Raw genomic sequence first — 288,358 nt, forward strand, 5'->3', positions numbered from 1 at the left:
ACGCACCGCTGTTGGTGGCTAGCTGGCATTGTTCCAGATGTCGGCTGAATTGGTACAGCCGTGTAAAGTATCACAGTGCAACCGAATTGGGCAAAATCATATCGACATATCGGTTATCGACGTTGCTAACAGTTTAACCAAAATTGATTTGCATTTTTTTCCAACTCTATTTGAAATAATTGATATTTCCCAGTATGATAGACATACCAGTACGATTGGTCTGCGGTTAGAACAGAGCTTTACGCATAAATTGTACTCACCCATATCCATTGAGTGGATCTGGTCCATTTTCAATTCTAGCCGATGGGGGTGGGAGGAATATCAAAGGAAAATGAAAGCTTTAACAGTGTGTGGCACCCTTGCGCAAATTGAGTTGAGCTGTTGAGAGAGATATTGACAAACTAGGAGCAAGAATGAGAGAAAACCGGAAAAGCTTTTCAGGATCCAGCTGGAAAAAAGAGGTCTTGCTCCTGGACAAATTTTATCGATGGGTTTTCTGTAGCCCATGAGCTGCTACGAAGCAAAGCGGTGAGCCTGTTTGCGTGCGATTCTGCTGGCAGCAAGTTTTGTCGCTGCTGCCTAGCAAGGTGGAAGCTTTCGCCACTATTCCGTTGTACCAATCGGCAGTTCGTGCGCGTCCATTGCGACAACAATACCTCGGTTATCCCTGTACATAAATTCACTAGTACGGTTTTTTAACAATAACAAATTTTCTGGCTGGATAAGTAAAAAGGAAGCTGATTTATGAAGGAAATTTGGGCTGGCTGAAAAAATCAACGTGTTATAATTAGAAAATTCAGTGGAAGAAGGTTGTTGTGTTCCGGGTTTTTGGTGGTACAAAGTTGATGTAGAAAAGTGCAGTACCTTTGGTGTACGATCGTAAAGTGCAAGTGAATAAATTAAATAATAACCCAACAAGGAAGAAATTTCGATTAGAATAGAACTTTATTAGGACCCTTGCGGATAGGTATAAGTGAAAAAGAAAGCCAGCTAGCTCGGGCAAGCAGGAGCGCCCCAATAGACGCAAGAGAGCGAAAAAAAATGTCATCCAGACGTTATCCTTGATAGGAGAAACCGCTCCTTTTTTTAAAAGGTGACTTTTTAAAAAAAGGACGCGTGATGAAGCCATCGCAGCCAGCAACTTTTAGGGAGTCCTGCTGCCGCAACACAATTACCACCACTACGAAAGGCAGTACCATGGCCAGCACCGCCAGGGTAGTAGCTAAAAACGGCGGCAGTCTTAGCGGTTGCAGCCGAGTTGCAAATATCGGCTCCAGGCCCAGCCGGATGCTCCCATTTGCATTGATGGGGCTCTTGATCGCCACCATTTGGCTGCCATCGAACCTAGTTAACGCTAACGATTCATTGGATGCTTCATACTATGACCAAAACTCTACCGGATCATCTTTACTGTCGATAAATGGTAAATGTCTCTTAATACAAGATGAATTTCAGATAAATTAATGGTCTGCTTTTGCTATACCTTTGAAATTGAATATTGGCTAGAATTTTTTCATGACACTAATTTGACTGGATTAAACTTGACAATATATTTGATATTTATTAGTGGACCATACAGTTAGAAGTGACGCTATGAAAAATGTACTCCTAGTGACCGGTAGCAATGGCAAGAGGTGAAGAAATTTCAAAAAGTGCCTTTGTAGTGTTAGTTAATCAATATTTTTTTTTGCTGAAATTCGATTGAGAAAGCTTCTAAATTGTGTTTGTGAAAAGGATTTTCCGATAAATTAAGCTGGTGGCTCACTGGCGGAGCTGTACATCTAAATCTGGGCCGTTTCTGGACTGGCAAAGTCAATGTGTAAATGTGTTCACTTACCTCCATCATTCATCAAAACGTCAGTATTAGCCAGCTAGCTGAGTGGGTGGGGAGTAATTGGCAGCCTGAATTGGAAATAGCGCTGAACTTGTTTTCAATTTGGGATTTTGATAGTAGTAGTGCGTGAAATGTGGGCCCTTGCCTTTTTATGGGTTTTTCAACCGAGAATGGTTATCGGGGCTACCATCTGATTAGACTGTTCAGGTTTTGGTTTTTCATACCACTTAATACTTGAAACAGTTCGCTTATATAACCTAAACATACTTGATAGAAATCAGTAAGTGAAATATTTGATAAAGAAGCTTCTGAGCAAGAGCGAGATTGTTCGCTACAAGATGACAAAAAAGGACAAAATCAAGGCCATGACAGGCAACCGTAACAAGGAAAATACTAACAGGAGAGCTAAACGTGTCCACAGTTTTGCGCGTCCGTCTTCAGCGGTCATTGGACTCTTCTATCAAATGGCCGGAGGCAATAGAAAACTATAACGGAAAAGCGTTAACTATTACGACGTCTGATGTTAGTTTAACGAAGTCATTTAATATCCATTTCTTTTAAATATTGATTACAGCAACGACTGTTTTCGTGCATACGGTCCATAAGATAGGATTTTTTTCACCAGCTTAGATAGCCAAACGTCTATCTATCACATGAAAAACTTTGACATTGAGGAAATATCGCCAGGGCGACTATCATATTCCTTTTTGCTTCATCAAGAAGCAAACGGTAGAAGTGGGTGGCATTGATTTTTCTATCATGTGCAACACGATGGAATTGAACAGAATGCTAAGCAGGTAGACTGGTTCGAATAAAAACTTACGAGGAGTTTTGAAATTAGACGATTAGAACATATAGAAACACGTAATCAAGTCTGAAATGAGACTTGTTTAGTGATTTTTCATGGTTTTTGTTCATTTTGCTCTGGGTTTGACACGGGCAGCTATCAGTGACCCAGGGCACCCACACAGACGAGTAACGTTGCGAGGTCGACTATATCTCCTGATACGATTCGCACTCACGACTCATTTTCTGCTCCTCTCTCATTCGCCTTCTCGTGATTTCCAGTAGGGTTATCCCTTTGCCGTTGTTCGTCCTGATGGCCATATAGTAAGCGGCATCGCAAGCCGCAATAATTTTACTCGTTTGGGATTGGAGAATCCGCCGGAGAATCCTATTTCGTTCGGTGGCACTACTGACCCGAACGTAGGATGTTGTGGAAATTTTCTGGTTGAACCGGTGCTTCGTAACTTACTAACATGTGAAGCGGTAGAGAAAATTATCGCTTGTCGTAGGGTGGGTGTGGTGAAGATTTGCTCTGCCATTATATAATGATATTTAAAATAATTGAGTATACTTGAGTTTCTTCTGTTGTTTAATTACACTACACAAAAGTAAGAGTAGCCTCTCGTGTAAGGATGACTAAGTAAGCGAGATTTGCTGGACCTAGAAATATATGCATTATTGCAACGAAAAATTAGCTTTTGTTCTTTTCTAATCTCTCTATGGATGAATAAGATATAAGGATAAAGACCTGCTATGGTATTTTAATTAAGGATTTCACTCTTGGCATGCAAAAGTTCTAAGTCTCAGGTGGTTACTACTTACTGTTATGCTTGTTTTATCTGGTAAATTCTGCTTACGTCGTTGAAGACTTGAACTTGGTATTCGAATAAGACTTCGGCTTGAACTTTAATTTACACTTAGACCTGGAGATAGCCTTGGCTATGCGTTGACTAACCGATATCCATCTTTCTTGGCACATCACATAGTATAATATGGATCCATCCACATACCACGTGTACAGTTTAGAGGGCGGTGAGAGAGGGATATGGAAATGATCACGCTTGTTCACGGAAGGGAGGGAGGGGTATAGAAAATATCCACGTGGGCAAGTTGTTTTGTTTTTTTCAAAAAGAAATATCCGTTTTATTTCCGCTTGTTTAACTAACCATAAATAAGCAGCATAAACCATACTGTATAGCCTGTAGCCTGTTTGTGTAGTACTTAAAGTTGTTGATTGACTAGCCTAAATGTCGAAGCAATGCAATTTATTGCTCTTTTCATCCTTTGGTAAATGACTAAACCAGCGAAAGTATCTATGCCAGAAATATTTGATCCCACTTTAAGAGGTGTCATACATAACGAAAATATCCATGGAGAATCAAATAAACGAACATTGGCTCATTCATCATTTATGTTGCGATTGTCCAGAATCTAGAATCTGTATTTAGCCTCAAAATCAAATGCAGCTCGCCGCAGAAAGGACAACCATAGACAACGTATTTCTAAAAGGGCTCGCCGTCTTAATTTTTTTGTATGATGTGTTGAAGTTAGCAACCAAGCTGAGGTATTCTGGTTGAACAGAAGTCGTGTTGAAGGCGACGAATCTACCAGCGAAGGTCAAGCTGAAACGGGCTTCCATGTAATCGATAATATTTTTCAGTGAACCAGAATATCACAGACAGATGTACCAAACTAGATTAAATGCTTAGTTCAGCATCTTTTTACGTAAGCTGGTTTGTCAGCGACAGCTTACACGAGACGTTATCGTATTTACATATGTTTCTTTGGCTTTCTGTTGACCTCGAGGTACGACACTGGTCTAACAAGCCAGTTGTTGTATGTATCCATTTTCACTATATATCAATCCATTTTGCAGAAGAGTTTCTGATCGATTGATACTAAAATCTTATTAATCCTGCTTGTTAAACGCAGAAGGTCCAGGGAGGAGAAGTTGAGTTCAAATCAGGTTATGATTGGCTCTCATTATAGCTTGGTTCTCCCAAGTTGGGTAAAAAGTAACGTAACGGGTAAAAAGTAAAAAGTAATTTGTCCCACTCTGTTGGGATACTTTAAATATCTTTATTTCATTACTTTTTTTTACCGTCCACTCGGTCGATTGTAAAAACTACGTTTATAAAAAAATACATTATAAAGGCCAAGATAAAAACACGAGCTTAGTCTCATCCAAATTTGTTGAAAAGGGCACCAGATCACAGATCCGAACAGCCAACAGAACAAACAGATCTTACAAGTGAATAGTACAATAATCGACTATAGTATGGGTCAAGGAGCTCCTTAGCAATTTTAAAGTTCAATGCAGTCGGAGCCAATTTTAATTACCTTAAAGAAAGATCGTCGGCATAAAAATACAGATAGCCAGACAGGAGAGCTGTCATTGATTTACAAAAAGAGAAAATAGTAGTGATCTAGGGTTGCTCCCCTGTGTTACGCCAGAGAGGCAATTAGCAATGCATAATGTTTATAACTATGATGAATCTTTTCTTTTTTAACGACTAAAAAAACGAAAACCTTGGATTTACACGACTTTAAGACTTGACCCTTCTATATAGACTAGACAGACTTCGCAACCGGCTTTTAGAGTACAGGACAATTACGGGGCTAGTATAAAGATCCTATTAAAACTCTATTTAGTAGCACCACCCAGCCGAGATTCGAACACATAACGGCTGGCTTGTTAGTCCATCATCGTACCTCGAAACTAAGTTCGAGCTGTTGTTTTTCAGAACTGTGCGCACCTGATAAAAAGTCTCACACACACAGTGTAAATAATGAACATTGAAATTTCACCATTTAAAGTTTCAATTAATTTTACCTAACGCTCAGTGGCGCCAGTCAGAACAAAACAGAGACATAACTAAAGATGTTCATAACGTAGCATGGAACTAACATTACTTATTACTCTGAACAAAATTGACTATTAAAACTATGTTTTCAAATACAAAACAAGAAATCAATAATTAAGGTGCCTTTAAAATAATTTTCTAAAAAATGTTTTAGAACTACCCTCGAGTCTTTTTTTACACGGTTTGTTTTTTTCGATTACTCAAGAACGGTGCAATTTAGGGACCATTTACAAAATACGTGACGAATGTCGGGCCTCTCCCAAACGTATTGAGAAATAAATGAATGGTCACCAAATAGCCCCGTTCTCAATATACGGAAAAACAAACCGTGTAAAAAAAGTACTTGAATGTACTTGAAATATTTTCTATTTTATATTTTTTTAATTGGAACTAGCTGATTGCCTGATCTTACTCGGGGCCCTTTGCCTCTCAGTCACTTGTACATCTATTATTCTAATGAAAATTCTCATAATGCGAGAAACAAAGGTCTTTTTTCATTTGAATGTGTCTACTCCCTTTGTCAGTTTCCCTCATGTTGTCCCTCAGTCACTTTTAAATCTGACTTCTTCCCGGTAATCCCAATAAATCGGCAAAAAACGTTTTTTTACGTTTCTGAACCTCCTCTTTGTTAATGGCCACCAAATTCTCCCTTTCAAACATCCAGCAACTTGTACAACTGCTATCGTTCCAAATGCACGATGTGCGTTCCTATACCCATTTCATCCTTTCTCTCCCCTTGTAAGAGACCATCTCCCTCTTTTGTCATCCCCCTGCGCTGGTTCTTTTATGCCGAAATACATGTGTTTGGCAAACGACGTTTAATGAAGAACAGTTCAGAAGTTCCGGAACTATGGCGAAACATACATTTGGCAACTTCCCAGTGCTGATACCCTTATGTCAAAGAACATGTGTGCCAAGTTTGATGAAGAACGGTCAAGGCGTTATGGAGTTATGGTGGAAAATACAAACAAACATACTCACGCTCACTTTTATCTATATACTAGCTGATCTGACAATCTTCGTATTGCCACAAATTAAACTGTGTTGTACATAAATCGTAAATCTCGGATGACTTTTGTCACAATCTCGAGTTTTGCAAGTTTCTGGGGAGTTCATGGGTGTTTTAATATACAAATTTTTCTCACAGTAAAGTAGAAAACAACTCCCCCTGATAAAATAAAGTCTTGACTTTGAGACTTGATGATTTAACATTCAATAATCCATAACACGTGGCTCAAAATTAAAAATGAATCTGAAAATAAAAAAATTGCTCTTTTTCTAGCGAATAATCATTTTATTTATTAACTAAAATTCGAATATCATCGAATCACTACGTTTTCGCTGACATGTTACTAACCTTTATCTGCTAAATACTCAAAAATTTACTTGAAATATCTATAAAAAACTATCTAGTACTACCTAAAAAAGCAAAGCCTTGGGCATAAACCGTCTTTAGACATTACCCTTCTTCATCGACAGACTTCGCAGCCGGCTGTTAGAGTACAGGACAGTTACGGGGCTAGTGCAACAATCCTACTGACTCTAACTAGCAAGCACCGCCTAGCCGAGATTCGAACATACGACGACTGGTTTGTTAGACCAGCATCGTACCTCGAAGCCAACTGGGCGGCATACTACTATCTACTAAAATCTATAATCTAAAAATATCTATAACAGTATTGATATAAGTATTTACAAAGCGAAATTGCCTAAAAACAGGTGGTTCTATAATATTTAACATTTTAGATCTGCGCAAAATGCAGATATAGTTTTTGGACAGTACTCTAAATTCTACTTAGAATATGAAAAAATGACCTAAAAGTCCCTAAAAGAAGATGCTCAATTTTAAAAATGCGAAATCACATGTAAATACATCTGTTTTCGTTCCTGAAATTCCCATAACGCAAAAAAAAACAGGTTTCCTAAATTCGACGTTCCTCCCCGCCTTATCAGTTCGCCCCTCCCTTTTTGTCACCCATGATAGACATGACAGAAGATAGACTCGTTGTAAAAATTGCCCACCATGTGGTAGTTTGGAGTTATCAAAAAGCAAAGCCATGGGTTTATACCGACTTTAGACATTACCGGGGCCAGTGCAACGATCCTATTGACTCTAACTAGCAAGCACCGCCTAGCCGAGATTCGAACATACGACGACTAGCTTGGTAACCAAGTTACTCGAACACTTATCTTCAAATTTACGAAAAGAGGAAAGAGCACTACACAGTGGTTCAAAATGGGAAAAACGCAAACATCAGCATTTTCAAAGGGAAAACACGAAGAAAGCTAAGTTGTTGTATTTTATCAATGCCAATATTTGACAGGAATAATTTTTTTTTGTTTTAGGTCACACTTTTAGGTCATTTGTGACTTCTGCGGGGTTGGGATTTGAACCCGGGTCCTCGGCGTGAGAGGCGTGAATGCTAACCAATACACCGGGACTGACCCCAATAGAATAAATTTTTGATTATTCCACCTTAACGGGAAACAAAAAAAAATCTCTTTAATTACTCAAAAAAAGGTGTTCTTCGGCAAACTTATAGAAAATAAAATTTAAAGAAACTTTGTCGAAGATACTTTGGCTCTATCTCTTCAAACAAATGAAATACAGTATTTTCGTATGAATAACACCTAAAAACTAATTGCTACTGTGCAAGAAAGAGAAATATGCTACTTGTTCACTCTTTTGCGCACATACTTTTGCAGAACACTTGAATATTCATGGTGAAAAAGAGAGCTAGCACGGTAGTTAACTCCAAGGCAATACGAAGTTTATCGGGTCAGCTAGTAACGTATAAATTTTTACAACCCAGCTCAACTCCATCAATGGGTATGAGCAATCCGTAAACTGTGTACAGCAATCGGGGCCAGCTACAAAAGACAATCTCCGCGACTATCGCAGTGGCATTTTTGAGCCCATTTTTTTCTGGCATACAAAAAAAAACCTGATTTAATCCACCTAGTGGTGAAAGGAACCTTTTTTATACGGTCTTGCTTGCTATTTGAGATAGAAATCGACACGTCTTCGGAAAATAATTCATCTATTGGTTAACGTTGCATTGTGCGTTGATTTACATAAAATTTTTGAGAATACAATTTGAACAAAATAGAAGCACTTATAAATTTTGATAGTTCCTTTTCTCATGAAATTGCTGAGTAAGTTGTTACTAATGTGAGTAAGTGCAAGGAAAATTAAGTTGTAAGAAGAAATATTATTCTTTAACATATACATTGCGTAGTAAAGGTCTAGTTTATAGGTTTTTAAACTATGCATAATTTTCTGTAATGCCATTCTATTTGGTGCACATCAATGAAGTTTTCTTAAATAAATTTCATCAATTTTTATTAACCTTCGGTTACTCACGCTGCTGTATTTTGTACAACATGTGTAGGTTTTTGAATGCCTTATTGTTATAAAGTTACAAATCGTTGTTTAACTAACGTATATTCTTCAATAAACCTGTTATGAGCAGAATGTCAGAATTATTCGATGCATTAATACTTTAAATTGTTAAGAAAACAGATCAGCATAAACCGACAGAAAATCACAGAAACGAAGCAAGCAGCATTTGAGGTGTACCGCAATTGGCCCCAACTGGCATTTTATCTCGTTTCTTCATATAGAAAAATGGTGTCTGTGTGCAGCAAAACTATCAGCAAATGTAAAATGTTTAAAATGCTTCCGTCTGTTGGTAGTCGAATAATTCGGAGTCAAAATTAGGGTGTTTTTTATAATCAAAGTTTTACAGATCCTAAACAAGCAGACATAGAGGTATACTACATTCAGCAAAGTTGTGTATTTTTACTATTTGTACAACTTTGTATTACATGTAAAAGTCATACAACAATTACAAAAAGAGCCGAAATAGAAAAACTAATTTTACAAGTGCATTTACAATAAATAAGATTTCTCTATCTTCGCTGAAGAGATAGAAGGTTACAGTCTTCAGCAAAATTTCTTGTAATAATATGCTCTAAAACTTTGCAGAACACATTATTGTGTTATATTGAAACTGAAGAAAAATATTTGTTTTATTTTACTCTTAGGGGGATTAGTCAAAATTTAAATGCTACCAGACGATAGAGCATTCAATTTCAAAACACTCTTCCAAAGGTTTGATAAACTTAAAACCAAGTTTTCCTAGTCAAAAATCTAGCGTGCACGTTTTCTTTGGTTTTGGGCTATTGTGCGCGCGAATAACTGTGTTACAAAAGTTAGCGCGAGTGTTCGAGGGTTAATATCTTTTGACCGGAAAAACCAATTCTTGTGAAATTTTGCATATATATTCGTAGTGTCAAAACCTCTCGTTTGACATTAAAACAATTGAAATTAGGCAAATTAACTTGGTTAAAATCATTATAAATTATAGTTACTTTTGGTGTGGTGTATACGGTTGCTCATAACTTTCAAACTAAACGTCCAATCAAAAAACAATTCAATAGTGATCTATCCGGCTATATTACCTTTCAAATGAAACTAATAGCGCATAAATCGGTTTGGCCATCTCTGAGAAACAGGCGATCATTTGGACCTTGTCAAAACTAGTTTTTTAAGCGTAACTTTTAAACTGCATATTTGTTTTCGATGAAACCTGGTAGAAAGTTTGGCGATAGCAAGAGCTTTCATTTGGTACTAAGATCATTAAAATTGGTTGTGTAGTTCCGGAAAAAACCGTGTCACGTAGTTTTCACATTTTTGCCTATAACTTTTAAACGAAACGTCGTACCACGAAACAACTGAATGGTGATATACTAGGCATAAATACCTTTCAAACAAAAGTAATAGCAGATGAATCGATTCAGCCATCTCCGAGAAACAGGCGATAGAAAATGAGCTGCACACACATACATACACACACACACACACACACACACACACACACACACACACACACACACACACACACACACACACACACACACACACACACACACACACACACACACACACACACACACACACACACACACACACACACACACACACACACACACACACACACACACACACACACACACACACACATATACAGACATTGCTCAATTCGTCGAACCCTATCGATTGGTATATGACACTTGGCCCTCCGGGCCTTGGTTCTATTTCGCGTTTTTCGACCAATTTCTAAACCTTTGTTATATAGTATAATAAAGGTAAAAACGTATAAATCTGACCGGGTTTTTGAATCGGTCCTATCTACAAATGAGAAATTCTCTTCGTATCTCCTCTCTTACGACAACAATTCAAATGCACTTAACGGCATCTTTTTCGTATGATGGCTACATTAAGAAAAAATGCTTGAAAAAAATTCTAGAACAGCATGAGTTTTTTTTGTATGGACTTTACCACCGCAACCAATACTTTGATCTATTGTGATATCATCCAGGTGTCTTTTTTTTGTATTCCGCACTTTGTTCTTTTGCAGTATCGCTAATAAGTGCGCGATTATTTGTGCTTGAATGTCGGTATTTTCACCGTTTTCGCCTACTTGTTTTACTATTTTTCAACCAATCACGCTCTCTAGAGCAAGGAAGTGCAGAGATTAGTTATAATTTGTCCATGGATAACAGACTTCATTACGCACCTCGAAGCCATATTACTCTTATTACTTAGACTAATCTCAAGTTTTTAGTCTTGACCTTGAAATGCGGTCATACATATATATTAATATTTTTTTGAAACGATGGTTCTACAATTGATGAAGGGACGGTAGGGGAAAGAAATGGAAAATTTTTTGGTGAAGGAGGAGGGGGAAGAGCGGAAAGGAAGGGGGGGGGGGTATTGGTAGCTATGCTTGATAAGTAGTCATTTGCCCTGCCAAGAGACTTCGTTGTTTTATTAATGAATGCAAATTTCAATATGAAGAACGGATTTGAAGAGACCTGCGAATAAAGCCATGCTAAAGTCACCTCACATCTAATAGCCTGATTCTACTAAGACTCGAATCCACGATCACCCACTTGTCAAAGCAGACTCGATAAATTTAAGCTACGAAACACCACACCAGTTTGAGGTTGATTTTCCTTGACTAACCTTGGTTAACTCTTAGAATTAAAAAATATCGATGAAATATTGAAAATAATAATTTTCGAGGGATGAACTTTCCGAAATATTGTGGTGGGAAAAACCTCAATTTTTCATCAATAAATTCAAGATATCTCGCGTAACTTTTCAAAAGGACCTAAGTAACATTGAGAGACTCTCTTTGGCGTCCCTCTCTTCTGTTTATTGCGACGACATGAATGCATTCCAACAAAAAATTTCACGTTTAGCTAGATAATGACGCTAGCAACTGATTCATGCAAAGCTGGTGTTTTAAAGTGCATTTGCATTACCGTGGGAGGTGAAAGAGAAGAGGCACGAAGTGAATCTCTCATTGTTACTCAGGTCCTTTTGAAAAATTACGCGAGATATTATTATGGTACCTTAAGCAAAATGGTGTGTTTTTAAAATGTAAGCAACTTTTCATAACATACTGCGTCTTTAAAATACCGTCAAAAAGAGTTTTTTTTAGTTTTTAGATGTTGTTCATACAAAAAACATTGTATTGTTTGAAGGGATAGAACCAAAGTATCTTCAAAAAAGTTTCTCTAAATTTTATTTTCTACAAGTTTGCCGAAGAACGCATTTTGTTTTCTCGAATAATTACTAAAATAATTTTTATATTTCTCTTTAAGGTGAATCCAAAATTATTGCATGTCAAAAGTTGACATTAATGACATGACAACGTTGCTAATAATAGTGTAGCTTTTTCTACGTTTTCCATTTGAAAATGCTGATTTTCGCGTTTTTCGCATTTTATACCACTGTGCACTGGTCCAAGGTCTGTCAGTTTTTCAAAAATTGTAAAAAATGGCGTCATCCGAAAAGGAACATCGCGAATCAATTTTGCGCAATCACCTGGAAAATCCCCAATCTAGAGCAACATGTGAAAAGGGCTTATGTGCAAATGGAAGATTCTCTTCGCGTCTTCGCATGAAACGGTTTTTTGCGTTATTAGCTAGCACTTGGCTAAGAAAAATTGCCATTAAAATGCATTTATTTCGCCGTGATAAACGTAAGACAGGAAACACAAAGAGAATCTCTCATTTGCTCAACGGGAGAGACTGCATACGTATAAAGTGCAGAAGGCTCCAAATCAAGACGAAAGGTAAAATACGGTGGGAAAGTCACGGGCCCGGAGACTGTACACCCAGACGCTGACGCAGCCTCATTGTCTCATCATTGATGATAAGACTTAGGTCAAGGCGGACTTCCGGCAGCTTACGGGGCTACTGTTCTTCACCGCCTAGCACAGGCTAACTTTCAAAGTTTGCCAAGAAATACATTATTTGGCAAGCGATCTGCTCATGTGGCAAATGGAGTGCGCCGTTCGTGACTACCGGGACTGTAAACGGGCAGATCTACCTCAAGGAGTGTCTTCAGAAGCGTCAGCTTCCTCTGTTGAAGTAACACAAGGGCTCTACGATCTCCTGGCCGGATCTAGCTTCGTGTTATTATTTAAAGGATGTCTTAGAGTGGTACCAAGCCAACGAGGTCACTTTCGTACCTGATGACATGACCCCCCCCCCACGCACTGGAACTAAGGCTCATCGAAAAATACTGGGCTATTATGAAGTAGACACTCTGGCAGCATCCCATGGTGGTCAAATCTGAGGAAGAAATGAAGAAAAAGTCGGTTTCCTTACAGAAGAAGCTGCAGCCAGCTATTGTACAAAACCTTATGAGTGTAGTTAAGCGTAAGGTGCGAGCATACGGTTATGGTATTGATGTTGAATGAAATAAATATTCCAAAAGCTTACTAATGGATTATATTTTATTGCCTGAAAATTTGAAAAGGATCGGTCAATTACGTCATCTTCTACAGCAACGGTCGATCGAAGTGAGCGTTGCGACGCACGAAAGTTTAAGGCAGACAGGATTGTCGGTGAATCGATCTCGCCATTTACCTAATATCTTCGCCACACACACTGCTTGCTGAACTTTCCTGCGATGCTCGAGTGTTTGGAGACCCAGGAGACGACATCTATCGGGGTACGGCGGTAGATTTGCTGGATCACGCCAAGGTAAATCTCTCAACGCAAGCCTCACAAAACGTTTTTGAACTCGTTCGATGCGTAGATTCCATGCCAGCTGGTAAGGGCACCATACCAAGCAAGCATTTTCAATGAGTGGACGTACTAATGAACAATATAGTGCCTTCAGACATTGAAGATTATTGGAATCCCGAGCGACTTTAGCGATGAAACCTAGTTGTCGAGAAGCTTTTGCTATTGCAGTGGTGCGATGCAAGTTGAAGGTGAGTTTGGCGTCAAGCAGTACCCCCAGGTTGGTAACTTCATCAACTCTAGTGAGTACATGCTCATTTATTTGATAATTGTAGACGATTGGACTGGCAATGCGGTGGAAAGTCAGTACTTGGCATTTCGGGATGCTGATCACAAGCCAGTTTTTCCTGCACCAATCTACTAACAAATCTAAAAGCCTCTGCAGCCGGACACAGTCATCTATAGAACGAATCACCGAATATAATTTCAGATCATCTGCATACATTAGTTTACATCCCGCTCCAAGCTGCGTCGCAATATCGTTGAAAAACAACACAAACAGGGGAGGTCCCATGTTGCTGCTTTGAGGGACACCAGAGCAGTTGGTGAACTGGGAAGAGAAACATGTGATGTGTGAGATGAGAAATATCAAACCGGTGCAAATAAGATACGAATTAGTATGGAGTCATCGGCAGAATTTTCGGCACTAGTAATTCCTCTTATAAACACATGGATTGGTGGTGCCTTTGTGGGTCTTCGAAATGTTTGACGATCAAATCAGAGCCTACATCGCTGATGTCATTAGCGCCAAATCAAGCAGGAATTCGGGTGCATAGAAGGGAGTAGATCGGGCATACCTCGAAAAGGACAGAGCACAAAATTGATTGAGCTCTCTTGTGACAGCTCACTCTTTGAAGAAATTAAGCAGATGTAAGCAGTTGGTTATATTTCAACCCAAGCAGGAGCGAAGAACAAAATAATATCAAAATATGTTATGGAAATCGAATAATCATATCAAAATTTGGTCTTGTTTTGGCTGACATAGTTAGTAAAATAACAAAAAACAATATCAAAATTTTGCTCGTTTAACGCCAAAAAATAACTACTTGTGTTGTTTGAATAACAATGCACTGTATTCAGAGTTTGGAATAACATATTTTAGTATTATTAAGATATTGAATAACAAATCCAGTAGCATATGAGATATTAAAAAATCATTTTATAAAATATTTATAATCTAAAATCTCTTTATTCAATAAAATAAAATTTAGAGAAATATATCGAACGTCATTTTAAGGTCATAATATGATAACAAAATCAGTTATTAAACTCATCTTACAACCACTGTTTTAAATATCTACTCAATAACAATGTTGTGTCAATGTATCACCATATCTATTCAATAACAAAATATAGCATTATGACACTGTTTGATATTGTTGTTATATTATTTTGCTCTTCGCTCCTGCTCGGGAAGTAAAAAACAGTAAGCTTTTGCTGTGCGAGAAGGCACAGAGATAGCGGAGACATTAAAAATAAATATTGAAAATAGCTGTTAGTTGGGTTTTCACGTGGTTTATCATAAAGATTGGTCAAACATTTGAATAGGAACGGACCAAATTTGTACCATCCGACAATACTTCCAGAAATGTCTGTAGTACAACGTGCCCAAGTATTCAAAGCAGCATACGATACAGCCGATTGAGAGCTTCTATGGCAGATACACGGATTATCGTGGTTGATCTGAGCTACAACATTGGATTGAGTGATATGTTTCGTTCGCATCTCGGGGCCACTCTACAGTCCCTCCTAGATGCGACGAAGGTTGAGACAAGATGGCGGCTTACTCTGAGTGCTTTTGAACATCACTCTTGATGGTGTGATCCGAAGAGCGGGCATCGAAACTAGAGGCACGATTTTTGGCAAGAGTAGCCCACTTCAAGGCTTCGCAGATGACTTTGATGTTATAGCCAGGAACTTTGTGACGGTGGAGGCAATCTACACCTCACTGTGAGCGGAGTTTAAAGGGTTGAACAAAAATTAAATTACATAGTCGAATGATGCCGAACGTCAGTGCGAAGAAAAAAGTTCTCTCCAACAACTCAACCGGCACCTGTAACAGAGAGACCCAGCGTGCAGGATAGCTTGACCAAATCGAAAGCGATTTGCGACGACGAGACTAGGCGACCTTTGGATGATGGTCTCCAAACCTACAGTGAGTCTCATAGGAAATTCGTGACGAATGAAGTCTCTTAACTCTTTTATTCATACGGCCTATAGTCTCAAAATCTAATGGCGAAAGGTAACGTTGATTTTTGAAAAGATAATAAATAATAAATTTTCCTGGGTTCGCAAAATCGTTTGTAGTTGTGTGTTGTGAAGTAAATCGGAAGTCTTTTAGTTTCGGGCATTACCAGAAGAGCCGTTATTTCTGGAGCTAGCAGGCGTCGTGGGCTGCGTTAATTGCTGTCATCGTGAGACCATCACTATCATTACTAATCGGTGAGATCTATTAGGTTCATACTTTGCGCTGTCCTTTTTCATGCGTGATTTTTTTCTTGCTCTGTTCAAAAAGTTCAATACAGATAAAGGTGAAATATCAAACTTTATTTCAGAAACACAGTTATGTGGAAAATAATGAGACAGTTTAAAAAACTAGATAATTTTTGAAAGAGGAATTAGAAGCAAATGCCTCGAGAATAATGTTGTATTTTTGGTCATTTACTTTACGTGTATGTGCTTAAAAAAATGTCGATTTATCTTTTAGATTTCTCTGTAATATTTTCTCTTGGTTATGTTTTTATCTTGCAGGATGCAAAAGTTTTTCAGTTCAGTTTTTTTTTGCGCTTTACAACTTTCAACTGAAAAGTTATGTTTCTGTTGCTATCGGAACTTACGTATGATTTAGTATAGCTTTTTTACTAGTCGTAATGGTTGCATGAAATTGAGCATTCCCAGGCGGAGCTTCGCCAGAGCGTGTTGTTCAACCAATACATTAGTGGGCGTACAAAATAGTTTAACATCGCAACATTGCAGTGCACTTCCATAATGATGGAGCCTTGCAGCAGAAGGTTCGTCCGGAAAGGAGCAGAAAAGTTTGTCATGTTTTGAAGGCAATGCAATAAATTATATCTGCAAAACAGCATCGACATTGTGTTCCAAAACCGTGTGTGTATGTGTGTGTACAGATATGTATGAGTGTACGATATATACGTGATGCTGCAGTCTGGAACAGATGACCAAGAAAATGTTATAGAAAACTTTTATTTCGTTGTTAATTATTATTTGCAACTTCCGTTCAGAAAATTTCCTGGTTTGAACAACGGTCATCTAATTTCGATTCCAAAAATTGCATTCTGTGGTTCTGTGCGAAACTATTTGGGACTGCCAACGAGCAAGACAAAGTCTGAGCCATGAAATAAATTTTAACAGCATAAGCAGGAAACGAGAAAATGATTGCAAAGCAGCTCGTATGTACTTGTTTTTAGTAGTACGGTGACCTTCAGGCGTATGTAATGGATGAAATTTTGCAGTTCGTTTGCACTCAGAATGTGAAATCGTTCCACGAATGTATTCTATAGATGCATTGGAAGTTCCCCTGGCTGTTTCTGGGTCAAGTGAAATGAACTTTGCTATTCAAGCAAATAAACTAGCGTAAGTTTACAATGATTTGCAGTCAGGTTTGCTGCGCTTTACAAACGTAGTTTACCTATTCAGAATAGATTGCTGTGAAAAAAGAGAAATATTTCCACGGATGTTGCGCAGTGGGTGAATGGCAGCGTACACATTCTTTGAAATGAAAAGAAAACAAAAAAAAATCTTGCAGAGCTCTAAAATTTGCGAATACATGTATTGTTATCGAAATGAAAGACCATCTTTCCAATGTTGTGTTGAACGCTCAAATCTATAGAGTGAATTTGTTATCATTCAGTACCTATATTAAATGTTAGTTAATCTCCTCACAACGTTTTGCATTTTAACCCCCGAAAAAGCCACTTTGGGCTAACGTGCAGCTTCGACGGTTGAAAAGATTATGAGCCTAGTTTCTGCGAGAATATTCCAAAAACCGATGTGTGTTGCTGAAGCGTAAGTTTGTCGTTGCGAGTAACACATATCGAAACTACAATAAGTTTCTGGACAATCGATACGTGTGGCGATTACAACGAAATATCTGAAGGAATCCTAAGCACTTCTGGACGTTTGTTATTACCAAGCGGAAAGAAACTGAGCTCCCGTCCGTAGATCAACTTGATGGAGCATCCGCGCTAAAATGCCTCATGAAAAATGCAATTTATATGCACTGTATTTTGCAAGTGTCTTCAATAATATTACGATCGCTGATCACGATCACTATACGCTATTAGAAGCGTCAAGTCGTATTTTTCACCTGGACCAAGTATAATTTCTACAGCTATTTTAAAACAGTGCCCTGAATATCCGATCTTGCCATGCACTTGCATCTTCAATTTATCGCTGCAGCAACAATCAGAATCAAATCTGTTGAACTTTGTATCGTTCTGCGTAAATAATACATATGAGCGTCAAAGCGCAAGTTGATACAATTTATACTTTTGACATTGTTAATCATGCTATTCTTCTAAGCAAGCTGGAGAAACTTGGGTGTACCACAAGATTTTGTAGATAATTGGAAACATACCTTATGGATGGATAACGTGTCGAGCAACTTGATAACTGCCGCGTTTACAAATAGTTCCGTTGTACCACAGGGTAGCAATGTGGGGCCACAGTTAATATGTATCTACATAAACGACGCAGCGTTACTACTCCATGGAGGAAGAATCAATTGTTGCGTTATCAGCTTTCATCTCACTAAAAACGCAATAGAATTTGATTACGAAATTTCAGGAGCCAAACTTAATAGGGTGGAACAGATGAAGGATCTTGGAATAATACCTAACGAAAAACTCATTATGAAGTCCCACATTTCTGCTATAATTGACAAGTGCAATTATCTTTGATTCAAAGCAGACTATTGTTCTATTGTTCGGTGAATGCAAGAGTTTGCCAGTACCGTTTCGAACCCGCTCGAGATTATCTGGGTCGCTAGACTAGAGTACCCAGCAAACATTTTCGTACGATTATCAGAGTAACAAATGTACCTATATATACCATGAAAAATCGTATCTGATGCACAAAACTAGCATATGCGTACTAATTTGGAGGCCATATTCTTCTTCTTCTTCAGCAACATAGAGCCGGGGTGGCTCGTGCTGTTTCAAGCACTCGTCTCCATTCAACTCGGTCTTGGGCCACCCGTCGCCAATTTCCTAGTCGTCTTAGAAGTCGCAAATCGCTTTCGACCTGGTCGAGCCATCGTGCACGCTGGGCCCCCTGTTCCTGGTGCCGGTAGGGTTGTTGAAGATGACTATTTTCGTCGCACTGTCGTCCGGCATCCTTACGACGTGTCCGGCCAACCGTAGCCTGCTAACTTTCGCTAGATGTACGATGGGAGTCTCCCCAAGCAGTGCTTGTAGCTCGTGATTCATACGCCTCCGCCACTGTCCGCTTTCAGTTTGTACTCCGCTAAATATCGTACGCAGCATTTTCCGCTCGAACACAGCAAGGGCGCGTATGTCCTCCGTGAGCAGCGTCACGGCTTCAAGTCCATAAAGAACTGCCGGTCTAATAAGAGTTTTGTACATTGTTAGCTTCGTGCGGCGGCGTACGCTTCCTGATCGTAGCGTTTTACGAAGGGCAAAGTAGGCCCAATTTCCCGCTTGGATGCGCCGCTGAATCTCCTAATTAGTGTTGTTGTCCGCGGTCACCAGTGATCCCAAATACACGAACTCTTCTACCACTTCTAGTTCGTCGCCGTTAACGGTTACCGTCCGTGGGAGGCGCGCGTTTGTTTCCTTTGAGCCTCTTCCTTTCATGTATTTGGTCTTCGACGCCTTTATTTTTAGCCCAATTCTCCTAGACTTCGCTTTCAGTCTGGCGTAGATTGCCTCCGCCCGCCGTCGCAAAGTTCCTGGCTATGATATCGAAGTCATCTGCAAAGCCTAGAAGTTGGCTACCCTTGGTAAAAATCGTGCGTCTCGTTTCGATGTCCGCTCGTCGGATCACCCCCTCAAGAGCGATGTTGAACAGGATGCAGTATAAACCGTTACCTTGTCTCAACCCTAGCCGCGTCTCGAAGGGACTCGAGAGTGTCCCAGAGATGCGTACGAAACACATCACTCGATCCAATATAGCTCTGAACAGTCGCGTCAGTTTGTCCGGAAAACCGTGTTCGTGCATTATCTGCCATAGCTTGTCTCGATCGACTTACGATGCTGCTTTGAAATCAATAAAGATGTGATGCGAGGGCACGTTGTACTTCCGACATTTCTGCAAGATCTGTCGGATAGTAAAAATTTGGTCCGTGGTTGCGCGAGCTCCCATGAAACCCGCCTGATAATTACCTACGAAACCTTGTGCTATCGGTGACAGCCGGCGTAACAGGATCTGGTAGCTTTTCCTCCTTCCAAATCCTCGAAACAACTCAGTGCAAAGCCTTTGCTAGCGTTTCTCCACCATGTTTATAAAGCTCTGCCGGTTCTTCCCAGCGGTTTTATTGGTCTTCAGCAGCCCGATTTCTCGTTTGACTTCTTGCAGATCAGGTGCTAGGACATTACTATCTTCCATCGGCGCTCCTAGGTTAATTTCCGTTCGCCATTGAAGTGTTCATCGAAGAACTGCTTCCATCTGTCGACCACCTCGCGCTCGTTTGTAATTAGATTCCCTCCCTCGTCTCTACACATGTCAGGTTTCGGTGTGTAGCCCTTCCGAGTTTGGTTCACCTTCTCATAAAACTTGCGCGTGTCATTAGCTCGCAATAGTTGCTCTAATTCTTCACGATCTCTATCCTCCTTCTGGCGCTTTTAACTCCTCAGGATCGTGGTCAACTGGTTCCTAGCTCGTCGGTATTTGGCCAGGTTCTCTGAGGCCATGACCATTTTAATTTTGACGAAGCATCACGTATCTACCGCCAAAGAATTCTGGCACTTGACAATGTAAAGGTTAATAGTTAAGTAATTTTCAAGTGTTCATTTAGACCAAAATTGTCCGATGGATTAAAGAAATAAATAACTAAATAGCTAAATGCATGCCTTCGTCCTCTTCTAGCATAACTCCTGTCGCACTACGATGTCTAACTTGCGGGTTTTCACTTCTCTATCACCTAGGTCTTTGCAGATTGTTGCGATCCGATTTCTGACTTCTTCTGATCTGACTTCTTATGTCAATCATTCTTACCTGTAGACCAACCTCGTGTTTTTAGTCTTGACCTTGAAATGCGGTCAAACATATAATTAATATTTTTTGAAACGGTGGTTCTAGAACTGATGAAGGGACGGTAGGGAAAAGTAACGAAAATTTTTTTGGAATGGAGGCGAAAGAGTGGAAAGGTGAGGGGGGGGTAATTGGTACCTACGCTTAACAAGTAGTCGTTGTGACTCCTACCTTTGGTCCAATGCTGGAAGGTGCATGGGTCGAACCAAGCTATAATCTGAGATTATAACCGGATTCGAACCCACAACACTCGCCAGGGCATGTGACTCGCTGGTACCCATGTACCTTTGAACCGCAGACTGTCAAAAAATATTCTTACTTATGTCATTTGTTGCTTAAGTTTTTAGTGGTGCCGGTGTACTAGGGTGTACGGATTCGAAGACCAATGTTCGCTAAGAGGAAATTGTATTGTTCTTTGAATTCAGTCATTTAACATTGTGAATATGATGAACACAGTGCACGTAATTGAATAAACACACCTAAGAAATCAATAGATACGTATATTACTGACCTTGTTTAACTTTTGATTTTAATTTCGTTTAATTAAGAAATATTTTAAGTAAAACAGAGAAAACAGTTGCGATCAATGAGCAAAAATGGGAAAAGAAAATAATTATTTTAAAAATCGTTTGGGGTCAATGCCGGTGTAGTGATTAGAGTTCACGCCTTTCACGTTGAGGTTCACCCCCGCGGAAATCACGAACAGGGATGAAAACAATTGCTTCTGGCAATCAAGAATATAGGAGCGATCAGAACAAAATATATGTTTTGGATTCCACGTTTGCTTGTATATTCCACTTGGAACAAAAGGAACAAATTGATGTGATCTATACAGATTTAAAGGCAGCATTCGACCGTATAGACCATAAAATACTGCTGCAGAACATTTCGCAACGCGGTGAATCTCGGAATTTTACGAGTTGGCTCAGTTTCTATCTATCTGACAGAGTTCTTCGGATGCAGCTTGAGTCCTGCTTCTCTTCCTGGTTTACCCACCTCTCGGGTGTTCCTCAAGGCAGCAACATAGGACCTCTTCTGTTTGTGCTGTTTATCAAAGATATTGTTTCGCTGCTAAGAGTTGGATGCAAGTTGTTATATGCTAATGATTCGACAGTGCGCTCCATAGTAGATTGTATTTGGCTTCAGAGGCTCTTGGACGTATTAGTGAGGATTTGTGAGGAAAAATTTTCTTACTATCGGCATTGCGAAGCGTCAAGTAATGACTTTCCACTGCATCGCCAGCTCGCTTGTTTTAAATCTATACCTATAAAGAAGGATTTCTGTCTGTCTGTCTGTCTGTCTGTCTGTCTGTCTGTCTGTCTGTCTGTCTGTCTGTCTGTCTGTCTGTCTGTCTGTCTGTCTGTCCTGTGTTCCTTATAGAATCAAAAACTACTGAACCAATCGGCGTGAAAATTTGCATGTAGAGGTTTTTGGGGCCAGGAAAGGTTTTAGTGATGGTTAGAGACCCCTCCCCCCACTAAGAGGGGGGGCTCCTGTACAAATGAAATACCAATTTCCTCATAACTCGAGAACTAATCATGCAAATGGAACCAAATTTGGCATGTGTGTGTTTTTGAAGACAAAATTTTTTTCTATGATGAATTGGGACCCCTCCCCACTTTAAGAGGGGGGGGGGCTCCTATACAAACGAAATACAAATTTCCTTATAACTCGAGAGCTAATCCAGCAAATGCAACCAAATTTGGCATGTAGGTGTTTTTGGAGGCAAGAATGTTTTCTATGATGAATAAGAACCTCTCCCCACTTTAGGAGGGGGGGCTCCTATACAAATGAAATACAAATTTCCTCATAACTCGAGAACTAATCAAGCAAATAGAACCAAATTTGGCATGTGGGTGTTTTCGGTGACAAGAATTTATTCTATGGTAAATTGAGACCCCACCCTCTTTATAAGGGGAATTGTAACTCCTCTCCCCTTTAAGAGGGGGGGCTTCCATACAAATTTCCTCATAACTCGAGAACTAATCAAGCAAATGGAACCAACTTTGGCATGTGAAGGTTTTCGAGGGCAAGAAAATTTTCTACGGTGAATTAGGACCCCTCCCCACTCTAAGAGGGGGGGCTCCTGTACAAATGAAATACAAATTTCCTCCTAACTCGAGAACTAATCAAGCAAATAGAACCAAATTTGGCATGTGGGTGTTTTCGGTGACAAGAATTTATTCTATGGTAAATTGAGACCCCTCCCTCTTTATAAGGGGAATTGTACCTCCTCTTCCCTTTAAGAGGGGGGGCTTCCATACAAATTTCCTCATAACTCGAGAACTAATCAAGCAAATGGAACCAACTTTGGCATGTGAAGGTTTTCGAGAGCAAGAAAATTTTCTATGGTGAATTAGGACCCCTCCCCACTTTAAGAAGAGGGGCTCCTGTACAAATGAAATACAAATTTCCTCATAACTCGAGAACTAATCAAGCGAATTGAACCAAATTTGGCATGTGTGTGTTTTTGGAGACAATTTTTTTTTCAATGATGAATTGGGACCCCTCCCCACTTTAGGAGGGGGGGTCCTATACAAACGAAATACAAATTTCCTCATAACTCGAGAACTAATCCAGCAAATGGAACCAAATTTGGCGTGTAGGTGTTTTTGGAGGCAAGAATTTTTTCTGTGATGAATTAGGACCTCTTCCCACATTAGGAGGGGGGCTCCAATACAAATGAAATACAAATTTCCCCATAACTCGAGAACTAATCAAGCAAATAGAACCAAATTCGGCATGTGGAGGTTTTTGGAGGCAAAAATATTTTCTACGGTAAATTAGGATCCTTCCACACTTCAAGAGGGGGGGCTTCTACACAAATGAAATACAAATTTCCTCATAATTCGAGAACTAATCAAGCAAATGGAACCATATTTGGCATGTGGGTGTTTTTGGAGGCAACCATTTTTCCCATGATGAATTAGGACTTCTTACCTTTTTAGGAGGGGGGGGGGCTCCCATTCAAACGAAATACAAATTTGCTCGTAACTTTAGAACTAATCAAGCAAATGGAACCAAATTTGGCATGTGAGAGTTTTAGATGGCAGAATTTTTTTTCTGTGGTGTATTACGACCCCTTTCCCTTTTAAGAGGGTGGGCTCCCATACAAATGAAATACAAATTTCCTTATAATTTGAGTACTAATCAAGCAAATGGAACCAAATTTAGCATGTAGGAGATTTTTGAGTCTTGAATTTATTTTATGATAGTTAGAGACCTCTCACCCCTGTGGTAGGGGGATATGGACTCTCATACAAATAAAACAGAAATTTTTGCGAAACTCAAAAACTAATCCAACTCGAGAATTTCGAGACTCTTCCATAAAACATTAATCAATAACAAGACCACAAAAACTATCTATAGTAACACTAGATCATTCAGGACGAGCCGGTCGCGAGTGTTGCCGGTGACCCGCCGTCGGAAGCACCGCCCACTGGGGGGCTTGCAAAACTCGAGAAGTGACAAAGATCATCCGAGATTCATGATTTATGTACAACACAGGTTAATTTGTGGCAATACGAAGTTTGTCGGGTCAGCTAGTTACCAAATAAAAAAGCATGTACTCACAAGAGTCGATCAACTCACCTTCAACTTACATCGTACCATGGTAATACCCAAAGCCTTCGGACCGCTCGGTTTCATCGCTCCAATTGCACGTGATTTCAGTGACCCTCACTAGGCGCTATACCTTTGGAATTTACATTTGTATGTCAACTCTTTCAGTAAATTTGTTTGTCAACTCTTTCAGTAAAGCAGTATTTCGTTTAAAAATCAGGATTTTTCGCTGTAACGCGAAATTTCATTTCAAACGCGATTTTCCATTAATTAGTAAAATCAACGTTTCCTCTTTGTTGTATCCTTATCTAGGGTTCTTCTATTTTGGAGTGCTGTCTTAAAAGATTAACCCGCCGAATCACCAAAAACTTCACTCTTTCGCAAACTTTTTGAGCTATCATTAAGTCAACATTTCGTAAGCGTCCAGCATTATTTAAAAGCAGTTGATGATGAAAGAAGTTTTAATTGTTGCGATAAAAATAATCAGTGGTACGACTCTTAATCGGTTGAGTGTAAAGTGCAGGCACTCGGAATAGGGAAAGAAGTTGAATGGAATAAATTACGCAAATTATAATAAATTAGTTCGCCATCTTGGTGAGCAATCATATGGCGGCTATTTTTTTAAATTTTGACTGTTAATTTCCCGTGGCATGACTCATATGTATTTCTCTATTGCTCTCGAAGCTGAAAGGCGATTACCTTGAGTTGCCTGTCGCTTGCGACTTCGCCTACGAATGGCCTATGAACTATATTGTTGCTTTTGTTAAAAATCAGGATAAGCCTTTTGTGACATAAAGATCATTTATTCAAAACTAAGCCATTCATTGTTTTCGGAACTTAGTCAAAAGGTTGATTGTTTTGGGCTCCTTAATTAAAATGTTATTTTTTGAAGCGAAATTAATGTCTTTCTTCAGTGGGGGAGGTAAAACAGCAACAACTACTCTTTAAGCATCCATTGGATGATGGTAGTAGTTTATCTTATCTCAAGCATCTTTCTTGAAGTATTCCAATGGTGTTGTCGCTCGCCAAGTGTAAGACACAAATGCGCATCTCGCATCGGCGCTCGGTAATCTTTTTCTTATGTAGTTAGGATCGTTTAATGTTCGCGCACTTTTTCCAGTGTACGACGGAAAAGAAGATTCCACTCGACAGCAGCAGTGCTATATAATATCATAAAAACACCCAAGGCTAAGAGGCCAGTCGGCATCATTAAAAGAGAAAATGAAAACAATGAGCGAAACAAAGGGGATGATGAAAATCTGCTCTTATCTCGCTCGAGCTATTTCGGGATTATTGCAATGCGGTTAGCATAAATGATATTATTCTTAATATAAAATGATAGGCTCTGGCTTGTTTTCGTTGTATTGCGCAAACTTGTCAGGGGTTCTGAAAACTGCCTCAATAATAAAATTGTTGACATAAAGCTCGGTTCTCTAAGAGGGGCTTCCTTTTAGTTTCTAAGCAGTTGCATGCTATTTTTATAAATTTAATGTGCTGTGATTGTTCATTTTTATTTAATACATTTTATTTAATATTTTTATTTCATTATTATAAGATACAGTTTTCAAAGTAAACAATAATAGTCATCAGCTAACCTCCCGATTTAAATTGAAAATATTGAAAATTTGCATTTTTGCTGTTTGAATGATGTGCAATCATTAGAGATCATTCCATATTTTTGGAAAATTCCGGAAATTCATATAATTGTTATCAGTGAATATTGCAAATATGGAAGTGCGTAGTCGAAAAAATCCAAATATATGCCGACTCACTTATTATTTAACTTTCATGCACCTCAAATTTTTCTTCTGTTAGTTTTGGTCATAACAATCAATTTAAAGAAGGTCTTAAAATATTCTATCTTGGATTAAAAAATCAATTTTGAAGTTTATCTGGGGGTCATCCCCTCTCAAGTGATCTTACCCATTGTAGTCGACCACCTCCGATTTCAACCAAATTTGGTATAATTGCTCATTCCGACATCACATCCAATTTCCCTAAGTTTTGTACAGATTGATCAATCCCCCTTGCAGTGACGCTGCTCCATTTTTCTCAGATTTTTGGAAAAACTCATTTTTCACTGCTTGTCACTGCAAGATTTTTCGTCGACTACAACGGGTAAGATCACTTTAGAGGGGATGACCCCCAGATAGGCTTAAAAATTGATTTTTAATCCAAGATAGAATATTTTAAGACCTTTAAATTGATTGTTATGACCAAAACTAACATCCTGTGAAGAAAAATTTGAGGTGCTCGAAAGTATAATAAATAATAAGTGCCTTCGGACATAGCGTGCGACTGGATTTTCAAATAATTTTGTAAAAAAATCTTGTTAACAAAAAAGTTTTTCGCATCCTATACGTTTTTGAAGTTGATGGACCAAATTTTAGCATAATTGAAATATGAAGCTATAAGAGTGTCACAATTGCAAAAAAATCAATATTATCATTTGTTGCATAAAAGTTTTGTGTAATTTAGCTATTGTAATTTGGATTCAAACAGTTCAAATTACAATCATTACGATATCACCAGCAAAATATCAAATCATTTCAGAATATAATATTTTCTCTTCGTGATGGTGGTTTTGCTGGAAAATGTTTAGATTCAGTAACCAAAAGCGGCTTGAAATTTATTTCAAAGTAAGCAAAAACGTTCTTCCAGCTAAATGTGGGAGTTGGTCGTTTGGACAATTTTAGTCTTTCAAATTATAACTAAAGAGCCCTGTCAGAAGAAACTTTTCTTTACCTAGCAAATTATTGTAGACAGTAAGGAAACTTCTGGTCTGTTCTCTATTCGCATGCAAGCTAAAATTATTCCGCTCCTGCAGCAGTGCCTGAGAGGAAAAAATATTGGCTGCGCATTCCAGCACTGGAAGCAGCAGCAGCGGTAGCAGTCGAGCAGGAATAACGCCAAAATAAGGTTGTAAAATGGTTCTGAGAGGCGAGGGCGTGTTCGGCAGCGCTAGTATGGCCTAGTTAAAATTTACCGCAGTTATGCTCTGATCCAATTGCCAAAAGCTTTGTCTTCGGTATGGCGAACTGTGTAGAATTGCCTCCTCGGCCCCCACGCAGGGTCCTTCAGAAGCATCATTGGTTCAAAATAATAAATGTTGCCAACGTTGCTTTCACCACTCGGTATAAAATTCTTAGCACCGGCATTTACAGGCTTATTCTCATTCAAGACAGGGCAGTCTCCACTGGATAAAAATTTATGTCGGTGCTCTAAAGCAGAAACATTGCTTTTGACATAGATAAATTCAGCAAAAAAATTAACGTAAAACCCACATCAATCAATAAATTCATAAAACGTCACGGCATGAATTATATGATTAGGCCCTAAGAATAAGGCAACTGTATAAAATTACGATTTGTTAAGTTAGTAAAAAAGTCTCTTCCGAAGCAGCAATTTGAAACACAGTTTCTGGATGTAATTTGAGGGCCGAAACTTAGAGTGTGGCCTGCTGCAGACCGAATACAAATATTCTTGATCCACTTGCCAACGGCACCAGTCCACTGGATGAATGCAAAATACACCTCCCAGTACGAAATCAAATGGGGAGAAAGTATCTCTCACAGATTCACCAGCCGGGCCTCATGTCTAATTTGCATTTTATTTAGGAATTTGCATTTCAAATGGTGAAGGACGGATGCAAGGAGCAAAAAATGTGCTATGAGAAAAACTACTGGGTCTACAGTCCCAGCGGGTGTCCGAAATGGTGCCGTAGGACTACACTACGTAATGCATCTTATTTTGATGGGTTTTAGACATCCTTGTTTTGTTTTCGATACGTGAGTATCAAAGTTTTACGCTGCAAACATGTTTAATTTATAAGAACAATCCCAATATATCCTAGAGTGAATGTAGGCCTTCCTCACGTGAACCTGTACGGCATCGAATTAGGTTACGTATAGGTACTACAATCAATAATGTGAAATGTGATTATTTGGAGCGTGAATTGGTGGCGAGGAGACTTGCGGTATTTTCCAACATTAACACAGTTTATAATTAAGTAGGAGTGTTCATGGTGCATGTTTTACAAATCGAATTGTATTATCCGGATAATTAAAAAAAATACTTCGGATGAAAAATGATTTCGCTTATTTCTGTTAAACACAGATTAAAACGTCTACTGTCTAACGAAGTATTTTGATACGATAATTTAAAAAATACCTATACATGCTGTAGAGCGCATGGTAATTGAGGATATTGGAAAAGGAGACACATGATCATTTATTTCTTTCAGAAACAGGTTTATTGCGACGAAAACAAACATCATATTTGCGCTCAATTTATGACAGAAAATTTGTTAAAGTTAAACCACCCAATTGTACTTTTATTAACGAATAACTTTTCTATTACCTCTCTCCTGTAGGCACCAACACATCACTACCAACGCACAAGGATCCCCTGTTTCCTGAAGACTTATTTACGCTTGAACAACGTCGTAATGGTGCTGTCGTATTACACATTCTTGGCGTAATATACATGTTTGTCGCACTGGCGATCGTATGCGACGAATTCTTTGTGCCTTCTTTGGACGTGATCATTGAGAAACTGGGCATCACGGATGACGTAGCCGGGGCGACCTTCATGGCCGCCGGTGGCAGTGCCCCGGAACTGTTCACCAGCGTGATCGGTGTGTTCGTTTCGTTCGACGACGTCGGTATCGGTACAATTGTCGGTTCAGCCGTGTTCAACATCCTGTTTGTAATCGGCATGTGTGCGTTGTTCTCTCGAACCATTCTAACACTTACCTGGTGGCCGCTGTTCCGAGATTGCACGTTCTACAGTGTTAGTTTACTTACGTTGATCTATTTTTTTCGTGATAACGAAATCTACTGGTGGGAGGCGCTAGTGCTGTTCATAATCTATATCGCGTACGCTGTGTTTATGAAATTTAATCAACAAGTGGAGAGATGTGTGAAGAAGATTATCTATAAAAATAAGGTGACCAGAGTTCGAAGCACTGATCAACTTATGCCTGCAGTAAGTAGTTGAGAATGCATGTAATTAGAGGACACCTAATTTCCGTTTCTTTCCGTTGTGTTCAGTCTTATGTTGGCGTAATTTCATTATTTCACTCATTATAACATCAGCCCATCCCATCACTAAACCGAGTTGTATATGAAATTCAAATTCAATTATATTTATTAAACCATCAACGTTTTAATTTCACTAACACACCTTGTGCAAACGTGACGAGGTGGTAACGACCGAGATGGCGATGATGTGATTGAATCAACATTTGGATGGAAGCGCTCTAGAGGATGCACCAGTGCTAGTTTAGTGGTAAAATCTGGCAATAAATACTCGCTATGCGATAAAGTCCAATAAAAAGTATAATAACTAAGAGTATCTTTCAGTTATTCATTTGAATTGATGTTCAAATGATACAAATATACTTTTTTATGGGTTGTTTTTACCGATTTTGCAACCAACGTCAAATCATTTTTCAAGTTTAGGATACAAACGTAAGATGTTCCCTGCGGTATGTTTTATTCCGGTTTACCTCTTTGAGTGGACTGTTCAGGATAGCAACTAGCTACTAACGAGCGAATAGTTCTCGTTCATCTGCCGTACAACACCCATTCGAAGCGACGGTCATCCAGGCGGAGATTTAATTTTCATTATTAAATATCCATGCTAGGAGTCACACGCACCTGACCTACGGGTAACATTTTGCTGATGAGTTGATGTGTTGATCCGCGATTGTAATGGAAATTTCTTGTAACATACTAATGGATCGTATCCTCCTCTGCTCGATACAGGCGCCACTCTCTGAGGAAGCCGCGGAAGGTGCACAAACACATTATACCGAGCTGTCAAGTAGCATGATATCCGCTAGCAGGACTCAATAGCATTCAATGAAAATTGATGGGATTATGCATATCAGTTCGATCTGCAAGTCAAATGAATTGGATGGAATTCTGGTTTTACAAACAAGGTGTCATTGCTATGGGATGATTTACAAGATTAATTTTTTAAACAAATTCGGAGAATATTTTCGATTTTGGCATGTATTACAAAACGATTGAAGACTTAATTGAAATTCACTGTAGCATCAATATTTTTAATATGGCAATTTTGAATAAATTTACGGGCAAAGTACTCACAAATGAATCAAACTAGTTACATGGTAAAATTGGTTGGTACTTCATTAGTGACCAGTATTTCCTATGACTATATTTTTTGGTATTGCACATGACTATTAAATCAAATTTTACAAAATGACGATTACTGTACTGAAATTCAACCAGCTCATACCTTAAAAATTTACAGATTACGTTTTTAAAACGTTTATCAGGAACCAAATAGATGAATCAAATCGCCGAAGCCGATGTAATTGCACGGAGTTTCCTAACCTACGTTAGGACACAATGTTCAAAAACGACCGGTGTTTTCTATTCCCTGTCGCAAGGTCACAACATTCTGTTGCGATGCAACTTCGTCAATATTTCTTTGGTACCATAATCCGTCCCTAGCGTCAGTGAACCTGTGGGACCAAGGAGAAACGTTACTCAAAGAAGGTAAACAAGGAAAAGCGTTTTGTGAGCTATCGAAAATTGAATCTATAAACTAATGACTAGCTGATTTCTTTACTTGAAAACTGTACAAATTTATACTTGGCTTGCCCTGCGTTAATGAAGTATTCCACCACGCACACATCTAAAGATTTTTTGACATTAGCTGGGCCTCGCTGAAACTGTTTGCAGTAAGAATAATATCAACAACATCATAAACATCATCGATAGGTTTTAACGTCGATGATATCCGAGAAGTACCTTCCTTTTATCAATTAATACGTAGTCGGTTTGCGAGTTGGTCTCAATGGCGTAGGTCGTTTTTGCTCGTGAGCGGGCGTGTTTTGAGTTTTCCAATAACCGGTCTGAGTTCCTCCTCCTGGCCAGCCTGGGTGTTACTCCTGACTTCTTGGGTGTGGGATATGCATGTTGATAACTCGAACATTGAAGAAACGGCCTCTAATCCTTAACTCGCACATACGGTTACTGATTGACTGCCACCCAATTACGCGCTTCTGCGTGTCGTCTCAAGATACAATCCATCTGGCAAAAAACCGTATCAGTGTACAAAAATTTACAATCGGAAAATACCCACGCGACGAAAAAGGACTATGGATTGGAAACTCGGGACGTGGAACTGCCGATCTCTCAACTTCCAAGGGAGCACTCGAGTGCTCTCCGACGTATTAAAGAGCCGCAAGTGCGACGTCGCCGTCGTAGCGCTGCAGGAGGTGTGGTGGAAGAGCTCAACGGTACGTACGTTCAGAGATGGACATACCATCTGCCAGAGCTGCGGCAACACACACGAGCTAGGTACAGCTTTCATAGTAATGGGCGAGATGCGAAAACGGGTGATTAGTGATGCAGGTTGAGAATTAAGGGCCGATTCTCAATATAAGCATCATCAACGTGTACAGTCCTCACCTAAGAAGTGCCGATGACGACAAGGATGAATTCTACGTGTAGTTGGAGAGTGAATACAACCGCTGCTCAAAACATGATATCAAGATCGTCATCGGGGATTTCAATGCTCAGTTCGGCCAGGAGGAAGAATATAAATCGGTGATTGGAAGGTTCAGCGCACACCAGCAGATCATTGAAATAGGCCTAAGACCTATCGACTTTGCCGCCTCCAAGAACATGGCCATACGTAGTACCTTTTTCCAGCACAAAATTCATCACAAGTACACCTGGTGGTCACCAAATCAGACAGAATCGCAGATCGACCACGTTTTGATCGACAGTCGGCACTTCTCAGACATTATCGACGTCAGATCCTATCGAAGCGCTAACGCTGACTCGAACCACTACCTAGTGATGGTTAAGATGTGCCCAAGACTCTCCGTCTCCGAACAACATTCGGTACCGACGCCAACCTCGCTTAGATCTCGCGCGACTGAAGCAGCCAGACGTCGCCGCAAACTACGCGCATTAACTCGAAGCTACGCTGCCGGAAGAGAACGAGCTGGACGAAACCACTCTCGAGGCCTGTTGGAACAACATAAAAACAGCCATCAGCAGTGTAGCGGAGAGCTCCATCGGGTATGTGGCCCGGAATTAGCGGAACGATTGGTTTGACGATAAATGTAGGAGGATGATGGATGAGGAGAAGGCTGCGCGGTCGGCTAAGATGCACAGTGCCACATGTCAGAACATGGAAAGACACAAATAGAAGAAGATGCAGCGAATCCAAATCTTTCGGGAGAAAAAGCGCTACCTGGAAGAGTAGGAATATACAGAGTTGGAGCGGCTGCATCGGTCTCAGGAAACGCGAAAGTTCTACCAGAAACTAAACGGATCTCGCAAAGGCTTTGTACCGCGAGCCGAAATGTGTCTGGATAAAACTGGCAATTTTCTGACGGACGATCGTGAGGTGACCGATAGGTGGAAGCAGCATTTCGACGAACACCTGAATGGCGCCCAGGCGGAGAGCCATGGCGGCGGGGAAAGCGATTTCGACAATGCAAAAACCGGGAAGAGGTACCTCGATAGGTGAAGGCGAAGTTAAGGAGGCCATCATGCAGCTAAAGAACAACAAGTCAGCTGGGAAAGATGGCATCGGAGCGGAGCTTATTAAAATGGGACCAGAAAAGCTGGCCGTTCGTATGCACCGGCTAATTGTTAGAATTTGGGATACGGAACAGCTACCGGGGCTACCTATAAAAAGGGCGACAAGTTGGACTGTGAGAACAATCGAGCGATCGCCGTTCTCAATGCAGCCTCTAAAGTGCTGTCCTAAATCATTTTTCGCCGACTATCACCAATTGCGAACAAATTTTGGGAACTTTTCAAGCCGGCTTCGTCGAAGGTCGGTCTACAATGGTTCAAATATTTACACTGCGGCAAATCCTCAAAAATGGCCTTGAATACAGGGTTCCCACGCATCATTTGTTCGTTGACTTCAAAGCCGCATATGATACCATCGACCGGAAAAAGTTATGGAAAATCATGGACGAGAACAGTTTCCCCAGGAAGCTCATCAAACTGATTAAATCTGCGATGGATGGTACAAAGTGCTGTGTTCGGATTTCGGATAGATTGTCAAGTTCATTCGAATCACACTCATTCGGGCTTCGTCAAGGTGACGGTCTTTCATGCCTGTTGTTCAACATAGCGCTACAAGGTGTTATGAACCGAGTGGATATCAACACGCGGGCCACGATATTCAACAAATCTTGTCAATTCGTCTGCTTTGCTGATGACATGGATATTATCGGCAGAACATCTGTGGCGGTGGCTGAACAGTACACCAGAGTAAAGCTCGAAGCAGAAAAGATTGGGTTTCAGGTAAATACGTCTGAAACAAAGTACATGCTGACCAGCGGAACTGAGGCCGAACGAAGTCGCTTGGACAGTAGTATATTGATCGACGGCGATGAGTTTGAGATAGTCGACGAATTAGTCTACCTTGGCTCACTGGTAACGGCGGACAATGATACCAGCCGTGAGATTCGGAGGCGTATTATTAGCGGAAGCCGTGCTTACTGTGGGCTCCACAAGCAATTGCAGTCGAGCAGACTAAGTCCCCGTACAAACTGCACCCTGTATAAGACGCTTATTAGACCGGTTGTTCTCTACGGGTATGAAACATGGACAGTGCTCGAGGATGACCTGGGAGTGCTCGGAGTTTTCGAACGACGAGTGCTAAGAACGATCTTCGGCGGCGTACAGGAGAACGCAGTATGGAGGCAGAAGATGAATCATGAACTCGCACAGCTCTATGTCAAACCCAGTATCCAGAAGGTGGCTAAAGCTGGACGGATACAATGGGCAGGGATGTTTCAAGAATGCCGGACAGCTACCCTGTAAAGATGGTGTTCGCCTCAAATCCGGTAAGAAGAAGATGACCAGGAGTGGCCAAATAGGTATTTTTCACTTCATTTCAAATCTTACCAAACCATGTCGTAGCTGGTCATTTTGTTTCTTCTTTTTCTCTCTGCCGCAATTGATAGATTTTTTCTCTGTCAATTTTGTGTTTTACGATGATACCAAGCTGCGAACCAACGTCCATGCTATCGCTAGAAACCCAGTGCTTTGTGTAGGTAAGTGTAAGCTATAAGTAGCAAGTACACATTGACAAATTATCGGAGCAACCAAAAGAAGAACTATCATACTGCCCTAGAAATGTTTATGGTACAATTATGTATTAGACCAACCTCGTTGTTTTTATGTCTTGACCTTGAATGAGATCAGGCATACAATTAGGTTTTTTCACGCCTGGTCTCAATCTGTTTGATCCTATCGACCCCTTGTTTTATTTCTTTCTTCTACCATTACCTCCGTCAATTGTAAAAGCTTATAACGGTAGATTTCACTTAAGTATTACCTATTTTAATAAATTCTTGTTCAAAATAGTCATTTTGCGATGTTGAATGCATGTAATACAATATTTGGCTGCAAACTACAGCCACTTCACACCAATTCAGTCTGATGTTTTTGTTGTCATTATTCTTATCATCACCTTTCCAACAGTTCTAGCGCTGAAGTAATGCCAATATGAGACCTAGCTAGTAATGCAAACCAGCACTAACGCTACTGATGTTTAATCAGCTTCAGAATGCTGATATGTGACTAATATAAAGTTTGCTTAGTGCTGGATGGTTCGAATCGTATCGAATCTGGACCGAATTTAGGAGTCACATCCACGCTACTCAGGCTTGAACATTAGCCACTCTCCAGTCGTCCCTAGCACCCGCGGTTCTAACATCCTCGTCAACAGCGCTCATCCAACGAGTACGAGATCTGCTTCGAAGTCTACGGTCTCTGTCTGAATATTCTCTGCTGAATATTGTTTTCGCTGGTCTTTCATCTGGCATCCTTGCTACGTGGCCAGCTCATTGCAGCCTGCCGTATTTTATCCGCATCTTTGTATGCTTTGTAAATTTCACTCTCTTTCATCGTCCACGCTTCGTGGCCGTAGAGTACCACCGGGAGATTTAGCATCTTATAGAACGCGAGTTTCATACCAAGTTGCAGACAACGGGACCTCATGTGGCTACGTAATCTGTAGAAAGCCCTGTTGGCAGCCGCTATCCCCCTTTTACTTCACGGATCACATCGTTGTCACATGTCACTAACGTACCAAGGTGGATAAATGCGTCGATCACTTCAAAAGTATCACTATTTATCACCACTGCAGTTCCTACGCCCGAAGGGCTACCGCTCTCTACCAGTCATCATGTACTTCGTTATGGCTGAGCTTATGACAAGGCATATCCCCACAGCTTCCTCGTTAAGATGCGTGTACGCATCTTCTATAGCTCTATGATTTACACCGATGATATCGATGTCATCCGCGAAACCTAGGAGCATGTAAGATTTCGTGATTATGGTACCGCTTCTCTGCACGCCTGTCCTGTCGTGTAGCTGATTCGTACGCCACCTTGAAGTCTATAAACAAATGGTGAGTCCGAAAGTTGAAGTCTCGGAATTTATCGAGCATTTGATGCAAGGTGAACATTTGGCCCGTCCTGGAGTGTCCCTCTCAAAAACCGCATTGTTGACGTATTCGTCAACATTCGTATTCGTTCGGCGGAGCTCTTAAGTTGCTTTTTTAACCTCATCCAAAGTTGGTGGATCTACTGCTTGTCCATCGTCCTCGACCATTATCCTGTTTCTGTTGACAGCTTCATCTTATTCACCATTCTACAGTACATCGACATGTTGTTTCCAACGCCTGGCTAAATCCGATTTTTTGGTAATCAGTATCTACTCCTTATCGTTGTCCATAACAGAAGTTGACGCGGTCCGATTCCTGATTCTGGTTTTAAAGAAGCTTCTCGTATCATGCCTCTCAAAGCGATTCTCTGCCTCCGCAAGAACGCGACTCAAGTGCTGGCGTTTCTTACGACGGTTTCTGGGTAGGCACTTTACTAGTTACTTTGACCAAGTAAAAATCAGTATTACGAGAGAACTAATATTTTGCACGACTAGTCATAAATAAATACAATTCCAGTGTGTATAGTCTTGATTACTAATTCCAGCGGGAATATTTAGGTACATGCAAAATGTTCTCCCTACTGCTGCCAGCTAATATCCTTTAACTGCCATGGAAATTAATTTAATTATTCAAGCAATGCAAACTTTAATCTAATCACTGAACATTACATATCTGTTGTGCAGTATGATTGCATTCACGACACGAACAGTGACAATTGCCGTACGGACGTATGTTTGTGTTCGTGGTGGTAATGATAATGATCCCTGGGGGTGCAATGTTACTGCGTCGCTGATGGCGATTGCTTGCACTTCATAAATGCAAGAGAGTTGTTCCAGGCCTGTCTACCAATGCTTATATGTATGTATAGATCTGTTTCCGCAATTATTCAGTTATTTTTCTATCGCGTTAGCTTGAAGTAGGGATACGTACTATTCACCACCGTGGCAACGTTTGCATGCGCCACGATAGTGGTTCGGTTATAAACAAGGTCTCGAATTTTTATTTGCTCCCACCATTTGGTCTGTTTCGACCTGTGCGCTGACACTTTACCAGCCAGCGGTTTATTGCAATTTAAAAATAAAAATAACCATTTCCTTCTAAGCCAACTTCAGCGATTCTGGACACCGCACGGAATGCACACGGGTTTATGGTTCTGTTTCCACTTTGTTCCTATTATCTTGCCATTTGTGTGCATTGTGCAAACAGTATGAGTGCTTTTTCGTTCCGTAGACACATCCGGTCGCCCACATAGTATTGCACTATCGGAGCAATATTTTAGCCACAGCAGAATCATGATGAACAAAGGCGAACCAAACGGCAGGCGGTACACGGGCAGGGGTGCCGTCGTTAGCGATTTGTCATCCATTTATGGTTTTATAATCATCGTTATAGTTAAAATAGCACCGTTCGCTTGGCTGATGGCATGTTTGAAGGTTTTCTTCTGTGCCGGAGCGGTCGGTGGTGGGTTGTTACGGTGAAACGAACAACGGAGATGTCGTATCTCAGTCGTACCTTGTCCTTGGTATCTAGCTTTCAATCCGATAAAGGATTTATATTTCTGGAACCAATTGAATTGTGTTCGATAGTTGTGGTAGATAAACAATAATCATGAAAATCGGAAGATGAATCTGCTCGTAGATCAATGTCGCCCCTCAAAATTGTTGTATGTGTTTGGTTCACATATTTATACATCTATGTCCAACTTTAACAGCATGTTTTTTAGATATGAGCATGAGTATGATCATAACTTCAAAATTTCAGACAAAAGAATCAAAATCTGGCACTTGTGACGACACACCATCTAGAAAAATGACTACAAGTTCCACGCTTTTAATGCTATTTAATTTCTATGACAATACATGATTGTTGTTTATCGAGTTCGATTCAGCTAAATCAACTTAAACACCTTGCCTGAACTTCAACTTCTAACAAATAACTATGCGTCGCCATGGATGGATGGCTTCCTAAGGTGAAAGTTTCAACGCTGCAAACTTTTTCAAGAGGAATCTATTGGAAAAGTGCACCATCTCGTATGTGTATTTGTGAGGAAATCAACCTGCCGCAATTCTTTCATTAAATCGAAAAAGTTTCTTCAATGCCGGTAAGTAGGGCTACGACGAACATTTCGTACGTTAGTCAAATGTTTTGTGCAAAGCCAATGCGTGATGACTATTTCGTTGAAAACTTTTCAGGTCTGTTTTGTGCGATAAAAACTCCATCCTACTAATGAAGTTTTGGAAGAAGCTTTAGCAAAATTGCTACGATTCTTCAATTCACTCACATACACACAGTCAGAGAAAATCCAAAAGATTTCTACTCAGTTCTGAGTACAAATCTGAATCGATTAGGATATGATATATAACATATGATCTACAATCAAGGAGCTCATTTTTGAATAAAATTATAGCATTTCTTCGGTGATGGCGTTAAACACCGTAATATTTATATCAAAATTCAGTGAATTCTTAAATAAGTTCAGCATGTGAAATGAATATGTATCAGAATATTAAGTTTATATCCGCTGTCCTCGCAATGCAACAAAGAATTTGTTGTTAACATAAAATATTTGCAGAATGTTTTGTTGATGTTTATTGGTCATTTCACCGAGAAATATCAACGAAACATACTACAAAAATGGTTACGGTGACTAAAAATAAAATGTAGCTTAAAATATTGTTACGAATTTTTCGCAGTTATTCAATTATACAGATTTATGAGTGCAAACTTTGCTGCACAGACATTCTATTCTAGGTGCCTAGATTTCTCATTCAAATGAGCTCCGACTCGTATTTGCTTTAAGACTTTCTGCGTGAGGATATCGCAGAAAGCAGGATTGGATTGTGGATGGGAGGCTTCCGCGTTCGGCATTCGGAGTGCCAGCGTAAGTATTCTAATTAGAGAAGGAATTAATGACGCGGAAAATTTTCTTCGCTGATTTTGTTTTCACCCTGTTCTGCCCTATGTATGTTTGCCATTGGCAAAGTTTCAGCTCTTTCGTGAAAAATGCAGTTATACATTGCCATTTCTTCTAATTACTCCGGGCAGCTGTACCCGGAGGATGTTCTCTTTTGTCGACTGAATGCGGATAGTGCTCTTTTCGTTATCCTGCGAAGAACGCACACTGACGCTCGTTCACTATATTTCAGAAGATTTCCTCGTACTTGGAATCCTCTTTAATTGAGCAATTAGAAGAGTGCTCAGAACTAAGAATGGAGTAGTTCATAGTGTTCACTGATTATCCAACGTTGATGCTTATTGAGGGAAATTGATTTTAAATGAAACTAGCATTTAGAATACAGAAGAAGTGGAGTACTAACCACGTACAGGTTAAACGATAGTAAGACATACCGATATGTACCCTCATCGTATCAAGTCGTGAAAGTAATAGAACTGTGAAGGTGGCGTGAAATACAGCTCGTCCAACTTTCATTTGACCAATGATTCTGAATACTAATTGCATGATGCTGCTCTTAACTCTTGAAGCAAGCATCAAATTACGAAAGTTTTTTATGCTATTTAATGTAAGCAAAGTTTCTCAGCAATTCAGCAAAAATATAATCTGGTAAGAGCTTTCTACAAAAATTTCTACAGTGCAGTAGTGCAAAACTTCAAAGAAAATTGGAAAAAAGTATGGTAAATTTTCGAAATATTATCCTCTTGTTTGTCAATTTCTAGTATTTTAGTCTACAGTATTTATAATTTGTTAATTTAAAGTTTTTTTTTATTACACGATAGCGGTTTTGAATTCAAGAAAATATTGAAGGTATGCTATCATAAGCGCGTTTTGGTTTTGGCCCAATTTCAACGTTTCGTTTGGGTCAGATTTTGACAATTCTTGCTGGTTTCCATCTTTCTTCTCTACTGTGAGGATTTCTACATGAAACCTATGACTTATGAGTGTCATATCAATTTTCAGTGCTGGCAGGATACCAATAAAAGTGCATTAATTACCGATTCAAACTATCACTAGTGCAAAGCGTCTGAAGAAAACAAGAAATTCGGAGCTAGAAAGGATTGGAAGGAGAAGGACATTATGCATTTGTTTGTAGTGCTTTTGGTAGAAAAATGTTCGTAATTCTGCCAAATTTCATTGTTTTAATTACTGATCGCTTTCAAGGGTATTGGAAAAAATAGTTAAATAGTGGTAGGTGCGCGAGAAGAAAAATTGATTGTTCTGCTCGCTGCCATTAGCCGATTGTAGTGACCTTGTTGTCATAGAGAGTTCTTGGAAATCAAGCCAAACTTGTTAGCATCCCGAGCAGGAGCGAAGAGCAAAATAATATCAAAATGTGTTATTGGAAATCGAATAACTCATATCAAAATTTGGTCTTGTTTTGGTTGACATAGTTGGTAAAATAACAAAAAATAATATCAAAATTTTGCTCCTTTAAGGCCAAAAGAATACTACTTGTGTTATTTAAATAACAATAACATGACTGTATTCAGAGTTTAGAATAACATATTTTAGTATTATTAAGGTATCGAATAACAAATGCAGTAGTAGATTTTAAAAAATCATGTTATAGAATATTTATAATCTAAAATCTCTTTAACCAATAAAAAAATTGTATGAAATATATCGAATGTCATTTTAAGGCCAAAATAAGATATGATAACAAAATCAGTTATTAGACTCATCTTACAACCACTGTTTTCAATATCTACTCAATAACGCAATGTGTTATTAATGTATCTCCATATCTATTCAATAACAAAATATACCATTATAACACAGTTTGATATTGTTTTTATATTATTTTGCTCTTCGCTCCTACTCGAGATATACAGTTTTTTCAAATGATTCTGTTTTTTAGCCCATTTGTTTTCAGTAATTCGTGATATATTTATGTCATATGCCCATTTTTTATATTGACCCAAGCTAAGTTTCACAGCAAAAGTATATTATAATTATGACGTATTCGGTGCTTAAATTATATTTTATTATCATCATTATAACCAGGGTGGTTCGATCAATTTGACTAAATTTTGATTCATTTGAAAATACCGTCTCCGCCGAGCAAAATTTGACAAAGTTATGTATGGGACATTTGTAGAACTAGTTATTATCGACAATTTTGCTGAATAAAGTTTTCCTGTATCTTTTACGGTGCTACAATGCTGGTAGCTCATTAGTAGCTAAGGGAACATTCACTTCAAACTAATTGTTGTCGAGCTCTATTTATTTGCAACCTTGCAAATAGCTAAAGGAATCGGCACACTCAACATTCCCGCGAAAATAATCACACAAAATGATTTTGCCAAGCCCTGTAAATATAAAATTCGACCTACACTATAACTCGTTTAAACACTTTCCCACTCATTCTATAACCTTCGTTCACACAATAGAGGTTAAAAAGAAAATATGCCTGAAACTGTTTCTTCTTGCGCTAGGCATGCACGGGGGAAACTCCGAATAATACCCTTTTATCGTTGTCTTTTTTTCCGATCTCTCCGTTTCGAAGTGACCCATGTTGGAGAGCTACATTCAAATGACAATCGCAAAGTGCGAAGGGCGACCCTTGCCAAAGGAACGCCGAAATGGACCTGATCCTATTTATATACTATCCTCTCAAATCAGGTGGAACGAACGACTGATCTCAATTGAACGTATCGGTAGCACGTGGAGCCGGTTTTGCCATGCTATGCATGTCACGCAAAAATTCAGGATAACAAACGACCATTAAAAAGAAATGTTCATCGTTCCTCTGTTAGCCATAAATATATAAGTACTTCTGCAGAAATTCGCAATACCAGAACCATGGATTGTTATCCAGCATCGGTCATCTCTTAAATCGTATAACTTCCACAAAAACCACATCTACGTAGGTATATGCTGCGCAGCGTTATCTATGGAAATCGTTTTCAAATACCTTAATACGGACACAAACAAATGCACTCTTGGTTACTAGGTTTCAGCCAGGTGAGGAGAAAAATGCTGGGTAGAGAGTAACAACAATATTATCGATTAGAAACTGGGCGCACGCGCATTCCGCGTCGCTGTGTTTCCTTCAATCGGGAGCACTTTTATCGCCACATCGTGGGAACTTGAGAATGAACGAAAGGAGGTATCTTTAGATTAATAACACCAAACACACGCCGCTCACTTTCACCCCACTTGATTTTCAAGGGAACCGAAGAGTGGCGATGTCATTCTTTTTGATTATTACTCCGTCAGATACAGGAGATTGATGCATGTCGGTCGTAACGACAAACGAAGTGTACCTCCTGGAATGCTCCTTTGTGGGCTGCTGATTGTCGTGCGCTCGAAATGGGCTCCTGTAGCTGAAACAATATGAGTTTGTATTTTATTTAGTACCTAAGTTTTACATACAAAACAATATTTGGTCGCAAAAATTAGATTGTTGCTTAAATTTTACAAATTGTACCTACTTTTTTGTACCGTTGATGCCTGCTCCCTTGACATTGTCACATCAATTATTTTACGATATAGATTATATAATCGAATCGTGCGATAGACTGGTTTTGTGTGACGTATCGGAGAGTAGGTTAGGATTTATAAGACCTCATAAGAAAAAGTCATTGTGGATTTTACGTACAAGCTGAGAGATAATGTCGCTAATGATAAGTGTCATTTCCAATATTGATTGATGTCAAATGTGGCCGATGTTGCTGCTGATACTAGAACGACTTCCCTTAATGGTTTTCGTGTTCGGTTAAGGACATGAAAGTGGCATGATAAATCAACTAAACTTTGACTAAGAATTCCGCTTGTTGAAGTTATTTCATATTCACTCGTGCACTTGTGCTTCTGGCTTAGGAACAAATAAAACACTCTATGGTTCAAAGGTACAAGTACCAGCGAATCACATGCCCTGGCGGGTGTTGTAGGTTCGAATCCGGTTATAATCTTAGATTACAGTTTGGTTCGACAAATGCACCTTCCAGTATTGGACAAAAGGTAGGAGTCAAAATGACTACTTGTCAAGCATAGCTACCAATACCCCCATCCCCCCCCTTCCTTTCCGCTCTTCCCCTCCTTCTCCAAAAAAAAAATTTCATTTCTTTCCCCTACCGTCCCTTCATCAATTGCAGAACCATCGTTTCAAAAAAAATATTAATATATATGTATGACCAGAGATGCCAATGTTCCTGATTTTTCAGGATTATCCAGATTTATTGGTGTATTTCCTGATTGCCTGACAAGTCGCTCTTTTATCCTGATTTTGAAAAACATTACATTTGAACTAAAAACCTGTAGAATTAACCCTCATTTCTCTACTCTCCAGCGTTATGCTCTAGAGGAGTCTATCTCTATTTTCTCTATCTCTATCTCTATTTTTTTCTAGTTATACTCTTTACTTTGTGGTCACTTTCGTTTAGCTGCCAAATTTGAACCCTGCGAAGATGAAACTAGAAACGTTAATGCCGTCTTAACCCACGATTACTCGCGATGTTGTATTTTGTACAACACCTGTGGAACGTTAACTTTAACTCGGAATATCTCGGAACTCTGGCAATAAAGAAAATCACTGCTTTCAGCCAGGTTCATCTGCAGACCGAGATCTTTCAATCGGTAGATAAGGTTTCATAAGTTTTTCGCCATGTGGCGTTAGTATTCGGGTGAATTTCATTTTGTTTTACCTTGCCTATGAATCGATGTTGGCGCGAGTAACGAAAGGTTAAGGACGTCCATTTTCATTCCAAATTTCGTGTAAATGCGACTGTGGTAGATAGTCAATGCATAAGCAGCAATGTGAGAGAATTTTTAGTATGAAAATTTGTACATATTGCTTTCCTAAAAAAAATTGAAACAAAAACCCTGAATTATCCTGATTTTTATTTTCTTTGCATCCTGAGTACAAGTACCAGCGAATCACATGCCCTGGCAGGTGTTGTGGGTTCGAATCCGGTTATAATCTTAGACTAGAGCTTGGTTCGACTCATGCACCTTCCAGTATTGGACAAAAGGTAGGAGTCAAAATGACTACTTGTCAAGCATAGCTACCAATACCCCCAGCCCCCCCTTCCTTTCCGCTCTTCCCCTCCTTCTCAAAAAAAAAATTTTTCTTTTCTTTCCCCTACCGTCCCTTCATCAATTGCAGAACCATCGTTTCAAAAAAATCTATACCTATAAAGAAGGATTTCTGTCTGTCTGTCTGTCTGTCTGTCTGTCTGTCTGTCTGTCTGTCTGTCTGTCTGTCTGTCTGTCTGTCTGTCTGTCTGTCCTGTGTTCCTTATAGAATCAAAAACTACTGAACCAATCGGCGTGAAAATTTGCATGTAGAGGTTTTTGGGGCCAGGAAAGGTTTTAGTGATGGTTAGAGACCCCTCCCCCCACTAAGAGGGGGGGCTCCCATACAAATGAAACACAAATTTCTGCATAACTCGAAAACTAATCAAGCAAATAGAACCAAATTTGGCATGTGGGTGTTTTCGGTGACAAGAATTTATTCTAGGGTAATTTGAGACCCCTCCCCTCTTTATAAGGGGAATTATAACTCCTCTCCCCTTTAAGAGGGGGGGTTTCCATACAAATTTCCTCATAACTCGAGAACTAATCAAGCAAATGGAACCAAATTTGGCATGTGAAAGTTTTCGAGGGCAAGAAAATTTTCTATGTTGAATTAGGACCCCTCCTCACTTTAAGAGGGGGGGCTCCTGTACAAATGAAATACCAATTTCCTCATAACTCGAGAACTAATCAAGCAAATGGAACCAAATTTGGCATGTGTGTGTTTTTGGAGACAAATTTTTTTTCTATGATGAATTGGGACCCCTCCCCACTTTAAGTGGGGGGGGCTCCTATACAAACGAAATACAAATTTCCTTATAACTCGAGAGCTAATCCAGCAAATGGAACCAAATTTGGCATGTAGGTGTTTTTGGAGGCAAGAATTTTTTCTATGATGAATAAGAACCTCTCCCCACTTTAGGAGGGGGGGCTCCTATACAAATGAAATACAAATTTCCTCATAACTCGAGAACTAATCAAGCAAATAGAACCAAATTTGGCATGTGGGTGTTTTCGGTGACAAGAATTTATTCTATGGTAAATTGAGACCCCTCCCTCTTTATAAGGGGAATTGTAACTCCTCTCCCCTTTACGAGGGGGGGCTTCCATGCAAATTTCCTCATAATTTGAGAACTAATCAAGCAAATGGAACCAAATTTGGCATGTGAAGGTTTTCGAGGGCAGGAAAATTTTCTACGGTGAATTAGGACCCCTCCCCACTCTAAGAGGGGGGGGGCTCCTGTACAAATGAAATACATATTTCCTCCTAACTCGAGAACTAATCAAGCAAATAGAAAAACATTTGGCATGTGGGTGTTTTTTTTGGTGACAAGAATTTATTCTATGGTGAATTGAGACCCCTCCCCTCTTTATAAGAGGAATTATAACTCCTCTCCCCTTTAAGAGGGGGGGCTTCCATACAAATTTCCTCATAACTCGAGAACTAATCAAGCAAATGCAACCAAATTTGGCATGTGAAGGTTTTCGAGAGCAAAAAAATTTTCTATGGTGAATTAGGACCCCTCCCCACTTTAAGAGGAGGGGCTCCTGTGCAAATGAAATACAAATTTCCTCATAACTCGAGAACTAATCAAGCAAATTGAACCAAATTTGGCATATGTGTGTTTTTGGAGACAATTTTTTTTTCAATGATGAATTGGGACCCCTCCCCACTTTAGGAGGGGGGGTCCTATACAAACGAAACACAAATATCCTCATAACTCGAGAACTAATCCAGCAAATGGAACCAAATTTGGCGTGTAGGTGTTTTTGGAGGCAAGAATTTTTTCTGTGATAAATTAGGACCTCTTTCCACATTAGAAGGGGGGGCTCCAATACAAATGAAATACAAATTTTCCCATAACTCGAGAACTAATCAAGCAAATAGAACCAAATTCGTCATGTGGAGGTTTTTGGAGGCAAAAATATTTTCTACGGTGAATTAGGATCCTTCCACACTTCAAGAGGGGGGGCTTCTACACAAATGAAATACAAATTTCCTCATAATTCGAGAACTAATCAAGCAAATGGAACCATATTTGGCATGTGGGTGTTTTTGGAGGCAACCATTTTTCCCATTATGAATTAGGACTTCTTACCTTTGTAGGAGGGGGGGGGGGCTCCCATGCAAATGAAATACAAATTTGCTCATAACTTTAGAACTAATCAAGCAAATGGAACCAAATTTAGCATGTGAGAGTTTTAGATGGCAGAATTTTTTTTCTGTGGTGTATTACGACCCCTTTCCCTTTTAAGAGGGTGGGCTCCCATACAAATGAAATACAAATTTCCTTATAATTTGAGTACTAATCAAGCAAATGGAACCAAATTTAGCATGTAGGAGATTTTTGAGTCTTGAATTTATTTTATGATAGTTAGAGACCTCTCACCCCTGTGGTAGGGGGATATAGACTCTCATACAAATAAAACAGAAATTTTTGCGAAACTCAAAAACTAATCCAACTCGAGAAATGCGAGACTCTTCCATAAAACATTAATCAATAACAAGACCACAAAAACTATCTATAGTAACACTAGATCATTCAGGACGAGCCGGTCGCGAGTGTTGCCGGTGACCCGCCGTCGGAAGCGCCGCCCACTGGGGGGCTTGCAAAACTCGAGATAGTGACAAAGATCATCCGAGATTCATGATTTATGTACAACACAGGTTAATTTGTGGCAATACGAAGTTTGTCGGGTCAGCTAGTATTAAATAAAACACGATAAAAATATTTTGAACATTTTTCTTAGGATAGACTTTCCGACTTTTCTTCGGACCCTTATACTACAGTGGAAAATTTTGGGAAAGACTTTCAAATACTATTTTTGTAGGTTGGTGCAAAAATTTACTCACATTTCATGAAAATTACCAATTAGTTTATGAGATATGCGTGTGAGAAATTAGCCATATCTGAAAAATAAGAAAAAAAATCTTATAAAGTTTTCTAGGATAACAACCCAAGTAACAATGAAAGTTGTTTTAAACTCTTATGGTGGTTTCCATGATTAAAATTAATCATAAATACCATTATAAGAGTGCAACAAATTGATTGGGTTACAAATCAATGCGTCCGAAATCAACTTACTTACTTACTTACTTACTTTCTTACTTAGTTGGCTTTACGTTTTATGACGAGGCCTGCGTAGCATAATTCCCCCATCTAATTCGGTCCATGGTAGCTGGTCTCTAATCATGCGGGCACCCAGATCTCGCTCACCTGGTTTTAACATCTCGCTTACGGCGCCTCTCTTCATCTTGTTTCTACCGGATTTGATGTGAAATCATTTTTTGCAGGATAGTTGTCCGGCATTCTAGCAACATGTCCTGCTAAACGTATTCGTCCAGCTTTAACCACCTTCTGGATTCCGGGTTGGCTGTAGAGATGCGCGACCTCCTGGTTCATTCTTCGCCTCTATACACCGTTCTCTTGCTTGCCCCCAAAGATTGTTCTTAGCAGCCGCCGTTCGAAAACTCAGAGCAGATCCTCTTCTAGCAGTGTCCACGCTTCATACCCGTAGAGGACAACCGGTCTAAATTGGGTTTTGTACAATGTGCACTTTGTAAGTTTGTACGGAGGCTTAGTTTGTTCGACCGCAAGTGTTTATTGAGTCCATAGCAGGCCCAGCTTCCGCCTACAATACGCTTTTTAATCTCACGGCTGGTTTTGTTGTCCTCTGTTACCAATGAGCCAAGGAATACGAACTCGTCGACTACCTCAAACTCATCCCCGTCGATTACCGCGATACTGCCTAAGCGGGCCCTTACGCGCTCAATCCCGCTCGTCAGCATATACTTCATGTTCGCGACGAGCGCTTCCAGCAGTAAGCCTTCCAGAACGTTCGAAAAACATCTCCACGCTGCACAGTGGGACGGCTTTAAAAATAGGCGGACATCAGCTTTTGCGGCGAAACTATTAAGTTTTCCGCATTAGTGTCTTCGCAAAAGTTTCTTGGTTTTTAATGTATTTTTTTTGTTAGATAAAAAAAAATTACATTAAGGGGGTGGGTCAATATATAGAGAAATTAACTTTTTTATTTTAGGACCAAAATAAACAGTCTCTAAGGAAAAGTGGTAGAGGACGTTATTTAAAGAGTATTTGGTGAAGGAAGAAAGTTTCTATCTCTTAAGGGAAAAAAGATATTGAGCTACACAATAACAAACCCCCTTAATATCAGTTTTCCTAATTTTACTTGCTTATTTTCATTTTTACGTATTTTTGATGTTCAGTAAAGTTTAATATATAGCAAAAATACATCTTTTTGCTGAAGAGAGTGAAGCACTAACCTTATGGGTTTTTGAGCTGTTACAGTTTTCATATAATTTTATAGTGAATTTTAAACTGATTTATTTCAAAAAGGCGCAAGTATGCGCAGCCAACTTCAGCGACTTTAAGTGTTGTAATGTAGTGCCTTTCATTTCATGTATATGCCACGGTGGAACACGGTGGAACATTTGAGCAAACTGCGACTAAAATATTACGTTTTACGTCTTGAAAATTACATAAAATAACATAATAGACCAATACAAATGGTATAAACCCGTTTAAAATAAAAATAAATCTAGTAAGGTATGATTTAAAAATTCAATGATGCTATATTTCTAAATAACTATTCATTTCTTCATCGTTAGCTTCGGAGGAGTCAAGAGTACCGCTTCCCGTTTGCTGTTTCAAAATGTTCAAGGTGCATATTAGTCATCATATATGTTGTATTTTGTTCCTAATTGCATTAGCTTATGTTCACAGAGTATCTAAAAATCAAGATATATTTTACCGGTCTATGCTGTCATTTAATCCGATAATTTCAACAGTGGGTAAGAACACAAAACGGAAGAAAATGTCATTTAGTGAAGCAGCACTGAAGTTATTGCGTGAACCAGACTCTTCCGAAGCTAACGATGAAGAAATGAACAGTTATTTAGAAATATAGCATCATTGCACTTTTAAATCATATATTAATAAATTTATTTTTATTTTAAACGGGTTTATACCATTTGTATTGGTCTGTTATGCTATTTTATGTAATTTTTCAGGCGTAAAACGTGATATTTTAGTCGCAGTTTGCTCAAATGTTCCACCGTGTTCCACTGTGACATATACATGAAATGAAAGGCACTACATCACAACACTTAAAGTTGTTGAGGTTGGCTGCGCATACTTGCGCCTTTTTGAAATAAATCACCTTAAAATTGACTATAAAATTATATGAAAACTGTAACAGCTCAAAATCCCATAAGGTTAGAGCTTCGCTCTCTTCAGCAAAAAGATGTATTTTTGCTATATCTTAAACTTTACTGAACATCAAAACTACGTAAAAATGGAAATAAGCAAGTAAAATTAGGAAAATTGACATTAAGGGGGTTTGTTATTGTGTAGCTCAATATCTTTTTTCCCTTAAGAGATAGAAACTTTCTTCCTTCACCAAATACTCTTTAAATAACGTCCTCTAGCACTTTTCCTTAGAAACTGTTTATTTTGGTCCTAAAATAAAAAAGTTAATTTCTCTATATATTGACCCACTCCCTTAATGTAATTTTTTTTATCTAACAAAAAAATACATTAAAAACCAAGAAACTTTTGCGAAGGCACTAATACGGAAAACTTAATAGTTTCGCCGCAAAAGCTGATGTCCGCCTATTTTTGAAGCCGTCCCACTGTGCGCTGCCTTCATTTGCCTGCAACGTATGCCATCGAATGTTCTAGAAGCATCCACCAGCAACATATAGCTGAAACTTCTCGAAGTTGGTCGTGGCCTCGCATGTAATATAAATACGGGCGTTTTAGCCGAGAGCAAAGGCAGTCTTAATTTGAACATTGTACCGTGAAGATCAAATAAAAGTAAATAACAGCAGTAGAGAAGGAAACCACTGGGTTTTTCATTTCCATCATACTTCCTTGGAGTGGAATAAAGGCAATACCACCGGTTCTTTTAAGAACTATTTTTGAAGAGTGAAGTTTTTCTTCCGATTGCCAAATCCGCTGCCATACCTTCGGCGTTTACAGTCCACCGCAAGCCGTCCCCAGTTCCCAGTGCGGACATAAAACACATCGTTTTAGCCGTATTTATATTCACCCCAATCTTCTCTGCTTCGTGTTGTAGTCCAGTGTACTGACCTCCCTCCGCTTCAAATGCTCTGCCGACAGCATCCACGTTTGCGGCAAAATCAATAAATTGGCTGGGTTTATTGAAAATCGTGAGCCGCATCTCGATCGTCGCTCGTCTTATAGCTTTTTCAAGCACAATATTGATTAGCAAGCAAGAAAGACCATCTCCTTATCGGAGTCCCTTGCGAGTTTCGAGTAATTCGGACAATCCACCCGAGATTCTCGCACAACACTGAATCCCATCCATCGTATCCATGATAAGTCAACTCGGTAGTTCTGACAAACCAGCTTATTGCCTTTCTTTTATATGGGGCAAATAACCCCATCTTTCCAATCCTCCAGGAGTCGTTCCATATCCCAAACCTTGATAATCGATTGATGCAAACAGCTGGCCAACTAGTCCAGGCCAATTTTAATAAGTTCCGCTCTAATATCATCCTTTCCTGCTGCTTTGTTGTTCTTCAGCCGCTGGATGGCTTCTTTAACTTCGCTTATCGATTCTGTTTGTATCGCTCCACATTCTGACGGGTGGGTCTACGCATCAATTGCATCCGCGCTGCATTCTTCTCATCCAATATCTGCTGGTACTCCACGTCAAACCATTCGTTGCGTCGATTTGGGGCCACCCGGTCTAAGACGTTCTCCGCGTTGGATTATACCCTGACGGACAGTGATTATTGACGGCGATGAACAGGAGACTGGAATCTGGTAACCGATGACAATAATACGAATAAGGAATATTCGCATTTAAGCTGCATTAAAGTTGGACGTCGAGCCTACTTTACTTTCGCAAGGCGCTTCGATCAGAATCTGGTGACCGATGGCAATATTACGAATAAGGAATATTCGCATTAAAGCTACATTAAAGCTGGACGTCGAGCCTACTTTACTTTCGCAAGGCGCTTCGATCAGGCGCATACACTATCGCACAAAGCTGACGATGTACAAAACGCTAATAAGGCCGGTAGTCCTTTACGGACTTGAGACAGTAACTTTGCTTACGGAAGACATACGTGTACTTGTAGTATTTGAACGAAAGATGTTGTGGACTATTTTTGACGGAGTACAAACGGATAGCGAAGAGTGGCATAGGCGTAAAAACCACGAGCTACAGGCACTGCTTGGAGAGATTCTCATCGTGCACCTGGCAAAAGTTAGTAGACTACGGTAGGTCGACCACGTCACAAGGATGCCGGACGACTGTGCAGTGGAATTCGTTTTCTTAAAGGACTCCAATGGTATCAGAAATACAGGGGCCCAACGTGCTAAATGGCGGGACTAGGATGAACCTGACTTGCATTTGTAGAAACGCTCAACGAATTGGCGACGAACACCCCAGGATTGAGTACAGTGCAGTGGAGAGAAATTCTTGATACAGATCCACCCAGTTCTATACTACTAGAACTGAACTGTATAATTTATAAGAAATATGGTAGGACCATCCATTTGAGTATTTCCAAATAGGTTTTAATGGGTTTGGCAACGTGAAGAAGATCGTTGTCATATTGCAGAATCACTTCTTTGTACCTATGCTCGTATAGTGCGATTAGGCAAGCCTCATAACTTTTTTCTTTGGGCTACTATAATAAATTATTCGCTTTTCTTCACCCTCTGCACGATCTTTTTCAGTTGTTCATAGTTGAAAAACGACGTCCGATGGCTTCGAATCATAAGGAGTTCCTCGCTTTTGTGTCCTCGTCTACGGTTTCAATTGCTTGAAAATATCTTGGTGGGTATCTAATCATACTGAAGTAAACTCTTTTGGCGTTTGAATCGAATCCTCATCGAGCCTAGACTCTAATAAGGCACCTTCCAAAGTTTTTGGGCTTTCTTCATGCCGATTGTCGTCAACATCGAAACGGAAACATTCCGCCATATTTACTTTTGTTTATCTCGATGAAACCAAAGCTAAAAACACTATGGAATCATGTGAGTTATTTTCGAAGTCTTTCGCTTCCGTTTTTGCCGAAAAAAACGCATCTGATACTGAACCGGTCATGATATCTTGTGATGTTTCTATTGATTTAGTAGACATAAGTACATTCGAGATAACTTCAGATATGATTCTGCTAGCTACTAAAAACTTAAACGTTCGTGTTATCCCGGACATGACGGTGTTTCAGCTTTCATCTTCGCCCGTTGTGCAATGGCGCTAGTACCTTATTTTCAATAAATCATTCGAGCATGAAAAATTTTCGGATATCAGGAAGCAAGAATGACTGCTTACTGTTTTTAAAAGTGGCGATCATCGTAATGTTCAGAACTATCGTGGTATTACCAGCCTTTCTGGTGCTCTATTTGACAAAGCAGTAAGTAATTGCATTCTTGCTAGAATAAAATGCTCTCTAACCACCAACACGGGTTTATGCCTGGTCAATCCGTAAGAACGGACCTTATGAATTTCACGTCCACCTGTGTATCGTACATGGAACAAAAAGCACAGATTGACGTGATCTGTACTGATCTGAAAGCACCGTGCGATCGAATTGACCATAAAATACTGCTGCAACAAAATTCGTAACTCGGCACATTTCGGAATTTCGCGAAATGACTCAGTTCCTGTTTGTACGGCAGAGTTCTACGTGTACAGCTCGACTCCTATTCCCAGTTTACCAACTGCTGGATGTTCCTCAAGGCAGCTACATGGGACTTCTCCTGTTTGTGTTGTTTTTCTACGACATTGCTACGCTGGTTGGAGTTGGATGCAAACTAATGTATTCTGATTATCTGAAGTTATATTCGGTGATTCGTTTTATAGTTGACTGTGTCCGGCTGCAGATGCTCATGGATTTGTTTGTCGATTGGTGCAGGAAAAACTGGCTTGTGACCAGCATCCCGAAATGTACAGCAATAACTTTCCACCGCATTTCCAGTCCAGTCATCTATAACTATCAAATAAATGAGCATGTATTCACTAGAATTGATAAAGTTAATGACCGTGGGATACTGGTTGACCCCAAACCCATCTTCAACTTCCATCGCACCATGGTTATATCAAAAGCTTCACGACAACTAGGTTTCATCGCTAAAGTTGCTCGTGATTTCAAGGGTTCTCACTGTCTGAAGGCGCTATATTGTTCCTTATTACGTCCACTTATTGAAAATGCTTGCTTGTTGTGGTGCCCTTACCAGCTGGCATAGAATCTGCGTATCGAACAAGTTCAAAAATGTTTTGTGAGGTGCGCGTTGCGTTGAGAGCTAATCTACCGCCTTACCTCGATAAATATCGTATCTTGGGTCTCCAAATACTCGAGCGTCGTAGGTTTAACAAGCAGAATGTGTGGCGAAGATATTAAATGGTGAGATCGATTCGCCGACATTCCTGTCTTAAACTATTTTGTGCGTCGCAACGCTCACTACGATCGATCGGACTACTGCAGCTAAGTTTTCACCGAACAACTTTTAGATCCCACGAACCAACTGCCTTTATTCGAACCTTCTCCGCCGTTGAAAGTCTTTTTGAGTTTAATGAACCGTCATAAGGGTAAGCGGGGCAAGACCGCCCGCCTAAGCAAAACCACCTGTATAAAAAAAAGTTGTAGCTCAATTTCTAATTTATCTGCTTTAAATGAACAATTGATCTATTACCTACATACAAAAAATAAAAACATAAATATCTATAATGATTTTCTATTTTTTATTGCGATTTGGAAACACGTCCAAAAAATAGAGTATTTTTTCCATGCGGGGTAAAACACGCCCACTAACGGGTAAAACCGCCATAGCGTATAACTTTAACAATATTCAACCGATTTCAATGAAACTGGTGGCATTGGATTCATGAATTTATCTAATTTAAACAAATTGAATCAGTTTGCTATCAAACAATACATAGTTCACCGAGATTCGCAAGTTCGAAAGAGTGTCCGGCAACCACTCGTATTGGAAGAATATCAGTAATATAGGTACCAACAGTCTTGAAATTGATACCGTGTAGATTCCTTAGACAACAAGATGGATCGGGTTAGGCATCCTGGAGTCAATCTTTAAGGACTAGAGAGGATCTAAGATAAAATATAACACTATGGGTATTAAAGTTCCTGCAATTGATCCGGTAGGTAGTTTTTTGACATTTCAAATTGTTCTGATTGATAGAGCAGATACATATTTCTTTTCCATTGCTAAGATAATTTGCTATATTTTCATAAAAAATATGTTTATTCCATGTTATTTGTTCCAAGAGGGAGGAATTATTAAAAAAGCTATATCCGAGAAAACAACAAAATGTCCATAGCGGCCGCAGGGAAAATTTGCGATTTAGATTTTTCCAAACAGTCCACCAGCTATAAACTAAGCACATTTATATTGTTTTATGTAAATCTGAGATTCTTTGGTCCAAACTATGCAATTATTTTAAAAATCTCCTTATCGCACTAGCATTATACACGACGGTCTTGCGCCGTTCATTGTGGGCGGTTTTACCCCCAAATGACCGATTTACACATTTCACTATTTATTTCAACAAAATTGCATGAACAGTTACCTAATTTAGGTACTGTCGGATGAAGACAGGATCAGAGAAGCGATGTGGGTTGGATTTACTGAAAGTTTTAACGTTTTGAATAAAATAAACCCTAAGTTCTGCGGGAACAAAGTTATAAAAAACGAAACGATTATAACGAAAAATCTATTTTTATTTATTTCTCCGATAGTTTATACGATATTGCTGTACAAGGTATTGTAAAATATTGCATACGCATTCAGTAATATGACTGTCATCAACATTTAACACCAATTTGAGCAAGGCCCTGTAAAACCATGGTGGGCGGTTTTACCCCGGCGGGCGTTGTTACCCCGTTTACCCTTACTAGTTTGCACATAAGTTGAATAGTGTAAGGTTTTCATGAACAAGTCTCCAAATATGAACTAAGACATTTTTGTTAGTTTGATTCTTACAGCCTCCCAGTTGGCCTCGAGGTATGATGCTGGTCGTCATATGTTCGAATCCCGATTGGGAGAGGCTGTTAGAGTCAATAGGATCGTAGCCACTGGCCCTGCAATTGTCTTGCACTCTAACAGCTGGCTGCGAAGTCTTTCGTATAAAAAACAGAGGGCCAAGTTTCGATAACGGAATGTAGCACCTAGGCTGAGCTTCGCTTTGATTCTTACAGACTCTCCCACTCGACATTCCAAAATGCGATGGACGGCTTATTACACCAGAGTTGTACCTCAAAGCTGACCGGGATGCTCAGACATGAAATGTTGTTTCACTTACAAACAAGATCTCCGTAAACTTTTTAGAGCTCGCCATGCGCTTCAGCTATCGTTTTCTTCGGATGAAAGAAGACCATAAACAATTCCCGCGAATAACCCAACCAAAAGTAATGACAGAATCAAAATCACTAAGCTCAAAGCTTGATTCATGATATTTTTGATATGTGGAAATTGACCAACACTTACACATGGAGCCATCTGTTGATAAACAGCAGCAACTTAGCTGCGCACCTAATAAGTGTTCAAATTGATTGCAAGTTAAATCGATCTTTCTCTTTGGGCGTCTATTTAGGGGTGTATAAAAACGACCTCTCAGTAGAGTTCAATGCATTTATCACTCCAAAATACTTTGAGACTTGATTAATCCTTGAAAAATAAATCACGTAAACCATACTTTTGGTGTTCTGGACAATCCGGAAGGGGATGTCCATTTATCATGTAATCCATGGTACACATTTTTAACATTCATTTTTATCGTTCTCATCATCGTTTCATCTCCCAGTTGGCTTCGAGGTATGACGCTGATCTAATAAGCCAGTCGGCGTATGTTCGAATCTCGACTGGGAGAGGCTGTTAGAGCCAATAGGATCGTAGCAACTGGCAATAAATAAACTTTAAAATGACGGCAGTAGGAGTGAAACGCATTATGTTAATAGTCAAGGTGGTGTTATGAAAAGAGTATCGAAGGAAAAACGAACATTTTTGAGGTAACAGCTTTGAAAAAATAAGACAAGGATTACCATACCCAAGATTACTCCAGTGTAGTTTTTGTTTGCAACCTTCAGTAAGATTCCACGTGCCAATCTACATTTGTTTATTTTCAATATGCTGATGATAAGGGTCAAAAAATTTCGGGACTGTAGCTTAAGTTATGATTCACATTACTATTTATCATCATGTCCTTAGCTAATTTTAGCAATGAATAGCGCCCAATGTCTAGACAGTTTTGCGATAACGTTTTGCACATGAAAAGAAAATCGGATGAGAAATAGTTTTTCTTTCCCACTTTGATAGATGTGAGGAAAATCAAAATAAAGTGCTGTATATAAATCAATACCAATTTGCCGTATTGGCTTGGTTCTGACAAAAACGGTAACGGTCCTGTCCCTATTCACCAACCTGAAATTCATTTAGTAGCATTCAACTAAACTATAAATCGCTCTAACGGCGCCGCAGTAGGGTCATCTACCTGAGTTTTGAGTTTACGTGAAGCAAGAATAGGGATTTGTCAAAGAATGCGAACGACAGAAATATGTTGAGCAAATTTTTACGCAGATTTACATTAAAAAAAGTTCTGGATAAAATGATAGACATAGCTGTATTGTCAAAAACTTCACAACCCTAAAAAATTACCGTGTTTATTCTGGAAATTACTGAAGAAGTAAAATTCAAACTTTTACCTTATATTTAATTACGACCCTACCACTTAGGCATTCGGTGCATAATCGTTTAAAAAAAGAGAACCAACACAGAGAATACAAAACGTTTATCGCGATTTTATAAGTGCTAAATATATATATAGAGTAACATATTCAGAAAAAGCATCCACTCGACAAAATAAGGACATCCCGTCATCACGACTGCTAGGCATCAAACAGCAGGGAGTTGACATTGCGCAAAAAGCTTCCACGTATGTAGAGGTATGTGGCGTATTTAAATTTCGGCTGAGAACCGTTTGTGCTTTCATCATCCATTCCCAGTGCCGGCGTCGCGCTCATGCTGTGAAAAGAGCAACTTTTATCTCTTCATTTATGCTTTCCACGTGCTAGATTTGCACCGGTATTTTTTCCTGCCGTTCGCTTTGTTTGCTGTGCTGCTGCAGTGCAACTGGGAAGTGCATTTCGCTTGCAGTAGAATGCCCTACTCAGTCCCTGCGAAATTCCGGGCTATAACAGGCAGACTGCAGCAGTAGCTGCCAAACAAGCGAATTAAAGTATTTTTTTCGGCACAGAAACTTTCTACTGTTCGTGGTCGGTCTCCATCTTGGCACCCTACCGAACTATCGTTTCGCTGATAGCACGTTCATGGAATCTTTGTTTCCTGGCTGGCTGGATATGTATGTGTTTGCAAATATGTCTTACACCGTGCCGCATGGAGGGTTGCACAAACAATACCTTCTGCTGATCGAGGTCAGTTTTCCAATCAGCTGGATAGTGTTTTCCGGCTATACCTAGCCTGTTCAAAGCAGCCAACACCATCACACGGCAAGCTTCGAATGCAGTGCCTTCAATGCCGTCTGTAGTCGTGTCTTCCCCTCTTCCCGACAGTAAACACTGCGTTATTCAGTAACTGAATGTTTTATCATCGTTTTGCACCTTTGTGCTCTTTGGCTTCAATCGAGGAAGCGGAAATTCAAGCCGGATGCGCTAAGGTGACAGATGCTGCTGGAAAGTGGCCAAGCAAACGTTGTTTGTGTGAAACTCGCGTTTGTTTTTTCATTCGTCATCGTTCGCCAAATGGTTCAAATTGCTCGGTAGGAAAGGTTCCAATAAATCAGAATCCAGTGCTGTTTTTCGATGACCGAAAAACGTTTAAGATTTCACCTTAAATATGCGATAGGAGGAACGGGTTATTGTGAGGTTATAGATTGGGCAACAGTTCAAAAGATTTGGCTTTTCGTTTTGATGAAAACCACTTATTGGTGAAACTACTCAGACGCAACCGCATATTTTTTATTGCTTTAAAAATAAAATTGCTTGTGGTAAAACAAGAATGGCTGGAAACTAATTAAATTTTCAAATAAAAAACTTAAATTAATATGTTTTTGAAAGTTCAATTAATATAAAAGGCCGAAAAAGTATAGCGTTACGCTTCGAGTTGATTGAATCCGAATTGGCATCACTTCAAATTTCAGAAAAAAATTACATCTGCGTTGAGTAACACATACAAAACATAATATTTTTTGTAACGATGGTTCTACAATTGATGAAGATACGGTAAGAGAAAGTAATGAAGAAGGATTTTTTGAGGAATGAAGGGGAAAGAATGGAAAGGAAGGGGGGAGGGGATAATAGGTAGCTACGCTTAACAAGTTGTCGTTGTGACTTCTACCTTTTGTCCAATGCTGGAAGGTGGATGGGTCGAACGAAGCTATAATGGGGGGCCCTGCAGCCGCAAGGTTACCGAGTCTGCCTTGACAAGCGAGTGGTCGTGGGTTCGAATCTTAGTAGAATCAGACCATTCGATGTTAAGTGACTTTAGCATGGGTTTATTCTCAGGCCCCTCCACATCCTTCCTACTGCATTCTGCATTTACTAACAATGAAAGCCTCTCGCCAGGGCAAGTTATAACAGTGGTTATATTTCCACTTTTTCTCCACCATTCCCCACAAAATCCTTCTTCATTACTTTCTCTTACCGTCCCTTCAGCAAGTATAGAACCATCGTTTCAAAAAATATTATTATATGCCTGAACGCATTTCTAGGTCATGGTACACTTAGTTTGCCGAAGGACGTCAGGTTGCCTTAAACTACTTCTCGATTCCAATAGTTTGTTGACCCGGAAAAAAATAACCATAACACGAATATAAAAATTACTGTAACAGTAGGATACAAAATACATCCGATACCATCCAATGATGGAAATTTGGTTGGGTGCTGGAGTGATGGAACATACACAACCTAGAACTTATCACGGCAATCCGTAGAGGGCGTACTAACAATATCCTTAGACATTTGACAGAATACCCAATCTGTACTCCGTAAAATATCCGTACTTATCCGCACTTAATCTATCCCGTAATCGTTTTGAGCTAAAATAGACTAGGGTAAAGAACCGGTTTTAAGCAGTCTAAGCGGGTCACTGATTGTTTTACCTTATGACATGCGATGGGTTGACAAAGTGGGGATATCAGCATATCAATCTTCTTACTATCTTTAGTTCCTCATACTGTTACCACTGGAAGACACCATTGTCGAGCTAAACTTTTGATTTTTCGCTTTAAAATTTGAAGCGATGGAACTAATTTGGAACAGACCGAACATATTTTCACCCTCAAGGTGCTTTTTTAAGCAGTCCTGAAATCTGAATTTTTATACGCCCCCATAAAAAATTCCTCAAACTTTTCCCCCTATTCAGTAAGTTTGCGATGTGATGTGAAAAATGTGATGAATTGCTTAGTAGCGAGGCGGCGATTGTTTTCAGCATTCATCATATTTCCTGTCAGAAACACAATAAATTGTGTTTGTGAAAATTAAAACTATGGTTAAGTGATTCATGTTGATATCCTTATCAAAAGATTTTGAAAATATGAATAAAGAAGTGTATTTTTGGCTCATTTATTTCCAACTGATTAAAACAGGTGACACTGCTTAACTAGTTCCTTGCCCTATTCACCCCAAAACGTACCAGAATGCAAAAGTGAAAGAATTTGAGACCATTTATCTCTGCCAACATGCCAATCGCATAAATTACTACATAAGACACAAGAACGGGAGAGCTATAGTTTTACAAATCGCATATAAGGGAAACTTTCCAATGCATGGTGAATGCTAGAGAAACTTTTTCACGCTTGAAAGATACAGGCGATGGATCAACATATCGTATTAATTGTTTATTTGGCGATTACGACTCAGTTAGCATGATTTGAAAATAATAAATTTTTTCACACGAAGTGGAATCTCGTTTGATATAAGCGGGAATGCTATATAAAATCCAATAGTGAGAAGTAAGAATCAAGAAACCATAACTCAAATATAAAACTTCCAGGCCAGGGATTCCAGCACGGTTATTTTTCATCGAAAAGGGATAAATGTTTGCACAGCTTATCTTGGGCGCACACACCCTTGCATGAATTGTGGCAAAGATCAATAAACTAGATAGTTGAAAGAAATGGCACGGTTTCACATGTGGTGCTAGAATGAATTTAAGCCTTATAAATTATAGCCAAGCGTCAACTGTAATCAAAAACTTTAATCTAATATTTACCTTTCTGTCGACAAATATTCTACGGCGAGCTTTTGCTCGTTCCCGATTATGGCAAACAGCAATCTGAACAAGGGATTGTGTATTGTAAATATCATTAGAAACACAGTAATTCAAAAACAAATCCAATCAAAAACCGGCATGCAAGCACATTTTGTGCTTCGGCAGAGAGTGCCTTTTCCGTAAAACGTTACCCTACAATTTCCAGGAGACACAATCGGAGAGGTGCGTATGAAAACTGCCGAGAACGGTCCTCTGCGAGCTCGGATCTTTGTTTGTTCATTATATTCAATGCCATGGCACTTGACTCAGGTAGATTATCTGGAGAAAAACCACAAAGTGGAAAGCCACACAGGAACCGGAACCGGAAGCAAACTATTGAGTTGTGTTCAGAGATGGCTAATCAAAACCTGAAACTCACCCTCACATTGATCGTATACGAGCAGCAAAAAGTTAGTTTCAATTTTGCCAAAGGGTTCTACTGTAATTTCAAACACTCACCAATGAGATGTGTATATCGTCAACTTCCAGATATTGAACCTTTGTTTTATACATGCGTCGTCTATATTTAGAGACCCAAACGGTTACCCCACACTCGTTGCTTCGAAGATAAATGACTGTGATGCGAACCAGCAGCAGCGTAGGTAACCATTAAACGTCCCTCCGGTTCGGGGCTGTTTTTGGCAGAAAGTTACTGCCAAGGGAGTTCGCTGGCAAAAGAACACCGTAGAAGTAAAATGAACCATCGCACGGTTGGTATTTAAGTATTCCCAGCGATCAATTATTCTCAACAATGGCTCGTTTCGTGAGTAAACCATGAATTTTGCAACGGAATGAATGAATAACGTTCTGTGCGAGTCTCATTAATGATATTTAATATTTAACAATTCTACCCAATTCGATGTGGAGGTTCTACATTCTCCAAAAACTTGTTTATTTGGTCACTTTTTGGCGGCATCACCTGTGCCCGGAAGTTAACAACTGTTCGAATACGATTCGATTCATTAATCATCGTAATATTACTTATTATGATAATATTTACCGAAAACTAAACATTAAAATTGCACAAATAAATATCTACAGGTCTGCCAGATCGCACTGTACTGGTATCCACGCCATCGCCATCAATTTCGTCAACTTTTGGTAAGAAACATGTCGTGAAATGCGTTCATGTATCTCGACTCATGCGTTGAAATAAATTAGATTTTTATCCTTCCAAATCATTTATTAAATATCCGACAAGATTAGATAGGCTTTACACCCATAAATCATTAGATAGCATTATGTTAGATCAGTGCAGTGGCCTTATAAACAGGTATTCTCAAACAAGGAAATAAGTAATGTAATTAGAGTAACTTTGATTGGTTTCGTGATTCATCAAAAAAAAAATACAGTTTTAATGTTGGGCATTCGATTCAATTTTTCTTAGATAAGCAGAATTTTCGCAATAACCTAGAAAGGAATTGAGTTTCCCTACCATTAAAACTAAGTTTCGCCAAACTTTCGAGAGCATAAAAATGGCACTTACAAGAGTGCATATTAATCAGTTTACTAAATCTCGCATGCCACGGACCGGGAGGAAGTAAACGAAACTTTGCTGTGAGCTCGTATGCTCGTAAAAACTTTACGATCGCTTTCATAATATGCAGTGAAAAGCTACTGCAGTATGTATCTATCTATGTAAGTCCTGTACTTGCATGAATTAGCCATGCAACGGATTGAAATTCGTCAAGCTGTAACTGAAAATGAAAAGCTATGATTAAAAAGAGCACGATACGAAACGTCGCTGTGCAACTCAGCGTCAATCAAACTGCAACCAGTTTTCAGAGTAAGACCAGCAGCTCGGTACCTAGGTACTAGAAGAAACGCTTTTCATGTTTTTCAATCTACTGTGCTTATATCACAAAGCACTGTCGTATTCGTCTTGCTGTTACGAGAATATCTATTGCATAATTTATCTGTACCAAATGATGATTTGAAGATTTGGAAAGGGTTTCATCATACTTTTCATCTCGATGATGATAAGGATGTAGGTTCATCTTCCTTAAGTCCTGTTTTGTCAAATCGTATCTATTCTTCACATAAAGAATAATTTTAATTAGGAAACTGTAAAATGTGAAACTTGGTCACTGACTGAGCCTGTGACAATTTATTCTTTTTTCAACATCAAGAACCTAAATGAATTCAAAATGCTTTACAAAACTTTTAATACTCACAGCGCTCCACACTTTGTAATTTTAGGTTCACCAATGTCAACTCATAAACATTGATGATTTAATACTAGAGTTAATTTTGATGAAAAGTGAACGGAAATGCCAATGCTCACATTGTGCATGTCATTTACATCACTCCAACTTCCTGTTAAAATTAATGGAAGTTCTACTGAAGGTTTGTTCGGAATCAAAACTTTTTTTCAGTATAAAGAAATTCCATTTTTTATATCGTTCGCCTCCAATCCCGTTTCTTAATATCAGATTGAAAAATAGTCATAAATAAAGCATCTAATGCACGCAGCAACGTTCGACACTCGCAAACGTTTTGGTCAACTTTCTTCGAACATTTCATTTACTGTGCGTAAGGAATCGGTTCTGTAGGTGAGCTCCATTTCTCAAACTGATTAATGGCATCATTTTGCGCTGCTCTAGGAGGCTAGGATCGTACAAAGAATGAACATATTTCGCTCCCTAATCGATAAGGCAAACGACGAAGCACCGGGTGCGGCTGTGGCTATGGCTTATGGCGAAACCATGATGATAGGCCATTTCCGAACCGCGCTAGCTCGTGTCATTGACTGGTAGCTTTGGGGTTCTTTTCGGCTATATGTACGTTTCTACACTGTTGGTTACGACATAACTTTCGAGGATAGCAATTTTGTGTTATCCTGATATACGATTAAGGAGAAGAGTTGGAGAGAAAGAAAAAAATCAAATTGCGTGATGATATTATCTAGTTTATGTAAATAGTTCGGCACGCTTCAATAAATATCTACTTTGGCTAACCTAATTGGACAAAATAATAACATGTATATTGAAAATCCTCCGATTACGGTGATAGCAACTAAGATGAAAATTGTGCATTGATCAAATTGTGGAATTATAATGTGTTCGATATTTATGATTCACTTTTGTATCGCTCGGGAGGATAAACTATTGTTCGCATATTAAATTTAATTTATTGCCTTTTTCGTTTAATTGCCTATTAAAAGATATTCTGCTTTCTCTAAAGGGTACTGAACATTAGGCAATAGATAACTCTCTAACAATCGACGCTGGATGCATTGAAATATCTTGCAGTCTTTGTTTGGCAAACCCGAGTTCATTCAAGCGATGGAGCTTGAAGATGCAATTACTCAGTTGTGCAACTATAGATTACGTGATAAACCGTAATCAACTTCTCGCAATAGTCAGAGCCTAAATCTAACACACTGAGTTATAACCAGATATTAATCAAGCTCGCAATAATGGTAATCCGTGTTTTGATAAGTTTTCAATTGTATGTCTTTAGGATTTCTTTCAATCTTAATCATCACACATTCATATAATTAGCCTTCCTAAACCAAAAGGAATATATTCGATTTCTGATGTAAGCGCGTTCATATTTTCGGTAGTCGAGCAATTTTTTTTTAAATGTTTCAAACAAAACTATACAATGCCGTCGTTAAAAGTTTTCATTCTGGTCGAATGGCAGCTCTTAGCTTAACCTACATCCAAATCTAATTTGGTTTGAAACTTCTTTACAAATTTTTGTTCAAATCTTCCGCAGCGTCGGTCGGCATGGTCGCTGTCATTGTCATTCGCAGTGATTGTAGTCGGAACACATTGACGCTGTATCAGCGTCCCAAATTTATGCTTAGTAAAGCGTTAGCGAGTGCGAGTGAGTGGAAGGTGTGGTTTGTACCATCTACAAAAAGGTTGATCGGCTAGATTGCTGTAATTACCGCGGCATTTCCCTGTCAGTGCAGCCTACAAGGTGCTCTCCCAAATTTTGTTGCTTCGTATACCCCCAAGCAAGAGAATTCATAAGGCAGTACCAAGTGGGCTTGAGGCTCGTGCTACTACGGATCAAATTTTTACTCTCCAACAAATCCTCCAGAAATGTTGGCAGTACAACGGCCTTGCATCAATATTTCCGTGGATTTCAGGGCAGCATACGATACAGTCGAGCGCGAACAGCTATAGCAGATAATGCACGAGAACGGTTTCCCGAACAAACTGACGCGGCTGATCAAAGCTACCTTGAAGCGAGTGATGTTTTACGTACGTGTTTCGGGTACACTCTTGAGTGTTTTCAAATTGCACATAGGGATGCGGCAAGGGGATGGACTGTTCTGTATGTTATTTAACGTCGCTATTGAAGGTGTAATCCGACGACTATGCATCGAAACGAGAGGAATGATCTTCAGCAAGAGTAGCCAACTCTTAGCCTTCACAGATGTCTTCGATATCGTTACTAGAAACCTTGGGTTTGCGAAGGCAATCTACGTCACACTGAAAACGGAAGCTACGAGAATTGGATTACTAACGAATACGTTGAAAAACAAATATATGGTGGGAAGAGGCTCTAGAGAAAACAACATTTGCTTCCCATGGACAGTGATTATTAATGACGATGGGGTGGAAGCAGGAACAAGAGGTCAAGGGTTATCACAAGACAAATGACGATGAACCGGAAGTGGTTTATGAGTCCGTATATTTGGGATCTCTGATCCCCGGCAATAATAATAAGAGTAAGGGGATTCAACGACGCATTCAAGCTGGAAGTCGAGCCTACTTTTCCATTCGCAATACGCTTCTCTGAAGGAGCATACGCCGTCGCACAAAGCTGACGATGTACAAAACACAATCATCCTCAACGGACTTGAGACAGTAACTTTGCTTACGGAAGACTTACGTGCACTACGTTGTACTTGAACCAAAGGTGTTGCGGACTATTTTTGGTACAAACGAAGGGTGGCGCAGGCGTCTGAACCGTGAGTTACGTACATTACTTGGAGAGATTTCCTTCGACACTTGGCGAAAGTTGGGAGACAACGGTGGGCCGACCCCGTCATAAGAACTCCGGACGACTGTGCAGTGAAAATCCCGCTGGCACCAGGAATAGAGGGGCCCAACCTGCTAGATGGGTCGACCAGGTTGAAACCGACTTGCGTGTGTCGACACGCTTATCGACTTGGCAATTGGTGACGAGTAGTCCCGGACCGAGTACAGTGAAGAGGAATTCTTGATACGGCAAGTACCACCTCGGCTCTCTGCTGGTAGAAGCAAGAGCTTGAGTGTAATAATATGATCTTTTAGAATTCTAGTAATATGGCCTTTCAGACTTCAACCAGCTCGAAATCCTGTATGATGCAGTCGGGGTGCACATGAATCTTCTCTTTAATTTAATCAAAAATTTGATCGCACAAAACTTTGCAAAAAGAATCTTTACTATTAAAGTCGTTAGTGAGGATCTTGATGTGTTTCTTCATGTGTCCATGACGGAACTAAACTGGTTGTAGTAATTCACCTTTTGCTGCAGCACTGTAGGGCTCTGGCTCTGATTATAATTGCTCAATCCGCTTCCACTTAAGCAACTCTGCCTGGGCCTGTACATTAAGCAGGCAACAAACTCGCCACATGCATCAGAATACAATAACGTCTATCCCGGTATTAGCTTAGACACTCGTATATTTGCATCTAAAAATTTGAGGTTTTCTAAACCCAAACATGTTTTGTAGGGTTGGCGCCCTATCTCTGGGCACACCAGTGCTCAGTGCCAAGACATTCCACGTTCCAATCCGCATTTGGCTGGATTAAGCATCATCGCATTACGCCAAAAAAAACACAAATGTCCCTGAATTCCAATTTGAGCCAATTTGTACCCAAAAACCACAATCCCACAAATCTGCCTCAATGTCACACAATCGAAGATTTCTTCGGAACTTTGAGTTCCTTGGTGTACAAAAATAGTTGGAGAGCCACGAATTGCAAACAGTTGATTGGTAGAATCAAGAGAAGCATTCGGAAAGTTGACATGACGGCCGTACAACGCTCCTGTTCCAACATCCAACGGAAGCTTTGCCGAACAGCCGATTACGGACCGTTTCCAAATGATCACTAATTTATTTTCAACAATGGATATGTATATTTAATTTCAGTAAATCAGATCTTGTTAAAATAGCTTTGTCTTTTTTTGACAACTTGAGAAATAAATTTCAAAATTTTAGTTGCCACCCGTTATTAGTATCTTTGGGTCGAGCAGCACGTTCCTCACAATCGAGTGGAAGATTCATGCCTGGTTCATCTTGCTCGTGTCATCATTTACCAGATGAGGACGGGCAGGAAAACGGGCGGAATAGGACGGAGTGGATAAAGGAATTTGGACAATAGAAACACGTATATACCGAACGAATTCTGTTCAATCTAAATGTGCCAGTTTTATTTGTTGACGTCTCCATTTTACTAAAAAGGAACTTCAACACTAAACATAATAGTCAAACAATCAATTCACAAACTGAGCCATAGTTTTCGCAATCTACATCTATACATCTTCCAGATGTTTTCCAGGTGTCAGTATATTCACGATGAAATACAAAGTAAACTAACACAAAACAAGTTAAAGCTGTCAAAATGGCGCATATAGCAGAAAGTGTTGCCAAATTTATGCTCTATATTTCTTGAAAGAGACCATAAGTGTGTTCCATAAGTGTCAAGGACCGATAATAATATTCTGACTTCCGACTTTAAGTGTGGTGCAGTATGAAGCTCGAGAATTTCAAGCACGCTATAGTCGATTGGTAGCTATGTATGAAACCCTTGTATAGCTATTTATTGTCTACAATACTGCTATTTACAGTGCACCCCAGGCGCTCTCCCATTGGTGCACAGGTGTACTCTTTGGCTTAACCCTCTAACGGGTAAGGCCGTCTGTAGACGGCCTTCGCTTTTGGTGCTCTAGAGTTGCATACGAACTTTGTTTTAAATTGACAATATGCAAAATGTGTTCAGAATAGATTTCTTGACATTTTGATATTAATATCACAACATTCTGACTATGCATTCAAAAGTTATCATCTTTCAAAAACAAAAATTCCAAAAAATTTCGAAAATAATTATCGCGCGAATATTCCCTTTTTTACTTTTGGAGAAAAAGGATATCTAGAACGAAATGATTGACCTTAAAAAATTTTTATGAGTAAATTTCATGCTTTATTTCAATTTTGTAATGTATTTGAATTGAAAAAATATCTGGGTAGAGCGTTAGACATGAAAAACGAAAAAGAGAAATTGGACTTTTTGTAACCTAGCGCTCCTCCAGTTAATTATTTTTGCATGAAAATCAGAACTTAAGGTTCTTTTGAGTGTACTCTCATGATAAAATAGTCATTAGCTTGATTGCATCGTTTTTACGATGTTGCCCGTTAGAGGGTTAAAATAGTTAGAATGACAAAGAAAAATATAGTACAGAGCTTATAAAGGGTGTCCCGCATCAAATTGCTCCACGGAAAAAACGCTGTAGAAAACTACCCAATGGGTATTTTCTCTTGAAAATTTGAGTAGAAGTAGTTTAGAGTGTATTGCGTATACTCTATTTTTATCGCGATCAGTTTTTTGAAAATTGGAAAAAATGGCGTCACCCGAAAAGCAACGTTGCGAATTTATTTTGCGCAAGCACCTGGAAAATCCTCAACTCTCTCATCATGAATGATAAGACTTACGTCAAGGCGGACTTCCGGCAGCTTCCGGAGCTACTGTACTTCTTCACCCAGCACAAGTTTAATGTTCCGGAGAAAGTAAGGATGCAGAAATTTTCATAGTTTGCCAAGAAATACATCATGTGACAAACGGAGTGCGCCGTTTGTGACTACCGAGGCTGTAAACGGGCAGATCTACCTCAAGGAGCATCTGCTTCCTCTGACGAAGCAAAACGAGAGCCCTACGATCTTCTGGGCGGATCTACCTTCGTACCAATATTCAAAAGATGTATTGGAGTGGTACGAAGCCAACAGAGTCACTTTCGTACCCAAGGACAAGAACGCCTCCAACGCACCGGAACTAAGGCCCATCGAAAAATACTAGACTATTATGAAGCAGGCACTACGGAAGCATCCCAAGGAGATCAAGTCTGAGGAAGACATGAAGAAAAAGTGGATTTCCGTACAAATGAAGCTGCAGCTAGGTTGTACAAAGCCTTTTGAGTGGTGCGTAAGCGTAAGGTGCGAGCATACGGTTATGGTATTGAAGTTGAATGAAACAAATATGCTGAAAGCTTACTAATGGGTTATATTTTGTTGTCTGAAAGTATAAACAGGATCGGTCAATTAGGTAATTTTCTACAGCGTTTCTTCCATGGTGCAATTTGATGTGTGACACCCTTTATGTAGTCTTAAAAGGCGATAGACTTTTTTCTGGCGTTGCGTTTTGTTTATAAAGATTCAAAAATATAATAGGCTTCTCCCAACGTCAACAAAACCTTCCTTCTTCCAATACGTTGATTAGTTTGAATCGTGTCGAGCAAATCGTTGGAATACTTAAGTTTATGATTTATTTGCCTCACTGCCCTTTGTCGGACCGTTACCGTTAGAAATTCCTCATTAACAATGAAAAAAGCTTGATAAACATAAGTTCTGTATTGTTTGTCTTATTTATCCCTCTAACGGGCAACATCGTAAAAACGATGCAATCAAGCTAACGACTATTTTACCATGAAAGTATACTCAAAAAAACCTTAAGTTCTGATTTTCATGCAAAAATAATTATCTGGAGGAGCGCTAAGTTACAAAAAGTTCAATTTCTCTTTTTCGTTTTTCATGTCTAACGCTCTACCTAGATATTTTTTCAATTCAAATTCATTACAAAATTGAAATAAAGCATGAAATTCACTCATAGAAAAATTTTAAGGTCAATCATTTTGTTGTAGATATCTTTTTTCTCCAAAAGTAAAAAAGGGAATATTCGCGCATTAATTATTTTCGAAATTTTTCGGAATTTTTATTTTTGAAAGATGATAACTTTTGAATGCATAGTCAGAATGTTGTGATATTAATATCAAAATGTCAAGAAATCTATCCTGAACACATTTTGCATATTGTCAATTCCAAACAAATTTCGTATGCAATTCTGAAGCACCAGAAGCGAAGGCCGTCTACAGACGGCCTTACCCGTTAGAGGGTTATAGTTTGATTTTATTTATAGACACAAAAAAAAATTCCGACTAAACAAGGCGAGTTATTTAGTTTAATATATAATTTTTTCAACTTCTAATTATGTTCAGGTTATATCTAAAGAACATCCACTGCACTGCCTTAACTAACCGACGTGGGTAAATTCTTTTCATCTATATCTATACGCCAATTTATTAAACCCTGAAACCTAGAATGGCATGCAATGTATGTACTACCACCATCAACAATCGCTCTTCAAAGGCGAACAAAGTGAAGGTTATCTATCAGGAAACTTATTGTGCAGTTGGCTGGGTTCTTCAGAATTCACTTCCATAGCTCAGGATTAATCCAGGTCCATTCACGTTCTGCATAACTATACGTACATCGTCACCTGCTCTTGTAGCAAACGCCTAGGAGAAGAATGGAGCACCGATACGACGATGTGTTCAGTAGACAAACAAGCTGATGTTGTTCGTCGAGGTACTACATCACATATCGTGATCGAAGCTAATTAACCATCCTAGCGCCAACTGTTTACCCTACCTTCTTGTCCTGCTGCGAGGGAGGCATAGAGCGATAAAATGTATGTCCGGAACGGTCGAGCATTACCGTAAAAAACTGTAGCACTCATAATGCATAACAAACAACGATTATAATGCCGAATTGATTTTTATTGTTGATCGGATAAAAAAATGCCAGTGTAACACAACACGACAAAAAATTCGTCAAAATTTTTGACATAGGACTACACCTTACTTTAGTAGGGTGGCACCGACACGCTCAAATGAAAGCATTTGAATGATAGGTACATATCTAATAACAAACAATTCTGAATAATTTCGATTTTTGCTATCGCATGGAAGAATCATCATTCGCCTTGAGTGGATCTGTAAACAACACACTTTAAGCATTTTTCAAACCATTTTCATCAGCAGAAAATCTAATAAAATTCTAAAGCTATCTAAAACTACACTCAAATGCAATCTTCCACTTTTTTCCGATAGTTTTTAAAGACGTACAAAGCAAATGAGATGAAGCAAATGTTCTGGTTTGCATCGTGTTTTCAATTGACTCTTTGCAGCTTATTTTGACCTTCCCCAACTAATCGTCATCAACCGTAACCAAGTTTTTTAAGTGGAAAACTTGCGCTCAATTCACCCACCAAGTCACATTCAGACGCAATTGTGTTCTCTTTCAAGGGGGCGCAGAATAACTGTGCGCTGTTGAGTTGTAATTATTTAATGTCAAGAGTTTGTCTTTAGGAATGCGCTTCCAAAGCACAGCAAAAATCTTTTCCGTCGTCTCTGTCTATATCTTCAAAGTGCTAAAGTCGACTAGCTTGCGAACAGTCATGGTGTATTTATCAAAATGATTTATACGAAAGTTTAAGCAAAAGTTTCCGGTAACACTACGATTAAAGACGATATAATAAACTATTCGAAATTCACTTATAACGTCGACTCCCTCCAATCCGGGTAATTCGGCTAATTGTCACAATCGTAAGCTGGCGATATTACTTGTCATTTGATTTCGTTCGTGACTTTTTATCCTACTTGTCGGCTCAAGAAAATTTCATTAGGCACAACAAAATCGATTTACGCTCGCAGCGAGCAAAAGTCATCATCCATCCATAACCGACAGTACCGCCTACCGCTTGATGTAGGTTCTTTGCCAGACGCACACGCACATCGCAGGGACCTTTATCTCTTCGGGGAACCATTTGTCCCAGAACCACCACCCGAGAACGAAAATATCGTTCCCGTTTTACGACGCATGCTGTATCTCCTGGTGCGGAAATAAATACGCGCGTAGTTTCCCAGCCGTATACAGTTTTATTGTCCTGCCATCCGCACTTTTCCTGTAGGCTAAATTGACATCTCGAATACGCTGCTTGGGCTTCGGACGGAATTCGAAGACATTCTTCTACCTTTATTGCAGAATAAAGCAAATTTGGCATCCCTTTGTCACATTGACAAAAGCTTAATTGTATAGAATTAGAGAATAAATTAATATTACTATTCACGAGTTAAGTTAGGAGGGGATTCTTATGTAAAAAAAATCTGCGAAACAAGATGAAGTTGGCCTTTTTGCGATCAAATTGTCTTCATTGAGAGAAGAAAAAGTGTAAAAGTTTTCAAATTGAATTTAAAAATATTTGGCAGCACTGGTTCTCAAAAATAACATCTTTTTTCGAATTCCTTTGGTAATTTCCTTTGAAAATGTGAAAATAGTGTCTTTCTAAACCTAATATTTCCCGAGTTATAAGCAAAAGAAAAGGGATCAGTCTCGGCGTAGCGGTCAGCATTCACACCTCTTACGCCGAGGACCCGGTTCAAATCCCAACCCCGCAGAAGTCACGAATGACCCAAGCTGGTTAAAGTGACTATAATCTAACAAACAAAAGCAAAAGAAAATAAGAGGTTTTGACAAAAACAAGTATTTTTCTTAAAAATGGAGCTGCGCCCATTAATCGATCGGCACCAAATTTTGGATTTTTACTTCCTTACCGAAAATGAACAATCTGGCAAAATTTGGTTTAAATCCGTGAAGGTCGATTACACGTTTGAACTTTTTCTCGGTCACTTGACATGAAATGACCCATTTCTAATATCACTCGGAAAACCGAAAATTGAAAAATAGGCCCAGCGGGCCAAATGTCAGGTACAGTAAAGTCTCGTTTTAGATACACTATTGTGGGGACATAAAAAAAGATCGCTCGTAAAAAAAGAGAACGTCAATTCCAATTTTAGACTTAAAAATAAAGGACGTGGACGTCAATTCAAATTTCGGACGTAAAACGAAAAGGCGTTAGTTCAAATTTTGGACGTAAAACGTGAGGACGTTAATTCAAATGTCAGACGTAAAAAAGTGGCACACATTCGCCTGCTAGTTAGTGGTTAGCTAATTAGCGTTGCCCACCTCTGCAACAATGTAAAAACGGTGTAAAAACGGTTTTGGCAGATATTCTAATTCATTTGCTTTAAATAAACTGTTCGACTTTCATGTTATAAAAGCTGGATGTAAAAATAGAAATATGAAAATTTCTAGCGTTTCTGTAATTCTTTCATTCATTTTCTGCGTCATGAAAACACATTTTTCCCACGCGGGGTGAAACCAAGGTTGCAAATCGAGCAAGAAGCAAACGCTGCCGGCTCATACGTGAGCGAGTATAAAGAGTATAGCATCCAACGCTTACTCCACTGACACAAGCGTACGACTAACAACCGCTAGTGCTGTGCGCATACTTTCTGCTACCGACACACTCGCGAGTACACAATCTCGTAGCGTTGGTCGGCGCAGCTCGCTCATGAAACCAACAGCTCGTGAACTGTTAATAGCCCGCAAGCATGAGTGGAATGTATGGCTGAAAAGTTTGGTTTACTTCTTCTTTTCCTTTTCGTCTTACGCCCTCGTTTTACACGCGCGTAAGAGTGCGGGCTCTCGTGAGTGTTAGATATTAACTGCGCGGCTGGCAATGACGAGTGAGAGCGACGACCGTGGCTGATTGCTGAATACACGCTTGCAAAAGCTCGTCGCAGGGCAAAAAGCAAAGCAAACCCTAGGTGCTACATTCTGTTATCGAAACTTGACCTTCTGTCTTTATACGACAAAGTTATATCACATAGACACATATAGATCAACCACGTGTTTTTGTCTTGACGCTGAAATGAGGTCAGGCGTATATAATTAATATTTGTAGAGATGCTCTGGCGGGTGTTGTGGGTTTGAAACCGGTCAAAATCTCTGATTATAGCTTGGTCGACCCATGCACCTTCCAGCATTGGACAAAACGGTAGGAGTCACAACGACTACTTTGTTAAGCGCAGCTACTAATAACCCCCCCCCTCCTCTTAACCTTTTCCGCTCTTTCTCCTTCACTATAAAAATTTGGATTACTTTATCTACCGTCCCTTCGACAATTGTAAAAGAAGTCCCGTTCCAGAAAATAGCGCGCTTAATTCTGTGTATGGTTCCTAATTTTGCGCACCGCATATTTTAACCCAAGCAACACGCTTCCGGTACTGTTGAATAGCAAGCAACCTGTTTATAACTGCAATTAGTCATATATCGGTTGCCACAATTCATTTGTAACATCTGTGTTAGTTGAGAAATAGAAATTGGAAAATTTACAAAATCAAAAATTATCAACTAAATGTACACACAGTTTGTCAGATGCGTGTTTCTCTCGTGTTATTTTGTCTTGAGAAAAAAAAAATCTTGAGTCTTGAGGTCTAGCACCGGAGAGGAGAAGTTGAGTTCGAATCGGATTATAATTTGTTCCTATTATAGCTTGGTTCGAAGAGGAACGGTAAACATACTTTAAAAGCGTTGCCTCAATGACCCTCCCTTCACTAATTTTTCCGCTCTTTCCCCTTCACGCCTTGTCCTACTCTGTTTGGCTACTATAAACACCTTTGTTTTATTACTTTCTTCTACCGTGCTCTCCGTCGGTAAAAAATTAAATGCGTTAATTTAAATAGGAAATTGCGGGACTTTGGAAATTTTGACTGAAATAAAGGGTGCGTAGAAATAATAACTAATTGTAGAATTGGGCGCGTTATATAAAAACGGGAAAAAAATATAAAAACGTAAAAACGGACTAAGTAAAGGCACAGACAAACAGACATAACTCTTGGAAGAAAAATCAACAAAAATTATCGTACCTCACATTTAGCCTGAACACTAGCACCATCTATGATCGACATTCCCAAATTTCAAATAGCAATATGGGTATCCCTCGCAGTAGCAAGTATTTTTTATGGGGAATTCCCCTTCTTTCGTCAAAAAGCGCCACTTTGACCAAAACGGAGACATTCCCAACTAAGCCCCATTTTGAAATGACGGTTTAATCGGTACGATGAATGGAAAACGAGTGTTATGTCTGTTTGTCTGTGGTAAAGGTTTTGCGTCGCAAGTTTTTGCCACAAAAATGCTTACTCTGCATTCGAGATTGTGCTACATGAAGAAGATCACCCAGCAATCGCAGTCACCGGCCTAACACGGAACAATATATATATGCCAACCTTTTTCTATCAATTTTGCGGCAACTAAAACTAGAGCTAAAGTAATTATTTATTTATTTACTTATTTGTTGAAAAAGTCAACAGATTTCTTGATCCTAATGACTAATAAAAACTACTAGCTAATGTTCTGAAGCGAGATTTCAGCATGTTGCGGCTAACGCCAAAGTCAAAACAGGATACAAAACGGTTAAAATTGCGTTGTAAGCCAATTATAGTATAGGTAAATGTGCTTCTGTGTGGTATACGTAAAAATGAATTGTTCCGTGTTAAGCGAGGCGGAGCTGAAATGTCGATTCTCTCTAATGTCCAAGGGCAGTCGATCCGGGACGTCAAAACATCTGATATAAAAACAGCTTTGATTACGTCGCGACGTCTTTGCAGAGAGCCCAGGTTGATTAGTCTGCAATGCTGTTCGTAGCTTGGTAGTCTGATCGGATCGTCTGATCGCCGGAGCGCAAAGCGAATGAACCTCCACTGTACTGCCTTGATTCGGGTGACGCCGTTTTGGTAATACGGGATCCATACGGGTGCGCAGTATTCAAGATTGGAACGAACTAACGCACAGTAGATCGATTTTGAGCAGTACAGATCATTTAAGTTTTTGGCGAAACACATGATGAATCCCAAATTCCTGCAGGCCTTGTCGACAACGATGGAAACGTGTTGCTTGAAGGTCAGTTTGGAGTCGAGTAGTACCCCGAGATCTTTGACGCAATCTACACGTCATAAAGATATGCTTGATAGTCGATATCGGATTCAGCTTTCTGGAAAACGTAATCACTTCGCATTTATCAGGGTTCAATGTTAGACGATTGTTTTATTTAATGACTAAAGAAGTTTATAAACTCTACTTTATTTTATTCAGTATATTAAAGAATAAAGTATTGCTTTGAAAAATCTATTTCAATAGATGAAAAATATGCTGCTACACATTCTCGGATCACGCCAAAGCATGTGACTAAACTACATCATAATGAAATATGAATGTGTACACGAATTAGCTACCAGCTGTGGTACCGATCGATGCGCATGTTACAAGCAACAACTCTTGTTGCTGTCTTATGGATTATTATACCTAGAGGGGAGGTGGCAATTTCCATTGAATGAAAGGCAGGTACCTCAAACGAATCATACACGTGTCCCGTCGGAACAAGCGGCAGAGCCTCGGCTGTTGTAGGAAAAAGTCCACCAACGCTGTCCATTATGCTTTTCGTCCTGGAAGCGCGCGAAACGAAACACCATTCCACGTTTTCGCTCCTCACGAGTTTTTCTTTTGTTTCACCATAGAATGTTGCTGACAGAGAGCCGGCAAATTCCCGTTCATTCGTAGCTCGTTCTACCTTGAATGAAGATTCTTCTCGAGCACTTGGCACCATGTTGAGGTGAAATTAGATTGTGACAGGTGTGTGCCGGAAGCGAAAGATTGAGGAACAATGATTGCACGTGTGAAGGTCTTTCGCAAGAAACAGTTATTTAAAGAAATTATGTAAGAGCAAAGTTTCTGTTCATTTTACCAACGAAAGATAGCTAACGCCGGGAAATTATATCGATTCCATAATGCCTAGGAAAGCAAGTTTTACATATGGCTTTTATTGCTTCCTGGCGAGATTAACACGTACATCTCAACACTAATGATTTTAGTGAAGTAATGCAACTGCTGTTACGATATACATGTGTAGTTTTTCTTCGATTCTGTTAAAGTGTACTCCTGCTTATGCATGCATGCTATATCTGCAAACAAGGTTTGTTATCGACCATGCACGAAGGCGAAACCTCCACTACAACTGTCCTGTGGTGGGTACATCAGTTCACATTGGAAAAGGACTGCCACCCAAAAGTAGCAATCCACTTTTGCATCAAAGACACGTGTTATTGAATGTGCTATGACAAACGTTGCTTTTATTCTATCCATTTATTCGTGAAACTTTGCGACAGTGATGTAGGTATTGCCTATTTTATTTACCCGATTAGAAAAATTTGCACTTTTAGTAAATCTACAAAATTGTAGAGCTCAACACAAAATAGGGCTGCTGATATTTAATATTGCTTTTACTAAATTAAATTAAATCTAAATTAACATTTAGTGCTAATTCTCGCTTATGTTTTTTCGGTACCCCACGGATAAGCGTAAGAGAAAAGACAAGAAGATAATCGCTCATTGTTGCTGAGGTCCTTTTGAAAAGTTGACAAAAATGAGAATTAATATAGAGATTACACAACCAGAGAAAAAAGAAAAAGAAGACAAAATTTTATTTTTTGACCTTCTTTTCTTTTTCTGTTTCGTTTACAAAGCTCAAAAGTTATAAAAGTCTTTGCCAAGCTACTACCAACAAAAAAAAATTTGTTCCAATACGTCGTGTAGTTGCTGAGAAAAAGGTACATAAAGTTTGAAAATTGTGGTTTTTGAGGAACGGCGTTTTATTCCATCGAGGTTGTTCCACGCCGCACTGGAATGCTTATGTGTATGATCGTTTTTCGGCCACTTCCCGTGATCGGATCATTACCAAATTAGTATCAAAATAAGCGGAAAAGAATGCAGAATCAAAATCTGAAATAAAAAAATTATGAATTTTTCAAAAAATTGAGTCGTTTATGTCCCCTTAAACGCGTTTTTCTCCAAACCAAGTTTTTTTTTCTAGCTGGCGGTACGTGTATCTCAGAATCTGAAGGCCCGATTTGGATGAATATTTTTGCAGCATGTAAAAATGAATTACGGTCATCCGAGGAACCTTGCAACACTTTTGAACTTTAACTTGGTATAACTCTCGAAGTGTAGGGGAGTGTCGTCGTGGTTGGGCCACGTTTTGAAATTCGCCCATAACTTTCGTTTTAAAAGGAATTTTGGAAATCTAAATACATCGTTGCAAAGGTCTAAGAATATGGTATATTTTCGGAAAGTTTTAAACTGATTGCTTGAAAAATAAAAAAGTTATAGGCGTTTACGTGAAGTCAAAAAACGTTGTCATAGTCGGGCCATGTTGTACAGGTTGGACCACCGCAGAAAATCTAAGACATACGTATTGAAATTCTATATAGAGACATGAAAAGAATGAATCCCGCAAACAACGGCTCATATAGGTACGAATACCCTACTTTTAATTGCATTTTTGCGAAATTTTGGCGATCTTGTAAAATCAATATTCCTACAATCGCCTTTTCCGAAGTGTACAACTATAATGAAAAAATAACAAAAATCTAGGTTTTATTGTATAAATTTTGCTTTATTTCAGTTTTGTTGTTTTATTCGTCAAGCATTTGTAGACTACATACAATAATATTATTACAATGTTTACTTATATACTATACATTATTCCTATGGCTAAGTCGTAGTTTAATTTGGATTCTGGACATAGTGATGTCAATTCTTTCGCAATTTTGATTATAAAGACGCATCATGTTATTGACTGGTCCATTTTTCGCATAATTGGTTTTATATGATTTTTCCATAAATATTTTTCTAGTTCTAAGGTTACGACTCGGCGCATAAAAGTTTAATTGAGCAAGCAAATCTGCGGACTGGATGCGTTGAGAAATAATGTCATTGATAAAGTAAAGCATTGCTTGTTCGCGACGTTCTTTAAGTGTTTGTATATGGATAAGCATGCAGCGCGCTTCATAAGATGGTAATGGAAATACTGTCCAGTTAAGTTTTCGAAGCGCGTATAGTAGAAATTGTTTCTGAACAGATTCAATGCGTCCTTCGTGTAACGCAGTCTGTGGGTGCCATACAATATTGCAATATTCCAGAATAGGTCTTACATATGTAATGTATAAAAGTTTTATTGTGTATGGGTCTTTGAAATTATGACTGAAGCGTTTGATAAAGCCCAACATTCTATTTGCTTTGTTAATAATGGTATTGTATCACATTTTACATGACTAACGTTCTCTAGCGATTATTGCGCTTTTACGCTTAAAATTATGGTGGCCCAACCATGACTACTCAAGTGGCCCGACCTTTACAAATAGCGCTTTTCTAGAATTTCACCTTAGCCTTCCTAAACACTTTACTGGAGGGATTTTTCTATAGTCTTCGTGCATTTTTCTATACACTTCGTGCATTTTTAAAATTTATCTCGATAATTGCATTTCATGAATCATTTCTTAAAGAAAAGTTCATTGCGCCTGAAAAACTTTTTTGTAAGATTTAGTAACTGAATTCAATACGGGTGTTTTGAATACACGATTGAAACTCACAATATAGTGAAAAGTTAGCTATCACAGTAAGAAGTTTTACAATGTTTGTATAATAGATATCATGAGTTACTAAAACGTTAAAATCGTGATGGCCCGACCATAACAGTGGCCCGACGATAACGACAATACCCTACCGTTTAGGTCCAAGTGTAAGTAGCCAAAACTTGTATAGTGGTCAGTACTTTTGATTTATGATTATGAGAAAAAATATCAACTAAATGAATCAATACAATGAACCGAAAATAGGGGTGTTGCAAGTACCCCGGTAAACGGAGTTACTTACAACACTTTTTCGATTTTGCGTGTCTAATAATTTTAAATTTGATTTTAAACCGCGAATAATTATTTTTAGATATTTTGAATGTGTTTGCAAACAAGAGATACTGGAGGTATGTTTTGCTTCCTAATTTCGTCTATCGCGACATTCGGTTGGGGCGAACAAACCAACGGTTGAAAGCCCCATCAAATCTATACCTATAAAGAAGGATTTCTGTCTGTCTGTCTGTCTGTCCGTATGTTCCTTATAGAATCGAAAACTACTGAACCAATCAGTATGAAAATATGCATGTAGAGGTTTTTTGGGGCCAGGAAAGGTTTTAGTGATGGTTAGAAACCCCTCCCCCCACTAAGAGGGGGGGCTCCCATACAAATGAAACAAATTTCTGCATAACTCGACAACTAATCAAGCAAATAGAACAAAATTTGGCATGTGGGTGTTTTCGGTGACAAGAATTTATTCTATGGCAAATTGAGACCCCTCCCCTCTTTATAAGGGGAATTATAATTCCTCTCCTCTTTAAAAGGGGGGGCTTTCATACAAATCTCCTCATAACTCGAGAACTAATCAAGCAAATGGAACCAAATTTGGCATGTGAAGGTTTTCAAGGGCAAGAATATTTTCTATAGTAAATTAGGACCCCTCCCCACTTTAAGAGGGGGGGCTCCTGTACCAAAGAAACACAATTTTCCTCATAACTCGAGAAGTAATTAAGCAATTGGAACCAAATTTGGCATGTGGGTGTTTTTGGAGACAAAAATTTTTTCTATGATGAATTGGGACCCCTCCCCGTTTTAGGAGGGGGGGATCCTATACACATGAAATACAAATTTCCTCATAACTGAAGAACTAATCAAGCAAATGGAACAAAATTTGGCACGTGTGTGTTTTTGGAGACAAAATTTTTTTCTATGATGAATTGGGACCCCTCCCCACTTTAGGAAGGGGGGCTCCTATACAAATGAAATGCAAATTTCCTCATAACTCGAGAATTAATCGAGCAAATGGAACCAAATTTGGCATGTGAAAGTTTTCTAGGGCATGAATATTTTCTATGGTGAATTAGAACCCCTCCCCACTTTAAGAGGGGGGGCTCCTATACAAACGAAATACAAATTTCCTCATAGCTCGAGATCTAATCAAGCAAATGGAACCAAATTTGGCATGTGGGAGATTTTGGAGTCTTGAATTTATTTTACGATAGTTAGAGACCTCTCACCCCTGTGGTAGGGGGATATGGACTCTCATACAAATAAAACAGAAATTTTTGCGAAACTCAAAAACTAATCGAACTCGAGAAATTCGAGACTCTTCCATAAAACATTAGTCAATACAAGACCACAAAAACTATCTATAGTAACACTAGATCATTCAGGACGAGACGATCGCGAGTGTTGCCGGTGACCCGCCGTCGGAAGCGCCGCCCACTGGGGGGCTTGCAAAACTCGAGATTGTGACAAAGATCATCCGAGATTCATGATTTATGTACAACACAGGTTAATTTGTGGCAATACGAAGTTTGTCGGGTCAACTAGTAGTAAATAAATAAAGACATTCGGTGAAAATACAGCATGTAGGTTGTAGGCGAACTCAAAATTGCCGTTTCAAGGCACGTGGAATTTTTTACAATTTTAATTTTTCTAGAGATGGCAGTAGACAAAATAACATCGTACGGATGCAAACTTACTTTGTACATACTGTGATTACGATAATTATCTATTTAACAAGTGCTGCAAACTGCGCCATGCTGGAAGCACAGACTAATAGTCGTAACACTTCGAACAAATTTTCTAACCAAGCATCGTTTCAATGACACCCCTAAAAATTGGAAAAAAAAACACTGGCATCACCTGGTGCAGTCTTCGCGCTACGCAAAGCAGCTTGCTATAAATTTAGCAATGCTATAAATAAACTTGTATATTATCTGAGAACAGCGCCAGCGCGAGCGAGCGGCGTTCTCGGGCAGCGACTGTTGTTTGAGTCTTGGCTTAAGTGAACATTTGAAGAGACCGTTTTTATTGGCGATGGAATGAGGCTTAAGAGTTCTGTCTGTTAGTCTGTGTTGGAAGTATCAACATAATTTCATCGTTTCTTCTCCAAGTTCAAAGCATAAACAAAGCACAAAGTTGCTATTTGTTAGCTGATATGATGCACTAATTGTGTACAGGAACCAAGCGATAAAAAATAATTTCATGTCAATGAGCTGACGAAACTTTGCACATCCATTTTTCCTACTATAAAAGTGGAATTACTTTCCAATCGTATAAAAACAACCAAAACAATGATATAATGGATTAAACTTGACCAAACAATAGGTAAACGTCTCTTCTTTAACCCTTTATAAGGCCGTGGCAATTATATTGCCACCAACGAAAAATATTTGTTTTGCGTCTATAATGACATCAATATAATTATAGAAGCAAAATAAAAAATGTTTGTTGGTGGCAATATAGTTGCCACTGCCTTATAATGGGTTAAAACACCTTTCTTTTGGAAAAGTTGCCGCCATTTTGGTAATACGTATCGCCTGGATTGGTTCGTGTTGTTCGTGTTGTGTGCGGTGGAAGTCAGGCCAAAGAAATCCATGGAATCTAAACGGTCGAGGCATAACGTTGATGTTTACCAACGCCAGAAGATTAGGTTCCTTGTAGTGAGAAAGGTTTCGAGGGACCGTCCCGGACAGCACTTGTCTAATAAACCTCCGTTGCACGGCTTCGATTCTGGTTAATCAAGTATTTGTATACGGATACAACAGAAGCCGTGTCCAGAATGGAGCGTACAAGCGAAAAATAAAGAGCACGCAAACAATATGGGCCACGGGAATCATTTGCCATACGCATGATAAAACCCACGTTGCGATTCGCTTTAGAAATGATGTTGAAGTGATGGTTCTGGATGGACCTAGCATACAGTTCAACTCCTAGATCCTTAACAATACTGACGAGTATTGCTGCGAGGGAAGGTGATAATGATAACTGTAGTTGTTCACAGTCTGCAGCGGATCGCTGAATATTTTAGGATCGTTATCGTATAACAACTTGCAGCTAGACGGTGTCACAAAACAGACGTCATTTAACAATATAAGAAATAATAACGAGCGTAGGTTACTTCCCTGTGGAACTCAAAGCTGTTTAGAGTACAAAATCTTGTGTTTTAAAGCTAAAGACTCATTGTTTGTCATGGACTGTACAGATCACGATCTGTGCGTGTGGCGATAACTCGCAGATTTGATCAAAACCACTGATTTTCCATCCTGCTGCAGTTCTATTGATATCACATTGCTCTCAATTTCAAATTTCTTCAGATCACTGACATGCCCGAACCTAAGCAGAAGGTGGCTGAAAAATCAAGTAATCATAGGATAGCGGATTGTACGGGGACTTAGTCTGCTCCCCGTACAAAGTGCACCCTGTACAAGACGCTTATTAGACCGGTTGTTCTCTACGGGCATGAAACATGGACAATGCTCGAGGAGGACCTGCGAGTGCTCGGAGTTTTCGAACGACGAGTGCTAAGAACGATCTTCGCCGGCGTACAGGAGAACGGAGTATGGAGGCGGAGGATGAACCATGAACTTGCACAGCTCTATGGCGAACCCAGTATCCAGAAGGTGGCTAAAGCTGGACGGATGCGATGGGCAGGGCATGTTGCAAGAATGCCGGACAACTACCCTGCAAAGATGGTGTTCGCCTCAAATCCGGTAGGAACAAGACGACCAGGAGCGCAGCAAGCAAGATGGTTAGACCAGGTGGAGCGAGATCTGGCGGAGAGTACTCGGTGTCCGAGGAATTGGAGAGCGGTAGCCCTCAACCGAGTTACATGGAGAAATTTTGTTCAACAGGCTTTGTCTTAGGACGGCAAGCCACCTAAGTAAGTAAGTAAGTAAGGATAGCGGATTTATTTTAATGCAATTATTTTGCTTATCGCAAAAATACTGGCCGATCAAATAAAAAAACTCTTCGCCCCACGAGGTATTGTTTGCATTAAATTCCACAGTGAAGACGGGAGACACACCCCAGGCTAGGTACCACAGTTGTCTTGACTCTAGTATTTAAATTGAACCCAAAATAAAACCTGAATTTTGACTTTAAATTGGTAGGAAATGTAACATAAAATTGTATTTAAATTTGGGCCAATTTAGACGTGAATCTTAACCACAAATTAACCTGTAAATCAGGCTTTGAATGGAACTCAAAACTGGAGTTGAATTGGACCTTCCAATTCGAATTGAAATCAAGTATGAAATAAGACTTAAAGTGCCACACACAACTGGAGTTGAAATTGGAATTCAAATTTAATTACAACACGGACTTAGAACTAATTTTAAAATTGGAACAGAAATTTGGCGTGAAAGGACTTGATAATGGACTATAAATTTAACATGAACATTTAACATGACTTATACTTGGACTAATTCAAACTAGAGGTTTCAAATTAGACATAAAATAGTACCTAAAATTAAACTTGAAACTTTACTTGAAATTGAAGCTAAATCGGACTTAAAATTAGACGTTAAATTGGGTTTGAAATAAGATTTAAAAATAATTTGGAGTTTTTACTTGGCTTTAGAAAAGAAATTGAACTTGAATTTTGATTTGAGACTGAATCTATTTTTACGCAGTTCATTTATCGCAAAAATATCGTCTATTAAATTAATCTCCGTACTTTCTAGGTGAACGTACCGTAGGTCGTTCACACCTTGTGGATTTTTTTTCATGTTAAATTTTATCGAGAAGGTGGGACAGGTGCCCCCGCATGCCCCTACCTGGGCATGCCAGCGCTTAAAACGTAACATTTACTGAACATCTGACTATATATGAGGGGTGTCAGTTGGTTTATATTTTATACATATCCAGTGCTGCCAATATCTCGTCAATATACGTAATTAATTTAGTATGGATTTTTACTCGAAATGCTAGCCGTGTTTTTGGCGCCTTTGTTGTGCGCTTTTGTAGCAGTGTACACAATGCATTCATTTCCGCATTGTTATAAAAGTATTAGGTATTAAACTCGTTACCCGGCAGCGGAACCAAAGTTGATTTTAATAACTTAAAGTAGCTAAAGTGCTGTTCATTGAAACATCAATGTAGTGTACTAAAAATTACTTTGGGTGATGCATATTTATTTTATGAACTTATATAAATGCGCACGAAAATGGTTGAAAGTAAGTCATCGAGGTGGCTTACAGTAGGTAAGTCATTAGGATTAGGTAGGATTAGCTATATGCCAATATTTTTGCTACCCTTCTTTCGCTTACCTATAATATCTTTAAGAAAGTAGGTAGATTTTAACCTATAAACCCTAACGGAGCTCTCCTAGAATAGTGATAAATCATTAGCCCTCGTGATCAGTTAATCAGTGACCAGTGTTAACCATGTCAATTACAGGTAAACAAACCAAAACCACGAACGATCCACCTTTGGATGGAATGGCCCCATTTGGAGGCATAAACATCGATGACCTACTCATGTCAGAGATGGCAGTACAAGACACATCTGGCGGTGGTCCATCAAACGGAAACTTCGGAACTGTATCTGGCCCCAGCACACCGCGTTACAACCAATCACCAGCTCCATCGGGACCGAGCACGCCGGTGCATGCACATAGTGCGCCATTTTCGCCGGCCAACGCATCAATCAATAGTCCACATGCCGTTAACAGCCCAAAAATGCCATTGCCGGCACCATCGCCGTCAGGACCGCAGGACAGTCGACCAGCAAGTAATAGTTCGGTTGTTTGCATTACGCCTGCATCGCCATACGGACAGGCAGTACCAAGTCCTCACATGATGTCCCCGTTGCATCAGCAGTCGTCAGTGGCAGGAGCTTCCAATATGATACCGCCGGTTAATCCAATGTCTGTTATTCACATGCCGCCATTAACACCGCCTGTATCTCAAACTTTGCACATTGGCGCACCAAGCGTAACTATAAGACATATGTCTGGCGATGTAAGGCTCAGAATGGCTAGGCCACCAATGGTAGCAGTTGTCAATCGTCAACCCGTCCCGAATGTTCCGCTAGTAGTAAACGAGCCGCGCATGGCCAATCCAGTGAAACAAAAATCAATCATCCAAAATTCAGTGAAACAAGAAACAATGGAAATAACAGGGCGTCCAATAAATCATGACCACTTAAGACAAGAACCTACAGGAACCGTAACGCCCGTGCTAGGACAGATGAACCACCATTTAAGTCAGCGTAGACATAATCGAACCAAAAGTCCGGCGTATAAATTTTATGAACTAAACAGAAGATTACAGGAACGTCAACAGCAAAATGATATGGCTTGGTGGGAATGCTTTGTGTGTGAGTTTTTCGAAGACGGTGCAACGCTATCGCTGTCACTGTGCCTCGAGGAAGGACTGAAGAACTTCACCTTCGGGCGTACATTGATACCGAGGTTTTTCAAAAGTTTTTTCGACGGAGGTGCCATCGAACTGTCCTTCAACCTGCGCCAGACGCGGGAATGGCAACAAAACAACTCTTTCATGTTGGATTGTGAACAGTGTACATTGGAAACTTCTTACGTCGCTCCAATTTATACCAAAGTTGTTTGTGACGGTCGCCTAGTGGTAGAATTTTCGGTCAATGAAATGATGCGTATCAAATCGTGGAACTTTGCTACACGGTCATGGCAGGAACATATCCCTCGTAACATTTTGTCGATCCATGCCCAGCAGCAGAACCCTGCGATGGTACAAGAGTTATCCAAAAACATCACGCGACACGGATTCCCACTTGCTACCATCAACTATCTTAAGCTATGCTGCGTCTTGCAACCGATGCAGCATCTTATGGCAATGCAACAAGATACCGGAATGGACCCAAGAAATTGTCTCAAAACAGCCCTCGTTAATAAATGGCCACATGCTGAAGTCCATTCTACTTCAGAAACAATTCCGGAAGCGACGACAAAGCCAGCACCGAAACAACGTAAGAAACGTAAAAATGCCGCAGCAAACCCACGGAAAAAGTGTACTCCGATCCCTCCGCCGATTCCGCCAGCAGTTGAAGAGCAGGCCGAAGTTATGGTAGTGGACACACCATCGCTTATGGGTGGTGTATTGGGCAAGGATGACGAGCGGTTCATAACGCGGGCGGAGAATATGCATTTTCCCGCACCCGCCACTATAGCCGGTGCGATTAAACAGACTCGTCCGGATTTCTACAATTCTCAGAACAATCAGCAGCGCGGAATGGCTATGGGCCAATGGCCACAATGAAGTATACCTACTTGTTGTCACTGGATAGCAACAGATTTGGATTTAGCCAAAAAATTATTTCACATATAATTTAGTGTAGGAAAATTGAAGGGCAATTGTATTAATTGAAAGCTTGTGTGAAAATTTTATCAATAAAATCGACTAAATAAAAGTGAGAGGTAAAGCCCAGTTTCTAAAGAAATCATTCCTTCAGTATACTTATAGTAAGGCGTAGTGAACTGCAGTAAGATTTTTAATATTTGACCACTTTGCCTCGAATTTCCCTTGAACCTATTCCAATCATGGCAAGTATCCAAATTTAACGCGTAGTCTAGATTCAGTTTATAAGTGACGTGATCACGTAAAAAGTATGAATAAAATCGGTGTGCGAACATTTTGAGATACATTGGAAAATCTAATCATTAGAGTTATTTCATTCGTCAAGAAAATTAAGGGATTCAGGATGCAAGTTTGATTTCTAAACAACACGCCACATAAGCTTTTTTCTATAAGAACTCAAACAAATTTATTAGGTAACATTTTCAATATGTAAATCAGATAAAGTAAGAGAGCAATTTAACTTTGCTTTGCAGATTCAGTTTTAGATATGTAGGTTTTATAATCTCGATAAATGAATTGGAAACAAAAAACACTTAAGTCAAAATATACCTTACCATCATCCTTAAAAGCCGTACTTTGTTCAATTGAGAAGCAGCCAGCCATAATCAAACAATTTTCTGTGTTTTTGTCCTAAGCCTTTGAATGTGTGAATGTGGAAAGATGATGACATTCTCATAATTAATCATTCGGTAACTCAATCAGTTGACAGTGACGTCTAAATAGGGCAATAAGAAAATTCATCCTTAATTGATAGGAAGCTTGTGAAAGACAGACAAGTTGAACAATATTTGTGGTGTGTATCAGCTATTTTCCTACCAATGCATCAAAACGCTGAGGTACCATCATTGTTGATAATAAATTGCAGTTTGTATTATACTTTTCCTAACAGAATTATATTCTATCTATCTTGAGCAAACTGAAGCAGTCAGGCGGCTCCATCTGTCTATGTTGGGCAATCATACCGTACTTTTCACTGCACAGTAGTAAAAGTAGAAGCCCTGAGTTCTACGTCGGACAAGTTTTCGATAGCGGACATTCTTTCGGATCCATCAATTCGTTTTAGTCGACTTGACAGGGGAAGTAAAAGGAAATTAATTTGCGTTAGCCTTGTTGATTCGGCATCATCGAGTTATGCACATTTTACGACTCCGAAGAATGAAATTGAAAAAGTTTTGCAACCGTCTCTGCAAATAATTTTGTTTGGCCAGAAGAAAATAAAACATGGCAGCATGTGCTGCTTGCCGGTATTGAAATTCTTCATCAAATACCAATATCAGATCATAGTAAATCATTCATATTCATGCGTCATTTATAAAAATTTCGTAATCTTATACGTTTTGCTTAAGATCCTGACCAACCACAGAGCCATATGTATATTGCCATCCGTTATGCAAACATACCCATTTATGTTTATCTCGAACTTTCCCACGCCATCCTGCTCAACCCGTTTTCCATTAGTATCGTATTCCCTATCTTTTGCGTATTTTCCCCGATCACCCCCGGCATTGCTTTGAACCTTTCTTTACATTTACTTCTTCTGTTTTTCTTGTATTTTGCTGTCTATCTTTTCGTTCAGTCTCTTTTTATTGTTGTTTGACAATCAGTGTTAGCGTTCGCTTCGGCGATAAATGTTTGTTCTTTCCAATGTTGATGGATAACGATGATTTCATTTCGTTTGATGTCCTCGATTTTGGGTTCGAATTATTGGACGAAGTTTAACGCGGTTTTGTAGTGAATTCTACTGTTCAATCGTAGCCAATTTAGAAGATTAAATTTGTCTGATTCTTACTTTGGGTTATATGTTACAATAGTTAAATAATTCATGTTTCTACTTAAATTGTTCTACAATGGGTATGTTGTTTAGAATAGTTATGTGTATGTCGCAACAAGGGGTGAAAAATACAGCCTAGCTAAGTGTAGCTTAAAATTCAACAATGGAAGAAAAATAAGCACTAATACGTCAGTACAATTGATTGTAAAACAATCGCTCTTGCATATTTTTCCACAACAACAATATGGATTCTCGTTGTAAATGGTGTATTATGTTTAGCACGGCGCATCGTAAACAAATTATTAGAAGCGAACGTGCACAAATTGGTTATGCTAAATACAAGAGGATGCAATAATCGGTTGCAGTAAACGTAGTCAGAATGGTTAAACAGTAAATTTGATTCTATTTCAGGATCGAAAACCGAACGGTGACGAGTTTATTTCGTTGAATAATATCGTGAGCGCACATAATTTCGAGCACTCAAGCAAACTGGTCAATTTTTAGAAGAATAAATTAAACATCATAGTCAATCAATATAGTCAATGAGCATGCTTTAATTATAAGCTTTATCGCTAACTAGGATGCTTGATTAAATTTTCGAAAAATCGTTGAGTGATTGGAATTACAATCTGAGCGGAATTATGTATGTTCACGGTATGAAGGCAGAAAGCAGAATATGTTTGTTTTTTTGGTTCACTGATGGTTTGTTGTCAACAAATGGAAAGAAAATTTTAAAGTTAATATCCGACAGATAGGCGTCATCGGCCGGCTATACAGTATTTGGAAAGCTGAGATTAAAGCAGAAATTTAAGAAATTAGAAATTTGCAAGTTGATATTTCTCACCCTATACTGGAAATATACCTACTTTAAACTGGTAAAATCTTTTTTGTTTTTTGAAACGGTAGTTCTTTTACAATTGATGAAGGGACGGTAGAAGACAGTATGAAATTTAGAATGAAGAAGAATGAGCGGAAAGGTGAGGGGGGGAGGGATGGAAGGTTCATTGGTCAAACCAAGCTATAATCTGGGATTATAACCGGATTCGATCCTACAACACCCGCCAGGGCATTTGGCTCGCTGGTACTGATGTACCTTTGAACCATACAGGCGCTGGACAAAAGGAGACTTCACAACCACCTTTATTAAGCGTGTGACGTATCTTTCAAACTCCACCATCTGGTGGGTTGGGTTATTTATAGACACACAAATTGTGCCTCTTCCTCGATCAATTGTAATCGAACTACCGAATTGAGAAGTTTCAATCTAACTCATTTTTACTAACCGATACGAAATAACCCGTATAGTAGCTACGCTTAACAAGTAGTCGTTGTGACTCCTACCTTTTGTCTAATGCTGGAAGGTGCATGGGTCGAACCAAGCTATAATTTGGGACTATAACCGGATCCGCGTTGAGAATCGCGGCTAACACGCTAACGGACGAACAACGTCTAGTGAAGTACCTTGCAAGGATGCAAGTTGCAAGTGCCTGTACAGTTTCGTCGTCCCGGTTAGTAAAAACGAGTTAGATTAAAACTTCTCAATTCGGTAGTTCGATTACAATTGCTCGAGGAAGAGGCACAATTTGTGTGTCTATAAATAACCCAACCCACCAGATGGTGGAGTTTGAAAGATACGTCGCACGCTTAATAAAGGGGGTTGTGAAGTCTCCTTTTGTCCAGCGCCTCTATGGTTCAAAGGTACATCAGTACCAGCGAGCCACATGCCATGGCGGGTGTTGTAGGTGCGAATCCGATTTTTTCTTCTTCTTCAGCAGCATAGAGCCGGGGTGGCTCGTGCTGTTTCAAGCACTCGTCTCCATTCAACTCGGTCTTGGGCCACTCGTCGCCAATTTCCTAGTCGTCTCAGAAGTCGCAAATCGCTCTCGACCTGGTCGAGCCATCGTGCACGTTGGGCCCCTTTGTTTCTGGTGCCGGTGGGGTTGTTGAAAAGGACTATTTTCGTCGCACAGTCGTCCGGCATCCTTACGACGTGTCCGGCCCACCGTAGCCTGCTAACTTTCGCTAGATGTACGATGGGAGTCTCCCCAAGCAGTGCCTGTAGCTCGTGATTCATACGCCTCCGCCACTCTCCGCTTTCAGTTTGTACTCCGCCAAATATCGTCCGCAGCACTTTCCGCTCAAACACGGCAAGGGCGCGTATGTCCTCCGTAAGCAGCGTCACGGCTTCAAGTCCATAAAGAACTACCGGTCTAATAATGGTTTTGTACATTGTTAGCTTCGTGCGGCGGCGTATGCTTCCTGATCGTAGCGTTTTACGAAGGGCAAAGTAGGCCCGATTTCCCGCTTGGATGCGCCGCTGGATCTCCTTACTAGTGTTGTTGTCCGCGGTCACCAGCGATCCCAAATACACGAACTCTTCTACCACTTCTAGCTCGTCGCCGTCAACGGTTACCGTCCGTGGGAGGCGCACATTTGTTTCCTTTGAGCCTCTTCCTTTCATGTATTTGGTCTTGGACGCATTTATTTTTAGCCCAATTCTCCTAGACTCCGCTTTCAGTCTGGCGTAGATTGCCTCCGCTGTCGCAAAGTTCCTGGCAATGATATCGAAGTCATCTGCAAAGCCTAGCAGTTGGCTACTCTTGGTAAAAATCGTGCCTCTCGTTTCGATGCCCGCTCGTCGGATCACCCCCTCAAGAGCGATGTTGAACAGCATGCAGGATAGACCGTCACCTTGTCTCAACCCTCGTCGCGTCTCAAAGGGACTCGAGAGTGTCCCAGAGATGCGTACGAAACACATCACTCGTTCCAATGTAGCTCTGATCAGTCGCGTCAGTTTGTCCGGAAAACCGTATTCGTGCATTATCTGTCATAGCTTGTCTCGATCGACTGTATCGTATGCTGCATTGAAATCAATAAAGATGTGATGCGTGGGCACGTTGTACTCCCGACATTTCTTCAAGATCTGTCGGATGGTAAAAATTTGGTCCGCAGTTGCGCGAGCCCCCATGAAACCCGCCTGATAATTCCCTACGAAACCTTGTGCTATCGGTGACAGCCGGCGTAACAGGATCTGGGAGAGTACCTTGTAGGCGGCATTTACCAGCGTAATACCGCGATAGTTGCAGCAGTCTAGCCGATCACCCTTTAGGTAGCTTTTCCTCCTCCCAAATCCTCGAAATAACCCAGTGTAGAGCCTTTGCTAGCGTTTCTCCGCCATGTTTATAAAGCTCTGCCGGTAGGCGGTCCTTCCCAGCGGCTTTATTGGTCTTCAGCAACCTGATTTCTCGTTTGACTTCTTGGAGATCAGGTGCTAGGACATCACTATCTTCCATGGGCGCTCCTAGGTTAATTTCCGTTCCGCCTCCTTCTGCGACTTCGCCATTGAGGTGTTCATCGAAGAACTGCTTCCACCTGTCGACCACCTCGCGCTCGTTTGTAATTAGATTCCCTCCCTCGTCCCTACACATGTCAGGTTTCGGGTTGTAGCCCTTCCGAGTTTGGTTCACCTTCTCATAAAACTTGCGCGTGTTAGCTCGGAATAGTTGCTCCAATTCTTCACGATCTCTGTCCTCCTTTTGGCGCTTTTTTCTCCTCAGGATCGTGGTCAACTTGTTCCTAGCTCGTCGGTACTTGGCCAGGTTCTCTCTAATGGCAATACTTAGATAATTTTTCCAAGCATTTTTATTCTCCTCCACCGCTTGTTGGCATTCCCCATCAAACCAATCATTTTGTGTACTCCGAGGCTCAATACCTAGTGCCGCGGCCTCTCCGATGGCCGAGCGTATTCTGCCCCAACCGTCTTCGAGGTTTGAAGCACCTAACTCCTCGGAAGAAGGCAGTGCCTCATTTAGTACTCGCGCGTAGTTCTCGGCAGCTTGTGGGTTATCTAGCTGCCTGATGTTCAGCCGAGAAGGGCGGCTTTGACGTGTCCGGTATACGGTGGACAGCTTTGAGCGCACATGTACTGCTACTAGGTAATGGTCAGAATCGATATCCGCACCCCGACGGGAGCGTACGTTCGTGATGTTAGAGAAGAACCGGCCCTCTATGAGAACGTGGTCAATTTGGTTCATTGTACGTTGGTCAGGTGATCTCCAGGTGGCTTTGTGGATATCCTTGCGCGGGAAAAAGGTGCATCGGATCACCAGGCCTCGGGAAGCTGCGAAGTTTATACATCGTTGGCCGTTATCGTTTGTGTCGGTGTGCAGGCTATGGGGTCCTACCACCGGTCTATACATTTCTTCCCTACCGACCTGGGCGTTCATATCCCCGATGACGATCTTGATGTCCCGTGACGAGCAGCTGTCGTACGTTGCCTCCAGCCTCGCGTAGAACGCTTCTTTCTCATCGTCGGGTCTACCTTCGTGCGGGCAGTGCACGTTAATGATGCTTTAATTGAAGAAACGGCCCTTTCTCCTCAATACACACATTCTCTCGTTGATCGCCTTCCAATCTATCACGCGATCCTGCATTCCGCCCAGCACTACAAAGCCCGTTCCCAGTTCGTTGGTAGCGCCACCGCTCTGGTAAAACTGGGCCTTTCCGCCACGTATCTTCCATACCTTCTCTCCTTTGCGACAGATTTCCTGCAGAGCTACGATGCCGAGTTTGTGGGGTTCCAGCTGTTCAATCAGCATCCGCTCGCAACCTGCGAAATTTAGCGATCTGCAGTTCCAAGTCCCGAGTCTCCATTCGTCGTTCTTATTCCGTCGCCTAGGTTGATGCCGAATATTCCGCTCTGAATATGCTTGAATGTTGTTAGTTTAAGTTTATTTAGGTGTGTAGCCGTACTGGGGCAACACTACCGAGTCTCGCGATGGGGCTGCCATCTTATAGTGCCGAGACTCACTACCTCCTTCCCGGTTAGTATACGACCTTAGTTTCCACCGGGGTTGGTTACCCGATCTCCGCTAAGGTTGCTCGTATTCCGGCTGGTACCACGAGGAGGTCGGGATCGGAGTTGCTGGATAAGAGGCTAACGACCACTATGGGGTCTATATTCCGCATTATCCGGCCGTTTACCAACGGCGAATCCGATTATAATCCCAGATTATAGTTTGGTTCGACCCATGCACCTTCCAGCATTGGACAAAAGGTAGGAGTCACAAGGACTATTTGTTAAGCGTAGCTACTAATAACCCCTCTTACCTTTTCATTCTTTCTCCTTCATTCTAAATTTCATTACTGTGTTCTACCGTCCCTTTCTTCAATTGTAAAAGAACTACCGTTTCAAAAAATATTAATTTATATGCCTGACCGCATTTCAAAGTTAAGACAAAAACACGAGGTTGGTTTAACTTTTTTGTGTTTTATACAGACTAACTTATTCATTCGGCAAGCAGCTGATTTTTGCTGCTGTTTTTTGAAAGCGATATACGTACTGAGAAATAAATTGAAACGGTTTATCTACATAAAACATATTTATATGCGTCCAGATCCTATTTTTCGCAACCAGCCCCTTCTTCTTCGTCTTCTTTTTTCTAGCAGCATAGAGACGCGATCTTGTCTCCATTGTTATCCAGGTGTACAATGGAAATCTCTCAAAGTAGTTCTTTTCATGGTTCTTACACCTGCCCCACTCTTCGCTTTCCGTTTGTTCTCCGCCAAATATAATCCGCAACGCCTTTTATTCAAATACGGCAAGTGCACGTCAATCTCCCGTCAGCAAAGTTACATCCTCAAGTCCATAAAGAATTACCGGTCTGTTTATCGGTTAAGTATATTGTCAGCCTTGTGTCAACTTTGACGTTCAGTGCCCGCGTAGTTGATGCGAAAAACCGTTCTGATGATTATCTGGTATAGCTCATTGCGTTCGACTACATTGTATGCTCCCTTCAAATCCACGAAAATCTAATGCGCGGGTATGATGTACTCCAGACTTTTTTCAAAATTTCTTGGAGTGAGAAAGCATGCTTGGTATTGCATTACGGAATCTCTTGCTATTGGAGAGAGACGAGATCTGGGCAACGTTGATTAGCGTAATGCCACTGCAATACAACAATCGAGCAAAGGAAGAAATTGGTCAATTTGGTAAAAAGTTCGTTGGCCACGTAATCTCCAGGTAGCCTTTTGAGGAATTTTGCGGGGAAAAAAAGCCCGCCGTTCGAAAACTCCGAGTTCTCGTAGGTCCTCTTCTAGCAGGATCCACGTTTCGTGCCCGTAGAGGACGACCGGTCTAATTAGCGTTTCGTACAGTGTGCACTTTGACCTCAGATTGTTCGACTGCTGTGTTTGTGGAGTCTTGTGGAGTTTGTATAGTATGTCCGACTTCCTCCGATAATACATCTTTTAATCTCACAGTTGTTGTCCTCTGATGCTAGTGAGCTAAGGTATATAAACTCGTCGACTACCTCAAACTCAAATCTAACGAAACTGAGCGAAATTTACCATAGGGTTAATTGTAATTTAATGGTAATCTACCATAAAATCTAGGGTAAATTTTGTACGATTTCGTTAAATTTCGGTGAATACAAAATTTCGCGAAATCTTGCACAGGCTTAATTACCACGGTACTGCCCAAGCGGCCCTATCGCACTCTACTTTATTTTAGACGTATTAATCTTCAACCCAATCATCTCTGCTTCGCGTTTAGATGTACTGATTTTCCACCGCCTCAAATGTATTGCCGACAGCACCCAGGCGGTCAGCAAAGTAAATAAATTGATTGGATTTATTAAAAAAGGGCCCCGAATTTCGATCACCGCTCGTCTTATAACACGTTCAAGCGCAATGTTGAATAGTAAGCAGGAAAGATCTCCTTGTCAAAGTCCCCTGCGACACTCAAATGGGTCCGACAATCCACCCGAGATTCTCACACAGCGCTGTATCCCATCCATCATAGCCATGATAAGTATAGTAAGCTTACGCGGAAAGCCATTTACGTCCAGAATTTTCCATAGCTTTTAACGGGATCCACGATAAAAGATGAAAGAATACATCCCAAGTAACAATGTAAGTTTTATTCCACGCTTGTAGTGGTTTTTATGACTAATTTTGGTCATAAAAACCACCATAAGAGCGCGGAAAAACCCAAATTGTTGCTTGGGATTGCTCTTGTTAAATTTATATCACTTGTTGAAACGAGTACGGTAGAAAATCGGTGTGTAAAGCTGAAAGACTTGTCTTTCAAGCATTTTGGTTCTGATATTTCAGTATACGCTTTACCGCTGCAAAAATTAATTTTAAATCACCAGAAAGTAACGACAATTTTGCTTAATTTTCGGTTCAATTCAAAGTGTTCGGTTCCATTTGTTGCTTACCTTTCTTTTCTGCTCCATGCAAGCCATTACGATGAACCACAGTGTGGAACGATAAAGTTTTTGATAATGATTGGCAACATGAACGCGCGCAAAAAGGATGAATGCTGAGGTTTTTAGCAAATGACTTGTACTTCTTTTTTTGGAAACCATTCGGATGGAAAGCAATTAGGATTAACGATGGTCTGTCTATGGAGAAAGTTTTTGCTCGTGTTGTAACACAATGTGACCCTTTCAGTAGCAAAGACGTGCAACGGTTTAACTTTTCAATGCCCCCAGCTAGTTACTAGTAATTAGTAAACAGAAGTTTGCTTTTATAATTTACGCTTTCTGAACAAGAAAATCATTCTCAAGTGCTTGCCCTACATAAGAATTAACAGAAATATTTAAAACAGAATTTGGTACAGTACTACACTGCCACTACTCTCCTACCAATCCCGTTTATATAGTAAACTCCATAGAAAATAGGACTGTTATGAGAATCGCTGCAGTACGGGACAATCAATTAAAATATGCATAAATAATTGATAATTTCGAGCAAGGTTTAACCTTTATAAGATACAATAACATAATCATTTATCACACTCTAATGATCCAACGATCTGCTCAATAACAAAATGTGTTATCACATATATATTTACAATATATCCGGAGTGATTCGCGATAAGGGCGCAACTAGCAAAGTGTAAATAATGAGGAATATCACTGTGATAATTTGCCAGTACATTTTCAAGTCATCATTGAAATAAAAGTTACAAAAATCAAATTTAAAGACATAAATTGGTGTAGAATAAATCAATCTTATAATTTCACAACAATACTGCATGAAATTTGTGCATTCAAGCTCAAAATCAAAGTTTTATAGTTGAACCCCTTGGAATGAGCCTCAACGCATTTTGACAATGAGATTCACCCAGCCCTGTTTCGCCTAGTTTTGATTTTTTTTTTATTTAATTTCGCCTGTTTACAATGCGCCGGTGTTTTGAAAACAACGCAGTTTCGCTCTTTACTATCGCCTGTTTACAAAACGATTTGCAAATAAGCCTGTTACTTCATAAAAATGAAAGAGGCTAAACTGCAAATTGTCATTTGTTTTGATTAAACACTTCTATCGCCCATCACTAAAAACTTGTTTTAAATCATTTTAACGATTAAAACAGAAGAAAGGATTCTTGCCAAGGATATTATCAGTCTTTTTAAGGCTGATGGTGTAATAAAACGATTTGTTTACAATTTGCTAGTTGAGCCCCAATCGCGAATCACTCCGGATATAATATCATAACACAATAAGATATCGGCAAGAAACTTTTAAAAAGACCTTCTGTTCGAGATGCTTACCTTTAAAATTAGTTACCCAATTTCAGCCTGTTGTTAAAATATGTTGTTTGCTGATAATTTTCGATGCAAAACAATGAAAATTAATTACTTTTCGACTCATTAAAATTTCAAGAATATATTCGATGTTATTGCTGATTTGGGCGATTGAAGCAGCAGATTTTTTTTTAGCCGAGGCTTTCTTGTCGAAAAGCTATAATTCATTAGCGCAATTTCAATTGACTTTCTTAAGAATTACCGATTTGCCACTTCTATCGGCTGCTGCTTAGAAGAGTCGTCTGCGTCACTATGAAGGGTTCCGCAAGGGTGCGATGTGGGGTCCAATTCTTTATGGGTTATGTATATTTGCATTTGTGTAGCTTTAGTAGGGGTAATCCGGTTATAATCGACACTGTGGGTAAAACTGACACCCCTCGATTTTTAAAGTTATGAGCAGTTTTCTGCAAATCGTCTAATGCATTCTGTTTACACTTGTTATTTCTTACGTTTCGAGACAAGTTACCACCGCCGAAGTCCTATAACTGTCAAAACAAACAGCAAAACAAGACCGGTAAGCAGTGAAGAAACAGTCCTTGTAAAATTTCGCAAGTGGAATTTAAGTGTTTAAGGAGGAAAAATTTGTAAAATTCGACGCTTTCTGCATTCTTGATTTATCAGCGATTATTTTTTAGTTTATTTTGTAAAAATACAGGTGATTTTTTCATTTATTGCTGCTCTAAACCATTGTTCGGAAATTGACTCACTTCGTGGTAAAATCGACTCTTTTAATCAGGATAAAAACGACACAGGCTTTGTGCTTCTAGATGGTATGTGTTTTAAGTTTAATGCGTTTATTTTTATGTTTTGGTTTAAAACTGAGAATCTGAGCCGAAAAACAAGTGAAAAATGTTAAAAGTGCTATCGACCGTTGAATTAAGAAAGTCGAATCCAAGGATAATTGAAAAATCAGAGAGGAAGGAGGGTTGGGGGTTGATTCTTCCTCGCTGTCGCTAAGCATACTAAATAGGCACGTTCCCTGAGGATCATAATTAAAAAAAAAAAGATTTCACTTGATATTTCTGGTGTGTCGGTTTTACCCTGACAGGGTGTCTTTTTTTAACGAGTAGGGAAATTTGCTATCAGACACCTGAGAAGACAACTGTGTGGGGTTTGGTATCCCGACCCCCCTACTGGGGCGTGAGGATCCAGACCCCCACTAAAACCCTACTCGAGTCTCCAGCCTCGATCCCCCCTGGCACCACCTTATCGGTATTACTTCAGGGAGGGACTACTGGAACTGGACTATGGCTGTTTAGGCTTAGGCTGTTAGTTAGGCTGTTTATTCGCCGTTGATCGGCTTTCCAGCGGTTTGACAGCGGATGACAGGGTGTTTAGTTTACCCGCACTGCTGCTTGTTACGCCTGAAGATACAGAGTTTTCGTTTTCATTATATATCAAAAACATTCGAAATATGTATCAAACAGACCTTGTGGAATGAAGGATTTAGAGTTAAACTAAGATTCTGGGAGGTTTGTCGAATAATAATTGACCTACAAATATGGAATTTCTGTGGAAATTGTTAGGGTGTCGGTTTTACCCGCAGTTCCCCTATTTATCTTTTTACTGATAAATTTTATTAATGATTCGATGCATCCAAAATAAACGCAGGCCAAAAGTATTAATATGAAATTAAGATGACATAATCAGTTGTCCTTTCTATTTTTAGTCACCGTAACGTTGTTAATAACCTGTATCAGTGATTTTTCTCTTGAAAACATGGAGCTCATGGAGCCTTGCGTAGAAAGCGACTTGAGTGTAACGAAAAAAATATTTTCGAAAGTCGTGTCTAAAGTGCTACAGTAGTTTACATTCGAAAGAACAAACACTTTAATCCAAATTCAATGATTTTAGTCGGAACGGAACGAATTGATGGCATCGTCTTTCTATTATTTGTATAAGTTTGTAATTGAAATTACGTTGCTTAGGTTGACACTGAGTTTGTTTGAATATATTGAAAATCATCTTCAGCATAAGCTTAATTAAATTTTTCTTAAAACAACGGAAACCGTCGCATTCCGCATTCAGTTTCTAAATTTGTCTTTCGATCGGTTCAATTGATTCAACAGGAAATTGGCTTGCTAGAAGAGTATAAACGGCCTGGAAATCGTGATAATGAGAGCTCACAGTTGCAAGTAAGTTGGCTTTCAATCCAATCCATTCGAATGATTTTCCACTCTTTTCTCAGTAATTATTTGGTAATAGTTTTTTAACTCCATATTTTGGTAGTAGGATTAGTAAAATTTAAATTTATTTTATTTTATTTCTGTGTATCTTGTTTGTGCTGTGACGTATTTAAGAAAAAATTTGCTTATGCATCATGATTAAAGATACAAAATGAGTGATTTTAATGGAACTATCTTCTATAAATGGATCATTTCTATAATGGAATGATTAGAAAAGAACTAACCTTCTTTAAATAAATGTGTGTTTAATTTCACTTCATGTATCCAAATAAAACTTAAAAAATAAAGAACGAATTTAATGAAAAATATTTGCCAGTGACATACTTATATGAGTTCCTTAGCGGAATTACAAATTTCAACTTCAAAATAAAATGTTTAGTACTTAAGTCTATTAAATTAGTGTTTAGTGTAAATTATATATACTACAAACAGTTTTTTATGTACTCGAGCTAATTTGGTATTTTTACATATTCAAACATTTAACTAAATAAGTGTGTTGTGGTTTTGATTAAAAGTGTGAATGTTGGTGGGTTTTAAAACAGTGTTTCGAGTTGAATGAACTGGCATCTTGATTTTTTACAACCTAGATATAGTTTTCATGTATTGCTGTATCAAAGAGACTAATTGTTGGTCTAGTGAAAATATTTTTTCTGCTTATGCACAACAAATAAACACATCTGTACGATAATTATATCAAGATGGTCTTTATAAACCTATCTATTTTATATCTTTATGAAACTCGATTACAAATTAAACTACTAAAGACTGTCATCATGAAAAAATGCAATGATATTTTAGTTGTAACCAGACTTAATGCAAAGAGTAAACATTTTACCGTGCTGATTCTGCTATAGATAACATAGATATTTTTTCATTTTATTAAAGACTAGCTGAGTGCCCGATCTTACTCGGGGAGCATTTGTCTCACAGCCACTTGTACATCGGTTATTGTAACCGAAATGCTTATAATGCAACAATACAACGCTTGTTCCTCTTTCGGACGTTCCTCCCCATTTGTCAGCTCTTCCTCTTTTGTTTACCCTGCCCCCTGCACATCTGTTTTCTTTACGAAAATCTCTATAAAACTCTATAAAGAAAGAAAAACAAAGCCATTTTTCCTAGTTGCACCTGTGACTCAAACAGAGTCGGTAAACAACAATTAGCACTAATGATCGAACACTTTTTATACAGGTCACTTTGATTCGGTGCATAATTACACTTGACAAATCTACAGCTGCGAGCATTGCAGTTTAGTGTTTCGTATTCTGATTTTTTCTATTGTACGGATAAATTGTTACAGTCATATGGGCGTTACTCCCCCCTTCTCGTCAGCAACCTCCGGTCACCAGCTTTTGTCATACCGTCACTTAAGGGAGAACCGTCTAAACATTTCAGTCCTCCTGTTGTCAACCCCTTCAGTGCTGATTGTCTTATGTCAAGGAACATGTGTGCCAAGTTTGATGAAAAACGGTCAAGCCGTTTCGGAGTTATGGCCTCCCCCTATTAGGGACCCTCCCTCACCTATTAGGGAATCGCCCCCCCCTTTTTGTTGACCCCTCAGTGCTAATTCCCTGATGCCGAGGAGCATGTGTGCCAAGTTTGATGATAAACCGTCCGTCCATAACCGGCATTTCGGAGTTATGGCCTCCCCCTGTTACGAAGCCCCCCCCCCCCCCTTTTGTCAACCCATTGTCAAGGAACATGTGTGCCAAGTTTGGTGGAGATCGGTCAAGGCGTTCTGGAGTTATGGTGGAACATACAAACAAACATAAAAACATACTCTCGCTCACTTTTATATATATATAGATAACATAGAATTTTAAATTGTAAAGCACTATAGATGAACACTGCTTTCAGCTAAAATTTCTGCAAACGGCAATATTAACTAATTGTATTTTACTATTTCACCTTTTGTTTAAATTGCTTAGTTTACGGAAGAGATCAAGAGTCCAATTTAATTCTTTTGTTTTCATAATAACCATCAATTATTAATCATACATCGAATTCAACATAGAGACATATTTCCTGACATTCTGTATACATACAATAGTTGGTATTGATTTTTATTGCCAGAGTGTGTATTTGGAAAACTATAAATATTGTCAGTTTATCATGATTACTCAGTCCTCCCGGCTTGCAGTATATCATCTGCATATTCATCAATGCAATGTTATATAACATACTGCACTACTTTTGTTGGAATTACTCTTACATTCTTCATCGTAGTTCCATTGCAAATGCTAGCTTCGAGAGACAATAAATATTTCAAATCATTCCCATAAAGCCTTGTAAGGTTTTTCTCACATTATCCGAATCTCCGCCTCCACTCGTTCCACCCCATGTTGGAAGCTTCGCAATGTTTATGTGCACTGAACAAGGCCATAAAACACATTATCCAACCTCAACAGCTTCAACTCCACTCTAATCCACACCTCGCCAGCTACAGTTCTGTACGTCAGTTCGCAGAAAACATTTTTAGCGGGTATGCGAACGGGTGGAGGTATGTAAACAACATTCAACTTCAAGCAGCAATTAAAGTCTCACAGGGAGACGAGCTGTCAAATATTTTGCAGCAACCCCGGTTTATAAAGTACATTTTAACGTCTCTAACGATATCAGCAGGATCGCCGAAACCTGAGGCGCTGGGAGCGAAGCTTCCCCAGCGCAGGCGCTTTCGAGAATTCGTTCGTGGCGATAGAGAGTGAGCGAAACCTACTACTACACATTCATGAGCTGGTGATAAGAGCTTTTTCTCCAACGGTCGGGTGCAACCACATGAATGAACGAAGAAGCGAAGGATTTTTTTTGTTTTCACACAAAAGCTTCTACTATGGCTGTTGGTTTTTCCTAGAATGCAAATATTTGCACGGAACAGCAGCTCTTAATGTTATCAAATTAGGAAGTTTTGCAGATCTTCCGCTCGGTGAATATATAAACTGATTCAAAACGTAACACCGAGACGAGTGGCATTACAGACAGCTAATCGTAAATAACGGATCTCGATACAACACGTATTGCAATTTGATTACGGTTGTTTGATAAACCATAGCTTGGAAATTTACATAACAAGTCAAGAATTTACTCAGTGACATCAAAATCTACAAGCTAGTTCAAAGAAATGCAAAAAACATACCTAATTAGAACATTTTTAAGTGTCTGTAGCCTCGCAATTCTTGGTGGTGCAATTTTTCAAAACAAAGCGAAACTTTCAGCTTTCTATGGCTATGGCGGAATCGCAACATATCAATGACGCTTTAGTGTTATTATTAAAAGTACGTCTTTCACACTGCCACTACGGCTTTTAATTTTTTAGCGACTTGTGTTTGTTATTTATTCGAAGAAAAATGAGTACACTAGGCCTTTTCTCTTTATGAAACTGCAAGTACCATGCTTTTTTGTAATTCGTTCATAACCTCCAACCTGGCTTGGAATCTGGTAGTCAGACATCACTCATCATGAATGTTGATGGTTTGAGAAACATATTTTACTCGCTAAAATGTAACTCCTGTATTTTTTTTTTTTTAATGTGTCTTAGTCCGATAAGTATGCAGGGCGTAGTGTGCGATTATAAGATTTATTTAGAAAAGACTATTTCCCATTTTTAGAGTAATCTAATGGCAGTATTTTATAGTTATGCATTAGCATTGAAAGTGAAAGTGAAAGCAAGTTCTTTGCTCTCGGTAAAATTAAGTATTATAGTAGTATTATTGAAAGATTACAGAAAGGTGAATCCAGTATCCAGCTAGAGCTACTTTTGTCTCAATTCATAAGACTTTTTTTTAAATTTCGTACGAAAAAAAATATTTTAAATTATAGGTATAAATCAGAACATTTTAATATACGGGTTTTAGACTATAATAAGAGGGTCTAAGTAAATATGAGGTTTTTTACAGATTTCCCCCTTAAGAACTGTCTTAACCTGCCACACTAATGAAGGTTCGTACCCGAAATGCGCGTATCTGTGAATTTAGCATAAAATTATTAATTATATTATTACATTTTATGCTAAATTTATGTGTACACTTTGTGTCATTGTCGAGGAAGTGATTCACAGTATAGTTACTATATTTATATAGTTCTGTGGATAGAAAACCAGGCAATTTGGCATCCCTGATTTTCGAAATTATGGAGAAATGTGCGGGTTTTTACGGAAAATAAACGCTAGCGGGTGTTGAAAATGACTAGTTTTATGAAAAAGTTGTAACCGCCGAACTAAAGTAGGGTTTATTTCTAATTCCCGTCGTAGTAAGGAAAGCCACTCTAATTTTCATCATTTCTTAGGTGGATTTAAAGAATACTTCAAAAGTTCTGCTGCAGATTTGACTCCAACACACTCACCTTCCGATCCGTGCCCTTTGAATTCACTAAAAAGCGATTATTAAAGCAGTTTATTGAAATTACGCAACTGACTTTATATCTTAAATTCGTCGTACCGTTTTGAAATCCGTCCATCAAAATTTTTCTTCGTCCGAACTAAAAATCACAATAATGTTTACGGAGCTAGCGCGCATGGATTTGTGTAGGACGGCATGACAAATGGTATTCTGCAAAATTTCTGCAGGTTATGCAAGTTTTCCCGGCTGCAGAATAACGAAAATGCGTTGCGTGGGTTATTTTCATTTTATGAATGACGGAAATTGAAACGATTAATCGGCATTTTCTCCTTCGTGGCACGAAAAACATAGGAAATTTGGCTGCTAGGAATTTTTTAATGAAAAAAAGCATTCAAATAGATCTCAGCTCACTTTGATTGATCGCGTATGATAGATAGTCAACAAACTAAAATATTAGGGAATAACTAATTTTGCATTATGTGTCAAAAAAATCGCCGATATTTTTAATAATTTATGTTGGATAGGACGAGAATAGGCAATTACGACGAAGAAGCAACATACCCTACTACATTATTTTTCATGTTCACAAAAGCTTCTTTTGTTGTTTTTTAAAAGGCTTTACTTAAAGAGACATGGCTGTCGATTTTTTTTGTTGATAAGTTTTTTTTTCAGGCAATAATGCCTCAATGGGAGTTTTTGTTTATTTTATGGAAATGGATGATAAAATATGATAAACCTATTCCAGTATGATAAAGTATTCCAGTGACTTGAGGAACAAAAGCGATGCATTAAGATGCCGCTGTTATAAAATCATGTTACTTTTTCACGGAAAGTAATAACGTAATAACAAACTAAAATAGTAAGAAATAACTAATTTTGCATCATGTGTCAAAAAATGCTGATATTTTTAATAATTTGTGTTGGATAGGACGGGAATAGGCAATTACGACGAAGGAGCAACATACCCTAACTGTAATCCACAGTACACAGCAACATATTTCTTGCCAGATCATGATCTTCATTGCAAGTTTATCAAAAAACTCGAACTTATGCTCAACTCAACTAATCGCCATTGTCATGCTTAGTTTCGTTGTAAAAGTTTTGACCGGAAAGTAGCACGTACGTTCCGCCGACATTAAAATACATCCATTGAATTCCGTCAAAACTTGCTCGTACAAAGGCCTACCATGCTTCTTGGCTACCAAATTCTGCTTCAAGTGCCGATTCCGTTGTTTACTAGCATTGTAAGACCTATATTCTTCTCGAGCGAAGATATCCCGCGTGGTTTGATAGTTCCCTGCATCTGGCATACATTCTAGCTACATCTTCAACCAGCTTTATTCTAGACCACTCAGGATTTTCCAGGCATTTGTGCAAAATTTTTTTTTTGCGTCGTACGAGTTTCATTTTGCACTGCTCCGCAACGTGGTGGAATATTTTGATGAAACTTGCGCCAGTTGTTCTTCATAAACATGTTAAAGTTATATTGTTCTTCATAAACATGTTAAAGTTATATCAAATGGTTCCAGTTCCTACCACAAGAAGCGTGCAGGTGACGCACGAGGGGCGTCCAGATCTAGGACAGGACCTGACAACTGGTTTCTTTGTCTTTTTTTCAGCAAACTTTCGGTACTTTTCCCACGTTGCCTAGCAGTTTTAGCAAAAGTTATGAGTATGTTTTTCTTGACAACAGCGCTGAGTGTCCTTTTTGTGTTTTTTCATGCGTGCAAAGCATTCCAATTCGGCCAATCAGCGACTGATCTAAATTGGTCTAAAAATCTACTACGAGTTGACCCGTCTCGTCTCAGGTCCAGATTTACTTTTAGTCAGACTTTACATTCAGAAAACAAAGAAACGTCTATCATATAAGCACAGACTAACAGACGTAACATTTCGAACAAATTTTCTAACAAAACATCGTTTCATTGACATCTCTAAAACTTGGAAAAACGCTAGCATCACCTAGTGCAGTCTTCGCGCTACGCAGAGCAGGTCGCTATAAATTTAGCAATGCTATAAATTTACTTGTATATTATCTGACAACAGCGCCAGCGCTGGGGAGCGGCGTTCTCGCGCAGCGACTGTTGTTTGAGTCTTGGCTTAAGTGAAAATTTGAAATGGTCGTTTTTATTGGCGATGGAATGGAACTCCAGTGTTACGTCTGTTAGTCTGTGATATAAGGTTCCTTAATTCTTGATGGGGAACTTTGGGAAAATCAGAGAACCAAATTACAGAGAGTCTGAAATGCTCTGCTAGGCTATGTTATAATGACGGACATCATAATAAAACATAATAATAAAACAAACAAATAAACAAATAATAAGCTGTCGTTGTGACTCCTATCTTTTGTCCAATGCTGGAAGGTGCATGGGTCGAACCAAGCTATAATCAGAGATTATAACCGGATTTGAACCCACAACACCTGCCAGGGCCCTGGCAGGTGTTGTGGGTTCAAATCCGGTTATAATCTCTGATTATAGCTTGGTTCGACCCATGCACCTTCCAGCATTGGACAAAAGATAGGAGTCACAACGACAACTTGTTAACCATAGCTACCTATTACCCCCCCCCCCCCCTTCCTTTCCACCCTTCCCCTTCATTCCCGAAAAAATCCTTCTTCATTACTTTCCCTTACCGTCCCTTCATCAATTGTAGAATCATCGTTTCAAAAAAATATTAATATATGCCTGACCGCATTTCAAGGTCATGACTAAAGTCACGAGTTTGGTCAAATAATAAGCGTCTGTGAAATATTATTCCAACCCAATTTGGACCCCATCAGCAGCCGTACATCATTTGGACACTTCCATTTGATTTTGCTATAAGTGTCCAAATTATGCACAGTCGCTGAGGAGGTCCAAAATACGTTAGTTACCCTGTTCGTTCGTTACTCTGTCCACATAACCTTGACAAAAACCTTTTTTCACACATGTTCTTAGAATACTGTTTTAGGTCATATATTTGTGATTAAAATGTCAGTTTGCTCCAAGATACATTTATTAGAAAAGCACACATTTGGCACTTTTAGTTGCAGTAACCCATTTATGACTAAAATTAGTCACATATCGGTTGCCACTACTAATTTGTAACAACTGTGCTACTAAGGTACCTAGTACTTTCTTCCTTGTGTACAACCATTACTGCGACCAGTACTGTTGACCTATTGTCATATTGCCCGTGTGTTTGCTGTAACCTGCATTGCATTTCTTATTGCTATAATTGCTATTGAGTGAGTGATATGCTTATTATTAATTTTCTGTGTGTTTGTGTGCATTATGTTTAACCTTCCCTTAAAAAACCTTGCTCTACTTTATCTAATTTTGTTCCACACGCCAGTATCCCGCATTTTGCACCTTACTGGACACCGCAGTCTAAAAGTGCGACAATGCGAATGCTGTGAGTGAGAAAGAGAAAGAGTGACAACTGCTATGTTGCTGTTTTGTTTTGTCATATACATTGGCATTAGAGAAAATAATCTGGATTAATCCAGGTATAGTTGCAAAGCACAATACTATATCTACAATCAAAGCCCGACAAAGATCCACTGCGTACTTTAGCCAGTAGACTTAAAGCGGTCTGCAGATGAAGCGACAGATAAGGTTGTAGACATTTTTTGATTGGCTGTTTGCACTGGCCTGAAGAACTTTTTAGTTACAATTTGACAGTTTGATAGTTATTTCTCGTCGAGTAGTTAAAATCAGTTCAGAATGCGAGCCATTTCACATTTTGGCAGACTGATAGTTGTTTTGCTCAATGAGAGCATATAAGGTGAGGATGAAGAAATTTTTCTGTAATAACGAAGTTGGTTATTCAGTCCAGGTTGGAACTGGATGAATTTTTAGTGTTCCTTTGGTCGTATTTGATAGCTAAAATTCATATCATTTCAACCTAGGTTGAATAATCAAATTCGTTATACGATAAGTGTACATGCATTGGCAAAAAAATCCAAGGAAAATCAGTGAAACACATTGAAGCTCTCTTCCTCACCTATGCATATCTCATTGGCTCTTAGTATTGAGATTGCTGACATTTATTCGGGACTACGAAACTAAAAGAGATATTTAGGTCTGTTCGCACTTACACGAAATTCCGTGCCGAATTGTTAAAACATGGGTGAAAATAAAAGCAAAAATACATTCTTCTCTTTTTTTCTCACACAAAAACCCACAAATATCAGCAACTTCTTAGTCGCGTTCTTATGCACACTATGCCACGTACACGTACACGCGATTTGTACTCACTGGGATTTTTTTCCATAGATCATTTTGCGATGACGTCATTTTGCCGTCAAATGACACCACTTGGTGGTTTGTTTACATGTTTTTTGTCACATCCAGCAGTTTCGATTTGAAATTTCGTGAAGGATTACTGCATCAGTTTCTGTAAAATGCATGTAAGGCACTTTCTCTTAAATAAAAACTATAAATTTTTATCATTATCTGCCGGACAAAGATAGAAAACTCAATTCAAAATTTAACACCATGTTAACAAACCACCAAGTCAAAAAAGTGTGGTTAGGAGCTCCCATGTAATGATCTATAGCGAATTCGTTTCGCGATGCCAACAGATCACCAATACCATTGTGTATTGTATCAGTAATTTCTATAACCATCGAAATGTCAAAAATAACCATGCTTCAGAGCAGGTTTATCTTCGACAGAAGAGAAATCACCATCGAACTGCCAAATTTTAACTAAAAAGTTAAAAATTTTGCGAAATGGTTCACAGCCTAAGATTTAAAGCCACAACCACTCACGTGTCAAAACAGATTCGGTAACTTTGCGGCTACAAAGCCCCTTTAGAAAGGTAAGGGAATATCGTCGTGGTTGGACCACCTTTCCCATTCACCCAAAATTTCCGTTTGAAAAGGAATTTCATAATCATTGCAAAGGCCTAAATTTAAGTATATCATTTTTTTTATTTATTTACTATTCGATGGGGCTTTCAACCGTTGGTTGGTTCGTTCCAAAAGTATATCATTGCAAAGGCCTAAAAATAAGTAACGTTCATTTAGTTACTAATAAGATACTATCATTGTAGCTCTGTAACTACAAAAGATACTACAAAACTTTATTCAGCAAAATTGTAGAATGTCCCATATATAATTTTGCTCGGCTGAGACGGTGCTGTCAAATGAATCAAAATTGAGTCAAAATGATCGGACCATCCCTGAAGCTGAACATATTTGTACTGTACTGTAAATTGCTCTTAAACCTTCTATTGCATGAAATTTAATAACTTTTCAGAAGCAAAAGAACTTTGAAATAAGTGTTCCTTGAGACGTTTTTATCAGACTTCTCCTAAAAAAGCGCGATCAGGTTGATTGTTTGTATCTACCAATGTGAAGCTCTGATACCGTCCTACAATTCGTCCTTTGGCGTGAAAAAACTATCGCTTTTAGTTTCGTTGCAATTTAATTTTAAACGTATCACGTTGAGTATTGAATTTGTATCTTACAATTGCACGAACTCGTACATCACGCATAGTATACTAGATCACCGCGTGCGACGGACACGGTATGACACGTATTAAAAACAGTAACTGAAATAACAATGTTTTTCATAAGTGTTTTTCATAATAGGTTTATCCTCAGGCAGTCGCTCTTTAACCTGTAGTGTAGCAAGGATGCATTTTTACCCATTTCAGTACTCTCCACACCTTCCAGTTTGACAGGGAGTTGTAGCGCGTGCGTGTATTTGGATTATCTCCCAACATCCGCAAAATTTCATGGTCAATCGCTGACACCACTTGCTGATGCTATTCTCCTTGAAGTTCCGTTGAAAACAACGTTCCTTCTCGGATGCGTCGGTGCGTTGTCGTAAAAGTTCCTGAATAAAAATCATTATGTTACAAAACGAACACTTTTGGATTTGTGCTTACAAACTTGCATTAGGTAGTCAACGGCCGGAAAATCAACAACCGTGCTCCTGCTAGGCTATTGTTGCTTAACCATTAGCGGCGCAATAACAAAGGTGATTGTCCGCGAGTTCTTCCGCAGAATACATTTTGATGCTACAATCATTTTCAGAAACGTCCTAGAGAGCCCCGAGAAGTCTGTTTTGTTGTTGTTTTCCATATGCATCAGACCATGTCCGTCGCACGCGGTGATCTAGTGTGCTGTGCGTGATGTATGAACTCGTACAGTTTGTTGATACCAATTCAACACTCAAAACGATACGTTTAAAATTAAATTGCAACGCAACTAAATTAGATAGGTGTTCCACATCAAAGAACGAATTATAGAACGATATCAGAGCTTTAAATTGGTAGATGAAAGCTTTTTGTTTCTGAATAGTTACTAAATTTCATGAAATAGGCAGTTTAAGCACAATTTCAGTACAAAATTTCAGTACAAAATTTTCTCAACTTTTCAGTGAAAGCAACAGATTTGAGGTTGCTGGCATATTTCTGTATTAGGGTTATAATTTAAGGCATTACAGAATGATTGAGATTTGACCATATGCGTAGAAGGATTTTGTTCGTCAAATGTAGTTCTCTATCACCCCTTCAAATATTTGCACCGAGTTACCCAAAACCCTGTATAATAAGGTCATTTCAAACAGCATTCTTGTTTGAAAGTTCTTGATGGATGTTAACATGCTGCAGCATGTTTCGTTCGCGATTACAGCAAATGAAAGAATAATGAATTAATCCCAAGAGAAATTAGCTTGCAGCCGACTTTCATGGGCACAGTGCGTTGGTCTCCAAATGCGGGAAACGTTCTTATAATTTATGTTTCTTCAGTAACAGCGTCCGCATTAATCAATAACACATACAAAATGGGTAGTAAAAATTTGAATAATTTATTCGAAGCCAATTCCTTCAGCTGTATTGGAATATATTCGCTAGGTAGTTCATGTTAATCAAATATTGATAATCTATTACACATCTTTAGCTGCAAAATGGGATTATTACAGCTGGTTGGCTTTGAGATGCGACACTGTCTAACAAGTCAGTCATATTCCAAAAATAATAAAAGTAATATCAGTTTAAAGTAGTAAGCTCAATCAATGTAAAATTATTAGTAAAGTCTTCAAAACGGCTCTACCAGAAGATAACAGTTTTTGACATTAAATTGAATTCAGCCATTAAGCAGTGCTAGAAAGCCCTTGAATCGCCTTGAGAGCTATGCGGACTAGTTACGGTTTGGTGTTTTGATGAAGGACACCTCCTCTAATGATCGCATTAAACATTTACATTCAAATGTTGAACGGCAAATATTTTGCAACTGTTATTATATCTCCCTTAGGGTGAGAGATTTCCATAAAACGTTTCTTGTGCTGGAGGTACATTGCTGCTGTACGCTGCTTACATCTGTCCGCTATTCATCACTTTCCACTACCAGAGCTAGATTTATGGAGTTGAAGTGAAATGTCATAAATTAAATGCTCCCAGCGGAATTAGAAATGACAAACGATTTCCACCAGACTGTGCCGGGGAAATCAATTCGTTTTCTCAGAGGAAAGATCGCGCGATGTGGATTTGCTCGGAAATTAATTTGCAACAGCACTGTGTTGATGTACTAAGCAATTTAAAAATGTTGATGGTATTACTCCTGCACTAATAGGTTTATTCTAATCATTAGTGAGCTCGGAGCAATGAAAAAATTATGTGCATGGGTTTATAAATGTTAATTATACATATATCATTATATTTTACACAATGTTATTTGTAAGGTATGGAATTGATCAAATTAATGATTCGCAAGCCTGGGTATACATAGTTACTTTTTATGGATGTATATAAATAAAATACTTTTTAAAAATAAATATTTCATCTTCAATTATAGTATTTTATTTCTAGTGCACACGATATTTTATTTTTTCGCTTTACTGCTTCAACGCATTTTAAAATGTTACAATAAAATGTACGCCAAATCAAATTAATAAAATGAGACTTTTACAAAACAAATGTTAATTATACGATTCAATTTGTTTCACCATTGCTTACAGGGAAACGCAGCGAATTCGTCAGAAACGTCGATGGCGACGCAACCGGGCGGCTCGGTGACGTCGAGGGCGGCCTCCGAAAGCCGATCGGGGCCGCCCGGATCCAGCAGTGGTAGTGTACCGATCCATCAGAATCCAACCGCAACCGGGGCCAAATTTCGACACGGTCTACTGCAGCTGATGATCCATACGATAGACCCATTGCATGATGGTAAGTCCGCCCCGTGGCCTGCTGCTTCAGCGTGCGCTGCTGCCAGCATAATCCGTGTTGCCTACGCTGTGTGTGCGAGCAAAACAATTATGCAGAATGAGCTAAACATAGATACGTAAAGGCTCAGAATGTTTACCAAAAAAAAAATCTTAAAATGTTCGATGTTTGTCTGTTACACATACAACGACTAGCAAACAGGTGGAGTGGAAATATTTGGGAAAAGATTGGAAAATAAGATACAAAGTGCCTTAAATATATAGAGACGTAAAGTATGAGAAGTTTATTGATGTTTTAATTTGTTCTACGAATTTGGTATTGTTTTGAGGATAAAAGTGTTGAAAAAATGCTTAATCAGCTCATAGGCTGTTTTTTCAGTTTATTGTTATATGATTTATTTATTTATATGATGTGGGTAGTTGTAGAAACTACACAAAGCTTCAAATTTGATTGTTGTTAATTTGCAGAAAATTTAGTTTGTTTTTTTTAACAGTACTAGCATGTATAAAACATTTTTTAACTAGCATAGAGTAAAAATAGGAACATCGTTTACTCAATTTATTCGATTTATCGATAATTTTATATTTTCTTATGGAACAACAAAATATTTATTGATATTATTATCACATCAATTTCTAGCTATTTTACAGTTCCATTTTTTAGCTTTCTGTAAAATTGTCCTAGTTGTTTCTTTTACACGTTAAACTGTTACGCTTGATTAGAATTAGCCTATATGTAGTTCCCAATATATTCCCAAATATTTCCGAATCCAGGCAGTTTTGCAATAATAAGGTTCAATAAAGCCATAAATCAAACAGCTTCATAGCCAATTTTACGAACAAAGAACTGCCTGAAAGTAAGTGATTTATGTTGCTATATTGAACTTTCTACCGTCTAAGTTTACAGCTGAATGATTAATATGTTTGCCATTTATGGTTAAATGAAGTAGAAATTGGTTGAATGTGTTGCCAAGTATATATTAGTAGAACTGTTCATCAATATATGGTTAGTGCAACCAGTCGTTATTGTACGTTATTGTACCAAAGTATGACAATTAAAGTTTCTATAAAAAGTTACATTTTTTCTAACTCTTAAGCTTCGTCGAATGCACCGAGTTACACGCAGCTGTAGGTTGTTTAATTTGACCTTTGTTCAATTGATCATGCTTCACATAACAACAGCAAATATTCATGCTTTCTCTCATGCAGAACCATCTCATATGATTGTAACTTCATCGACATACCAATTACGGTGGTGAAAAAAGTACAATATCTTGTAAACCGTTCATTTATCACATAACATTTGTATGTGTAATATTCACATTTTATCACAATCACAGAACGCTTCGAACACTTGCAATACTAACGAACCTACCTGATCCATTCCATTGCAGAACAAAATACTTTCAAAATATATTTTTTGGTAGAATGTTCATTTTATTCGTAGTTTAGTAGCTATTAGAACAAAAACAAGCAAAGTATCAATTTTGACCAAAGAAATAATCAAAAGAATAAGACTGTATTCGCCATACAGCTTTTTAAATCAATTTGTTAAATGATTTTCTACTTCGCGCGAATCGACATTATTGTATTTAACGCCATCAATCATATTGCTGTTCTTAAACAAATATCTTTGTTTAATACTAATTCAATTTGGCCCATTTTCAAAGTATTTTTTATTTTACCAAAGATGGCGTTTTGATCCGAAATATCTTTATCGTCATAATTATCTTTAATTTTGTACTTTCTTTTCAATTTCATCCCTTCTTGCAATAAGACACCATCCAACTAGGAGATAAAGTATTCACGGGATAACTCGATTGTTTTATTATTATTTGTATTTCGGGTCATTTGATAACTTAGGTACTATTATATTATTTGCAAAGGCAAATATTTTATTAACACGATATATGATGAAGCAACTGAAGTTCAAATTTTATTACCTCCGCAATATTAATAGTGGCAATGACGTTTATTATACTCTTATCACCATAGTGAGCCTTTATAACTTTCATGCTTCAAAACTTGCAGGTCCCTCAAACAGTAAATGTTAATTCAGTCAGTTTCAATAGCAAAACAATTGTCATATTTAACTACCGAGTTCAACAGTCAGGGATTTTATGCTTCTATCGTTTTAAATTAACAACGGTTGGGTTTATCAAAGACATTGTTAACTTTTTATTATTTATATTGATTTTTTTTCTTCAATCAGCTTACCGCCCACTTCTCAAACCACCAAAGCTTAAAAGTAAATTAATTCACCAGGTACCTAGTGCCAACCGAGCACCTGCAGCGCACAAAATGACATTCGAACCAGCCAATAATTCCTGAAATAACAAAATAGAGAGACACGAATTAGCAACTATACTTTGTTCAAGCAGCTGATGGAAAGTGGTAAAGCACGTGATGCTTTTCCAGCTTTAAAACGAAGTCTGCAAGCTTCATGAAACATGACGCGCGCCGTCGGAGAAAATGTGTCCATTGTGGTGGCTGTTACTGTGGTTACTATCATTGTTGATTTGTTATTCCTTAACGAGAGTACCACTAATGGATCTACCAACCGTACCGTGTTGTTGTTCGCGTCTTTTTGTCGCAGTGACCGTCTTTTTCTGCCGTGGCCGCGGTTGCATCGTTCAGTTGCCGATTTAGTAGCATGTTGAATGAAGTATGTACTTTTTCGTTCATTGCCTCGTCGAATGAACGTTGTCGACTGTATCGTAGTATTTTCGTAGTATATTTATGTACACGAACACCGGCTGTAAGAACCGTTGGCATCATTAAGTGTTTGTTCATTAGCAATATCAGTACTTCCGAAATGGCACCATGATTGATGATTTGAGTCAACTTTATGTTGTCCTGATACATCTGAGGGCACTTTTTCTGATCTGACAGCCAAATCATAGTACTTACTGCTTTGAATAATATTTGCTTCAAGACACGCAAGTCCTCAATATTTTATCTATAACCATAAAGCTCATGTTAATTAAAATATTTAATACAGATTTAGACGTTCTCTCTTCTTCTACTCTAAATTGACGAAATCTAAGAGTCTGTCTCTGAATCGTGGTAATAAAATAAAAAAATCGGTCCTTAAATAAGAATAATTTATTGCACTTTAACGGAGTTTTTTTTATGGAATCTCGAACTTTTCTTCGAATACCACTCATCATATTTTGTACACTTTCATCATCTATGAGGATGTATCCTGTGATACTTCATAAAAACCTGATTGTACAACTTCCAGGCACGTCTTACTTACTTACTTACTTACCTCTAGCAGCGGAGAGCCGGGGTGACTCTTATTGTATGAAGAATTCCTCCCCACTGTACTCGTCGCCAATTCGTTGAGCGTCTCGACACAGGTAAGTCGGCTTCAACCTGGTAAAGCTATCTAGCACGTTGAGCCCTTTTATTCCTGGTGCTGGTTGGGTTCTTGAAGAGAACAGGGGTAACATAGCGATTCTCGTTTCGAGTGATTTTGGTTCATTTCGACCACGTTAAACGAATGGGCGAAACGAACCAAAATCACTCGAAACGAGAATCGCAATGTCACCCCAGATTTTACTGTACAGTCGTCCGGCGAGGTGGCCCCCCAACTGTAGTCCCCCAAGTTTCGCCAGGTGTACAATGTGAATTCCCCGAAATGATACCTGCGGCTCGTAGTCATAACGCTGCGCCACGTTCCACTTTCCATTTGTACACCGCCAAAAATAGTACGCAACAGCTTTCGGTAAAATGCGGCAAGTGCACGAATGTCTTTCGTAAGCAAAGTTACAGTCACAAGTACGTAAAGGACTGCCGGTCTGATTAACGTACATCGCCAGCTTTGTGCGGCGGCGTATGCTTTGATCGAAGCGCCTTGCGGAGGGAAAAGTAGACTCGACTTCCAGAGCTTGAATGCGTCGTTAAAACTCCTTACTCTGTCGACGGCGACCAGAGATCCCAAATATATGAACTTGTCAACCACTTCCACTTCATCACCATCATCACTGTCCATGGGAGGCGAACATTGTTTTCTCGGGAGCCTCTTCCTACCATAAAGGCTATACTTGAAGAAAATGCATCAGACAAAAATGATACCCAAAAATTCATTTTAAGTTGTATATTTTCGAAACTCTAAGATGCCCCGATGCCTGGATATCACCTTCGTGGGACCGGAGGAAGGGCAGCAGGCGCTTCTGACGGTATTCTTTAGATATTTGGCCGTTGATGGTGCTAGTCGTTAAGTACAGCTAGTTGAATTTGCCGAATACACAGATCGCGTGCCACACCAAGTACTTCTTGGCAAATTTGTCGACCTTCTTGTTCTGGAACTTTCCTAGAACATCTAGGCGGGACTTGCCGACGAAAAACTCTGGGACGGGGATCTGCTTTGTGTCCATTTTAATGTACGTCTCGACGTCTATTACTATGCATTTCGGCTGCACCAACCACTCGTGTCACAACTTCCTGGCGCGGGATTTAGCCACGTACTGAATCGAACAGTTGAAATTGTGCTTGGAGTAATCCCTCACCTTCTTGTCTTCACGGGGTCTGTCGTCTTCGGTTTTTTCCGCAACCAGCTCGCTTATGGGTCGTTCTGGATCTCCTTGATCGATGTTATCATACGGGACACGGTAGCAAGGTCTATTCCCAACTGCTTCGCGATCCACCTGTGGGACTGGTCTGGATTTTCCATGACCACGCCCATATTTTTTGTCGAAGCACTTCTGGTTTGAAAACCATCTCGATAACCATTTGACAGATTGTGACGAAATTTTGCACATGTAAACATTACACTCTAAACTAGGTTTACTCAAAAGCTCATCAATTAAATCAACCAAATAAAAAGTTATACACAACAGAAAGTGTTGCATTTTTTTCGAGTATTGCCTTTTTTTTTGGTTTCCGCCGAATTGATTTGTAACCTAGTCCTTCTAGCCTGCGCCGTCCCAAAGTTTCTAGTAATGATGTCGAGGTCGACTGAGAAGGTTAGGAGTTGGCTACTTTGCCGAAGATCGTTCCTCTTATTTCGATACCCGCTCGAAGGATCACACCTAGCACACCTAGCAATGTTAGTAACATACCGGATCCTTGCCGCAACCCTCTGTCCGATCCGAAGGGATTCGAGAGTGCACTCGAAACACGCATGTTGCACACCACTCGCTGCAGGGTAGCTTTGATCAGCCACGTCATTTTGTCCGGAAAACCGTTCTCGTACATTATCTGCCATAGCTGTTCGCACTCGACTATGCTGACCTGAAATCTATAAAAATATGATGCGTAGGCATCCATAAATCCCGCTTGATGCTGCCCTACGAAGTCTCTTACTCTTGGTGATAGACGACGTAACAAAATCTGAAAGAGCACCTTGTAGGCGGTGTTAGAGATGGGACAAACCACATCTTCCGTTCACTCCTCCGGTAGTTTCTCCTCTCCCAAATCCTTGAAATTATCCAGTGAAGTGCCGTTGCTAGTGATTCTTGGCTATTTTGTAGAGTTCTTCAAAAAAATTATTCGACCAAATTTTGACCAATGGATGTATTTTGATGGATTTTGGACAAATCCCGGGTCAAAAATCGTGGTCAGCTGATTCCACTGTCTTGAGCTGCTAATCTTGTCTCGTGACTCACCCCTCACCATGAGTACCAACTTTCCTGCCACGCCCTTGGTTTCCACCGTGATTGGTAAACTGATCTTCACTAAGCTTGCTCGTACCCCAATTGGTACCACGAGTAGGTAGAAGTATTATTTCATGTAGCATAAGTAGATTTGCACAGCGGGTCATCAAGTTCCACAGTTACAGCTTTATCGCTCCATGTTCCGATTCATGTTCGTTGGTGCTTTCGTGTTAAAGTTTATTGCCAACAATCCGGATTGAATTCTTGCTTTGTTCTCGTTGACATCCATCAAATTTCGACATTTTTTATCCTACCCGCCTCCATCATCAAGCCATCCAGTAGGCCTTCAAATTTCGGTTGGTAGAGGTTGAGTCAATAGGATCACAGTTGTGCTGTACCCTAACAGCTGGCTGCGAAGTCTGTTGAACCAAAACAGAAGGACAAGCGAACTGGAAAAATATTTGGGTAGAGCGTTGGGCATGAAAAAACAAAAAAGAATTCATACCTGGCAATCCTCCGGTAAATATTTTTCCATGAACATCAACACTCGAGCTTCTTTTGAGTGTATACTTTTATGATAAAGTAGTCATTTGCTTGCATCGTTTTTACGATGTTGCCCGTTAGAGGGTCTAGAGGGTAAAGTCACTGGTGGGGCTGCCGCCTTTTATGCGATGAACAAAAGCCGTATTTCGTATTCAGGTGCTAGATTCAAGCTTATATATTGTTTTAATTTTGTTTTTTTATGCTTTCAAAACTCGTTATTATGCTTTGATAATAATTCTTGTAAATAATAAAAAACATTATACATAGTAATACTATCATACTATTTAAATGAAGTAGTAGTAGTAGTAGGGGAAAGCCACCATCACTTCAAAGATTTGCCAATGTATGTAGGAAGAATTACAGTAGATCCAAATTTGATTATCAAATGAATTTCACACTAATGCTGTTACAGAAGGGCTAAAAGGGATTGGGCGGACCCACAAGCAGGGGCACTTGTGCGCATTCCAGGGTTATAAGAGTCGCCTTCTAGCATTAGGATCCTTCCATGTAATAATCAATTTCGCTGTACCAACTTTAACCCACGTGATGATTTGTTCTGAACTGAGAAGTGCCATATTTGCTTCAGACCTTCAGGATTCAGGTTGGCAATCCACTCCATGATGAAGCCTTCCACATTTATGATATCAATAATAATACTATTAATAATATGACATTAAGATGAAATGTGGTATATATGGGCAAAAATAGAACAATCTCACCAGCAGCTCTTCGAATGGAATAGAGTTGTGTCCTTTGAGATTCCATAAGTGCTTCTAATAATTAATTTAATTTTTTCATTCTGGTATCCATGTGCAGTATTAAAACTCGTATTGGCCAAAGTTTTTACTATATAGCAGGAGATGCTTCATAAGCTAAAACGAAAAAAATAATTAAAATAACTTATATTAGACTTACCTATTAGCAAGGCCGTATGGCACCTCCGTCTGTTCAAAACCGCGGTTTTGAGATCAAGCAGCCGGGAACCACTCAATTTTCTTCATTACCAGGTATGGCCACGTGGATGCGCTAGGTAGGGGCTTGGGATGGCTAGAGCTATATTATCATACTGTTTAAATGAAGCACAAATACCTTTTTTGCACTAAAATCTTTTTTTTATTCGTGGCTGTTGTTTTGCTTCTGAAAGTTATTATTTAGTCACACCTCTCGATTCCGCTTTGGAAGCTCGCGGCTTGCGGAGGACTTGAAAGAATAAATCGCTGCATAAATTAAAGAATGAATCGAAAACATATATTTTAATATAATTTCTTATTTATTACATCAATACATAAAACGTGTGTAACATTTTTCACTGTTAAAAATGAAAAATGCAACCCGCTACCAGATTCATTATGAGAAAGCTGACTCTGGAAATAGGATGAAATGCTCATAACTGGATTTGGTCCACCTTGAATGGAAACAAAAAAAAACCTCCCCTAGTAGCAGATATATTTCATCCGTTAGCTTGGTATTCATAATTATACTTCTACCTCCGTGCGAATGAGATCTCAGTGAATTTTATCTCTTCCGACTAGCAGAGACTACAGTCCGGCAAATAATTGCACCAGAATAACTCCGACATAATTGATAGCGGTAGCGAAGCCCTATGATGGTCTCCACTTCCTGATTACTCTACACTACGGATAGATTGGTTTTAGTATGCATCATATGACCGACATTAGTCATAAATTTTTACGATGTCTAAAAACTGGAATTTTCACACATCAACGAACAAACAATTAAATCATTTTAAACTGTGGTCGTTTCAATTGATACTTTTAGGCTAATTTTAAACGGTCGTAAATCGACAAATCAAGCTGCGTCCGTTTGACCGAGTCTCATAAACTGTTCAAATTAATTCTACAAATGGAACTCTATTTAGATGTGGGTATGTAACACTAACAAACTGAAACTTAAAAACAGAGCCAGACTTATTATTAGTTTAAAAAAACTGAAGCCGAACTATCATGATTAGATGATGTTTCACTACTGTAAAATTGAACATTATTGAAAGCTTTTTGATTGCACTCTTGCTTTCAATGCAAAACTTACTTAACGGGAAATTAGCAGTCATTAACTTTTCGTCGAAAAGCCCAATTTCGTAAGCAGTTTTTGATGTGATGGCCAGCACATGTTATGCAAAAATTGTGGTTCGTAAGCCGACGGATATCTTTTCAAGAATAAAGGTGGCCGCCAAATAACTGGCCGTTGCGTTGGTGCACAAAGTTTTTTATTCCAAATGGAAGCATTGAATCTGGCCGATCTATAGTTTCAACAACACAGCACGCGAAACAATGAACCAAGTTTGGTGAGTAATTAATCTCCCGTTTGGATCCATAAACTGGCCGCCTAGGTCGGGTGATTTGACACTCCAACCGCTCTACTGCTCTTTATTACCAATAAAAGGTGAAAAATGCCGGCGAAAGAATAGCTCGTTTTCGAAAAAGTTCTGCACAAGTACATCAAAAATCAGAATCTGTCACATCGTGCCATCGGTAAAAAGTTGGGAATCCCAAATCCTACCTACTGCAAAGGATAAGTTTAATGTTCCAGAGAACCTCCGACAACAGAAAATGTCAAACTTTGCCAAGAAATTCTTGATTTGGCAAGCAATTTGTTCATGTGGAAAGCGGAGTACACCTTTCGCGACCCCAGGTACCATAAACATAGCCAGGTGTGTTTGAAAGAGTATCTCCAAAAGCGATTTCTTCCTTTTCTGAAGTCTCACAACTGTCCTACGATCTTCTTGTAGGATTTGACTTCATGCCATTGTGAAAAGGCCGTGCTGGAATGGCATAAGCCAAATAATGTCGATTTCGTGCCGAAAGATCATAACTTCTCAAATACATCGGTGCTGCGGCCAATCGAGAAATACTAGGCTATTATAAAGCATCTTTTGAAACATCCTAAAGTAGTCACAACAGTTGAAGAAATGAAGAAAGTATGGATAAATATGCAAACCAAGTCGATTTTGAGGTTGTGCAAAATCTCATGGATGGACGGGGTTAAGGCTAAAGTACCATCATTCGGATACGGAGGCGAAATTTAATAAAATAAAAATGCTAAAACTAAGTTTAATTGTTTCATTTGATGTCCTGAAAGTTTGATGATAATCGGATAAAAAGTCGAATTTTGCGAATTAATTTTGTGTGTTGCAATTTTACCGTGGACACCCTTTAAGGCATTAAGAAGTGTTAAATAAGAAAATATTTGTTGGTATTACCCAAGTAACAACGGTAGCTGATTTGCAAGAGCAATGACTGTTTATGGGTTGGTTTAAGGCGATGAAAGCTGCTTAAAGTAAGCACTTAAATGGTGTTTAAATAAGCGATGCTTAAGCTACTTTAAGTTTTTCAAACGAGTTATCTCCCAAAAGCTGATAAACAAGCTTAATAGCGGAGTTTTCTACTATAAAATCTGCTTATAAACAGCCATAAACATCAAACCGTTTTACGGCTGCTTAAAGGTGTTAAAGTGTAGAGTGGAAGCTTTCATTATGCTCACAGCTTTCAAACTACTTTAAGGCTGCTTAAAAGTGTTAAAATGGTTTTACAAACTTCTACCAAGTTTTCTTTCGGCGCACAGCACACATACTGTCAAATCATAGAATTTCGCAATTTGGCTGACAGCAAAAGTTTGTCAGCTATCGACATTATCGACTGCTTCACGCTAGGCGGGCTAGGCTTCAGGTTTAAAGATATTCTCACTGTCTCTTCTGCAGATGCAAATGGGGCGGATCATACGATGAGCGCTTATGGATCAAAAGATGGCGGTTCAATTCCCGGAAAAAAGACATGCATTTTTAATTAGCTAGCCCTAATTATTCGAATTAAAGTAATATTCGAAATTAAAAATATCGCGTTCGAAACATGTTCACAGCAAAATAAAAAAGGCCGCGTTCCATTTTTTTAAATTTAAAAATAGATTTTTTTTTGACTGCATAAAGGTTGACGAAGCGTTGATTAAGCGACTGGAAAAGCAGATTGCAAAACTATTTCTCGTTCTAAAAATAGAATTGACAGCATTGCGCAAATTGGCTATTTAAAAGCGCAAAAAAGTTTCTATTAAGCTTCATTGCAGCTTCGAAAGCAGCTATTAATTAGCCTGAAGTTTGATAAAATCACCAGATTTAGATGTTTAAGAGCTGAAAAAAGGTTATTATTTCTAAACCTAAACCATAGATCAGCCACAGGTTGAATAAAATCAGTTATAAAAACGTTTGGTCAGCCTGAAATTGTTACTTGGGCAATAGGGTTTGTTTTGGCAGATCTACATCACTCTTGATCGTGATTGGTCGATTTTGGTTTTCACCAACATTACGATGAAATTTCTTCATTACTAACACCTCTTAATCAACATCACCCCACCTGTATATTCGTCATTGGTTTACCATTGCTTGAATCTTGTTTAATAGCTGTCGTCAACGTCGTCAGCAGCATAGAGCCGAAATAGCTAATGCTGTTTCAAACGGTCGTGTCTGTTGAACGAATATCGACCTTGGACCACTCATCGTTAATTTTCCAAGCATCTCAGAAGTCACAAATTTTCGACTGGTCCAGCCATCTTGCACGTTGAGCTTCTCTGTTCCTGGTACCGGTGGGGTTGTAGAAGAAACAATCCATCTAGACTTTCACTCTGGCCTATAGTGCCTCCGGCGTCGCAAAGTTCCTGGCTATGATATCAAAGTCTTCTGTAAAGCCTAGGAGTTGGCTACCCTTGGTGAAAATCGCAGCTTTCGTTTCGATTCCCGCTCATCGGATCGCCTCTTCAAGAGTGATGTTGAACAGCATACAGGACAAGCCGTCACCTTGTCTCAACCCTCGCCGCGTCTTAAAGGAACTCGAGAATGTCCCCGAGATGCCTGCAAAACATATCAATCGATCCTCTTATCAGTCGCGTCAGTTTATCCGGAAACTCGTGTTCGTACATGATCTGCCATTGCTGGTCTCGATCGACTGTATCGTAATGGCATGAGCGCCCATGAAGCCCACCTAATACTTCCCTACAAAACCTTGTGCTATCGGTGACAATCGGCGTAACTGCATCTGGGAGAATACCTTGTAGACGGCATTTACGGCTTTTTGTAGATGGGACAAACCACTTTTTCCATCCTTTCCTCCGTTAGTTTCTCCTCCCCACAAATCTTTGAAAGAACCCAGTGTAGAGCCATTGCCAGCATTTCTCGGCCATGTTTATAAAGCTCTGCTGGTAGATGGTCTTTACCAGCGGCTTTGTTGGTCTTCAGCAACCCGACTTCTCGTTTGAGTTTTTGGAGATCAGGTGCTGGGACATTACTATCTGCCATTAGCACTCCTAGGTTAGCTTACGTTCCGCCTCCTTCGGCAACTTCGCCATTGAGGCGTCCAGCGAAACTTGGAGCCTGATGTTCCTGGCTGGCAATGCTACTTCTCGTGCTGGCACTTTGCATGAGTGCCTTCGTCTTTGTCCGTATACGACTTTAGTTTAGTTCTTTACTACATACTTATACTAGGAAATCACCGTAAGGATTTTAATAGTTTTAGTTTGTTATTTTTTCGTGAAATGTTTCGCCATAGGGCAAAACTGAAATAAACTAGTGCACAAAGGTAATCTTGTTTGCCATTTTGGGTACCGTCATCCGGGGCGAGATTGTGCCAAAAAAGCATAGATTTTTGTTCTTTAGCTCAGTATACACACAATTTAGCAACCAAGTTGATTTCAAACCTGTCAATATATACTAAATTGTTTAATTAACAACTACTGTAGTGATGGTTTAGTTACAATGAAAACTAATTTTACTGGAAGTGCATTAATTTTGGCACAATCTCACCCCTTGTAGGGGGTGACATTGTGCCAAAAACATTAAGTTAGACTAAAAACCTAAACAGTGAACGTTAGCATGTTTATAAACAATACACATAAATATCAGTATAAAGTAGTTCATATGGGGCCGTCCATGAACTAAGTGGATTATTAGGGGCAGGGGGTCGGCCAAAAACAACGCATCATACAAAAAGTATGAACGAAAATAACCCGGGGAGGTCTGAAATAACTAAAAATGAGTTCGTAGTCAATAGAAAGCCTTTATATAGCCAGTAGCGTTTCTAGGGTTAACAAGGGGGAGATATATGAAGGGGTGTATCCCAAGGGGGCATACCAATTTGATCATTTAACAAAAGTAACCATTACTTCGTTCGAGAACACGCGGCCGCAGAACATGTGGCCTATCCCACCCCCCTTCTCCCTCCTTAAAACTGGCAGTTTATACACAGTATAATATATTCGTCTTATATTAGAGTGTTTATTTAAAGTATCTGAAATTTCCAGAGAAAAAGTAAAAATTAGCTTAAATTATTTAGCAGACCTATAATGTTGTTTGCTCCAAAATGGATGATGCAATCTAATCTGTCAAAATATTGTGCTCAATAGTAAATAATGTGAGTGTACTGGTGTATACTGACGTATTTTTGTTGTGTATGTGGAATCTACAAATTGGATCGATCATTATGGCTTGGCACAATCTCACCCCCGTGAAGCTCGAAAAGTACAAAGTTTGGAAAAATATTATTTTAGTAATCAAAACTTATCCAACGCATAATAACTTTTCAATACATTGTAAATGATTAGTTTATATACCTTCAAAATAGCAAGTTGATGCGATTTCTTGTTTGGGTTGGTTTATGCGGGACATTTTTTTTAAGCGTTATTTCCGAGTATTTTTGATCGCGAACTTTGAAACCCTGTTGAGGCTAAATAGTTTGCTAATATTATCTGTGTTCCATTCTAAGTTATGAATAAATATGTTATGTTCATCATCATTTTGAATTTAGGTTACCAGTTTCTATAGATATAATAAATTTTCACAAATAAACATTTTTGGTTTTTGGCACAATCTCACCCCCGTGGCACAATCTCGCCCCGGATAGCGGTATATTAAAAGGAATTGACATTGGTAAAATTAAGGGGCCATTTTTTGATTGGATAATTGCATATGCTCCCAATATATTTGAATGATTCATTCTAAAAATTCAATTTGATAACGATTTATCCTTGGGTGCTGTGATGATCTAGTGTCTCATATTTCAAAAGCCTGGATTTGCTTGTGATTATTCGAAACCCCTAGCTTTCCATGGAGGCTCCTTAACAAAGGTTGGATATTAAATTCCTGAATTTTCTACCTTTATCCTGAATTGATTACGGCTAGATCTTCTGTAAAGCGCTTGCATTGTTTTTTAATACTTAATTCTGTAAGCGGTTTCAGTACCAGGAGCGTAGGTATATCTACATCTTTATGTTTTACAGTTACACATGCAACGTAATTTGATTTATTTTTATTACGATCCAATGTCTCGTGGCAATAAAATAGAAAGTTTATGTATATAATCGCAAAACAAACACATCCCCGTGGAACAAGTGCCTGATAAGCTATTATACAACAAAAATGTTACTTGGGTTTGGACATTTCCTGCTGTAAGTGCAATTATGTAATGTGAATTTAAAACAATATTATACCTAATAATCTGGAAATAAAAAACACATATACAGTTTCATGTAATGAATTATTCTTAAAAATTGACTCCAAATACTCAAGTATTCAAACTTTTCAATAAGCCTGCGCAACGTTAGGCAAGATTACGCAAATTCAATGCAGTAATAATTAGCCGCAAATATCATAGACACTGTAATCATTGGTTTCAATGCCATCCTCACACGCTTATTCACAGTTAAAATGTTCAGAGTAACAGGACAGTTCACTGGCGACAACCCATATATTATTCGTACAATTACACGCTGCTGTACATAGATTCACATTAGTTAACTCGCTGCACCCTTGCCTTTGTATCGCTTTATGTCCTAGTTGATTGCTTTCAGTTGCAATAGAGCTTTTGGCTGATATTGTTGATGCTGCTACTTATAATGCCACAACCACCGAACATATCTGCATTCCATGGTAAACACATCAATAGCAAAGGTCAAATCAAACGATTTTAGCTTGCAGCTCTCTTCTTCTTCCAGATTTGCCGCCGAAGATACGTTGGCCACACAAAGTGGATCCTCGTAAAATATCGAAACATTGCCATTCGATGGGCTCGTATTTTGTTTCGCTAATCATTATGTTCTGTCGTTATCAAATTTATCTGTTCTGGGTGATGTACATTCGGCACATTCGATGTCTATACTATACTATTTAACTTGTATGTGTACATAGAGAGCCGTAATATAACCTTAAATATAACATTTTTAATGTGCATCCGTTCTATATTCGTTGTTCTATCTCGAGCAAAATATATCAGATAAGTTGTACCCATATATTATTGCAGAACAGACTGTCTATCATACCATGCAACGCTATACTTGTTCATATGTCAAAATTTGTTCCCGAAATTTAACACATAATTGGCAAATCTCATACTAACATTACGTAATAACATAATAAAAGATCCCGTTCCAGGTAAAGTCGATGAAAAGGCGACACAGCTACATGCGATAGCGTCGTTAAAAGTGCTACTGGATGCCACCAAGCCGCAACGGGGAGCTGCCACGTCGTCCGCGGCGAATCATGTTAAGATTAATTTAAGAGAAACCACCTTAGCTAGTGATCGTCCAAATGGAAATATAGATACGACAATTGATTCGGTAAGTTCTGCAGCAAGCAAGGTAACTTCTACATAGCTATACTATCAATTGGAGAGTATGTACACACTGTGAAATGAATTTGGCAGTGGTTCAGTTATTCATTCGACGAAAAGCAGTCCACAGGGATACTCCGGTAAAACCATGTTCGGAATATTTTCACAACCTAGCCTATCGCTGAAATAGGAATGGGCACGGCTGATTGCTTTCAAAAGCAGAGACAATTGAAAAAGTGATTAAGTACTTAATCCATGAATTTAAAAATTGGTTTTTAAATTTTTATCAACCAAATTTCATCTAAATTTAGATGCATGGATAAAAACCATTGATCAACGAAAACTTTTACAAAGTACATTTATTTACTTAAATTGTAAAACTTCTGTATTGCTTAATAATTACCTTGAGTGGTATCTACTTTCCTAAAGTATGCTCTTTATTCTCGTACCAACTCGAACGTAATGATTGGAAAGGATTTGTTAAACCACAAAACCAATGTTTTTTTTGCGATGGTTATTTATAACCCTGCTGGGCAACCACACAACATGTCCGGCAGCCGTAGCGAAAAACATCGTCTGCCTATTTACCGGGAACAGCGGACCAGGTGCAAATCGGGGCAATTTCTGTTGATCGACAGATATTTCAGCTACAGAGCAAAAAGGAAGAGAAACGTGACATTCCGATGCAACGCCAGTAGTGGTAAGCATAGCAGTTGACACCGGCAACGATAATAGCAATAATGGAAATTGTCCATGTGGTTTTCATCTGTGAATGATAGGTACCGCACAGTAAACTCGGAACTAACCCTGAATGGAAATTGGAATTTATTCAACGTATTATAGTAGAAACGTAATTCTAGATAATTTGAGGCGAATTAGATTCAATCCAGTTACTATCTGGTCTGCACTGTTAAGTGATTCTACCACTTTATAAGCACTCAAAATATCAATTTTGAATTAGTTTAAGTAAATTTCAACTATGAGTGGTTTAAAGCAAAAATAGTCGCAGAAAGCTGAAAGTATAGCAGCTTCGGCTTATTATCACTTATCACAAAAATCCCGGCCGACTAAATTGCAAAATCCGAACTTTCGGGTTCAATTGAATTTAAAACCAACGTTGAAATAGGACTAGAAATTAGACTTGGAGCTGGACTTGACAAAGGACATAAAGTTAGACTTGAATTTGGACTACCTTGAGCTTGAAGATTTACTTCATATTAAACTGAATATTAGACTTAAAATTAGATTCGAAATTAAGCACGAAGTTGAATTTAAAACTGGTACTGAAATCGAACATAAAAAGCAAAACCTTGGGCTGAAACCGTCATTAGACATTACCCTTCTTTATCGACAGACTTCGCAGCCGGCTGTCTAACAGTACAGGAAAATTACGGGGCCAGTATAACGATCCTACTGACTCTATCTAGCAAGCACCGCCTAGCCGAGATTCTAACATATGACGACTGGCTTGTTAGACCAGCATCGTACCTCGAAGCTAACTGGGCGGTGAAATCGGACATAAATTGGATTTAAGGTGAAATTAGTCGTTATCGATTCTGCTTTTTAAGATGCGAATTTCAAAAACAGTTTTTTTGTTTGAAACAAAAATTCTGTTCATGGAAATATATATTCACTGTGTTCAGTTTGGCAAGAAAAATACAGTGAATACATTTCTGTAAGCAGAACCCCACTTTTGGGCCCAAAAGCTGCTTCTGAAATTGGGCTCTCCGACAAAAAGTTAATGACTGCGAGTTTCCCATTAATTTGGACTTCACAAATTAATTTGTGAATTGGATTTTGGATTTGACATTACAATACATTTGAAATTAGACTTAAAATTGTAATTTAAATTGAAGTCCAATTTCAAGACTTGAAATCAGTGTTTAAATTACTTAAAATTGAACCTAAAGTTTGAAATAAATTAAACTTAAAATTAGGTTTAAAATCGGACAATTGCGTTGCAAACTTGAAATGAAACTTGGCAGTGGATAATAAATTAGACTTGAATTTGGATTAGTTTGATCTTTGAATTACAAACTGGATAAGGACACGAAATTCTACTTAAAATTAAAATTGACATTTTTCGTCTTATTCTCTCAAATTTTTTACCTCTTATCTGCTCTCCTCTTTCCTTCCGTTTTCTCTCTATTCTCTCGTTTTCCTTTTTCTATGCCGTGTTATTTGTTTCACTCTTCCATTTTTCTTATTTCCAATCCTATTTTTCCTCATATTTTTCACTAGTTTCATTTCCTTTCCTTTTTCCCTCTTTTCTAATCTCTTTTTTCTTTATCTTCATATCCAATTTTCGTCTTTTTCTAACTCTTTTTATCACCTTTCTTTCTCGTTTTTCGTATTCGTCTGTTCCGTTCTCCTTTTTGTGTTGATACCCCGGTTTTATCACGTTTATTCTATTTTTCATCCCTTTTTTTTCGGTTAACGTTTTTTACTTCCCACATTTTCGTCTTTTTTCCGTCTTACCTCTTTCTTTAAACCGTTTTTCTTGTTCATCGTTTCTTTTTTTTCTGTCCCATCTCTTTTAGTGCTATATTTTTCTTTTTGAATCAGATTTGACCTCTTTTTTATGTTTTTCGCGTTTGATTTATCGGTTTTTTCTCTCACTATCCTTCTTTTCCTTTCGGTTTCTCTTGTTTCCTGTTTCCTGTTTCCTGGGACAAAATCTCGTTTTCCTTGTTCAGCCCGCTGTTCTCTCTTGCTTTTCTTTTCTAGTCTCTGAGTCCTGATTTTTCTCCCTCTTTTTCGTCTTTTTACCTTTGTTATACTATATAACAAAGGTTTAGAAATTGGTCGAAAAACACGAAATAGATCCAAGGCCCGGAGGGCCGAGTCACATATACCAATCAATAGGGTTCGACGAATGAGCAATGTCTGTGTGTGTGTGTATGTATGTGTTTATGTGTGTATGTGTGTATGTGTGTATGTGTGTTCGCTCCGAATTTTCAATCGCCTGTTACTCGGAGATGGCTGAACCGATTCGACCGCTTTTACTCTTGGTTGAAAGGTATTATTGCCTAGTATATCACTATTAAATTGTTTCGTGGTCTGACTTTTCGTTTAAAAGTTATAAGCAAAAATGTGAAAATTACGTGACACGATTTTCTCCGGAACCACGCAACCAATTTTAACGATCTTAGTACCAAACGAAAGCTCTTGCTATTACTAAACATTCTACCAAGTTTTATTGAGAATGGACAAGCAGTTTAAAAGTTAGCTTTAAAAAACCTTTTTTGACAAGGTACAAATGAACGCCTGTTTCTCAGAGATGGCCAAACCGATTGAGGCGATATTAGTTTCATTTGGTAGGTAATATAGCCGGATAGATCACTATTGAATGGTTTTTTGATTGGACGTTTAATTCGAAAGTTATGAGCAATCGAATACACCACACCAAAATTAACTACAATTTATAATGATTTTAACCAAGATAATTTACCTAATTTCAATTATTTTAATATCAAACGAGAGGTTTTGACACTACGAATATATATACAAAATTTCATAAGAATTGGTTTCACCGGTCAAAAGATATTAACCCTCGAACACTCGCGCCAACTTTTGTAACACGGTTACTTGCACGCACAATAGCCCAAAACCAAAGAAAACGTGCGTATAGAGTTTTGGCTAGGAAAACTTGACTTTAAGCTTATCGAACCTTTGGAAAAGTTTCTTAAAAATGAAAGCTCTATCGTCTGATACAATTTAAATTTTAATTAATCCCCCTAATAGTGAAATAGAAAAAATATTTTTCTTCAGTTTCAATATAACACATTGATGTGTTCTGCAAAGTTTTAGAGCATATTATTACAAGAAATTTTGCTAAATACAGTAACCTTCTATCTCTTCAGCAAAGACAGGAAAATCTTATCTATTGTATATGAGTTTGTAAAATCAGTTTTTCTATATTAGCTCTTTTTGTAATTGTTGTATGACTTTTTCATGTATTGCAAAGTTGTACAAATAGTCAAAATACGCAACTTTGCTGAAAATAGTATACCTCTATGTTTGCTTGTTTAGAAACTGTAGAACTTTGATTATACCAAATACCCTAATTTTGACCCCGAATTTTTCGACTACCAACAGACGGATACATTTTAAACATTTTACATTGGCTGGTAGTTTTGCTGCATACCATTTTTCCATATGAAATTTATTCAAGAAAATTTTATTGATGTGAATCAAATAAAATGGCATTACAGGAATTTATGCATAGTTCAAAAACCTATAAACTAGACCTTTACTACGCAATATATATGTTAAAGAATAATATTTCTTTTTACAACTTACTTTTATTTGCACTTACTCTTATTAGTAACAACTTACTAAGCAATTACATGAGAAAAGGAACTATTGAAATTTATAAGTGCTCCTATTTGGTTCAAATTTTGTAAACTTATTCAATTTCCAAAAATTTTATGTAAACCAAACGTGTCGATTTCTATCTCAAATAGCAAGTAAGACCGTATAACAAAGGTTCCTTTCACCATTAGGTGGATTCAATCAGGTTTTTCTCTCGCTTTTCCTTGTTTTTTGCCTTTTTCGGTCCTGGTTTTTGTCTTTTTTATCCCGTTTGTCAGTTATTTGTGTTCCGCTCTTCCTCTTTTTATGTTTTGCTTTTCCTCTTTTTCTGTCTCATTATGTGTTTCTTCTCTGTTTTTTTCCTTTTTGTATTCCTATTTCATTTTTATCTTTATTTTATTCGTTTTCGTTTCACCATTATTCTGCTCTCGCATTTTCTCCTTTTCTATCCCGTTTTTCTCCTTTTCTGTCCAATTTATCCTCATTTTTCCGTTTTCTTTATGGTTTTCCTTCTATTCTCCCATTTTTATTTTTTTTTCTCCTCCGCTCTTCATCTTTTTCTGTAAAGTTTCCTCGATTCTCCCTTTTTCTTTCTCGTTTTTTTCTTTTCCACATTGTTTTTTTTTGTTTTACATTCCGTTTGCCCTCCCATTCTGTCACGTTTCTTATGCCAGATTTTATTCTTTTTCTCTCTCGCATTGTACCACTTTTCTATCCCGTTTGTCCAGTTTTTTCATCTTTGCTTCTTATTCTGGAGAGCAACATGAGACGGAGACGGCACAGCTAGCATTTTTATATGTATATAAAAGAAAAAATCAACATTATGTACAGATATGCATCGTGTTATTTGATCGCATTTGATACGAAAAATTAGTATACACTCAAGTTCCGAAATTCGCGTGAAAATAGTCGCGTAGAAAAAACCACGCAAAATAACTGCGTAAAAAGCGACTTCAGTATATTCGTACTTTTTTGGAGGCGATATACGTAATGAGGAATAATTATACGCGTTTCATCTATATAAGTATATATTGCCCCTTTTATGACTATTTAGACTACTGTGATAATCATTTATTGAAACAAGCCGCATTTTGCATTGTTAATCTGACACTAGAATGGCTTTTAGTTTAATCAACTTACAAGTTTGACTTCTTTTTCCTTCTTGCCTTTCTTTTTCACTTCATTTTCCTTGAGCGAAATCGTGTGCGAGATTCGACTGTGATAATCGTGTAAATCGGGGTAGTCTAAATAGGGGCAAATGTCGCAATATATATACGATAATATCCGATTAAGCGCGACTCGCTCCGCACTGCAATACAATTCTGTGCTGAAAATCGCATCTAAGTCAGTTATTATTATTATTATATACGATTCAAAATCAACCTGAATTCACTTTGTTGAGCATTAGTTACGATTCCGAATTAGTAAAGAGATATTTACGGTAATTTTCGTACATTGATGTACGATTTGGTGCTAGCTGTGGGACTACCTCTGGATCCATCGGTAATCCATATGTGAATATGCTAAGAAAGTTTACATTTTCATAAGAAACCGCTGGCTTTTCATTGTTTGGTTCATGAGATGTGAATTCAGAGAAACCGAGTTTTTCTGCCATAACTGAGGAGCAACAAAAATGTTATGAAAATTTCATCATTAAAAGATTAGAAACAGACACACAAGAAAACAAAATATTTTAAAAAATATTCATGTGACAGAACATAATTTTCCGACGTTTCTTGGAGTTTTCCACCATAACTAAAGTTTGTTTTTTGAAGGGGATTTGACTACTTTGTCCAGTTAAAGTTAAACTAAAGTTAAAATGGTTGTTTATTATTGACAGTCTTTATTGCTATACAGACTAGTTAAAACTTAAATTAACTATTGCATTTCATTTACATCACTTTGCAAAGCATCGCGATCGATAGAGGAAGTAATAGTACGGAAAATTTTTAGTTCGTCTGCAAAAAAACAATTTCTCAGAGTCGGTCCAATCACAGATATCCTTCATAAAAAGCACAAAAATTAATGGTCCTAGTATACTGCCTTGCGGTACTCCGGATGGAATAGGAAAGCAATAGGATTTAATTCTTTAAACATTCACGAAAACCGTCCGGTCAGACAAATAAGAGTGCAACCAGCTGCACATCCAATCAGGTAGACATTTCCTCAATAGTCAGCACGTATGGGACCTTATCGAAAGCCTTAGTGAAGTCAATGAAGATTGCATCTACATGTTGACGTTTCTCCATGTGCTTCAATGCGTTAGTTATAAAGCACATGAGTTTAGATACAGTGGAGTAATTTTTAACAAGCCCGTGTTGACAATCGGTAATTACGTGGCGAACCGCTGCATCTTTACGAAATGTTAAAATATTTCTAGGATTTTTTAAGTTCAAAAAATATATTAATTATTTAATTAGAACTATCTGGTGTAATTTGAAAAGCTTATAAAAATTACTTGAAATCCGCTCCTCTAATCCCTGTCTACGTGTCACGCGTGTCGCACCACGGAAAGACTCCTCATGTTTAATGTTTGTACGGTTCAGCACTCGGGTAAAGAGGATTTTCCGTTTAAAGTAGTTGATGCCTCTGCCTCTTTCCCTTCACTCGAACGCAACTGAATTGGATTCTACGGAATGTGACGTTGTTTTCTCCGGCTCAGCGATTCGCTCATCAATATTCATGAGTTTCGGAAGTTTGACACAGCGGAAGCAACGTCGATGGTATTGCAGGTACGGAAGAACACCTTAAATGAGATGCCGGGGAAAAGCGATCACCTGTCGGTCGGTCGGTCGGGCTCTAGAAATACGAGAACGTGAGGTTAGTGTAATTGTTTTCTGCTTCTAGTTGGTATACCGAAAGCGTTGCTATTTAAGTCACCAGCCGGTGTGATTCTCTCTTCCTTCCGGTTTATATGTGCGGTTCTGTAAAAGAACGCGTTATCCAACACTTAACTTTTTTATATCTATATTGAAATAACCGAGAAACAATGGATTTTTTGGTTATTTCTCTTCGCTTTGATTTGATAAACAAAATCTATGATACGTTTGTGGAAAATTTCGAGTGATACAATATTCCTGAAATTGTTAGATGATATTTCCTCTCAGCTTATCGGATTATTTTACCACCTGGCAACTGAGCATATATTCCACCCAAGCAACAATTAGAGTTTTGTTGCCTAACTGTTGATGGTTAGAACCGAACCTAGCTGTAACCTGTTTGTTTTGCTTCGCCTCGCTTCTAGAGAATCAGAGACACCTAGCCTTATTTTCAAGTCAGGCGTCACTAGTTAGCTAAGTGATAAGAAAATATCTTTTGAAAAACATTTATGCCACTGTAATAATCAGAAGAGAGGGATCTATAGAAAGTTTCTCAATGTTACTTACGTCGTTTTGAAAAAGTACCCTACATGTATTAAGTTTAACTTTGAGTAAAGCGAAAGGAACCGAGTTGCGGCGTCTTATCAGGGCTTGGCTTAGGCTACAAACCGAACAAAGCTCTTGTATATAGTAGATATTCAAGATAAGTAACAAACTAATAAATCCAAGGCTTGCCAAGTCTAACAGAGATTTGCAGATAGTAGATTTTGCCAGTATAGCCGAATTATTCTTCATGCCTGCATTTACAGAATGTAAAAAAATTCAAAATATCAAAATACAATCCAATTTATGTCCTATACCTAGTATAGTGAATAAAAAACCAGAAATTTGAATATCTATCCAAACCAAGGCATCGGCTCCTTGAATTGAATGAAATCAATTCCGATTGTTGGAGGTTTCCTCACTTCCGTTATTCTGCATCATCATGAATACATTAGTAGTAGATTCAAACGGTGAAACATAGATAGGAAATGTCTGGCTCCTTACCAATGGCGAAATTGCTCTCGTTGTCCTATTGCCGTTGTAGTTATTTTTTTGTACTTAAAGCAAACATGGTTAATTTTCATTTCTGCAATGTGCCAAATGTCCGCACCATCTTAAAAAGAAGTGCAAACTATTGTACTATTTTAGTTTTAATATTCGCATGGCACGGCAATTTTGCAAGTACGACTGACGGCAGTTAATATTGATTAAAACGAACCGGTTGCTAGCGTGAACAAAAAATTAATAAAGCAAATGGTTCCCGTGTGTCATAAAGTAGGGCCATTGAACCAATTTGTTCATTTCAATTTCAGTCTCTAGCTGGTACGTATGCATGATTATATGGTAACAAACAGGTTTAATGTCATTTGCTAGGTTGTTTTGGTTGTGTGATTGGATTCGATCCCTAACGCTTTTGCCATTATCTGAGATGAGAGCACTAAATTGAAAATTTTGCAAATCACATCCTAATGAAAATCCAAAGAACATTACACAGAGTGACATATTCTGACATGGCTCTCGCTTTCGATCGATCCGATTAAAATGGGTAGCAGAGGAAAGTCCTTCTCCTTTTCGAGAGCAGTACAACTGTTGTGTTTCGATTAATACTCGACAGCACGGGGCGGCACGTGGAGAATATTGCCGGAAAGGGTTACAGCGGGTGCGATAAAGGCGGGAAATGATGGGGCACCCTTCAGAGAAGTAGATTCCATACATTCTTTATAGCCAACTCAAGAGACTGGAATATTATTTTCTCCCACAGTTCTGGCTTGTATTGCAATACATTACATAACTAGGGTTTCGTCTAAGGGCTTGGATTCTTTTGCGATAACTTTAAATTTTATCAGAAGAACAAACCACCGGTTAAAGGTTTTAATCCTAGCGTTTGTTCTTGTTAATAAATGAAAGCATTACATTAGTGTTTGATTCTAATGCTTCTTTGATTTCTAATGGAACCAAAGCTGCTTCTTCAGAGCCACCCTATTAAGTACCCGCCATTGCGAGTTGTACATAAGGATAAGCACACCACGAATATGGTCTGTAAAAAGCTGTGTACAGGGAAGAAAAGCCACCACCAAAAGAAAAAATTCTGAGCACTGATGCCAGACCTGCTGTTTCCCCACTAAATCTGACAGGATTCTATTCACTTGGACAATAGATGGTAGGGGGATTTTGAGGATTTAATTATTAGCGCTTCGACAATTCAACAATTTTCCAATCAATATGTCGTTTCGCTTAGAAAAACATGCAGCTACGTTGCATTTGCGAGAACAACTGATATCACTGCTTTCAAGGGCAACCCTCTCGAAGGCTGTTTCCTTTCGCTCGGTTGTCGTTATTTTACCTTCGAGCTAGATTTCGTATCCAGTCAGCGAATTTGCTTCCGATAGTATGTAGTACATACGACGAAAGATGTCAATTTTTATAACAGCTATAAATTTTTACGAACTTTACGATTCCTACACTCGCAGCAGTAATGCGATAGCGGAGCGATTGTGATTATAGTTGTTAGGTAGAATGCATCGAATATACGAAGGGATTACATTGAACGATACCTATACCGTTTGGAGTTGGATTTTTTAGGACTATATGAAGGTTTTGAAAGAGAAGTGCAGCTTTATACTTAAATGTTTCATAAATCGCATTATCAATTACTGCTTTAAGTTATATATTGTTCCACTTGCTTCTTATTTTTAGCAAAAAAGTATCATAATACATTAATTCGGATAACATTGCTATGATATCCATTTATATACAACGCGTGCTTCTTTAACCAACCCATTATTTCAGGCCTTTTTCCTTAAGGCTAAAATTTTATGCTCTATTGATTAGGACATTTATGGCAGGAAAACGGATACCTATTCTTTGTCGAAAATGTTGTATTATAGCTTGGTTTGATACGCGGATCCTCCAGCGTGGGTAAAGAGGAACGTTATACAAACTTAGTAAGCGTTGCTTCAATCACCTTTCTTTACCGAATTTTCCGCTCTGTCCCCTTCACGTGTTGTCTCGCCCTGGAGACATTATAAACACCTTTGCTCAATTACTTTTTTTTACCATTCGTTTACTGTCTATTATGAAGAATGTCAATATAAAAAACCAAAACAAAAATATGCGTTTTCTTGTAGCTAAAAACAGAACATCATGCATTCATTATGGCAATCTTATTTTTTTCAAATATTTTTTAATGTTTTGCATGATGTGATGATGTTTCTGCAATTATGATAAAATGTGGCTCAATCCAAGATTTTTACTGATAGATAACATTTTTCTCTTTACGCATTTTTCCGACGTTTTCCAAGAAATACATTTTACTCTGAGATTTTTACAACTATGCACTTAGACTTTCGAATTTGGTTCGAAAGTTATGGAGAAATGCTAAAACGTGGCCCGATTAATTGAAAAAACTGTACCCAAAATAAAGCTGTGTTCAAAAAATTCAAATCTGACCAAATTCGTTCGAACGAAAGCAGCAAAGTTCTGAAGAATAGTAACAGATTCTTACTGCTACGTTGCTACAGTGAAACTAGGTTAAATACAGTTAAATTGAATTGAGCCCTTCATAGAGTTTTTCTACCCCCAACATCGACAACATTTTTAACCCGAAAAGATGCTTGACATGACCGGGAAATATACCTGGTGTCACTAACATAATGGCGATCTAAATCAGAATTAATTATTAAAACGATACATAACTGAAATGTATTTGAAGCAGCTTGTCCCTTGTATGGGATGGGAATTGGATGTTTTTTGTTTTGTTCCGAAACAATTACTTTCTTTAACATACCAAATATCAATTTTTCCACAGCAGATTTGTATTTTAATTCTTTCTTTTGTCCTTTTTCTCCTGGTCTCGTCCGTGTAGGGTAACGAATTAGAAGAAGAACCACCAGAGGCATTAAGCATGTCTTGGCCAAAGACAACTAGGAAACGAATAACCTACCTATTAGTTGCTCCAATTATCTTTCCACTGTACTTAACACTTCCCGACACTAGAACACCAAGGGGTAAGAGGTTTTTCCCTGTGACGTTTATAGGTTCGATTCTGTGGATAGCCGCATACTCGTATCTTATGGTGTGGTGGGCTAATGTTGCTGGTGATACGGCGAAAATACCACCGGAGGTAAGCACTAATGTCCCGGAGACGGGGACGGCCGTCTAATTTCGACGACTCTGCTGAGCTCATCGAGGACCTTTGATTCTTTTTTTTCTTATTTACAATTTGTATGCTAATTTGGGGACTATTTACAGGTGATGGGACTGACGTTTTTAGCAGCTGGTACCTCAATTCCCGATCTGATCACGTCTGTGATTGTAGCCCGAAAGGGCTTTGGCGACATGGCGGTGTCGAGTTCGGTCGGAAGCAACATTTTCGACGTGACGGTTGGGTAAGTGTTTGCTTTTCAACAGTATTTATTTATTTTAATTTGCCGGGAGCTTGTGTTATGTTATGTAGACAAAACACGATACCTATCTTTATTGTTCGAACCCAAATCGGCAAGTTCAACAGTCAACACAAACATACCGCATAATGGAGGTTATATTTTATTCAGAATTTAGAGACGTATTTTCCATGGTTAATTGGCAAGAAAAAACACACAAGAACCATTTTCTTATCAGGATAAAATAGGCAAATGAAAAAAATAATTTTAAAGTTTACTTATTAGATATAACCTAGATAATAAATGCAACAAGCTTTCATGACAATATAATTGAAATAGCAATATTTTGATTCTAGAAATCTGGTTTTTACTAAGCTTTCCATGCTCTCTGTCAAACTTTTCAAAGTTTTGCATTTAATGTAGCTTTCTGGATATAACGAAGTACATTAAATAATTTACGCCCACCCATCAATTGAAAACTTTCAATACTCAGGTCAGGTGACACTGATCGTACTATTAAATCACCAGTTGTGACGTTTGGAATTTACTTTCGGGCTGCTCAGTTTATGGCGTTTATTTACCTCAATAAGATAGCTAAAGACTGTTAATTGGTAACAGTTTCGGGTGAAATTTGGTGAAATGATTTTTATCAGATTGAATAAAATAAACAAGTTTATATGACCATTTGGTTTTGTTTTTCTACGTTCCTGTAACAATTATTGAAACCTAAAATGTTATTTGGTTATGCTTGGCTGGGACATTACCATTCTTAGTTACTATGCACGGTGTATATGGGCCCAAAGGTTTTCGAAATCCATTCCTGATCAGAAGGTCATAGCACAGAAACACATTTTGATAACCGTTACGCATTGCATTATAAGTTGGGTATAAGCTGTCGTTAGAAAAGTTGATAGCAAATCCATATAGTCCATATGTTAAAAGGTTGTTACATCCTTTTTATTGGAATTTTACGTAAATTTCGTCGTTCATCAAAGAAATATCTATTGAATTTCACCAAGATTCAGTTTTAGAGTTATCTGGTTTACTGTTAGACTACCAAATCCTGCTTTAATTATCTCTTTTGACCTTTTACTAGCATTGCAGGATTTGTAGCGTTTTTCGGCACAGAAATTTCGCAAAGATTGATCGTCATTGCAGCCACGTGCCAGAAGGGGGGTCCCGGGGGCCCAATTTTGATTTTAATTGTTTTATATGCATATTTTTGCGTTTAGAACTACAATACATTAAATGTATTATAATGTATTATATTTATAAGTAGTAAGATATGCATATAATGTATTAGGAGCCAAGATAGGGCTCCTGGCCCCCACCTCTGGCTACGTGGCTGTGTCATTGTTGTGAGCAAGAGAGTCAGAGCAATCATCTGGTTTATGGCTGTTAACAACATAGCTTCTGGTCGAATCCTGCAAGGAAATATTCGAGTTTGATTTAAGGGGACATGAACGACTAAAAATTTTGAAAAAATCATTAATTTTTTATTTCAGATTTTGATTCTGCAATCTTTTCCGCTTATTTTAATACTAAATTTGTAATGATCCGACCACGGGAAGCCGTCGAAAAACGATCATGCACATAAGCATTCCAGCGCGGCGTGGAACAACTTCGGCGAAATAAAACGCCGCTACTAGAAAACCACGATTTTCAAACTTTATGTACCTTTTTCTCAGAAACTACACAACGTATTGGAACAAACTTTTTTTTGTTTTGTTGGTAGTAGCTTGGCAAAGACTTTTATAACCTTTCAGTTTCGTAAACTAAACACAGCTAGAGAAAAAAGAAAAAGAAGACAAAATTTTATTTTTTCAGGCTTATATTTTTCTTCTTTTTCGTTTATATCTATCTACAACGAACTTGTCATTTTTTCTGGCACACTTCCCTAACACAGACATCAAATTGGACTAGGTTTGATCGCGTTCGTAAGAAATATGTTGGCACGAGGGGACTTTGTTACTCTCTCTGGCGTACTTCCCAAGCAAGGACATCAAAATCTAGGTCAGTGGTGCCCAGACTTAGGCGTGGTGCGGGCCATATCAAATCACCCCACGAGTTTGCGGGCCGCGATGACCTCTGACGATTTTCGCGCATAACTAAAGGTGACATAGGCGGCAGCAAGAGCCGACTTTTAGGAGTCACCACAAGATTTAAACTGGAAAACAATCAGATCTACAATATGCACGAGGTATTACGACTGATCTGAGTGACCTTTGTGTCATCAAAAAAATTATTCATAAGTCCGTCATCCCCCAAACTAGTCCGCGGGCCGCAGGAATCATCACGAAGGGCCGCGGTTTGGCCATCACTGGTCTAGGTGGAACCGCGGTGTTAAGAAATCTTGTTGAAATGAGGAAGCTATCACTTGTTTTGGCTTACTTCCCAAGCACAGATATCAAATTAGTATAGGTTTAGATTATCGTAAAGAATCTTCCAACCAATTACGAAGCGAGAATTATGGTAAAACATAGGTTCATTATTTTCAATTTTTCAATAGTTCAACATCAAGAATCCATACTTTTCTTCATTTGGGTCAATTCTTAGAAGATTTTCCAATCGATTGGTGTAAGAATATTGAAAATCGATCGGAAAACTGCTGAGCTATTGGTCAAAACCTTTCATTTTTCGTGACGCTCGCATTTATCGATTTTTTGGAATGACACCCTATCTCAAAACTTGCCGTAAGACGTAGTCCTACGTCAAAAGATTGGCTCCAAAATTTTTCCATGAGTGTTTTAAACGCTTGAAGTCAATTATGTAATGTATCTCAAATGAAAACATAACTGGGTAGAGCACTGGATATAAAAAACGAAACAGAGACATTGCTCAAAACCTTTCATTTTTCGTGACGCTCGCATTTATCGATTTTTTGGAATGACACCCTATCTCAAAACTTGCCGTAAGACGTAGTCCTACGTCAAAAGATTGGCTCCAAAATTTTTCCATGAGTGTTTTAAATGCTTGAAGTCAATTATGTAATGTATCTCAAATGAAAACATAACTGGGTAGAGCACTGGATATAAAAAACGAAACAGAGACATTGGGGTTTTCCTTAGCTGGCACTTCTTCCGATTATTATTTTTGCATAAAAATCAAGCCTTGAGCTTCTTTTGTATGTATTTTCATGAAAAAATAATCATTAGCTTGGTCACAGCCTAAAATTAAATTAAAAAGAAAACTTTCCAATTAAATTCTACTATTTATTAGTAGTAGTACATAGTAGAATTTAATTGGAAAATTTTCTTTATAATTTAATTTAAGGTTTCGTATTCTACTAAGACGCTCCAAAAACTTCAGTTAATCACATCGTTTTTATGATGTGCCTGTAAGAGGCTTAAGGAAACAAGATGAGGTTGAAGAAATAGTGCAAAAGTAGCTCCATAAGCATGCTTGAGGTTGGGAAATATAATAATTTTTCAGCGCTTGTCTTTTTCAATGTAACCATGCGCAAAATTGAGAAAATTAACTCATTAACATTTTTAATCCTATACATCACTATACCTATATGCCTAAATCAAATGCTTTTCTTGTCTGATTGGGAGTAACAGCAAGTGAAGAAAATGACTATGAAATAATGAAATATTTCTCACTTTTTCTTGTATTTCAAGCAAGTTGCAAAATTGCTAATACACATACACGTATACATACCTAGATACTTACATACATCACACATACATAGATACATATATACATACATACACACGTACATCATACATACATTGAATACAATCGACCCTTAATTGATATATTTTGGTTTTACACGTTTTGAGCTGTTTAATACAAGGTACTTAAATGTTTAAGTTTGAATAACTTTTGAACAAATCGTCCGATTTTCAACTACTCGGTTTTGTTTGATAGATCTTAACAGTAATTTTTAAATGATAATAAATTGTAGGATGTTTGTATAAATTGTAGGATGTTGTGTTTGAATTAATGTTTATATGCTGCAAAAATATGTTTTAAATACTTTTTTCAATATTCCTTTATGTAGCTTTCAAACCACCAGCCCATTCGTCATAAAATTTGGAAGTTAAGGTTTTGAAAGGCTCCCCTTTCATATGCAATCAATTTTGTTCAAATCGGTTTAGAGACCACCGAGATAATGAAGCCCGTATTTTTCGTGTTTTTATACATTTATACATTTAATTCGGTCCAGCCTTCTCCGAGAAATGTGAGTGACAATAAAAGCGTTCCACACACACACACACACACACACACACACACACACACACACACACACACACACACACACACACACACACACACACACACACACACACACACACACACACACACACACACACACACACACACTTGTTCTTGAAACCGGGTACGGGTAGGGTCGGGTATCTCTGTTGACCACATTTAACACTAAAGATGGTCGGGTACCCGTACCCGTACCCGACGGGTTTCGGTCGGGTTCGGGTATCAAAAATAATAAACTTATGGGTTTGGGTCGGGTACGGGTTTTTAATTTGATTCTTAATCGGGTACGGGTCGGGTTCGGGTATTCAAAATTTCATACCCGACCATCTCTATCGTACACTCAGGGTTCTTGTTATCTAGCACCGCGCACAGCGTATCCTCCCATCATCCATATTAAAAGTTCGAAGCACTTAGCTCTATAAAGGAAGATAGTGCCTCTTCCAGTAGGCACAACAGGCACATTTACTGATGTGTTCATGTCCGCCGGTCCGGCAGAACAAAAGAAGGTTCTCGTCTACAGCCCAGATGTCGTTGGCTAAGCTGAGTCGCCATGAGCTTCTGGGTCTACCTCTTATACGCTGTCCTTGTGGATTTCAGTCGAGTGCTTCTCTGCAGACCTCGTTCGCTCCTTTCCTCAAGGTGTGTCCGATTCACTTCCACCTACGTTCACGAATTTCTGTGGCTATTGGCCGTTGATGACACCGACGATGGAGTTCCTCATTGTACATCCAGATGTCAGGCCACCAGTCACGAATGATATATCGCAGGCACTGGTTAATAAATACCTGCAGTTTTTGCGTTGTCTCCGCTGAGATGCATCACGTTTCGAAGGCATACAGCAGTACGGATTTAACGTTTGAATTAAAGATTCGGGTTTTCGTACGTAGAGTGATCTGGTTTGAGCGCCAAATGTTTCGCAGACCTGCAAAGGCACCCCTGGCCTTCCTGATCCATATGGCTATATCAGTCTTGGTACCACCATCGGGCGTTGTTTGGCTACCAAGGTATTGAAAGGCGTCTACCTGCTCAACTTGTTGTCCCGCTACTGTGAAGTTGGTGGAATTGTCAGTGTTCACTACCATTGACTTAGTTTTCGCTATATTCACCCTTATTCTTGTTTTCGTTCGAATCATATTCGTTCGAAAGTTAAGCCGATCCGTATTCTTATTTTCGTTCGAAACAGATCGAACGTTGGAACGCTCCTTCCTTTTGTTCATTCGAATATGAGAATAGTGCTTCCCGATTCGTTCGAAACAAACTATTCATACGAATGCAGGATACGGTCGTAAACAAAAATAAAGGCGATTGACTGTGAGACCTGCTGCCTGGAAGCACTCGGAAAGGTCATCTAACTTGCTCTGCATATCATTTCGGTGTTGTGCGAGCAAGACAAGACAGACAAGAAGTTTCCAAGGCAATCCTTGATTTGGTCTACTGTCAATTACTCCAACTAATATCTCATCCATAACGATGAGAAACAGAATCGGTGATAAAATGCAGCTCTGTCTCGCCAGCAGTAACCCTTATGGGGTCGGACAAACACCGTCATGCAAAACCAAAACGAGAACGCCTTTTACTGAGCCTCGATGAGATGGACTAGCTTATCTGGAACTCCTCTACGCCTAAGTGCGCCCCAGATGTTTTCGTGGCTGATTCGGTCGAATGCCTTTTCGAAGTCAATGAATACCAGCAGAAGAAAGTCCTGGAATTCGTTGATCTGCTCCAATATAATGCGGAGCGTTGTGATATGGTCTACACATGATCGGCCAGCACGGAATCCAACTTGCTGCTGCCGGAGAGTAGCATCGAGTAGCATTCTCCTGGATCCGGTTGAGGACCTGACAGAATACTTTGAGAGTAATACAGAGAACGGGATGTCACGCCAGTTACCGCATTCAGTTAGGTCTCCTTTCTTAGGGACTTTGACCAATATGCCCTGCATCCAGTCCACCGGAAAAGTTGCGGTTTCCCATATATTCCTGAAAAGCTGATGCATCATCTGGGCTGACAAAGGTGGGTCAGCTTTGAGCATTTCGGCTGAAATACAGTCTATCCCTGGCGCTCTATAGGATTTCATACTCTTGATGGCTGTTACAATTTCATCCAGCGATGGCGCCTCCGAGTTGACGCGATTAATTCGACGAACTGTAAGCGTCATACGCTGCTAGTTTTGTTGGTCTCTGACATTTGAAACTCGGAAGAGTTATTCAAAGTGTTCAGTCCATCGCTTAAGATGTTCTGTACGGTCAGTCAATAGCTGACCAGCTCTGTCCTTTAGCGACATCATCATCCTGGCACCACTAAGGCGGCGAGAAATATCGTACAACAAACGGATATCACCATTGGCTGCGGCGGTTTCTCCTTGTCCGATACTGATCCACGTTTCGTTCGAAATAATGGTAATGTCGGACATCGAGTTATGTTGAAGTTTGACTGCTACACCGTTGAGATTAACACGGGCAGCATCATCCAGAGATTCGCCGTCCTTCTTGAAAACGTTCCCGTATCGCGCATACCAACCGTTAAAGAAAACTTCTGCGTCCGGATTGTACTGAAAATCTTGAATGCCGCTGGTCGCGGGTTGAGATCGGTGAACTGCAGAATCGCGTTCTTTATTTCCGTACCAAATATTTTCTTCAGGACTTCGAGATGCTTTCAAATTGTTCTCTCGTCGCCAATTGTTGTAGCCATAACCAGTGTAATGGACTGGTAGTTCAGAGTAACTAAAATAGATCTATCCTGCTTGGTGGTTGACTAACGACGGCGGGCTACATCTGATATGTTGATTCAGTCATGATTTAATCGAATTTCAAAATTTATGGACTGTATAGGACAATGATCTTGTAGTTTTAATGCAATAGTTGTAAAACGCACGCATCCAAACGTGGATATTGATTCAAGTCATCTCAGCTCAAGACGCATATAACGCCATCAACACAAATATTCAGAAAACTTTAAGTAGAGACAGAACAGAACAAAGGCATATTTATTTCTTAACGCGGATTCAAGCATTAGAGATGAAACTATTCTTATTCTTCCTATTATTATATTTTCATCACTTACTACAAACAATCGCAAGGATTGAAACGTGTCAGGAGTATGAGAATGGGATGGGAACGGAGCAATAGGCAAAGCACTATGAACTACATAAAACTAATCACGCTTCATTTGTCTTTTTCAGTCTTCCGATTCCGTGGTTGCTCTACGGCATTATCTACGGCCAGCCAGTGGAGGTCAACTCGGTCGGCATGGTGTGTTCGATCACAATCTTGTTCTTGATGTTGGTGTTTGTCATCTTGTCGATAGCCTGCTTCCACTGGCGCATGAACAAAGGCCTAGGGCTGACCATGTTTTTGTTATACTTCGTATTCGTTGCCGTTTCACTCATGTTTGAATACGATGTGTTGGTGTGTCCGTTTTAAGTAATTATACAAGTGAGTAAGCAAATAAGTACGCTTAATACGCTAGATATCCAGTGGTTACTAGGCAAAATCATCAATTTATAGTAGTTACGTTAACGAAACAAAACAAATAAAAAAAAAAGACGAAAAAGGCGAAAAAAGTAAACCAAATAATACTGTAGTGTTAAAGCTAAAATCAAGCATACTTGAAACTAGGCAAATTTTGCCTAGTGAGCAGGATGAAATAAATGAGAATTAAGTTTAATACATTATTATGTATAGTTATATAGAACAAAGATGATATTACACTCAAAACAACAATAGAATAGTGAGCGGTTGACGCGTAGGTAAGTGAAATTCATACAACTTAGGAAATGTTGAACGAAAAAAGGCGTCGAAGGATTGTGCAAAAAATGAAACTAATTGTTCCAAAGGCATTGAAGAATGAAATAAAAAGTCAGTACGAAAGAAGTGAAACAACAAGAATCTTCTATTGAACCACTTATTTTAGATTTTTATCTCCTGTTCTTCATGCTACTATAGTAACGAATCTATTATTATACATTTTAAATTGTATGCAACCAAAACCTATATTCGAACGAAATCTTACCTAACAATACATCTAGCTAATAACAAACAAAATCGACTAATTAAGCCAGTAAAGTTGTATTTAAGCATGCATCTCTCTCTTCTAAACAACAATTTCTATAATGATATAGATCTAAACAAACAGCATCTAAACTTAAGCAAGAATTCTCAACAGCAAAATCTATTACTCGAACTTAAACAAAACACCGTAGGTAATTTGAAACATCAAAACATGTCAACACAACAGATTATCTTTCCATCGTACATACATCATACACACAGTTACAACACACAATTCATGATAGTGCCATTAGCATCAGGAGCTAATTCCTTAGAACATACCGTAAATATACGGTATAAACCATTTGAGAATATTATCATGTAAACGATTTACATAGTTCTAACTCTAGCCATCCTTTCCTTCTACTCTCTACTTGTAGGAAAACCTTCTATACTTCTCATATTTGTGTACAAATATCTACATTTGTTCAAATGCATTTTGTCGTTTCACCATTTCCTTTCCTAGACTTAAAATTACTTACCTTTCAAACTTCATATATTGTCATGTTATATAGACATTGTATGTATTGCTCTAACTAGTAACTCAAATATGTCATCCCCACCCATCCAGATCAACAGTAAATTCACCTTTTTTCATTAACCAGTACTGAATTCCAAAATTTGTATACCGTGTTGAGGAGTTTCCGTACTCGTTCCTCCATGTCGCATCGCACCAACCAGAAAACGTCACCTGATTCATAGACATATAGTTGCGCGTGCGAGTGTCCCTAAACAGAGTCCACCCCACCACCACCCACACCGATTCGTGTTGTTGAGAGATTTTTATGCACAATTGTTAAGCACACACTCGCAACCTCAACACTCATGTACTGACTGTGCACGTGCATCACGCTTTGGGTATTCGATATGTAACAGCTACATAATATTTACTATTCTGGCCTGCGTGTGTGTGTTGTATCCCATGGTTGAAAACAAAGCAAAACAACAAAAAAATAATATGTGTAGGTATCAAACAAAGCAAGCGCTTGTAGTCCACGGCTGACGGCAAAAAAAGGACCCTGCAGGAGGTGCTGCAGGGTGCGCAGGCGAAAGTGACCGTCAAATTCATCATATCATGTATTCACAGATGTGCTTTCGAAATGTTTGCCCGAAGAGGATTTTGTCAAACGAAGGTGGTATGCCTTTTGGGTTGATTTTAATTGTTGCTATCTTTTGATTCGGTTTAGAATTGGCAATGGTCGACGGTGGTTTACGCGAAATTGTACTTTATAGACAACATTCGTGGATTGACCGGAAATGTTTGGAGTTGATGGTTTATGTTTTAATACTGTTGAAGGCGATTTGACGTTTTGTTGTTGTCACTTTCAAGTGATATAAACTGTTACGATAGAGCTACATTGTTCGGTATAGGAGATTACCACAATTTGGAAAAGGGTTTTGTTAATCAACGCCGAAGTGCATAAATTTTTGAATTCTAAAAAAATATTAAATTATACATGGTGTCCTTTTCTGAGCAATTTTAATTGAACGTGTACTATGTCTTTTAAACATACAACGCTTTCTAAAGGATTTCTCCAACATTTTCAGTGCACCGACAGAAGAAATTATGTTAGAAACATAACATTTCAGACAAGCTTCTTGGTCAGCTTAATCTGATAAGATAAAATTCGCAGAACACACTTAACTTGAACCGTAACTTTAACTTGGTTATGCCGATACTGTGCTAACAAGAAGCAAAGCCACGCCAAAGACGAAAGACCAGTGACAAGCTGGCCTCTCTGTCTTTACAAGTTAAGGGAAAAAGAGAGTTCTTAGTTCCTATTGCTTCCGCTAATGATAAAAATACAAAGAAAATTTCCGACTCTGGTTCAACAAGTAATCGAACGTGTTGTATTTTTATACAAGAAAAACATAGATTCCCGACACTGTTTCTACAACGACCACTGCACTCGACCATTTGCCAAAGGAAAAAATCATGATTTTTGGGAGGCGTTCATTAAACTGTAAATCTGAAAATTGTCAAGCAGGATTATCACTCAACAGTTGAAAACACCCAAAACTACCCTTTTCCTTCCCATAAAGCCATAGACAACACACTCACATTTATACAAGTAAATCAATCTACCATAAGCATCTCACAAAAGGAAAATGAAATAACTAAATGAATGCATAAAAGAAAAAAATCAATGATAATAAAATGAAATGTTAACAAATTTTTGAGGGTTTTTCTTATTTTTTATTTTGTATTGACGAGTAACGTGGCGAAAACAAATAGCGAATAAATTGAAAACCAAAAAAATATAAATATAAATCATAGATGAACGTATGACTTACACAATGAATTAAAACGGGCGACGGTAAGATTAGTAGAGGTAACAGAGATAAGCGAACACTGCTAACAACAAAGCAAATTATTCGTGAAACAGCGTAGCGTTTAAAATCGAACGAATAGATTTGAGTTCTAGCAAAACCCAAAAATAACAGTTTCTACGAATGTGTCAATTGTTGATCTTTTCTCCCTAATTCGACAAAACGTACATATCTTCTTCGTTTTTTACTCGTCGTTTTTTCTCAACTCTATTAGATGTTACTTAGCGAAACGAGTCATGCTATCAAACAACAACCACCAGCCTGTAAAATATGGTTCAGTTATCTACTTGTCGACTTCGTTAAAGGCGAAATGTAATGTCAACGATATTACGAAATATATACTCACAAAAAAATAACAAAGACGAAATGAAATCGATGGTATTCGACACATTAAGACGAATTAAATTTGCAGCGCTATCTCACGTTGGCGCGGCGAGCAAGATGTAAATATTTCCAATATTGAATAACTAGTAAACACACACAAAGCAAAATGCGTGCGAGGAAGACATTTACGAAGAGAAAGCCAATTTCTCCCGTCCAACCATGAACAAATTTGAATAAATATGAACGAGATTATGCAGGAAAACTCCAAATCCAAGAGCTATAACCAAATTGAGAGAAATAGACAGAAACTCGTTTCAGCTCTCCAATGATAGTTAAAATTTTCGAACTATTCAACCTTTCAATTTCCAGTTCACGCTCAGAACAAATCTATCAAATTCAAAGCAGACATTACAAGTTTAGCTATTAATCACTAATTTCGATACATTTTCTCTAAGATAATCTTTACCTACGCATCTATCTCTTCAATCCAAAACTGTTCAACTTATCCTCGATTTCGACTAATTTTTCTGAACCGAATACCTTGCACATGAATCGAACAATGAGCGTCATTTGCTAAATGAAAACCCAGGAGTACTGTGACAGATAAGCAACCCATTAGAGTATTCTATAAGAACCGTAATAACAACAAACCATTCACTCATACAAAAGAATTAGTTGAAGCACAATCCATCGAGATATTGAAAACGATGTTAAAGTTCCAATGGGAAACCGACAACAGCAACAAAATAAACCTGCTTTATAAACATGATGGAAAAAGCCATGAAAAGAAACGAAGCTTGTAGTAGAAAACAAAAACGAACCAAGAAAATCTATCGTGAACCAAGTAGATGATCCAAAAGCTTCTCGTTGGAGAAGCAACAAATTAAAATGAAAAACCCAGTCAACGAGCGGAAAGTGAGCAACAATACAAGTCTTAGCGAAAACTTCAAGCTTCAATACTGTAGAGAATAATTGTCAAGCTTAGGTAAAATAAACGCCGTTAAGGAGCCAATAGTGAACTTTCGCAACAAGGAAGACAATTGATTTGATAAAAATAGTTCAGTTAGTTTCTTGTTCTTTATTTGTTTAAAGACTCACAGAAATCATGTAACGCGACGAGCATCTGTTATGGTTATGGTTGAATTTAAACTTTCAAAAATTCAATAAACTATTGGTAATCCAGGCGGTCGAGAACAATTCTTATACCGTCATTTACACTTTTTAACTTCTAAAGAAAAGACAGATCAAGTTTACTGCATACTACAGTTCACTTTCAGATGATAAACGTTGTGTTACAGTCGAGAACTGTTTTACTTAAATGTAATTCATAACTTTAGTAATTTTTTTTTCACAGTTGACCATGCGCCTCCATTACTATTCATTCGATGGAGGTGTTTCGTCATACATTGTCATAATCATTAGTTAATTCGAGTGTAAACCAGATTTCCTGTCGAACCGCCTGATTTATGGAATCAAATTTGGATACAAACGTTGCATTCAAGAGTTTCTGAAACGCACGAAAGAATATTATGAATTTTAAGAACTTTAATGATGTGAGTATTCGTTTTATCTTTTGTTTTCCTATTGCAACTGAAAAATCTGGCTACTTGAAATATCACATTACCGATGAATTCTTTACAAGGCCATGGAACTCGCGAGATTACAAATTAACCACAGATAACTGGTTTATTATAAGGGTTTCCAAATGACCGCTGGCTCCTAACCACGCTCGAGTCTTATGAAACTCTTCCAAATTCATTGCAATATGAAGTGATGATTATTATCCTTGATATGCAAGCAATGTTGGCAGGGTGCATTTGATAAACACCAACAAACCAGCGGTTAGTTTTGCTTAGTTGGCTCTCATCTCATCGCCGATGTTAGGCACTCAAGGAAAAACCTTAGCCAAGCCGACGACAAAGCCTCCACAGGAGAGCGCTTAAGACGCTGAAGCTGAAAATGTCATCACTCACTTATAACCGTCGTTCACAGTAATCGAAATTTATGGGTTGCTAAATTTCACATATATTCGACGTCATATAGTTTTTCGTCGTTGTCAAATGCATAAAAATATTAACAATAAGGAAGCAAAACAATGTAAGCACAAGCACAGATTTTTCCATCAATTGTTTGGCTGGTATATCTAAGACATTGCTTGGTAACAAAACAAAGATTTTGTTCAGACGACGGAAATAAAATCAGAATTTTAACCCTTAAAGGCATGTATTGACCGTTAATTGTTATACACGTTTTTTATTTATATATATGAATAAAATAAAAACCAAACTGGAAAGAGATATGTTAAAGCAAGAATTATATAAATTGGGAAATAATTTTTACGGGAAGAAATATTGTTATTTATAGTGGATAAAAGATCAAATTTAATAACTGAATCAGAAAAAATCACAAACGCTTTTAGACTTCCAGTTTATGACGAATAATTCAAGTAAACAAATAGACAAAACCAGTATAAAGGATTCATTCCCAAACGGATTGAGAAAGATCAATACAAATGAACAAGTCACGAAGAAAACCTTGTAGATAAAAAGGATACTAATTTGTTTATAAATTTACCAAGAAAGAATCAAGGAGATTGCTGAACATACCTGCTAAGCAAACTACGTTGACAAAACCCAAAAAACACAAATCACATACGCGCATATAAAGTTTTAAAGTAATCCAACAAAATTCAATGCAAGAGTAAAATAAATAGTAGTGGTAAATTTAAAAAAATGCATATACTTAACGACATGGACGAATAACATGTATGAAAGTTAAATTAACAACACAAGTACTTGACGATATATAATCGAGTTTAAAGCTGAGCATTTCCCAGTTAAGACACATAAACGAACAAGCAAAAATCTTATAATTATTACACGAAAAATAAGATTGAATGCAATGCTGAAATGTTTAAGAAACCCGCATAACAAAAAAAACAAAATTAAGAACCAGCAACAGATTTAAGACGATCGTGTACTGCATGTTTCTCAAAACAAGACTACCAACTTTTGAGTATAGGGATGCTCTTTCGTAAATCCCTCGTACGCAAGAAGCAGCCGAACGAGTTAAAAAAAGATAAAATTCGTCAAGTGAGCGATTGATCGGGCTAATTTGGTTGAACACTGTCCACGTGTATGGCATTTAATCGTATTAAAATTAATTGATTGAAAGAAGTAACTCATGACACACCGACGCAGTTAACAAATCAGCTTCATTTGCTTCTCCCTCTGAACAATACTCTGAAATCTAAATAACAATTAAAGAAACAAGAAAAAAACCTATTGGCGAAAAGTTTTGAAAATCTACCTGCAAACGCTCACTTACATTTTTAAACGACAAAGCAATAAGTAATATAATTAATAACAAACTATAGTTATTAAATCAACTTTACATAAATCGTAGAACTTAAAAGATAAACGACAGCAGTTTAACCAACAGTGAACATCTAAACATCACATACACAGAAAAAAAAACTAGTGGCATCAGTTCGTTCTTATGTAAAAAAAACTAGCATACGAAAACGACGTTCGGCAACAAAAGCCAACAAAATATGAAAAAGTATATCGCAAACATTTTGGTCCTTAGTTTTATCGTGACATGTTGCTTTTGTTTGCGGCAAAGTAGCAGCAGCATTTCGTCAGCGTTTGTAAGTATGAGTTGAATATGCGGATAAGCAAATGAAACATGCAAAACAAAAAAAAAACAAAAATTAACTACTAGCATAAATTCGCATGTATGTATAAATTTTTAATGATGTAGGCATTACAGAAAACACACAAAAGACAAGAAAAATTAAAATACAGAGTTATATACTGAAAGATATTGATTGTTGACAAATGAGATTGTCTCGCGTAGTATGTTGCGTTTGCTGTCTCATTTTTAATAAAAAAGTAAAATGGAATAAAAAAATAAAAATAATTAAAACATAAGGAAGAACTTTTTTGTTAACTATTATACATATATAGATTTGATTTTATATATATACCTATATATCATTCTCATTACAAAGCATATATAGAATATGAATAAACTGATTCTAAAGAAGAAAACCATAAATTTGTGTTTTATTGTCTCCGAAAATAGCATTTCCGCATTATTTGTTATTGCTCCATAAATTACTAATGAGTTATTCAAAAGACAGGTGATCTGTTTTCATTGACTTAGTGTCATCTTGTTCCTACCGAATTTGAAGCAAACACCAGCTTTGCAGGGTAGTTGTCCGGCATTCTTGCAACATGCCCCGCCCATCGTAGCCATCCAGCTTTACTTACTTACTTAGGTGGCTTGCCGTCCTCAGACAACGCCTGTTGAACAAAGTTTCTCCATGTAACTCGGTTGAAGGCTACCGCTCTCTAATTCCTCGGACGCTGAGTACTCTCCGCCAGATCTCGCTCCACCTTGTCCAACTTGTACGGCGCCGAAAATCGTACCTAGCACTCGTCGTTCGAAAACTCCGAGCTCTCGCAAGTCCTTCTCGAGCATTGTCCATGTACATTGTCTTGCACAGGGTGCACTGTGTCCGGGGACTTAGTCTGCTCGACCGCAATTGCTTGTGGAGCCCATAGTAAGCACGACTTCCACTGATAATACGCCTCCGAAACTCACTGCTGCTACCATTGTCCGTCGTTACTCGTGGTAGACAAATTCGTTGACTACCTCAAACTCATCGCCGTCGATCATTACACTACTGCCCAAGCGGCGTCGGTCGGCCTTGGTTCCGCTGGCCAGCATGTACTTTATTTTAGACGTATTTACCTTTAACTCAATCATTTCTGCTTCGCGCTTTAGTCTGGTGTACTGTTCAGCCATCGCCACAGATGTTCTGTCTATTTTTTATTGTTTATAGGAGACTAACTGACCCGACAAACTTCGTATTGCCACAAGTTAACCTGTGTTGTACATAAATCATGAATCTCGGATGATCTTTGTCACAATCTCGAGTTTTGCAAGCCCCCCAGTGGGCGACGCTTCCGACGGCGGGTCACCGGCAAAACTCGCGACCGTCTCGTCCTGAATGATCTAGTGTTACTATAGATAGTTTTTGTGGTCTTGTATTGACTAATGTTTTATGGAAGAGTCTCGAATTTCTCGAGTTCGATTAGTTTTTGAGTTTCGCAAAAATTTCTGTTTTATTTGTATGAGAGTCCATATCCCCTTACCACAGGGGTGAGAGATCTCTAACTATCATAAAATAAATTCAAGATTCCAAAATCTCCCACATGCCAAATTTGGCTCCATTTGCTTGATTAGTTCTCAAGTTATAGGGAAATTTGAATTTCATTTGTATGGGAACCGCCCCCCTAAACAGAGGAGGGGTCTTAATTCATCATAGAAAAAATTTCTGCCCCCTAAAAGCCCCACATGCCAAATTTGGTTGCTTGATTAGTTCTCCAGATAAGAGGAAATTTGCATTTCATTTGTATGGAAGCCCACCCTCTTAAAGGGGAGATGGGTCATAACTCGCTTTCTAAAGAGGAAAGGGGTCTCAATTCACCATAGAAAAAAATCTTGCCTCCAAAACCACTTACATGTCAAATTTGGTTCCATTTGCTTGATTAGTTCTCGAGTTATGAGGAAATTTGTTTTTCATTTGTATAGGAGCCCCCCCCCCTCTTAAAGTGGGGAAATCCATAGAAAATATACCATAGAAAATATTCTTGCCTACAAAAACACCCACATGATAAATTTGGTTCCATTTGCTTGATTAGTTCTAGAGTTATGAGAAAATTTGTATTTCGTTTGTACGAGAGCCCCCCCTCTTAAAAAGGTAAGGGGTCCTAATTCATCATAGAAAAAATGGTTGCCTCCAAAAACACCCACATGCCAAATATGGTTCCATTTGCTTGATTAGTTCTCGAATTATGAGGAAATTTGTATTTCATTTGTGTAGAAGCACCCCTTCTTAAAGTTGGGAGGGGTCCTAATTCACCATAGAAAATATTTTTGCCTCCAGAAACCACCACATGCCAAATTTGGTTCTATTTGCTTGATTAGTTCTCGAGTTATGAGGAAATTTGAATTTCATGTGTATAGGAGCCCCCCCTCTTAAAGTTGGGAGGGGTCCTAATTCACCATAGAAAATATTCTTGCCCTCGAAAACTTTCAATGCTAAATTTGGTTCCATTTGCTTGATTAATTGTCGAGTTATGAGGGAATTTGCATTTCATTTGTATAGGAGCCCCCCTTCCTAAAGTGGGGAGGGGTCCCAATTCATCATAGAAAAAAATTTTGTCTCCAAAAACACCCACATGCCAAATTTTGTTCCATTTGCTTGATTAGTTCTCGAGTTATGAGGAAATTTGTATTTCGTTTGTATAGGAGCCCCCCCTCTTAAAGTGGGGAGGGGTCCTTATTTACCATAGAAAACATTCTTGCCCTCGAAAACTTTCACATGCCAAATTTCGTTCCATTTGCTTGATTAGTTCTTCAGTTATGAGGAAATTTGTATTTCATGTGTATGGGATCCCCCTCTCCTAAAACGGGGAGGGGTCCCAATTCATCATAGAAAAAATTTTTGTCTCCAAAAACACCCACATGCCAAATTTGGTTCCATTTGCTTGATTACTTCTCGAGTTATGAAGAAAATTGTGTTTCTTTGGTATAGGAGCCCCCCCCTCTTAAAGTGGGGAGGGGTCCTAATTTACTATAGAAAATATTCTTGCCCTCGAAAACCTTCACATGCCAAATTTGGTTCCATTTGCTTGATTAGTTCTCGAGTTATGAGGAAATTTGTATGGAAGCCCCCCCTTTTAAAGAGGAGAGGAGTTATAGGGCCCTATTCTGTAAGTCACGTCGAGTGTCACTTTGCTCGACTAGTCGACTTTTGGTATTATGTAAGTCACACGCGACCCGATTTTGTCGAGTAACTCGACTGAGTCCACCGCCAAAAAGCTAGTGACTAAACGGTTAGCAAGTGACGCCTGAGCTAGCTTTGTTTTGGTTGTGCATTGAGCCGCTATGCTGCCCGTTCTTCTTGCACTCGACACTCGACAGTGACTGAGTCGAGCCGAGTTGATCGACGTGACTTACAGAATAGGGCCCATAATTCCCCTTATAAAGAGGGGAGGGGTCTCAATTTACCATAGAATAAATTCTTGTCACCGAAAACACCCACATGCCAAATTTTGTTCTATTTGCTTGATTAGTTGTCGAGTTATGCAGAAATTTGTGTTTCATTTGTATGGGAGCCCCCCCTCTTAGTGGGGGGAGGGGTTTCTAGCCATCACTAAAACCTTTCCTGGCCCCAAAAACCTCTACATGCATATTTTCATGCCGATTGGGTCAGTAGTTTTCGATTCTATAAGGAACATACGGACAGACAGACAGACAGACAGACAGACAAACAGACAGACAGACAGACAGACAGAAATCCTTCTTTATAGGTATAGACTAGACCACCGCGACCAGCATTTAGAGCTATTGTGGTATGCTCCATCCTTAATCTATGTGCCCTTTTTGGCATACCACCAGTAATTCGAGCGGTTGTCAGTACTCAGTATGCACAGTTGTCCACAGCACTTCTTATGAAGTTAATTACCTTGTTCGGACTTTCAGTCCAAATATTCAAATTCAATGTTCTGCCTTTACTATCCATGTCATCGGCAAAGCAGACGAATTAGTAGGATAATGACGTAATGAGAATAATAATAATAATGAAAAAAAGAAATGATTTGTTTAAAAATAATTAAAATAACACGTTCGAAAATAAGAAGTCTGACACCCTTGTAAACAAAATATTCTGTTCACCATTCCGTTTCCCCCACCCTATTGGCAGGCAACCACGTTTTGGGTGCCAACATGATAGCGTGTGCAGAAATGAGATAGCACTTCGTCGTTACGTTTCACTCGACTGTCTCGACAGTGTTTTGGGCCCGCTGTCAAATTTTGATACCGGGACATTCAGTCGCTGTCACTTACTCGATATACAGATGTCACCCTACAGATAGGGTGGTTTCCCCTTCGTAAAATGAGCAAATCCTCCACTATATAAGAAACAAGCCTCACGCGTGCGGGCTCATTCAATAATCGGATACCGCAGACGACACACGCACACCCTGGAAGGCAAGCAGCGATCCAGTGACGAGGCCGAACAGCAACAGCAAGCAGAACTGACCAGCGCAAAAGAACGCTTCTTACGACGAGCGCCAAAAAGGACTGCTACTAAAGAGCAGCAGGAGCCAGGAAAATATGTGAAGCCGCTATCATCAGCCACAAATTAGGACAGAATTTACTAAATTTCGGTCGATGGTATCATATGCGGCGTTGAAGTCAACGAACAAATGGTGTGTTGCAACGCTGTATTCACGGCCCTTTTGGAGGATCTGCCGCAGTGTAAATATTTGATCCGTTGTAGATCGACCTTCGACGAAACCGGCCTAATAAGTTCCCAAAAATCTTTTCGCAATTGGTGATAGTCAGCGGAGAATGATTTGGGACAGCACTTTATAGGCGGCATTGAGAACGGTGATCGCTCGATAGTTTTCACTGTCCAACTTGTCGCCCTTTTTATAGATCGGGCAGGTAACCCCATCTTTCCACTCCTCCGGTAGCTGTATCCGTATCCGAATTCTAACAATTAGCCGGTGCATACAAACAGCTAACTTTTCTGGTCCCATTTTAATAAGCTCCGCTCCGATGCCATCTTTCCCAACTGATTTGTTGTTCTTTAGCTGCATGATGGCCTGCTTAACTTCGCCTATCGTTGGGGTTGGCACATCTTCCCCGTTTGTTGAACCATCAAAATTGCTTTCCTCGCCGCCATGGTTCTTCGCCTGGACGCCATTCAGGTGTTCGTCGAAGTGCTGCTTCCACCTATCGGTCACCTCACCTGATCGTCCGACAGAATACTGCCAGTCTTATCCCGACACATTTCGGCTCGCGGCACCAAGCCTTTGCGGGATCCGTTCTGGTAGAACTTTCGCGTTTCCTGAGAACGATGCAGCCGCTCCAACTCTGCATATTCCTGCTCTTCCAGGTAGCGCTTTTTCTCCCGAAAGATGTGGTTTCGTGGCATCTTCTTCTGTTTGTGTTTTTCCATGTTCTGACGTGTGGCACTGCGCATCTTGGTCGCCCGCGCAGCGTTATCCTCATCCATCACCTTCCTACATTCATCGTCAAACCATTCAATCTACAGAGACTATAGATTACAGAGGCGCCAAGACACTCAAAAACCGCTACTTCTAGGCACAACCGCATGGCTGGCGTAGAACTAAGGCGGATTTTGCGAAGAAACTTTGAATATTAAAGAATACTTTTCACACCATATTGACTTATGTATGGCGTGTTAAGTAAATAATAATGCAAAATATTAAGCAGCGATTTTACGAGTCCTACGCAAATTCATATTTTATTAATAACTAGCTGACCCGACAAACTTCGCATTGCCACAAATTATACTGTGTTGTACATAAATCGTGAATCTAGGATGACCTTTTTCACAATCTCGAGTTTTGCAAGTTTCTGAGGAGTTCAACCTTAGATGATTCATTTTGGCAGTTACGTATGAAAGCATGGGTAGTTTAATATACAAAAATGCAATTTTTCCATACAGTAAAGTAGAAAACAACTCCCCTATTACTTAGCCAGATAAAATAAAGTGGATAACAATATTTGCCGTGATTGTATCGCCGAATACCATTTCGTGAAAAACCTTACGCGAAATGTACCATTTCACGGAAAACCTTTTTGCGGAATGTACCATTTTGCAGGGGTGATCCTCTTCTTACTCGCTGTCGCTCGTTCGGACCCAAATGAAGAAAAGTAATAGAGGTAAGTATACCTAGGAAAACAAAAAAACAGACAGTGGTGATTTCTGAGGGGCGGCTGCCCCCCCGGAACACTGTTCTGTTCGAAAACAGACACTGAGGAGACGAAAACAGACACTGCAAGTCATATAGGCGAAATACGTATCTGTCAAGAATAAAATATATATAGTAGAATTAAATTGGATAAGAAAACTACTCTTTTTACCTTTGTTATACTATATAACAAAGGTTTAACAATTGGTCGAAAAACACGAAATTGATCCAAGGCCCGGAGGGCCGAGTCACATGTACCAATCGATAGGGTTCGACGAACTGAGCAATGTCTGTGTATGTGTGTGTGTGTGTGTATGTATGTATGTGTGTATGTGTGTATGTGTGTATGTGTGTTCGCTCCGAATTTTCTATCGCCTGTTACTCGGAGATGGCTGAACCGATTCGACCGCTATTACTTTTGTTTGAAAGGTATTATTGCCTAGTATATCACTATTAAATGGTTTCGTGGTCTGACTTTTCGTTTGAAAGTTATAAGCAAAAATGTGAAAACTACGTAACACGGTTTTCTCCGGAACCACGCAACCAATTTTAACGATATTAGTACCAAACGAAAGCTCTTACTATTACTAAACATTTTGCTAAGTTTTATTGAATACGGACAAGCAGTTTAAAAGTTAGCCTTGAAAAACTTTTTTTGACTAGGTACAAATGAACGCCTGTTTCTCAGAGATGGCCAAACCTATTTACACGCTATTAGTTTCATTTGGCAGGTAATAGAGCCGAATAGATCACTATTGAATGGTTTTCTGATTGGACGTTTAATTTGAAAGTTATGAGCAATCGAATACACCACACCAAAATTAACAATAATTTATAATGATTTTAACCAAGATAATTTACCTAATTTCAATTATTTTAATATCAAACGAGAGGTTTTCACACTACGAATGTATATACAAAATTACATAAGAATTGGTTTTACCGGTCAAAAGATATTGTTATTTGTAAATATTAACCCTCGAACACTCGCGCCAACTTTTATAACACGGTTACTTGCGCGCACAATAGCCCAAAACCAAAGAAAACGTGCGCACTAGAGTTTTGACTAGGAAAACTTGGTTTTAAGTTTATCAAACTTTTGGAAGAGTTTCTTAAAATTGAAAGCTCTATCGACTGGTAGAATTTGAATTTTGATTAATCCCCCTAAAAGTGAAATAAAAAAAATATTTTCCTTCAGTTTCAATACAACACATTGATGTGTTCTACAAACTTTTAGAGCATATTATTACAAGAAATTTTGCTGAAAACAGTAGCCTTCTATCTCTTCAGTGAAGGTAAAAAAATCTTATTTATTGTATATGAATTTGTGAAATCAGTTTTTCTATTCTAACTCTTCTTGTAATTGTTGTATGACTTTTTCATGTATTACAAAGTTGTACAAATAATAAAAATACACAACTTTGCTGAATTTAGTATACCTCTATGTTTGCTTGTTTAGGAACTGCAGAACTTTAATTGTAAAAAATAACCTGATTTTGACCCCGAGTTACTCGATTACCAACAGACGGATACATCTTAAACATTTTACATTTGCTGGTAGTTTTGCTGCATACAGACACCATTTTTCCATATGAAGAAACGAGAGAAAATTCCAGTTGGGGTCAATTGCGGTACACCTCACATGCTACTTGCTTCGTTTCGGTCGGTTGTCGGTTTATGCTAATCTTGTTTCCTAACAATTTAAAGTATTAATGCATTGAATATTTCTGACATTTTGCTCATAACAAGTTTACTGAAGAATATACGTTAGTATATACGTAGTATACGATTTGTAACCTTATAACAATATGGCATTCAAAAACCTACACATGTTGTACAAAATACAACAGCGTGAGTAACCGAAAGTTAATAAAAATTGATGAAATTTATTCAAGAAAACTTTATTGTTGTGAATCAAATAGAATGGCATTACAGGAAATTATGCATAGTTCAAAAACTTATAAACTAGACCTTTACTACGCAATGCATATATTAACGAATAATATTTCGTCTTACAACTTACTTTTACTTGGACTTACCCTCATTAGTAACAACTTACTCAGCAATTTCATGAGAAAAGGAACTATCAAAATTTATAAGTGCTTCTATTTGGTTCAAATTTTGTAAACTTATTCAATTTCCAAAAATTTCATGTAAGCCAAACGTGTCGATTTCTATCTCAAATAGCAAGTAAGATCGTATAGCAAAGGTTCCTTTCACCACTAGGTGGATTAAATCAGGTTTTTAATTTTAGGTTTGCCGTAAATGTCCGAAATAGAGTACGCATAACACGTGTCCAAAATACATAAGTTACCCTATACCTTGCATTTTGGTTCTTCCGAAAAGGTCTTTGATTGATGCAGATCACAGATGTCGCTTTCGTACTGGTAAGTTTCTTGGCTAAAACCGTGACAACGGTGACAACGGCACAACGGTGATGGATGGAAACCGTCTACTGCAAAAAGGTTTTTCTCTAGCGTGATTCCTCTCGATCAGGGATACCAGACTTGCAGATTTGTCTGCAAATTCCAGATTTTTGAAACGGTCTTGCAGATCATTATAAATTTGCAGATATTAGCAGTTTTTCTGACTTTTATTGTTTTGGTGCAGATTTCTGTTCGAAGCTCTTTAAATTTTCACAGACTTCCTAAAAAGTGTGCAGATTTTCGCAGATTATTTTCAAACCAGAAAATTCGAGTAGCCGGAAAACTGCTCGATTTTTTTGGTTTTCGAGCAATTCCAGACATTTTTTTAGAAAATATGGCATCTCTGCTCTCGATACGCTCGATACCTTTGATATAATGATTGTTGCGGTGCGGCTTAAAAAAACAAAACAAAATAAAGCAGAAAGTTCAATGCAAACAATTATTTACCGTATTTTTCATACAAATTAATCGATTCTGAACTTGTGTTTAATTTTCGTATTTCTGTTATAAAGATGGTAAGCTTTTCAATAAAAAAATTACCAAATGCCTTTCATGGAATAAACTGCGAAACTTTCGGTTTTTACATCCATCGAAAAGATCATTTATTGTGTGAATGAAAATACATTTTAATGAAAACGAAATTAATAATGAAAGTGGTTTATTTGTCATATTTTAGTCCGTTACTTTGCATACCGACGTTGGTGATATAAAAATGGAATTGTTCTGCGAGGAATGTCCAAAGGCGTGCGAAAACTTCCTAGCATTATGCGCCAGCGATTACTACAACGGCTGCATATTTCACCGGAACATCAAAGGGTTTATTGTACAAACCGGCGACCCTACGGGAACAGGAAAAGGTGGGCAATCGATTTGGGGTCGCAAGTTTGAGGATGAATTTAAGGATAGTTTAAAGCATAACGAGCGAGGAATGATTTCAATGGCTAACAATGGACCGAATACGAACGGTAGTCAGTTTTTCATAACGTATGCCGCTCAGCCAGCACTAGATCTCAAGTATACGCTTTTTGGCAAGTAAGTAAATTAAAGTTTAGTTATGAAAACATTACCCTGTAGTACTCATATTATTTACAGAGTGATAGATGGATTCGAAGCATTGGACGAACTAGAAAAGCTAACAGTGAATCCGAAAACATATCGACCTGTAATCGAGAAGAAAATAAATAGCGTAACAATTCATGCAAATCCTATAGCGGGATAAAGCAGAGACTTCTCAAATGTTTCGTGTTTATAATTTAAAAGAACAAACAGAGAAAGAGAAATCCACTTATTACGTCGGATTCTATTGATGCTATTTGAAAGGTACCATAGCCTAGTTATCTTCAACTCTATTTTTTTCATTGGCGGTGCCATAAGTTATGAACCAGGAAATGTCTTTCATTGCAATATTCTTTGCGAATTCTGCGCCAATCGGAACTATCTAAATCACTGGATTAGTGAAAGAAATACGATTCATACATGACTCTAATCAGAAAGGTAAAACAAACCAGAGTATTTAAACATTACCCAATTTCAAAGAAATCCGCCTGATTTCCGTATATAACTTGATTTTAATAGGTAAGTTCATATCGATCAGCTTAAAGGATGTCAACCAATAACGACACACCAATATTAACCTTAAAAAATGAACGTATATTTTTTTCTCGATTACTCTCACGAGTAGCCGTACCTGGAAAATGTTTTTGTGTTTTCTTATTGAAAAGGATCACTTTTGAGATAGTATGTTCCATCAGAACTTTCATATATAACTTCCGCAGTTATATTCGTCCTAGTACTCGATGCTTGCACGGCTGCAGCAGAAAACGAGACATTAAAGTCATTGTAATGTTTCATGTCTTAATAGTTTTTTTGTTAAATAAAAATTACTTCTCTTGAAACTCACAGTTAAAGTTTTGCTCAATTACTTCGTATGTTTGTTCATGTTCGGGGGAATGTTCCGGGCTAGATCGTTCTGTTTTGATGCTCTGTTAAAAAAACATGAAAAACTAGCATGTATTGAATTCAACACCATTAGAAAAATACTCACATCGCGATATTTGGCGAGATACAATTTTAAGGGTTCAACGTAATTATCAAATCCTAATGTATACATGGCACACAGAATATCTTCGCCGTTGATTGTTTTTCTCTTTTCCATATGACACCTTTCGCTAGCCTCGGATGTAATAAACGAGATGAATTCTGAGACGCACTCCTGGACACATTCGCGGGCATCCTTGGCTATCTTTCCGTTAGAGGGGATACCCTTCTTCATAATTTTGGTGATGTTTGCAATCGGCAGAAAGCGATCTTGTTCCCTTAAGGCAACGCCAGGTTTCAGCAAGCGCTCTGGACCAGAATCGTCTGAATTGATTCCATCTACAGGAATCGATTTACAGCATGGTAGATTTGATCAAACATAAAAACAAAATTTTATATAGATACTTACCTAGGTCATCCTGCACAAAGTAAGCGTTTTCCATAACGGATGGCATATCGTTGCTTTGTGCCATGAATATTAGGTTTTTCCTGTTTCAGCGAAAACTAAATAAGGCAAATTTTACAATATTCTTTCTATAGATTTTTGTAAACAATGCTGAATATTTATTTTCGATATTTTTGACGCTTGATACGCTTAATATATGGATTGACATACATAGCTGCCAGTTTTTTTTTTGTGAAAATGGAATTTTTGCGTTGCATAACATTTACACGAGACCAAGCGCGCGACAAGTGCGCGACGATGCGTGCGACATTTCTTGCTCCCGCTTAGACCCCATACAGAGTGCACGCGACAGCGACGCGACGCGACTTCGCTCACATTGTTTTAAATGCGTAGCTTTAAAAACAGAAACTAAATCCCGCAGAAACAGGTTGAATATTATTTTCTTACCTGTAATGCTGAACTGCAACATTAGGCAGCATCGTGTGAAGCACGTATCTCTCGTTTTAAAATGTCATTTTTGACATAAAGAAAATCGAGCGAAAAAAGAAGAAGACGAGCCGGTTCTGAATGTCAAATTCTGCCGGCGCCATATTGATTCTGTTCGATTTCTGCCAGGCATCCGACTTTTTCCTATAAGAGTACCGCCAGAGTGCAAGCGACATGCGACGCGACGCGACATTTCTTGCTGTAGTTATACGCGCAGCCCTTTTTCGCCCGAAGCAGGACTGCGGATTTAGCAACATAAGGTTTTGCACGGGCGAGCTTAACCTCACTTCTTTGACGTCTATCAGTGGTTTGTTTACATGGACTTAAAACATGGGTTAACATGGTTGAAACTGAATTTTGCTTAAGACCTTAACGGCAAGTCAAAAAAGCACATAAACTGCCATTCCGAGTAGTTTGGAGGGTGACACTGCTGGATAATACGCTTAAAACGTTTAAAATAAAACGTTTAATTCCAATTTATGCATATCGCGTTCGCCTAACAAATAGTAAACAAACCACGAGTGGATGTCAAATGGGTGAATTGCGTTCATTTCGGTTCATTCGTGACGTCACCTTGCAAAACCTTATAAGAGCGAAGTCGTGTCGAGTCACTGTCGCGTTTACTCTGTACGGGGTCTAAGGTAAATATTTTATTGGCCCTTTTTAAATGTCAGTAACACAATAATATGCTTCATCGTCTGGAAATCTGGCATCCTTTCCGGGGCGGCTGCATGCGCTGCATTCTGCATGTGACAGATTTGACGGATCAAATCAAAACCAAAACGAAAAATTGCGAAAGTGCATAGCTCAGCGAAAAATGGCGGCTGTTGAAACGAAACCCGTAGAACCTAAGGAAAATCTTTCCAACAATGATGAAAAAGAGGATGTAAACAATGAAACTATAGATGAAAATGTGCCTGAAGATAAGACGAAAAAGAAGAAACCAAAACGGCCCAAAAAATCTGGTAGGTACCTTGCAGATTCATTGAATTTCTGAAACCACTTCGTCTATTGTCAACGCGGTTATTGTCTGTAGTGTGACTCCCAACCTCAAAGCACGCATGCATTCCCTTTTTCACATGTTGCGAAGTATAGGTTTGTCGCATTCTTCATATTTTACTTATTTCAGCTGCTGAGAAAGCGGAAGCGGCCGCATTGAGAGAAGCCCTTGCCGAAAAGCTGGCGATCGAGAAGGCAGAAAAAGTTGCGGCCAAGGAAGCAGAAAAACAAAAGAAGCAAGAGGCTGCTGCAGCAGAGGACGAAGATGAAGATGACGAAGGAGGAGCGGATGAAGGTAAAAAGAAGAAAAAGAAGCGCAATAAGAAAAAGGCGGGACAGGGTGGAGAGAAATTGGTGGCTCCATCTGTTCCGATTACAGAGCAATTTAAAAATGCAAAATACCCGGAGGGTGAAATCATGCAATACCCTGATGCAACCACCGCCAAGGATCGTTTCACTAGCGAAGAGAAACGTGCCCTCGATCGAATGCATTTGGATATCTACAACGAACTACGGCTGGCGGCTGAAGCGCATCGACAGACGCGGCAGTACATGCAAAAGTGGATTAAACCCGGTATGACGATGATTGAAATTTGCGAAGAGCTCGAAAACACGGCTCGAAGGTTAATCGGCGAGAAGGGACTGGAAGCAGGTTTAGCTTTCCCCACCGGTTGTTCGAGAAACCATTGCGCTGCTCACTATACGCCAAATGCCGGTGATCCGACCGTACTGGAGTTCGATGATGTAACCAAGATTGACTTCGGCACTCATATCAAGGGTCGTATAATTGATTGTGCTTTTACGTTATCGTTTAACTCGAAATATGACAAACTCTTGGAAGCAGTTAAGGATGCCACGAACACTGGAATACGAGAGGCTGGAATTGACGTAAGGTAAGACTAAGCTGGACAATAAATGAATTCGTGACGAGAAAATAATGGGTAGAATTATTAAAAGTATTGTAATTATTTAAACAGGTTATGCGACATTGGAGCTGCTATTCAGGAGGTAATGGAATCGTACGAAGTAGAACTGGATGGGAAAACGTATCAGGTGAAAAGTATTCGTAACTTGAATGGTCATTCTATAAGTCCGTATCGTATTCATTCCGGTAAAACGGTTCCCATTGTCAAAGGTGGTGAAACAACCCGTATGGAAGAAAATGAGTTTTACGCTATTGAAACGTTCGGCTCGACTGGACGCGGAATGGTGCATGACGATATGGATTGTTCTCATTACATGAAAAATTTTGATGCCCCATTTGTGCCACTACGTTTGCAGTCATCGAAGCAGCTTTTAGGATTGATCAACAAGAATTTTGGTACATTAGCTTTTTGTAAGCGATGGCTGGATCGTGCTGGTGCCACGAAGTACCAGATGGCATTGAAAGATCTTTGCGACAAGGGTGTAGTTGAGGCATACCCTCCTCTATGCGATGTCAAAGGGTGCTACACAGCACAGTACGAACATACGATCATGCTACGTCCGACCTGTAAGGAAGTCGTATCTCGTGGCGACGATTATTGAACGATGACCCAATATGCATGGCGTTCGGCACGCACGTTAAATTAACAAATCGGCCACCAAATGGAAGGAGAGCGAGTCTAACTTGCGATGTAATGCCAAGTCAAAACCAACATAAAAATTGAGGGATTGTTTTGTTTACTCTTCGAGGAATAATGCCACTCTTAATCGTGCAGTTATGTTTTGAAAAGGATTCGATAATTGAAAATATTACCAGTGTACGCGTTGATAAAAAAATAGTGTTTTAATTTAAAGTCCATATTTTGTTTGAAATTATCCGAAATCATAGCTAATTGTCCAGTGTATCAAGTAAATAGTATTTGGATATAGGGGACTAATTTCAAAATCTCTAACTATAGTATCAAGTTTAGATAGATATAAAAGTCCGGTTAAAAGGTAAAGGTGAGCTTCAAAATCGCAGTTTTTACAAAGGCCCAAAAATCATAAGCACACCAGGTCTATAAGACATTGATGCAAAATTAATACCGACACTAGCAGAAAAGTCCATAAAATCAATCTAAACCTAAATTGGATCCCATTCTCACAGTCAACTCATTTTACTTAGCGCCCTATTTTCACAATCGTCTCATGAGGTCCACTAGCCGGGTACTGGAGAACACAAGACATTTATCCGGGCAAGTCTTGCTCTACTTTACCATGCGAGGCGAAAATGCTGCTCGAGAAAGAGGAGTTGGATTTCTACTGACTGAGCTCAGGGACACGTGCAACCTTGATGAAGTGCGAACCGATAAACGAAAGAATAATCGCTGCCAGAATTAGAACACGGGCTGCAGGAGAAAGGATTTCTACAGCCTGCTGCACAGCACCATTGGACGTCATAACCCAGTAGAAATGACCGAAAACGGGGAGAAGTTTAGAGAGTGTTGTAATAATAACAACATGGTCGTAATTGGATCACTTTTCCCCATAAACCAGCAAAGAAGGTCACATAGGTTTACCGCGACGGCCAAACAGAAACCAAATTGACCACATTGGCATCAGCCGAAAGTGGAGAAGGAGCCTTCTAGATGTTCCGAACAATCGTAGTAGTGATATTACAACCGACCACCACCTTGTTATCGTTGAGATGCGCTTGCGCGTGCTTTCGGCAAAGTGCGCAACGGGCGGAGGGAGTGGATTTCGGATGCAACTTGGAGGAAGATTGATGAAAGGAGAGTGGCGAAAGCCGACATTGAGCGATCATGAACTATAGACCGGCTAAGACAACTAACATCAGATGTTAACGATACGCTGAACTGGAGAGAGTTGTGAAAAGACCTTGTAGGCAGACAAGAGAGCCTCGACTAATTCCGTTACCGAAGGAGAAACCGCCATAGCCAAGGGCGATATCCGTTTGTTGTATGACATCTTTCGCCGCTTTAGTGCTAAGCTAAATACTATTATGCCGCTATTGAACAGAGCTGGAATGCAAATAAATAAATAAATAAATCAAAAGCATATTGGTTAAGGGTCCTAAAAAGCGTCACATCACATTGCTCTGTATTACTCTATATTACATCCAGGAGAAAATCGACGATACTCTACGGCGGTAGCAAGGTGGATTCTATACCTGCCGATCATCCGTAGACCATATCACAGCGCTCCGCATCATATTGGAGCAGATCTATGTATTCCAGGAAACTCCTGCTGGTGTTCGTTGACTTTGTCCGACCTTATATAGGTCACGGCTAGTGTGAGACAGCGCTGCATTTTATCACCGCTACTGTTTCTTGTTCCTTATCGTTGTGGATAAGATATTGGTTGGAGTGATTAATAGTAGACCAAATCGAGGATTGCCTTGGAATCCTCTAACGATTACGGAGCAGCTAAATGACTTTCCAACAAACATTTTTGTCGTATAACACCTTATCAGGCGCTTGTAACCCGTTAATTTGCTAGCCAACGGTTGAATAAGCTACTCATCAACTAAAATTTTTGTTGAGTTTGACCTACTGTTTTTTGTCGGAAGATTTGACCACTGCGACCATTATTTTGATCTATTGTGGTATACTTCTTCTTTTGTCTAGGTATTAGTTGCCGACATAAAACTATTGATGAAAGTGTTTGTCATTGTCAATTCATATTGGGATTTGCAGCCCAGACTTCGAAAGGCTCCATTGTTCCTTTACCGAAGATTCTTAGTCTGCGAAGAGTCAGTGCTCTGCACTGGCAGAGCAGATGTTCTGCGGTTTCGCTTTTGAATTCGCAGATTTGGCAAATATCATTGTCCAGCCTACCAATCGTTTTGAGATGGCGATTGCTCGGGCAGTGACCGGTAAATAGGCCTATTATTATACTCAGTTCGGTTTTCTTCAAATTAAGCAATGATAGGCTTTTTTACGGTCTGGCTATATAAAGCGCTTAAACTGTCTTAGTCCTGTAGAGGATTTCCAATTTTCCTCTATTGTTTTGTGTTCCCATGCACAAAATTCGGATTTAATTGCGCTTGGTGACATACCACAGAACGGTTCTGGCCGATAAAGTCCTTAGATGAACCCTGCCTCGCTTTTTCATTTTCTTCCACTCCGCAATAGCCGGGAACCCAGTAAAGGTTTACTTGATTCTTTTCCGTCAGTTGCGTCAGTGAGAGGATACACTCCCATACTAGCTTTGAATTACAAGTACAGGCTTTAAGCGCTTTAAGCGCTGCTTGACTGTCAAAAAAATACATACGTTTTCATATCTATAATCTATATCTTTCAGGCTGGAATACTGTGGGTCAGTGTCCCATTGGTATTGAAATATTTATTCCTGGGCCTGTGATGCCAGCTCCAGTAGAGCTATTCATTTTTGACCCATCGACCGAGCCCTGGCGGATACTCGGGCCTCCTTGTTCCCAAGTACCCCGTCCGGTTTCTATTATTTTGAAAGGCTTTACGAAGTTTGTCGTTGTTTTTATCCAATCTTCGTTGTTGATTATAAGCTTGCTCAGCTGCAAGTTTTTGGGGATCGACAGCTGGCCACTTATAGAGTTTGACCTAACCGACGATATTTTCTTGTTCGCACAACACCGAATCGATAGCCAGAGCAAGTTTGATGACCTCTCCGAGAGCACCCAGACAGTGGGTCTCTCAGTCAATGTAGCAAAGATTAATTTTTTGGTAGTAAACACTGACAACTCCACAAACTTAACAGTTGCGAGACAACAGGTAGGGCAGGTGAAAGCGTTTCAATATCTTGGTGGTACCAACCCTGGTATAGTTGGATGACCTTACTTACTTATTCAGCCGAGAGCCGGGGTGGCTCTTGCCGTATCAAGATTTCCTCTCCATTGTACTCGGTCCTGGGCTACTCGTCGCCAATTCGCTGCGCGTCTCGACACACGCAAGTTGGCTTCAACCTGGTCGACCCATCTAGCACGTTGCGCCCCTCTATTCCTGGTGCCGGTGGGGTTCTTGAAGAGAACGGATTTCACTACACAGTCGTCCTTGCGATGTGGCCGGCCCACCGTAGTCTCCCAACTTTCGCCAGGTGTACGATGGGAATCTCTCCAAGCAGTGCCTGTAGCTCGTGATTCATACGTCTCCGCCACTCTCCGCTTTCCGTCTGTACTCCGCCAAAAATAGTCCGCAACACCTTTCGTTCGAAAACGGCAAGTGCACGTATGTCTTTCGTAAGTAAAGTTACTGTCTCAAGTCCGTAGAGGACTACCGGTATGATTAGCTTTGTGTGGTGGCGTATGCTCCTTGATCGAAACGTCTTGCGAAAGGAAAAGTAGGCTCGATTTCCAGTTTGAATGCGTCGTTGGATCTCCTTACTCGTATTATTGTCGGCGGTGACCAGAGATCCCAAATATACGAACTCATTAACCACTTCCAGTTCATCGCCGTCAATAGTCACTGTCCGTGGGAGGCAAACGTTACTATCTCGGGAGCCTCTTCCTACCATATATTTGGTTTTCGACGCATTAATTTGTAACCCTATCCTTCAAGCCTCCGTTTTTAGTCTGGCGTAGATTACCTATGCCGTCCCACGGTTTCTAGTAATGATGTCGAGGTCGCCTGCAAAGGCTAGGAGTTGGCTACTCTTGCTGAAGATCGTTCCTCTCGTTTCGATGCCCGCTCGCCGGATCACACCTTCAATACCGATATTGAAAAACATACAGGACAGTCCATCTCCTTGCCGTAACCCTCTGCGCGATTCGAAAGGGCTTGAAAGTGTCCCCGAAACGCGCACGTAGCACATCACTCATTCCAGAGTAGCTTTGATCAGCCGCGTCAGTTTGTCCGGAAAACCGTACTCGTGCATTATCTGCCATAGCTGTTCGCGTTCAACGGTATCGTATGCTGTTCTGAAACCCACGAAAATATGATGCGTGGGCACGTTGTACTCTCGACATTTCTGAAGGATTTGTCGGAGTAAAAATTTGATCCGTAGTAGCACGGGCCCCCATAAAGCCCGCCTGATACTGCCCTACGAATTCTCTTGCTATTGGGGATTGACGACGCAACAAAATCTGTGAGAGCACCTTGTAGGCGGCGTTGACCAGCGTAATGCCGCGGTAGTTACAGCAGTCTAGCCGGTCGCCCTTTTTGTAGATGGGACAGACTACGCCTTCCATCCACTCCTCCGTTTCTCTTCTTCCCAAATCCTTGAAATCAGCCAGTAGAGTGCCGTTACTAGCGGTTCTTGGCCACTTTTGAAGAGTTCAGCCGGGAGTCGGTCCTTCCCGGCGGCTCTATTATTCTTCAGTAGACCGATTTCTCGTCGGATCTCCTCGAGATCGGGAGCCGGTACGCTGTTGTCGCCTGTAGATACTCCGAGGTTAACTTCCATTGCGTCTCCTGCTGCTATATCGCCGTTGAGGTGTTCATCGAAGAACTGCTTCCACCTGTCGACCACTTCGCGCTCGTTTGTGATAAGATCCCCTCCCTCGTTCTTACACATGTCAGGATTTGGTGTGTGGGCATTGCGAGTTTGGTTCACCTTCTCGTAAAACTTGCGGGTATCATTAGCTCGGAATAGTTGTTCAAGCTCCTCACGATCTCTGTCCTCCTTCTGGCGCTTTTTCCTTCTCTGGATCGTGGTTAACTCATTCCTCGCTCGTCGATACTTGGCCAAATTCTCTCTCGTGGATATGCTCAGATAGTTTTCCCAAGCTCTTTTTTTCCTCTCTATCGCTTCTTGGGATTCCCCGTCAAACCAATCATTTCGTGCACTCGAGGTTTCCACACCTAGCACCGCGGTTGCGGCCTCGTTGACGGCCGAGCGCATCCTACTCCATCCGTTTTCGAGGGTCGAAGCATCTAGCTCCACAGAAGAAGGCAGAGCTTCATCCAGTACGCGCGCGTAGTTTTCGGCAGTTCGCGGGTTGTCTAGTTGCCGAATGTTTAGCCGAGGAGGGCGACTTTGTCGTGAGGTATAAACCGTCGTTAGTTTTGAGCGCACATGTACTGCTACTAGGTAGTGGTCCAATATCCGCACTTCGTAGGGAGCGTACGTTGGTGATGTTCGAGAAAAACCGGCCCTCGATGAGAATATGGTCGATTTGGTTCGAGGTTCGTTGGTCAGGTGATCTCCAGGTGGCCTTGTGGATATCTTTGTGAGGAAAGGTGTTTTTGATCACCAAGCCTCGAGAAGCCGCAAAATTGATGCATCGCTGGCCGTTATCGTCCGTGTCGGTGTGCAGGCTATGGGGCCCGATCACCGGTCTATACATTGCTTCCCTGCCGATTTGGGCGTTCAAATCCCCGATGACGATCTTGATGCCCCGTGGTGAGCAGCTGTCGTACGTTGCCTCCAGCTGCGCATAGAACCCTTCCTTCTCGTCGTCGGGTCTACCTTCGTGTGGGCAATGCACTTTTATGATGGTGTAGTTGAAGAAACGGCCTTTTATCCTCAACACGCACATCCTCACGTTGAACGCTTTCCAATCCATTACGCGATCCTGCATTTTGCCCAACACTACGAAGCCCGTTCCCCGCTCGTTGGTCGCTCCGCCACTCTGGAAAAATCGGGCTCTGCCGCCACGGATCCTACACACCTTCTCGCCCTTGCGACAGATCTCCTGCAGTGCCACGATGCCAAACTTTCGGGGTTCTAGCTGATCGAGCAGCACCCTGTCGCCACCAACGAAATTTAGCGATCTGCAGTTCCAGGTATCAAGTCTCCATTCCATGTCCTTATTTCGTCGCCTTGGTCCTTGCCGAATATTCTGAGAAGATATTTCTTGACTCTTGTTGTAAGTTGTGTTGTGTTTAGATAGGTAGCCGTACTAGGGCTTACGCTACCGAGTCTCGTGATGGGGCTGCCATCTTGCAGTGTCGAGACACACTCAGGGTTGCCACATGCACAGATTATTCTGTGTTTAACAGATATTTGAAAGAAATCGCCTGCACAGAATCTGTACGCATAGAATACAGATTTTCGCCAAATTACACAGATTAAACAGATTTTTGAGCTTTTACATGAGAGTGAAAGAGACGGAAATAGTCAGCAAAATGACTCTCTATCTCTTTCACTCTTATTGTTTCGCATTGGACAGATTTTTGCACAGATATTTTTCCTCGCCGTACAGATTGTCAGATGCCCTGTTTTTGTTATCGTTGTCCTGGTGTCCTGATTTACAGTGAAAAATCCTGATTTTTAAAATAAAATCCTGCTTTACTGAAGAAATTGAAATACAGGAAGAAGAAATTGACGTACAAGTTGTTTGCCACGGGACATCAATTATATTATATGTTATACTAGTTGATCCGACAAACTTCGTATTGCCACAAATTAAACTGTGTTGTACATAAATCGTGAATCTCGGATGACCTTTGTCACAATCTCGAGTTTTGCAAGTTTCTGAGGAGTTCATGGGCGGTTTAATATACAAATTTTCCTCACAGCAAAGTAGAAAACAACTCCCCCCCCATTGCTTAGCCTGATAAAATAAAGCGGATAGCATTAAAATATTCGCTATGATTACATAACATTTCGCCGCATACCGTTTTGCGGAACACCACTTCTCGGTAGACCATAACGCGAAATATAGTTTCGCGAAAAACCTTACGCGGGATGTACCATTTCACGGAAACTGTTTTCATGGAAAGTACCATTTCGCAGGGGTTATTCTCTCCTTACGTACTGTCGCTCGTTCGGACCCTACTGAAAGAAAGTAATAGAGGTCAGTAGACCTAGAAAAATAAATAAATCTCATTGATAGTGTTTGGTGATCTTGTTTTTGACTAATGTTTTATGGAAGAATCTAAAATTTCTGGAGTTCGATTAGTTTTTAAGTTACGCAAAAATTTCTACTTTATTTGTATTATGAGAGTCCTTATCCCTCTACCACAGGGGTGAGGCGACTTAAAAGAAATTCCTGCCTCCAAAACCCCCCACATGCCAAATTTGGTTCCATTTGGTTGATTATTTCTCGAGTTATGAGGAAATTTGTTTTTCATTTGTATAGGAGTCCCCCCTCCTAAAACGGGGAGGGGTCCTAATTCATCATAGAAAAAATTCTTGCCTCCAAAAACCCCCACATACCACATTTGGTTCCATTTGATTGATTATTTTTCGAGTTATGAGGAAATTTGTTTTTCATTTGTATAGGAGCCCCCCTCCTAAAGTGGGGAGGGGTCCTAATACACCATAGAAAAAATGGTTACCTCATAAAACTTTCACATGCCAAATTTGGTTCCATTTGATTATTTCTCGAGTTATGAGGAAATATGTTTTTCATTTGTATAGAAGCCCCCCTGCTAAAGTGGGGAGGGGTCCTAATACACCATAGAAAAAATGGTTACCTCATAAAACTTTCACATGCCAAATTTGGTTCCATTTGTTTGATTAGTTCTCGAGTTATGAAGAAATTTGTATTTCATTTGTGCAAGCCCCCCCTCTTAGTGGGGGGAGGGGACTCTAACCATCATAAGAACCTTCCCTGGCCCCAAAAACCCATACATGCAAATTTTCACGCTGATCGGTTCAGTAGTTTTCGATTTTATAAGAAACATACGGGCAGACAGAGAGAAATCCATTTTTATAGGTATAGATAACTAAATTATGATTGGATAATACCAGAATCGTCATCGGAGATATGAAGGTCCAGGTCGGTTGGGAAGCGGTGTATGGACCGGTGATCGGATCCATAGCCTGCACACTGACGCGACCGATAACTTTAGAGCTTCCAGAGGCCTGGTGATCAGAATTACTTTCTTTTCTTGCAAAGTTATCTGCAAGGCCCCCCGGAGATCACCCGACCACGGACCGTGGTACCCATCGCCGGTTTTTTTTCGAATATTAACATACGTTTCTTACGGGGTTCGGATATCGGCCTGCATTCAAATTACCGATGGTCCTCTCCTCGATTGAACAATTAAACAACCCACAAGTTGCGCGCGCCTGCTGGACGAAGCTCTACCTTCCTTTGTGGGGTGGGGTGAACCAACCACCAAATTGCAGATAATAACTAGTTCTACAAATGTCCCATATACAACTTTGCCACATTTTGCTCGGCTGAGTCGGTGACAGTGCCGAAATGAATGAAAATTGAGTCAAAGTGATCGAACCATCCCTGGCTGAAACCTGACATGAGTGGAGACGAGGAAGGAAATCTGGATTACAAACGAGCGCGTGGTCGTCGGGTGGAAGCAGTCAATGAGCAGCTTAATGGCGATATAAGTGAAGTAAGCAAAACGGAAGTTAATCTGGGAGTACCCAGAAAGGAACAATTCCCCGCAGAATGGTTCTTCATTGGATAATTTCTAAGATTTCGGTAGAGGAGAATGTGCTGGATGAGTAGATGGACGGTACGGTTTATCCCGTCCACAAAAAGAACAATCGGCTCGACTGCTGTACTTACCACGGTATTACGCGGTTTAACGCCGCCTACAAGGTGCTCTCCCAGATTTGGTTACGTCGCCTATCCCTAATAGTAAGAGAATTCGTAGGACAGTATCAGGTGGGCTTTATAGTGCTACAACGGGTCAAATTTTCAGACTCAGACAATTCCTTCCGATATGTCGGGAGTACAATATGTATATCATACAATATCATATTTGCATGGATTCCAAAGCATACGATACAGTTGAGCGTGAAGAGGTATGAAAGTTAGTGCACGAGAACGGTTATCCGGACAAACTAACATGACGGATAGCTACCTGAAGCGAGTGATGTTCTACGCGCGTTTCTGTAACACTCTCGAATTCTATCGAAACGCTCGAAACGGTCCCGTATGCTATCATCGCTATTGAAGGTGTAAGCTAGCGTCAAAACAAGAGGAACGAACTTCAGCAAAAGTAACCAACTCCTAGCAGACGATCTTGACATCATTACTAGAAACCTTGGAACGGCGGAGGCAATCTACACCGATCTAAAAACGCAGTGTCGTACACCTGCCAAGTCACAAGAATGTACCACCGATACCCTGAATAGAGAGACCCTACGTACTGGATAGCTTAACCAGGTTGAAGCTGGCTTACAAGTGCTGAGATCCTCAACGAATTCGCGACAAGTAGCCTAGGACGAGTACATAGCACCTAGCCACTCCGTCTCCATACGGTGTAGTTTCTTCTGTTCCTTTAACAATGTGTGCCTAGCTGAATTCTTGGCGAATTTTACATTGGTTTTCGGTGCCGTTTCGACGATAATTAAGGAGAACGTAGCGCCCGTGAAGCGTTCACTCACTTCGACGCTCTCGGTGTACCACATTGCGACGCCCGCCCGTACGTCCAGTCCAAGGGTCGTAAGTACGAAAAGGCTTGTGGCCGTCGCAGCAGCTGTGGTTTCAAGAACTTCGGCAAACCCGATCATCGAACAGGTTAAAAAAGGAAATAACATGTAATTCCTTTGTGAATTTAAGTGAAAAGGGTTCGACCATTAGGATTTATGCATTTCGGATTAATGAGATATACTGTCGTAAGTCCCATGCCGGAAACAAAAATTATTGTGTTCTTTATTCTTCTTCAATTCGTTCTAGCGATCTGGATAAACACTGATAAATGTTAATAATAAAGGATACGTAAAGGTATGCACATTTATAGTAAATCTACTGCTTACTATGTTAGTAAATTTTCTTTGACTTTCGTTGAAACCTGGACAAATTCCGTTTCGATTCCGCTGAAGTACAAAGAGTTGATGTAACTGCGTAGTAAAATAATAAATTTCTGCATTGTACGATACTCGTAACCAAGAATACATATATAAAACTATAAGATAAAAATAAAATATACCATCCCGATTATTGTTTAAAAATATTTCATTTGTTTACCTTCCGTATAAAGTTAAAAAAGTTATGCTGAATAGTTTTCTCTTTTCCATTGTTTCAATTTGTATGTGCACGCACATGTTGCATTCTTGAAGAACGCGAAACTAAACGGTTGCTTTGAATTACAATACCATGGGTCCCACCTTACTGGTGGGTGTTAAAAATAAGTACAATAAGCAATATTATATGCAGAAATGTGCATTCGCTGGTTTACTCTTCTAAATACGATACCTGCACCTGTGCTGAAACTTTTCCTTCGCACCGTTAGTCAATCAAGTCTTGCCCTGCACGCTTGACGCATTCTGTTGGTATCTTCTTATGGAAGTAGATATTGCCGTCGTGATTTATAGAAAATCGAAAAGTCACACGATGGCGAAGGAATTAGTCGCTTGTTTAGGATATCTTCTTTATTTTGAAACTCTTGTTTTTAATTACCACCGTTAACTAATAAAATCAATAGAATATAAATTTTGGGATTATGTTCTTAGCTCTTTTTCTTTGCATTGGTTCCTACTACAAATATTTAATAAGTTCATACATTTTTTTGGGTCTTTTTTTGTAAAAACATTATTTTAGAAAAAGATTTTTTGTTTTATAATTTTTTTCAGCTTTTTTTTTTGTTTTTTAATGATAGAAGCATTCCACTTTAAAACAACTACAACTCGCAAGTGATCGACCTTGAATAATGGGATTATTAGTTTTGTCTTATACGATAGTTTATACTGTTAGTGTAATGTTGGTATTGTAATCTTTTCGAAAAGAGATGTTTTCTTTTTAACTTTATAGGATGTTGCTGTCGATACGATTATTGTTTCAATTAGTCGTAGAAAAATGTGTTTTGATTAAAACGGAACCATTGTGCAGGCCGATTTGGAATGCAACGATCTGCCACCTATCGAAGCTCGGTCGTACAATGCCTCCTTACTTTTAAATAATCCAGCCATCCGATCGTCGTTAGGATGAATCTTCTCGGCAAGCGGGATGAAATTTTTCGAGAAGCTGGTCGTTTGACTGAAGTTATCGAAGATTTAATTTTAATCAAAACACACCCACGCATCTTCGCCTGAATAACTGTTATGTTGATGGTATTCTACTCCTCGATGCTGTAAATCATGAAGAGATATTCATTTTTCTGCTCAATCTCAATATGCGGTGGAGTCAACGGTGTCTTCGGGCTAACCAGCTGGAATCCTACGAAGGAAAATGTGCGTACCAGATTCGGGCGATCGAGTCGGTCCTTGCGGATGCACAAGACGACACCGTCGCATTCTAGTTTTTCTTCAGCAAATTCCAACAATGACATGAACGAATGCTTTGATGCCTCGTGGGACATGGCTGACGGTAGGTTCACGTATAGCATGTTATCCATCGGACTGAAGATCTGCGGGAAACATATATAGTTGATGATTTGTGATAGTTTAGATTCTTCTATTCGATTGCGTGGAAATACACAAAATCTTGTAACAAGACATAATCAAACTGTCGTATGACGTTGGACACACCAATTACTCAATTTGGGCAATTCCACGACGTTTTGGAGCGGTGTATGCAGAGAGCTTAAGTTCAATGATGCTCACAGTTTTGGCCTGTATGTCTCAGCTTTTTGTAGTTTTATTTTTGGGAGTGTTATTACTGACGGCTGTTGATTTTTGAAAATTTTCATTTTTTACTTATGTCTATCATTCCTGGAGGCAATGTGCCCATTGGGCATTAGGATTGTTTTATAGAAAGAATGCCTTGGGAGGTTTGAGGAGTGCACTATCTGAGAAGTTTAGTGTTTCGTAATAGTTTCAATACTAAGAATTGTCATAAGCCTTTTTTCAGTTTACAGTCCACTGTTTCCGCAGTTGTTATACGGTATGGATAGTTGGCGGTTTGAGTGTTCAGTCGTAGTATATAGATCTGAGAAATTTTAGCCGGATTTGTAATGGCTGATTTGAATGTTTCCGCTATTTGGCGACGAATTGCTACTTTCAGGTAATAAATCAAACATCACGGACTATGTTGTTTGATTTGTAACCGCTCTTTATCTACTATGGCAATCTGACACAATCTGACTATGAGCCTGACAGAGCAAGATGAATTAATTTCGATGCGATACGACGTAGCCAATATCTCACGTAACAATGATTTATTCAATCATTCGGATCATGACTCAGAATTGTAGAAGGTTGTGAAATATCAATAAAATTTCTTACGTTAACTGTTCATAACAGTCAAGTTTGACAGGATCTCATCTAGTCTATGCAGAATGAGAGCGAACAAGTTACTACCATAGTTACTATTCCCATATCAAGATTTTTCGCAAAATTTCTTTTATAGCATTTACAATTCAACTTCTGGACTTCTGAACAATAGATTAACATTAACACATTAATTTACTAATTGTTAGTTAGGAGCGCTTCGATTTATAAATATTTTTGCCAACAAATTAAAGCTGTATATAGAAAGATACAGGTTCCTGAACCGAAAATTCAATAGGCCCAAAAAAAATTATGGCCTGCAAAGGTGAACAATTATTTTCCTATGCGTATGTCTTATGCTGAACAGAAAATCATTAGTACCATTTTCTGAATAATGTTGGTGAGCTTTAAACGGAGAACAAAACTTACCGTTTCCCAGGTGCTGTACTTTTGCTCTGTGACATATAGTTTCAACGTGATATGCGTCGGAGCTGGCTGGTTTAGAACTTCTTGAATAACGGCTGCTTCATGTTGGTTCATGAAGTCCACGGTTGACTCGGTGGAATCTAGATCTATGTATTCAGACGAAGCGGTGGTGGTCGAATCAATTGATGTTTTGCGATTGTATTCTGAAATAACAAGACCAATAAACCAACGACAGTGCGAATAATTTTTTAGTATATCTATAACAGTAATTGATTACGTACCTTTTAAGGCGGACGCCCTATCATGGTCGGTTCTGAGTGTTGGGACATCAGGACCACCACAGCGGTCCTACAGCCAAAGAAACACAGTAGGAGTCGAAGCCGGCCGAAGAGGAGGAGGACGAAGAGGACGAAGAAATCGTACGTTTGCTAGCACGATTGCTACTACTACTAATACTTGGCTCACTGGAAAAAAATAAGGAAGAAAACATTTAAAATGATATCTGCTTGAATCGAAAAGATTGATAAAGTAAAAAATATTCAAATTCAAAATTCGCCATTAAACAAAAGAAAACGCATGTTACAGTATGCCTTCTTTACGGTAATGTACTCTATGTACGTTAACAATGATGTATTGCTGCTACTACTGGATGTTTGAAAGAATTCCATGTGGATGACACGTCAGACTATTTATTGTTGTTCGTAATATTGGGGATTGCGTTGAGCTTCAGCGGACGGTAGATGGTTTTCACAATTCACAATGTTTCAGAAATTTTCTGGCCATCAGTATTCACAAAAATGGTTTCTCTTTTCAACGCATAGGAAGGCCTATATGGTTTGTAATATCATGCTTAACCAACCTCTTTCTACACATAGTGACGAAGGTACGTGTGCTGAAAATTGCCTTAAACGCTGCACTTCTGTTTAGAATACAATTCTACAGTGGTCTATAGTCTCTTATCCTGCAACTTCTATCTATACCTCCTACCAACCGAGACACGAGCAACCGCGGTACTGCGTAGAGGATGCGGTACGACTACAGTAGGAATGGAAAGAGGGGGTTATTTGCCCTATCTACATGAAAGACTATAAGCTGGATTGTGAGAACTACCGAGCGACCACTATGCTTACTGAATGCTTACTACAAAGTACTTTCCCAAGTCATCTTCCATCGACTGTCGCCAATAATCAATAAACTCGTGGGAAGGTAATAGGCCGGCTTCATGGAAAGTCGGCGGCCAAATCTTCACCTTGTGGCAGATCCTCCACAAGTGTGGTAAATTCCGAGTCCTGAAGCATTACCTGTTCATTGATTTCAAAGCCGCATATGATAGTGTAAATCGTTAAGAGCCATGGAAAATTCTGGACGAAAACGGTTTTCCGGATAAGTTCACACTAGACTTACACGGCTAAAAAGCCAAGCCAAAAAAAAAGCAAAGCCTTGGGTTTATACCGTCTTTAGACATTACCCTTCTTTATCGACAGACTTCGCAGCCGGCTGTTAGAGTACAGGAAAATTACGGGGCCAGTGCAACGATCCTATTGACTCTAACTAGCAAGCACCGCCTAGCCGAGATTCGAACATACGACGGCTAGCTTGTTAGACCAGCATCGTACCTCGAAGCTAACTGGGACGGACTTACACGGCTACGATGGTTGAAAAAATTTAATGGAAGTGCATTAGAAATTGACTAAATGTTATTAATCAACCTTCCAACCTTTCATCATCACTTACTTGGATGATTAGTGTGAAAAGGAAAGGACTTGTAAAATCAGAAGGATCGTGTTTCAGACACAACTGCGTAGCTGATGCAGAACTACGTTAGGTGGGTTTTTGCGAAGAAACCTGGAATATTAAAGAAAACGTTCCACACCGTATTGCCCTGTACGTATGTATAGTGTAAAAATGCGTTAAGTAAATAATAGTTCCATTTCTTAATCTGGCTTCACGCACTGACAATTATCAAAACGCAAGCTTGTCGTGCAGATTCCGCTTAATTCTATTCTTTACCATCTAAACATATTCGCTCTTGTCTGCTTCTCATTCCGCGGCTGCAACCGCATGGGCACGAAAATTAATTTACATTATCCAATCCATGACTGCATATGTGGCCTGTTTGCAGTGTAATGTAACAAGCAAAACGCTTGAACCTCTTAGTTGGCCACGAGGTACGACACTGGTCTAACAAACCAGACGTCACATGTTCGAGTGTCGACTGGGAGAGGCTGATAGAGTCAAAATAGAATCGTTGCACAAGCCCTACAATTGGGTATTTTAATGTTCCCAAAAAAGTTGCTTTTTTACCTCATTTGATAGCCCGTCGTTTTCTGAATCTAACAGTTCTTTTTTTATTTCAATTAAGTGAGTATTTGATGAAAAAATTAATAAAAATCAAAAATAGAATGATTTGCTGTTTGACAGATATCAACCAAACCGATTGATTGAAATGATGTCAGAAGTTCTCTTCCTCTCCTCTATCTTTCTGATAGAGCTTTTCATTTTGACCGAGCTTTTGACAGCTCTCATATAAAACCTGTATCGGCTGGTGACCATAGTTTATCTATCCACTGTGTTGTCTAAGGCGAGCTGAGAAGAAAAATGGTTTACTTATAAGCTATCGTCTTATCCCAAAAAAAAATTTTTAATGAAAAAAAATGATTTTTTTATTACTTTCACTCGTCAAATTTGAAAAAGTCTTCATGTGACATTACAGTGACATCATATATTATCATAATATGCGAGAATTTAAATACCGCTAAAATACCCAATTGTCCTGCATTCTTACAGCTGGCTTCGAAGTCTGTCGTATAAAAACAGATGATTAAGTTTCCAAATCGGAATGTAGCACGTAGAATTTGATTTGCTTTGTGGCAAGCACTACGCAACCGCCACCAGTTTATCCTGCGTTTCTATCTTGAAGCAGCAGCAACAGCCACAACTACAAGTTTGTTGAACGTAATCATCGTTCGTGCCTGGGAAGCAAGGCTATCACACGGAAAATGTATGGAAAATTGTTAATTTGAAAGTTTTCGTTGATTTTCACTATGTAGCGATTGTAAAACAATCTATTCAAGCAAGCTATAAAACTACTGCATCTTTTATAAATCGAATGGTATCCGAACCATCAAAATCCGTTCTAAATTGGAAGAGCCATTACAGTTCAAAATCTTTCATTCTTTCGTGAAGCTGGCTTTAATCCAAATTTTGGATTGACACCCTGCGGTAAGACGTAGTTCAAAATTGCTTATGAATCATCGCCAGGCAAACCTGGATTGCGGAAAAATTGAAAGCCGACAGAAAGTGTAGCCGGCGCTTTCAAGCGAAACCCGAACATCTCCGTATGGGATATCGCAAACAAGCCGAGAGTATCGTTTCAACCGCGCGTGGAGCTAAAAAAACGAGCCGTACTATCGAGTTTAGAGCAAATCCAAATCACGTTGAAAACCAAAACACGATGGCAGAAGCTGTACACGACAACGATCAAAATCTACGTCAAAGTCAGAGTGCAAGCAGTTTCCTAGACAAAAGTTTTAGTCGGCAACCGAAAAGTTGGTAGACATTTTCAAGCAGCAGTTCGCTAAGAAATGACTGTATTGGCCGTTTTATTTAGCTATGGCTTGAAGAGTGACATGGGTATGAAATGGGGAAGGCAAATGAGGAGCGTCCAATATAGCTCTAGCTATTCCAAGCCCCGACCTAGCGTCTCCACGTGGCCATACCGGTAATGCTCTATTGAGTAGCCAAGCTAGGAGGTGCGATACTGTGTGGTTCCCGGCTGCCTGATCTCATAATCGAGGTTTTGGGCAGACGGCGGAGCCACACGATCTTGATAATAGGTAAGCATAATATAAGTTATTTTAATTATTTTTTTTCGTTTTAGCTTATGAAGCATTTCCTGCTATATAGTGAAAACTTTGGCCAATACGAGTGTTAATACTGCACATGGATATTGGATACCAGAAGAAAAATTAAATTAATTATTAGGAGCACTTATGGAAACTAAAAGGACGCAACTCTATTCCATTCGAAGGACTGCTGGTGAGATTGTTCTATTTTTACCCATACATACCACATTTCATAAATAAACTAGAATCGGGAAGAGGGAGGGACCATCAGAGCACTTGTTTGAAGCGGTGGGCCTAGGGAGAGTGAAACAGTCAACTTTCTAGGGTTAATCCTGGCCCGATTAACAACACATCGTGGATAATGAGCGGGCTCTTCTCCCCACCTGCTGGAGTTATTCTGCATTAAGACGGTTTATTCAACGATTGACTCAGGCGACTTAGCTCTTGGAAGGAGATTCTCTAAATCCCTGGTACGTGTAAGTGATGTTGCTTATCGACCAATTCCCTTATGGCCCTTCATGCAAGAGTTGGGAAGCATGACCAATCATTGAATATGTTCAACTCTTTTTGACATGATAGGCTCAATGCTATGAACGGATGTTCTGCTAAGGCAGGTGGTAGTACCATATATTCATTATATTCTGTGGCCTGAAGAGTGACATTTCCTTGCAACTGGGACCGTCAACCAAGAAATTTACGTAAACAAGTGTCTTTGAGGCAAAATGACACTCTACGGTAAAGTAGACAAGATATATGCATAAAACCTAATGACCAGAGTTAAACGAGAGGTCCAATAATTTGGATTCTGTCAATCGGAATATTCAACTAGATGATTTCTCTATATTTTATACTATTTATTTATTACCTATTTCAAATGGCGCTTTCAACCAGCGGTTGATTAGTATTTTATACTAATTGAGAAGACAAATAATTGGATTGTTTAAGAGAAAATTCATTTATTTGTTATCGAACCACTCTTTATAAGTACGTAGCACTGAAAATTTATAATACATTGTTTTGGAAGCAATAAATGCTAGTAAGGTTGTGTATAGTCATAGTGTATGATAAAAAGCAAAACCTTGGGTATAAACTTGAAGATTTAAGATAAGTCTTTAACCTTCCGTTACTCGCGCCAACTTTTGTAACACAGATACTCGCGCGTTGTATTTTGTACAACACTTTTTATCTCGGAATATCTCGGAATCCTGGCTATATAGACAACTACTGTCTTCAGCAAAGTTAATCAGTAGGTCAATATCTTTCCTTTGGGAGATAATATTTTATAAGTTTGTCACCAGACGGTGCTCAAATGCGCTGTAAATTGTACATCCTACAATCGCAGCATTGTTGCATTAGGAAAGATCATTTTATCATTCCTAAATGATGTAATATTCTATTGAATAGATTTTTTTCTAGTAGTTATCATGTTTCCTTGATGTTTTTCACATAAAACATAGTATGATATCATTTCTGCTGTTGGCAGCTCAGAAAGTAGGGCTGATGGGATGTTTTGATTCGCTTGGGCAGCAATGTTTAGAGAGTTTTTTGCACAGTAATAATACATAGTGATTATTTAAAAGTGAAAATTTAAAACTTTCGTTCATCTGCCTAGCGTTTTTGGTCTACTAAAACATTATCTGAAAGCAAGATCTTGCGAATAAACAGATTCCGTAGATACAACACATTCAGAAAGCTGACCCATACACTAGCGCCGTGCAGTAACGAAATTACGAACTTTTCACACCTTTGGAATGATCATTAACTACTGGATAATTTTGCTGCATACAGAATCTATTTGCCCTTATGAAGAAACGAGAGAAAATTCCAGTGATACCGTTTGCGGCACCCCTCACACGTCGCTTGCATCTTTTCTGCGATTTCGGTTTATGCTGATCTATTTTTCTGAATATTTAAAGTATTAATGTATTGAATAATTATGTCATTTTGTTCATAATAAGTTTATTGTAGAATACACATTGGTTTGACATCGATCTGTTACTTTGAAACAAAATGGCATCCAAAAATCTACAAGTGTTGTAAAAAATACAGCAGCGCGAGTAACGGAAGGTTAATACTAGATCGTTTTTCATCGACAGATTCCGCAGCCGGTTATTGGAGTACAGGATAATTACGGGGCAAGTGCAACAATCCTACTGATTCTTAACAGCCACGATCAGCCGAGATTCGAACATACGATGACTGGCTTATTAAATAGGCACCTACCTTGTTGAAGCGACCTGAGCGGTATAGTTTATGATAAAATATCTTAAAATTAAGTTTAATTTAAGCTGCGTTTAAAAAGAATGGCAAAAATAAACATTATTCGATAGTGACATGCGATATCTGTTTCTAAGGATGTATTTGGAATTAAACGTTTTTTCATAATCGCTATTAGATAATGAAATAGGATTTCTTCTTGATAAATACAGCGAGACAAATGATTAGGCGACACAACTGCTGGACTTTTTATCTGTTCACTGACATATTGAATTCCATTGAACCCTCTCTGTCCCATGGTAGCACGAGAGATCCATGACTTCCGACACTAAATTCCGCAAATCAAATATTTACATTTGAATATGAATATTCCTGTTTCAGAATGTAGTAGAGTTATTCATTTGTGCTTAACGATTTACTATTTAAGAGCCGTTGCAAGTTGAATAAACATTGCAAACCAGTCGCAAACCCTTGAGACGAAAAGGGTTTATATTTGACAATATTTCAATGTCAAGGTTAATGTAACGGCAGTTCACTGTCAGGTTTTCAGCTCCATTTTCACGGAAAGTACTCAAGCACTGTAAACAAAAATGTAATCCTCCTCAAAACAAGATAGCACGCAAGCCTCTAAAGATAAAGACAACTGTATGATAAATATAGAAAACGATAAAGCTGAAATGTTTTGTGGTAATAATTAATAAATTGTAGCTGGTAGAATGCTAACAGACTAGGTTCACTAGCTAAGGCGCGTTTTATAAGCGTAATCGTGCGTTCATGTTAAATTTTAATGGAAATAGGGTCATGTGCTGCTTCGTCGAAATTATTACAAATACATATCCACGTTTTTCATGACACACTATGTAATATTTATTACACACAATGTAATATTAGCTATTCCTTAATATTTTAGTTTGTTCGCTAGCATGCGCGATCAATAAATCATCATTGATCAAAGAATTCTTAGTAGCCAAATTTCTAACCTTTTTTCGTACGACGGAATAAAAATATCGATAAATTGTTTCTATTCCCGTCATTTTTAAAATGAAAGTAGCTCGCGCTACATATTGTCGTTATTCTGAAGGGCAAAAACCTTGCATGACCAGTAGAAATTTTTGCAGAATAACATTTGTCGTACCGTCCTGCACCACAAATGCATGTGTGCTCATTTCGTAAACATTGTTGTGATTTTGGATTCGGACGAAGGAAAATTTTGATCGACGGATTTAAAAAATAATGTCAGTGGCGTAATTTGAATGAAATATTAGGGCATTTCATTTTAGTGAATTAAAGTGCACGGATCGGAAGGTTTGGATCATTCGTTAAAATCCATCCAAGAAAAGATAAAAATAGAAGTGGCTTTCCTTACTACGACGGGAATTAGCACTAAACCCTGTTTATGTCATTTTGAAAGGAATAACATAACCGAAGACTTGCTCTCATGTGCATGCACTTACCTTCTTGCCTGCGATTGGATTAAGCCTCCGAACATATTATTGTTTTCAGCAACTTCAAATTTCATTATTTTAATAAAAGTTCGATCAGAATATATTCAAACAGTGCTTTTAGGATAAGAATTATAATAAATGCAGATGATCACTTGATAAGTAGGCCAACACTATATACTTTGTTCAATGTTGAGTATAAAAAAATCACTTCAATAGCTTAGGCCACAAACAATTGGGTGTTGTACAAAAGGTTTCTAGTTGTCTTTACTTTGAATTCTGGTTGTTATATTTTGTCGTTTCTATAGTTCGCTCGTATATTTTAATATTATTTAACTTCTAAACAGTTCTTTCGAATTATTTTTTGTAATCTATATTTTTCTTCTTAGCTATGAAAACACATCCACTATCCAAAGAGTGTACATTTTCGCGGATAAAATCCAACTGATCTCGAAGAGGGTAGTATACGTTGGTTTTGCGAAACGAATAAACGTTAACTTTCGTGAGCTTTCGTGATGTGTTCGGCTGGTGGATTGATCATCGCCAGCGGGATGACGCTCTACAGCAAAGAATATCCTACAAGTTAACAACACTTTTTTTGATTTGTTTATTTTAGGATGCTGTAGGAACGAATTGAGTGACAAAGTTATACATAATTTAAGCGATTTGCTTCCTGCAACCTATTAATGCATGTCGTTTAAATTATATCCCATACAAGCATGTCTGTTTACAATATTATTTGTACAACGTAGAACGATTAAGAAATAAAAACATAGTGTATTTTATTATTTTCTTTTTTTTAAGACTCGACCTATGTACATTGCAAAAGATGATCTAATTTGTATGATAAATGAAGTTTAGTATCTTTCGAACTCATACTAAACTTAAATTTAGATCAAAAGCAAACAATTGGCTTAGATCATATACGAAAAATTAAAACTTTTACATGAGATAAGGACCAGTAGATAGGCAACAAAGCTTTGTGAATCACAAACATTTCCGCTCGCAATTGAAAGCGTCGTGTTCGGTTGTTCAAAAATTTCCTACGCTGTATCACGTTCATCACACGGTATCTTATCAGATTGTATATTAACTTCCTAATTGTCTCTTGGTGACCAAACAAGCGCAATCGCTAATCTCAACACAATCATACCGCTCATGTCAACCGCTAGGTCGATTCAAGCCTTTCTTTGTGTGTATACTTATTGCGCATTTATCATCGGCCAGTACCGCCATGCGATCATTTCTTTTGCAGAGCATTATTTAAGTCACGGGAAACATATTACAAAACAGCTCCACTTTCTAATGTATGGTCTATCTAGAACGTTAAAGATCATGTAGGTATATAAATAAAATAAGCATTTTTTTATTCACGTGTACTATAAAACAAACATCTTCCATTTAACTGAATCGGCGCTATAATTTACGTTCGGACTTCGGACGTCACGGCCTGAATATTTCACCAAGATCTCACAAAAAAACCAGCATTTGCTAAGTATTATTTCTCTATCCTATCAGCACGAACCGAACGCTACAATGCAGAAAAAATAAAAATCAAAATAACAACAATACTGTGGATAAAAATAGAAGGCATTTTCAGCAGAATACACGAGAGTCCTCTTCCATCAAACAGCGCAAAATCATACGGTTCTGCGAAAACGAAATATTTGCTGACCATTTGTTTCTGCTTAAATGTAAGTTAACGAAGCTTCCTATATAGCACACGTTATATAGCACCGGATAATACGCTATGAGTGCAAACTAGTCACGCTAAAAACTTGGCTGCGCCGAAACAGCTTGATCCGCATGGAAATACTTCGGCGAGCAGTGTAGACAACACGTGCATCTGCACACTGGCGTTTTAATTGGCAAGTTCAAGTTTTGGTTTGTTTGCCAGTGTTGTTTACAGTGTGGGACAAGAATAGTACCATTTTGACGAATATTCAATAGCAAAGCAAAGCCTAGCAGGGGCTACATTCCTTTTTCAAAACTTGACGTTACATTTCGACAGAGTTTGCAACCAATTGATTTTTTTTTTGTATGGACATTATCACTGCGACCAGTACTTTGATCTATTGTGATAAGCCAACTGTTAGTGTACAGGATAATTTCCGGACCAGCGCAACGATCCTGTTGATTTTAATAGTCAATCACGATTCAAGGATTAATACATTAATACGATATTGTTGTCCTCTGTTCGAATAAAGTGGAGATTACTAGGAACTAATTGATTATGGAAATTATTTGAAAAAATTGTATTAACGGAATGAAATTTGAACCATTGCCTGTGATTTTACATTTATTTTTAAATACAAGGGATGTTAAGCATGAAGTTTTTCGCTTCCCTAACTACAAGGCAACCCGAAGCAGAGAATAAATCAAATGGTCAAAAAACTTTTCTACAGCTCAACTCAACTCAACTTTTCTATTCATAATATTAATAGGAAATAAAAAAAAATTAATAAATAAAATCAATTTAGTATAGAATACAAAAGAAATACATATTCTGAAAATTTTCGGTTTAACGAGTCCGAATTGCTGGGCTGTTCGGTTGACTTCTGCTTTTGCAATCAAATAAATTCTTTACCATCACCACTCACAGCCTTAATCCGCCCAAAACAGCACGGAAATGCCTTTGAAAAGTACACGTTTTTTCAGATACTCGTTCACGTGAATTTCCTGGTTGACGGTCTCCACCGCAAAGAAAATGTCGCTATTCAAACCACAGGCATAGATAGCTTACCAAACCAGATATTTTTAACGCATTTCATGGTCAATTCATGAAAAATCAAAAGAAGAACCGCGTGCGTTAATCAGGAACTTGGAAGGCGCGGTCCAGTTTCTCCAAGGATGCGCGCAATGAAATTGAAATTGAGCAAAATCTCAAACTGCTTTTTTCGCGTGTTTTGTGACTTGGAGAATGGGTTATCCTACACTAGAAACATGCTGCAAGACTGGTCGAGGGAAAAAATTGCAAATGTCTACCAACTCATTTCACCAATCGGTACATTTTATGACATAGGCTGGCGTATACAACTCCTGCCCAGGAAGTTTTTTGAAGTTTGCATTGACGTAGATTTCGTCATCGTTCTGCAATTGAGCTTGGTCAAATCGTGACAGCCTCGTGAGATCGTGTTCTGACCGTCTTGTTTTTTTTTTCATCGTGATTTGAAGCACTGCCTGTTTATAAGTTAGCAGTCTGACTTGGTTTTTTTAGCTCGGTCCATGGCTGCAGGTGACATTCCCAGCTTTTTTGCAACATCTCGGGTGGAGTGGTTGGCTTTCTGGCTGTCGATCGACAATTCTCGGCTAATTTTTCAAATAGACCTATGTGACAATGAGATTCTTTTCACGTCTCCTCTCTTCCACTTTTCATGGCTACATAAATGCATAGAAAATAAAATTTTTAAAATATTTAGCTAGTTAGTGGCTCTGGCAACTGATTCATGCAAAGCTAATGTGTTAAAATGCATTATTATCGCTGTAAAAAGCAGAAGAGAGGAGACGCGAAGAGAATCTCTCATTGCCACATAGGTCTGTTTGAAAAATTACCCGGGAATTGGCTTTTTAAAGCTTCTCTTCATCTGGTTTTCAGAGCTGGACGTTTTTCTGATCTTTGTAATTAATTAGAATGATTCAGCATTAGAAATATTTTTGGTGTGACAGTTTCCGGCATGCCAGTTCAACTTCCTCACCATATTGTTTGAAAAATATGAGGCATTAGAAAAAATAGAAAACAAAGCAATACGCAGTTCTAGCTAATGTAGAGTTAAATAGAAGCCAAATATTGATAAAATAATGTTTGAAAGAATACTGTTGCTGGGCTTAGTTTTTGTCTAATATTATTAGATATACTCGGATTATCGCTTCGATTAGAAATCCTATTCTGATCAGTATCAAACCATATACTATAACACATGTTGATCAAAATTCAGAATAGAAATTCTCTGCTGAGAGTAGAATTGGTGCGTATATAAAATATACATTGGAATAAAATTTCAATGCAATAAAAGCATTTCTAATTTCATGTTTTCGTTTAGCTTTTTTGTGCTGAAGGTTTTACTATTACGTCCGTCACTGTATGTATGCATAGAGCGCGCGTACCGGATCGGATCGATAGGTAGCAAACATGCAAAAAGAAAATACGGCGTTATATGTGTAATGTGATTCTTGCCATGATGTCATTTCCGGACTGAATTGAACCAAGTTTACATTTATCCTTGTGACAAAATTTTGACACATTTTATAAATAGGTACGTTTTTTTTTTGGCAAGCGTCATCAGGAAGCGCTAAATTCAAAGATCAAGGCAACAATTATCCCGTAATAATAATAGAGTTGAATGAACTCTAATGTAAATGTATGAGAAAGGTGCGAATAATGTTTATTTGCTCTTTTTTGAGATGTGTTTTTGTACAGATATTACATTTGATGTTCCTATAATCTAGTAAGCAGATTACATCTGAAAGTGTGATTGCTAGATAGCCGCTATGGTTTTGTAGTAATATGTTGAATGTTAAAAATGTTAATGTTCGAAAAGTTAAGATATTTTCCCGTTCATGAAATAGGAAAACTGACTTTTTCGTAAACATATACACATGAGTGATCAAACACACTTCATCAATAATAAAAAAATCTAAATACAATAGCCGAAAACCGTTTTTAGTTACCTATTATGAACAAGGCGATTCACTACTCGATGAACAGCTAAGATATGTCATGATACATTGTTTCATTTGTCGCGAATGTTTTTTAAAGCATCGCGAAATATCTGAAATGAACGAAATGTTGTCTCTAGCAAGAACTACAAGCACAACGTGTTTTGTGAAGACAGTGCTATGAAAACTTATTTCCTGGGTGTTTCCCGGCTTTTTATTTTAAGATTGTTTGCTATTTGGAGCTATATGAGACAGCAGGTTTTAAATATTTATAGGTTGTACTAGCTGACCCGACAAACTTCGCTTTGCCACAAATTAAATTGTGTTAAACTGTATACATAAATCATGAATCTCGGATGATTTTTGTCACAATCTCGAGTTTTACAAGTTTCTGAGGAGTTCAACCTTAGATCATTTATTTTGGCAGTTGCGTAACTATGAAAGCATGGGTAGTTTAAAAACTTCAAGCGGAATGTACCAAACGGAAAACTTTTTCGTGGGACGTACCATTTCGCAGGAGTAATTCTCTCCTTACTCGCTGTCGCTCGTTCGGGCCCATCTGAAGAAATAGAGGTCAGTAGACCTGCGAGAACAAGTAAACCTAGACAGAGGTGATTTCTGCGGGGGGATGCAATTCAATGATCATTGAAATATTTAAGAATCATTGAAATATTAAAGCTTTAGGGTCTTGCAGTTCCGAAAATACATTAGTGCGTGTTAATATTTATTATATTGTGAAACAAAGTCTTGATGTGAATACAATTAGTTTATTATATTAGTATTGTACCTCGAAGTCAAGAGAAAGGCCTGTTGATTTTGATAATTTTGCCCATTTCCACACCCTTTCACAAATGATGAATTCTTTACTGTAAATGTTGTCGCCGTTTTCCGCACTGAAACGTATGGTTGTTGATTGAAATTGACTGTTAGCATCGCTGTATCGCTTGGATCATTCGATTCTTTTGTTTCCTCTTTATTCTGGCGGATACACTTCCCTCTAAACGTTGTTTGACATTCATTAATATCGATTAATACGTCCGTAAAAAGTTCACTGTTCAATGTTTTTGGGCATTGTTAAAAAGGAGGCATTAGATATTAATTTAATTTGATAATCTCGATAGCAATTCCAGTTGCTTCTATAATTTATTTCCGATAGTGAAGGAATAATTAACCCGAAATCGGTTGAAACAAGTTGAGTAATCCTCTCACTTCGGTCAAACCTTTTCACAGTAAATATGTTGCCATTAAGCCTTGAAAAAAGACCAGCAACCTCATGTATTTCAAAAATAATTTTGGAGCAGCTGGTAGAGCAAATAGCAGTATAGTTTAGATTAAATGATACTGTTTTTTTAAAATTTTGTCGTTTAATAAATACTAGCATTAAAATTTCCCTATCTTATGATTCTGCTAGGCGCTCAGTAAAGTTAATATTTAAAATAGTGGTTCCCAAACTTGTTATTCTGCTTAGACAAACCTCGCAACCTTATCTCAACCGACAAGGTAATAGTAAAACTAATGCTACAATCTTGTAGAATATTTAACGTAAATATTTATTCATAATTGAAATAATATTTCCTTTATCAAAGGTCTCTAATCTTCGTCACAAGGTGACAGTCAACAGCAGTTTTCGTTTTATTGTCGTTCAACATCACAATTCAGACTGGTGCTTCAATGAGTTTCATCTACAAATAACCGGTCATTCCGCTCAGACCGGTTGGGGGTTATCAAGCGTCAAAGGTCCAGATGATTACAAAAGTAGAGCTGCCTTTTAAATGTTCCACATTCTACCGTAACTACGAACGATTATTGTAAACTGTGTAAAGATGTTCTAAAAATAAAACCCGCAACGCGGGTATTATGAATGAGCGATGTATTTGTAAAAATTTGAGCCATTCTAGCGAATTCAACCATCCTTTTGTTGCAGCGCTTGTTGTCGACTGGATTGTTTATATTTCACATATTCTAACTGTAAGCATGCGATGAGAGTTCAGCATATTTTTGCTTCGCCAGGAATTTTACTCTTAAACGGCAATGTGTATAGCAATAAATATTGCATGGTTTGCAGCAACGGTTTGCTAATCTGTCCACTTTATCTCAAACGAGTCTTGTTGGGCGAAGAGAGAAAGAGTGACCTAAATATCAATTAGAGACCTCTGCGTCACCAGATATTTTTGTAAAAGTTAGCAAAGATAGATATATATTATACATTTGCGTCGATGTCCGTTCTTTTATTTTGTATTGTTTGGTGAAATTCACAAAACCGCAAATAAATTAGATAAAATGAAAGCTATTTCTGCGCCTACCACTTAGACTGAAGCCAGGGTAGGGTGCACGCGACTACGATTTTGGTGCGACTCTCGTGTCTGTAGTTTAAGTAGGTACGTAGTTTTTTTTCGCCTGACGTAGGGCTACCTATTCAGCTATTAGTAACGAATAACACGTGTTCTGGCATCAGCCTTAGGTACAGCGAGATTATGAATAGTTTCTTACGTTGTTTTTTGCTGTAAACTGTAATCGAATTCAGCAAATGAATACTATATCTGAAAGCGTCCTGATTGGCTCAGCTTCGAGATTTCAATTTTGAAAAAAAAAAGAGGATTACAATAAATTGGATTGGATAAATTGGAGATAATATCACATGATTAAACCTAATCGATATTATTCTTATATAGGGGGATTAGGGGCATAATGAGCACCCGGGGCGAAATGGGCACCCCTTTTTTCTACGAAAGTACGCATTTTATAACATCATATGGCATGCGAAACACTGCTGTAGGTACTACAGTATCTATTTATCAAAAAATGAGTGATCTCTACTGTTAAAACACGGAGTTATATTAAAAAACTCAACTTGGTTCTCAGACGCTGAAAAAATTATAATTTTGGTGCACTACCAAATAAGCTTTTACGATCATTTAAATATTTTAAACTATCAAGTGCACACTACAGCATGATGTATACATTGTATCTCAAATTTCACCTTCATTGAAGTTTTGATTTTATACTATAATTAGTGTAAAAACCCATTTTTATTTTAACTACTTGAGTGGGGGCGAAATGGGCACCCTTAGCTGGGGTGAAACGAGCACTATGTCACATTAACTAACCTGTCAGTTTCTTTGTTTATCGCGTCAATGCTTGTTTACAGTGATGGTATAAATATGCCAAGAGAATCCGGAAGACATAATTGGTCAAAAAAGGCCTTGCAAGTGGCCTTGACCGCTCTAAGGCGAGACGGAATACTCACAAAACAAGTCGCCAAGTACCACAGCATTCTGCGGCAGACGTTAGCGCGGCCATACGAATGTTAGGCCATACGAAAGGGCAATTTCGGAGCAGGAGGTGGACCAAATTGATTCCTTCAAAACAGTTTTCGCTCCCACTGCAGAACAAGAGCTGGTGGTCCATATTTTGTAGGTGGAGGTTCGATGCTACGGTATTTACTACCCGTGAAATCAGAGCCCTCGTATACCAGCTGGTAGAGGGAAACGGAAAAGCATATGTCTTCAACACTAAAACACAGCTAGCTTAAGCGTCATCCGAAACTTTCCTTGTGTGCCTCAGAGGCAACCTCCGGGGCTTAATTGCCTTTAAGCGGCTTGCGGTCAATAGTTTTATCGGCATTTTGACACGTTTTATGTTTGTGTATGTATGGGTGTGTATGTGTATATGTGTATGTATGTGTTTATGTATGTGTATATGCATGTGTGTGAGTGTGTGTGTATGTGTGTGTGGTTGTTGTTCTTATATACATTCTTCAAGCATGTGTTTATAAGGGTGCTCATTATGCCCCACACACTGACCGATTTTTAGTTTTTGAAGCATTAGTTTAAATTGCAATTTTCGTCATCATATCAATTATTTTTTAATTTGTTAACAGTACGCCTTTAATTATCGATAGTGAATGTATGTTTTGCAATGACGACACTTTAAAAATTCCGTCATTTTGGGTGCTTAAATCAGTCAACAAGTTAGGGTGCTCATTATGCCCCTAATGCCCCTACCCAACCTCAATGGTTCGTGCATGTTTATTTCTAATCAACTGTGAACTATTTTAGTATTGGTTTTACATAACCGTGTTTTAATCCTATTCATGCAAGCACAGGCGACGATAAACATCAATGAAAGCAAATTTGAAACATACAACTGCAATTTTTTCATTTTGATGGTTGATTTTAATCATTTTCATAGTTTTATCGACTTTGTTTGCGCTTAATCTTTCCGGCCCAAGTCGACAGCTGTGAGTTCCGCATGAATTATTTAAAAATACGTTTTACGGCAGTTACAAATTTAATTTTATTCAATTTTTAATAACAGTAACTAGTTATTGCTGTCTGCAGGCACTAAATATTAAAGTTTATTTCTTGTTTGGCACGACGCTGATAACTTTCCTGTGTAACATAGGAAAACAACCGAGACCCGCTAACCACGATGTAGATAGGTAGGTACGACATTCACATGTTCTGCGTAGTTCACGTTTTTCTGATAATTCTGTCCAGTTTCATCAGGTTTGGTAACTGTAGCCTTTACTGTCTGTGCAGATTACAGGTAATGGTTGAAATAAAATGTTTACGAGGAAACGTACTTCAGTCTCGTATTTAAAAAAATGAGTCCTGTGAGCTATGAAGATAGATCGCGAGGACGGTTTTAGCTGAAATTTTGCGTCGCTTTGATTCTAGATATTTTTCAAAAAGTAGGAATAGATATCTGACAAAATCCCGCATAAATTTCTGAGCATCAATAACTTTAAATTCCAGAGTAACATTATTATAGAGCCTAGTTAAATGGCTGTGGATTTAATAGTGTTCATAGTAAAGGTCGCTTTTGTTTCCCCTGCTAAGTGACACAGGAGGGTTGACCAGCATGCTGGTTCCAATCAATTTGTTTACCGTATTGCATATCATCAAGCATGGAAGAATGGTCTCTTTGTTATGCAAAACAAATACGCAGCGGGTCAACAAGGTCAAATTTGGTGTAACACGAAATAAATATACTAAACATAGGTTTGAGCGGAAATTGGTAATCTATAAGACAGCGGGAGCTCAGAAAACATCTGATATACAATCTAGGCAACCTATACCACCCAAAAAGTGACGTCAGTGACGTTCATACTCACGGCCACGATACGTGGTACACAAAGGCAAAAGCCGATAATGTGAGTAGCATGCATGTACTACCGACTATCCAAAATAGTGAAATTGCAAAAAACAAAATGGCGCTCCTACTTATCGAACAAAAGATTTTGCTTATTGTGCAATTTTATTCATTTTTTATGTTTGGTTTGCACACTTTCGCTTATCACATCATAAAAAAAGCGCATTGATTCGTATCAAACTGATTTTAACAATGTGGATTTTCCTATTTTGTTTTATCCTTGTCAAGGACATTTATCTACGCTGGCTGATATGGCGAATCTGAAGATACTTTAACAGGACAGAAAGAATCCGTTTAGCTACTTACCGCATGTTAAAGCTTATTGACGGCATTTTCGAACGTACTGGTTTATAATTTTCTTTACGTTTAATTCTTGAACTGCTGTATCCTCGGGAAGATAAGCTCATCACTTATTTGCACCACTTTTTAAATGACACTGACGGGCGGTCGTCGTTTTCTTCAGACTGGAAAACTATACCTAACGTGTGTGGCAGTGTGTAGGGTTGCAGAATAGATGGTGGATCGCGTTCGCAAGCCTCACTGCCTGTGTATGCTGTGTAGTGGTATAAAATAGTGTTAGTGTGTTGTTGTTAATTCCAGTAAACATGATTAGTGTTGCCATATCGATACGTATCACTTCTTTAACATACAAAATAAGGAAGAAAGAACACGACTTGAAATAATTATTGACCTATTGGAGTAAAAACAGCCGCCGTGGCGCTACCTGCTGCGATGGTGATAAAAACGAAAACAAATTTTGATTGAAAACTTTACTAAATTTTTAACAGGTTTTGTAAGAAATTTGCTGTTTTGCAAGGTATTTTAAAAATACTTTTAAAATAGTGAATTGAAATATCATAAATTTAAAGAATACTTTAAAAAGTGCTGTGGCTACTTAACTAGTCGAACACAGCAGATTCTTAATCGATTTTTGCACATTATTGGAATGCAAGGTAGAACCACAGATAACAGACATCCAAGCTAGAACAAAAAGCTTCGTAAACCGTGTGTAAAATGACTCTAGCGACATCTAACTGCTTATTGCCACTTGCATTCTCTTAAGTGATTGAAGCGCCCGCTTGCGATACCTGCAGCTGGTGTTGGGCAGAGCTGCCAGATATCCCGCTTTTTTCAGCTTACCACATATTGTACACATATATTATAAATACGGCATGGTTAAAAGATATGTTTATATTAGAAATCAATATAATTCCAAATAGATGAAACAGAATGCACAAAATCATTGTTTCCGTGATTCGGCGTTAAAATTCGATAAATAATAATTCTTTTAAAAAATATCTGGCAGCTCTGCAAAGTGTTGCTGATATTTTGAGGTTTGTTCATGACAAAAAAGGAAGGAAATATTTTTTCCTTTTGTTTATCTTCCCGTTTAAGATTTCGTGCAAGTGCGAGCAGGCTCTTCCGCGAAACTAAAAAAGGATGTTCAATTCTTTTCGCACTCACACGAAATCTCATTGTGGATTGGCAATGCGTGCGTGATGTCAAAAGTAAAATATTTCCTTCTGTTTTTTTTCTCGCTAAAAAGCTAAACATCGATGATTCGCGGTTTTGCTGATATTGTTCAGGCGTGAGAAAAAAAGAGGGAAGTATATTTGTCGACCAACATTTGAAAGGGGCGGAAGAGCCAACTGTCAAACAGACCGAGCGAGAGTTATTTTTTGCTGGAGCAGCATAGGAAAATCAACTCTCACTCGTTCTGTTTGACAGTTGGCTTATCCGCCCCTTTCAAATGTTGGTCGACATTTTTGATTTTTTCGTTACTCACACGTTGACAGTTCGTTACGAGGTTTCCTGTAAGTGCGAGCAGCCACGAAATCTCTTTTACTGCTTTCAACGCGAATTCGTCAGGGGGCTGATATGACGTCACATTTTCGTTGCTCACATGAAAAAGGCGGGAAACGCAAAGCGATTTCACAAAACGAATTTATCTAACCATTTTCACAGTTTCATGTATTTCGCATTAATTGTCTGCCTGAAATTGGCTATGTGATGCTAAAACCTTGACTAAAATCGAACTAAAACTAACAAAATTTAACAATTTATACATCCGACTCGGTTGTCAGCTTGAGCCCATCTATGAAGCTGTCAGCTTGGGCCCGCTCTATGTTGGCTACGTTTTTTTTGTATAGGTTGGTATTGGAAGTGTCATTCCCGTGGAATTCGTGACTACAAAAGTGAATGAAATTTTCAAGCCTGTTCGCACTTACACGAAAACCCATGCCGAATTGTCAAAACTTGTGGGAAAACAATAGCAAAAATACTTCCTTCTCTTTTTTTTTTACAAAAACCAAACAAATATCAGCAACTTCGTAGTCTCGAATATGTATACAAGAGATCGTGTAGGGTGTAGCATCGTAGTCGCGAATGTGTACCTTATGGGGTTTCCTGTATGAGCGAGCGGGTGTCGATTTCTTTTAATATACACTAGGGCCCCCAGCTATATAGGATTTTGTGTTAGTGTGAACAGGCTTCAAATTGCTTTTGCGCTCATGTCTTCGAATGAACATTTTAGGTGATCGCAGTGCCACCATACTGCTTATTGCCACTTGCGAAAAACCGTTGCAAGTTTTTACACACGGTCCAAGCCTAGCTTGGATGTCTGTTATCTGTGGTAGAACCTTGCAAAATCAATATGCTTGTTTTGTATCGGTTCAAGTCAAAATTCTGGAAATTCGAACATCTGTCAGTCCTAGCGAACCATGTTGCTCCGGCACTGCCTGAAAATATGAATGTTCTCTTTGTTTTTCCTGTATCTTGCTTGCAATAGCGTGATTTATGTTAATTTCACAAAAAAAACAAGTTTTTTACCTCTTGAGCACGTTGATTTTTATAATTTAACATCATTTTCTCGTATATACTGAAAACAAAACATTGACAAAGTATATACCAAAAATAAAGTACTCAATTTTCTTACATTTTGCAATAATAATTTCACTCGTACATTGTTTCACTACATTAAGAAAATAAAAAAGCAAATTTTTTTCCAATTTTTCAAGCAAACTGTCAACTTCCTCGCCGTTCAGCTAGTTCCAAAGACCACCACCATCAGCGCATAAGTTTCTGTCGAATAGGTCAATCAGAGGAAATCAGAAAAGTAATCAAAAGTAACTTTTTTCAAAGCTGCGTAGTAATCATTGCTGTTGGAAACCACTTGGGTATAGCCTGTCCTGCTAAATTCGCTAAAATATAATAAACGCAGGGGGCTGATATGACGTCACATTTTCGTTGCTCACATGAAAAAGGCGGCAAACGCAAAGCGATCTCACAAAACGAATTTAACTAACCATTTTCACAGTTACATGTATTTCGCATCAATTGCCTGCCTAACATTAGCTATGTAATGCTAAAATAAAACTAAAACTAAGAAAATTTAACAATTGACACATCCGACTCGGTTGTCAGCTTGAGCCCATCTATGAAGCTGTCAGCTTGGGCCCGCTCTATGTTGGCTACGTTTTTTTGTACAGGTTGGTATTGGAAGTGTCATTCCCGTGAATAAACGATTTTGCTGTTAAATTTAGCAATTGAAGATAGAATTAACAAAAGGGCGAATGTCGCAAGCGTAAACAAACCGAGTGAGGGTTGATTTTCCTATGCTGGTCCAGCAAAAAATAACTCTCACTCGTTTTGTTTACGTTTGCGACATTCGCCCTTTTGTTAATTCTATCTAGAATTATTTAACGATACTGCGAATCTCCCATAAATATCGATACTATACATCTCACATTTTCAAAAGTAGATATTTGACGCAGTTTCTAGCAACGCTGGTGTCAAATTCAAGTCAAAAAGAGAATGTGCGACGGGAATGAAGTTGAAGAATAAAACAAATAAAACGAAACGTTAGAAATTTTTGAATCCCCGTCATCACAGTACAGTTTGCAGTGTTTTAATCATTTCAATAAATAGTTTTATTATTAGCCAGTATACGTGCAAAAAGTGATATAAATTTGCAATTACTTAAGGTTTTCCATATGCTGTTATAGGTTTGTTACATTAGTTACATAGGTATTTGAGAAATTTTCCGATAAATTATGTTGATAATACATACTTCATTGAGGGGTAGTTTACGTATTAGTCCAAAGTTCATGTTTCTACTTGTATTTTAATATATAGGTTGAGCTGCTTTCGTTATCTTGCTTTTGTTGCGAACAGTAACCATGCTGCGTTCGTTATTGACTTTGCTGCCTAAAATCAGTCCATCAGGCTTGCGGCCGTGCAGTAGTAGTGCACAAAAACTAGTGCTCACCGAAGTAGATGATAAAACCGGATATGCCACCGTTACACTTAATCGTCCACCGGTGAACAGTCTGAATTTGGAGCTGCTGAAGGGTATCTCTGAATCTCTGGATGATTTGCAAAATAACAAATGTCGTGGAATGATTTTAACCTCGGTGGGCATTTTAGTAGTACATACTTGCAAAGTATCTGTTTTAATTATTGTTTGTTTCAGTCTTCCAAAACGGTATTCAGCGCTGGGTTAGATATTTTGGAAATGTATAAACCGAACCCTGATAGATTAAAGGAGTTCTGGTCGACTCTGCAAGATGTGTGGTTTAAACTATATGGATCACCGTTCCCGACTGCTGCTGCTATTAATGTATGTATATTTTTAATTCCCTCATTTTAAGAAGTTTTATAATGTCTATTATTGACTTAGGGTCATGCACCTGCTGGCGGCTGTTTGCTGTCACTTTGTTGCGAGTATCGGATTATGTGCCCCAACTATACGATCGGTTTGAATGAAACACAGCTGGGTATTGTTGCTCCTACTTGGTTCCAGGCTTCGCTCCGTAACACTATCTCCCGGCGTGATGCAGAACTTGCATTAACTTTGGGAACATTATTTACGTCTGAGCAGGCATTGAAGGTAATTTTTAAGCGTAGTTTTCGAATACAAAACCCTCTCCAGCATACATGGGTATATTGCAGATTGGCCTAGTAGATGAATTAGCAAATAACAAAGAAGATGCGCTGGCAAAAGCAACTGCATTCTTGGAAAAGTTTAAAAAAATATCGCCTCAAGCAAGATCAATGACCAAACAAGCACTACGAAGCAAGGAAATCATGGAACTAGAAGATAACAGATCACAAGTATATTGACGCCGTGGATTTTTATTGAATACATTTTCATATTGTTTTTTTTTTTTCATTGCAGGATATTGATTTATTTGTATACGCTGTAACACAGCCGAAAGTACAACAAAGCCTTGAACTTTATTTGGAAGCTTTAAAAAAGAAAGCAGCTAAATAGTAAGAGTAATCAGCATTTTTTGTGGAGATGAAAGTTATCCTCGATGGCGTTTATATATTTTTTGTGTGACTTTATAGAATTTATTTTTTTATATATGTATGTATAAGAAAAATATAAGGTTAGCTATCAATAATCAACGTTTTTTTGTTTTAGTAGTTATGTCGGTGGTTGCATTCTATATCTGATAATTTAGTTTATTGGCCTGGTCATGAGGTCCTAGTCTCACGGTCCACTGAGCCACACGACCCTATACTATTAAGTGGCATCCGCAGTAGGTCAAATCTTTTATTTTGCTAATTAATTTTTGTTTCGGAACATTGAATATCTCTCCTTCTCAACATTTAATAATTTGATCATTCAAATATTCAGCCATTTTAACAATTGAATATTTACCGAAAATAATAGATTATTTGTGATAAGAAAATCGGATAACAAAGCAATGTGTTTCTGACTAGCACAACTATATTTTCAACAAAATGTAAATCAAAAAAAAACCTAATTAATGCATATATATTACATATTTGTAATAATTATGTTATCTTCACAAGATAACAAGTTTTGTTATTTCTATCTACCTAATTCAGATATTTTTGTTATAAGCATTTGATCATGTTCCAGCTCCCTTTGCATAGATTGACCATGCGGCCGCAACTGGATAAACATTTGTGCAAATAATCGCGTATTGTGTGACTTTGGGAGTGAATAAAAAATTTCTAGTGGATTTCTAAATTGTGGACTCCCGTTACGGTGCTCTACCAAACAGCACATACCTCAATGAATATGAAAACAGTGATTTCTTTATAGATTTTAAACAAGCGATTTATTTGTAAATACGTAAATAAATTGACTTATGACTTAGTTTAATCCCACTCATTTTTGTGGTTCAGATGCTTCAAACGTTCTTCAATCGTAACATGGGTTTTCATTTTCAATTGTAGTTCTCGCCATTTCGTGATTGAAACATCTTTTTTCTTTAATTCCAGAGCATGACCAGAGGATTGCTCCTGAAAAGATGTTTAGTTACAAATATATAGCAGTAATTTTTAATAATATATAAATGAGAATTTAACACGTCTGAGAACTGAATATATTACGTAAACTCACCAAATTTAAAAACGGGTGTAGCAGCAATGACATATTATACTCAGTCTGTGCATGCTCCTTCCCAAGCGTCTTGATCGCCATGGGAGTAACTCGCTTTACCAGACGGTATTTACCACGAAAAATATGGCCATTAACAGATTTTTTAAAAAACAATGCTGATATTAACCTCATTTTACTGAAATTATTTATTTACTTTTCGCGAATCGCGTCAAAGCGAATAACACTAGGGATGGGAAAACTATCATCGCCGGCTGATAGTTATCAGTAAGAAATTATATCGCTAAGTATCAATAAGGTTATTGATATTTATTTACTGATAAATATTGTCATGTCATCACCCCATCGGCAGGCAACCATGTTTTCGCTGCCAACATCTCGTGTGTGCGAAAATGATATAGCATGTCAGCACTGCGTTTCACTCAACTGCCAGCAGTCTGATTTGGGCCCGCTGTCAAATTTTGAGCCCACGACATGTCGTCGCTGACGTTTACTGCAGCTCGTTATAGAGATGTCGATGGGGTGCATGTCTTAATGTGCTTTGCAACCTTTGCAACTGAACCCTGAACCTGGATTAATCCAGATGTTTTGCATTAATAGAGCAACTTACGTGAGAGAAGACCCGGCTTTCTCGGTGTTGGTTTTGACATAACGCAGTATCCCAGACGGTAAAGCAATATTACCATCAATAATGTTGTCCAATGAATTTATTTATATGACGAAAGAAAACTGCAACATGAGGGTTGCTAGTATGTGACTGTACAGCAATTTCACCATGTCCACTTTTGTACCCACTCGTATTTTCAAACTGCGGTGTCCTGTAAGGAAGGTGCAAAAAGCAGAATACTATTTTAACAATTTTGGAACTGAGCACGTAATAAACATGTTACAAAGTTAGATTTTATCACCACAAAAAAAAAAAAATACAAATTACCGAGATCTCAACAGTTAAGAGCTCGGCAATAATCTTGATAAATCAACAAATTTCAGAAATCTTGTAAATTTCACCGAGAATCTCGGTTTATGTTCTGCCGAGATACCCAGTAATCATTTCTAAAACTGCCGAATCTCAAAAAATTGTCAAATTTTCCTGTTTTATTCTTTTTCTATTTCACTCTTTTCCTTTATTTTCTTCTCTTTCTATTTTTACTCCAGCTATTCTTCTTATCCCTGTTGATTTCTCTTGTTTTCATTTCCGTATTGCCTTTTTTCTCTCTTTTTTCCTCTTTTTCTTTCTCTCGTTTCCTTTTTCCGGTCCGTTGTTTTCTCTTTCTCTATTCCCTTTTCTTCTTTTCCTTTTCCGATTTGCCTTTTTCCTGAGTCCTGAGCTCAGTTTTTCGTCTTTTTCGTTTTCGTTCTTTTCCCTTCTTGTTGAAATGTCCCTCGGAGGGGCCTAGGGGGTGTCTTCCAAAAATTTTTTAACTGTGTCTGGAAATATCGGTCTACTAAACTACATGAATACATTTTTTTTAATTGCCAACCGCGTCGATGTTGAATGTGCTAGCGGAAGATTCTTAAGCGCAAAACTTATATAAGCGCCATTGTTGCCATTGTTATCAGCAGCATAGAGCCGGGGTGGCCTGTGTTGTTTCAAGCGGTTGTCTCCATTCAACACGTTCATGAACTACTCGTCGCCAATTTCCCAGCCGTCTCAGTAGTCGCAAATAACTTTCGACCTGATCCAGCCATTTTAAACGTTGACCCCCTCTTTTCCTGGTGTAGGACGGGTTGTTGAAAATAACTATTTTCGTTGCATTGTCGTTCAGCATCTTTATGACGTGTTCGGCCCATCGTAGCCTACCGACTTTCGCCAGATGTACGATGGACATCTCTTCAAGTAGTGTCTGTAGCTCGTGATTCATACACCTCCGCCTCTCTTCGCTTTGCTTTTGTACGCAGCACCTTCCGCGAGGAGCATCGCAGTTTTTGATACCCTGCGGTAAGACGTAGTCCTACGTCAATAAAAATGTTATCTTTCGAAACGTTCTGTAACTACAAACTTATTTTCATACACATATCGACGTCATCATTTTGCATCGTTTTGAACACGTCTGTTTCCATTTAAGCATATTTTTGGAAGCGAAATACTTTGTGTTGCCAAAAACGAATACTTTTGTTGCCATAATCAAGATATGCCAAAATCGAAATTCCACTGTACCTATAATTTAAATAACATATGAACATATCGAGCCAAACGGCAAAACCAATCAGGGAATAAAATGGTCCGTGGAATCATGTTAGCTTCTTTACTTACAAAAGTACACCCAACTCCATTAGGTCCTTCATGAACAGCTTAGGGGTGATAGTTGCTAGGAATAGGAAATGAACTCGATTCTGCTGTAATTCTACTTGCATATAGGTAGATGGAAATCCTTGAATTGATATAGTGGCTACCCTATACATATGTACATACGTTATACAAAATACAAAGTAAAATGTTTACTCGTAAAGTAACACCGTGGACTTTTCAAATATCACTCTAAGTCTAAGATATCATTTTGGCCTTTGCTACTTTGTTAGAAATAGTATGTTCGATTTGACTTAACTTCATTAGAAACCTGACCGAATTACAACTCTGTTATTTGTTTGAACGAGTATCAAAAAGACATGAATATGGGATATGCTGATTAATAAAATATTTTTGAATCAGTTTTAATCTCCGGGAACCTGTTTTTCGTCACTACCATCGAATGCAGTTGAGACCCATAATGAAAGGACAACTTTTGCTACATTTTTTCGAAACTAGTTTAAGGTCAGCGACTTCGACGTATGAATGAAGTGCAATATGAAAATGGTTACTTCTGCAGTGAAGTAGTGTAACGGTTTCCCGAGTGCATCGATTTTTACATGGTAGGTATAGTGAAAAGAGAAAGCCGAACATGCTTTGCAAGGTCGCCTGGAAAAGTGTATTGTTTGTGATCGGTCCTGGATCAGTATAAATACTGATGTTGGATATTCTGGAAATCATTCTCAGCCCAGAAGAGCATTCAAAACCAAACAGCCATGGCTTTCAAAGTAAATTCATCGCATTTATGTTGATTCCTAACTAACATAAAAACTATTTCTCCCAACAGTTCGTCCTTCTTGCTACCTTGTTAGCTACCGTCAGCGCAGGACTGATCCCAGAACATGGATATGCTTCATCCCATCAAAGCATCCAGCATCACGCTCCAGTCTATCACCATGCTGCACCAGTCCATGCAGTGCACGCCGCTCCAGTACATCACGTAGCTGCCATACATGCCGCTCCAGTACACCACGTGGCTGCTATTCACGCTGCTCCAGTGCATCACACCATTGTTAAGGAAGTTGAGCAGCACGCCCCAGCTAATTACGAATTCTCCTATTCCGTTCACGACGAACATACCGGAGATATCAAAAGCCAACATGAAACCCGGCATGGAGATGAAGTGCATGGCCAGTACAGCTTGCTGGATGCCGATGGCCATCATCGTGTTGTTGACTATCATGCCGACCATCACTCCGGATTCAACGCCGTAGTCCGTCGGGAACCGGCCAATGTTAAAATTGCGCAGCCGGTGCACAAGGTCATCGCTCAGCCAGTCCATGCTATCCATGCTCCTTTGGGCCACGCCACCATTTCTCATCATGCTGCACCGATTGCCCATCTGTCACACCATGCTGCTCCAATCGTGCACAGTGCCCACCATGTTGCACCGGTCTCGCATGCCACCATCTCTCATGTTGCCCCGCTCGCTTATCACCACTCGGCTCCCAGTCATTTAAGCCATCATTACTAGTAAGCAAGTGATAGTAGAATACCATGCTAATCAATGAAGGACATGTTTGTTAACATAGTTTAATTTTACTAACAATTATTGCAAAAGTACAAACAAAATAAAAGTGTTCAACAGAAATTTTTTTATCGAATTAATCGAAAGAAACCCTTAACAAAATATTTTCATATGTTGCAGAAATGGAACAATGTAGAAAAAGGATTGCCTTATTTTATTATCATCAAATCATTATCAAATAGACGAGAGTATTATTAGTAAAGAGATTAGGAATTCAAAAGTTTTTTAAGTAATATATAGTAAGCATTTAACTTCCAAAAAATCGAATAAAAGTTTTGGAAAATTATTCGACATTGGAGTACTGATACTCATCTTATTCACTCATAAATACTTATTTCATCACTATACCATTACGAAGATGTTGTAACCAGAGGAAAGGTTTTTTACTTATTCGAGTTATTATCAAAATACAAAATTATTTCTTTCTAGACAGTTTGGAAACAGTCTATATTTAAGATTCAAACAATAGTCAATGAATATTTGAATTTCAAAAGCAGTTTTCTGCTTAGAATAATCCTTAGTTCTGTTCATTAAAATGTACTCGCTATACCCTTTTTTGTTTATTGGGACATAATGAATATATCTACAGGTGTCAACAGATATCTTTGGTTGTAACATACTCTTTGTTTTTATAGCAACCTTGTATGGAATGAAATAATATTAGCGACACACTAGAACAGAGTAGTTAAAAATTGGAAATTTGAATGTTGTCATTTTTGAATCGCCATACTCGTATGGTATAATAAATTAAAACAAATGGTAGGTATTTAGGAAACGTAGTATCTGCAGATTGATATTTTTAGAACAAGTGTTATTGAATTGGACAAAGATATTAATTCTGTTAAAGGAACATGATATTCGTTGTAGTAGAATTAAATACCTAGACAAAATTAACTGTAATACAAATAAATGTGATATAATAAAACAAATTTAATTTCATCTCAACGGAACGAGTTTGCACGAATCCTCTCGATTTCACGTCTACACGCATTACACACATAGAACAGAAGGCTCAAGTTAATGCAATCTATACCGACTTGGAAGCGGCGCTCGATCGAATAGACCAAGGTATATTGTTAAAGAAAATCTCGCGGCTTGGTTCATCACAGAAGCTTACTGCATAGCTGAGTTCGTACTTGCGCGAAAGAGTTCTGTGTATAGTGTAAAGCTTGATAAATGCTGTTCTACTGAGTATCCACTGAATATTTGGTATTCTCTATTCATTTTCACATAGGCGCAAGGCGCGCACCCTATGAACTTGTTGTTTTGATTTGACGAAAACAAATGTTTTGAAATTCAAATTTTTAAAATTTGAAAACATTTTGAATATGCGCGAATTCTAAACATCCGGATTGTAGAAGTGGAAATTGGTTCGACAGGTTCAACTAAAATACTCTATTGTGGGTGCTGGAGAGAGGTAAGTTGCATTTGAGCTATATTGCCAAAGCTGCTGAGCAAGAGGAAACGTATTAAGTTTTTTGCTTTGATCTGTTTTTAATGTGAACGTATTCATACCAGCGGGGTTCAGATTGAAAATGTTCAGAATAAAAAAAGTCATACCAGCGGGGGTACATAGTATTTCCAGCCTTGATTGTTGTTGTAGAACTTTCAAGCGTACGTGAGCGAAGTTCCCAAAAGTAAATAAACATTGTCGAAAAGTGTACCCACTAGCCGCCATTAAGCGTGCAAAAAGATGGATACTAATTATTCTGGTGTCCCACAAGGCAGTAACATGGGGCCTCTGTTATTCACATTTTGTTTTCAACGATGTTACATTGCAGTTGGGTGTTGGTTATATCTTCTCTTATTACTTATTAGTATAGCTAAGTGTCATGTTATTACCTTTCACCGCACTGTGAATCCAATAGTGTTCTAGTATCAGATCGACGATCAGGAACTAGCAAGAGTAGATCACGTTAGCGACCAAGGCGTTTTGTTAGATACCAAGCTCTTCTTCAATTCACATCACCCAAACGTAATTGCTAAGGCAACACGTCAGCTTGGCTTCATCTCGAGAATTGCTCGGAATTTCAACGATACTCATTGCTTGAAGGCCTTATATTGCTCACTGCTGCGATCGCTACTTGAATATGCAGGTTTAGTGTGGTGTTCTCAACAACTTGTTTGGGGCTTGCTAATAGAACGTGTACAAAAACGGTTCATCCGATTCGCACTACGAGATCTGCCTTGGGGTGATCCGGATAAACTTGGATAAACTTGACCCGTATACCGACCGTTACTGCCTACTTTGCATTGACACACTTGAACGACGCAGAAAGATCGAGCAAGCAGTGCTTGTAGCAAAAGTTATAAATGGTGAAATCGATAGTCCTAAAATCATATCGCAGCTCAATTTTCGTGCCGCGCAACGTACCCTCCGATCTACTGGTTTACTTCAGCTCAGCCTCCACCGCACGACGTTTGGATGCTACGAACCGTTGGCCTCCTGTATGCATACCTTTTGTATAGTAGAAGACCTGTTTGACTTTGGTGTGCCATCTAACAAATTTCTGCGGAAGCTATTATTGTATAGATTATAGAATTTTCTTAAAGTGACATGCGAAATTTCTCATTAAGACGGAGTAATTCTCGCTGAAACGGGGCCACTACTGACACAAGATCTTCAAATATTGGAAATTTTGCGCCTAATTGGTTGAAAATGGTTAAAAATAAGAATAACGTTTTTGATACCTCGAAATAGTGGACCCCTTGTTCGCCAAGGGGCCTAACAGTTTAAAAAAAAGTTGAATTTTGAGCAAACCTTGAGATCTATATCATGTGATATTTCATAAATTCACAACTAACAAATGGCCCGATTTTGTAAAGAAGAAGGACAGGGCTTTCAAATGGTGTAAAAAAATTTTTGGCGGTCATTTTGGATTTGGTCGCTGTGGTGATTTTGCGAATAAACGGACATTTTCTCAACTGCGAACTTTGCTTTAATAAAACACGTCTTTACGCGGCACAATCAATCACAAGACTGAGTTGGTTTATTTCTCCCTTTCTTCTTTCCATTTCTGTAACGACTCCGCTCTCTCAGTGCGGAGGGTATACGACCCTATCGCTGCTGCTTCTAATTTTTCACAATACATAATATTTTTCTCTGTTCACCCCGCTCGATCCCTACAGTCGCCATATTGGATTTTATAAAAAATGGCCGTTTTCACCATGAGCCCACAATCATAAAATTAGGTAGTCAATGGCATTAACTGAATAAAACAATCAGTTATTTGTAGCAAACAACAAACACACTAGACAAGCAGCAGAAGCTAGTTAGGACTGGGAGATAGAAAGTGAGCTCTACAAAATCATGTCCAGCCAGATACATCCAAGACGTCAGCCTAATCTTCAGGCTAATCAACGTTAAGCGAGAATGGTGAAAAATTAATTAATGCAAGAAACCTATTTTAATACTACTTAAGCGGATCACTGATTGTTTTACCTTATTATAAGCGATGAGTTGACTAAGCGGCGGTTACCAGCATACCAATCCTCTTGTTAACTTTAGTTCTTCGAGGTGTTATCACTGTAAGTCATTATTATAAATGTAAGCAAAATACTTTGTATTTTGTATTTGATTCTTTACATAAACTGTGCTTGTATGAATTACATCTATGGTTAAGTGATTCAAGATGATGTTCTTATCAAAAGATTTTGAAAATATGAACAAAATACTGCATCGTAAGCTCACTTATGTTCAACTGATTAAAAAAACGACCCTTGATTAATCGGTTCTTCATTCTACTTGGACTTGGACTCAGCCAAGGGCGCAAGTTATAAAGGACGCTAAAAATGGCATAAGCGTCAGGAAAGCACTAACGAAGTAGTGGATAAGTATACTATTATATTGTTTTAAGTTATTCTTCGAACGATAAACTAAGATAGAACACCGAGTTGAGAAACGAGAAAGGCATCAAAATCAAATTGGGTCTTCGCGCAAGAATGTCACGCTACGGCTCTACTTGGACCTGTACACCGCTAAATAGGGTTGCCAAGTCCGAAAATTTCAAAAACCGGCCGGTCGGTCCAGCCTTCAACTGCGGGGGGTAGTGACAGCATATTACTAGAGGATTTGCCTGGAATGTGTAATGTGCGTTAATTATTATTTAGGTTGTCGTCGGAATCGAAACCACAATGAACATTGCATGGATTATTGAAGATACTAGAAGACAACTAGTTGTTCTGGTGCTTACCGCCAGAAGCAAAATATTGTCACTGTCAAACTGACAATCTTCAATGATCCACTGCTCAGGATTCCTTATAAATTTATCAGAAAATTTAACAAATCAGGAAAAAAAAGTACCGATCCGGCTTCCTGTGTCGGAAAACCGGCCTTTTTGCAGGATTGACAGGCCACCGGCTTTGCAGGTGAAAAACCGGTCGGGCCGGCCAAAAACCGGCCACTTGGCAACCCTACCGCTAAATGACCCGGATGGTGTCACGATCCTAAAATTCCCTTAACCCATTATGACCTGGGTATACCAAAATTTGGACCAAATGAAGTGAAACTCTGTAATCTATTATATTATGACTCGAATGTGTCGGGAAACGCAAAATCGTCATTTGGAATGCTTTCAAGGCCAAAATATCGCAGGTTTAATATTTCATAGGCTCAGTTTCAAACAAACAAATTACAATTTTTTTTACAGATTTCTTATCGAATTTTGTGATAGACTTTACATATAAATACCAATTTACATGTCAGGTAATGTTTCGTCACTGAATGTAGGCTTTTTCATGCGTTTTGGAGACAAAGTTTTTTTCGCCATTTTTTCCACTTTTTTTCCGTCATTTATCATAACTTTGCACTGTTGAAAATACAGATGAAATGACAAAAACTGACAAATTATATCACACACACATCAGATAGATGTCTTATCTCTCTTGTAGTGATATATTAACAATGCTAACTATTGAAATTCAGTAGTAAACAGGTTTTGAAGACGAGGTATGATATATCATACGCTAGGACATAATGGGTTAACCTCGTTACTCCTGTATGGTAGTGCTGCAGACGCAGACCTCTAAAACCTGAATATCGGCAGACGTGCGCGTTAGGAGAGAAAATTTGGTTAGGTTAACACAGAATGACATGGCTGCGATTCTTAGACCGAAAAAGCGCCAGCATAAATATCACAATTTTGAGGAACTAGAAGGATTATCCGTTCCTAATGATACGCGGAACTGTTGAGTGAAGATCTACAAGCTCCGAAGAGGTTGGCATAGTTGAAGTCCCTCGCAAGAGCAGGAGTATACAGAAGGAGTCGGTGACCGGCACAATGCGGGGCGGGCTGCTGCCGACGGAAAACAAACAAAAGTAAAAGTAAGAGTAGGCTCCAAGGAGACCGGCATTATTATCGTAGCATTGCCATCTAGCAGTATGGTGATTTAAAAATGTATTCAACCCGCAAATTCTGCCTTCTTTCTACTTTGGAAGACGCTGCGATTAAATCGAGTGCATCATCGTACGAAGTTGACGTTTGTCGTATCTAAGACTCCAAGCTTACGTCCAATCGCTATAACTTTGTTCCAAAAACTGACTTTCTTGTTTCAGACACGCTATTGCATAACCTAGTCTGCAGAGCGTCGCGCATGGAACGATTATCGGTTTCCCTCTTTCTCATTCTTTTGGGATAATCTCCTCAAATTCAGACGAGGTTTTACTACACTGAAGCAAAAGACTTAGTTCTATTAGATTTGTTTTTTCATTGATTCATTTAGCTTGGCTCGTACCCTACATTCACCCCCTCTCCTATTCCTATCGGTATATGTCATAAAAACTTATTATCTTGCTGGTTTTTTTGAATGCCCTGAATAGATACTTTCTTTTTCTACTTCTTGACGGTCCATCTCGATAATTTTCATGATGGTTGGTTTCACCTTGCAACCCAGCTAGCACCAACTCGTATATCAATGTACGAAAACTATCGTAAATAACTCCTAATAAACTCGAAATCGTAACTAAAGCTGGATAACGTGGGATCAAGTTGATTTTCTGTCGTATATAATGATAATGACTGACATACATACGATTTTCAGCACAAAATCGTAGAGTAGTACGGAGCGACTCGCGCTTAATCGGATATTATCGTATATAAATACTTATATAGTCGTAACGCTCAAAATTATTCGTAATCACTTATATCGCTTCCAAAATAGTACTGATATGCCAATTTTGCGCATGAAATACGATTTATTTAGCATGTATATCTGTACGTAATGCTGATTTTTACCTTTTTTATACATATGAAAATGCTAGCTGGGAATACAGTTAAACATTGTAACGATAGCACATATCTTCCAAAATCGTCCCTTGTTCATTTTTCCAACTCGCACCTGTAGATTTTATCGATGATCTTTGCCAGCTACCTATAAAGATGCACTTCGTTGATAGTTTCTCACAATACGCATTTTATTGTTGAGTACGAACAGCATGTTGCACTTCGCCACGTTTGTTAACAATTTCTCGCCGTCGAAGGCATACAATCTAATAACTGAAAATATTCACATTACGTATTTCTTCTATTCATGTAGAAACTGCACCATCGCTTTCAACGCTTCGTTATTCCTTGAGAATTATTCCTTTCATCGATTGATTTCGAGTGAAATACGTTCACTGCATCCAGTTGCAGTTGTAGAGGGGTACCAAAAAGAACTATTTGCCACTTATGTCCGGCATTTAAAATCAGCATTATTTTAATAACATCGTCCCTTATGCTAAAGAGATTCATAACGTTTTCAGTAGAAATGTAGGAACATGCCATAAATGGAATAATACTATTTAATGGTTTTTCTTTGGTTGCTTCAACCCATATTAATGATTATCATCATCATCATCACCACCATCATTATATCCATCTTAATCATTATCATTCATTGTAACGTTCATCTTCATAGAGGCACAAATGTCTAAAATAAATATCGAGAACGTGCTACCCGAGCCAAAAAATCTCATATCTGATACATTTATCTTCATCATTATATTCACCTTCGTTATATTAATTTTCACTGCATTCATCTTCATTATTACGTTAAACTTCACCAATATACTCATCTGTATTCTTTATTATTAATTTTATCTTCATAATTACATTCTTCTTCATCATTCATCTTTTCACATTATATTCTTCATTATATTCACCCTCCTTGTATTCATCATTACTACATTATTCTTCAACTTTATATTCATCTTTGTTATATTCATCTTTATCATTATATCCATCTTCTTTATTACATTTATCTTCATAATTATATTCATTTTCATTATTCTATTCATCATATTATGTTCGTCATTGTATACATCTTCATTATTAAATTTAACTTCATGATTCAATTCATATTCATCTTCATCATTATATTCAACTTCATCATTATATTTGTTTTCATCATTATATTCGTCTTCATCATTATATTCATCACGTCATGTTCATCGTCATTATATTCGTCTTCATCACATCACATCTTCATCACATTATATTCGTTATTATATTCATATTCATTTTCATTATTCTTCATCATTATATTCTTCTGTATCATTATATTCATCTTTATTATTACATTTATCTTCATTTTGTATATTATACTCATCTATATAATATTTATCATCATCTCCATCACCATCATCATTTCTAACGTTATCATTATCGAAATTCTGTCAAACTGATTGTTATTTCAGCATACTTTAAAAATGCAAAAATTTTGTCGCCGAAATCGATCCACAACAAAATTAGTATCCCACTGTATTGCTAACGGAATTCCTCTTATATTAAAAGATCTTAAGTTTGCGACGCATCTGTATCTTCCTTATTTGACAAGTGTCTTAAAATGAACCATACCACTGACTATCAGTTCCGGGAAGCATCGTTACCAAACACTTCGCACTTCTTTGGGAAAGTATCGATACCGCCAGTAACGATAGCCAGTATGTCGCGTATTCTATTTTTGTTTTTTTTTTCTGGTAAAATTGATGACAGCGCATACCAGCGCTAACTTAAATCATTTTACAATATTAAAACTCAGCTCATCCGCTCGAGGATATGTATAGCTTAAACCATTCCCGCACGAGGGAATTTTATTTAGATTTTCCATTTTCCCACTCGGGGGAACATAATCTGAACATTCCCGCTCGAGGGAAGTTTATTTAAACCCTTCTCACCCGAGAGAACGCGGTTTATTTAGACCCTTCTCACCCGAGAGAACGCGGTCTATTTCAACCCTTCTCACCCGAGAGAACGCGGTTTCAATTAGTTACACGCACACGAACGTAGCATGTTCTATGTACACAAATTAATTTTATCCGTTCACTACCACTGACTGCTATAATACCGTTCAAGCCTACTGAACAAAAATGATGAGGAAAATCTTCTTTCCTACACAAGCAGCAGCAGGTTTCATCACTGGCCACGATCAGAAACAACAATGCAGCCGAATCGCAGCTCCGAGCGGCAACTGCCGATCAAAAAACAGCAACTATCGCCGAAACGTACATTGTCGAAGAAATCCAGTGTCACTAAATGAAAACAGCAGCCTTCTACGGCAATTGTGGCTGTAACTCCATAATATACTTACTTTTAAGGAGCAGGTTTCCTCTGCGCCAATGTCGTATCTAAGACTCCAAGCTTACGTCCAATCGCTATAACTTTGTTCCAAAAACTGACTTTCTTGTTTCAGACACGCTATTGCATAACCTAGTCTGCAGAGCGTCGCGCATGGAACGATTATCGGTTTCCCTCTTTCTCATTCTTTTGGGATAATCTCCTCAAATTCAGACGAGGTTTTACTACACTGAAGCAAAAGACTTAGTTCTATTAGATTTGTTTTTTCATTGATTCATTTAGCTTGGCTCGTACCCTACAACGTTGTACAAATATCTATGGCACTTGGGAAAACCACCCTTGCTTTAATGGACTTGAAAGTATTGTTCAATCTAGATTTTATATGGAAGATGAAGAATTGCGGAGACACATGAACTATAAACTACACATCCTGCTTACAGATCGATCACAATCAGATCGAAGAAGGCTTCTTGGCGACAAACACCCCCCCGCCACGAGTGAAAAAGAGTGGGCTGAATAAGGTAAGGCAAGTAGGATCGTTACGCTTCTTCTTCTTCAGCAGCATAGAGCCGGGGTGGCTCGTGCTGTTTCATGCACTCGTCTCCATTCAACTCGGTCTTGGGCCACTCGTCGCCAATTTCCTAGTCGTCTTAGAAGTCGCAAATCGCTTTCGACCTGGTCGAGCCATCGTGCACATTGGACCCTCCTGTTCCTGGTGCCGGTGGAGTTGTTGAAGAGGACTATTTTCGTTGCACTGTCGTCCGGAATTCTTACGATGTGTCCGGCCCACCGTGGCCTGCTAACTTTCGCTAGATGTACGAAGGGAGTCTCCCCAAGCAGTGCCTGTAGCTCGTGATTCATACGCCTCTGCCACTCTCCGCTTTCAATTTGTACTCCGCCAAATATCGTCCGCACGATTCTGGTCGAGCAGCGTCACGGGTTCAAGTCCTCAAAGAACTACCGGTCTAATAAGGGTTTTGTACATTGTTAGCTTCGTGCGGCGGCATATGCTTCCTGATCGTACGAAGGGCAAAGTAGGCCCGATTTCCCGCTTGGATGCGCCGCTGGATCTCCTTACTAGTGTTGTTGTCCGCGGTCACCAGCGATCCCAAACAGACGAACTCCTCTACCACTTCTAGTTCGTCGCCGTCAACGGTCACCGTCCGTGGGAGGTGCGCGTTTGTTTCCTTTGAGTCTCTTCCTTTCATGTATTTGGTCTTTGACGCATTTATTTTTAGCCCAATTATCCTAGACTCCGCTTTCAGTCTAGCGTCGATTGCCTCCGCCGTCGCAAAGTTCCTGGCAATGATAGCGAAGTCATCTGCAAAGCCTAGAAGTTGGCTACTCTTGGTAAAAATCGTGCCTCTCGTTTCGATGCCCGCTCGTCGGATCACCCCCTCAAGAGGGGGATGTTGAACAGCATGCAGGATAAACCGTCACCTTGTCTCAACCTTCGCCGCGTCTCACAGGGACTCGAGAGTGTCCCAGAGATGCGAACGAAACACATCACTCGATCCAATGTAGCTCTGATCAGTCGCGTCAGTTTATCCGGAAAACCGTATTCGTGCATTATCTGCCATAGCTTGTCTCGATCGACTGTGTCATATGCTGCTTTGAAATCAATAAAGATGTGATGCGTGGGCACGTTGTACTCCCAACGTTTCTGCAAGATCTGTCGGATAGTAAAAATTCGGTCCGTAGTTGCGTGAGCCCCCATGAAACCCGCCTGATAATTCCCTACGAAACCTTGTGCTATCGGTGACAGCCTGCGTAACAGGATCTGTGAGAGTACCTTGTAGGCGGTGTTTACCACGATGGTTGCAGCAGTCTAGCCGATCACCCTTTTTGTAGATGGGACAAACCACTCCTTCCATCCATTCCTCCGGTAGCTTTTCCTCCTCCCAAATCCTCAAAATAACCCAGTGTAGAGCCTTTGCTAGCGTTTCTCCGCCATGTTTATAAAGCTCTGCCGGTAGATGGTCCTTCCCAACGGCTTTATTGGTCTTCAGCAGCCCGATTTCTCGTTTGACTTCTTGGAGATCAGGTGCTAGGACATTACTATCTTCCATGGGCGCTCCTAGGTTAATTTCCGTTCCGCATCCTTCTGCGACTTCGCCATTGAGGTGTTCATCGAAGAACTGCTTCCATCTGTCGACCACCTCGCACTCATTTGTAATTAGATTCCCTCCCTCGTCCCTACACATGTCAAGTTTCGGTGTGTAGCCCTTCCGAGTTTGGTTCACCTTCTCATAAAACTTGCGCGTGTCATTAGCTCGGAATAGTTGCACTAATTCTTCACGATCTCTGTCCTCCTTTTGGCGCTTTTTTCTCCTCAGGATCGTGGTTAACTGGTTCCTAGCTGCTCGGTATTTGGCCAGGTTCTCTCTAGTGGCAATACTTAGATAATTTTTTGAAGCAATTTGAAGGAGTTTGAAGCACCTAACTCCTCGGAAGAAGACGGTGCCTCATTCAGTACTCGCGCGTAGTTCTCGGCAGCTTGTGGGTTATCTAGCTGCCTGATGTTCAGCCGAGGAGGGCGGCTTTGACGTGTCCGGTATACGGTGGACAGCTTTGAGCGCACATGTACTGCTATTAGGTAATGGTCAGAATCAATATCCGCACTCCGACGGGAGCGTACGTTCGTGATGTTAGAGAAAAACCGGCCCTCTATGAGAACGTGGTCAATTTAATTCATTGTACGTTGGTCAGGTGATCTCCAGGTGGCTTTGTGGATAACCTTGCGCGGGAAAAAGGTGCTTCGGATCACCAGGCCTCGGGAAGCTGCGAAGTCCCGTGACGAGCAGCTGTCGTACGTTGCCTCCAGCCTCGCGTAGAACGCTTCTTTCTCATCGTCGGGTCTACCTTCGTGCGGGCAGTGCACGTTATTGATGCTATAATTAAAGAAACGGCCCTTTATCCTCAATACACACATTCTTTCGTTGATCGCCTTCCAATCTATCACGCGATCCTGCATTCCGCCTAGCACTACAAAGCCCGTTCCCAGTTCGTTGGTAGCGCCACCGCTCTGGTAAAACTGGGCCTTTCCGCCACGGATCTTCCATACCTTCTCTCCTTTGCGACAGATTTCCTGCAGAGCTACGATGCCGAGTTTGCGGGGTTCAAGCTGTTTAATCAGCACCCGCTCGCATCCTGCGAAATTTAACGATCTGCTGTTCCAAGTACCGAGTCTCCATTCGTCGTCCTTGTTCCGTCGCCTAGGTCGATGCCGAATATTCCGCTCCCAATATGCTTGAATGTTGTTAGTTGTAATTTAATTTAGGTGTGTAGCCGTACTGGGGCAAGACTACCGAGTCTCGCGATGAGGCTGCCATCTTATAGTGCCGAGACCCACTATACCTCCTTCCTGGTTAGTATACGACCTTAGTTTCTACCGGGGTTGGTTACTCGATCTCCGCTAAGGTTGCTCGTATTCCGGCTGGTACCACGAGGAGGTCGGGATCGGAGTTGCTGCATAAGAGGCTAACGACCACTATGGGGTCTATATTCCGCATTATCCAGCCATTTATCAACCACCAACCAGGCTCGTTACACTGGCCCCGTAATTTTCCTGTACTATAACAGCCGGCTGCGAAGTCTGTCGATAAAGAAAGGTAATGTCTAATGACGGTTTAAGCCCACGGCGTTTTTATGTATTGCAGCAATGCAAGTCATTCCTACAACAAATGTTTCATAAATAGTACTTTTATTTTTCAAAAAACAAAATCATCTGGGTAAACATAGGTCCACCTATAAAGGAAAAATGCCACTATTATTTCATGTGAAATACATTCAAAAGTTCGTAATCAACAACAAACCTACACTCGACGCGAATCAACGAACGCAACGTCCAAATTCAAGCATGGTGTTCATTTTGCAAAAACTGGTTTGCCAGTAATGTAGCAAGCATATTTGCGTCGAGCAGTGTTATCTATTTTGAGTACCGATTATATTCTCGCAATTTCGTTTATATGCGAGATAAGACACTATTTCGTGGTTATGTATGCTCAAAAATGAAAGTGCTTCAGAGCAAGATTAACTTTGCTTACGATTGGTATTGATTCTCGTTTACACACTCACTGTTATTGAGAGTTTCATTCTTCATTTATGTTATTTTTATTGCCGGAATAAGAAAAAGGTATGTATTCTCAAACTAATACATGATACACATTAAGTATAACACTATTTCAGAAATGCTACGTTCGATTTCCAACTCCATCTATTGGCACCATTTGGCGAGGCAATATTCGGGAAGCTCCATTACACCAAGGGCGCTTATTTTGACAGAAATAGATGGCAAAACAGGGTACGCAAAGATAACATTAAATAGAGCTCCTGTAAATGCGCTCAATTTAGAGATGATTTCGGCAATTACCAGCACTGTAAATGCGCTCGAACGTGACAAAGTTAATGGCATGGTCTTGACGTCGGTTAGTTCGTTTTATTGACATCTATTTAGCATTAAATTAAGACGTATATGGTTGCAGTTTTCCGACAAGGTGTTTTCTGCTGGATTAGATATAAAGGAAATGATTAACCCTGACATTGATCGATTGCGAACCTTTTGGTCTGCGCTACAGGAGCTGTGGCTGAAATTGTATGGATGCGCTATTCCAACTGTAGCCGCCATAAATGTATTAATGTGTTTCGTTCCAATAGCTTACAATAAACACATTTTATAGCTATTTAAATTCTTTTCAGGGTCATGCACCAGCCGGCGGATGTTTCCTTGCGATAGCATGTGATTATCGTGTAATGTGTAACAATTTCACTATTGGATTAAACGAAACAGTACTGGGCATTATTGTTCCTCGGTGGCTGCAGGTCACTATGCGAAACACCATTGGGTTTCGACAAACCGAGCTGGCCTGTACTACGGGAAAGTTGTTCAACTCTACAGAAGCTTTTGATGTAGAATAAAGAACCATTAGTGACGCATTGATTAAATAACTTATAAATGAAGATATTTACATTATTTCTAGATCGGATTGGTGGACGAGCTTGTTGATAACAATATGGAAGCAATCCGTAAAGCTGTTCTGTACTTGGACAAATGCAAAACCAGCTTTGCAACAGCACGGCAGATTACCAAGCACCAACTCAGACAGGATGAATTTAATGATTTCAAACGCTACAGAGAGAAGGTATTGACCGTATTTTTTTGGATTAATTGATTGTACATCGCTTTCTTTCAGGATTTGGAAGCATTTGTTGCGAATACAATGAGAGAAGAGTTTCAAATTGAACTTGAAGAATACTTGAAAGCTTTAAAAGTCAAGCCTTGAACTGAACCTCTTTAAAGATACGTGCAGAGTAAAAATTTAAAAATAAAGTTTGGTATTAATCTCTCTAACACAAATTGTACGCGTGTGTGAAGACATGTAGTTTAGAGCCAACCAGCACTAAGATAAGAGTTTCAAATTTTATAAGATATAAGATGTATAAATCGCGTAATTACATAAATAATATCAACCCCATCGAGAGTGATTCACTCTTTTTCATCCACAACAGCATCGATGGAAAATTGAACTTTCGAAAATATACGCTTCTTGTCTTCCGAAGTTGGAATGAAGTCTTCAAGTAATGTGTAGAATGCTTGACGATGATGATCTAGGAAATACGTAATTTCCAGCACTTTGGCACGATTTCGTTTTATTTCCGAGCTGTGGTAAAATAGCGTTGTTTAACTCAAAATCATGTGTAGTGAGAGATAAATATGGCAATACATTACTTTTGAATGTCCTCACACAGATCTCGTGCCCAATTCCGGCTACGACTAATTAATTTGTCCTCCCGCGCATCGATCAGTTGCATGTGATGGTCACGCATTCCTGCCGCTAGGTTACTAATTACATCCTTGTCATCCAGGGCCTATAACGAGAAAAAAGTTTGCATTATTTATGCCGAAAGATGCTTTCTTTTAAACATCAAATCTAAATTACTTCTTTTAAAGTGGACGGAATCGCATCGGCGTGACCGGATGCGGCCTGAAACGTCACAAACTGCTGCACAGCTTCGACAAGGCCATCACTGAAATTTATTTCAGCTTCACGCAGCAACACAAATTGAGCTTGAGCTTTTTCTATGAAATCGTTGGTCATTTCTTTGATCTTATTTTCGAAGTTGGCATTTCCCTCTTCGGTACGTTCAAACAGCTGCATTTCGATGTTCATCAGCGTATGCCAAGAGTCCTCGAAGACTGTGTTGAATTCGTCTTTGGCAACCTCGAGCTCGTCGATCAGCGGGTGGAATTCGTGGGGCAGCATGTGCATGTCGGGTCGCTTATGGGCATCCTGGTCCAGGCTGGTCACGATCTCCTTCACCTTAGGACACAAACGGTTGTACATATCCAAAAAGTGGTTGATGATGCTGCGAAGTGCAAATGGAATTAAATAGCTTCGCTTAGAGTAAGCGCACTTAAGAGCATGTGCTTACTCTTGACCAAGTTTTTGAGCTTTCTTTCGTTCAGTATCAATACAACTATTGTACAGTTTGATTTCTTTTTGACGTCGTTCGTATTGCTCCAAGCCGATTTTGTAGATTTGCTGAGTGAGATTGTATGCTTCGGTCTTATATCTGTAAGGAACGAATATATGCAGATGATGATGGTTTTTTGAAGCTGAAATTATACTCAGTTTTCAATTCAATTGCGTCGTCACCAATGGCTAGAAGAGCTTCCCCGTCCGCATCACCAACAAAAAGTGATTCGAATAGTTGATCGCCATTCATATGCTCTACGAAACTTTTCGATAAATATATTTCATCGGCTTTTTCCTTAGCCAAACGGTTGCGTTCTATTATTTCGAATTTCTCTTGCTCCAGAAAATCCTGCAATTCTCGACTGTATAAAAGAGATATAAAAACTATAATAATATTACCAAATAAGTAATTATGTGCAATTATTTCTTTACGTGAACTTCTCTTTTCCTGTGTTTCGTTCTTCTGGTTTCAGTAGAATGTACTGATAGTATTTTAGCTGTGGCAATAAGGTTGCCACATACAGTCGCAATGGCTTTGTCGTGTCCTTCGCTATTGGATTGTCCGCAAGATTTAATGAGCGAAGATCCTTAAGGAAACGTAATCGTTCTATTCCGTCCAATGTATTGATACTATTCTTTCCGGCGCTAAGAATAACTAACTTTTCCAATCGATCCAGATTTTCTAACTTGCAAATACGATTTCCATAAAACGATAACGTCCGAATATGTATCAGCTGGTCGAGGTTTTCGATTTTTTCAATAAAATTGAAAGATAAGTTTAGCTCTTTCAGTTTAGTGAGCTGATGTAGGTTTTCGATTTTGTCAATTTTATTGAAAGCCAGTGAAAGTATTTCGAGATTTTTCAGTACCCAGAGGTGGTCAATTTTTAAAATATCTGTAATCGAAAGCGAGATTATTTTTCAAATATTGATTAGAATTAATATTCAAATTCACTAACTTTGAAATTCAAGCCGAATCACTGTGATACATCCTAGATCTACTTGGTCCAACCGAGCCAACCGGCCTGCCTCTCCCTTATGACCTTGCTCGAGAATTGCTTTCGTAAGCATAGCATTGCTGATTACTCCCGGTTCTTGTTCCTTGTGAATTGCTTCTTCGGTGGCTAGTTTCTTGGACATTTTATGCTTTTCTCGAAATGTATCACGGAATAAACTAAACGCAAGCTACGTCAAACCGCCAAATAATACCAAATTGTTAATATAAATAAACATGTGTGGTTACCGGTAGCAACTGATTGGAAATCAATGAACCATTCATGTTTATATTTGTTTTCATATGCAAACGGTTACAGTAAAGCACCATTGCATAGTGTTCCCACGCATTAACTATGAATAACAACTTATCAGCTGCATTTTAATTAATGGGAAGCATATTTTAATTATTTTGACGTGTTTTTTCAGCGACAACAAATCGAATGAGTTGAAAAAATACAGCTATAGAATTTAAAATATGGAAAACATAACTTCACTTTGGAGTTTGTGCTAACGTTAGAATTACTAATTAACTGATTTATCTCTATAAACTGTACAATGACACCTATTGTTGTTACACCCCAACATTAAGTGTTGTTGTTCAGTCTCAGATGCAAAACATATTTGACCGCTTCTGGTCATTAGGTACAAAAATGGATTAGAAAGAATGTAATTTGGTATACATCCATATTTTGTGTTCCGATAGAACAGTAAACCCGTTCTATTCTACCCGTTCGAAGGAGTATGGTATACTTCATTCAGTCAGCAAAAACAAATGAGCAAACAACGGTAGTTAAGGCACTGACGTATACCGATACCGACAGGATTTCCCATACATTTCCCTTAGAAAACTCGTGTCCGAAGATTTGAATCAAAATAGAGTAATAAATAGAGTATTCAAAAAAAATGTCGGGTTACTTATGATATTCATATAAATCATATAAATATCATCTATACCTATAAAGAAGGATTTCTGTCTGTCTGTCTGTCTGTCTGTCTGTCCGTATGTTCCTTATAGAATCGAAAACTACTGAACCAATCGGCATGAAAATATGCATGTAGAGGTTTTTTGGGGCCAGGAAAGGTTTTAGTGATGGTTAGAAACCCCTCCCACCACTAAGAGGGGGGGCTCCCATACAAATGAAACACAAATTTCTGCATAACTCGACAACTAATCAAGCAAATAGAACAAAATTTGGCATGTGGGTGTTTCCGGTGACAAGAATTTATTCTATGGTAAATTGAGACCCCTCTCCTCTTTATAAGGGGAATTATAACTCCTCTCCTCTTTAAAAGGGGGGGCTTCCATACAAATTTCCTCATAACTCGAGAACTAATCAAGCAAATGGAACCAAATTTGGCATGTCAAGGTTTTCGAGGGCAAGAATATTTTCTATAGTAAATTAGGACCCCTCCCCACTTTAAGAGGGGGGGCTCCTGTACCAAAGAAACACAATTTTCCTCATAACTCGAGAACTAATCAAGTAAATGGAACCAAATTTGACACGTGGGTGTTTTTGGAGACAAAAATTTTTTCTATAATAAACTGCGACCGCTCCTCACTTTAGGAGGGGGGGCTCCTATACAAATGAAATACAAATTTCCTCATAACTCGAGAGCTAATCAAGCAAATGAAACCAAATTTGGCGTGTGAAAGTTTTCGAGGGCAAGAATATTTTCTATGGTAAATTAGGACCCCTCCCAACTTTAAGAGGGGGGGCTCCTATACAAACGAAATACAAATTTCCTCATAACTCGAGAACCAACCAAGCAAATGGAACAAAATTTGGCACGTGGGTGTTTTTGGAGACAAAATTTTTTTATGTGATGAATTGGGGCCCCTCTCCACTTTAGGAAGGGGGGCTCCTATACAAATGAAATACAAATTTCCTCATATATCGAGAATTAATCAAGCAAATGGAACCAAATTTGGCATGTGAAAGTTTTCGAGGGCAAGAATATTTTCTATGGTGAATTAGGACCCCTCCCAACTTTAAGAGGGTGGGCTCCTATACAAACGAAATACAAATTTCCTCAAAACTCGAGAACTAATCAAGCAAATGGAACCAAAATTGGCATGTGGGAGATTTTGGAGTCTTGAATTCATTTTACGATAGTTAGAGACCTCTCACCCCTGTGGTAGGGGGATATGGACTCTCATATAAATAAAACAGAAATTTTTGCGAAACTCAAAAACTAATCGAACTCGAGAAATTCGAGACTCTTCCATAAAACATTAGTCAATACAAGACCACAAAAACTATCTATAGTAACACTAGATCATTCAGGACGAGACAGTCGCGAGTGTTGCCGGTGACCCGCCGTCGGAAGGGCCGCCCACTGAGGGGCTTGCAAAACTCGAGATTGTGACAAAGATCATCCGAGATTCATGATTTATGTACAACACAGGTTAATTTGTGGCAATACGAAGTTTGTCGGGTCAGCTAGTATCATATAAATCAGCCTGATGAACAACGTTTCTCCAATCCACTCAGTTGTGGGATACCGCTCTCCAATTCCTCGGACACCCAGTACCCTCCGCCAGATCTCGTTCCACCTGGTCTATCCATCTTGCTCGCTGCGTCGTCTTGTTCCTACCGGAATTGAGGCAAACACCATCTTTGTAGGGTAGTTGTCCAGCATTTTTATAACATGTCCTATAGACTAATCTCAAGTTTTTAGTCTTGACCTTGAAATGCGGTCATACATGTATATTAATATTTTTTGAAACGATGGTTCTACAATTGATGAAGGGACGGTAGGGAAAGAAATGAAAATTTCGACTCATGCACCTTCCAGTATTGGACAAAAGGTAGGAGTCAAAATGACTACTTGTCAAGCATAACATGTCCTGCTTATCGTATCCGTCCACCTTTTGGATACTGGATTCGTCATAGAGCTATACGAGTTCATGGTTTATCCTCCGTCTCCATATTTCATTCTCCTGTACGCGCCGAAGAACGTTCTTAGCACACGTCTTTCGAAAACTCCGAGCACTCGCAGGTCAGCCTCGAGTATTGTCCATGTTTCATACCCGTAGTACACTTTGTACAATTGTTTGTGAAGCCCACAGTAAGCACGACTTCAGCTGATAATACGCCTCCGAATTTCACGACTGGTGTCATTATCCGCCGTTACCAGTGAGCCAAGGTGGACAAATTGGTCAACTAACTAAAACTCATCGCCGTTGATAATTTTTATACTGCCAAAGCAGCGTCGGTCGGCCTCGGTTCCGCTGGCCAGCATGTACTTTGTTTTAGACGTATTTACCTTTAACCCAGTTTTTCTGCCTCGCGTTTTAGTGTGGTGTACTGTTCAGACACCGCCATAGATATTCTGTCGATAATATCCATGTCAGCGGCAAAGCAGACAAAGTGACTAGATTTGTTGGAGATCCTACCCCACGTGTTGATATTTGCTCGGATCACCTTGTTGAACAGCAGGCATGAGAGGCCATCGCCTTGACATAGCACTCTGTGTGAATCGAATGAACTTGACAGTCCACCCGAAATCCGAACACAGCACTGTGTACCATCCATCGTAGATTAAATCCGTTTGATGAGCTTCCTGGGGAAACTGTTCTCGTCCATGATTTTCCATAGCTCTTTCCGGTCGATGGTATTATATGTGGGTTTGAAGTCAACGAACAAATGATGCGCGGGAACTCTGTATTCACGGCCCTTTTGGAGGATCTGCCGCAGTGAAAATATTTAATCCGTTGAAGACCGACCTTCATCGGAGCCGGCTCGATAAGTTCCCACGAATCTGTTCCCAATTGGTGATAGTCAGCGGAAAATGATTTGGGATGGCACTTAGTAAGCAGCATTGAGAAAAATCATCGCTCGATAGTTCTCACAGTCCAACTTGTCGCCCTTTTTGTAGATCGGGCAGATAACCCCATCTTTCCACTCCTCCGGTAGCTATTCCGTATCCCAAATTCTAACAATAAGCCGGTTCTTACAAACGGCCTGCTTTTCTGGTCCCATTTAGATAAGCTCCGCTCCGATGCCCTCTTTGCCAACTGATGTATTGTTCTTTAGCTGCATGATGGCCTCCTTAACTTCGCCTATCGTTAGGCCTGGCACCTCTTCTCCGTTTGTTGCACCGTCGAAATCGTTTTCTCCGTCGTCATGATTCTCCGTCTGGGCGTTATTCAGGTGTTCATCGAAGTGCTGCTTGCACTTTTTATCCCGACACATTTCGTCTCGCGGAACAAAGCCTTTGCGGGATCCGTTCAGTTTCTGGTAGAACTTCCGCATTTCCTGAAAACGATGCAGCCGCTTCAACTCTTCATATTCCTGCTCTTCCAGGTAACGCTTTTTCTGCCGGAAGATTTGATTTCGCTGCTTCTTCTTCTGTTTGTGTCTTTTCACGTTCTGGCGTGTGGCGCTGCGCATTTTGGCCGCCCGCGCTGCATTTTCCTCATCCATTACCCTCCTTTCATCGCAGATTCCGTGCCACATGCCCGATGAAGCTCTCCGCTACACTACTGATGGCTGTTTTGATGGTGTTCCAACAGACCTCAAAGGGGCTTCGTCCAGCTCGTCCTCTTCTGGCAGTGCAGCTTCGAGTGAATGCGCGTAGTTTGCGGTGACGTCTGGCTGCTTTAGACGCGCGAGATCTAACTGAGGTTGGCATCGGTACCAAAAGCTGTTCACAACGGAGAGTTTTGGGCGCATTCTAACGATCACTAGGTAGTAGTCCAAGTCAACGTTTACGCTTCGATAGTATCTGACATCGATAATGTCTTAGAAGTGCCGATAGTCGATCTGTGATTCTGCCTGATTCGGTGACCTCCAGGTGTACTCGTGTAGGAGTCTATGCTCGATGTAGGTACTACGTACGACCATGTTCATGGAGGCGGTAAAGTCGATAAGTCTTTGGCGCGTTTCATTGGTCAGCTGGTGTGGCTAAACCCTCCAATCACCGTCTTGTGTTCCTCCTTCTGGCCGACCTGAGTATTGAAACCCCGATGACGATCTCGATATTATGTTTTGGCAGCGGTCGTATTTACTCTCCAACTGCGCGTAGAATTCATATTTGTCCTTATCGGTACTTCTGAGGTGAGTGTTCTGCACGTTGATGAATGCGTATGTTAAAGAACCGGCCTTTGATTCTCAACCTGCACATTCGAGGTTTGATTGGTCACCACCCAATCACCCGGTATTACATCTCGCCCATCACTATGAAAGTTGTGGCCAGCTCGTGTATGTTGCCGCAGCTCTGGTAGATGGTATGTCCATTTCTGAACGTTGAGCTCTTCCAGTACACCTCCTGCAGCGCTACGACGTCGAAATTGCGACTCTTTAATATATCGGAGAGCACTCGAGTGCTCTCTTGTAAGTTGAGAGATCGGCAGTTCCAGGTCTTCGACGCATATGGGTCTATTCCGATTGTTCGCCAGGGGACCAACGAAGCTCGAAAGAGTCCTCCTTCCCTGTCAGCATACGACCCTGGCTTTCACAAGGGTTAGTTAAATCATGTGGTAAAAAGTGTTTGTAATGGGTGTATTCAACTTTCGAATACAGTTTTCAATGTTGAATGAAATTTAATGCAGTTATTAGAAATTGCATGGACAAAGTGTAGCAACTCGAATAATATATGAAAAGGGCGTATTTAAAATAAAAAAACGAAATAAATTAATTTTTTTTTCAAATATCTCGAAAACTGCTGCATTTTGAAATAAGAAATAAAAAGAGCATTTTAGTTGTAAATCGCATAAGGATTTGCTATTTGTATTAAAAATAAATATGATACTTGAAAAATCTCTAGCTTGAACAAAAAAAATTCAATACTGCCATCCGGGGTGAGATTGTGCCACGGGGGTGAGATTGGGCCAAAAACCAAAAATGTTTATTTGTGAAAATTTATTATATCTATAGAAACTGGTAACCTAAATTCAAACTGATGATGAACATAACATATTTATTCATAACTTAGAGTGGAACACAGATAATATTAGAAAACTATTTAGCCCAAACTGGGCTTCAAAGTGCGCGATCAAAAATACTTGGAAATAACGCTTGTAAAAAATGTCCCCCATAAACCAACCCAAACAAGAAATCGCATCAACTTGCTATTTTGAAGGTATATAAACTAATCATTTACATTGTATTGAAAGGTTGTTATGCGTTGAATAAGTTTTGATTACGAAAATAATATTTTTCGAAACTTTGTACTTTTCGAGCTTCATGGGGGTGAGATTGTGCCAAGCCATAATGATCGATCCTATTTGTGGATTTCACATACACAACAAAAATACGTCAGTATACACCAGTACACTCACATTCCTTACTATTGAGCACAATATTTTGACAGATTAGATTGCATCATCCATTTTAGAGCAAACAGCATCATATGCATGCTGAATAATTTAAACTAATTTTTACTTTTTCTCTGTAAATTTCAGATACTTTGAATAAACACTCTAATATAAGACGAATATATTATACCGTGTATAAACTGCAAGTTTTAAGGAGGGGGAGGGGCGTGGGATGTAATGTGGCTGCGGGTTCTCGAACGAAGAAATGGTTACTGTTGTTAAATGATCAAATAGGTATGCCCCCTTGGGATACACCGCTTCATATATCTCCCCTTTGTTAACCCTCGAAACGCTACTGGCTATATAAAGGCTGTCCATTGAGTACGAACTCATTTTTAGTTATTTCAGACCTCCCCGGGTTATTTTCGTTCATACTTTTTGTATGATGCGTTGTTTTTGGACGATCCCCTGCCCCTAATAGTCCACTTAGTTCATGGACAGCCCCATATGAACTACTTTATACTGATATTTATGTGTATTGTTTATAAACATGCTAATGTTCACTGTTTAGGTTTTTAGCCTAACTTTATCTTTTTGGCACAATGTCACCCCCTAGAAGGGGTGAGATTGTGCCAAAGTTCATGCACTTCCAGTAAAATAAGGTTTCATTGTAACTAAACCATCTCTACGGTAGTTGTTAATTGAACAATTTAGTATAATTTGACAGGTTTGAAATCAACTTAGTTCCTAAATTGCGTGTATACTGAGCTAAAGAACAAAAACATATGCTTTTTTGGCACAATCTCGCCCCGGATGACGGTATAGTCATTGTTTTACGAAGTTCGTTTATGAAAGTCTATCTCAGAATAACCTTTAAATGATTACAAATTACTTCTTGGATTTTATCATACAATTACTTCTTGGTCTTCCATACAGATGAAATACAAATTTCCTCATAACTTGAGAACTAATCAATCAAATGGAACCAAATTTGGCAAGTGGGTGTTTTTGGAGGCAATTTTTTTCCATGGTGAATGGAGACCCCTCCCCTCTTTAAGAGGGGGGTGGGGCTCCTATACAAATGAAATTCAAATTTCCTCTTAACTCGAGAACTAATCAAGCAAATGGAACCAAATTTGGCATGTGGATTCACCAGAAACTACCTATTGTAACACTAGATGATTTAAGGTGAGACGGCCGCGAGTGTTATCAGTGACCTACCGCCGGAACCACCGGCCACTGCGGGGGGTAGCCCCCAGGATTTATGTAAGGCACAGTTTCATTTTTGGCAATACGAAGTTTGTAGGGTCAGCTAGTTAAAAATGAAAAGGAATTTATCGAAGGGGCATGTTTATTCTTATCAAAAACTTAGGTATAGTTTAATTGAAATCCGAAAAGTTCCTTTCAAATGTCAGTTTTTTAGAACGATTTCGCTCTATGTACTAGTTGTGCTAGATCACTTATGTAGATTGCTAATGAATCAGAACAGTATAGCCTTAGTTGGAGTTCTTTCCATTTCTAGCTGTCTACTGTCTTATTTAATAGAAAAAATAGTCGATTTTCGAATATTTCCAATTCACCAGACCAAGTCACAGCTCTGTTGTACCTTTATCTAGTTCTTAGAACACGATGGTTTAGAACAACAATAATGACCATACTGCGCATGTCCAGATAAAATATATTTTCTCGTAATGTTCAAACGTCTCTAAACTCTCGTCGCGATCAGTTGAAGTGCCACGATGTTCGTTAAAACTGTTACTGCGTTTATTTGGTAGGACGTAGGACTCTTCAATTTAACAGGATTATCACACAATATTGTTATTAGTTATCATAGAAATTCAAAAAAAAAAAAACAAAAAAATCAGTGCTTAATTCTAAATTGTTCCTGTGAGATCAAACCTACTAAAAAACGACGTAATTGGAGTAGGTTGCCGGGGCAACCGGTAAACAAAACAGGACCGTGGACAGTGTTTCTATTTTCCATTCGTCCATTGATGAGGACTGGTTTATTGGTCAGTAATGTTCCATACAGTCTTGAATGCACGTATCTAGGAAATATACGCATTGATCGCAAATAAATTGAAACTATGAAAATAGTATAGTGTTGTTAATTAATGCTCGCTTGGTGAAGAATAAAATGGTTTAATGTGTTTATCATTGTGGTTTGATGGAGATGGACATGGATTTGATCGAAAGTGAATTTTGGATTGGTAGGTAAGCACTGCAAAGAAACAGTAAGATTAGTTATTTTTGAAATGTAAAATTTGAAACATAAATTGGTGATAAAGCAATTGATGTTTAGTTAGTGAATGTTTTTAATAAAAAAATACAACTATATTCACAATTACTATAGAGAATAGTAATCTTAGGATCGCGGTGAAATTTTATTAATGATGATTGTCTGTTGTAGTATTATTCTGGAAATTGGATACTAAAATTTATCGTTGTTTTTGATTTTGCTGAAAAATCCTCGGTCAAATGAAAACCGATTACACCGCATAAGCCTTGGTTTTTCACGAAGTTATTTAAATCACGTCTTGAAAATTTCCGACGTAGGTACTCGATTGAGTATGTAGCAAATAAACCAAATGTATTGGCAAAAACATACATAGTAGAACATATTTGTGGCACCACAGTATAAATTGCATAGGAGGAAGTGGAAATAAAAGGAGCAGGCACACAGAAACGAGGTCAAAAAACGTGGTGTCCTCAGGTGCCGTACCTATCCGGGCTAGCAGCTGGCATATGGCAAGAAAATATGTATATATACTTATGTGGTTAAATGGTGGAAATTTACAATCGAAGGGTAACAGAAACGCAGCGTTCTAGCTCACGATGTTTTATGCAAGGTAATACAGTGAAAGTTAAGGGTGGAATTGAAATGCGGTTTGAATTCATTACATTCGGTAGAAATTTATTGTTATGACTCAGCATGTTGACCTAATGAATGTTAGAATTAAGCAGACCGATTGCTAGAATATTGGCGTGAGCTCGTTGTCTCCGTGCAATAAAAATAATTGGCCGGAAATGGTTCGTACCGACCAATAAATTCACTATACTATGTCATTAAGAGCTGAATTCTCGGGTACTTTTTCATTTCGACGTATGTGACAAGATTCTCTTCTTGTCTTCTCTCTTCCGCTTTTTACGCGAGACTAATCCATTGAAATGAAAGTTTTAAAAGTTTTAAAACATTTAGCTAGCCAGTGACCCCGGCAACCGATTCATGCAAAGCTGCTATGTTAAAATGCATTAGTATCGCCGTAAAAAGCGGAAGAGAGGGGGCACCAAGAGAATCTCTCATTGTCACATACGTCTAAATGAATACGTCTAAATGAAAGTATCCGAGAATTGATGACTATTTATTTTTTTTCTTTTTGGTCGATAATACTTTATGGCCCCTTAAAATTTGAAATTGTTAAATACAATGATTTATTATCTGACTATGACATAATCTGATGGGAATCGCTTAAAAGGTCACGTTGATTCTTAGCTTCAAGAATTGTGTTTTTTGCAAAATCGTTCAAAAACCGTATTATACAACTGTTTTTCCGAAACTTTGGAAAGATCAGGTCAGAAGAAATTGCTTTTAAAAATAAATGTATTCACTTGAAAATAAAGCAATTTTTTACGAAGATCTGTGAATAATGCGTTTTTATACCTTTTTAAACCATTGTGCTTAACTCCTGTAAGGCCTACATCATTTGTAGCACGGCAAAATTTATTAAAATTGCTCTAGCTTTTTTATCTTCCACTATTTTTTCTCTGAATTTGGGAATTTTCTCGAAAATACTTTCTATTTTCATAATTCGAATAAAATTTAATAAATGATAACATAACACGCATAGCTTTGGGGGCTTAAACGTCTTTCGGGACAACAATCCAACTGACTTTATCCAGCAGCACCGCCCAGCCAAGAATCGAACATACGACTATTGGCTTGTTAGATCAGCATCGAAGTTTGAAGTTAACTGAGCGGTTAACATGGCATGACATGTTACCTTGGCTTTATTCACAGACTTCGTAGCAGGCATTCTAAAATATACCTAAAAATAAAAAAGAAGAAGAAAAATTATCCAATTTAATTCTATTATGTATATTTTATTCACGACAGATACGTATTTCGCCTACGACTTGCAGGCTTCCTCAGTGTCTGTTTTTGAACTAAGTTTTCTTCTTCTTTTTTAATTTTAGGTTTCGTATTCTACTAAGACGCTCCAAAAACTTGATTCTAAAATATGCCTTCTTTGCTGGCACTCGCGTTTTTGATATTTTCATCACGTTTTTCATTATTACTTGATATAAGACAATTTCGGCGATTAGGTAACTTGCGAGTAGACAAGAACTACGCACACGTACTGGATGAAACTCTATACCTTCCTCTGCCGAGCTAGGTGCTTCAACCCTTGAAAACGGATGCAGCATGATACGTTCGGCTGTTAATGAGGCCTGTTTAGAGTATGCTGTCGGTGCTGTGCTGTCTAGAGTACACGAAATGACTGATTTGACGGGGGAGAGCTTGGTTGGAGAGGAAAAAAGAGCTTGGAAAAACTATTTTAGCAATTCTACGTCGTATTGACGTTTTGTTACGTCGTTTATCTGCAATAGCTAGGGAATTCGTAGGGAAGTATCAGGAGGGTTTTTTGGGACCCGTGCTACTACAATTAAATTTTTACTCCGACAAATTCTTCAGAAATGTCGGGAGTACAACGTGTCCACGCATCATATTTTCGTGAATTTCAGGGCAGCATACGATACAGTCAAGCGCTAACAGTTATGGCAGATAATGCACGAGAACGGTTTTCCGGACAAACTGACGCGGCTAATAAAAGTTACCCTATGACGAGTGATGTGCTACGTGCATGTTTCGGGGGCATTCTCGAGTCCCTTCGAATCGCGAATAGGGTAGCGGCAATGTTAATGGACTCTCCTGTATGTTATTTAATATCACCATTCAGGGTGTGCTCCGGCGAGCGGGCATCGAAACGATAGGAACGATTTTCAGCAAAAGTAGCCTTCGCAGACTTCTAGCCTTCGCAGATGACCCCGACAACACTACTAAAAACCTTAGGATGACATAGGATATCTACGCCAAACTAAAAACGGAGGCTAGAATGGGTTGCAATGAGTTGAGAATAAAATATATGAGAGCATGAGGCTCTAAAGAAAATAACATGTGCCTGCCACGGATAGTGGCTATCGACGGCGATGAACTGGAAGTGGATGATGAGTTTATATATTTGGAATCTCTAGTAAGGAGATTCAACGACGCATTCAAGCTGGAATGGAAGTCGGGAAGTAAACGTTCACTTAGCTACTAATGAGCTACTACTATTGTAGCACCTTAACTACAAAAGACTAGAAGAGTTAGAAACTATGATTATTTCTTAGCAGAGGGATAGTCTAATTTCTGCTAAATAGTTTATTATACTCGAAACATGTTATCGATTATCAAGAGATGCAGTAAAATTAAAATCATTAAATTCATTGAAGTTCACGGTTGTTACTTGACATTGAGGTATTTTTGTTCTTGAAAACGTAAGAGGTCGAAAATTGGTAGTATGTAGGTAGTAGGAGTTATTATTAATTCATAATGTACATTACCAGCTGTGTCAATGGTGTTTTGTTGCCATTGAGGGGACATGTTGCTGTTCTTTGAATGTACTAAATATCCAAGAAAGTATTGAAAAGTATTTGTGCGAACAGGTTTTTGTTGAGTTATTTCAGTTGATCCGATTCTATCCGAATTGATAAAGCCAGACCAGTAGTTTTCTGCTTGTATCATTATATTGACTCATCAAATAGAAATTCTAATACTGCGTGTGTGATCGCGTGATATTTCTATGTAATAACCTAATCGATTGTACATTTCAAATCAGTGACAGTCAGGAAAAAAGCTACGGTTCATTATTTCTTGTATTGAACAACAATCAATAAAATGGGCTCAACTTTTCCGTACCGCCTGATATGTAGCAGCAGGATACGGTTTCATGGTCGAAGATTTAACATTTATTTACGTTGTTCATTTTGCACGTCGTGGTGACCTGAATAAAGTTTTCCTTGTTAAACCCTAACAATGGAAAGTTTTGAAAGCTGCCTAATTGACAAATTGGCCTATAAGCGTGTCACGTGTTTATAGGAAAACAGTTCACCCTGCGTTTACTAAATTCTCGCAGATGTAAGCTTTTCTAATTGGTTATAACCAGAGTAGCATTTAGGATCAAATTTATTTCAATACTCATATTGAATACTTCTGTATAATTTGTACATGCTCAAGGTTAGTCAAGAGAGGTTTTCTGATGTTCAAATTTGTTTTTCACCCCCGCTGGGTTACCCTTGACGACCACCGAAATTTTCAATGCGGAAACTATTGAATGTATAAACAACGTCGATGGTTGCTAACCAATCGTTCCGCGCACTTCTGTTCTACAAACTGTGAAAACTAGATCACCTATTTTAACTCACCTTGTACATGCTGAAATCCGAATAATAATAATGATAACCGAAAAAATAGTAGAAACATACTTCCACATACGTTTCGAATAGTTTGACTCTGTGTCTCCTTAACCAATTCTTACGACAAGCTATACAATTTTCCTTTGTTTGACATTTGGCCTTTCTAACTCCTCGTTGTCGTCACTGGTTTCAGTGTCTGGCAGTTTTTCGTGGTGAGCACGAAGTATTACACAAACAATCGCAGGTCGCGAAACGGAAACAGAACGTCTAACCTCATTTGAGGTCACCCATCCACTGCATGAGCCCGTAAATTATGGAATGGTTTTTAATGTAGATCGTCTTTCTCTTTTTCTCTCTTTTGCAGTAATGACGACTGAGGAATCCTAAACCTTCGTGAGGGTACAACTGCGCGCACTGATGAATATTAATGAGCCCCCTAGAACGGCAAAAGATATTGCATATTGAGCTTTCGGTTGAGCCAAGCGGAAGCAAAGGACTCGATGGCGAATACCATCCAGGATAGCCAGGATGGGGTTGTGGCGGTGACAAACAATGCAAAACATTATTGCCAGTTGACATGAAACCTAGTGCTTTGCGAAACTGTTTAGTGCAAATATTGTCTTGAAGTGAAACGAAAACTTTTGAATGAATGAATCACATGGGAAAAATGTGTGTGAAAAATAGCTCTGTGCTAGTGAAGTGTACAAGTTGAATTTCTTGCTTAACGAGGAGGAATTGGTAGCACCATGAATCGATATCTAACATTGAGCCAATTGGGGGATGGCACTTATGGCACGGTCGTCCTTGGTCAACGCAAAGACACCGGCGAGAAGGTCGCAATCAAACGGATGAAGCGGAAGTACTACTCTTGGGAGGAAGCTATGAATCTCAGAGAGGTTAAGGTAATAGTTATTTCTTTCGTCTGCAGTGTGATTGGACTAGTTGCCTTGAAAGTATGGTAATTTGGCTGCAGTGTGATTGGTTCGCTAAAAGCTACTGACTTAAAAATTTAGCATACTACAGAACTAGAAGAATACCTACATAATCAAAAATAGGTGTTTGGAAAGGACTGCTTTTGGCAACAAAATTAAAATACAAGCCGACACGTTGCAGTATTATGGAGTGTTATCATTTCGTGATTTTTGAATATTAAAACTCAAATTAAATGTGAAAAGATGCTTTATATTTGTTAGCTTGCCACATTCCGTAAAATTCAGTTTATCAGAGTGGAATCTATATCTATAATGTTACTTCAAACTTGATTATCCTCAAAGTAGTCGTCTTGTGGTAGCACACACTACTGTTGCCCTACCATATTATTTTTCTTCCACCAATTCAGAGGTTAATCATCTGATTGTAATCATACGTGCTTAATTATTAGTGGTGCCATAGCATTTTGAAAGTTTTTGCGTATCTTTTTACGTCAACATTCAATAACTGGCAGATAACTGTATTAATCATATGATTATTATGCATACTTGGTTGTGAATTTGGCAGCAAACTTTCAGAATTTTGGATGAATTATGTTTGTTATCAATATTTTGAGTAATAATACAGTATTTGAAAAATTGAAAATATTGGGATTCAAGAGGAACACATATGAGTGGAAGATGCATAATATGTAGCACTCTTCGCTGCGATAAACTATTTTGTCAAAACCAGTTGGCAATAACTGAGGCAAGAACGAATAATTCTAGACTGTAATTTTCAACACCTATTTCCACTTAGAATGAAGTTTTGAAAGTGCTATGTATTGTGACAGAATAATTTAAACATCTAGAATAATTTTAACTAGCAAGCGGCCCAGCCAGTGGACTTTCTGATCGACTATCAACTCATTGCATTGTGACAACAGTGCTATCGGTATTTTACATAGAATTGTCGACAATTAACTTACTTGCTTAAGTATTCATTTCCGCCGGTCTGGCAGAACAGAGGGATGAAATCAAAGATCTCCACTGCCGACGCACGGTCATCCGCCATGGCATTCACCTGTTGTCAGGACAAATTCTCGTCAACAGTCCGGATGTCGTTGGCTAAGCTGCGTCGCCAATAGCCTCTGGGTTTGCCTTTTTTGCTGTTTGAGTTGAAAATTCAAGCTTTCGTATATAGAGTGATTTGGTTTGAGCGCCAAATGTATCGCAAACCTACACAGGCACCACTTTTTTTGTATTGTTTATGCAGGGAGAAAATCTTCATAGACAGCACCTTCACGGTGCCGAATAGGATTCACATGGTGCCAACATGCGCCTACCTACTAAAAACTATCCCGCTGCCCGTTGCTGAACCCCTGCCGGAACTACCGTGAGGTTTTACTTCAGGAGGGAGGACGTGTCTAAGTACTCCGACTTATCCGTTGCGTGTGTGGGTTCACACAACACCCTTGTCACTTCATACCGCCACTACCCTTCACCTAGTGTCTGTGCTGCCCAATCAGCCCATTACTGACCCTAGCTAAGCTATGTCAGACCCTGTCGTTGCATACGTTATAGCCGTTGCAACTCCGTTATCACCACCGTTGCCGCCCTATCGACGGCACCTCAAGCGCGCTGCTCAGCGCACATTCTCTGCACGACGTTGTCGGTGTTGGTGTCTTCCCCAAAGACCACCAGCATCACCCGCCGAGTGGTCGTGAAACGCGGGCAGTGAAACATCACATGCTCTGCCGTTTCCTCGGCTACCGTGCAAACGGGGCAAAAGGGTGAGCCTACACGCCCACGCGTATGTGGATACTTCTTAAAGCATCCATGTCCCGACAGGAACTGGGTAAGGAAAAAGTTTACCTCATCATGTCTTCTACCGATCCAGGACGATATGTTCTGGATCAGTCTATGGGTCCACCTGCCGTGATCGGTGTGATCCCATTCCGCCTGCCAACGCCTAATAGAGTCCAGCCTAACTCTGTCCCTAGCGCCCCTAACGTTTCTCTGCCTATAGCACTCAATATCCTCACCTAGAAATATGCATATGGGAATCATGGCTGTAATAACCCCAATCGCATCCAACGATATGGTACGGTAGCCGCATGCAACGCGCAATGCTAACAGCCTGAACACCTTGTTCAGACATGCCTGATTGCGCTTACTCTCCAGAGCCGGGACCCACGCCGGTGCACCGTGTCGTAGCACCGACATGGCAACGCTGGCCATCAGGCGTCTCTTACTGCTGCTAGGACCGTAGCCGTTCGGCATGATCTTGGACAGCGCAGTAACCGCCGTTGACGCTTTACCACAAGCATAATCCACGTGGCTGGTGAAGTTCAGCCTGTTGTCTGCCATAACACCCAGATACTTCACACTTCGTTTGGAGACAATAAGCTGTCCTCCAACGATTATTTTGGCCTCTAAGGCCGATTTGCGGTTACTGCTCATTAACGCTTCCGTCTTGTGGTGGGCCAATCGTAGCTTAACGCCCGCCATCCAACCCTCTATTATGCTTATGGCGTCCGATGCCAGCATTTCCACCTTCTCTAGAAACTCGCCTATCATCGGCGAAGCCAGTGATCTCGACCCCAGTGGGTAGTTCGAGCCTCAGCACTCCATCGTACATGGCATTCCAGAGCGTGGGGCCGAGAATCGAACCCTGTGGAACACCCGCTGCCACTTTGTATTTCTTCGCCCCATCCGCCGTGTCGTACACTAGCGTCCGGTTCTCGAAGTAACTTTTAAGCAACCTGCATAGATGATCCGGTACCCTCATCCTATGCAGCGCTAACGCGATTGCACCCCAGTTAGCGCTGTTAAAGGCGTTTTTGACATCGATTGTGACTATGGCACAATACCTGTCGCCTCGCCTTTTCCGTTTCATAGGCTTCTCGGCCCTCTCCTCCACGGACTTTATGGCGTCTACAGTGGACTTCCTCTTACGGAAGCCAAACTGCGTGCTTGCCAGTCCGACATCACTTTCCACCACAGGCGTCACCCTGTTTAGGATTACCCGCTCTACCAATTTGCCTAACGTGTCCAACAGGCAAATTGGCCTGCACGACGAGGGATCACCAGACGGTTTCCACGGCTTTGGCAGCAGTACCAATCTTTGGACTTTCCATTTGTCTGGAAATTCGTATACCTCTAGGCAATCCTGAAGCGTCTCTCTAAACATATCGGGATATGCTTGGATCGCCACTTTGAGTGCCTCGTTCGGAATCCCGTCAGGACCGGGCGCTTTCTTCGTTTTTAAACCCCTGGCAATTACGATGAGTTCCTCATTCGTGACCGGAATGAGGACATCATTCGATTGACCGTACGGGGTCGGAGGCCACCAGACTGGATCGTGTTGCGGAAAGAGCCCTTCCACGATGACTTTCAGCTTTTGGGGGCAGGTTTCCTGCGGCGCGGATGTACCCTTCGTCTTTTTCATCTCCACCTGGTATGCACCGCCCCAGGGGTTTGAGTCCGCATCGCGGCATAGCTCCTAAAAACAGGATTTCTTGCTACGCCTAACTTTCTTCTTAAGCGCCGACCTGGCCGCTCTAAGTTCGACTCCCCGAGCATCAGCACCTGCATCGGTCCGGGCCCTCTGCGCTAGCCTTCTCGCTCTGTGGCACCTGGAACGGAGCTGGGCAATGGTATCACTCCACCAGTATACCGAGCGATGACCATTCATTGGCTGTCCCGTCCTGGGCATAGTGGTATCACATGCCCGTATTAGGACGTTGGTCAGCTCACGAGCACTCATGTTCGAGCGGATGCTCTCTGCACTGAGTGCTTCAACGAACAGGTCTTTGTCGAAGGACTTCACTTTCCACCTCCTCCCTGTCGACTTCAACCCGCGTGGCCGTAGCGTCCGTCTTTCAATCGTGTACCGTATAGCTTGGTGGTCGCTATGCGTGTACTCATCTGACACCCTCCAGCCCATGTTGGCAAGCAACGTTGGGCTGCAGAAGGTGATGTCGATGACCGATTGTTGTACCCCCCTACAAAAGGTACTGACGGATCCCACGTTAGCCAGACTTACATCCAGCTTGGACAGAGCTTCCAGCAAGCTTTGTCCCATTGGAGTAGTGCACCTGCTACCCATTCGACAGCCCAAGCATTGAAGTCTCCTCCAATGACAACGGGCTTGCGGCCCGTGAGTTCGTCGGTGAGCACGTCTAGCATCCGGTCAAACTGCCCCGCGACCACCTAGGTGGAGCGTAGCAGCTACAGATGCAGACGCCATCGACCACAACAATCACGAACCCCTCTTGGTCGGACGACACTACCTCCTGGATCGGGTATCTACCCATCACGGCGCTGCCATCCGACCCTTGTCGATTACCCAGTTAGCGCCGCCCCGGGGGATCCGGTAAGGATCCGCGATAATGGCAATATCGCACCCCGTTTCGGCTGCCGTTTGCCAAAGCAACTCTAGAGCCGTTTCACAGTGGTTTAGGTTAATCTGTATAACCTGCACCATTATCGTTGCAAGGCCCGCCTGTAAGCCGCACACAGTGGGCCACCTGTGGCATGCTTATTTCCCGCTTCGGCTGTGCAGAGCAAGCATCTGGGGGGTTTGCTACATCCCCTGGCGAAGTGGCCATCTTCGCCGCACCGCCTGCACAGCTTAGGCCGATCGGGGGCCTTACACTTGGCCGTCCGATGGCCAAAGCCCATACACCTGAAACAGCGTTCGATACGCCGTTTCGACACCAGTGTACATAATGACCACCCCACCTTAATTTTGCCGGACGCCAACATCTTGTTGGCGATTTCATCCGGCATGTTTAAGGTTGCGGTTTGCATATCTCCGTATGCCTTCCGCAACCGGATGTCTGCGGGCAGTAGACAGGCACCCCAGGCCTTCCTGATCCGTGTGGCTCTATCGATCTTGGTACCACCATCGGGCGTTATCTGGCTACCATGCTATTGAAAGGGTTGTCAGTGTTGACTACCTTTGACTTAGTCTTTGCTACATAGACTGTGAGATTTGTTGCCCTGGAGCATATCTACTCGACTCTGCATATCTACTCGACGAGTAAGACAATGTCGTCGGCTAAGTCGGGGTCATTTAGCTGCTCCATCGTTAGAGGATTCCAAGGCAATCCTCGATTTGGTCTACTGTCGCTCCAACTAGTAACACTAGCAGTAACCTTTATAGGGTCGTACAAGACGCCATTGTGCAACACTATGCACGAGAACGCATCGTACTGAGCCTCGATGAGATGGACTAGCCTATCTGGATTTTCTCTACGCCTAAGTGCGCCCCAGATGTTTTCGTGGTTGAGTCGGTCAAACGGTTTTGACGTAGGACTACGTCTTTGTTTATTATACTGGGACTGGGTTGCACTTTGTGAATACGAAAAAAGAAGTGTAACGTTTTAATGAAAGATTTCAAATGGTAATAACTACTAAACTACTGAACGAAACTGGAAAATTTATATGTCGTTAGATAGATAAAATGACCAGCAATTTTATGAAGGGCACAAGAGGGACAAATGAAACACAAATTTCCTCAAAACTCGAGAACTAATCAAGCAAATGGAGCCAAATTTGGCATGTGGGGGTTTTTGGAGGCATGAATTTATTTTATTATGGTTTGAGACCCCTCAGCGCTGTGGTAGGAGGATAAAGCCACTCATACAAATAAAACAATTTTTTTTGCGCATGTGCCATATTTTCTGCTAGGTAACAAGCGGTAAGCTGTGAACTAGCAAAACCTTCTCGGAGCAAGAGACAGTGAATCGACACCGCTAACTTACATGCCTGTTGCCAATCATGTCAGAAGAGAAGAACATTCGAATAGCACGTCATATTTGCGATGAACGTGCTTTGGTTTTCATGTTATTTGTAACCAATGGCCCTTTTGAAGGTCACAAGCGCGTTAAAGTAAGATTATTGAAACATGTGAAGCTACGCATAATCATATTTAATACAACAATCTGTAGGCTGGTCATTCATTACTATTTCAAGTTTCAACCTTTATGATGCACACAAGTGATTTTTAAAAGAAATCTCTATGTCTCAATGGTTGCAAGCGTTGTACTTATGAACCTTCGTCCACGTATTTTCAAAGACACCATTGCATTCATTGAAGAATTGAATCTGAATATTTCGCTCTACTCTCTTAAACATTCACTTAAATAATGGCACTCACAGATTCTTATAAACATACATATAAACCAAACCTCGTGTTTTTAGTCTTAACCTTGAAATGCGGTCAAGCATATATTACTATTTTTTATTGAAACAGTGGTTTTAAAATGGATGAAGAGACGGTAGGGGAAAGTAATGAAGAATTTTTGAATGAAGGGGAAAGAGTGGAAAGGTGGGGGGGGAAGGGGAGGGGGGGGGGGGGAAGGGGAGGGGGGGGTTATTGGTAGCTACGCTTAACAAGTTATCGTTAAGACTCCTACCTTTTGTCCAATACTGGAACGTGCATGGGTCGAACCAAACTATAACCTGAGATTATAACTGGGTTCGAACCCACAACACCCGCCAGGGCATGTGGCTCGCTGGTACATGTACCTTTGAACCATAGAGGCGCTAAACCGTAGTCCAGCATAGTCCTTTCATCAATTGTACAATCATCGTTTCAAAAAATATTAATGTCGTTAAAGGACGGTCAACAACGGATTGAATCTTCACATTACAGCAGATTCTTCAAAAGGGCCGCGAATACAGAGTTCTCACGCACCATTTGTTCGTTGATTTCAAAGTTACATATGATGGAAAATCATGAACGAGTTTCTCCAGGAAACTCATAAAATTGATTCAATCTACGATGAACGGTACACAGTGCTGTACTCAGAATTCGGGTGGATTACCGGAGGATGAACCATGAACTGTTACAGGCAAACCCAGTATTCAAAACGTGGCTAAAGTTGGATGGATACGATGGGAAGAGTATGTTGCAAGAATGCCGGACAGTTACCCTGCAAAGATGGCGTTTGCTTCAAATTCGGTAAAAACAAGACGAGCAGGGGCGCAGCGCGCAAGATTGTTAAACCAGGTTGAGTGAGATCTTTTAGGATGGCAATAAGCCAACTACTCAAGTAAAAATTTGGGTTTTATTACCCTCTTATGATGGCATTTAAGGCCAAAATTGGCCATGAAAACCGCCATAAGAGTACAATAAAACTCACATTGTTGCTTGGGTAAGTAAGTAATGCCAGAGTAGAGCAAGACTTGCTCGGATGGTGTCTTGTGACGCCAGTACCCAGCCAGCGTACCTTGCTTAGCCCCAGGATTTCTAGCTTGAGGCGGCTAGCTTCTCTTGCAAGTTGCGCCAGGAGAATATGAAATTATCAGGTCAGTTCTGGATTTTCCAAGCGATTTAAACAGAGACTGTGCAAGTTGAGTTTTCTTAGTTGTAGTTTGATTTTGAAAAAATGACAACCAGTAGTACATGTTGCAATAATTTCTTATTTGCAATTTACTAAACATACAGTCAGGGATGGTTCCTCCTCAGAAGAAAAAAAGAGAAGAGAAAAATTCGAACTGTGCTCAGTCTTCAACGCGATTTATTCTGCTCCGTTTCATTTTAACTTTTCTCTTTCTTGCTGAACGCAGTTGTATGAGCAACCGCACACTGTGCTACTCATTGAGGAGCAACAGAATACGTTGATACGATGCGCTGACGTATGACAACCACATGGGTAGTGCGTTGAGAAAAAAACGACGATTGCAAGTAGCGGTCATTGCCATCAGAAAAATATTAATCCATTAATGCAGTTGAATCATGATTCTTACATTTAGTATATTCAGTTGAGTTTGGCTACCCGTGAACGCAACTGCATCATATGGTTAGGCATGTCACAACGGCAACAGTGCGAAAAATGTTATTTAGATATGACAACATTGGAATTCCCATGCATTTGCTTCTTGACGCGCACCTACAGGAAAGTCCCATTATAAACAAAGGTAATTCTCCACTATGATTCAAAATTTAACGACTTTTGATTGTCTTGACGCCTCTGAGTCTATAGTTGCTGTACGCGCACCGGTTGTTTTGTTTTCACGTTTACTGCTGTAGCTACCGAGAGGACCGGGAGCAAAACCGAAAGTTGCTCATTTAAAGAGCGCATTGAGAAGTTTTTCTGTGCGTCAGTTTTTCTCATTATGTTTAGTCTGTTTCTCATTGTGTGGATTTATTTCTCATTTCTGAAAGCAGTTCTGCTCATTGTGTTGAACAAAAAAAGTTGCACTTTTTGCACAATGAGTGAGGAAATAACAAGCCTGCATACAGTCAAGATTTTAAGAAGAAATATTTTCTTACGTATAACATAGTGAATTATTCGTTCAACTTTTCCGAAGAATTGACCTTTCTACATTTTAATTTCCTAGAAAGTACAAGAAGTTCCAAGAGACAGGACATTTCTGCGGTGAATACGAATGAGAATTTTATAATCTAAGAAATTTTAATGACAGTATCCCGTTCGTTTAGTCAATTATTGATCAGACGACGGGTCGATGCAAACGAGTCTTTGGGTGTGTCGTCCTGACGTGTCACAGGATTTTTTTGTACACGAAGTTGGTCTAGTACAAAGTTACATATTGGGAACATGACTGTTTACTGACCGTTTATTTTAAAATCTATTGACTTGCAATTAAATGTAGTTGGAGAATGTAACATAACGCAAACATCAATTATAATCGTTATTATTTACAAATATTTGCAACTAACGGTATTGTCATTCCAATTTGCATTTTAAAATAGGCAAAGCATTTATTCACAACCATCACAATCTTTTATTTTAGTCCTTGAAGAAACTTTCACACGCCAACGTGGTCAAACTGAAGGAAGTAATCCGAGAGAACGATGTGCTTTACTTCGTTTTCGAGTACATGCAGGAGAACCTGTACCAATTGATAAAGGATCGTGAGAATCACTTCCCGGAGGCAACGATAAGACTGATACTGCTGCAGATTCTAACGGGGTTGGCATTCATGCACCGTCATGGATTCTTTCATCGGGATCTAAAGCCGGAGAATGTGCTGTGCTGCGGACCGGAGCTGATAAAAATCGCAGACTTTGGTTTGGCGCGGGAAATCAGGTCCCGACCACCGTACACCGACTACGTCTCTACACGATGGTAAGTTGGGGTTCCTGTAGTCGAAAGCATTACGAATGAATAAGCAAATTACGCACGCTATTCTCTTTCCACATAGTTTTAGTTTGCATTATTGAGATTGACGAAATTTGTTCTTAGAACTCTGTTAATGTCACGCATGGAATATAGAATTGTGCGGTTCTGCAGCAGGTTCCATGTTTCTTAATTATAATTATAGTGTGCTATTTTCTGTGATTGTTGTCTGATATTGAAGTAGGAATGATTATTCAAAGGTAGTAATGTAACTCTTTTCGCGGTCTGTCACTTTGAACTTTGGTTTAATGGAGTTGCTGATAACTAGCTTCAAATTTTTTAAAATCTGTTATTGGAGAAACGGATTTCAAGTACGGTTAAACCTGAAAATTAGCATAAAATCATATAAAAAAGATTCGCGCGAAAACAGCAGTTTGCTATTGAGAGTTTTATGTAGGACTATGATAAACTTATCTTGTTAACCAGTGTTATATTTCGTTCTAAATCGTCCATGTAGTGTTGCGTGAGCGTTTTGGGTAAATTTAGTAATGGGTTGTTTGGTCTTTATTTTTACCAAATCGATGTTTAAATTAGAAATGATTGTTAGTATCAACATGCAACATTATTTTGAATAATGAGTTTCTAGTTCTGTTTTGAACCTGCAACTAAATTTTAGTTTCCCAAACATTCAAATCAAAGAAAAATCAAAGCAAAAGACTAACAGAACGTAGTTTCGATTCCATCTGAACTACTGTCAAGTCACGCGTGACGAATGTTAGCAGTCTTTGCAACAAAACTATGGCTACAGTTTTGTTCATTATAGCACAACAAACAAACGATTATCTGCATGGAATGAAATCCTTTAGTTAGTTCAAACAATCAGACTGAGCTCGTCCTTGCTCTTTAACTGCTAATAAGCTTTCGCTGCAGCAATGCTACTTATTTCATTACTAATCACTTTCTTGTACCTCACATGTTTGTTTCCATTTCCATTCAGGTATCGTGCACCAGAAGTTCTGCTTCATTCAACCCGATACGGAAGCGCTATCGACCTTTGGGCTGTGGGCTGCATTGCGGCGGAACTGTATACGTTTCGGCCATTATTTCCGGGTTCTAGTGAAGTTGATCAGTTGTTCAAGATATGTTCTGTACTTGGAACCCCTGAAAAGGTTTGCTTGACATTCAGTTTTACTTCTTCATAAATTGCAATTTAAATTCTTTGTAACATTTACAGACCGACTGGCCCGATGGTCATAAGCTGGCATCTACGATTCAGTTTCGATTTCCAGAATGCCCGAAAGTAGCGCTAGATTCTCTGGTAACCCGCGCTGGTTCGGCAGCCATTCAGTTGCTAGAGGATTTTCTGCAGTGGGATCCAGACAAGAGGCCCACAGCCCAGCAATCGTTAAAGTATCCGTATTTCAGTGTAGTTAAGCCGAAGAATTCCGCAAGCGTAACACTTAACGGAAATCAGCAGTTACCGCAGGTCGTACAAAACAATAATAATCTACCCAACGCAAGGATATCCATAGTGGATGTATCCCAGCTAGAAAATAATGGAGTTAATAGTAGATTTAGTAAAAATATTGGTGATGGAAGCAACGGTGGCGTTTACAAATCGCTGAGTAACAGTGACTTGAATGATATCAATTCGTTGTTAAGCATGTCGCGAGTTTCTCAGAATGCCCCCGTGGAAAAGCGCAGTTCAATGGATAATGAGAAGCTAAATGATAGTGCTAAAAGTAATAGCAAATTTCAAAGTGGTATCAATTACAGTGTTCTGAACGAAATGTTAAACAACTACAATCTAAACCTTAATGGTGTCCTTAATAACAGTAATAGTCTTCAAGGTCGTCTGGAGCGGAAAAACAGCATTACGAAGTCGATAACTGAACGAAGTGATAGTGGCGTAAACGATAATGGTAGTTCCGTGGTGAGTTATGCGGTTATCAAGCCTGTGGTGGTTAAGTCGGAGGAAAAACCAATATTTGCGGAACGGCAAGAGAAAGTGAATGACATATTCGTTACAAGGAATATAGACAACATTAATAGAGTTGTTGACAGTGATAATTCCAGTTATTTTAACAATGGATTTTTTTTACACAAACAAAACGGGAACTCTAAAAAAGAGTACACGAATAATGCTTTCAACGAGAGTTTCCTGAACGACTCGAAGGTTTATAATGCTTTTTCTAAGCAACCGGTTTTACTGACTAGAAAAACGGATGATGATATCAGGATGAATAAATCGAAAAATCCTTCAATACATAGGGGATTGCAAAGCAATTTTAGTAAAAGCTGGGAACCCGTCAATGGTAGCAGCTTCGAAGATGATCTGGAGGACATCTTAGGGTAAACTCGAGTATTAAATGTTCAACTGATGTTCTAAATTAAGCTTGCTTTTTCTAGGAGCAAAATTAAATCAAACAAAAAATCGAATGCCGAGTTCAAAGTTGAGGATATTTTTGGGACCGTTTCTTTTGCCAAAGATTCAACCACATCCAAATATCCTAATACGGTTCCGTTTGCCAAGGGAGTGATGAAGAACGGGAATGCATTGTCCGATATATTTGACAATTCCGACTCAAAACCGATGCATTCCAGTGCGAATGTTGCTCCCAGAAGAAAAAACCAGCAGGTGTTCGTTTCCAATCACAGGTAATGTGTGTAGAAATTGATTTAGGATTTCTTTATTCGATATAACGTATTGATGTTTGAAAAAGAACTATATTTTTTGTGACTAGCCGAAGATTTTCGTAGAATACACCAATTTTACCGATTTTCAATTTCAGCTTTGCTCCAAACAAGGAATTAGGCAATGTAAATGCATCGTTCAAACTTTTTCCTTGGGAAGATGTGCCACGGAACGTCCCAGAAAAGAAACAATGGATTCCAGATAGTGGTGCGCAGCTAAATTAAAATTTACACCTTCATAGCAATAATAGTTATTGGTATTTTTTTTCACAATTAGGAATCTTGACATACGTTGGACCCAGTGGAGATGGCAAAGGACGACCTGACTGGGCAGCCAAGTATCTAGGCAAATAATCAGATGAGTTTGGCTTAAATCTATACAGTCGCACCATTATTAGATTAGATAGGAGAAACAATCTGTGATATAAATAGTTGCGTACAACTTGGCATGTGTTAGTTCCGATTATATATGTGGCTAGCAAAATCGCTTGGCTCATTTCTGATTGAGTTTAGTTTGGGTGAGCGAAATAATAAATATGTAGAGCAGTTGTAGGTTTTCATTGGGTTGGTTTCGCTGTGTACCGAAATAATCCTTTTCACTCGGTGTCATATCGTCCAAGGTTGTTCGGAATGTAACCTGTTTTGCACGATATAAGTGTCTGACCCAAAATCTGTATCATTTTTGGGAGATATTTCAATGTCATTTGTGCGGTTGAGTTGTTTTACTTCAGATGCATGATTTCAGTGTGGGCTGCACAGTTATAATCGCAAATCAATAAAAAATCGAATAAAATACAGTTTACGTGAATCAGTTGTCTATACATTCCTCCAACCATTATACCTATGTTCAACCGTTTTAAACATTAACATACCCGAAATAACAGAAAAATTCCGGACAAAATTGCACTGAGTAAGATCATAAAAATCCAGTTGTGTCTGTTATGCGATTACTGTGCGCAGCTTAGAGCAATTTGGGAGATAAATTTCAAGATCGTTGACAATTGGTTTGATAGGAAATCATGCCCGCAGATTGCAGGCGGATTGAAAGAGAATGTGGATTAAGCTCACCTCTCAGGGTCTGCTGTGTTATGCTGGGTTGAAGTAATTCATTTAGTCAGTCGTCAGTCAATAGCAGACTATTCGAATTGCAATACACATTCAATGTTAAAATCTAATTTACAATTGCACGACCAATCTGAAGATAATCACCCCTATTCTGTATTTCAAACGAATCTTTATATCGTTCGACTTGTTTCGAACGAGAGATTTGGTCATTTGATTTTACTGGCGGAAATTTCGTTCGAAACAACTTTCGTTCGAAAGACAAATCCGTTCAAAATATAGAATTGCGGTGAAAGTTTGTTTAACCATATGTCTAATTATTTATATTTATAATATTATCTTGAACTACTTTACAGCAGGACGTTGTTGTATTCATAGATCAATTTTTAGTATAGCTAATTGTTTGATTCTGTTATGCAAAACCATGAGAGCGTGAGAGGAACATAAATATGGATTCGTGGCTGGCCGCTCTATGGCGACGTTTCTACTTGATTTAAAAGCTGACTTCGATCGCATTAACCATCGCATTTTGCTTGATAAAATATTACGACTAGGTGTTTTGCAGCAGTTTGCCACAGGGTTACGCTCGTATTTGCGCGACAGAGTTTTACAAGTGAAACTTGGCTCGAAGGTGTCGTCCCCGTTCACGAATCAATCTGGTGTGCCACAAGGCAGTAACTTAGGACCATTTTTATTCATTTTATTCTTTAACGACGGTGCCTGTGCCCTTGAAAGAGGATACAGACTGGTTTATGCTGACGATTTTAAAATCTACTTGACGATTCGTTGTATCGAGGATTGTTATCGCCTTCAGCTTCTCTTGGATATATTTGCAAATTGGTGCAAAGTAAAAATTTGACTATCAGCGTTTCTAAATGCGAGGTTATGACGTTCCACTGAATCGAATCGCCTATAGTTTTTGACTACAAAATTAACGACCAGGTACAGAAAAGGGTTGAGCATGTCCTTGCAATGACCTCGGTGTAATTCTCAATCCAAAACTAACTTTAACTCTTTATAAGGCAGTGGCAACTATATTGCCACCAACAAAAATTTTTTATTTTGCTTCTATAATTATATTGATGTCATTATAGACGCAAAACAAATATTTTTCGTTGGTGGCAATATAATTGCCACGGCCTTATAAAGGGTTAAATCATCACCATACAACGATGATCTCTAAAGCGACTCGCCTGTTGGGATTTATTGCAAAAATTGGCTCACAAGACAAGTGCAAGACCCGCACTGCCTTAAAGCTCTGTATTGCGCCTTAGTTCGTCCCCTTCTCGAAAATAGGTTCCTAATTTGGACTCCGCTTCAACTCTATTGGAACCTTCGAATTGAACGAGTGCAGAGGAGGTTCATAAGATTGACCCTGCGTAGATTGCCTTGGTGCGACTCGGAAAATCTACCTCCGTGTCCCGATCGCTGTCGCTTGCTTGATTTAGATACATTAGAACGACGACGCAACATCCAACAAGCTTTATTTGTGGCAAAACTGTTACACGGCGAGATTGACTCCCCGCAATTACTATCGTTGGTGAATTTTCGTGCAGTACAAAGGACTCTGCGACCATCCTCACTGCTGACTAACCGCATTCACCGCACTGAATTTGGCCGCAATGAACCGATTGCATCGTATACTAGAACGTTTAGTTGCAAAGCAAAGCTTATATACTACATTCCGCTTTAGAAACTTCACATTTTGATTTTGTGCAATAGACTTCGCAGCTAGACACGATAATTTCGGGGCTAGTGTTACGATTCTTTTAACTTTAACAGCCTCCCCCAGCTGAATTTCGAACATACAACGACCGGATTGTTATACTAGCGTCGTATCGTATCGAGGGCATCTTGGAGGCACGATACTTTTATAGATCAAGTTTTATAGATCAGCCTGTTTTTGTCTTGACCTTTAATGATTTTTTTAACGGTAGTTACTACGATCGACGGAGGGGACGGTAGAAGAAAGTTTGGTTCGATCTGCGGATCCCTCAACATAGGTAAAAAGGAACGGTACACAATTTCTTAAGTGTTGTTTTAATGACCCTCCCATAAATAACTTTCCGTACTTTCCCCTTCATGTCTTGTTTCATTCTGTTTAGACACTATCAACACCTTTATTTCATCATTTACTTACTGCATACAGCAATATTGCTAAAAGTAATAAAAGAAGAAATCGATCTGCATTATTGGCGACCTTAAGTTGAAAACACGAATTTGAGGACACGGACGCGAATCGGATCATGGAATATACTGACCCTTGCTCAGCAGGGCATGCTGGCTCAACTTGGAAGGGAAGCTGACCGCCTACAGCTTGTAATCTTGGGGCTGAGCAAAGTCCGCTGGCCGGGTACTGGCAAACGCAAAACTCCATCCCGGCAAGTCTTGCTCTACTCTGGCATACGAGATGAAAATGCTACTCGAGAAAGAGGGGTTGGATTTCTACTGAGCCCAGAGGTACTTCCGGACCTGATCAAGTGGAAACCGATATACGAAAAAATTGTTGCCAGATTTAGAACACGGGTTAGAAATCTTGCAGCAATCCAGCGCTATGCGTCACCAGAACCGCTGCCGACCTGCAGGAGAAAGGGTGTTTCTATCCTGTTGAACAGTGTGGTTGAGAAAACCAAATCCACAAGCCCGAAGATTGGCTCCAATAGCGCGGACTTTGAACGCGTCATGGGACGCGATGGCCTAGGAAAGATGAGCGAGAACGTGGAGTTGTTTATAGAATATTGAGTGGATCGCTCTTTCCCTATAGACCACCACATAAAGTCACGTGGGTTTCCCGGGACGGCCGGGCAAAAGCCAAATCGACAACATCTGCATCAGCCGAAATGGCGAAGGCCATTACCTTGTTATCGCTGAGATACGTTTGCGAGTTGCACGAGTCCAATGACGGGAGGAGAAAGTTGAGTGCCACTACGACACCCGCCGATTTAAGAATCCTGAGGTGAAAAGGGTTTTTATCGAACAGCTTGAATCCCGAGCCTCGGAGTTGTCACCTGGTGGAACCGTTGAAGAGCAGTGGATCGGCATTGAGAACGTCTTCATCCCGACCAGCGGGCGGAGGGAATGGATTTCGGATGAAACTTGGACGAAGATCGACGAGCGGAGAGAGGCGAAAGCCGGTATTGAGCGAGCGCGAACCAGAGCGGCTGAGACAGTTACCCGTCAGCGATGCACCGAACTGGAGAGGGTTATTAAAGGACGAACAAGGGAGCCTGGACCAACTTCCTAGCCGATGAAAAAGAAACCACCGCCACCAATGGAGTTATTCGTTTGTCGTACCATATTTCTTGTCGCCTTCGGTGTACCAGGATGAGTAGAATTTTGATATTTTTGAAAAACTTGTCAAATTTCAAAGATATATATCAGGAAAATTTCATTCTAATCAAAAATAGTCGAGTCAAAAATTGCCATTTTTCAGCGTTTTGAGCAGGAATTGCTCGTGCTCTGAAATCCACGAAAAATGCGATGCGTAGGCACGTTTTAGGGGAAGACGGGGTAAGACGGCACCCATAAGCGATTGCTAGCATAAAATGTGTACGAAAATTCACCTTTTCTTGTTCCACACATGGAAAAGCATTCATTTATCTACCATTAAAAATTATATAAAGAATTAATTAGTCTATTTTTCCGTGATTTTTCATCAAGTTTCGAAACGTCTAAAAATTACTCGTTCACAACCAGGCGGGGTAAGTAGGACCACCAAAGGGGTAAGACGAACCATGGCGGAGTAAGGCGGATTGTGGCAGATTTGAAGGTTTCTTTGAGTTGTAAACACAATTTCAATATTATTAACTAAGTAAGAACAAGTTCTTAAGGGGTTTTAGGTACTTGCTAAAAGAAGGTATAGTTTAATTTAGAGACCTGCTAAAAGAAGGAATTTTACTACTAGTTCAATTTTGAAAATAAGAGTAGACGTTATTTTACTCCACTAGTTTTTATTTACTCTTTTCTTGGCGTTATTTTGTTGATTTGTCACTTTTACTCTTTTACTCTTTGCTCTTTGGACTTTTACTCTTTGAATACGCTTCACTTTAGGTGAAGGCAAAGAAGACAACACATTAAATGAGCCGTTAAGTGACTTGGGATCATCGAATTTTGATTCCGTTAGATCCAAATTTACATTGATTTTGTTATTCGTATGGCACTTGTTGGCTTCTTTTGACGTGCGAGGCTCTGTGTTAGACAGGATGATCTCAGATTCAGGAATATTTTTTATTACAGGTGTACTCTATTTTGAAAAAGACACTGATGAAGCCTGCAAGTCGTAAACGAAATGCGTATCTTTCAGAATAATAAAAAAGTTAATCAAATTCAACAGGAAAAAAGTTGGTTTTTGCATTCAATATTTTTAAAATCTATTAAGACACTAAACAGAAGAACTTTAGGCAATTATGAGCACTATGACGTATGGCCCTTTTACCCCGTGAAAAATGGCCCGTCTTACCCCTAGTTAACAATTTACATTATTTTGCTTTTATCTCTCAATCCGTACTATTTTATATACCTTTTCCGCCACACACAGAACAAGAATTGCCCAATTAAAGTCAGTGGTAAGAGAAACGACAAAATATATAGCTTTTTTTTGCTGAATAACCTTAAATTTGTTGATGCTGAAATTATATCGCATGAAGACACTGCGAACGAAAAGTTTGTTTTGATTCTAGTTTTGACGTTGGATACGGCCGAGTGCCACAGGTTGTCTCGAAAGTGTTTGGATAGTCTAATAAACAAAACATACTGGGGCATTTGTAGAAAATTTAAGGATTTCTTGACGAAATCGATGTGGTCCCTCTTACCCCGCCGGACCTTCTTACCCCTTGTTACCCTACTCTCGAGATTTCTGGAGGATCTGTCGGAAAGCAAAAATTTGATCCGTAGTAGCACGGTCCGCCATAAAGCGCGCCTGATACTGCCCTACGAATTTTCTTGTTTTTGGGGATAGACGACATAACAAAATCTGAGAGAGCATCTTGTAGGCCAGCGTAGTGAAGCGATAGTTACAGGAATCTAGCTATTTTTTCTCCTCCTACCACATCCTTGAAATTATCCAGTGAGGTGCTCATCGAAGAACTGCTTCCACCTGTCGACCACTTCACGCTCGTATGCGATTAGATCCCCTCCCTCGTCTCTACACCTGGCAGGTTTAGGTGTGTAGCCCTTACGAGTTTGGTTCACCTTCGCGTAAAACATGCGCGTGTCATCAGCACGGCATAGATGTTCCGGCTCTTCACGATCTCTGTACCATTGGCGGAACTAGCGCTCATTTCTAGGGGGGCTACAGCCCCTGGCATTTTTTTCGACCATTTTATTTGATCGGCCTGCTCCATTTTTCTATGGGAGAGGGCAAAATCTGTCCTCGCTTAGCCCCCCCCCCCCTAGTTCCGCCAATGTCTCTGTCCTCCTTCTGGCATTTTTTCCTTCCCAGGATCGTGGTTAACTCTTACCGCGCTCATCTCTAGTGGATATGCTTGGATAGTTTTTCCAAGCTCTTTTTTTTCTCTCTATCGCTTGTTGGCATTCCCCGTCAAATCTATCATTTCGTGATCCCGAGGTTTCCTCACCTAGCACCACGGTTGCGGTCGTCGAGTGTATCATACTCCATCCGTTTTCGAGGGTCAAAACATCTAGCTCCACAGTTGTTTAACCATGTTTTATGTTTAACCGATGAGGGCGGCTTCGACGCGAGGTATAAACCGTCAATAACGCACATGTACTGCTACTAGGTAATGGTCTGATTGGGTTCTTCCCATGGAGTGCAGAAGACAGTAATGAGAGAATTCTTACACTTCTAGAGAGCCAGAATGATGGATTAGCGGTTGATGCGTGGAGAATACTCCAACGCAACGTCGTAAATCAACATCTGGAATTAATTTTTACTGTCGATGGAGTCTCTATGAACTCGATCAAGAGCAGTGAGTTTGTGCTCGACTTCAAATTCGGGAATGCACAAATCAGAAAAAAGTTTCGTAAAAGAAATCTAACAGAAACGAAGCCAGGCGAAGAAAAAAAACAATTAAGTGGGGTGTCAGCGCTCAGGAGTAACCCTAGCGTCATTGAGACCCACGAAGAAACTGGTGATACTGAAATGATCAGTGACATCCCAGGATCAAGTGGTGTCCAAGATGCGGGGCTAAACCCGGAGCAATCTGCTCGTACCACAAAAGTCGAACTGGCAAATCAGGGATCAGCACCGGAGTATAGAGAAATAAATCTCCATGCTAATCCAAATATTGGCAACCGCGGAGCTAACGTTGGGAAGCAAAGTCTACCACGCCAACGCGGCAACCCAAACAAAATAATTCAATAAAAATATAAAATTTGTTCAAGTGAATCTTCATCATGCAAAGGGGGCAACTGCTGTACTTTGGAGAAGATTCACAGAAAGCAAACTGGATGTAGCACTGATCCAGGAGCCATGGACTAATAAAAGTAGGATACAAGGAATCCCTACAAATTCATGTAAGTTGATTTACGCTGAGAGCCAGCTCTCGCCCAGAGCTGCAATTTTGGTAAACGAAAGGGCAAATTTCTTTCCTATTACAGAATTAATTACAAAAGATACCGTAGCAATCATGATGGAGGTGCCAACGACCCATGGCACAACTGAAATTTGTATTGCATCAGCGTACTTTCCAGGAGACATGGGAGAAGTACCTCCACCGGAGGTTGTAAATCTGGTCTCTTATTGTAAGAGACATAACAAGGCATTTATCATTGGATGTGATGCAAACGCGCATCATACAGTGTGGAGCAGCACAGATACCAACCAGAGAGGTGAGTACCTTTTAGATTTTATATCATCGCATGAAATCGATATATGTAATAAAGGGGACAAACCAACTTTCGTAAATAGAATAAGACAAGAGGTTCTTGATCTGACAGTATGCAGTCCAACGGTGACTGATAGAATAAAGAACTGGCATGTTTCGGACGAAGAATCCCTGTCCGATCACAAGCAAATTATATTTGATTACGAAGCTAATCAACAACTGAATGAAATTATAAGAGATCCTAGGAAAACAAACTGGGAGCAATATGATTTGAATCTCAAAGTAGGCGTCAATAGCTTGAAAGGTTGCTCAAAAACGTATGAAGAGCTAGAAAACAACACAACGCAACTTTCAAGCCTGATCCTACAAGCGTATCATAAAAGCTGTTCTACAAAGGAACGCTCTACTAATAGAGATGTACCTTGGTGGAACAAAACCTTAGATAAATTTCGGAAGAAAACCCGGAAACTGTTCAACCAGGCCAAACGGACACAACAGTGGGAAGCATATAAGCAAACCCTCACTGCCTATAATAAAGAAATAAGGAGATCAAAGAGGATACACTGGAGGCATACGTGTGAGAACATTGAAAATACTCCAGCAACAGCAAGATTGCAGAAAATCCTCGCTAAAGATCATTCAAATGGGTTAGGTACCTTGAAAAAAGAGGATGGCTCTTTTACTAAATCTACTAAAGAAACATTAGAGCTAATGATGAAAGCACATTTTCCATGCTCAGTCATTAACTCATACGAAGACCAAAGTACACCGGCATTGAGAACTGTAACTCTTGAAACCAGGACAGACATTCATAAAATAGTGAATGAAATAACTGGGCTAGACAGAAACAGGAATGATGCATGCACTTTGGCCAAAAAAATTTTTACGAGAAGCAAAGTGGAATGGGCAATTGACTCCTTTGAACCCTTCAAATCACCGGGTAGGGATGGAATCTTTCCTGTACTACTACAGAAGGGCAAGGCGTTTTTAACACCTACTCTGACAAACCTTTATCAGTCCAGCCTGATACTAGGCTATATTCCAGCAGCATGGCGACAAGTGCGGGTCACTTTTATCCCGAAGGCCAATAAAAAGGACAAGACTTCACCAAAGTCCTTTAGGCCGATAAGCCTTTCGTCTGTTCTGCTGAAAATAATGGAAAAAATACTTGATGAGCATATAAAATCATCATATTTAGTTAAAAACCCTCTGAGCAAATATCAATTTGCATATCTAGAAGGTAAATCTTCAGTAACAGCATTACATACGGTTGTAAGGAAACTAGAAAAGTCTTTTGAAGCGAAAGAAATATCACTAGCAGCCTTCCTAGATATAGAAGGCGCATTTGATAACTCATCCCATAGTTCAATGATTGCGGCTATGATGAAACGTGGTTTCGATGTATCCGTTATCCACTGGATTGGCGAAATGTTATCAAAACGAGATATATCAGCAAAACTTGGAAGTACATCCATTAGCGTTAGAGCAATGAAAGGGTGCCCACAAGGAGGCGTAATATCACCTCTATTGTGGTCTTTAATAGTTGATGATCTTCTTCAACAGATGACAGCCTTAGGCTTTGAAATAATTGGCTACGCAGATGATATAGTCGTAATTGTTCGTGGGAAATTTGACTCTATCATCGCTGACCGGATGCAAATTGCTTTGAATTTTATTTCATCATGGTGTGATAGGCAGGGCCTCAACATTAATGCCAATAAAACTACTATCATACCATTTACGAGAAGAAAAAAAGTTACATTGAGTAACATAAGTTTGAAAGGAACACTCTTGAAACTTTCAGACACTGTCAAATACCTTGGAGTATTTCTTGACAGACAACTCAATTGGAATACACATCTAGAGCAAGCTGTAAACAAAGCTACAAATGCTCTATGGATATGTAAAAGAACTTTTGGTAAGCAATGGGGACTGAAACCGAAGATGATCCAGTGGATCTATTCGGCTATTGTGAAACCCAGGATTACCTATGCCTCGTTGGTCTGGTGGCCAAAAACAAAAGAGAAAGCTTCTCAGAAAAAGCTAGAAAGACTTCAAAGGCTAGCCACTCTCTCAATAACAGGTGCAATGAGAAGTACACCGTCGAAGGCATTGGATGCTTTACTTTATATGCTTCCACTGCATCAGTTCATACAATTAGAAGCTGAAAAGAGTGCTCTGAGGATCAAAAGATCTATGAACCTCTTTGATGGTGATCTTACAGGTCATCTCAGTATTCTAAAGACTATTAGTATTAATCCTCTGGTAATCAATAATGAAGACTGGATGGCGAAAAAATACAACTTTGACCGAATTTTTCGTGTATTTGAGCCTAGGCGTGATTCCTGGGAAGACGGTGGTCCCGATCTTCGCCAAGGCTCGACAGTTTTTTACACAGATGGTTCAAAAATGGACAACCAAGTGGGAGCAGGAGTAACTGGCCCAGGAATAGACATGTCAATTTCTATGGGTAGATGGCCAACTGTGTTCCAAGCTGAAATTCAAGCAATTCTAGAGTGTTCTACTGTGTGCTTGCGCAGAAACTATAGACATTCAAATATATGCATCATGTCCGATAGTCAAGCAGCTCTAAATGCTTTAAAGTCGGCGACATGCACATCAAAACACGTCTGGGAATGTATTCAATCACTCCAAAAATTATCTTGCCGTAACCAAGTCAACTTATATTGGGTCCCAGGTCACTGTGGAATTGATGGAAATGAAAGGGCTGATGCGCTTGCAAGATTCGGATCTTCTCATCAATTTATAGGACCTGAGCCCTTTTGCGGCCTATCTGCTTCTGTTTTAAAAATGGAGCTGAAGGCATGGGAATGTAGGAAAGTGGAATCAAATTGGAATAACACCTTCAATGCTAGGCAGTCGAAACGATTTATCTCTCCAAGCATTTCTATGACTCGCAAAATACTGGAGCTTTCAAAGAAAGATCTAAGCATCTATACTGGTCTAATAACAGGACATTGTCCGAGCCGCTATCATCTGAAGCAAATGGGAAAACTTCAAGATGATATATGTCGCTTCTGTGGCATAGAAAAGGAAGACTCGGAACACCTGTTATGCCGATGTCCGGCAATTTTTAATAAAAGATTAAGGTTCTTCGACAGAGGGCTGTTAGAACCCTTTGATATTTGGAGAACAATTCCCAGTACGGTAGTGCACTTTATCCGAAATGTATCACCGGACTGGACAAATGCTATTAGTCAAACAATGACGGTCGCTTCTAATAGTGGTGCGTCATCTTGACAACATAGCTATAGTAAAATGGGGGATATATCACAATAGATCAAACAAATGGTCGCAGTGATAAAAATACCCAACATGGAAAAAAAAAGGTAATGGTCCGAGTCGATATCCGCACTACATAGGGAGCATTTGTTGGTGACGTTCGAGAAAAACCGGCCCTCGATGAGAATATGGTCAATTTGGTTCGAGGTTCGTCGGTCAGGTCATTCGTTGACTTCGTTGATATCTTTGTGGGGAAAGAATGTGCAGCTGTCGTACGTTGCCTCCAGCTGCACACAGATCGCTTCCTTCTCGTCGTCGGGTCTACCCTCGTGTGAACAATGCACGGTTATAAAGGCGTAGTTGAAGAAACGGTCTTTTATCCTCAACATGCACATCTTCTCGTTGACTTTTTCCAGTCCTTCGTGCTATTCTGCATTTTATCCATTACTACGAAACCCGTTCCCAGCACGTTGGTCGCTCAACCGCTCTGGTAAAATTGGGCTTTGCCACCACGGATCCTCCCCAGCTTCTCGCCTTTGCGACAGATCCTCTGCAATGCCACGATGCCAAACTTTCGGAGTTCTAACTGATCAAGCGGCACCCTGTCGCCACCAACAAAATTTAGCGATCTGCAGTTCCAGGTACCAAGTTTCCATTCCGAATATCCATGCAGAGTAGAATTTTTTTGATTCTCTTTAGTTTGTTGGTTTTAGATAGGTAGCCGTACTAGGGTCTAGGCTACCGAGTCTCGTGACGGGGATGCCATCTTATAGTGTCGAGACAGTACTGTCCCTATCGGTGTATGACCTTCAATTCACTTGGTTGGTTACCCGATCTCTGGTTGTTCGTTTTCCGGTTGGTACCACGCGGAGGTAGGGACAGAAGTTGCTGGATAAGAGGCCAACAACCACTATGGGGTCTGTTTTGCGCATTATTCAATCATTTACTAACCGAATTCCCGGATGCTGTATTGATATGAAGCGCAAATCACATGACTTCTCGAAGAGCTCCCAGGCTACAGGTCTTACAGTCAATGTAGCAAAGACTAAGTTTACGGACGGTATTGAACACTGACAATACCACCAATTTCACAGTAACGGGACAACAGGTTGAGCAGGTGGAAGCCTTTCAATATATTGGAAGCTAGACAACACCCGATGGTATTACCAAGTCCGATATAGCCACGTGGATCAAAAAGGGAAGAGGTGACAGTGTAGGTCTGCGAAAAATTTGATGCTCAAACCAGATCACTCTACATGTAAAAGTCCGAATTTCAATTTAAACGTCAGATTGCTGTACGCCTGTGAAACGTAATGCGTCTCTGCGGATAAAACGCGAAAATTACAGGTATTCATTAATCACAGCCTGTGGAAATGTGGAACTCCAGAATTTCGAAAAAGTAGGTGCAAGTGGATCGGACTTACCTTGAGGAATGGAGTCAACGAGATCTGCAGAGAAGCACTCGACTGGAATCCGTAAGACCAACGAAGAAGAGGCAGGCCGAGAGACCCATGGCGACGCAGCTTAGCCAACTACTTCCGGGCTCTTGTCCTGGTGACAGGTGAAAGTCATGGCGTGTAACCGTCGGCAGTGGAGATATCTGATTTTGTTCTTTTGTTCGGCCGAATTGGCAGATCACATATTCAACAAATTAATAAGTAAGTTACGCGTACTCTATTTTGTGCAGGCTGGAAATTCATTCTTAAGAAATTAGTTCTCATGAAATGAGAACTATTCCGAATCATGCGGAATCTTGTCGTGATTTGAACGTGATTATAAGTTTAACTAAGTTAATATTTAATTGAAAAAATGCTGCTGAGAGTTGTCTAGTGTTTTTAGGTGAGGTGAGTTAACTTAGTTATATCTAATTTAAAATATTGGTAAAGAATGTAAAATAATCAATTTTTGTTTTTCTTCTTTTCCTTCTCTACGCATACCTACATAAAAAAGTCATCAGTTTTGAATGGTTAATTTAGATACTCATCAACTTTTCTCGCACTACCCGTTGGCTTTACAACTTGTTTATGAATTCGATCTTTAGTCGTTGATTCGAGAGTAAAAATAAATCTGCAGTATAGATTGGTTCGGGTTTTGAAAAAGTAGCCGATTCTGAGTCCAGCTCATTTTTTTCCTCCCATGCACTTACTTTAAACGATCTGGCGTCAAGCTAAAGTAGCTGTTTTTATTGCGGCTGCGAAATTGCGACAAACTAGTTCGAAAAGCGGACGGAATCGAATGCTTTGCAGCGAGGATATTAACGTCTTATTGATTTGTTCGTTTATTGCACTGATCATTGGTGTCAATGAGGTTGTTCTTGCGAAAACTTACGCAGCTTACAGCCTGTTCAGAGGGGTAGAACTTGTTCGATAGATTTTGAACAAAAATTTCTTCATCACCACGGGGCAAGTTGTTCATGAAGAACCGGAGATATGGAATGTGAAATCTCGTCACGCCCCCCCGAAAAGGTAACTAGGTTTGGGGTGGCATTCGTCTACCCGACGAAGGAAAAGTTGAGCTATGTTCATTAAGCGAAATTAGTATATATACCGAGGGTTCTATTAATTCAATTAAGTTTTGCAGTAGCATTCAAGGAGAGAAAATATACAGACGAAGAAGAGTGTTTCAGTTGATTTAGCAGCAAACAGTTTTTGGGTGCAACATGGCCTTTAAAGTATTAGGGGTCATTTAAATTTTGATGTGCTTATTCTAACTGTATTCTTTTACAGTTTCTCCTCGTGGTTACTTGTCTGGCATTCGTTGGTGTCAGAAGTTTTCCCCAGCATGGTTACGCAACGTCCCATCTCGTCTCCAAAATTCAACATACCGCTCCAGCCTATCAGCATATTTCACCGGTACATCACGTGGCTGCTATTCATGCTGCTCCAGTTCATCATACCATCCTGAAACAGGTAGAGACTCATGCACCGGCGAACTACGAATTTTCTTACTCCGTACACGACGAGCATACCGGGGATATAAAGAGCCAACATGAGACACGGCATGGAGATGAGGTTCACGGCCAGTATAGCCTGTTGGATGCCGACGGACACCGGCGTGTTGTGGATTATCATGCTGATCATCACAATGGATTTAATGCCGTGGTTCGTCGTGAGCCTACCGGAGTGAAAATCATTCAACCAGTTCAAAAAGTAATCGCTCAACCAATTCACGTGGCTCCCGTGGCACATGCAGCTATCTCACATAACGTTGCGCCACTGATCCATAATACCCACCACATTGCACCGATTGCTTATCACAGCCAGGGACATCACGCCACCAGTTACAGCAGCGTACATCTTCATTGAACAGCTTTCGTCTACTAGTCATTAGTCGGATGTGCCAATTTTTGTTGTTGTAAATGAGTTATGAATAATAAATTTGCTAGCACTTAATCTTTTGTTTGCCAGAATTCGGTATTGTTCCTCAGATACAATATGGTCCTCAACAGTTTTCCGTACTAATAGGAAATTTATGGCTTGTTGCTCCACTTTCTCATTATTTTTCTATTGCAAAGCCTGGTGTTGAAGGAATGGAATGGAAAATGATAGCAGCGCAAGGACGTCACAATATACCGTGGACCCCCGTTCGTTTGACCATTTTTAATTTGAACCCCGTTGGTTTGCACGACGTGCAAATTAAAAATGGTTCAAATGTCATTCTCAACATGACAACATTTGTTTATGCAGGCAATGCACAGAAACACGATTCGTTTGTACTGACCTAGCGTGTTTAATCGGTTTCACATTTCGTTTTCCTAACGATTAAGAGATAAGATCGGAAAATGCAATATTCGCACTTACAACTGCCAACTAAAACAAACCACCAAAACAATAACAAAGAGTAGGGCGACCAGTTCACACAGGTTTCAGCATATTTCGGGTTACCAGTTGTTCAAATTAAAAAGTAACCCCGTTAGTTTGCATGAGGAATCGTTCAAACGAACGGGGGTCCACTGTAATACGAAACACTACTCCTGAAATTATAATCAATTATGAAAACCACTCATAAAGTGATAGATGAATAACCTAAGGTCTACGCTTCTAAACGATTACGATTACGATTTCCGTCTTAAGCATGGTGTGTTGTAAAGCATATAAGGAAATTAGTTTTCAAACTCTGCAGAGGTACTTAAGCCAGGGAGGTACCCGAAAAGAATGCTATTTTTTATTCCCCTTGGTAAGCGAGACTGAACGCTAATACTTGCTATTCAGTATCTTTATTGGTTAAACATTGAGATTATAAAAACCGCCGATCCCACTATCCAACTGGTCTTTGAGCTAACCGCCCAGTTAGCTTCGAGGTACGATGCTGGTCTTACAAGCCAGTCGTCGTATGATCGAATCTCGGCTAGGCGGTGCTGGCTAGATAGAGTCAGTAGGATCTCTAATAGCCGGCTGCGAAGTCTGTCGATAAAGAAGGGTAATGTCTAACGCTTTGATTTGCTTTTTTTGACCGTTAGTCAAACTAGGGTGTTAAGTTGGTGAAAACTGGAATCGACTGAGACTATACCATTTCCGGTAAAGAATATGGAAACGTCTCTTTGTTTCATATAAGATGCTGAGATCCAAAATTCTACAACACGGTCTTATGCATCAATTTATGGCAAAAATCCCTTAAGCTTAAGGGAGTTCAAAACTTCGCTTGTCTATTCACGTTCGAAATTTGATTATTGTATCAAGCATCGTAATGTGTCTTCAACGGATTGCAATGAAATGCACCCTCTGTACATGCTATGCTGGAAAAAGATCGATTCTGTTTTTCAAAATTTATTCTGTTGAAGTTAATTAAAAGATGGCGATTGTAATATTCTTGGAAAATTCAATGCATATTGCATATTGCATAAACCAGAGTCGATTAAACTTAATCACTTAAGAACAAGAACTACAAGGCTCTTGTAGTTCTTGTAAAACATGGCTTGCCTAATTAGGCCATTTTTGACCGCATACGATTCTATAATTAACCGATAGAAAAATGTTTTCGAATAGCATCATGTAACAGAACTACCTTCTCACCACCAGTTTGGACGTACGAAATTTTATGCTATATATTCTGCTGCTTGACACCGAGGGAAAATATACAGTTTTTTTCTTGATACCGCAATCAAATAACACAATGTAACGCCTTTGTTTAAATTCACAACCGCAGTTTTTATTTTTTCAAAATTCAACTACCTATGGTCTAAGATGTGACGATCAGATGATGGGATGGCACGGTGTTCGATCGGGTTGATCTAGTAATGATGTTGGTAGTAGGCTGGTTGAGCAATAACCTTAGCTACCGGTTGGGCAATCACTTTGGTGACTGGTTGGGCAATCTTAACGGCAGCAGGTTCCCGGCGGACGACGGCATTGAATCCATTGTGCTCATCGGCGGTATAGTCGACGATACGCTGGTGGCCATCGGCATCCAGGAGGCTGTACTGGCCTTGAACTTGATCTCCATGGCGGGTTTCGTGTTGGCTCTTGATGTCACCGGTGTGAGCATCGTGAACGGAGTAGGAGAATTCGTAGTTAGCCGGGGCGTACTCTTCCACCTGTTTGACATAGGTTGGCTGGGCGATGGTTTTGACGTATGTTGGCTGAACATAAGCTGGCTGGGCAATAGTCTTAACATAGGTAGGCTGGGCAACAGCTTTCACCAACGGTTGCTGGTGGTAGATCGGTGATGCGGCATGGTATGGAATTTGTTGGGCTGGCAGTAAACCAGCGCTGGCTACAGCCAACAGGGCAGACACAGCAACGAACTGTAAAATTTGATTTTAGAACAAGTTCTAGGTAGATTTTTAGAGGATAAAACTTACTTTGAACACCATTGTTGACTCTTTCTGGGGCGAAGGTGTGTCGCAAGTTGAACTTTGATTGAATGATACCGCTATGACATCTCACCCGAGTTTATATACCAAAAATAAACCGATCAGTTTTCCTTGAGAACAGAATATCTTTATGGTTCATGAATATAGTTTACTTGAGGCGAAAATCGTAGTAGATACAAACCAGAATCGAAATTGGCAAAACCACCAATACAAGCTCAAATGCCCTTCCACAATATCCTTTTTCATTTTATAACCAACTGTGACACCGACTAAAACAGAGCAAAAACTCCTTCAAAGTAGAAATCGGTACCAAGATCAATCATTTCGGAAGTAAACCTATACCCGCGAGCAAGGTAGATTTGAAGGTTAACGAACGAATTGAACTGTTTTTGCTCTGTTTTGTCTCGTGGACATGGAAGTAGGGCACAATTTCTTGCTGCGCGATCATGCGTGAACGAAGAATGCTGAAGGAAACGAGTTCAGTTTGCGACCGGTGTTGGATCCGAAAACAGTTGAGTGAAAAAGTATAAAAAGTTACTGCAGCTCCGCCGTAACGGCAGGGTTCATTAGAGTTTGAATTGAAGCACATTTGCAATGCAACTGCGAAGCTATAAAATTAATTAATTTACTATGTTTCTGAAGCGAAGGGGTCTTGAAAAAGTTTAGGTGTAAGTGGAGGCGGAATAAACTATTTAATGTGGATATTAGGTTGAGAATTGTTGTATAACAAAAACTGTGTGAAATTCAAAAAACAAAAAATTTATGGAAAATCTTTTATACCTTGACCAAAGTTTCTTTGTTGAAGTCCTCTTGACAACATGAGGGTCTTAGAGGAATAGAAAAAAGATGAAACTTTTACGTTGGATTCTGCTACTTTATTATAAATTCCTATGGTTTGCAAGCTTTTTACCTTTGTTATACTATATAATTACCTTTGTTATACTATATAACAAAGGTTTAGAAATTGGTCGAAAAACGCCAAATAGAACCAAGGCCCGGAGGGCCAAGTGTCATATACCAATCGATAGGGTTCGACGAATTGAGCAATGTCTGTATGTGTGTGTGTGTGTGTGTATGTATGTGTGTGCAGCTCATTTTCAATCGCCTGTTTCTCGGAGATGGCTGAACCGATTCATCCGCTATTACTTTTGTTTGAAAGGTATTTATGCCTAGTATATATCACTATAAAGTTGTTTCGTGGTATGACGTTTCGTTTAAAAGTTATAGGCAAAAATGTGAAAACTACGTGACACGGTTTTTTCCGGAACTACACAACCAATTTTAATGATCTTAGTACCAAATGAAAGCTCTTGCTATTGCTAAACTTTTTACCAAATTTCATTGAAAACAAATATGCAGTTTAAAAGTTACGCTTAAAAACCCAGTTTTGACAAGGTCCAAATGATCGCCTGTTTCTCAGAGATGGCCAAACCGATTTATGCGCTATTAGTTTCATTTAAAAGGTAATATAGCCGGATAGATCACTATTGAATTGTTTTTTGATTGAACGTTTAATTTGAAAGTTATGAGCAACCGTATACACCACGCCAAAATTAATTTTAATTTATAATGATTTTAACCAAGATAATTTACCTAATTTAAATTATTTTAATACCAAACGAGAGCTTTTGGCACTACGAATATATATGCAAAATTGCATAAGAATTGGTTTTACCGGTAAAAAGATATTAACCCTCGAACACTCGCGCTAACTTTTGTAACACAGTTATTCGCGCTCACAATAGCCCAAAACTAAAAAACGTGCGCACTAGAGTTTTGACTAGGAAAACTTGGTTTTAAGATTATCGAACCCTTGGAAGAGTTTTTTGAAATTGAATGCTCTATCGTCTGGTAGAATTTAAATTTTGACTAATCCCCCTAAAAGTGAAATAAAAAAATATTTTTCTTCAGTTTCAATATAACACATTGATGAGTTCTGCAAAGTTTTAGAGCATATTATTACAAGAAATTTTGCTAAAGACAGTAACCTTCTATCTCTTCAGCGAAGATAGAGGAATCTTATTTATTGTATTGTAAAATCAGTTTTTCTATTTTAGCGCTTTTTGCAATTATTGTATGACTTTTTCATGTATTACAAAGTTGTACAGATAGTAAAAATACACAACTTTGCTGAATATAGTATACCTCTATGTTTGCTTGTTTAGGAACTGTAGAACTTTGATTGCAAAAAATACCCTAATTTTGATCTTGAATTACTCGACTACCAGCAGACGGATACATTTTAAACATTTTACATTTGCTGATAGTTTTGCCGCATACAGACACCATTTTTCTATATGAAGAAACTAGAGAAAATTCCAGTTGGGGCCAATTGCGGTACACCTCACGTGCTGCTTGCTTCGTTTCTGTGATGTCGGTTTATGCTGATCTATTTTCCTAACAATTTAAAGTATTAATGCATTGAATAATTCTGACATTTTGCTCATAACAAGTTTACTGAAGAACATACGTTAGTTAAACAACGATTTGTAACTATATAAGAATATGGCATTCAAAAACCTATACATGTTGTACAAAATACAACAGCGTGAGTAACCGAAGGTTAACAAAAATTGATGAAATTTATGCAAGAAAACTTTATTGATGTGAATCAAATAGAATGACATTACAGGAAATTATGCATAGTTCAAAAATCTATAAACTATACCTTTACAACGCAATGTATATGTTAAAGAATAATATTTCTTCTTACATTTTACTTTTACTTGCACTTACCCACATTAGTAACAACTTACTCAGCAATTTCACGAGAAAAGGAACTATCAAAATTTATAAGTGCTTCTATTTTGTTAAAATTTTGTAAACTTATTCAATTTGCAAAAATTTTATGTAAACCAACGCACAATGCAACGTTAACCAATAGATGAATTATTTTCCGAAAACGTGTCGATTTCTATCTCAAATAGCAAGTAAGACCGCATAACAAAGGTTCCTTTCACCACTAGGTGGATTAAATAAGGTTTTTATCGTATGTTCGAAACCGATAGTACTTAACCCTCTAACGGGTAAGACCGTCTAGAGACGGCCTTCGCTTTTGGAGCTCCAGAGCCGCATACGAAATTTGTTTTTAATTGGCAATATGCAAAATGCGTTCAGAACAGATTTCTTGACATTTTGATACTAATATCATAACATTCTGACCATGCTTTCAAAAGTTATCATTTTTCAAAAACAAACATTCCGAAAAATTCCGAAAATAATTAATGCGCGAATATTCCCTTTTTTACTTTTGAAGGAAAAGGACATCTAGAACAAAATGAGTGACCTAAACAATTTTTCTATGAGTAAATCTCATGCATTATTTTAATTTTGTAATATATCTGAATTGCAAAAATATCTGGGCAGAGTGTTAGGCATGAAAAAAGAAAAGGAGAAATTGGACTTTTTCTTACCTGGCGCTCCTCCAGATAATTATTTTTGCATGAAAATCAGAACGTAAGTTTTTTTTGTGTGTACTTTCATGATAAAATAGTCATTAGCTTGGTCGCATCGTTTTTACGGTGTTGCCCGTTAGAGGGTTAAACATTTTGCTACCATTTCGTGCCTATTCTCAGTGGGTTCTTTGATTATTTTCAATATGAAATTGCATTCAAAAGTTATAACAAGTCATGTAAAATAAAGTCTTATTAATATTGTAAGTCAACAACTCATCCACTTTGATGAACATAAAGTTATTTGAATTACATTTGTTTGTGCTTGATGTGACGATCTGATTCTCAATCAAATATAAAACAACAGATGTTTTATTATCCCTACATGCACGGTATGATTTGTTTTTGCTCTTTCGACTGTGTCACCTCAGCCAAGCATAATTTCAAAAAGTTGCTGTTTTTTTTATTAAGTGAACATCAAGACCACCTGTTCTTACATTAGAAATTAATTAGGGTGAAGAAATAAAAGTAAAAACGCCTCATTTATCGGGCAAGTGGGACCTACATTCAAATTTGATCAAAAAGCACAAAATAACAGAAAATTATGTATATTAATATACAGCAACGTTAAAGCCTCAAAAATACCAACCAAAGACAATGTTTGTATTAATGGTTCATCCAAATATGCCGTAACAAATCAGAATGCTTCTTAAGCACGACGGGCGATTTTATAATGAACATAAAACACAATTTGTGAGCAATTACGCAGTAATGCAGGATTGTAACGCAATGTAGTTAAATATGTAGCTATATCCAATTATTGCGAGAAGTAATTTATGATTAACAATAGTTCGTAAATACGATTATAATCTGTTTGTTCAACCATGCACAATGGAACAGAGCTGATAGTGAAACTATACTAACAAATAGTTACCCTTTAAAAAAACTTATAACACTTTATTTCTCCACTTTCAGTTGCATGTTAGCTTAATTATATCAACTTTGCGTTCCCGGATTCATATAACATCGGTTATGTATCGCCAGAATGAGTTTGCTCTCTCCTAAGCCATGTTAATGAACTTCTTTTTAGGGTCCCAGCAAGCAACCTCGCCTATGTGTTCCAAAGTGAATTGGATGCTGAATTGGGGTGCTGGATAGGTTCGTCTACGGCGGATCTTCGTCTGCTTTCCAGACATATAGACAAGAAACCAGCATTGTAACCAATTCTAATGCGAATTATATTCAAACTAACCTGGTATTGATAATTATGGATTGTCTCTTTGCTACTGAGGAAAGAATTATGTTAGAAATTTATTATTTTTTGCTATTTATTCAAAAATAGAAGTCCTCTTGGTTTTTCTACCAGTTTTAAGTATGACGAAGAGAATCTGCTGATCGCTCGAGTAACTCCTTGAAAATTTGAGCTGTGATTCAAACTATTTCCACTTTTTTTTATAGTAGTTAAGTGCACACGGCTCAAAGAATACATGCATAGATTTTTGTAAATAATTGTTGTCTATCCATGATAAATGAAAGAAATCTTGCTTATGATGAAGTGAATATTCGTATGACGAACTCCCACTGGAGCATGAAAAATTGTTCCACTGAGAAATGTAAGTTTCGAAATATTTTTTCAGGTCAAGTTGGTATACATATATAGGCAAGCTTTAGGGTAAAAATGTAGTCTACAAAGTTTGACGAAATAAATAAATAAATAAATCTATACCTATAAAAACGGATTTCTGTCTGTCTGTCTGTCCGTATGTTCCTTATAGAATCGAAAACTACTGAAACAATTGGCGTGAAAATTTGCATGTAGAGGTTTTTGGGGCCAGGAAAGGTTTTAGTGATGGTTAGAGACCCCTCCCCCCACTAAGAGGGGGGGGGGGGGCTCCCATACACATGAAACACAAATTTCTGCATAACTCGAGAACTAATCAAGCAAATAGAACAAAATTTGGCATGTGGGTGTTTTCGGTGACAAGTATTTATTCTATGGTAAATTGAGACCCCTCCCCTCTTTATAAGGGGAATTATAACTCCACTCCCTTTAAGAGGGGGGCTTCCATACAAATGAAATACAAATTTCCTCACAACTCGAGAACTAATCAAGCAAATGGAACCAAATTTGGCATGTGAAGGTTTTCGAGGGCAAGAAAATTTTCTATGGTGAATTAGGACCCCTCCCCACTTTAAGAGGGGGGGCTCCTGTACAAATGAAATACAAATTTCCTCACAACTCGAGAACTAATCAAGCAAATGGAACCAAATTTGGCATGTGTGCGCTTTTAAGGACAACCATTTTTTCCATGATGAATTAGGACTTCTTACCTTTTTAGGAGGGGGGGCTCTCATACAAATGAAATACAAATTTCCTTATAATTTGAGTACTAATCAAGTCAATGGAACCAAATTTGGCATGTGTAAGTTTTAGATGGCAGAATTTTTTTCTGTGGTGTATTACGACCCCTTCACCTTTTAAGGAGGGGGGGGACTCCCATACAAATGGAATAGAAATTTCCTTATAATTTGAGTACTAATCAAGCCAATGGAACCAAATTTAGCCTGTAGGAGATTTTTGAGTGTTGAATTTATTTTATGATAGTTAGAGACCTCTCACCCCTGTGGTAGGGGGATATGGACTCTCATGCAAATAAAACAGAAATTTTTGCGAAACTCAAAAATTAATCGAACTCGAGAAATTCGAGACTCTTCCATAAAACATTAATCAATAACAAGACCACAAAAACTATCTATACATAGTAACACTAGATCATTCAGGACGAGACGACCGCGAGTGTTACCGGCAACCCGCCGTCGGAAGCGCCGCCCACTGTGGGGAGGCAACTCCCCGCAGAAATCACTACTGTCTAGGTTTATTTATTTTCCTATGTCTACCTGGGTTTCCTGGAACGAACGACAGCGAGTAAGGAGAGGATCGCGAAATGGTACTTTCCACAAAAAAAATTTTCCGTAAAATGGTACATTCCGCTTAAGGTTTTTCGCAAAATGATATTCGGCGTAATGTTGTGCAATCATGGCGAATATTACTATCCGCTTTCTGGCTATGCAATGAGGGGACAGAGGAGTTGTTTTCTACTTTACTGTGAGGAAAAATTGCAAATTTGTATATTAAACTGCCCATTCCAGGTAGCTAATAAGCCTTAACGTAAGCAGCAAATCAGCGTATCTGGCATTTTATACTGCACGTTATTGTATGTTAGCTTTTTGACTGCATAGGTGTTGTAAATTGGCAGTGTCAGCACTAGAAGAAGGTTATCAGTAAAGTAGCTGTATATTTTGCCAAAATAGCACTTAAGTAGCATTTAAGGCGACTTAAATGCTTATTGGCCTATATTTGAATAGCATTGGTGATGCTTATTGGTTACCTGGGATGCGAAGTTTGTCAGGTCAGCTAGTAAATAAATGAATAAATCTATACCTATGAAAATGGATTTCTGTCTGTCTGTCTGTCTGTCTGTCTGTCTGTCTGTCTGTCTGTCTGTCTGTCTGTCTGTCTGTCTGTCTGTCTGTCTGTCTGTCTGTCTGTCTGTCTGTCTGTCTGTCTGTCTGTCTGTCTGTCTGTCTGTCTGTCTGTCTGTCTGTCTGTCTGTCTGTCTGTCTGTCTGTCTGTCTGTCTGTCTGTCTGTCTGTCTGTCTGTCTGTCTGTCTGTCTGTCTGTCTGTCTGTCTGTCTGTCTGTCTGTCTGTCTGTCTGTCTGTCTGTCTGTCTGTCTGTCTGTCTGTCTGTCTGTCTGTCTGTCTGTCTGTCTGTCTGTCTGTCTGTCTGTCTGTCTGTCTGTCTGTCTGTCTGTCTGTCTGTCTGTCTGTCTGTCTGTCTGTCTGTCTGTCTGTCTGTCTGTCTGTCTGTCTGTCTGTCTGTCTGTCTGTCTGTCTGTCTGTCTGTCTGTCTGTCTGTCTGTCTGTCTGTCTGTCTGTCTGTCTGTCTGTCTGTCTGTCTGTCTGTCTGTCTGTCTGTCTGTCTGTCTGTCTGTCTGTCTGTCTGTCTGTCTGTCTGTCTGTCTGTCTGTCTGTCTGTCTGTCTGTCTGTCTGTCTGTCTGTCTGTCTGTCTGTCTGTCTGTCTGTCTGTCTGTCTGTCTGTCTGTCTGTCTGTCTGTCTGTCTGTCTGTCTGTCTGTCTGTCTGTCTGTCTGTCTGTCTGTCTGTCTGTCTGTCTGTCTGTCTGTCTGTCTGTCTGTCTGTCTGTCTGTCTGTCTGTCTGTCTGTCTGTCTGTCTGTCTGTCTGTCTGTCTGTCTGTCTGTCTGTCTGTCTGTCTGTCTGTCTGTCTGTCTGTCTGTCTGTCTGTCTGTCTGTCTGTCTGTCTGTCTGTCTGTCTGTCTGTCTGTCTGTCTGTCTGTCTGTCTGTCTGTCTGTCTGTCTGTCTGTCTGTCTGTCTGTCTGTCTGTCTGTCTGTCTGTCTGTCTGTCTGTCTGTCTGTCTGTCTGTCTGTCTGTCTGTCTGTCTGTCTGTCTGTCTGTCTGTCTGTCTGTCTGTCTGTCTGTCTGTCTGTCTGTCTGTCTGTCTGTCTGTCTGTCTGTCTGTCTGTCTGTCTGTCTGTCTGTCTGTCTGTCTGTCTGTCTGTCTGTCTGTCTGTCTGTCTGTCTGTCTGTCTGTCTGTCTGTCTGTCTGTCTGTCTGTCTGTCTGTCTGTCTGTCTGTCTGTCTGTCTGTCTGTCTGTCTGTCTGTCTGTCTGTCTGTCTGTCTGTCTGTCTGTCTGTCTGTCTGTCTGTCTGTCTGTCTGTCTGTCTGTCTGTCTGTCTGTCTGTCTGTCTGTCTGTCTGTCTGTCTGTCTGTCTGTCTGTCTGTCTGTCTGTCTGTCTGTCTGTCTGTCTGTCTGTCTGTCTGTCTGTCTGTCTGTCTGTCTGTCTGTCTGTCTGTCTGTCTGTCTGTCTGTCTGTCTGTCTGTCTGTCTGTCTGTCTGTCTGTCTGTCTGTCTGTCTGTCTGTCTGTCTGTCTGTCTGTCTGTCTGTCTGTCTGTCTGTCTGTCTGTCTGTCTGTCTGTCTGTCTGTCTGTCTGTCTGTCTGTCTGTCTGTCTGTCTGTCTGTCTGTCTGTCTGTCTGTCTGTCTGTCTGTCTGTCTGTCTGTCTGTCTGTCTGTCTGTCTGTCTGTCTGTCTGTCTGTCTGTCTGTCTGTCTGTCTGTCTGTCTGTCTGTCTGTCTGTCTGTCTGTCTGTCTGTCTGTCTGTCTGTCTGTCTGTCTGTCTGTCTGTCTGTCTGTCTGTCTGTCTGTCTGTCTGTCTGTCTGTCTGTCTGTCTGTCTGTCTGTCTGTCTGTCTGTCTGTCTGTCTGTCTGTCTGTCTGTCTGTCTGTCTGTCTGTCTGTCTGTCTGTCTGTCTGTCTGTCTGTCTGTCTGTCTGTCTGTCTGTCTGTCTGTCTGTCTGTCTGTCTGTCTGTCTGTCTGTCTGTCTGTCTGTCTGTCTGTCTGTCTGTCTGTCTGTCTGTCTGTCTGTCTGTCTGTCTGTCTGTCTGTCTGTCTGTCTGTCTGTCTGTCTGTCTGTCTGTCTGTCTGTCTGTCTGTCTGTCTGTCTGTCTGTCTGTCTGTCTGTCTGTCTGTCTGTCTGTCTGTCTGTCTGTCTGTCTGTCTGTCTGTCTGTCTGTCTGTCTGTCTGTCTGTCTGTCTGTCTGTCTGTCTGTCTGTCTGTCTGTCTGTCTGTCTGTCTGTCTGTCTGTCTGTCTGTCTGTCTGTCTGTCTGTCTGTCTGTCTGTCTGTCTGTCTGTCTGTCTGTCTGTCTGTCTGTCTGTCTGTCTGTCTGTCTGTCTGTCTGTCTGTCTGTCTGTCTGTCTGTCTGTCTGTCGGGATGTTCCTTATAGAATCGAAAACTACTTAACAAATGAAACATTCTTTAGGAGGGGGGGGGCTCCTATACAAATGAAATACAAATTTCCTCATAATTCGAGAACTAATCAATCAATTGGAACCATATTTGGCATAAGGGTGTTTTTGGAGGCAAGAATTTTTTCTAGGATGAATTAGAACCCCTTAACTTTTTAGGAGGGGAGGCTCCCATACAAATGAAATACAAATTTCTTCATAACTCCAGAACTAATCATGCAAATGGAACCAAATTTAGCTTGTGAGTGTTTTTGTAGGCAATTTTTGTTCTATGGTGAATTGAGATCCCTCCCCTCTTTAGGAGGGGAACTATGATCCTTTCCCCCTTCAATAGTGGGGGGAGGGGGGTCTTATACAAATGAAATACAAATATCTCATGACTAGAGAACTAATCAAGCAAATGGAACCAAATTTGGCATGTGGGGTTTTGGAGGCATGAATTTTGTTGATGGTGGTTTGAGACTCCTCACCCCTGTAGTAGGGGGATAAGGAGTCTCATACAAATAAATCAGAAATCTTTGCGTACCGTCATCCGGGGCGAGATTGTGCCGAAAAAGCATATGTTTATGATCTTTAGCTCAGTATACACACAATTTAGGAATTAAGTTGATTTCAAACCTGTCAATATATACTTAATTGTTCAATTAACAACTACCGTAGAGATGGTTTAGTTACAGTGAAACCTAATTTTACTATAAGTGCATACTTAAACAGTGAACATTAGCATGTTTATAAACAATACACATAAATATCAGTATAAAGTAGTGCATATGGGGCCGTCCATGAACTAAGTGGACTATTAGGGGCAGGGGTCGGCCAAAAATAACGCATCATACAAAAAGTTTGAACGAAAATAATCCGGGGAGGTATGAAATAACTAAAAATGAGTTCGTAGTCAATGGACAGCTTTTATATAGCCAGTAGCGTTTCTAGGGTTAACAAGGGGGAGATATATGGAGGGCGTGTATCCTAAGGGGGCAAATCTATTTGATCATTTAACAAAAGTAACCATTACTTCGTTCAAGAACTCGCGGCCGCAGAACTTGTGGCCCATCCCACCCCCCTCCCGCCTCCTTAAAACTGGCAGTTTATACACGGTATAATATATTCGTCTTATATTAGAGTGTTTATTCAAAGCATCTGAAATTTTCAGAGACAAAGTAAAAATTAGTTTAAATTATTTAGAAAACCTATGATGGTGGTTCTGTCAAATCTGTCACAATATTGCGCTCAATACTAAAGAATGTGAGTATACTAGTGTATTCTGACGTATTTTTGTTCTGTATGTGAAATCCACAAATTGGATCAATCATTATGGCTTGGCACAATCTCTCCCCCGTGAAGCTCGAAAAGTACAAAGTTTCGAAAAATATTAATATTAGTTTATATACCTTCAAAATAGCAAGTTGATGCGATTTCTTGTTTGGGTTGGTTTAAGTGGAACATTTTTTACAAGCGTTATTTCCGAGTATTTTTGATCGCCAACTTTGAAACCCTGTTTAGGCTAAATAGTTTGCTAATATCTGTGTTCCATTCTAAGTTATGAATAAATATGTTTTGTTCATGAAAATGATCATGAATTTAGGTCACCAGTTTCTATAGATATAATAAATTTTCACAAATAAACATTTTTGGTTTTTGGCACAATCTCACCCACGCGGCACAATCTCACTACAGGTGGCGGTAACTCAAAAATTAATCGAACACGAGAAATTTTAGACTCTTTCATAAAACATTAGTCAATAACAAGACCACCAGAAACTATCAATAGTAACATTAGATGATTCAGGGCGAGACGGACACAGGCCGCGAGTGTTGCCGGCGACCTGCCGTCGGAAGCGCCCCGTAGAGATTACCTCTATCTAGGTTTATTTATTTTCCTAGAACTACTGACCTCTATTACTTTCCTTCAGTTGGTTCACTCCTGCGAAATCGTACTTTCTACGAAAAGATTTTCCGTGAAATGGTACATCCCGCGTAAGGTTTTTCGCGAAATGGTATTCTGCAAAACTCTATATTCCGCCTTATGGTCAACCGAGAATTGGTGTTACGCAAAATGGTATTCGGCGAAATAGTTTGTAATTATGGCGAATATTTAAATGCTATCCGCTTTATTTTATCAGGCTAAGCAATGGGAGGAATTGTTTTCTATTTTACTGTGAGGAAAATTTGTATATTTTAACACCCATGAACTCCTCAGAAACTTGCAAAACTCGAGATTGTGATAAAGGTCATCCGAGATTCAGGATTTATGTACAACACAGCTTAATTTGTGGCAATGTGAAGTTTGCCGGGTCAGCTAGTAAATAAATAAATATCATATGCAGCTTTAAAATCAATGAACAGGTGACGCGTGAGGACTCGGAATTTGCGACACTTCTGGAGGATCTGCCTCAGGGTGAAGATTTAGTCCATGGTAGACCGACTTTCCATGAAACCGGTCAGATAACTTCCTACGAACCTATTGGCTATTGATGACAGTCGATGGAAGATGACTTGGGAAAGCACAAAGCACTTTGTAGACGTCGTTCAGGACAGTGATCGCTCGGTAGTTCGTCACAATTCAATAACCCCGTCCTTCCACACCAAATTTTAATAAACAATTGTTGCAAATAGCTCGCCAGCTTGTCCGGGCCCATTTGGATAAGTTACACTCCAATGCCATCTTTTTTGCTGTTTTGTTATTCTTCTGCCACTGGATGGCTTTTTAACGTCGCTTATGAATGGTGGTGGCACATATCCATTACTTGCTGCACCATTGAAGGCAATTCCTCCGCTATCACGGTCTTCCGCCTGCACGCCATTCAGGTGTTCACCGTAGTGCTGCTTCCACCTTTCCATCACCGCCCGGTCGTCAGTCAAAATACCTCCATCTTTATCTTTGCGCATTTGAGTCTTTAATGGAACTTTAAACTGTCGGACCCCTTGGCGAATGAGGGGTCCACTGTTTCGAGGTATTAAAAGTGTAATTCTCATTTTTTAACCATTTTCAGCTAATCAAGTAAAAAGTTCTAATCGACCACCCGGCACGCCGCCATTTTTCTATGACCGCAATCTAAAACGTCAAAACACTGGGCGGGAAATCATTTCATAGAAAATATATGGAGCGGCCATTGTTGTTTGGGGCCCAGCAACGAGGGGCCCATCAGTATGGGGGTACTGTCAAATCATATGTGAGAGTGTATTGGTGACACCAGGCTGGTTCTAATATTTGAAGACCTTGTGTCAGTAGTGGCCCTATTTTAACGAGAATTACTCCAGTGTAGAAGATTCCTTACGAAAATAAAATGCACATCGTTTTTTTGGTTGGTAATATCGTTCTTAGAATTCATATAATTTACCGGGGATAGTCCTTCTTACGTTCTTTCCTTTGACTAAAAGATAATTTATAAAATTGTTTTTGTTTTGATAACAGGCTGCTTTGGGGTAACATTGAGTTCAACCTAAAGGGAACATATTGAAGGGACCTGACAATTAATCCATGTTTACTCGGTTTGACATCGAATAGATTAATTTTGATTTGTGCTAACGACTATTTAGTATTTACTATTCAAGATGTCAATCTATCAAACCGGGCCATGGGAACGAGTTCCAACCGTCCATCTATAACTATTTCTTTTAGTTCACGGCAGATTGCTGTTTGCATGCGAGTGAAAAAAGATTTTGAGATGCTTAAAATTTGCACATGGAATCTAAATTCTAAATTAGGGGGTCATACCTCCAATGCACCCTCACGAAACGTTACTGAATGCGCTAGTTCCGTTAACTGTGAAGCTTTCTATCAAACAAATGCAAAAGAAAGATAGATCGTATACTTTAATAACACATTTAATATCATAACTTAACCCTAACGATGACCGATTTCGCAACATTAACTGGACACGAGGCAAACATTTGTCTGTTTAATAATGCGCTAGACCGGCAGTTTTAATCACAGTAGCTGGAGCAGCAGCATGGTAGTGGCCAGCTGAAGCGACGTACGCCGGTTGGGTAGCAATTACTTTGGTAACCGGCTGAGCAATTGCTACCTTTTGTACCGGTTGCGGGATCTGGATTCCGGATGGCTCGCGGTGAACAACGGCGTTGAAACCATTGTGGTCATCGGCGGTGTACTCAACAGTTCGCTTATGGCCATCGGAATCGATCAGACTGTACTGGCCGTGCACTTGGTCGCCTTTGCGCGATTCATGCTGCTCCTTGATGTCTCCGGTATGTTCATCGTGAACACCATAGGAAAAATCGTACTGCACGTTGTGATCATCGTGATATTCGACCTGCTTTACTAGAGTTGGCTGAGCAATTGTCTTCACCAGCGTTGGTTGCGCGATGGTTTTTACTAATGTTGGTTGGGGTTGGTGATAAGCAATGTGAGCCGGCTCGTGGTATGATGTATGCAGCTCCTGCACTGGAATAACACCAGCGCTAGCAATGCTCAAAACTGCGAAAAGAGCTAGAAACTACAAACAACACGATTGATATAGAATCACAATAGCACCGCAGCAGCGGATTTAAAAATATGCCACTCACTCCGTAAGTCATTTTTGATGGCTACGTTCACGATCGGTCGGTTAGGAGATACTGATGAGTTTCTTAGCGTTCAGTGGTCTTATATATGAACACATAATCCACAGGATGGGCTTCATGGACCAACAGAGGTTGATGCGTATCCTTAAAATGAAAAGTTTTTTTTCACTTTTACTTTGATTGCACGTAAAATTTTCGTTTTTCTTTTGCTCGTTTTTCCCTACCATTATCTACCGCAGCGCAACACAGATCGGCAAGGGTCACTAAAAAGCCGGCTTGTTAAGAACCGGTTTACCGGCTAGGGTGACTTCGCTTGGACGTGCCTTCGACGAGCCTAGTTTAGCAGGCATTGTCGTGAGACTGCAACTGCGTTTCAAGATACAAGTTCAGAAGTGACGCAATGTCGCATCGGCAAGTTCTGCCCGAGGGATTGTTTGGCGTTTATTTTTTGCGATGGCCGTTAAAACTGCTAGTTTTAACTTTCGAGACAAAAAAGATTTTTTTCCATTTAATCGATTGTGTTTATTAAAATTAATGGTGTTTAAAATGATAGAACTGGCCGTGGGTTAGCGGTGATCTGGCGTGAATGGCGCCAAACAACATTTAGTTACTAGATTTATTTTCTAACAACTTTTTCGTTGATTGCGCACTTTGAAAGCATAAATTATTAGAACTTCTAGTAGGGTAGTTTGCCAATTGTTGCTCACCACCCAATTGTTGCCCACTTCTCGGTTTTTGAATAATATCTGAGAATATCTATATTCTCGCAGCACTCCAAACAATCAAAACACAAATATATTTCATTACCTTCAAATTGATTGTTAGCAAACAAATATTTGGAATAGTAAAATTACCTCATAAAATCCAACTCTTAGTAGAGCCAAAATACGTCGAATGCTTACAATGTGAATTAGGAAGTCACTCATCAAATTTAAGCTTATAGATCTCAACAAAAAGCAAATTTACCCCATATTACTTCGTATCCCTTTCAAAATACCCACATTCATAATGTTTAATTAATTAAATAACTATATGTTACTATTTATGTGTTCTAATGCATAGTGGTTAATAATTGGAAAAAAATTAGGATTTAGTCCATTTCTTGCACACCATCCGCAAATGCCGCTAAGCTAGGCCCTACTGTACCATTCTTACTTGATCTAACTCTTATTGAAAATTTACCACTATTTGGATGTCGGATTAAAACAATACCAATAATTTTCGATTTTTCTGGAGACTAAATCAGCAAAAGCCTAATGATATTACCAGCGTGCAGTGTTGGGCACCGCTAATTCGCTAATTCGCTAACCGACACAATTTGCTCGATAATCGTGGAAATTTCGCTAATCACTAATCGCAAACTGCAAATTAACAGTCACTGTTTATTTTTTGAACATATCGCAACAAGTTGCATTGTAATCTATCATTGTACAAATTATTACTAATTTGTATATATTACACGACTTTTCTTAATTTAACTAAGATAAAAACCTATTATAATGGATAAAATGCTTTACAGTTTATTAATTTTAAAATAAACAGAAGCACTTCATTTGGAATCATGGACCAGCAACAATTCGGTTAGTCTGAGTATAAATTATAAAGTATAACTAGCGTTTCTCGATTGGTCGGTTAGCGAATTAGCGAATTAGCAGTGCCCAACACTGCCAGCGTGTAACAATTTTCGTGAATAGAAAATAATGTTCGTATCCGTAATCCACAGTCGATTAACGGAACAATGTGTGCGGAAGTTTATTATGAGTACCCGAATAAAAATGTATAGCGAAAAAACATTAAATTTCACTGTTACAAACATTGAAAAACTTCGAAAAACCACATTGAAACAGTGAAAATCTTTGTAAAAGTTACACTGAAGTTACCATGAATACCGCTGTTTTCACAGTAAATTTTAATGGAAACCGCCAATTTTACAGCGAATAAGGGGGTGATTAAGTGATGTAACACTAAATTTTTCGGCTTTTTCCCATACAAATAAAAACCAAAAACAGTAAAATTTGTGGTACATTCACTATAAGTTTTACACTGTTTTACAACGAAGTTACAATGAAATTTAAGATAAGTTCTGCAAAAAAAAATGTAGGCTTTCGGATTATTAGGACAAAATAAAACCGGCTGATTAATTACGGTATTTCATGTTTTTGAAAAGGTATGATGACAATGAATTTGATAGGCTTCGAACTATTATGATTTTCGATTCGCATTCATCGCTCATATTAGGAAAGTATTAGAGGTCAGTACACCTACTTAAACACATTCCACTTTTTCCAATTTACGCCTTATCTCTATCTGTTAGATCCTATCGACTCTTTATTTCATTACTGTCTTCTATCGTTCCCTCTGTCAATTGTAAACACCCTTATTCTTGTTTTCGTTCGAATGACATTCGATTCGTATTCTTGTTTTCGTTCGAATCAATTCGAACGTTCGAACGCCCCTTCCTTTTGCTCATACGAATATGAGAATAGTGCTTCCCGATTCATTCGAAGCAAACTATTCGTACGAATGCAGGATCCGGCCGTAAACAAGAATAAAGGTGAAAATCTACCGTTATAAAAACTTAATTATATGCCTGACACCTCATTCGATGTCAAGACGTACACAACGAGGTTAGTCTATTCCATAGGAACGCAGTCTTTTCCCGAGCACCCGCGTTAAGAATCGCGGCTAATATGTTGACAGACGAACAAGTAAGTCGCAAGCGCCTGCATAGCGTCGTCGTCCCGTCAGTAAAACGAATTAGATTAAACTTCTGGCTCGTCGGTTTCTACAGTAGACGGAGGAAGAGACACAATTTGTGTCTACAAATAACTCAACCTGCCAAGGATTGGACCTTAGATAGATTATTTCCTGCTTCGAAACAATTTGCATTGTTGCCGAATTATATGAAAAATTTTCCAAGAACGGTACAGTGAAGTTACAGCATAAAGTGTTGCAAACAGTAAAATTCATTGTAATCGTAAAGTTTTTACATTAATATGAAAAAATTTCTAAGAACGGTACAGTGAAGTTACAGCATAAAGTGTTGTAAACAGTAAAATTCATAGTAACCGTACTTTTTTTACATTAATATTCGTTATGCATTTCTACCCGGGTAATTCTTGAGAAATGCACATTTTTTTTGTATGCCAGAAGGGCATTGGGTTAAAAGGCCACTGCGACACCCGGGTAGAAATGCATAACGAATATTAATGTAAAAACATTACGGTTACTATGAATTTTACTGTTTACAACACATTATGCTGTAACTTCACTGTACCGTTCTTAGAAAATTTTTCATATTAATGTAAAAACTTTACGATTACAATGAATTTTACTGTTTCCAACACTTTATGCTGTAACTTCACTGTACCGTTCTTGGAAAAATTTTCATATAATTCGGCAACAATGCAAATTGTTTCGAAGCAGGAAATAATCTATCTAAGGTCCAATCCTTGGCAGGTTGAGTTATTTGTAGACACAAATTGTGTCTCTTCCTCCGTCTACTGTAGAAACCGACGAGCCAGAAGTTTAATCTAATTCGTTTTACTGACGGGACGACGACACTATGCAGGCGCTTGCGACATACTTGTTCGTCTGTCAACATATTAGCCGCGATTCTTAACGCGGGTGTTCGGGGAAAGGCTCCGTTCCTATGAAATAGATCAATCTCGTTGTTTCTACGTCTTGACATCGAATGAGGTGTCAGGCATATAATTAAGTTTTTATAACGGTAGATGTTACAATTGACAGAGGGAACGATAGAAGACAGTAATGAAATAAAGAGTCGATAGGATCTAACAGATAGAGATAAGGCGTAAATGGGAAAAAGCGGAATTTGTTTAAGTAGGTGTAGTGACCTCTAATACTTTCCTAATATGAGCGATGAATGCGGCTCGAAAATCATAATAGTTGAAGCCTATCAAATTCATTGTCATCATACCTTTTCAAAAACATGAAATACCGTAATTAATCAGCCGGTTTTATTTTGTCCTAATAATCCGAAAGCCTACAATTTTTTTGCAGAACTTATCTTAAATTTCGTTGTAACTTCGTTGTAAAACAGTGTAAAACTTATAGTGAATGTACCACAAATTTTACTGTTTTTGGTTTTTATTTGTATGGGAAAAAGCCGAAAAATTTAGTGTTACATCACTTAATCACCCCCTTATTCGCTGTAAAATTGGCGGTTTTCATTAAAATTTACTGTGAAAACAGCGGTATTCATGGTAACTTCAGTGTAACTTTTACAAAGTTTTTCACTGTTTCAATGTGGTTTTTCGAAGTTTTTCAATGTTTGTAACAGTGAAATTTAATGTTTTTTCGCTATACATTTTTATTCGGGCAGTCTTAATGATCGTCTTTTGTGGCAGAGAGAAATGAACATAATAACGAAAAACAATGCTTCAGCTTCTATTAAACAGAGAAAAAACTTATGTTGTGGCTAAAAGAACTTAAAAGTCGAGGTTTTTCTTATACGCTCGAATGTAAAAAATCGAAAAACTTTGCATTTGAGAAAACCAAATCCCAGCCAAAAACGTATACTGCATTTAAATTTGAAAAAGGAAAGATACCGGAGAACAAAATTATATTAATTAATTTTAATTAATACATATCTTAATTTAATGCAATAATTTTTACCTGTTCTTGCAAACCATTGTTCGGTGAAGATTGAATTACATTCAAATACGTGACAAAATGGTAACGGTACGGTACTTATAATCGGTAAATCTGTTTTTAAGGAGTTCTTCTTCATGTGTCAGTTTTCTGTACTTGGTATTTCTCCTAATTCCATATTTTCTTTGCCGTGCAACAATTGGATTGAAGGTGTGCAATATTAGGCAAAGGACATTAATCAAGTGGGCAACAATTGGGTCTGTATGCTGTTGAACAAAACCTCAAATTGCATAATATGTGCAATATTCCAGGCTATGAAAACATACCAAATGTTTGAGTGAAAGGTCATTTTGTTTATAGGACAAATTTCGATTTTAATAACGAAATAGTTTCACCGAGAGATAAGATAGACTGAACGTTCCTGCCTTAGGTGTGCAACAATTGGCAAATTACCCTATTATCTATCCTTCGTTAAGAGTAATTCCACTGAAAAAAGACTAGTTTTGACACGACTATTTTTGATTGATTGAATGAAATTTTCCTGATATGTTGGTTATCACGCAAGAATTCATTTTCCACCAAACTTGATTTTTTTTCGTCAACAGTTACTTTTCAAAAGGGCGTATTTAGAAATGAGATTACTTTTTTTCAAAAAATCATATTTTGAAAACTACTTATTTGATCAAAATGACGACATAGGAAAAGCTGTAAGGAATTAAGTGTATTTTCAGGAAAAAAATACACTGAAAGAAAAAACTTTTCAAAACCATGTTAAAAATAATAAAATGTCAATTATCTCAAAACCATTCCCTTCGATTTGCCTGACTTTTTTTAAAGGTAGCAATTATGCCCTAAAATCTGGTGTAAAGCTATCGATGTACCCTCTTTAGGATTTTTTTGAAAAATCCTTTAAATTTGACAAGTTAATAATGGGATCTTCGCTACTGCCCTATTGTTGACCATGTCTTGAACTGCACTTTCAGTCTATTCACAACATGTGACCCTACAATGATGCATCGTGTAGATTAATGTCAATAAACGATAAACCAAGTCTTGAGCAGGCTAAATTTTTGGATTACGTTCTGGTGGGCTTTCAATTTTGCGTTATTTTCTATTTCCTGTACGAAAAGGGGGAAGATGGCTCTTTCAAATTCAAATAAATCGGCAGATGTTGTGGCTTCGTGTTCAGTGGACTTTTATTCCATTTCGCAACTACATTGACTAAAGTGTTGAACAGAGCTGAGAAAGTTATTTCCATTTCAAGAGCAGTCTTTCGGTCGTGTTTCAGTACGTGTATTGGTAAGTGACAGTAGGATCCTGAAATCGCACTTCTGACTGCGCTCGTCGTCCCTCGTGGCTCCGATCGAGTCCATCTCGTTCGTCCCGTTTGTCCGAACCATCGCGTTCAGCCTTGCTATCTCGATTGTCACGGTTATCTTTGCCGTCATTTTCCCGTTCTTCTGTGCGGTTGTCACGGTTATCCTGATTGCGGGTCCGTAAGTGGTCCGTACGGGAAGCGGATGTGTAAACCGGTGCTATTAAGGTATCTACGGTATATAGATGTGCTGGTACGACTTTTAGGACTTGACTCAATTTGGGCCGGACAGCTGGCTCCCGGCGATGTTCGGAGCTGAAACCATTTCGGTCGTCCGCTCGGTACTCCACGATCTGTCTAATCCCGTTAGCATCTATCCAGGAGTATTGTCCTCTCACATTTCCATTCCGTCGAGATTCTTCCTGGCTTTTGTAATCGCCGGTAATCGGGTCTTGAACGGAGTAGGAAAAGTCATATCCAATAGGTTCCTCGTCTCTTTCATCATCGGTTTCGGGGGCATATTTCGTTTGCGTCTGCTGCTGTTGTTGCTGACGATCGATTTGTTGCTGCTGTTGTGCTTGATCCCGATTTTGGGAGTTCTCTGGTTGAATCTGCTGTTGCGTTTGCTGAGGAAAACTCGATACATTGGCGGCGCCAACAGTTACCACTAGTAACAATAAAAGCTGCAGGGAAGACATCATTAGTTTATGTCAAAGAGTACCATAGAATATCAATACTAACCTGAATCTCCATAACGTTACCGCCAGTCTTTTCGTGCAAAGTGTAGAACTTTGACTAACTTAAGACTGTGATCGTAATGATGCTGCAAAAGAATGATCATTCTTCTTATATAGTAATGAATCTAATGATACATTTTCCTGTTTATCGTCTCAACGTAAGAAAGATGATACCAAGCATACAAGTCTGGTGTATATCATCTGAACCATGGAGGACGCATAGTCGCCCTCCGTTCTGCTGGCTGGTGATCTATGGGAAGCACTACCTGATACAATTGCGGTAGTATCTGACACCTGCTAGGTGAAGTTCAATGCTGTCTGCTGGAATAGTTTTGCCACGCGGAGATATCCTATCGATTACAATGTGTACATTGACATTTTTATCGTAGCGGGTTTGAAGGTACAGTATTTTGCGCTAGAACACGCCTCCTTTTGATGCGATTTATGTAATACTGATTGGATTCATAAGAAGTGAGCAAAAACTCAGTAAATAAATGATAAGTGAATGAATAAGTAATTAAAGAATGAATAGATAAATCATAAATCCAAATACGAAACCGACCAGTATAATTCTAGGAGCAAGTTAGTAAATACGACATCGCCTATTACAAACGTTCATAACTTTTGAACAAGGTGTCGTAGGAAAAAAAAATTTTTGGAAGAAAATGTAAGCAAATTTTATTAAAAATTCAGAAAAACATTATCTGGAAAAAGATTTTTCAAATTTTTCTACGATGGTGGAAAACTCTAAAGACTCATTGAAATTTACAATATTGTAAAAAGTTACCTGTAACAGATCGAATTTAAACAATAATTATACCTAGATAGTACGAGTTACGAAAACTGAAAAATCACGGTTGCTCGACCCTAACAATGACCCTACTCTTTCTCATTATTATACATAATAAGGCATTTGCTTAAAATTTGACGAAAAACATAAAATCGTTTGATAGATACCACCCAAAACTACCCCAGAAGATTTTATTGTATGCAAATGCTAAAACTAGAGGACATTCTACATCGTTTCATTTGTGTATAAGCTCTAATAGTTTTGAGTTAACAATTTTTCTGGTTGTCAGGGAACTGTGGGTAAGACGAACAGGTTAAGAAGAACATGTACTATAATACAGAGGGCTTATGATTTATAAAACCTAAATACAGTTTACTTCAGTTCAATATACTGTTTTCAAAAGCGGCTAGTGAAATATTTACTAAAAATGTTTTTCAATGTGTATTTTGAGTATTAAAAATGGTCCGAAAAAGTGAACTTTTTTATTGCTGCGGGTGAAACGGACAATGTGTGGGGGTAAGATGGACAGGTATTCTAAATCGCCCCAACTGAGAGCATATTATTATTTTTGACCATTAACAAACTAAATACGTAAAATATAGTGGTGTAGCGTGCAAAAAGTGAAGGGGGCAGTCCACTCCCTCCCATCAGGGGATGCCAATCGAAAATTGTTTAACAGCGGTAATGTGAACCAGCATTCTAAAATCTATTTCATGCCTGGAAACTGCTAATTTGTTTAAAGTCCACATTTGCCACTTAAATTTCCGTTTATATGCATGAGATATTACTAATAAGCAAAATCAACAATTTTTTGTAATATGTTCACTGACCATCTTACCCACACTAGCAGTTGTCCATTTCACCCCATCATTACACATTTTTTTAAAACGTTCACAATTTTTCGTATGCAAATAAAATTACCTATTTTTTCGATGCAGACGTTACTTGAAAAGGAATTAAATCAAAATACTTCATGTTATGGGTAGCATTTTAGAATTAATCCACTCAAAAAGCTTAATTTCGATGACGAAAAAGTTACATCCAAATGTAGAATCACTTCCAATTTTCAGTTTTTCTGTACTTTATCAAAATTTGAAAGTTCTAAATGATGATGGGAACGTTCAGACATCATGAGATAGCAAGATGGTTGTATGCCCATCAAAATATTTACGAATTTTAATGCTTAACTGGTAGAATCAACCACCTGTCCGCCTTACCCACCCTGTTCGTCTTACCCACAGTTCCCCTACAATAATCAAGCAAAAAGACTGGCATAGATGCTGTTGAAACGACTGATATCAACATTTTTTTTTTTTTTTTGTTAGATTATAGTCACTTTAACAGCTTATGTCATTCGTGACTTCTGCGGGGCCGGGATTTGAACCTGGGTCCTCGGCGTGAGAGGCGTGAATGCTAACCACTACGCCGGGACTGACCCTGATATCAACATTCGTTTTGGTAGCAAGAGGAAAACAAAACTTGTTTTAAATTGCACTTTGTTTCATGTGCTCGGCCAATTAATTTGTTTTCTGACAGGTAAAATTTGGCCCAGTGCTATTGGAAAGTAACAAAAAATAGAAAGGCATTGACCATCAAAAGTTGCTTATGATTACTAGTGCAAAATTAAACCAGTTAGTTCAATGTGAAAGACAACACATTAGGTTTCAACGATAGTCCAGTTTTGCGTCCAAGGCCATAGATTGATGCTAATTTGCTAATTGCTGAAATTGATGAATTGATAGCATAGGTCTACATTGTCTGACCGAACTCTATTGATTTGAAAATTTTAATTCTGCAACGGGAAATTCGTTTAAGTGCAAGCTAATATTTAGCGACCCGGAATTAAATGTAATAAGGAAAGATTCGATAAAATTCACCTATTTAACCGATCATCGTCAAACTTTCAGAGAATAAAATAAAACACAATATACCGTACCGTATGAATAAAAGAATTTGCTTTACTTCTCCCATAAGATTTATACTGCAAAAGCAAAGCAAACTGGTTTATTCATGCGGCCTAATAATGCGTGATTGGTTTTTACTAAACCACTTACTTTTACTTGTACTTACTCAAATCAATTAAAACTTACTTATTGCTGAGCAATTTCATGGAAAAAGGATCTATCAAAATTTAATAGTGCTCCAATTTTGTTCAAAGTTTGTGAATTCATTCATTTTCAAAAAATTTTAGACCCGTATTTTTTCATTGGCGTTTGGGGTGCCTCTTTGCGTCAGAAAGAGTCAGTTTAGGATCGTTGCACTAGTCCTGTAATTGTCCTATACTGTGATAGTCGGCTGCGAAGTCTGTCGATAAGAAATGGTTTAGTATTAGAAAGACGTGAAGGCCCAAAGCTATGTTTTGTTTGTTGTTTGCTTGTTTCTTTTGGGTGCTTCTTTCTGAGAAAGATGACAAAAATGGACGTTTTGCCAACTTATGTGTCCATGTCCGCCGGTCCGGCAGAACAAAGGGATGAAATCAGAGGTCTCCACTGCTGACGGTTACCCGCCATGGCTTTTACCTGTCGCCAGGACAGGTTCTCGTCTACAG

The 288,358-nt window shown here is 39.2% G+C and overlaps 14 protein-coding genes across 15 annotated transcripts; 8 read left to right on the forward strand and 6 right to left on the reverse strand.

The window, feature by feature from the left end:
- The first annotated feature begins 1,119 nt into the window (after window positions 1–1,119).
- On the forward strand, window positions 1,120–144,999 carry LOC128742808 (sodium/potassium/calcium exchanger Nckx30C). Its single transcript, XM_053839278.1, has 7 exons — window positions 1,120–1,423; window positions 28,754–29,367; window positions 110,850–111,057; window positions 125,613–125,809; window positions 136,843–137,100; window positions 137,229–137,365; window positions 144,759–144,999. The coding sequence occupies exons 1-7, from the start codon at window positions 1,120–1,122 to the stop codon at window positions 144,997–144,999; spliced, it is 1,959 nt and encodes a 652-aa protein (XP_053695253.1).
- Window positions 145,000–160,938: 15,939 nt separating this feature from the next.
- On the forward strand, window positions 160,939–162,381 carry LOC128741993 (peptidyl-prolyl cis-trans isomerase-like 3). Its single transcript, XM_053838150.1, has 3 exons — window positions 160,939–161,022; window positions 161,184–161,539; window positions 161,600–162,381. The coding sequence occupies exons 1-3, from the start codon at window positions 161,020–161,022 to the stop codon at window positions 161,724–161,726; spliced, it is 486 nt and encodes a 161-aa protein (XP_053694125.1). The 5' UTR covers window positions 160,939–161,019; the 3' UTR covers window positions 161,727–162,381.
- LOC128741992 (uncharacterized) lies at window positions 162,148–163,075 on the reverse strand. The gene is made up of 4 exons (XM_053838149.1): window positions 162,954–163,075; window positions 162,552–162,883; window positions 162,408–162,489; window positions 162,148–162,315 (listed from the first exon to the last, which is right to left on the reverse strand). The coding sequence occupies exons 1-4, from the start codon at window positions 163,015–163,017 to the stop codon at window positions 162,218–162,220; spliced, it is 576 nt and encodes a 191-aa protein (XP_053694124.1). The 5' UTR covers window positions 163,018–163,075; the 3' UTR covers window positions 162,148–162,217.
- A 1,178-nt stretch (window positions 163,076–164,253) lies between these two features.
- LOC128741920 (uncharacterized) lies at window positions 164,254–166,195 on the forward strand. Its single transcript, XM_053838044.1, has 3 exons — window positions 164,254–164,401; window positions 164,566–165,328; window positions 165,413–166,195. The coding sequence occupies exons 1-3, from the start codon at window positions 164,254–164,256 to the stop codon at window positions 165,960–165,962; spliced, it is 1,461 nt and encodes a 486-aa protein (XP_053694019.1). The 3' UTR covers window positions 165,963–166,195.
- A 9,615-nt stretch (window positions 166,196–175,810) lies between these two features.
- On the reverse strand, window positions 175,811–196,550 carry LOC128741107 (ornithine decarboxylase antizyme). Its single transcript, XM_053836682.1, is given in 5 exon segments — window positions 175,811–177,535; window positions 178,767–178,966; window positions 179,045–179,093; window positions 179,095–179,227; window positions 196,384–196,550. Coding segments are annotated over 5 exon segments (774 nt in total). The 5' UTR covers window positions 196,485–196,550; the 3' UTR covers window positions 175,811–177,244.
- Window positions 196,551–199,904: 3,354 nt separating this feature from the next.
- Window positions 199,905–201,467, forward strand: LOC128741724 (enoyl-CoA delta isomerase 1, mitochondrial-like). 2 transcript variants are annotated; one of them, XM_053837712.1, is made up of 6 exons: window positions 199,905–200,103; window positions 200,212–200,489; window positions 200,549–200,695; window positions 200,756–200,965; window positions 201,028–201,189; window positions 201,254–201,445. In XM_053837712.1, exons 2-6 carry the CDS (start codon window positions 200,256–200,258, stop codon window positions 201,347–201,349), a joined length of 849 nt encoding a protein of 282 aa, XP_053693687.1. In that variant the 5' UTR covers window positions 199,905–200,103; window positions 200,212–200,255; the 3' UTR covers window positions 201,350–201,445. The 2 variants fall into 2 exon arrangements, with proteins under 2 accessions (XP_053693687.1, XP_053693686.1); XM_053837711.1 differs by having other exon boundaries at window positions 199,906–200,081; window positions 201,254–201,467.
- Window positions 201,468–201,929: 462 nt separating this feature from the next.
- LOC128741725 (ribosomal protein 63, mitochondrial) lies at window positions 201,930–202,666 on the reverse strand. Its single transcript, XM_053837713.1, has 2 exons — window positions 202,454–202,666; window positions 201,930–202,353 (listed from the first exon to the last, which is right to left on the reverse strand). Exons 1-2 carry the CDS (start codon window positions 202,622–202,624, stop codon window positions 202,210–202,212), a joined length of 315 nt encoding a protein of 104 aa, XP_053693688.1. The 5' UTR covers window positions 202,625–202,666; the 3' UTR covers window positions 201,930–202,209.
- A 2,787-nt stretch (window positions 202,667–205,453) lies between these two features.
- Window positions 205,454–206,211, forward strand: LOC128741316 (cuticle protein 8-like). Its single transcript, XM_053837047.1, has 2 exons — window positions 205,454–205,465; window positions 205,525–206,211. Exons 1-2 carry the CDS (start codon window positions 205,454–205,456, stop codon window positions 206,209–206,211), a joined length of 699 nt encoding a protein of 232 aa, XP_053693022.1.
- Window positions 206,212–214,089: 7,878 nt separating this feature from the next.
- LOC128740278 (enoyl-CoA delta isomerase 1, mitochondrial-like) lies at window positions 214,090–220,102 on the forward strand. The gene is made up of 6 exons (XM_053835816.1): window positions 214,090–214,186; window positions 219,009–219,247; window positions 219,305–219,451; window positions 219,519–219,728; window positions 219,800–219,961; window positions 220,013–220,102. Exons 1-6 carry the CDS (start codon window positions 214,090–214,092, stop codon window positions 220,100–220,102), a joined length of 945 nt encoding a protein of 314 aa, XP_053691791.1.
- A 203-nt stretch (window positions 220,103–220,305) lies between these two features.
- LOC128740279 (dynein regulatory complex subunit 3-like) lies at window positions 220,306–222,435 on the reverse strand. Its single transcript, XM_053835817.1, has 7 exons — window positions 222,255–222,435; window positions 221,729–222,191; window positions 221,449–221,658; window positions 221,253–221,393; window positions 220,760–221,186; window positions 220,549–220,688; window positions 220,306–220,480 (listed from the first exon to the last, which is right to left on the reverse strand). Exons 1-7 carry the CDS (start codon window positions 222,433–222,435, stop codon window positions 220,306–220,308), a joined length of 1,737 nt encoding a protein of 578 aa, XP_053691792.1.
- Window positions 222,436–235,752: 13,317 nt separating this feature from the next.
- LOC128743667 (uncharacterized) lies at window positions 235,753–248,057 on the forward strand. The gene is made up of 7 exons (XM_053840286.1): window positions 235,753–235,908; window positions 244,684–245,018; window positions 246,007–246,178; window positions 246,244–247,361; window positions 247,419–247,667; window positions 247,802–247,911; window positions 247,981–248,057. Exons 1-7 carry the CDS (start codon window positions 235,753–235,755, stop codon window positions 248,055–248,057), a joined length of 2,217 nt encoding a protein of 738 aa, XP_053696261.1.
- Window positions 248,058–261,452: 13,395 nt separating this feature from the next.
- On the forward strand, window positions 261,453–262,098 carry LOC128740280 (larval cuticle protein A2B-like). Its single transcript, XM_053835818.1, has 2 exons — window positions 261,453–261,464; window positions 261,520–262,098. Exons 1-2 carry the CDS (start codon window positions 261,453–261,455, stop codon window positions 262,096–262,098), a joined length of 591 nt encoding a protein of 196 aa, XP_053691793.1.
- Window positions 262,099–264,023: 1,925 nt separating this feature from the next.
- Window positions 264,024–278,369, reverse strand: LOC128740281 (cuticle protein-like). The gene is made up of 3 exons (XM_053835820.1): window positions 278,358–278,369; window positions 277,766–278,287; window positions 264,024–264,536 (listed from the first exon to the last, which is right to left on the reverse strand). Exons 1-3 carry the CDS (start codon window positions 278,367–278,369, stop codon window positions 264,024–264,026), a joined length of 1,047 nt encoding a protein of 348 aa, XP_053691795.1.
- A 5,883-nt stretch (window positions 278,370–284,252) lies between these two features.
- On the reverse strand, window positions 284,253–285,036 carry LOC128740282 (putative uncharacterized protein DDB_G0274435). The gene is made up of 2 exons (XM_053835821.1): window positions 285,025–285,036; window positions 284,253–284,966 (listed from the first exon to the last, which is right to left on the reverse strand). Exons 1-2 carry the CDS (start codon window positions 285,034–285,036, stop codon window positions 284,253–284,255), a joined length of 726 nt encoding a protein of 241 aa, XP_053691796.1.
- Window positions 285,037–288,358: the final 3,322 nt, after the last annotated feature.

Source organism: Sabethes cyaneus, chromosome 3, assembly GCF_943734655.1.
Source record: "Sabethes cyaneus chromosome 3, idSabCyanKW18_F2, whole genome shotgun sequence".
NCBI lineage: Eukaryota > Metazoa > Arthropoda > Insecta > Diptera > Culicidae > Sabethes > Sabethes cyaneus.

Coding starts and splice junctions, on each gene's coding strand:
- LOC128742808 (XM_053839278.1), top strand. CDS start 1,120: ATGAAGCCATCGCAGCCAGCAACTTTTAGGGAGTCCTGCTGCCGCAAC. Junction 29,368..110,849: donor CTGATCAACTTATGCCTGCA/GTAAGTAGTTGA, acceptor CATTGCTTACAG/GGAAACGCAGCGAATTCGTC. Junction 125,810..136,842: donor TAGATACGACAATTGATTCG/GTAAGTTCTGCA, acceptor TCGTCCGTGTAG/GGTAACGAATTAGAAGAAGA.
- LOC128741993 (XM_053838150.1), top strand. Junction 161,540..161,599: donor AAGTATACGCTTTTTGGCAA/GTAAGTAAATTA, acceptor TATTATTTACAG/AGTGATAGATGGATTCGAAG.
- LOC128741992 (XM_053838149.1), bottom strand. CDS start 163,017: ATGGCACAAAGCAACGATATGCCATCCGTTATGGAAAACGCTTACTTT. Junction 162,884..162,953: donor CTTTGTGCAGGATGACCTAG/GTAAGTATCTAT, acceptor CGATTCCTGTAG/ATGGAATCAATTCAGACGAT. Junction 162,490..162,551: donor ATCTCGCCAAATATCGCGAT/GTGAGTATTTTT, acceptor TTTTTTTAACAG/AGCATCAAAACAGAACGATC.
- LOC128741920 (XM_053838044.1), top strand. CDS start 164,254: ATGGCGGCTGTTGAAACGAAACCCGTAGAACCTAAGGAAAATCTTTCC. Junction 164,402..164,565: donor AAAACGGCCCAAAAAATCTG/GTAGGTACCTTG, acceptor TACTTATTTCAG/CTGCTGAGAAAGCGGAAGCG. Junction 165,329..165,412: donor GAGGCTGGAATTGACGTAAG/GTAAGACTAAGC, acceptor TTATTTAAACAG/GTTATGCGACATTGGAGCTG.
- LOC128741724 (XM_053837712.1), top strand. CDS start 200,256: ATGCTGCGTTCGTTATTGACTTTGCTGCCTAAAATCAGTCCATCAGGC. Junction 200,696..200,755: donor CGACTGCTGCTGCTATTAAT/GTATGTATATTT, acceptor TTATTGACTTAG/GGTCATGCACCTGCTGGCGG. Junction 201,190..201,253: donor TAGAAGATAACAGATCACAA/GTATATTGACGC, acceptor TTTTCATTGCAG/GATATTGATTTATTTGTATA.
- LOC128741725 (XM_053837713.1), bottom strand. CDS start 202,624: ATGAGGTTAATATCAGCATTGTTTTTTAAAAAATCTGTTAATGGCCAT. Junction 202,354..202,453: donor TACACCCGTTTTTAAATTTG/GTGAGTTTACGT, acceptor ACATCTTTTCAG/GAGCAATCCTCTGGTCATGC.
- LOC128740278 (XM_053835816.1), top strand. CDS start 214,090: ATGAACCATACCACTGACTATCAGTTCCGGGAAGCATCGTTACCAAAC. Junction 214,187..219,008: donor ACCGCCAGTAACGATAGCCA/GTATGTCGCGTA, acceptor ACACTATTTCAG/AAATGCTACGTTCGATTTCC. Junction 219,729..219,799: donor ACTCTACAGAAGCTTTTGAT/GTAGAATAAAGA, acceptor CATTATTTCTAG/ATCGGATTGGTGGACGAGCT.
- LOC128740279 (XM_053835817.1), bottom strand. CDS start 222,435: ATGTCCAAGAAACTAGCCACCGAAGAAGCAATTCACAAGGAACAAGAA. Junction 220,689..220,759: donor TTCCGTCCACTTTAAAAGAA/GTAATTTAGATT, acceptor TTCTCGTTATAG/GCCCTGGATGACAAGGATGT. Junction 220,481..220,548: donor CTGTGTGAGGACATTCAAAA/GTAATGTATTGC, acceptor ATTTTACCACAG/CTCGGAAATAAAACGAAATC.
- LOC128743667 (XM_053840286.1), top strand. CDS start 235,753: ATGAATCGATATCTAACATTGAGCCAATTGGGGGATGGCACTTATGGC. Junction 246,179..246,243: donor TACTTGGAACCCCTGAAAAG/GTTTGCTTGACA, acceptor TAACATTTACAG/ACCGACTGGCCCGATGGTCA. Junction 247,912..247,980: donor ACAATGGATTCCAGATAGTG/GTGCGCAGCTAA, acceptor TTTCACAATTAG/GAATCTTGACATACGTTGGA.
- LOC128740281 (XM_053835820.1), bottom strand. Junction 264,537..277,765: donor ATGCTGCTGCTCCAGCTACT/GTGATTAAAACT, acceptor CAAATTTTACAG/TTCGTTGCTGTGTCTGCCCT.